At 42.6% G+C, this 288,358-nt stretch overlaps 9 protein-coding genes, 2 long non-coding RNA genes, 1 pseudogene and 3 gene segments (V, D, J or C); 9 read left to right on the forward strand and 6 right to left on the reverse strand.

Annotated features, from left to right (window-relative positions):
- The first annotated feature begins 4,284 nt into the window (after positions 1 to 4,284).
- LOC148379523 (putative RNA-binding protein 46) lies at positions 4,285 to 10,931 on the forward strand. 2 transcript variants are annotated; one of them, XM_088367515.1, is made up of 10 exons: positions 4,290 to 4,479; positions 4,860 to 5,042; positions 5,116 to 5,296; positions 5,389 to 5,545; positions 5,892 to 6,021; positions 6,162 to 6,256; positions 7,463 to 7,814; positions 7,900 to 8,099; positions 8,174 to 8,276; positions 9,961 to 10,931. In XM_088367515.1, the coding sequence occupies exons 1-10, from the start codon at positions 4,464 to 4,466 to the stop codon at positions 10,038 to 10,040; spliced, it is 1,497 nt and encodes a 498-aa protein (XP_088223641.1). In that variant the 5' UTR covers positions 4,290 to 4,463; the 3' UTR covers positions 10,041 to 10,931. The 2 variants fall into 2 exon arrangements, with proteins under 2 accessions (XP_088223644.1, XP_088223641.1); XM_088367518.1 differs by lacking the exon at positions 8,174 to 8,276 and having other exon boundaries at positions 4,285 to 4,479.
- A 4,857-nt stretch (positions 10,932 to 15,788) lies between these two features.
- Positions 15,789 to 16,268, forward strand: LOC148379524 (T cell receptor alpha variable 13-1-like). The segment is given in 2 exon segments: positions 15,789 to 15,834; positions 15,901 to 16,268. Coding segments are annotated over 2 exon segments (414 nt in total).
- Positions 16,269 to 22,439: 6,171 nt separating this feature from the next.
- LOC148379525 (T cell receptor alpha chain MC.7.G5-like) lies at positions 22,440 to 57,419 on the reverse strand. 4 transcript variants are annotated; one of them, XM_088367007.1, is made up of 7 exons: positions 57,198 to 57,419; positions 52,889 to 53,025; positions 52,520 to 52,823; positions 24,444 to 24,505; positions 22,878 to 23,078; positions 22,759 to 22,800; positions 22,440 to 22,693 (listed from the first exon to the last, which is right to left on the reverse strand). In XM_088367007.1, the coding sequence occupies exons 2-7, from the start codon at positions 53,004 to 53,006 to the stop codon at positions 22,578 to 22,580; spliced, it is 843 nt and encodes a 280-aa protein (XP_088223133.1). In that variant the 5' UTR covers positions 53,007 to 53,025; positions 57,198 to 57,419; the 3' UTR covers positions 22,440 to 22,577. The 4 variants fall into 4 exon arrangements, with proteins under 4 accessions (XP_088223133.1, XP_088223132.1, XP_088223131.1 ...); XM_088367006.1 differs by having other exon boundaries at positions 52,889 to 53,028; XM_088367005.1 differs by lacking the exon at positions 57,198 to 57,419 and adding an exon at positions 53,665 to 53,782 and having other exon boundaries at positions 52,889 to 53,028.
- Positions 25,258 to 26,443, forward strand: LOC148379526 (T cell receptor alpha variable 13-2-like; the record flags this gene model as incomplete). The annotated part of the segment is given in 2 exon segments: positions 25,258 to 25,378; positions 25,439 to 26,443. Coding segments are annotated over 2 exon segments (606 nt in total), but the record flags the coding sequence as incomplete, so codon positions are not given.
- On the reverse strand, positions 32,956 to 67,367 carry LOC148379527 (T cell receptor alpha chain MC.7.G5-like). The gene is made up of 6 exons (XM_088367008.1): positions 67,214 to 67,367; positions 66,842 to 67,136; positions 34,823 to 34,881; positions 34,008 to 34,208; positions 33,889 to 33,930; positions 32,956 to 33,823 (listed from the first exon to the last, which is right to left on the reverse strand). Exons 1-6 carry the CDS (start codon positions 67,293 to 67,295, stop codon positions 33,708 to 33,710), a joined length of 795 nt encoding a protein of 264 aa, XP_088223134.1. The 5' UTR covers positions 67,296 to 67,367; the 3' UTR covers positions 32,956 to 33,707.
- Positions 42,490 to 45,423, reverse strand: LOC148379528 (T cell receptor alpha variable 13-2-like; the record flags this gene model as incomplete). The annotated part of the segment is given in 2 exon segments: positions 42,490 to 45,242; positions 45,303 to 45,423. Coding segments are annotated over 2 exon segments (552 nt in total), but the record flags the coding sequence as incomplete, so codon positions are not given.
- A 1,018-nt stretch (positions 67,368 to 68,385) lies between the features above and the next one.
- LOC148379529 (uncharacterized) lies at positions 68,386 to 69,913 on the forward strand. The gene is made up of 4 exons (XM_088367011.1): positions 68,386 to 69,104; positions 69,334 to 69,528; positions 69,598 to 69,639; positions 69,705 to 69,913. Exons 1-4 carry the CDS (start codon positions 69,053 to 69,055, stop codon positions 69,815 to 69,817), a joined length of 402 nt encoding a protein of 133 aa, XP_088223137.1. The 5' UTR covers positions 68,386 to 69,052; the 3' UTR covers positions 69,818 to 69,913.
- Positions 69,914 to 71,280: 1,367 nt separating this feature from the next.
- LOC148379530 (uncharacterized) lies at positions 71,281 to 73,967 on the forward strand. Of its 2 annotated transcripts, none has more exons than XM_088367009.1 (4): positions 71,281 to 71,996; positions 72,154 to 72,348; positions 72,418 to 72,459; positions 72,525 to 73,967. In XM_088367009.1, the coding sequence occupies exons 1-4, from the start codon at positions 71,873 to 71,875 to the stop codon at positions 72,635 to 72,637; spliced, it is 474 nt and encodes a 157-aa protein (XP_088223135.1). In that variant the 5' UTR covers positions 71,281 to 71,872; the 3' UTR covers positions 72,638 to 73,967. The 2 variants fall into 2 exon arrangements, with proteins under 2 accessions (XP_088223135.1, XP_088223136.1); XM_088367010.1 differs by having other exon boundaries at positions 71,282 to 71,924.
- Positions 73,968 to 89,400: 15,433 nt separating this feature from the next.
- ipo8 (importin 8) lies at positions 89,401 to 133,585 on the reverse strand. The gene is made up of 26 exons (XM_088366826.1): positions 133,373 to 133,585; positions 133,201 to 133,305; positions 131,813 to 131,894; positions 129,649 to 129,805; positions 129,074 to 129,232; positions 128,695 to 128,851; positions 126,624 to 126,713; positions 108,050 to 108,144; positions 107,850 to 107,934; positions 107,639 to 107,773; positions 106,839 to 106,938; positions 106,630 to 106,706; positions 106,350 to 106,466; positions 105,553 to 105,642; positions 104,925 to 105,090; positions 104,586 to 104,746; positions 104,365 to 104,490; positions 103,790 to 103,856; positions 103,386 to 103,511; positions 102,328 to 102,425; positions 101,494 to 101,589; positions 101,193 to 101,413; positions 99,427 to 99,632; positions 91,664 to 91,882; positions 91,433 to 91,562; positions 89,401 to 90,875 (listed from the first exon to the last, which is right to left on the reverse strand). Coding segments are annotated over exons 2-26 (3,045 nt in total). The 5' UTR covers positions 133,285 to 133,305; positions 133,373 to 133,585; the 3' UTR covers positions 89,401 to 90,874.
- A 604-nt stretch (positions 133,586 to 134,189) lies between these two features.
- Positions 134,190 to 148,672, reverse strand: caprin2 (caprin family member 2). 7 transcript variants are annotated; one of them, XM_088366632.1, is made up of 20 exons: positions 148,516 to 148,651; positions 147,347 to 147,388; positions 147,138 to 147,267; positions 146,978 to 147,042; positions 146,831 to 146,917; positions 144,570 to 144,808; positions 143,883 to 143,965; positions 143,680 to 143,757; positions 143,421 to 143,458; positions 142,227 to 142,382; positions 141,391 to 141,432; positions 141,190 to 141,315; positions 140,998 to 141,076; positions 140,365 to 140,405; positions 139,831 to 139,926; positions 139,357 to 139,497; positions 138,396 to 138,495; positions 137,986 to 138,047; positions 135,466 to 135,517; positions 134,190 to 135,042 (listed from the first exon to the last, which is right to left on the reverse strand). In XM_088366632.1, exons 3-20 carry the CDS (start codon positions 147,184 to 147,186, stop codon positions 134,471 to 134,473), a joined length of 2,106 nt encoding a protein of 701 aa, XP_088222758.1. In that variant the 5' UTR covers positions 147,187 to 147,267; positions 147,347 to 147,388; positions 148,516 to 148,651; the 3' UTR covers positions 134,190 to 134,470. The 7 variants fall into 7 exon arrangements, with proteins under 7 accessions (XP_088222758.1, XP_088222756.1, XP_088222755.1 ...); XM_088366630.1 differs by having other exon boundaries at positions 134,190 to 135,039; positions 146,978 to 147,040; positions 147,137 to 147,388; positions 148,516 to 148,672; XM_088366629.1 differs by having other exon boundaries at positions 146,978 to 147,040; positions 147,137 to 147,388; positions 148,516 to 148,672.
- A 4,719-nt stretch (positions 148,673 to 153,391) lies between these two features.
- On the reverse strand, positions 153,392 to 172,133 carry sult4a1 (sulfotransferase family 4A, member 1). 2 transcript variants are annotated; one of them, XM_088366636.1, is made up of 13 exons: positions 171,769 to 172,133; positions 171,124 to 171,254; positions 169,693 to 169,773; positions 168,787 to 168,913; positions 168,584 to 168,678; positions 167,776 to 167,914; positions 165,780 to 165,897; positions 158,979 to 159,181; positions 158,749 to 158,794; positions 157,940 to 158,046; positions 157,461 to 157,629; positions 156,900 to 157,260; positions 153,392 to 156,602 (listed from the first exon to the last, which is right to left on the reverse strand). In XM_088366636.1, exons 1-8 carry the CDS (start codon positions 171,935 to 171,937, stop codon positions 159,109 to 159,111), a joined length of 933 nt encoding a protein of 310 aa, XP_088222762.1. In that variant the 5' UTR covers positions 171,938 to 172,133; the 3' UTR covers positions 153,392 to 156,602; positions 156,900 to 157,260; positions 157,461 to 157,629; positions 157,940 to 158,046; positions 158,749 to 158,794; positions 158,979 to 159,108. The 2 variants fall into 2 exon arrangements, with proteins under 2 accessions (XP_088222762.1, XP_088222763.1); XM_088366637.1 differs by having other exon boundaries at positions 158,979 to 165,897; positions 171,769 to 172,131.
- Positions 172,134 to 185,879: 13,746 nt separating this feature from the next.
- On the forward strand, positions 185,880 to 235,644 carry ttll12 (tubulin tyrosine ligase-like family, member 12). 7 transcript variants are annotated; one of them, XR_015855372.1, is made up of 17 exons: positions 185,880 to 186,268; positions 186,828 to 186,988; positions 187,378 to 187,576; positions 191,277 to 191,436; positions 192,047 to 192,180; positions 192,277 to 192,353; positions 192,420 to 192,536; positions 195,990 to 196,178; positions 196,506 to 196,617; positions 214,869 to 215,020; positions 215,099 to 215,180; positions 215,274 to 215,342; positions 216,398 to 216,536; positions 219,014 to 219,178; positions 232,912 to 234,593; positions 234,666 to 234,699; positions 234,767 to 235,644. XR_015855372.1 is itself a non-coding variant. In XM_088366861.1 (15 exons), exons 1-14 carry the CDS (start codon positions 186,125 to 186,127, stop codon positions 219,163 to 219,165), a joined length of 1,887 nt encoding a protein of 628 aa, XP_088222987.1. In that variant the 5' UTR covers positions 185,880 to 186,124; the 3' UTR covers positions 219,166 to 219,178; positions 232,912 to 235,644. The 7 variants fall into 7 exon arrangements, 1 of the variants encoding a protein (XP_088222987.1); XR_015855369.1 differs by having other exon boundaries at positions 232,912 to 232,972; positions 233,167 to 233,269; positions 233,345 to 235,644; XR_015855371.1 differs by having other exon boundaries at positions 232,912 to 234,699.
- A 1,988-nt stretch (positions 235,645 to 237,632) lies between these two features.
- Positions 237,633 to 239,046, forward strand: LOC148379535 (uncharacterized; annotated as a pseudogene).
- Positions 239,047 to 244,464: 5,418 nt separating this feature from the next.
- On the forward strand, positions 244,465 to 257,308 carry LOC148379536 (uncharacterized). Its single transcript, XR_015855373.1, has 4 exons — positions 244,465 to 245,585; positions 245,701 to 246,168; positions 250,437 to 250,859; positions 250,933 to 257,308. It is a non-coding gene; the product is annotated as an uncharacterized LOC148379536 (long non-coding RNA).
- A 5,225-nt stretch (positions 257,309 to 262,533) lies between these two features.
- LOC148379537 (uncharacterized) lies at positions 262,534 to 267,101 on the forward strand. 2 transcript variants are annotated; one of them, XR_015855375.1, is made up of 4 exons: positions 262,534 to 264,860; positions 266,176 to 266,311; positions 266,402 to 266,595; positions 266,724 to 267,101. It is a non-coding gene; the product is annotated as an uncharacterized LOC148379537 (long non-coding RNA). The 2 variants fall into 2 exon arrangements; XR_015855374.1 differs by lacking the exon at positions 262,534 to 264,860 and having other exon boundaries at positions 265,049 to 266,311.
- The last annotated feature ends 21,257 nt before the right edge of the window (positions 267,102 to 288,358 follow it).

A 288,358-nucleotide genomic window follows, 5' to 3' on the forward strand; every position in this document is an offset into this window, starting at 1 on the left:
TGGTATGCATCCTTAATTACGGTGTAGCAGTGGTCCAGTGTCTGTGCCCCTCTGGTGGGACACGTTATGTGCTGTCTGTATCTGGGGAGTTCGTGTGCGAGGTTCGCCCTGTTAAGATCACCCAGAACAATGATTAGTGAATTTGGTAGAAGTTTCTCCATGTCTGTCACCTGGTCAGCCAGCATCTGCGTGGCTTCACTCGCACGTGCGTGTGGTGGGATGTAAACAGCCGCCATGACGATCGAGGAGAACTCCCGTGGTGAATAGAACGGCCGGCAGTTTATGAAAAGTGTTTCTAGGAGAGGGCTGCAAAACTCTTTCAACACCATGACATCGGTACACCAACGTTCATTAATGTAGAAACAGAGACCACCTCCCTTTGATTTTCCGGAGAGCTCCGCGCTGCGATCTGCACGCGTTAGCCGAAACCCAGCTAACTCCATGGCGTGGTGGGGGGTTCGTTCGCTAAGCCACGTTTCAACAAAACACAGCGCGGCGGATCTGCTGAAGTCCGTGTTCCTTGAAGTGAGGAGCAGCAGTTCGTCCATCTTGCCATGAACCTCTCATCTCAAAGAAGGGCAAAGCAAGAGATTTACCGTTCTTATTTCCCATCTTAATTTCAGTAGTTTAAGGTTTTTCAACACTTTTTTTTTTCTTTGAGGATCCTCAATGCAGGTTTAAATTGACCTTTCAACAGATTACTAGCCTGTTTTATTGCCGTGGATCAACACTGGAACTGCTATTTAGTCAATTTATCCTACCAGTCACACACTCAATCACACAGGTTATCCCTGCCTACGCGAAGTCCTCCTTTTTTTTAAAAAAAGGAGCTGCTTCATCCAGTGAGGGGACTCTACAACACCCCCCACCTTCCCTGGGAACTAAAGACAACAGTCCTTGTCCCCAGCTCTGCCAACGCGAAGTTGTACTCTTTAGAACAGTGGTCGTCAAATAATGATCCACGGAGGTACTGGAACAGTTTGAGAACCACTGCTCCAAAAGAGACACCTCATCCAGAGGGGGACTCTACAACACCCCCTCCTTCCACAAAACTTACTTTTTCCTGTGCACTTCTACCTTTTTACGCGTTTCACAACAACAACACAATCGCACAACTTCAGTGTCAGGTATTTTCTCTGACTGAATATCTGTATAAAAGAAAAGGATCAGCAGACAAAACAAGTGAGGCAGAATATTGAGTTTTTTCTCGTGAGGAGTGCATCCAGATTTACAGCAATCTGACTACACTAAAAATCTGTTTGCACTCTTCGCTCTTTTTATTTGGAATGCCCTACCCACAATGTGAGACTAGCCCCTAAGGAGGTGGGGAGAAGGCGTGGACTTTGTCTCATTAGAGAAGAAACGAGATTCTATGTGAACCAAGAAGTCACAGACAAGATGTCATGAGAAATAAAAGTGATGCAAGGACAAAATGCTATGTGAAACAAGAAGTCACCGACAAGACGCCATGAGAAAAGAATGCAAGGACAAAATACCATGTGCAGACATCAACAAAATAGATTGAGCTATCAACAACTTTCTTGGATTCCCAGAGGTGTAGAAGGTCAGGAAGCTCCAGACAGCATCGTTTGACTTGTTGTTGACTGGTGGACGTCTGCAAGGCGAAACAGCAAGCATTCTGTGCAATAATCTTATTAATAAGTACTCATTAGAGAACGCATGATAACATATATATATACAATTTATCTAACATTCAGGCCTTTAACTTACTTCGTTGCACTGCCGGGTCCCGTCAATCCACCTCTGTCAGACGAAGGCAGACCTAAGATGCTGGCTCAGCGAAGAATTCTCTTCCCAGGACTTTCTTCTCCAGGTCCTCTTAATGGACGCTGGCTTGTCGACAATGCAGCACGTCCTTCTTCGTCAGACAGATAGCGGGTATGAGGGATCCCGGGTTTCGGCACCAAAATGTTAGAGATTCGCTCACTCCAACTTATTTTGCAAGAACCACACGGGAGACAAGTAAGTCCTTTTAGACACCTGCAGGTGGAGAGCCCACCCGTTGAAGGAATGAAGTCTAAACTCTCCCTCCTGCAAGGGCATATTATTAAGAGAAACAGAGTGGGGGTAAGAGTAGGCTGAATAGGAAGCCCTTGTCCTCTAGTCAAAACATATCAGGGGGTGTTTTACGACCTTGTGTAGGATGGGACAAGCTATCTTATTTATTACCGGTTGCATTCCAACATAATCATACGATAAGGATAATCTGAAAAACCCTGATAGTCTACCCTGCTGATTCAGTGTGGAAATTGATCACATTTTTGGAGGAGATATGTAGTGTCTGCTGGTCATTGAGGGTCAACATTCTCTTTCTCATCAAATACAGTGGAGCCTCGGATTTCGAACGTCCCGGTTCTCGAACAAATCGGTATTTGAACAAAAAATTCGAGATTTTTTCGCTTTGGCTGTCGGACGAAATTCGGTTTTTGAACCTCGCGAGATGAGCCGAGGGGACCCGCATGCCAACTGACTCCGTTCGTTATTACTTTCTCGTTACTCTGAGGATTGCATCAACTCAGTGATGTGCGGTGAGGGCTGGGGTTGGTGAGGCAGGCTCACTTTGAGGCAAAGGTACTGGCTGCCTCCAGGCCCGTATTTTCCCGCTGACTGCAAGCACGCACCGTTTGCACGCGCTCAGTACAGTGTGTGAGTGGTGCACACGCTCACACGCACGCCCTGAGAGGCACTACCTGTTACTGCCCAGCCTCCATGATTCTCGTCTCCCGTTGTTATTTGAACAAGAAATACAGCTATTTTGACTATGAAAATGATCCAAATGTATAGGAAACACACCAAAATTGCATTAAAAGCATAGACCACAGGACAGATATTATGTTATGTTTTATTATATTATTCATTTTTAACAACTTATGGTGACAGCTGAGGAAACCATGTTGAGCCCTTTACCGCCCCTGGTGGCAAGATGAGGCACTGCCTCACCTGCCTTCTATGAGTGCACGTGCCTGCATCAACTCTAATCATGTCTCCAAAGGAAGCAAGTGGGAGCAGTAAAGCCATCCTAAAACACAAAGACGCTCCTAAAGCAATGAGACACTGAGCGCCCGGCGCGCTGCAGTTGCGCGATCGGACCAAATTAAGCTCCCTGCGCACTGAGGTCCATTTAAATTTTGGAAAGTACATTAGGACTTTAAAAATATTTTCTAAATTTTAGCGACCGCTCTGTCACAATAATGCGACCAGCGCGGTGCAGTTGCGCGGTGGGTGGCGCGCAACTGTTGCGCGTTCGGCGGTGCGCTGCAGTTGCGTGATCGGACAAAATTAAGCTCACTGCGCACTGATGTCCACTGAAATTTGGGAAAGTACAGCAGGACTTTAAAAATATGTTCTAAATTTCAGCGACAGCTCTGTCACAATAATGCGACCAGCGCGGTGCAGTTGCGCGGTTGTCGACGCGCAACGGTTGCGTGTTCGGCGGTGCGCTGCAGTTGCGCGATCGGACAAAAATGCGCAAATGAAAAAATGCTTAAAAAAGGCGTTTGTTTTTTTTTTTTGCTTGGAACTGATTCATTTTTGTTCCATTATTTGTAATGGGAAAATATGATTCGGAATTCGAACGATTCACTTCTCGAACAGCCTTCTGGAACGGATTGTGTTCGAAAAACGAGGCCCCACTGTACCTCAAAATCAGGGTCCTCAACACCTCTTTGACAGTGAACCTTTTTCTAGATAACACTTTCAGAGACAAGCATATAGCAGTATACTCAATGAGAAATGATTTAGATTTAGGATTTAGGACTGCTGTGCAAAATTTTAGATCCCTGATTTTACATAAACCATCAATGTCCTTGCGGAATACCCCGCCCTCCACAGTGCGTGAAAAATCAGTTTTACTTTGGCAAGTGTGAGTACAGTAGGTCTCTCTCGCTCTCTCACACACGCGCACGCACACGCACACACGCACACACACACACACACACACACACACACACACACACACACACACACACACACACACACACACACACACACACACACACACACACACACACACAATCCCAAAATTTATGTTGAAGTTTTACATTGGTCAGTGTGTTCAGGCTCTGCTTTTTACTGGGTAGATTCAAACAGGAGAGACAGATTTATTGCGACATTTATGAATTTGACTGGACTTTTGATTAAATCAACTCCATCTATGAGTGTTCTTCTCATGTATTGGTGTGTTTACGATAATATTCATAATTTTGAATTTTGATAGTAAACTTGAATACCTTCAGTACTCGCGTCATCAGAAGTCTTGATTGGCTGAAAAGAGCTCACATTCGTGTCAATCAAGATTTGGGATAGTTGATTGGTCGACAATAACAAGTGGTCGATTCGCGATCCTTTTAAACCATAAGCGCTTTCGTAAGGAATATCCCCTAAAACTGTGGCCGACTCGAGTTTAAATTCCGTTCAGAACATACTACAATACTCCAAATTAAATGGCAGAACGAGGTGGTAAGTATTACGGTGTTTTTCACAAAACTGTGTAGAAACCAATAATGTAAAGAAAGCCGTTAGCATGATGGCTAGCGTAATTTAACTGCCGCTTGTCTTGTTAATACATTGTGTAGTCATCGGCCGACATTTTCGTGATTAGCCTTTTTATTACTTAAATTAGTTTTCTACACTTATACCGTACGTTTACTCGTATTTTACCAAGGTTAGGCATTGTATTAAGAGATGATTAGCATATGTAATAAAGTGGCTGTAACCCCCCTCCCCTAAAAAAAAAAAGAGTACACGCGACAAGGCGATAGATTGATGTCCTACTAATTAATGATTTACCTATCATGAAAGTGTTGTGTACTTCTCTATTACACATGTCCTATTTTCAGACTATGACGAAGAGATTGTAAAACACATGGCGGCATCCTCAGAGAAGGTCGTTCCTGTCAAGGGCATGGAAGAGTTCAAGAAGTCACTCTCCATTCAGATGGCCCTGGTAGAACTCATGGACAAGACAGGATATGATATTCTGCAAGAGAATGGACAAAGGAAATATGGTGGACCGCCACCAAGTAAGTGGAAACAATAATGATGTGCTGAGCTCCTTGATTGCATGTTTAATTTTTATTCATACTTCACTTGCAGACTGGAAGGGTCCGGCACCTTGCATTGACTGTGAGGTGTTTGTGGGAAACATTCCCAGAGACATGTATGAAGATGAGCTTGTCCCTCTCTTCGTCACAGCAGGGACCATCTATGAGTTGAGGCTGATGATGGAGTTTAGCGGCGACAACCGTGGCTATGCCTTTGTCATGTACACCAAAAGGTATCTTTGAATATCAATCCTGATCTCATGATGCCGGAAGTGAGAGAAGTGACATATTGACATTGATTATGATGACTATGATTGTGTTTCAGGGAGCAGGCCCAATTAGCAATCCGGATGCTGAACGAATATGAAGTTCGTCCAGGGAAGTTGATTGGCGTGTGCCCATCTCTGAATAATTGTCGCCTCTTCATTGGCTCCATTCCCAAAGACAAGAGTAGGGAGGAGATCATGGAGGAGATCAAGAAGGTACACACACAAGGATGTTCTGTGTTTGTGAATTTGGGTTTAAAATTCATCAAATTCTAATCAAAAATGGAAAAAAATAATAATTTGGGCTTCATTTGCTCATATTTCTATGGAGATTTTATCTCTCTTGCCCTCCATTAGTCCGTCCGTTCATCCGCCCACCCGCCTATCTCTCTCTCTCTCTCTCTTTCTCTCTCTCTCTCTCTCTCTCTAAAATATACCCAGAAATGGGACCTTGAAAACATTCATCACATACTAAATCAGAATTGTATAATTGAGGGGGGAAAAAATTACATATGTATATTTTTTAAATGAATTATCCCTGAATAACCTCACATTGACCCAGTTGACAGAGGGCCTTCGGGATGTCACCGTGTATTCGAGCACCTCAGACAACAGCAAAAATCGAGGCTATGCCTTTTTGGAGTATGAGACACACAAGGCGGCGGCATTGGCCCGCAAGGACTTAATTGCTAGTAAGTTTTTGACTAAGTTTCAATTGCAACACCATCCAATAATTCTAAATGAAATCAGAATGATAAAATATGATCATGGACTGCATTGCCATCAATTTTTATGCCAATATATACTCATGAGGATTTTCTTATCAACACAGTAAGGAATCTGTGGGGTCACATCCCCTGGGTGAACTGGGCCAAGCCGGACAAACACGGGAAGGGAGCCAACGAGCAGTTTGTCAGAGCTGTTCACGTAAGTTTTGATGAATCAAATGATTCACATACAAACAATTTTATGAGTCAGAAAAAATGGGTTGCACCGAGTATTGGTACAAAAACTGAACTACAATACCTAACCGGCAAAAATTGTTCTGTACTATCCATTTTGAGTATCTATATTTAACTCTTTCAATGCAAGCCATTTAAAAAAAAGAGTGCCAGCCAATTTAAAGCATTCTGATTGACCTTTCAAAACTACCAAATGCAAATAGTTTTTTTTCATACCTTATTCTAATTTTTAGTAAGAAAGAAAACACAATATAGTTTGGTTTTACCCTTATTTTGGACCAAAACCCCCAGAAGAATATAAACTTTTTGTAGAAAGACAAAAGACAAAAAAAAAAATTGTGACTAGGAATGTCATCCAAACATTTTTTTCTCCAAATTGCCAAATGCAAAAATGAAAATGTGCCTTTGATGGCGAAAATAACAAATATATTGGAAAATATTACCAGGGTAAAAATTACATTTAACAATTTTTACAAACTATTTGCACCCAATTTAGTAATAATAGTATTTATAGTGTGTGTGCGGTTGTATTTGTATTACATCATCTCTTCTACTTCTACATTTATAGAATCTCCATAATCTTTTGCTCTCTTTCGTGACACTCGCCATAGAATTAACGTGACACTCTGATCAATCATGTCATCCCTCATTTAAATCCATGTTTACAATGCCCAACGTGTAAATAATTTTGTGAGAAGCTTGTTCCTGACTGTGCCACTGTTTTGTATTTTTCATGTTAGTTTTTAGTTTATTTCAACTTAGTCTTCTACATAGTCATGACGTTGCTAAAACAACAAATCTTTGTGTTATAAGAAATGTGCAAACATGTTTAAAAATGTTCAAAATATATTTTAGATTCTATTAATCATGAGTGTCCTAATTTGTATCGTTATAATTTTTTGAATCATTAAAAATATAAATCATTTCAGTTATTTGGTCAGCTTTTATTCTACAGCTTTTAACGAATGTTTGAAGTTTTCAATCTGGTACCTTGTCATTAGCTACGTCAATGTATGGTATCAACATCATAATTTTGGTATCGTGACACACGAAAGTAGTCGATCACAAATTCTGTGCTGTAAATCAGACCTAGTTTATCAAAATGAAACATCAGTAGCATCCATGTACAGCAAGATTTTTTTTTGTCTGAAAGTCTGACGTCCCTTTTCAGGTACGTCACCTCTCACCGAGCACCACAGAGGAAACACTGAAGCGTGAGTTTGAGCGCTTCAAAGCAGGTGCGCTGGTGCGAGTCAAGAAGTTCAGCGACCACGCCTTCCTTCACTTTGGCTGCCACAAGGATGCTGTCGCTGCCACCAGCATCATGAATGGCGCCACCATTGATGGAAACATTGTGGAAGTGTACCTCGCTAAGCCCATCGGGGAAGGGGTGGGTAAGAAATCTACCGGCAAAGGATACCAGGGAAGCAAGACAGGAGGAGGAGCCAAGGACAGTGTGAAAGACCGCTCGTCTCTGCAATCCTTGAACCCGCCCCCTCATTTCCAATGCGCTGTAGGGCCAGGTAAATGATCAGCAAGTTCCATCCTTTACGAACCTAGTCAGTGGCTCGTGTCTTATTGCAGCAGTATCGTTCCTTTTGTGTTCAGAAAAAGCCGACAAGAGCGTGTTCCCGCTCTTTCCTGGCACGCCGCTGTACCGCACTAACGTGCTGCTGCTCCGACCTGATCAGATCAGATCGGCCGTCAGCCTGCTGGACTTGTATTGCTGTAGGCAGAATTTGCCGCCCCCACATTACCAGCTCTTCTCCATGCTGGGTCAGGACGGGACCCGGCTGCTGGTTTACAAGGTTATGATGACATAAGCATATGCTTGCTATGCTTTGAATGGCATCAGTTGAACTTGAATTGAATTACTGTGTAGGTGGTGATGCCGCTGACGCAAAGTGCCTTTGTACCTGACAAGTTATGTGTGCGGCTGGATGATGCTAAAGAGCTAGCTGCACAACACACACTGTGGAACCTTGGTGACACACCAATACACACACACCCACACACTCACAGTGACACCTAAAAGGCCTGGGGGGTATTCCAGAAAGCGGGTTATGTGAAAACTCTAAGTTAACCCTCAAATGAGGGAAACTCTGAGTTATCCGTTCCAGAAAGAGAGGTAACTTAAACTCTGGGTCAGTTACTGCGGTAGCTTATTCTGTGAACATAACCTGCTCCCTTGCAGGTTTACTATACAAAAAGAAAGCAGTTAATCATGGAATAGCCATTAATTCAAAATCATGGAAGCTGTAATAATTCGAAACGCTTTACGCTGCGAGAGAACCTTCCGACCCAGATTAGATGTTTTATCATTTCTAGACGAATATCTTTTCGAACGCAACTAATTTCTTTGAATAGTACAATTCATCTCAACAACCTTCTCTGACCGTGGGATGCCTGATGGTGGAGTGGTACACTCGTCAGTCTTGTGTGCGGGCACCATGAGTTTGATTCCCACACACCCCGAACGAGCACTAATATCAGAACAAACTTCATGCATAGCACTGTTTTTTTGCAAATGGCATTTTCTTTATAATATCGGGGATGCAGAGCATTATTATTTTTCATTTTTTAAAAATAGTATTTTAATGAGTGTTGGTGTAGGGTACAGTGTCACATTTTAAATGACTACAATAGGTGTAAAACATAAATGCATTTGTGTCAAGTATTTGGAAAACATTATGTTTGGGGTTTAAATTATTTGAAGTAGCCACTGAAATAATATTTTAGTTTGAATTAACACTGACCTTGTTTGATAGCGTGAGTCCATTTAAAATAAGTAAATTAAAGTCAAAGTGAGGCGCAATCACAGCTTAGCAAAACATGCCTTACCTTTTTGATGAATGTTTTTATGTTTCATTTTGAGCTGCTTCCAAGTTATTTTTGCTCCTGTTGGATTGCACCTATATGAAAACCAGATTTCATTCCTACTTAAATTCATAACTTTAGGCTATGCTACGATCTTATGGTTAGATGTTACATCAATGAAATGGTACATTCAAACTTGCGCATCGGGCGGCAATTTCCTCCCATTACGTTCTCTCCTTTGCTGCTGCAGCCGTATTAGATTTGCGGCGAAAAATACCGTACTTGCCGTAGGCTTGCATAAGGACCTCCAACTCCATCGTGGTAAAATAAGGTAATCTGTTTTTCTTCAGTTGTCATGGTGAATCGTGGTATCGGGACTCAATTGATGATGGCTTTTTATAGTGGTTGTGCACGCGCGTAACTCCAGGTTAAGATACTCAGAGTTTATTCAACTAACTCAGATCAGCTTTTCTGAAACCAAATACTCAGAGTCTCCCATCTCAGAGTAAGTAAACTCAGAGTTCAGGGATAGACTCAGAGTATGTTGAACCTGAATCTGGAATACCCTCCAGATAACGTTCGTAAAAAGACAACTCCTCCAATCAGCATTAAATGTGTGTGTGTTTATCTGCGCGTATTTGTTTGTTTTTTGTGAGACAGCCGGCATTGGGGTGGGTGGACTCGATGTTTCTTTTTAACGCATGTGAAGTACTTTGAGTGACACACCATGTATGAAAAGTGGCCTATAAACGTTGATTGATTGATTGATTGATTGATTGATTGATTGTTAATTGAAAGTAAAGCAAATGCTCATTCGTTCATTCTTTCACTTTATGTCCTCTTCACCACCAGATGCAGCTTTCATGAGTGATTGGACCATTTGCCCATCAGCTGTACAGTTTGATGCTACCCATCCTGCCCCGCCGCATTAGGACCTTTAATTCCTGTGTTGACCGAGCCTGTACTCGCATCCGACCCCAGCCACTCCAGGAGAACAATATGAATTCAGTGGCAGGTCTTGTTTTGCTATGCTATGGCTGTGTTCTTGTTGCTGTGTGTTTTGATGTTGAATGAAATATTACATGAAATTTATTGAATTAATTTTCAATGTGGTTATAAGTCTAGGTATGTGTCAATGTTAGCCACCAGGAAGTGATTTGCCATCAGTTTTGTGGACGATGTTCAAATTGATAGATCATTTTGATGATTATCATTCTGCATAACAAGCATTTTTTTTTTTTAATTTAGCATTGATGCGCAACTACTCATCTCATCGCACGTCCGGTGCATATTCTGTTATTATACCTTTACTGTGTGAATGCGGAACAGAAATCATTTTAAAAATTCAAGATAGAAGCCAAACGTTTTTTTGTTGTTTACAAAAGCTCAAATCAAACAATTCAACAACTTCAAACTGCGCATCATTCCACGTAATTACACAGTATTCCACAACATTTACAGTTTGATCTTTACCATTTTGTTCTTTTCTACATAATTTGATTCTAAATTGTACCATATCGTGTTGTTCCATATCTTGTTGTGTGTTTCGATGTTGAATGAAATATGAAAAGATATATATTTAATGAATTTTCAATTTAGTTACAAGTCTAGGTATGTGTCAATGTTAGCCAGCACGGAGCGACATCATCAGTTGTGTGTGCTGTATACAAATTGTTAGATCCTTTTGATGATTATCATTTCGCAATAGAAGCATTTATTGACTTAGCATTTCAGTATTGATGCACAATTTCTCTTCTACCTTTACTGTGTGAATTCTGAACGATATTTGTTTCAAAAATTCAAAATAAAAGACAAAAACTTTATTGTAACTTTATTGTTTTTTCCCCTCCTATTTACACGTAATTTAATCAAACAATCCCCACTTCAACGTAATTACGCAGTACTCCACAACATTCCATAGTGTTCTTTACCATTCAACGTAATCCCACGTGATTTCATATCATACAGTGTAGTTCCATAATCCCAATGCATTCCACATGCTTCCATAATGTGTCATTCTGCATTTCTCCAGAAATTGCTCCATCTCAATAGCACAATGTACACTTTTTTTTTCCTTTTGCTCTTTCATACACTGTACACTATAGACTCTACTTTTGCTCAGAAAAAAAAGCTGGGGTCAATTCACTGACAGCTGGCCAAGAAAATGCCTGACTTTTTTACTGCTACCTATTAAATTTAAGTGGATATTGCTTTTGACTGGAATCTCAAACAAAGTTGTGTACAGCTGCGTGCTTTTGTGTATCTTAAAGTGCTATGCCACCTAAAAAAAATAAGGTCAGAAGTGGTGGGCACGGCCAATGAGGTTGGAAGTTTGTGTCACAGTGTGTGTTGCTGTGCAGATGCTGCCGTGGGCTTCAAGGTTGTCTTCGGGGGCGGAACCAGAGTGATTGTGGAAAGGAGTAAGATCTTGAGAGCTTGTATTTTTCACTACTACATTATCAGCATCATTACATGTTTACTTTCTTTCTGCGCTTGATTCCTCTTCTTGGGTCGTTCTGTTGCTTGTTTTTGTGGCGTTGGCAAGACGTCAAGTAAATTGAGTTGGTCCAAACATTGGTGACGTCATGTCCAGTCGACTTGGGTGCAAGTGGATAATGTTTGTTTATCTCTATTTTCAAATTCATCATTTAAATTGAAGAACAAATGAGAGTCGTTTAAGACTTTGGAGGTCTTGGGTGAGTGTGAAAATTGGCCATAAAATGTCATGACCTGATGAATTTCATATTTAGTGTGTGAGCCATTCTAGTTTTATTGGTGGTTTTGTTTGTGGGATCATGTGTGAGAAAGCAGGACATTATTTTTCCAAAGCAGGACCGGTGACATTGGAGGCTTGTACCGTATTTTCCGGACTGTAAGGCGTGCCTAAAACCTCAAATTTTCTCAAAAGCCGACAGTGCACCTTATAGTCCAGTGCGCCTTATATATGGACCAAATTCCGGCCCGCAGGCCAAATGCAGCCTGCGTCTGAATTTAAACTGGCCTGAAGCATTGTGTCATAAATTCAATCATAAGTGGCCCACTGAAGACTATGAATCATGAATCAAAAAGACTATGGATCATTATTTTGTGATTATAAGTAATTTATTCCATCTGACATGATGCAACCTGGCCTGTTTACTGCAGTCACAAACACCAATATAACCCTTCTTATTCAATAACAACAATAAAACAAACTTCCATCCATCCATCTTATTCGGGGTCGGGTTGCGGGGGCAGCAGCTTTAGGAGGGACTCCCAGACTTCCCTCTCCCCAGCCACTTCATGCAGCTCATCCCCGGGAATCCCAAGGCATTCCCAGGCCAGCTGAGAGACATAGTCTCTCCAGCGCGTCCTGGGTCATCCCCAGGGTCTCCTACCGGTGGGACATGCCCGGAACACCTCCCCAGGGAGGCGTCCAGGAGGCATCCTGATAAGATGCCCGAGCCACCTCATCTGGCTCCTCTCAACGTGGAGGAGTAGCGACTCTACTCCGAGTCTCTCCCGGATGACCGAGCTTCTCACCCTATCTCTAAGGGAGAGCCCGGACATCCTGCGGAGAAAACTCATTTCGGCCGCTTGTATCCGGGTCACGACCCAGCTTCTGCAGCCGGGGATCGAACCGCCAAGGTCCCTGCCTTTGGCCGCCGGCCAGCTCACAATACACCCGACCCCTTTGGCCCCTCCCACAGCTGGTGAGCCCATGGAAAGGGGGACCCACGTTTCCTTTTCAGGCTGTGCCCGGCCGGGCCCCATGGGGAAAGGCCCGGCCACCAGACGCTTGCCTTCGAGCCCCACCTCCAGGCCTGGCTCCAGAGGGGGGCCCCGGTGACCCGCGTCCGGGCGAGGGAAATCTAAGTCCATATATGTTTTTCTTCATAAGGGGCTTTTTGAGCCGTGCTTCGTCTGGCCCCTCACCTAGGACCCTTTTGCCATGGGTGACCATACCAGGGGCATAAAGCCCCAGACAACATGGCTCCTAGGATCATTGGGACACGCAAACCCCTCCACCACGGTAAGGTGGCGACTCATGGAGGGGTAAAACAAACTTAATACATCTAATAAAAAATTCATTCAACTTTCATAAAATTGTTAATTTGTTATTATTTTAATCTTTAACTTTTCTGGTAGTGCAATTGACAACAGATTCTCATTTGCAATATTAACCTATCTGCAAAGGATATAGTAAAGGATATAGTTACATATTTACAAGTTCATTCACAATGGTAATGGTTTGTGGAATGTCGGTGTGAATGGTCGGCCCCTATACAGGACTGTCTCAGAAAAGTATTGCATTATAGTCCGGTGCGCCTTATATATGGACAAAGTTTTAAAATGGGCCATTTATTGAAGGTGTGCCTTATAGTCCAGTGCGCCTTATAGTCTGGCAAATACGGTAATCAATGCTTTGAGACGTTTGTGTGTTTAAAATATATATTTGTAGAAATTCAAACTTTAACTTGAAAAAAAATATCACAAATTGGACAAAGTATGTATGAAGGCAGTGTAATGATGCCCATGTGAGGTTCTTATCAGGTTCTTGTCCAAGCTTCTCACAAGGTTCTTGTAGCGTAAAATGTCCAAAATCCAGCTTCGGTCTTATAATGTATTATTTACGACCCACCTGCACTGTCAAACTGGATAAAAAAAAAAATCATGAAACTTGAAACTGTAATTCCTCCTATTACCAAAAGACCACACCTCTCTGCTAATTTCTGCAATGGTGACTGCAAAGAAAACGAGGAAAGTTGACGTTGAAGGTCGTCGCTTTCAAGAGAAATGGGAATTACAATACTTCTTAAGTTTGTTCACTGAAAATTAAGGCAATTGTTTTGTATAATTTCTAAAGAGACGGTTGCCTTTTTTAAGGAGTTCAATCTAAAGAGACACTATCAGACTAAACATGCTAACACATACGACACGCTAACAGAGAGTGACTGCGCTGATAAAGTGAAGCAGCTCCAAGCTGAACTGGCATCACAACAGCGATTCTTCACGTGGGGCTGTGAGTCAAAAGTAAATATTACTAAAGCAAGCTACGAAGTGGCCATGTTAATACTGTTGATGTTATGAACCTGTAAACATGACACAAACTATTACTTTCTGAAAGATATTGTAAATGACAAGAGCAAAATTCACTTGTTCTAAGTTTTAATAATAACAGACAAATTTACATTACTTATGACTCCAGTTTAAAATGTTTATGAGGCAAAAAGAATTTCAAACTCATGTAAATTTAAGGTATTTCATACAGTTTGTTCAATATTATCTGACTCTTCAGATATGAATGAAAGGCAGAATTTGTGTTTTTAGCGTTGTTCACACCTGCCTGAGTGGCTTATATTTGGTTATTTTGTCATTTGAAAAATAAAGACAATTGTGACAATGATTTTTTTTTTATAACAGTGTGTATTTGCATTAAATTTTCGTAGTTAAAAAAAACTCTTGGCCCCCGGGCCCCTTCACTTTATTAAAACTGGCCCTCCTTGCAAAAAGTTTGGACACCCCTGTTCTACTGTATCTGTTATAGGCCATCAATTCCGAGTCTGAAGGCCCTGGGCTTACCGAACATTGTTAAAGTGTGTCATAAAATTACTAGAGGCTCACTTAATGACCTAAACGAGGTGTTCAAAGTCAGATGTCTCCGGAAAGCTCAGTCTATTACAGCTGACCCCTCCCAAAGATAATTGGAATCAACCTCCCATCTATGCAAGACTTGTACCTGTCCAGGACCAGAAAACGTGCAAGTAACATCTCAACAGACCCTTCTCACCCAGGTTGCTGTCTGTTTAAACTACTCCCCTCCGGACAGCGTTATAGAGCTCTGTACACTAAAACCAGCAGACACAGAGACAGCTTCTTCCCCCAGGCTGTTGCTCTGATGAACTCACACCACTCTTAGAGTCTCAGAGTCATTACTGTGCAATAACATCCTGCTCTCCACACCTTTTTTGTCTACACTGTTTGTACTATGTGTCCTCTCTGCACCCATTGCAGCCTGGTCATCCTGGAAGAGGGACCCTCCCATCTGTGGTCTCTTCTCAAGGTTTCTCATTTCCCCTAGCTGGAGTTTTGAGTTTTTCCTTGCCCTCTTGGGAGTTTAAGATCAGGGGATGTTTGAGAATATCTTCCATTTTTCATATGTCCTGAGTGTTGTTGTTAGTCACCTAAATGTTGAACAAAGGCTGTGATTTACCGAAGTCTTATTCCTTGTTTGACACACTCAAACATGGCGAATAAAAAACTCTTGAATCTTGAATCCTCTGTGGCAAGAGTTTTCTTTGCTCCCATCAGGGCGCCGGTTCACTGTCCCACGGTGTAGAACCAAAAGATTCAAGATCTCCATGGTTCCTAATGCCATTTCTTTTATAAATGCAAATATGTGTTGTATTTGTCTTTTAACTGTTGTTGCAAACAAATGGCTCCAAGGGGACACTAAAGTATTCTTGATCTTGATTACGTTGATATGGTACACATCGATGAAAAAAAGTCCAACATAAACACCAATGCCTGGTGGACAACCAAAACACACTGAAATGCAGACTGTTGAAAATAAAGTTATATATTTTCTTGGAACTTCTAAGCATCAAAGTGATGTGAGTTTGTGATGTCACTGCAACAGGAAGTGAAGGCCCCACCTCCTCAGCTACAAGTCAGTTCTCACGCAGACTTGTAGTGGAGACATGAGTCGTGCGCTTGTATGTGTGCTGGTGGCCGCTTGGAGCCTTGGTAAGGTCAACATGTGAGGTCCCTGCCACTTTCAACGATCTAAGCACCTTTGTTCCCTTCTGACAGGAAGCAACGGCCAGCCGGTGCTTCAGCCGACACGGGACGTCTCCGCCGTTGAGGGTGAAACTGTGACGCTGGACTGCACATATGACAGACTGGGGAGCAGAAAACACATCTTCTGGTATAAACAAGAAGGGAACGCAGCACCCGAGTTTGTTCTGAATGCTTTTGAGATCGGTCAAGGCATGACAGCAGAAAAGTACGCCGACAGGTTTCACTGCAGCTTAAACCTCAACATTGACCAAGCTCCTCTGCATATCGATCATGTGGAGCCCAACGACTCAGGAGTCTTCTACTGCGCCCTGAAGCCCACGCTGACACATCCAATGGCGTGGTTGTACAAAAACACCGCCTTATATCATATGTTACAGTAAATGGGTCACATTGTAGCAAAGCTGCAACTCAGGGTGACAAAATGTGCCCTCAAGGCACACTTTCTCATACACCTCACCACCTGACCAAAACTAGCCAATCGAGAGCGAGCAGAGTTTCGGCAGATGCAAATGAAGGAGTAGATGTGTCGGTAAATAATTTTTCAAACATAAATGTAAAGATATGTTTTAACAAGTTAACTTGAATATGTGAATTAACTTGGAATTTAATTTACTGTGGAACCTAATTTAGCATAAGTTTTGATTTATTTATTTACAAACCGGATTCGGTTGAAGTTGGGAAATTGTGTAAAATGTAAATAAAAACAAAATACAACGATTTGAAAATCCTTCTCAACCCATATTCAATTGAATAAACTACAAAGACAGCATATTTAATGTTCAAACTAATAAACGTAATTGTTTTTTGCCAAATAATAATTAACTTCGAATTTCATGACTGCAACACTTCCGGTAGAAGTTGGGAAAGATGGCAAAAAATACTGAGAAAGCTGAGAAAAGCTCATCAAACACCTATTTGGAACATCCCACATGTGACCAGGCTAATTGGGTACCATGATTGCGTATAAAAGGAGCCTCCCCAAACATGCTCAGTCATTCACAAGCAAGGATGGGGCGAGGTTCACCACTTAGTCCAAAACTGCGTGACAAAATAGTTGAACAGTTTAAGAACAACATTTCTCAAAGCAAAATTGCAAGGAATTTAGGCTTTTCAACATCTACTGTCCACAATATCATCAAAAGGTTCAGAGAATCTGGTGAAATCATTACACGTAAGTGTCACGGCCGGAAACCAAGACTGAATGACCGTGACCTTTGATCCCTCAGACGGCACTGCCGTAAAAACTGACATGAGTGTGTAAACTAGGATATCCACAAATGGGCTCAGGAAAACTTCAGAAAACCACTGTCAGTAATTACAGTTCATCACTACATCAGTAAGTGCGGGTTAGAACTCTTCCATGCAAAGCAACATCCAGAAACGCCGCCGGGTTCTCTGGGCCCGAGCTCATGTAAAATGGACTGATACACAATGGAAAAGTGTTTTGTGGTCTGATGAGTCCACTTTTCTAATTGTTTATGGAAACACTAGACGTCGTGTCCTCCGGACCAAAGAGGAAGCGGACCATCCGGACTGTTATCAACGCAAAGTTCAAAAGCCAACATCTGTGATGGTATGGGGGTGCATTAGTTCCCATGGCATGGGTGACTTACATTTCTGTGAAGGCAACATAAATGCTGAAAAGTACATACAGACTTTGGAGCAACATATGCTGCCATCCAAGCGACGTCTTTTTCATGGACGCCGCTGCTTATTTCAGCAAGATAATGCCAAGCCACATTCTGCACGTGTTACAACAGCGTGGCTTCAAAGAGTCCAGGTTCTCCCCTGGCCCGCTTGCAGTCCAGACCTGTCTCCCATTGAAAATGTGTGGCGCATTATGAAGCGTAAAATACAACAGGAAAGACCCCGGACTGTTGAACAACTGAAGCAATTCATAAAGCAAGAATGGGAAAGAATTCCACATGAGAAGCTAAGAGAATTAGTCTCCTCTCTTCAAAAACGTTTATTGAGTGTTATTAAAAGGGAAGGTGATGTAACGAAGTGGTAAACATGCCCTTTCCCAACTTCTACTGCACGTGTTGCAGCCATGAAATTCTCCCCACCAACTCACGACGTCACGAGTCGAGGTCAGCAGCACGCCATCTCTACTGTAAACACTGCTTCCCCCTCCTGAGACGCCGGATGGTGGACCAGAATTTCCTCGAAATTGTCCAGAAGTCATTCTCCATGGCCTCGCCAAACTCCTCCCACGCCCGGGTTTTTGCCTCAGCAACTGCTGAAGCCACATTCCGCTTGGTCATCCGGTACCTGTTGGCTGCCTCCAGAGTCCCACAGGCCCAAAACGGCCCGATAGGACTCCTTCTCCAGCTTGACGGCATCCCTTACCGCCGGTGTCCACCAGCGTGTTCGGGGATTGCCGCCACGATAGGCACCGACCACCTTTCGGCCACAGCTCCAGCTCACTTTGCACCCGACCCCTTCGGCCCCTCCTACAGGTGGTGAGCCCGTGGAAAGGGGGCTGTGACCGGCTGGGCCCCATGGGCGAAGGCCCGGCCACCAGACGCTCGCCTTCGAACCCCACCTCCAGGCCTGGCCTCAGAGGGGGGCCCCGGTGACCCGTGTTCGGGCGAGGGAAAACTAGGTCCATATATTTTATTTATCATAAGAGGTCTTCTGAGCCGTACTTTGTCTGGCCCCTCACTTTTTCGACAAGTCATGTAAAACAAAATGTGAAATGAAGTTGTAATAGGCATGTTGTACTTGCCGAAATAAACAAATCTAATCAAATAAATTTTCGATACTAGCTGCTTCTCAAAGATCCATAAGAACACGTGGTGTGGCGCAGGGTTCGATCTTATGCCCAGTGCTATTTAACTTGTATATGCTCCTTCTTGATGATGTCATCAACAGACATGGAGTTAACTTTCAGTTATGCCGATGGTACACAGACGTACATCTTCATACCCCATGGTGCCACAAGGATGGCAAAAATTTTGTCTCCAGTTCAACTTGGACAAAAATGAATTTTAGTACTTTCCCCTGAGGCACAGTGTGAGAAACCTTGAGCCAAACTCCAACCAAATGATTAAGTTTGACGGTTTAAATAGAACCACAGTACGCTGCTGCAACTTAGGGGGTCACTCTTCTTCTACTCACAGCAGAGCACGATTGACAAGGTGCATGTGTGATGTCACTGCAAGAGGAAGTGAAGGCCCTGCCTCCTCAACTACAAGTCAGTGCTCATGCAGACTTGGAGTGCAGACATGAATCGTGCGCTTGTATGTGTGCTGATGGCCGCTTGGAGCCTCGGTAAGGTTAACAGGTCATTGCCGCTTTCAACAGAGGTCTGACTTTATTGCCTTCTAACAGGAAGCAACGGCCAGACGGTGCACCAGCCAACACCGGACGTGCAAACAGTGGAGGGTGAAACAGTGACGCTGGAATGTAGCTATGACAGATCAGCGAGCAACGACTACATCTTCTGGTACAAACAAGAAGCAAACGCAGTGCCCGAGTTCATCCTGAGCCGATCTAAGCTCGGTCAAGGCGAGACGGAGGAAAAGTACACAAAGAGGTTTCACTGTAGAGTGAACGCCAGTACCTCGCAAGCTCCTCTGCATATCGACAATGTGAAGCCCAGCGACTCGGGAGTCTTCTACTGCGCCCTGCAGCCCACGCTGACACATCCACTGACGTGCCTGTACAAAAACACCTGCACCCGCCTTATTTCACAAGTTACAGTAAATGGGTCACAGTGTAGCAGAGCTACAATTCAACGTGATAACATGCTAACAACTCAGCGTGAGGATGATATTTTCATTGTGAAGCAACAGGCCTTAAAATTTACTTTGTAACTAAGGAGATTTTGGATTCTTCTTTCCATTCTGCACTGTAATGAGCTTCCTATCTGCACCTCAGTTTAGTGTAATCTAATAGTAGTACAGTAATATAAATTCCTTCACATCTAATACCTCAATTTCCTCCCCTTATTTCTTACTCATCACTGGAGCAAGAGGATACAAGCAATACCAGAAGATTTGAGACAGGTGCTACAAACCTCAGAAGTCAATGAGTAGACCAATGAACGCTGACACTGCACTGACATCAGTATTGGGCAAGCTAGTTGGCAAATGTAGCTCGCCAAACTACAATGAAATGAAAGAAGTGGCTAAAATAGTACATCAACATTTAAGATCGAGCAAATGTTAGGAATGGTGGTGTGGTGACACAGTGGTACTGAATATTGGGACATTGAGTTGACTCTGAAAACCAGTTTTAAAGTCCCAGTGATCATCGTCACACACACATCTGGGTGTGGTGAAATTTGTCCTTTGCATTTAACCCATCCCCACTTGATTTTTGATCCACCCCCTGGGGGAGAAGTGAGCAGCAGCGGTGCCGCGCTCGGGAATCATTTGGTTATCTAACCGCCCAATTCCAACCCTTAATGCTGAGTGCCAAGCAGGGAGGCAATGGTTCCTATTTTTAAAGACTTTGGTATGACCCCGGCTGGGGTTTGAACCCACAACCTTCCAGTCTCAGGGCTGGCACTCTACCACAAGGTCACTGAGCTGGTTTTACGAATGAATAGATGGACACGTCCTTTTTACATGTTCCGGAAGCTAGCTCATTATTTCTCATGTTACTAGACTGTGGCTTTAATAAAAAGCTGGAACCTGGAGGCCAGAACTAGCACTAACTGGGTACAGCAGAGCAAAATAACTGAAAAGACAACACAGAACCTGTTCAACTCAATTTAAAAGAGGAAGCTAGCATGTAGCGTCAATGATGTTTGTACTGTACTGTACTTAATGTATGGTTTTATTTTTGTTTTATAAAGGAGACTACACAACATAACAGATGTGAAACTTAATTAGTCGACAGCTAGTCAACTAATTAAGCTTCACATCCGTTAAGCTAGCTCATCCGTCTGAGCTCCCAGTATTGTCAACTCGTGGTAGAGTGTCCGCCCTGAGGCTGGAAGGCTGTGGGTTCAAACCCCGGCCGGGTCATACCAAAGACTATAAAAATGGGACCCATTGCCTCCCTGCTTGGCACTCAGCATTAAGGGTTGGAATTGGGGGGTTAGATCACCAAATGATTCCCGAGCACGGCACCGCTGCTGCTCACTGCTCCTTCTCCCGGAGGGGATGGATCAAAATCACACGGGGATGGGTTAAATGCAGAGGACAAATTTCACCACACCCAGATGTGTGTGTGATGACGATCATTGGGACTTTAACTTTAACTAATGTTTAAAGTTTTCATGATATTAATTTATTGGTCGTCTTTATTTTTGTATGTCTAATTTTTATTCCTTGTATAGCACTTTGTATGCAGCAATGGTTGTCAAACAAAACAACCTCCTTTCCTCTAAGCAAGATCTGAACCAGTTTAGGGCTGTTCCATATCATCCTCCCCAACTTTTCAACCTACCCAACAAGCTATTATGATTTTATATGATCTACTAGTTTAAGACCCCGACGTTGCATGATGACTATAATGAATATAATAGTTTTCGGCTGGATCTAATCTGTCTCATGGTCAATGGGCAGAATGTTAAGATGGCTGACCATCCCTATTGAAAACATCCATCCATTTATTCATTTTCTATCGTGTTTATTTTGTTCAGGATTATAGGGACCTGGAGCAGAACCAAGCTAACAACAAAAGGAAGTCTAAATCATGGAATAAATGGCAGAGATTGCACAGACGTCAGGTGGATAAATCAGTGGCTCATGCTTAGTTAAATAAAGATGCTGCATTAGAAAAACATGTGTCAACTCAAATATGCTGCGGTGAACGAGCACCTGTGTATTAGTCTTGGTTTTTGCCTTGTTTTACCACAAAGTGATCATGCGCTTCCTGCCATGAGGATGCGCAAAACAAGCACTATGCCTTCTCCACCCTCTCATCTACTTCTTTTCACACAGTGTTCTATCAGTTGCAAAAGATCCAGTTCTTCGAGCTGACTTTTTGAAGTCATGACAAAATGAGATCCACAAAAACAAAGCAAATTAAAATAGATTTTAAATGCCCAGTAAAGTGTAATGTTTCTTAGTACATTACATATGTGTTTGTAGATAATTGCTGAAATGATGTCAAAGACTGAGAACTGTGTTGTAGTCGTTGATGGAATGATCACGTTAAACTGTTGTTCACCTTTTCAATTTTTCAGGGCTAGGCTAAAACAGTAACCAGTGTGAGTTAAGTAATTTACATGGCCAATTTCTGCAATGACTACCACAGCATGTCGACAGATTCTGTTCTCACTTGCCTTCTCTGGAACTTTTATTTTCACTTTACAGAGCTTTAAAGTGAGGTTATATAATTGGATATCCAGGCCTTTATAGACAGTGGTTGCTGTGACATATTTTACCCACACTTCATTTCTTTGCCTGCATGCATGCTGTGCCAGCAGACTTTGCAGACAGAAACCAACCATAACCTCTGTGATCTGTGACGCAGGTGTCATATAGTGACCACTTCCTGTGGAAAGAGCCGCAAAAGCAAAGCTAATGTAACACATGCTCATACAGGCACACGCTATCCATAGTTTGTCCCAGTTTGCTATAGAAAACAGAATGTTTATATGAAGTTGTTGTCGCATGAATGCCTTTATTGATTTATGACTTGGATGATAAGGCATTCAAGTTCAACCACAAGCAAATACATACAAACAAAGGCATCTGAGGATAAGAAGATGGTGAGAGTTTTGACACTTGCTACTCGGGTGCGCTAAAGCACAGGCGCAGCGTCATGACACCGTTGATGGCGACCATCTTGGCAAAGACGAGGCGCAGGGCGAGGACGATGAGGGAAAGGAGGTTCACCGTCTTGTCTGCCAACAAAATGCACATTTAACTTAGCTCGACAGACTGCGCCGCTCACATGTTCAATACCAACCGGGACCCCACGCATCCTGGCACCGCCCTGTTCCACTGTCACCTGTGGTGGCAAAACAGAAAGTGACATGATGTGGTGACTCCATTATGTTTATAAGTGGCCTCATCCCAGCTCCTCACCTTCCTCGCACGTGTCGTTATGGGATAGCAGTGCCACCTGGTTATAAAGCGAATCGTCCGATATTCGCACGGGACGAGACTGCTCGAACATGCATCCTTTTCCCGCCTTTCCCGTGGCGTCGTGTCGGCTGAAGCCGGTGGCAAGACATGCACTCAGATTGCGCGACTCCATTTTGTAGAAGGACGGCTTAAATTCCTTCCCTAAAACAAAACCGAGCACATTCTTTCATCAGAGTCATCAACTAAACACAACCTTCGCTGCATACAAAGTGCAGTACAAGTAGCAAACAAGCTAACACAATGCTCAAACAAGCTAACAGTTAGCAAACGTTCTTCTGTTTCTTCTACTAATATCCGTTCTACCCGTTTTTGTATTTTCTGGCAGTCTAGATGTCTCGTGGCCTCCCACAGACATATAAGACAGACAATAATACAATATTAGTTTTACAATTGTGAGCCACAATTTAGTTTATTTTGTAGCGTGAATCCATAACTTACAGGGTTCCACTGTCACAGTAGTTCCAATTCCAAAAACTAATCTCCAATTTCCTGTCACACAACAATTGTTTCATTGACAAAAACCTGATGAGAACTATTGTGTCCTCACAACAAATAAAATTCATGTACAATAAATACAACATCACAGATATGTTGACCTGTGATTCTAGCTACAGGTTTCCATAAAATCTGGATACACGTCTATCGTTTAAGTCACTTAAAAAAAATGCACTGTTGACTTTCGAATATCTTCAAATCAAACAATGACTTTCAAATTTTAACAAATTTGCATTTACACAAACACGAAAACAAGAAAAGTTCCTGTTTCTGCTTTTAATTCAAACAAAACAATAAAATGTCTTAATTTTTTTTTTCCACTTACAGGCCTCCACTGTAATTTTGGCCCCACTTCCGAAAACTAACTTTCTGACTCCTGTCACACATTAGTTATTTCCTCTACAAGAGCCTTGTGACAAGCTTGGACAAGAACCTGATGAGAACCTCACATGGGCATCATTGCACTACGTTCATACACACTTTGTCCAATTTGTGATATTTTCTTTTAAGTTAACGTTTGAATTTCTAAAAATATATATTTTAAACACACGAATGGTGTCAGTCAAAGCATTGATTACAAGCCTCCACTGTCACCGATTCTGCTTTGAAAAATAATTTCCTGTTTTCTCACACATGATCCCTCAAACGAAAACGCCAATAAAACTAGAATGGCTCACACACTAAATATAAAATTCATCAGGTCATAACATTGTATGGCCTAATTTTCACACTCACCCAAGACCTCCAAACTCTTAAACGACTCTCATTTGTTCTTTAAATTAAATGATGACAAACATTATCCACTTGCACCCAAGTCGACTGGACATGACGTCACCAATGTTGGACCAACTAAATTTACTTGACGTGTTGCCATAACTCAAGAAAGATGTGCAAGGCCACAAAAACAAGCAACAGAATGACCCAAGAAGAGGAATCAAGCACAGAAAGAAAGTAAACATGTAATGATGCTGGTAATGTAGTACTGAAAAATACAAGCTCTCAAGATCTTACTCCTTTCCACAATCACTCTGGTTCCGCCCCCGAAGACAACCTTGAAGCCCACGGCAGCATCCGCACAGCAACACACACTGTGACACAAACCTCCAACCTCATTTGCCTCTGACCTTATTTTTTTTAGGTGGCATAGCACTTTAAGATACACAAAAGCACGCTGCTCTATACAACTTTGTTGGAGGTTCCACTCAAAAGCAATATTCACTTAAATTGACTAGGTTGCAGTAAAAAAGTCAGGCATTTTCTTGGCCAGCTGTCTGTCAATTGACCCCAGCTTTCTTTTCTGAGCAAAAGTAGCCTATAGTACAGTGTATAAAACAGCAAAAGGAAAAAAAGTGTACATTATGCTATGGAAATGGAGCAATTTCTGGAGAAATGCTGAATGACATATTATGGAAGCATGTGGAATGCTTTGGGATTATGGAATTACACTGCATGATATGGAATCACATGGAATTATGTTGAATGGTGAAGAACAATATGGAATGTAATTACGTTGAAGTTGGGACCGTTTGATTCAATTGTGTGTAAATAGGACGAGAAAAAATAATAAAGTTACAATCAAGGTTTTGTCTTTTATTTTGAATTTTTGAAAAAAAAATCGTTCGGACGGTACACAGTAAAGAAAGAATAAGAGAAATTGCACTTGACAAGTAATTTCTGGGGAAATTGCGCATCAATACTGAAATGCTAAGTTAAATTAAATGCTTGTTATGTGGAATGAATAATCATCAAAAGGATCTAACAATTTGTATACAGTAAACTCTTCTTCTACTCACAGCAGAGCATGATTGACAAGGTGCATGTGTGATGTCACTGCAAGAAGAAGTGAAGGCCCTGCCTCCTCAGCTACAAGTCAGTGCTCATGCAGACTTGGAGTGCAGACATGAATCGTGCGCTTGTATGTGTGCTGATGGCCGCTTGGAGCCTCGGTAAGGTTAACAGGTCATTGCCGCTTTCAACAGAGGTCTGACTTTATTGCCTTCTAACAGGAAGCAACGGCCAGACGGTGCACCAGCCGACACCGGACGTGCAAACAGTGGAGGGTGAAACAGTGACGCTGGAATGTAGCTATGACAGATCAGCGAGCAACGACTACATCTTCTGGTACAAACAAGAAGCAAACGCAGTGCCCGAGTTCATTCTGAGCCGATTTAAGCTCGGTCAAGGCAAGACGGAGGAAAAGTACACAAAGAGGTTTCACTGTAGAGTGAACGCCAGTACCTCGCAAGCTCCTCTGCATATCGACAATGTGAAGCCCAGCGACTCGGGAGTCTTCTACTGTGCCCTGCAGCCCACGCTGACACATCCACTGACGTGCCTGTACAAAAACACCTGCACCCGCCTTATTTCACAAGTTACAGTAAATGGGTCACAGTGTAGCAGAGCTACAATTCAACGTGATAACATGCTAACAACTCAGCGTGAGGATGATATTTTCATTGTGAAGCAACAGGCCTTAAAATTTACTTTGTAACTAAGGAGATTTTGGATTCTTCTTTCCATTCTGCACTGTAATGAGCTTCCTATCTGCACCTCAGTTTAGTGTAATCTAATAGTAGTACAGTAATATAAATTCCTTCACATCTAATACCTCAATTTCCTCCCCTTATTTCTTACTCATCACTGGAGCAAGAGGATACAAGCAATACCAGAAGATTTGAGACAGGTGCTACAAACCTCAGAAGTCAATGAGTGGACCAATGAACGCTGACACTGCACTGACATCAGTATTGGGCAAGCTAGTTGGCAAATGTAGCTCGCCAAACTACAATGAAATGAAGGAAGTGGCTAAAATAGTACATCAACATTTAAGATCGAGCAAATGTTAGGAATGGTGGTGTGGTGACACAGTGGTACTGAAAATTGGGACATTGAGTTGACTCTGACAACCAGTTTTAAAGTCCCAGTGATCATCGTCACACACACATCTGGGTGTGGTGAAATTTGTCCTTTGCATTTAACCCATCCCCATGTGATTTTTGATCCACCCCCTGGGGGAGAAGTGAGCAGCAGCGGTGCCGCGCTCGGGAATCATTTGGTTATCTAACCGCCCAATTCCAACCCTTAATGCTGAGTGCCAAGCAGGGAGGCAATGGTTCCCATTTTTATAGACTTTGATATGACCCCGGCTGGGGTTTGAACCCACAACCTTCCAGTCTCAGGGCGGGCACTCTACTACTAGGCACTGAGCTGGTTTTACGAATGAATAGACGGACACGTCCTTTTTACATGTTCCGGAAGCTAGCTCATTGTTTCTTATGTTACTAGACTGTGGCTTTAATAAAAAATTTTGGAAAAAAAAATCGTTCGGACAGTACACAGTAAAGGAAGAATAAGAGAAATTGCACTTGACAAGTAATTTCTGGGGAAATTGCGCATCAATACTGAAATGCTAAGTTAAAATAAATGCTTGTTATGTGGAATGATAATTATCAAAAGGATCTAACAATTTGTATACAGTAAATACAACTGACAATGTCGCTCCGTGCTGGCTAACATTGACACATACCTGGACTTGTAACAAAATTAAAAATTCATTAAATATACAGTGGAGCCTCGGTTTTCGAACGTCCCGGTTCTTGAACAAATCGGTATTCGAATAAAAAATCGAGATATTTTTGCTTCGGATGTCGGACGAAATTTCGGTTGTCGAACCTCGCGAGATGAGCCGAGAGGACCCGCATGCCAACTGACTCCGTTCGTTATTACATTCTCGTTACTCTGAGGATTGCGTCAACTCTAATCATGCCTCCAAAGGAAGCAAGTGGGAGCAGTAAAGCCATCTTAAAACACAAATACGCTCTTAAAGCAATGTGACAGTGAGTGCCCGTCACGCTGCGGTTGCGCGATCGGACCTAATTAAGCTCCTTGCGCGCTGAGGTCCACTTAAAATTTGGAATGTACTTCAAGACATTAAAAACATTTTCTAATAATATATATAATAATGCGACCAGTGCGGTGCAGTTGCGCGGTTGGCGACGCGCTACGGTTTGGCGTTCGGCGGTGCGCTGCAGTTGCGCGATCGGACAAAAATGCGCAAATGAAAAAATGCTTAAAAAAGGCGGGTTTTTTTTGCTTGGAACGGATTACGTTTTGTCCGTTATTTGTAATGGGAAAACATGATTCGGAATTCGAACGATTCACTTCTCGAACAGAGTTCTGGAACGGATTGTGGTCGAAAACCGAGGCTCCACTGTATATCTGTTCATATTTCATTCAACATCGAAACACAACACACAACAACAAGATATGGAACAATAATATGGAATCACATGATATTATGTCGAAAAGAACAAAATGGAAAAGTTGTCGAATACTGAGTAATTACGTGGAATGTTGCGCAGTTTGAAGGGAAATGTTTGATTCGAGCTTTTGTAAACATGAAAGGGAAAAACAACAAAATTTTTTTTTTAATTTTTTGACTTTTATCTTGAAATTTCTAAATGGTTTCTGTTCCGGATTCACACAGTAAACGTAAAATAACAGGAATTGCACGGTATGTGCAACGATATGAGTAGTTGCGCATCAATACTGAAATGCTGAATTTAAAAAAATGCTTGTTATGCAGAACTATAATCATCAAAAGGATCGAACAAAAGTACACAAAACTGATGGTAAGTCGCTCCCTGGTCGCTAACATTGACACATACCTATTTATAGCCACATTGACAATTAATTCAATAAATTTCATTTAATATTTCATTCAACATCGAAACACAACAACAACAGCATAGCCATAGCGTAGCAAAACAAGAACTACCTAGAACCCATATTGTTCGCCTGGAGTGGCTGGGGTTGAATGTGAGGACAGGCTCGTTCGGTCAACAGGGAATTGGAGGTTCTAATGTGGCGGGGCCGGATGGGTGGCATCAAACTGTACAATTGATGGGCAAATGGCCCAGGTGCTTCTGGTGGTGAAGAGGACAAAGTGAAATACTGAATGATCAATAAACCAATCAACCAACCAATCAACCAACCAATCAATCAATCAATCAATCAATCAATCAATCAATCAATCAATCAGTCAATCAACCTTTATAGGGTACTTTTCATACATGGTGTGTTACTCACAGTGCTTTACATGTGTTAAAAACAAACGTCGAGTCCACCCACCCCAACGCCAGCTGCCTACCACAGAAATAAAGGTAAGGAATTGTTCTCGTATTTTTATTTTTTTTATTACTGTACTGTTACCATTTTATAACTGTTCTCACTTACACTGAAATTCAGTTTACATCGCTGCGTAGGAACGGATCGACGTCGTAGACCAAGACCCCCTATACTTCCTGAGTCTGGATTTCCAGGCTAACCCCAGGAAACGCTTTACCTGCACTTCATAATTTTTATATTTTACCACTAGATGTCAGTCTTGTACTACTTTTTCATTTGCTGACCTTTAAACTTGCTTATATGGCCTAAAATGAAGTCTGAGACTGTCACTAGATGCAGATTTGTACTTACCCAATTCTTCTTTAGACTCATGGTACTTTTTCTTATCAAATGGCAATATTGGGTGGACCAATATTTGCAAAATGAGAGGATAGTGCTTGCTTTTTTTCACTCATGTGTCATGGCGGTGCCCTAAATGCAAATTGAGGAGTGGCTCCAAATTGTGACGTATGAGCAGGGACGTGCGGTCAGAGGAGGCAAGGGAGGCCCTGCCATCATGAAAAGGGGAAAAATAAATTTAATTGTTTTTAATATAAAGTCGTTTTCTTTTTAATTTCAATAGTTTTGTATCATTTTGAACCAAAATTGCTGAAGTTTTATAGTTATTTTAAAACCGAAGACGATTCGCTCGGAGGAGCCAACTTCCTGTCTTAACTCCTCTGAGGATTGCGTAATCACACGGCTGCCTATGTTGACAGGCAGACAGTTAGACTGAATGCTCTCTGTCTTTATGTCACTGTTTAAGTGTTCAAACACTGTGGCTATATTAACTAATTTCCATAGTTACGCTGGTGTACATAATACCTTGTGTTTTTTGTCATCTGTCTGTAAAGTCGTGTTTCTTTAGAATGGATGAACGAAACGGCTTTGAAAAGAGACCTTACGGAGGCTACGAAAAATAGTTCTCCGGCCCTATGGCAGGGAGTGCTAGTGATCCCGGGATGCTTCATACGCCTCCCTGACAGGGGTAGGCAATTCTGGTACTCGAGGGCCGGTGTCCTGCATGTTTTCTATGTCACCCTGTTGCAACACACCTGATTCAAATGATCAGGATTGTTATCCAGCTTCTGCAGACCTTGCAGACTCTTGCTGACCATTTGAATCAGGTCTGTTGCAACAGGGTGACATAGAAAACATGTAGGACACCTGCCCTCGAGGACCGGAATTGCCTACCCCTGCTGTAGAATAAGAGATCTCCAGTTCAAATTTACAGTGAACAACTGAGGAGCAGTTGTCCATTTGTTTTGTTTTACATTGGTTTTTTTTTTGGGTTTTTTTTAATATTTCGTTTTACAATGGAGGATTACATATCCAAACAATTTTCAACGATGGATTTTCGGTCGAAGCAGGAGGTCATCAGTAAAGGAAGAGAAACTCCGGAGTTGAAAGGTTTGATTCGGACAACAGGACTTAGGAGCATGTCTTTTAAAAAGGAGTGGTACGCACTATCGAAAACAAGTTTTTGATTCCATGTGGTTTATTGAGTCTTATTATGTGTGAAGACTGCTGATATGAGATTTTAATTAAAATAGTTCAAATTAAATAATGAATAAGTCACACTAGAGCAGCGTTCCCCTACCTTTTTTGTGACATGGTTAGGTGCCGGACAAATTTTACCTTGGGGGGGGCGTCAGTGCTTCCCCAGTCATGAACCTCACCGCACGTCACTGTGTATGAGAGAGGCGCTTCAATGTGACACAAACCTACAACCTCATTGGCCACACCGACCTTCTGTGGCCTCATTGTTTGCTTCATATGATGTCGGCTCAGGAAGGAACTTCAGTCACACGTGAGTTAACATCTTGAATTCAGAAAAGGAGCCGAGTGAAGAGAAATTCCTTCAGCATGTTGCTGTCAGCTTGGTCGTTGCTCGTCATCATTGTGGCAGGTGAGTGCTGCAAGGCGAGCTCAACAGTTGCCCATCTTGTAAGTAAATGCTGAAATTAATTTTGTCCCATCTCTCAGGCACCAGCGGTGACGAGCTTTCGGCGGTCACAAGTGACGTGTTCGCAACAAAAGGCAGTCAGGTGACGCTGACGTATACTTACACAAAGGTTACAAGTTTAGATTGTTTTCATTGGTACAAGCAACTTCCTGGACAAGCACCACAATTGCTGCTTTCCCATTTCGGAGATAAATAAAGAGTAAACGGCAAGTTGTCGTTATTTGTGGGAATTGACAAGAAGCGAGTTCACTTGCGCATCGAGAATGTGTCATTTGATCACTCGGCAGTATACTACTGTGCTGTGAGGCTCACCGTGATACACGTGCCACATTCATGTTACAAAATAATTTCCTGCTCCTGAACTCATCACACTTTTCACTCATAGAGGGACAACATAACTATTTGTACAAACCCCAATTCCAGTGAATTTGGAACAATGTGTAAAATGTGAACAAACAGAGAATAGAATGATTAGCATATTATTTTGTATTTATATTTCCCTAGAATAAACCACAAAGACTTTTCACTTAGAGACAAGTCTGGACAACTGGCAACTCTAGCAATGGTCTCTACGATGGTCTATTTCCCACAAATAATGGGGGGCACCTGTATACAAATACATATTGGAGTTATTTATTTATTCATTCTTTTATATGTCCTTGTGAGCGTATTTAGCGTTGACTATCCAAAGTTAACACAGTAATTTAAGGAAGTTACATAACTTTAATATCACAGTACTCGGGTTATGTGACGAATCACAATTTTTAGCGGGAAACTTGAAACTGACATGGTATAGAAATGCCAATGTGATTAGGATACTCCAAATAGTCCTGTGTGAATGGTTGTTTGTCTATATATAGACTGATGGTTGTTGACTAAGATGGAATTTAATGTGAATAAAAGTGGTCTCAGAATCATTCACACTTCCATTCAGAGCATCACTGTGTGGAAACTGAACCTATGTTGGTCATGTTGTGTGACAAGTGGCTTATGAATAATCATGTTTTAAAAAATTTAAAAAAATCTATAAGAATATAACAATAATTATGCTTTGTTGAATAACAAAAAAAACTACTTAAGTTTGCTTTGGGGAAGAATTGTGTGTGACCTCCATGCAGTTCTGAGGCTGCCACTCAAACAAAAATACTTCCTGCCTGAGTTGCATACTCCAAATAGTCCAGTGTGATTGTTTGTCTGTCTACATACAGACGGATGGATGTTGACTCAATTTAATGTGAATAAAAGTGGTCTGAGAATCATTCACATTCCCATTCAGAGCATCACTATGTGGAAACTGAACCTATGTTGGCTGCTTACAAGTCAGGCGTGAGACAAGTGGCTTATGAATAATCATGTTTTTTTTAATAAAAAAAATCTATAAGAATATAACAATAATTATGCTTCGAATAACAAAAAAAACCCTACTTAAGTTTGCTTTGGGAAAGAATTGTGTGTGACCTCCACGCAGTTCTGAGGCTGCCACTCAAACAAAAATACTTCCTGCCTGAGTTGAAAATGCACAAAGCAAGCAAGGCTACGCTTGACTCTGCCCCCCTCAAGGTCAGGTGAAAAGTGGTGATGAATGTAACAAACAAAAACATGCTAAAGGCATTGATATCTCCCAGAAATGGGCAAGGTACGGCCCGCAGGCCACATCCGGCCCAAGGGCCCATTTAATCCGGCCCGCCAAACCTGAATAAATTGTCTTATTAAAATTTTTGGGGGTCATTTTCCCTGCAATTACTGTTTCCCCAATAGATGGGGAAGCGGCCGCCCGCGCATTTATTCCCGGAAGCCATGTCGGAAAGCTCGGTGCACACTCGCAAGTGGGTGTACCTACTAAGTAGTACGGACCCGGCGCACTCCGCGCTCTATTTCCATCCGTGCCAAATTTCTAGCGTGGGCTGTGACGTCAGTATTCTCGTAATTCGCGCGCTGAGTTTTCAGATAAAGTTTTACGCTAATGCCACCCACAAACCTTCCCCTGGAATCCTTCCATTAAAATGAATGGCCCGAGGAAAAGAAAGGTGGACACTGAGTGCCGAGTGTTTAAAAAAAAGAGTGGACCATTTGGCTCGACCTACGTGTGAGCAGACGCTCAGCCAAATGAACGTCAACAATACCCGTCACAGATCTAGGTTAACGAACGGACACCTCGGCTCTATCCTAAGAATTACCACAACAAATTTTACTCCAGACCATGATGCACTAGCAAGAAAGGGAGACCAACAATATGATTGATTTCTTTATTACTTTATTTAGATGTATTCTTTCACTGATTCTTCAAGATGATATATTTGGTCAGAATGTTTGCCGTATGATGTGATTTCGTCTCATTAGATAAACATATTTCATAAATCTGACCTGCAGGCGCTGAAATGATGGAAACTATTATTCATAATAACAGTGTCGTATTTAATGAGAATCACTGATAGTAGTTTTTGGGTGAATTTTTTTAATGCTGTTAATGAATGCATTTGTTTTCAAAAAGCTTTTTTTGAATATCCATGCTTTATACCTACTAACCTTTTAGCAACCTTTTATGCAATGACCTTTACATGTCATTTCTATTACTTCATACAAATGCTAAGTCCATCTGCTCCTGGTTCGGCCCCCCGGTCAAAATGTAGAACCCCATTCGGCCCGCAAGTCAAAAAGATTGCCCACCCCTTACAGACTAAAAAGCAATGTTATTAATAAAGATATTATTTATTGTAAGTTGATCTTTCTCTTTTATACTATAGCCCCTTGTGAGAGCTTGATGTCATTGAAATACTCCAGTTGGTAAAGTATTTCCACTCAAACAACACAAATCAACAACAACAATCTTAAACAACAGTAAAACCAAAAGAACCAGACCTCCATTTCCTCCCCACAACAAACATCCTGTTCCAGTACGCTTTTGAGACAGAAACCATAGCTGCTGTCATCTGTGATGCAGGTGTCATGGCGACCGCTTCCTGTGGAACGACCCCCCCAACCACCCCCCCCCCCCCACCCCCCCACAGACACTCACGTTGAAAGTTTATTAGTTTGATAGCCCAAGTCTTGATGGCTTTTTTTTTTATCATCAATACAACAATATAGCTGCAGTCTTTTCTACACATTCATTTGATTCAAACAGGAGGAAGCCGGTGGTATGGCTACTCCAGTGAGCCAAAGCACAGGCGCAGGGTCATGACACCATTGATGGCGAGCGTCTTGGCGAAGACGAGGCGTAGGGCGAGGACAGCGAGGGAGAGGAGATTCACTGTTTTGTCTGCCAACACAATGCACATTTTACTTGGCTCGACAGTCCACGCCTCTGGCATGTTCAATACCAACCTGGACCCAACACATCCAGGCACCGCCCTGGTCCGCTGTCACCTGTGGCGGCAAAACAGAAAGTGACATGACATGGTGACGCCATTATGTTTACAAGAGGCCTTATCCCAGCTCCTCACCTTCCTCGCACGTGTCGTTATGGGATAGCAGCGCCAACTGGTTATAAAGCGAATCGTCCGATATTCGCACGGGACGAGACCCCTTGAACATGTATCCTTTTCCCGCCTTCGCTGTGGCCTTGTGTTGGCTGAAGCCGGTGGCAAGACATGCACTCAGATTGCGCGCCTCAATTTTGTAGAAGGATGGCTTAAATTCCTTCCCTAAAACAAAACCGAGCACATTCTTTCATTCAGCAGAGTGATCAACTAAACACAACCATTGCTGCATACAAAGTGCAGTAAATTGAGCAAACAAGCTAACACAATGCTCAAACAAGCTAACAGTTTGCAAACGTTCTTCTGTTCTTCTACAAATACCCGTTCTACCCGTTTTTGTAATTTCTGGGAGTCTATAGGACTGTCTCAGAAAATTAGAATATTGTGGTAAAGTTCTTTATTTTCTGTAATGCAATTAAAAAAACAAATATGTCATACATTCTGGATTCATTACAAATCAACTGAAATATTGCAAGCCTTTTGCTATTTTAATATTGCTGATTATGGCTCACAGCTTTAGAAAACTCAAAAATCTGGCTGGTGAGCAAAAACGTTTATGTCAAGCAGTTTTACAATAATGTTATTAATGATCATTTGAGCTAATGTGTTATTTAAAAAATGTGCACTCAATCCAGTACCACAGACCAAAAATGAACAAATCAACAAGTTCGTATTCAATGTGAGGATAAAAAAAATATGCCCCGGCTAACCTTCTGTTTCCGCTTTTAATTAAACGAAACAACAAAGTGTCTTCTTTGAAAAATGTTGTCTTCACTTACGGATCTCCACAGTGACTTTGGTCCCACTTCCGAAAAGTAACTTATTATAACTTCCTGTCGCACATTAGTTGTTTCCTTAACAAAAACCTCATGAGATGTTTGAACAAGAATCTGATAAAAAGCTCTCACATGAATGATATCATTTTGTTCGCATAACTTTAGTCCAGTTTGTAATACATGCTGAGCAGTATAAAAAAAATGGACAGAGAAAATCCATTTTTTCTTTTTCATCCAATGTCTTTGACTTCGTACCACGGTTTGTTTTGCGATATTTATATTGTAGTAGAAAAACAGAACTTACGAGACTCCACAGTCACTCTGGTTCCTCTTCCGAAAACGAATTTGATGTTTCCTGTCACACATCAGTTGCCTCTTCAACAAAAACCTCAAGAGGAGCTTCAACCTGAAAAAAAACAAGAACTCATATGGGACGAGACAACTCAGGTGGTAAAGCGATAGATTTCGAGGCCGAAGGTTGTGGGGTTGATCCTGAGCCCCCGTGACCGTGGCTGAAGTGTCCCTGAGCAAAACATTGACTCACCAGACTCTCCAGATGCTGATGACGAGTCAAGTGTTAATTCTCTTTGAGTGCCTTGAAGGTGGAAAAGAGCTAAACAAAAAAATCCCTTTAATCTTCATGCCCCCACAAAAAAATAATAAAATATCATCTGATCGTCATTTTAGACATTAGTTCCAGCTGCATTTTCCCAATTACCAGTTGTGAAACTCAATCTAGTTTCACATTAGCTGTAGGCCTCTTTACTGTGGCATCCATCAGGGCACCAGTACCCATCCCGTTGACTTTATGTTAACTGGATGTCCTTCTCCTTGTCCATGCGATGACCTATAAAAGGAAACTACAAGCTACATGATATTAGAAGATGCTACTGTTTTCCACCGTCACGCTTGTCCCACCCCCTGAGAATATCTGATTGGCCACAGCAGCACCCTTGCAGCAACGCACACTGACACAAACCTTCAACCTCATTGGCTACGCCCACGTTCTGTGACCCCACTGTTTGCTTCAACTGATGTTGGCTTAGAAAGGAACTTCAATCACCAGAAGAAGAGCAGAGTTGAGAAAAATTCATTCAGTATGTTGCTGTCAGCTTGGATGCTGCTTGTCATCACTGTGGCAGGTGAGTGCTGCTTGGCGAACTCAAGAGTTGCCTATCTTGTAAGTGAATGCTGAAATTTATTTTGTCTCATCCTTCAGGCACCAGCGGTGATGATCTGGTGGCGGTCACGAGTGAAGTGTTTGTAACAAAAGGCAGCCAAGTCACACTGTCATACATTTACACCAGAAAGTCTTCTAGTGATGATTTATACTGGTACAAACAACTTCCTGGACAGGCACCACACTTCCTGCTTTCTCTCTGGATAAATGGCAGGACATTAAGTGCCATGCCGGGAATGTCGGTGAGCGTGGAAAGTGACAAAGAGCGAGTTCACCTGCACATCGAAGATGCGTCACTTGAACACTCTGCAGTGTACTACTGTGCCGTGAGGCCCACAGTGACACATGGGCCACATTCTCGTTACTAGAACATTTCCTGCTCCTGAACCCATCACGATTCCCTCTAGTAGAGGCACAACTTACTTCAAAAGACAAAACCCCAACTCCAATAACAAATGCGTTTTCACTTATGAAGTACTTGTTTGGAAGTGGAGAGGACACTAATGAATGAATTTTTGCTTGACTCACTACAGTGTAGTGACTACACTATAGAATTCTAATCAACAACGAAAAATAGATATTAAAGCGTGTACAGTAAAACCTTTGACTTTGACCATAATTCGTTCCAGAAAACTGATCGGACACCAATTTGGTGGGAGTCTGATTCAATTTTTCTTATAAGAAATAATGGAAAATTGATTAATTCGATCTGACGTAGCAACAATGGACCCTTTGTGCAATAATTAGTGATGTTTGTGATGTCTATACTTATATCCTCTGGGAAGAAGAGTGGTGTGTTGCGCGCATGTCCGTCTGCCGTGTCCGTGTGGCGCACAATTGCCACGAACAAGAGACAGAATTCCATCAAGACGCACATTGCTGGAGAAAGGAAGCTTTTATACGCAACCCCTCATTGTGGGGGACAAACGAAACGTATATGATAACCGTTTTTGAGTTAAAGGCAGTCGATTTGTCTCTTAAGATCTGCCCAAATTTTTTTTCTTAAAAGGTGCATATTTTCTGGGTCCTTAGGTGTCCCTAAGTACGAATACGCCGCGCTTTTTTGTTTATGACGTCGCGTACACGAGATATGCGGCATCTATATATAGACTATGGGCTGATAGGTGCACAAAAATCGGAGCATTCTGACGATTTACAAGTGTAACGTGATGTAATTTATTTGAATGTTCAGAGTTAGTTGTGTTTTACACGTAACAGCTGTCTGCAACATGAAAGGGACCAGTTCCGCAATTTTCAATGGGCATGCATGTGCAACGCCTCCAGTCAACAGCGGCCGTCTGTATGGGGTATGGGGACCAGTCGTAAGAAAATGCCGAAGTTTCTATTGTTAGGTTACGGATTCTAGTTATTGATCTGACTCCAAATTGTGATCAACACTTAACTCATAAATTGCTATGCCCTAATCCACACACTGGCGCACCTAACAATTTTGCGAGTTCGTTCTGTCAAAGAGAAGACCAGTAGATCAATTAGACCAAATTTACCAATTATTTATTCCTGACAAAGCGCACTAATACAGGCCTGGGTCCCGGGTCCCTCACACTAAAGCTCGTGCGTTTTTGTGACCACCAAAAGACGACACATTCTTCCGGGTTGCCCAGTTTTAAAGAAACACAATATGAATATTAAAGCATGCAAAATATTGTGAGATGATTGGTGGATGGCCATCTCCTCCCCGTCCAGGTGTCGCTGAGGTCAGGCGGTTGGGTTTTCCCCTCGATGCCCAGTCCCATAGATGTGCTGTTGTTCTCCTTTCTCACCGACCTTGAGATTATCTCGTCCGGTACTCCCTGTCTGGGCCTATACACAACACTTCCAAGAAAACAAGTTCATGCAGTTTGCCTGCACATTCCTCGGCCCCCACCAATCCACACGAGCACTTCAATACTAGATATTAATATGATTATAAGTTTAATACAACCTTAAAAAATATGTTTGCAAACTCCCAAAAACACATTTTCCTTTATTATGAACACAAGTTGGCTTTCATAGCCGTATTTATTGGCAACAAACTTTCTGGGAAAACGGTACAAAACCATGGTACAATAAACGCAGTGGACTGAAGATTGCGGTACCATAAACGCAGTGGACGGCCGTGATTTGTTCAGCCTTGCGCCGCTACTTCCGGTCAGAAAACGGATCAGTGCTTCTCACGCATTCTGTTCCAGCTGGTGGTAACTGTTATGTCCTTACTACTTTCCGGGTTCTTAGGTAGCAAGAAAGGTTCGGGAAACGACGTGATGAATACTGCTTTATTTCTTCAACACCGTCAGTTCACAGGCCGTACATCACAACACTAAACGTCCCCGAAGCTGCCCCTCCCACTCCCGGAGTTTTCCCACTACGGAACATGAGTTAGCCCAAAATATACAACAGTAACCACGGAAACACTTCATGCACAGTGCCACGCGGCACTTGGAGCACGCACTGGACGGACGCGATTTGCAAGTCGGCAGTGCGCACTTTCGGCCTTGCTTCGCCACTTCTGGCCAGTGCTCCATGCCGTCGAAGCGTGAGTCATCGGCAACTGCGCACAGGCGTGGTCTGCCCACTCTCCGAGCTCGATTGACGCTGACATTGTTTGATTTGAAGGTATTCGAAAGTCAATAGTGCATTTTTTTAAAGTGACTTAAATGATAGCCGTGTATCCAGATTTTGTGGAAACCTGTAGCTAGGATCACAGGTCAACATATCTGTGATGTTATATTTATTGTACATGAATTTTATTTGTTGTAAGGACACAATAGTTCTTATCAGGTTCTTGTCAATGAAACAATTGCTGTACAACAGGAAATTGGAGATTAGTTTTTGGAATTGGAACTACTGTGACAGTGGAGGCCTGTAAGTTATGGATTCACGCTACTAAATAAACTAAATTGTGGCTCACAATTGTAAAAATAATATTGTATTATTGAATAATGTCTGTGGGAGGCCACGAGACATCTAGACTGCCAGAAAATACAAAAACGGGTAGAACGGATATTAGTAGAAGAAACAGAAGAACGTTTGCTAACTGTTAGCTTGTTTGAGCATTGTGTTAGCTTGTTTGCTACTTGTACTGCACTTTGTATGCAGCGAAGGTTGTGTTTAGTTGATGACTCTGCTTAATGAAATTATGTGCTCAGTTTTGTTTTAGGGAAGGAAATTAAGCCATCCTTCAACAAAATGGAGGAGTGCAATCTGAGTGCATGTCTTGCCACCGGCTTTAGCCGACACAAGGCCACGGCGAAGGCGGGAAAAGGATACATGTTCGAGGAGTCTCGTCCCGTGCTAATATCGGACGATTCGCTTTAAACCAGGTGGCTCTGCTATCCCAAAACGACACGTGCGAGCAAGGTGAAGAGCTGAGATGAGGCCACTTGTTAACGTGATGGAGTCACCACGTCATGTCACTTTCTGTTTTGCCGCGACAGGCGACAGCAGACCAGGGCGGTGCCAGGATGCGTTTAGTCCAGGTTGGTATTGAACATGCGAGAGGCGTAGACTCTCGAGCTAAGTTAAATGTGCATTTTGTTGGCAGACAGGATGGTGAACCTCCTCTCCCTCATCGTTCTCGCCTTACGCATCGTCTTTGTCAAGATGCCCGCCATCAACAGTGTCATGACGCTTCGCCTGTGCTTTAGGGCACCCAAGTAGCAAGTGTCAAAACTCTCACCATCTTCTTATCCTCAGATGCCTTTACTTGTATGTATTTGCTTGTGGTTGAACTTGAATGCCTTATCATCTAAGTCATAAATCAATAAAAGAAAAATCGATAAAACTCAAAATTTTGTATGGTTAATTGTTGGTGATGAAAAAGAGGCCATCAAAGTTGTCCTATTTTATGAAATTAAAGTATGTGTGCCTAAAAGTGCGTGTGTGTGTGTGCGTGCGTGTGTGCTAGCTATGCTCGCCAAAGTGTCGTCTTCGCAGAGTGCCAGTGGAGGCATTCATGCGACAACAACTTCATATAAATGGTCGGTTTTTTATAGCAAACTGGGACAAACTATGGATAGATATCAGCGTGTGCCTGTATGAGTATGTGTTACACTAGTTTTGCTTTCGCGGCTCTTTCCGCAGGAAGTGGTACTATATGACACCTGCGTCACAGATCACAGAGGTTATGTTGGTTGGTTTGTGTCTGCAAAGCCTGCTGGCACAGCATGCATACAGTTAAAGAAATGAAGTGTGGGTGAAATAGGTTACACCAACCACTGTCTATAAAGGCCTGGATATCCAATTATATAACCTCACTTTAAAGCTCTGTAAAGTGAAAATAAAAGTTCCAGAGAAGGTAAGTGAGAACAGAATCTGTCGACATGCTGTCGTAGTCATTGTAGAAACTGGCTATGTAAATTAAGCAACTCACACTGGTTACTGGTTTAGCCTAGCCCTGAAAAATTGCAAAGGTGAACAACAGTTTAACGTGATCATTCCATTAATGACTACAACACAGTTCTCAATCTTTGACATTATTTCAGCAATTATATACAAATACATATATAATGTATTAAGAAACATTACACTTTACTGGGCATTTAAAATCTATCCTAATTTGCTTTGTTTTTTTTTATGTCATTTTGTCATAACTTCAAAAAGTCACCTTGAAGAACTGGATCTTTTGCGACTGATATAACACTGCGTGAAAAGAAGTAGATGGGAGGGTGGAGCAGCATAGTGCTTGTTTTGCGCATCCTCATGGAAGGAAGCGCATGATCACTTTGTGGTAAAACAAGGCAAAAACCAAGACTAATACACAGGTGCTCGTTCACCGCAGCATATTTGAGTTGACACATGTTTTTCTAATGCGGCATCTTTATTTAACTAAGCATGAGCCACTGATTTATCCACCTGACGTCTGTGCAATCTCTGCCATTTATTCCATGATTTAGACTTCCTTTTGTTGTTAGCTTGGTTCTGCTCCAGGTCCCCATAACCCTGAACAAAATAAACACGATAGAAAATGAAGACAACAAGGCAAAAACCTAAAACCTAACCTAAAAACTAATACACAGGTGCTCGTTCACCGCAGCATATTTGAGTTGACACATGTTTTTCTAATGCAGCATCTTTATTTAACTAAGCATGAACCACTGATTTATGCACCTGACTTCTGTGCAATTTCTGCCATTTATTCCATGATTTAGACTTCCTTTTGTTGTTAGCTTGGTTCTGCTCAAGGTCCCCATAACCCTGAACAAAATAAACATGATAGAAAATGAATAAATGGATGGATGTTTTCAATTGGGACGGTCTTAACATTCCGCCCATTGACCATGAGATGGATTAGAGCCAGCCAAAAACTATTATATTTTATATGCTAAAGTCATCATGCAACATCGGGGTCTTAAACTAGTAGATCATATAAAATCATAATAGCTTGTTGGATAGGTTGAAAAGTTGGGGAGGATGATATGGAACAGCCCTAAACCGGTTCAGGTCTTACTTAGAAGAAATAAGTTATTTTGTTTGACAACCATTGACAACAAGTGCGACGTATACAAGGAGTAACAAATTAGACATACAATGAGAACGACAACTCGATCAATAAATTAAAAACTTTAAACACCAGACTGACAATACTGGGAGCTCAGACGGGTGAGCTAGCTTAACAGGTGAAGCTCAATTCGTTGATTGGCTGTCGACTAATTAAGTTTCACGTCTGTTATGTGTAGTCTTCTTAATAAAACAAAAATGAAACTGTACATTAAGTAAAGTACAGTACAAACATCATTGACGCTACATACATGCTAGCTTCATATTTTAAATTGAGTTGAACAGGTTCTGTGTTATCTTTTCAGTTATTTTGCTCTGCTGTACCCAGTTCGGTGCTAGTTCTGCCCTCCAGGTTCCTGTTTTTTATTAAAGCCAGTCTAGTAACATGAGACACAATGAGCTCGCTTCCAGAACATCTAAAAAGGACTTGTCCATCTATTCATTCATAAAACTGGTGTTCAGAGTCAACTCAATGTCCCAATATTCAGTTCCACTGTGTCACCACAGCACCATTCCTAACGTTTGCTCGATCTTAAAAGTTGATGTACTATTTTAACCACTTTTTTTCCATTTCATTGTAGTTTAGCTAGCTACATTTGCCAACTAGCTTGCCCAACACTGATGGGCAGTGTAAGCTGTCGTTGGTCCACCTATTGATTTCTGAGGTTTGTAGCACTTGTCTCAATTCTTCTGGTATTCCTTGTATCCTCTTGCTCCAGCTACGAGTAAGAAATAAAGGGAGGAAATTGAGGTATTAGATGTGAAGGAATTTATTGTACTGTAATATTTTCCATCCATCCATCCATCCATCCATCCATCCATCCATCCATCCATCCATCCATCCATCCATCCATCCATCCATCCATCCATCCATCCATCCATCCATCCATCCATCCATCCATCCATCCATCCATCCATCCATCCATCCATCCATCCATCCATCCATCCATCCATCCATCCATCCATCCATCCATCCATCCATCCATCCATCCATCCATCCATCCATCCATCCATACTTTGACCGTTCAAATGCAGACTTGATTCTTGTTAATTATGTTATTTTGTATTGCATTTTATCTGTATTTTATACTGTTTTATATATATGTAGTATGTGCATGACCTGCCATGTGGAGCTGCCGAACTAATTTTCTGTTTCTCTCCCCTGCTCTTATCTCTCTACACTAACAATTGCTCCTCAGGCGACTCTTCTGTGAAGCTTCTGAAGTATGTGGACGACACCACTCTAATTGGTTTGATCCGGGACGGTGACGAGACTGCGTACAGACAGGAGGTGGAGCGGCCAGTCCACTGGTGCAGCCAAAACCACCTGGAGCTGAACCCGCTCAAGACCGTGGAGATGACAGTAGACTTCAGGAGAGACCCTTCACCACTTCCACCCCTCACTATCCACAGTAATACTATTCTCTCCACAGACACCTTCAAGTTCCTGGGATCGACAATCTCTCTGGACCTGAAATGGACCAGCCACATAGACTGTCCGGAAGAAGGCCCAGCAGAGGCTGTACTTTCTGAGACAGCTCAGGAAGTTCAACCTGCCACAGGAGCTGCACTTCCATCACTGTCTGGTTTGGATCGGCCACCAAACAAGACAAGCACAGATTACAACGGACAATCAGGACTGCAGAAAAGATAATCGGGACCAACCTCCCATCTATCCAGGACTTGTACCTGTCCAGGACCAGGAAACGTGCAAGTAACATCTCTACAGACCCTTCTCACCCAGGTCGCAGTCTGTTCGAACTACTCCCTTCTGGACGGTGTTACAGAGCACTGTACGCCAAAACCAGCAGACACAGACATAGCTTCTTCCCCCAGGCTGTCGCTCTGATGAACTCACACCACTTTCAGAGTGTGCAATATCATCCTGTTCTCGATGCTTTACATTTGGATTGTCCATATTATGTGTACTGTGTGTCCTCTCTGCATCCATTGCAGCCTGGCCATCCTAGAAGAGGGATCCTCCCATCTGTGGTCTCTTCTCAATGTTTCTCATTTCCCCTAGTAGGAGTTTTGAGTTTTTCCTTGCCCTCCTGGGAGTTTAAGATCAGGCGATGTTTGAGAATAATTGTCAGTTTTTGCACATGTTGTCCTGAATGTTGTTAGCTACCTAAATGTACAGAGGCCGAGATGCACCGGAGTCAAATTCCTTGTTTGACATGCTCAAACTTGGTAAATAAAGATTGATTCTATTCTATTCTATTCTATTCTATTCTATTCTATTCTATTCTATTCTATTCTATTCTATTCTATTCTATTCTATTCTATTCTATTCTATTCTATTCTGTTCTGTTCTGTTCTATTCTATTCTATTCTATTCTATTCTATTCTATTCTATTCTATTCTATTCTATTCTATTCTATTCTATTCTATTCTATTCTATTCTATTACAGCCGACGCTGCACTGATCCGCCTGTCGATCTCACGCTCCATCCTGCCCTCGCTCGTGAACAAGACCCCAAGATACTTATACTCCTCCACTTGGGGCAGGATCCCATCCCCGATCCGGAGAGGGCATTCCACCCTTTTCCGACTGAGGAACATGGTTTCAGATTTGGAGGTGCTGACCCTCATCCCGACCGTTTCACACTCGGCTGCGAACCACTCCAGTGAGAGCTGGAGATCACGGCTTGAAGAAGACAACAGCACTACGTTGTCTGCAAAAAGCAGAGATGCAATGGTGAGGTCCCCAAACCGGACACCCTCAACGCCTCGACTGCGCCTAGAAATTCTGTCCATAAAAGTTATGAACAGAATCAGTGACAAAGGTTAGCCTTGGCGGAGTCCAACCCTCACTAGGAACGAATCTGACTTACTGCCGGAAATGTGGACCAAACTCTGGCATTGATGATACAGGGACCGAAACGCCCTTATCAGTTGGTTCGGCACCCCGTACTCTCGAAGCACCCTCCACAGAACTTCCTGAGGGACACGGTCGAACGCCTTCTCCAAGTCCACAAAACACATGTGAACTGGTTGAGTGAACTCCCATGCACCCTCGAGGATCCTGCCGAGGGTATAGAGCTGGTCCACTGTCCCATGGCCAGGCCGAAAACCATACCGCTCTTCTTGAATCCGAGATTCGTCATCCCGATGGAATCTCCTCTCCAGCACACCTGAATAGACCTTACCAGAGAGGCTGAGGAGTGTGATTCCTCTCTGTACTACTATTGGATTATAATAAACTGAGGAGCAGAAAGGAAGCTCATTACAGTGCAGAATGGAAAGAAAAATGCAAAATCTTCCTAGTTACAAAGTAAATTTGAAGGCCTGTTGGTTCACAATGAGAATATCATCCTCACGCTGAGTTGTTATAATGTTGAATTGTAGCTCTGCTACGCTGTGACCCATTTACTGTAACTTGTGAAAAAAGGCGGGTGCAGGTGTTTTTGTACAGGCACGTCAGTGGATGTGTCAGCGTGGGCTGCAGGGCGCAGTAGAAGACGCCGGTGTCGCTGGGCTGCACATTGTCAATATGCAGAGGAGCTTGCGAGGTACTGGCGTTCACTCTACAGTGAAACCTCTTTGCGTACTTTTCCTCCGTCCTGCCGTGACCGAGCTTCAATCGGCTCAGCATGAACTCGGGCGCTGCGTTTGCTTCTTGTTTGTACCAAAAGATGTAGTCGTTGCTCCCCCCCGATCTGTCGTAGCTACATTCCAGCGTCACTGTTTCACCCTCCACTGTTTGCACGTCCGGTGTCAGCTGGTGCACCGTCTGGCCGTTGCTTCCTGTCAGAAGGCAATAAAGTCAGACCTCCGTTGAAAGCGGCAATGACCTGTTAACCTTACCGAGGCTCCAAGCGGCCATCAGCACACATACAAGCGCACGATTCATGTCTGCACTCCAAGTCTGCATGAGCACTGACTTGTCGCTGAGGAGGCGGGGCCTTCACTTCCTCTTGCAGTGACATCACACGTGCACTGCTGTGAGTAGAAGAAGAGTGACTCCATGAGTCGCAACAGCATACTGTCTTATTTAAACAGTCAAACTTAGTCATTTGGTTGGAGTTTGGCTCAAGGTTTCTCACACTGTGCCTCAGGAGAAAGTACTAAAATTCATTTTTGTCCAAGTTGAACTGGAGACAAAATTTTCGCTATCCTTGTGTCACCATGGGTCATGAAGATGTAAGACTGTGGGTCATGAAGATGTACAACTGTGTACCATCGGCTAGCTACATTTGCCAAATAACTTGCCCAACACTGATGGGCAGTGTCAGCTGTCGTTGGTCCACTTATTGACCTCTGAGGTTTGTAGCACCTGTCTCAAATCTTCTGGTATTGATTCTATCCTCTTGCTCCAGTTATGAGTAAGAAAGAAGGGGAGGAAATTGAGGTATTAGATGTGAAGGAATCTACATTACTGTAGTACTATTAGATAATAATAAACTGTGGCGCGGATAGGAAGCTCATTACCGTGCCGAATGGAAAGAGTCGTCACCTTATCGTGGTGGAGGGGTTTGCGTGCCCCTATGATCCTAGGAGCCATGTTGTCGGGGGCTTCATGCCCCTGGTAGGGTCACCCATGGCAAACGGGTCCTAGGTGAGGGGTCAGACAAAGCACGGCTCACCCAAGCCCCTTATGATGAAAAACATAAATGGACTTTGTTTTCCCTCGCCCGGACGCGGGTCACCGGGGCCTCCCTCTGGAGCCAGGCCTGGAGGCGGGGCTCGAAGGCGAGCGTCTGGTGGCCGGGCCTTCGCCCATGGGGCCCGGCCGGGCATAGCCCGAAATGGAAACGTGGGTCCCCCTTTCCATGGGCTCACCACCTGTGGGAGGGGCCGAAGGGGTCGGGTGCAATGTGAGCTGGGCGGCAGCCAAAGGCAGGGACCTTGGCGGTCTGATCCCCGGCTGCAGAAGCTGGCTCTTGGGACATGGAATGTCACCTCTCTGGCTGGAAAGGAGCCCGAGCTGGTGTGCGAGGCAGAAAGATTCCGACTAGATATAGTCGGACTAGCCTCCACACACAGTTTGGGTTCCGGTACAAGCCCTCTCGAGAGGGGCTGGACTCTCTTCCACTCTGGAGTTGCCCACGGTGAGAGGCGTCGAGCAGGTGTGGGTATACTTATTGTCCCCCGGCTGGGCGCCTGCACATTGGGGTTCACCCCGGTGAACGAGAGGGTCGCCTCCCTCCGCCTTCGGGTGGGGGGACGGGTCCTGACTGTTGTTTGTGTCTATGCACCAAACAGCAGCTCAGAGTACCCACCCTTCTTGGGGTCCCTGGAGGAAGTGCTGGAGAGCGCTCCTTCTGGGGACTCTATCGTTCTACTGGGTGACTTCAATGCTCACGTGGGCAATGACAGTGAGACCTGGAAGGGCGTGATTGGGAGGAACGGCCCCCCTGATCTGAACCCGAGCGGTGTTCTATTGTTGGACTTCTGTGCTCGACACGGATTTTCAATAATGAACACCATGTTCAAACATAAGGGTGTCCATGTGTGCACTTGGCACCAGGACACCCTACGCTGCAGTTCGATGATCGACTTTGTAGTCGTGTCATCGGATTTGCGGCCGCATGTTTTGGACACTCGGGTGAAGAGAGGGGCGGAGCTGTCAACTGATCACCACCTAGTGGTGGGTTGGCTCCGATGGTGGGGGAAGATGCCGGTCCGACCTGGCAGACCCAAACGCTCTGTGAGGGTCTGCTGGGAACGTCTGGCAGAATCTCCTGTCAGGAAGAGCTTCAACTCCCACCTCCGGCAGAGCTTTTCTCACGTCCCGGGGGAGGCGGGGGACATTGAGTCTGAGTGGACCATGTTCCGCGCCTCCATTGTTGAGGCGGCCGACCGGAGCTGTGGCCGTAAGGTCGTTGGTGCCTGTCGTGGCGGCAATCCCCGAACCCGCTGGTGGACACCGGCGGTAAGGGATGCCGTCAAGCTGAAGAAGGAGTCCTATCGGGCCGTTTTGGCCTGCGGGACTCCGGGGGCAGCTGACAGGTACCGGATGGCCAAGCGGAACGCGGCTTCGGCGGTTGCTGAGGCAAAAACCCGGGCGTGGGAGGAGTTCGGTGAGGCCATGGAGAATGACTTTCGGACGGCTTCGAGGAAATTCTGGTCCACCATCCGGCGTCTCAGGAGGGGGAAGCAGTGCAACGTCAACACTGTTTACATTGGGGATGGCGTGCTGCTGACCTCGACTCGGGACGTCGTGAGTCGGTGGGGAGAATACTTCGAAGACCTCCTCAATTCCACCTACACGCCTTCCATTGAGGAAGCAGGGCCTGGAGACTCTGAGGCGGATTCTCCAATCTCTGGGGTCGAAGTCACTGAGGTAGTCAAAAAACTCCTCGGTGGCAAGGCCCCGGGGGTGGATGAGATCCGCCCGGAGTTCTTAAAGGCTCTGGATGTTGTGGGGCTGTCATGGCTGACACGCCTCTACAACGTTGCGTGGACATTGGGGACAGTGCCTCTGGATTGGCAGACTGGGGTGGTGGTTCCCCTCTTTAAGAAGGGGGACCGGAGGGTGTGTTCCAATTACAGGGGAATCACACTCCTCAGCCTCCCTGGTAAGGTCTATTCAGGGGTGTTGGAGAGGAGGGTCCGTCGGGAGGTCGAACCTCGGATTCAGGAGGAGCAGTGTGGCTTTCGTCCTGGCCGTGGAACAGTGGACCAGCTCTACACCCTCGGCAGGATCCTCGAGGGTGCATGGGAGTTCGCCCAACCAGTCCACATGTGTTTTGTGGACTTGGAGAAGGCGTTCGACCGTGTCCCTCGGGAGGTTCTGTGGAGGGTGCTTCGGGAGTACGGGGTGCCGAGCCAACTGATAAGGGCGGTTCGGTCCCTGTATCACCGATGCCAGAGTCTGGTCCGCATTTCCGGCAGTAAGACGGATTCGTTCCCAGTGAGGGTTGGACTCCGCCAAGGCTGCCCTTTGTCACCGATTCTGTTCATAATTTTTATGGACAGAATTTCTAGGCGCAGCCGAGGCGTTGAGGGGGTCCGGTTTGGGGACCTCAGCATCGCGTCTCTGCTTTTTGCAGATGACGTGGTGCTGTTGGCTTCTTCAGGCCGTGATCTCCAGCTCTCGCTGGAACGATTCGCAGCCGAGTGTGAAGCGATCGGGATGAGGGTCAGCACCTCCAAATCCGAGTCCATGGTCCTCGATCGGAAAAGGGTGGAATGCCCTCTCCGAATCGGGGATGAGATCCTGCCCCAAGTGGAGGAGTTCAAGTATCTTGGAGTCTTGTTCACGAGTGAGGGGAGGATGGAGCGTGAGATCGACAGGCGGATCGGTGCAGCGTCGGCAGTAATGCGGACCCTGTACCGGTCCGTTGTGGTGAAGAGAGAGCTGAGCCAAAAGGCAAAGCTCTCAATTTACCGGTCGATTTACGCTCCTACCCTCACCTATGGTCACGAGCTATGGGTCGTGACCGAAAGAACGAGATCTCGGATACAAGCGGCCGAAATGAGTTTTCTCCGCAGGATGTCCGGGCTCTCCCTTAGAGATAGGGTGAGAAGCTCGGTCATCCGGGAGAGACTCGGAGTAGAGTCGCTACTCCTCCACGTTGAGAGGAGCCAGATGAGGTGGCTCGGGCATCTTATCAGGATGCGTCCTGGACGCCTCCCTGGGGAGGTGTTCCGGGCATGTCCCACCGGTAGGAGACCCCGGGGACGACCCAGGACGCGCTGGAGAGACTATGTCTCTCAGCTGGCCTGGGAACGCCTTGGGATCCCCCGGGATGAGCTGGATGAAGTGGCTGGGGAGAGGGAAGTCTGGGAGTCCCTCCTAAAGCTGCTGCCCCCGCGACCCGACCCCGGATAAGCGGAAGAAGATGGATGGATGGATGGATGGAATGGAAAGAAGAATGCAAACTCTTCCTCGTTACTGTTGCGTGTTGTTTGAGATGTCCATTGTTGAGCAAGGAAAACAAAGATGTGGAGTAACAGTTGGTTCTTTATTGGCAAGATCTTGGGTCATTTAATGGCGGCCAGTACACGAGGCACGGCAGCAGATGAAACACCTCCCATTCTCCAGGTCAGAATGTTCTATACTGTCCGGAAAAGTGTCACCTGACCATTTGGTATCTCCATATACCGTAATTGCCGGACTATAAACCGCACCGGATTATAAACCGCACCAGCTAAAATTCAGGGACATTTCTTTTTTTTTTCTTACATAAGCCGCACCGGACTATAAGCCGCATGCGCACACGAGTTTTTTTACAAAGAAAGACAGTACATAGAAAGCCTTTTTAACGTTTTAATAACATACTTGAACATGTCTTTCTAAACATTGCCTGTGACGCAGCATTAGTACCGCAGCAACACGGAAGTGTGCACGCGAGTTATTAGCAAAGAAAGACTGGACACAGAAAGTTTTTTTAAAGCTTTAATAACATACCTTAACATTTCTTTTCAAACACTGCCTGTGACGCGGCAGTAATACCGCAGCAACACGGAATTAACACAGCAAAGTCACTGAGACGCGGCGGTAACGCGGCGGTAACACAGCAGCAACACAGCAGCAACACGGTAGCACAGCACGAACAGGGCTGGTTAAAAAAAACATACCAGTAAAAGTAAAAAAAGAGCCGTCTTCATCTTCCTCCTGTGCACTGAAACCAAGTCTTCCTCCTTAGTGTCCGATTGGAATCGCGTTAGATATCCTTCGCCTCACACTTTGTCAGTCTCTCTTTCGTCGTCGGTTTTATGCATTTCTTCGAGTGTGAAGAGGTTCTGTTCATGCTAATCTTATTCATGCACGAAGCGCTAAATTATATTAGACTAGGTAGCGACACGTATAGCTTAAAAGCGGCATCATATGCATTTATTTTATCCCCCATAATGACGGTTTGTGTAAAACAGCTTCCTGTCTTTGTGTGAATGCGGGTGTGCGCGTGATGCGCGAGACGATCGCATCTTCTTCGGCGCATTATCTCTTCTTCGTCTGTCTCGCTCTTGCTTCCTGCTAGAGCGCCCCCTGGAGACCGGAGGCCGTAAAAATCCATAAGTACGCTCCAGAGTAGACACGAGATAATGTCATCAACATCGACTGCCTTTGGCTTAAAAGCGGCATCATATGCATTTCTTTTGTCCCCCATGATGACGGTTTGTGTATAAAGGCTTCCTTTCAGTAATGTCCGTCTTGATCGCGTGATGCGCGAAATGTAAACAAAAACTAGCGCGTCTTCTTCGGCGCATTATCTCTTCTTCGCCTGTCTCGCTCTTGCTTCCTGCTAGAGCGCCTCTTGGAGGCCGGAGGCCGTAAAAATCCATAAGTACGCCACGCCGCCTTTTAAGGTTCAAAGTAACCTTCTGAATAAAATGCATTAAAGGTTCACATTCATTACAACCTGTTTTTGGTGAGCAAAATGTCAGAAGAATTTAATTTAAATGCTGATTGATTGGGTTTTAATACAATGCAGATGGTCCAAACAGTGCCACTGCTTTGTGTAATCTCTGAGTGATATGGCAGAGTAAGAGAAAGGGTTTAGAGCACAGGTGTCAAACTCAAGGCCCGGGGGCCAGATACGGCCCGCCACATCATTCTATGTGGCCCGCGAAGACAAATTGTGCATCAAATTCGTGTGTCATTACTAGAATTGTAAATTGTCTTCACTTTTAATAATAGCTTTTTTAAAAAATATTTGACCAGTTTTTACTCGTCTGATTTGAAAACGAGTTATTTGTCAGTTTGTTTTGTAGCTTTTACTGTATATAATAGTGTTAAGAGTAAAAGTGATCAGGTCATCACAAAAATCACGAAAAAAATCTTATATAAGCCGCACCTGACTACAAGCCACAGGGTTCAAAATTTTGGAAAAAAGTCGCGGCTTATAGTCCGGAAATTACGGTATGTCTATTAGAGAGTCACCACCCTGTGTGTGTGTGTGTGTGTGTGTGTGTGTGTGTGTGTGTGTGTGTGCGCGTGCGTGTGTGTATGTTGTGTCCGTGCTTTTGATTGAGCAGTCATGTTTATATAAAATAATAAGAGGATATACACATGTATGAACATGAAAATGGGCGGCTCGGTGTCGCACTGGTTAGCACGTCCGCCTCACAGTTAGGAGGATGCCGGTTCGACTCCACTTCCGACCCTCCCTGTGTGGAGTTTGCATGTCCGTGCCCGCGTGGGTTTTCTCCGGGCACTCTGGATTCCTCCCACATTCCATGGTAGGCCAATTGAGCACTCCAATTTGCCCCTAGGTGTGAGTGCGGATGGTTGTTCCTCTCTGTGCGATCGGTGAGCAACCGGTTCAGGGTGTCCCCTCCCTACTGCTCGATGACTGCTGGGATGCTGGGATAGGCTCCAGCATGCCCGCGACCCCTGTGGGGAAAAGCTGGATGGATGGATGGATGGATGGATGGATGGATGGATGGATGGATGGATGGATGGATGGATGGATGGATGGATGGATGGATGGATGGATGGATGGATGGATGGATGGATGGATGGATGGATGGATGGATGGATGGATGGATGGATGGATGGATGGATGGATGGATGAACATGAAAAAGTATATGAGTTTGTCTAACCTACCAGAATATACACATTGTTGTTTCTCCCACTTCGTTACAAAGTAAATTTTAAGGCGTGTTGGTTCACAACAAAAATATCATCCTCATCCCAATACTGATGTCAGTACAGTGTCAGCTTTCATTGGTCCACTCATTGACTTCTGAGGTTTGTAGCACCTGTCTCAAATCTTCTGGTATTGCTTGTATCCTCTTGCTCCAGTGATGAGTAAGAAATAAGGGGAGGAAATTGAGGTATTAGATGTGAAGGAATTTATATTACTGTACTACTATTAGATTACATTAAACTGAGGTGCAGATAGGAAGCTCATTACAGTGCAGAATGGAAAGAAGAATCCAAAATCTCCTTAGTTACAAAGTAAATTTTAAGGCCTGTTGCTTCACAATGAAAATATCATCCTCACGCTGAGTTGTTAGCATGTTATCACGCTGAATTGTAGCTCTGCTACACTGTGACCCATTTACTGTAACTTGTGAAATAAGGCGGGTGCAGGTGTTTTTGTACAGGCACGTCAGTGGATGTGTCAGCGTGGGCTGCAGGGCACAGTAGAAGACTCCCGAGTCGCTGGGCTTCACATTGTCGATATGCAGAGGAGCTTGCGAGGTACTGGCGTTTACTCTACAGTGAAACCTCTTTGCGTACTTTTCCTCCGTCTTGCCTTGAACGAGCTTCAATTGGCTCAGGATGAACTCGGGCGCTGCATTTGCTTCATGTTTGTACCAGAAGATATAGTCATTGCTCGCCAATCCGTCGTACCTACATTCCAGCGTCACAGTTTCACCCTCCACTGTTTGCACGTCCGGTGTCGGCTGGTGCACCGTCTGGCCGTTGCTTCCTGTCAGAAGGCAATAAAGTCAGACCTTCGTTGAAAGCGGCAATGACTTCACATGTTGACCTTACCGAGGCTCCAAGCGGCCATCAGCACACATACAAGCGCACGACTCATGTCTGCACTCCAAGTCTGCATGAGCACTGAGGAGAAAGGGCCTTCATTTCCTCTTGCAGTGACATCACACATGCGCCTTGTCAATCGTGCTCTGCTGTGAGTAGAAGAAGAGTAACCCCCTGAGTCGCAGCAGCGTACTGTGGTCTTATTTAAACAGTCAAACTTAATCATTTGGTTGGAGTTTGGCTCAAGGTTTCTCACACTGTTGTTCCTCAAGAGAAAGTACTAAAATTCATTTTTGTGTAAGTTGAACTAGAGACAAAATTACTGATGACATCATCAAGAAGGAGCATGTACAAGTTAAAAAGCACCCGGCATTTTTTTGGGGGGGTATGGCGCCGCTGTGACTGGCAGCCTCCCAGCAGTGTTCTCTTTTTTCCTCTTTTTTTCCTTCTTTTCTCCTTTTTCTTTCTTTCTATTTGTCCATTTGGCGATGCTGGTGCCTTCTACCGCACCTCGGCATGTGCAGATCACTTCGGATCGGATATTTTTTTTCCCTGGGTCCGGGATGGCTGAGCACATCGGTCGGGACCGGCGTGACTTTACGACGGCTTCCTGCTCATCTGGCCCGTGCTGACCGGGTCCCTCCCCTTGGCCTCGGAGCCGCGACCCCTGTGGAGAGTCCGCTCCCTCGTGCTCGTCGGAACCAATGACCTTCGCTGTGCCAGCCCCATGATGACCATCTACACGTGCCCCGAATGGGAGCCCAGGACGCTGCTCACATGTTTACCTGTTTTGTGATGTTTACCGATTCACGACCACGGTCCATTGTGCGGCGTTGAACTTGGCTGCCCTTAACACCTGTTTATGGACCCCGTGGAGGCTATTTTGTGTGTTTTGGGGGGAGCGGGGGGGGGGGGGGGGGGGTCTGGTTGGCCGCTGTTACTTTTTTTTCCTTTATCTTGTTGCTTTGCTTTGCTTTGATGGCTTTTAACTTTCGCACTTACTGGCTTTCTTTGCGGCGCCGTTGTTTGGCAGCCTTATAAGAGCCTAATGAGTTGCGCTCATGCCATCTGTGCGTCTTTTACATACCCGCTCTGTGGTATGAATACTGCTGGGGCCTGAATTTCCCCACTCCCGGGATCAATAAATGTTCAATCAATCAATCAATCAATCAATCAATCAATCAATCAATCAATCAATCAATCAATCAATCAATCAATCAGACCCTGCGCCACACCACGTGTTTGTATGAATCTCAGAGAACCAGCCAGTATCGAAAATTGATTTGATTTGTTTATTTCTGCAAGTAAAACATAACTATTACAACGTGCTTGTACAAAAACACTTGCGCCTGCCTTATGTCATAAGTTACAGTAAATGGGTCACATTGTAGCAAAGCTGCAACTCTGGGTGACAAAACGTGCCCTCAATGCACACTTCCTCATAGACACATCATCTGACTAAAACTAGCCTATCGGGAGCGAGCAGAGTTTAGGCAGATGCAAATGAGGTAGATGTGTATATAATTTTTCAAAAAAATGTAAAGATATGATTTTAAAAATTAACTTGAATATGTGAACTAACTTAGAATTTAATTTACTGTGGAACCTAATTTTGCACAAGTTCTTATTTATTTATTTATTTATTTATTTATTTATTTATTTATTTATTTATTTATTTATTAACCTTAAATGAACAAGCTAACAAAGATCGTTGCTCGGGATAGTGTTTGTTGCATTGATTGATTGAACATTTATTGAAATTCAGGGGCAACCAAACCCAATGTTTAGCAGCATTTTGATTGTATTACCGTAATTTCCGGTGTATAAGCCGTGACTTTTTCCAAAATTTTGAACCCTGCGGCTTGTAGTCAGGTGCAGCTTATATAAGACTTTTTCCGTGATTTTTGTGATGACTTGATCACTTTTACTCTTAACACTATTATATACAGTAAAAGCTACAAAACAAACTGACAAATAACTCGTTTTCAAATCAGACGAGTAAAAACTGGTCAAATATTTTTTAAAAAAGATATTAAAAGTGAAGACAATTTGCAATTCTAGTAATGACACACGAATTTGATGCACAATTTGTATTCGCGGGCCACATAGAATGATGTGGCGGGCCGTATCTGGCCCCCGGGCCTTGAGTTTGACACCTGCGCTCTAAACCCTTTCCCTTACTCTGCCATGTGACTCAGAGATTACACAAAGCAGTGGCGCTGTTTGGACCATCTGCATTGTATTAAAACCCAATAAATCAGCATTTAAATTCAATTCTTCTGACATTTTGCTAACCAAAAACAAGTTGTAATGAATGTGAACTTTTAATGCATTTTATTCAGAAGGTTATTTTGAACCCTGAGGCTTAAATGGCGGCACGGCGTACTTATGGATTTTTACGGCCTCCGGCCGCCACGGGGCGCTCTAGCAGGAAGCAAGAGCGAGCCAGGCGAAGAAGAGATAATGTGCCAAAGAAGAGGTGCTAGTTTGTGTTTACAACATTTCGCGCATCATGCAGAACGCGATCAAGACGCACATTACTGAAAGGAAGCTTTTATACACAAACCGTCATTATGGGGGACAAAAGAAATGCATATGATGCCGCTTTTAAGCTAAAGGCAGTCGATGTTGATGACATTGTGTTGCGGCACCCTTTTCTTTATTTCGTGGTCCTGTTTACTCTGAAGCTATACGTGTCGCTCGCTAGTTTAATGTAATTTAGCGCTTCGTGCATCAATAAGATTAGCATGAACAGACCCTCATCATGGAAAATGCTAGAAGAAATGGATAAAAACGACGACGAAAGAGATACTGAGAAAGTGTGTGGTGAAGGATATCTAACGCTATTCCAATCGGAAATTGAGGAGGAAGACTTCGATGGTTCCAGTGCACAGGAGGAAGATGAAGACGATGAAGCTCTTTTTTTTTACTTTTACTTTAACCAGCCCTGTTAGTGCTGTGCTACTGTGTTGCTGCTGTGTTACCGCCGCGTCTCAGTGACTTTTACCGGTATGTTTTATTTAATCAAACCCTATTAGTGCTGTGTTACTTCCGTGTTGCTGCGGTATTAGTGCCGCATCACAAGCAGTGTTTGGAAAGAAATGTTAAGGTATGTTATTAAAACTTTTAAAAAGCTTTCTGTGTCCAGTATTTCTTTGTTAATAACTCGCGTGCACACTTCAGTGTTGCTGCGGTACTACTGCTGCGTCACAGGCAATGTTTAGAAAGACATGTTAAAACATGTTATTCAAACTTCAAAAAGGCTTTCTGTGTACTGTCTTTCTTTGTAAAAAATTCGTGTGCACGTGCGGCTTATAGTCCGGTGCGGCTTATGTAAGAAAAAACCTAAAATATCCCCGAATTTTAGCTGGTGCGTCTTATAGTCCGGTGCGGCTTATACACCGGAAATTACGGTACTTTTTTTTTTTTTTTTTTTTTTTTTTACATCAAATGTGCAAAAATCTACCTGAAATCAAAAGTTGGCTGCACATTATTGGCTCATATGTGTCAACACAAAATTCACTAATAAACATACTAAAACTAAACTAGTATAAAAGTATAAGTTGAGACAAAACAGTATACTATCTGGTTGACTTTGTTTACACAGAAAAGGACTTTGCCATTGTTAGCCATTTTGCAAGAAATGTAAGCCCTGTACGAACAATGATTATTTTTTCCATTAGCAGAATTTGCTTTCAAATGCTCGTAGCATTATGCTACAAGTCAGTGACGTGCGGTGAGGTTCATGACTTGGGAGGCACAGATATCAAAACCGTAAAATTTGTCTGACACCTAACCGTGTCACAAAAAAGGTTGGGGAACGATGCTCTCGAGCATTGGTTCTCAAATGGGGGTACGCGTACCCCTGGGGGGCGGGGGGGGGGGGGGGTACGTGAGAATAAAAAAAACAAAACATATACCGGTATTAAAAAACATACAAAAAAAAAACCAAGCCTGATTGTCACGAGAATTTTGAAGTTTGATGAAATACAAATGTATGTTTTATATTCGGTGTTCAATTTTAATCCTTAAAAAACGGACTCTCCACAAACCAATAGCAGTCACCTGCGGTTGCCTTGACGACGCACCGTAGGAGCTGTGGCTAAAGCGTAGCACCGATGCTGCAGTTGAAAACACGGAGAAACAAGTTAAGAAAAAGGCAAAACCAGAGCCGACAAAGTACCGACAGTACATGGAAGACTATTGTTTGATGGGATTTACGTCCACAAGTTGTAACCCACCCAAAGCGCTGTGCTTTTTTTGCGGGGAGAAATTAGCCAACTAGCATGAAGCCGGCACATCTCCAACGGCATCTCACCTCAAAACACGGATGCCATGTTGGTAAGCCACCGGGGTTCTTCAGGAGGAAACTTTCTGACTTCAAGTCATCCCAAGACACAATGCGAAAAGCCTCTACTACATCAGCCAAAGCCCTGGGGGCTTCCTATGCGGTTTCTCTGCTCGTAGCTAAAGCCAAAAAACCGTTTACTATAGCTGAAGAGCTGCTGCTCCCCGCCGCTGTTGTATTGGCCGAAACTATGCTAGACAAAAAAATCTGCGGATACATTTAAAACTGTGTCTTTGTCTAATGACACCGTTTGCCGCAGAATAAACAAAATGGGTGCAGACATTGTCGAACAAGTTGTGGGAAAACTTGGAGACTCTTTTTCACTCTAGCTGGATGAATCCACAGATGTCAGTGGGAATGCACAGACTGTTGCTTTTGTGAGATACATTGAGGCTGACGACATTTGCGAACACATACTTTTCAGCAAAAGTCTGGAGGGGAGAACAACCGGAGAGGACATTTTTAATGTCGTTAACACATTTTTCTCTGAAAATGGTATTAGCTGGAAATCCTGCAGCAGAGTGTGGACAGATGCGGCTGCATCAATGATGGACAGTGCGAAAGGGCTCATTGCGCGGATTAAGAAGGAAAATCCCGACATTAAGTGGACTCACTGTGTGATTCACAGGGAAGCGTTAGCGTCCAAGAAAATGAGCCCCGTGTTGCATGATGTTTTGAACGACAGCATCAAAGTGATCAACTTCATCAAGTCAAGGCCACTTAATGCACGTTTGTTCCGCTGCCTCTGTGAAAACATGGGAGCTGAACACACGCAACTCCTCCTCCATACAGAAGTGTGCTGGCTCTCTCGAGGGAAGATGCTCAACAGGCTGTTGGAGTTACGAGCTGAAGTACACACCTTTCTGACGGAGCACGGATCACCCCATGCCACCTTGTTCGAGAGCATGGACTGGCTTTGCAAAGCTTTGCTATCTGGTCGTTGGGTGGTTTCCTGAAGAAAGCAGAGCTCTGGAAAAGGGCATGTGGTCAGGAGAATTTCACCTGCTTTCCTCAGGTGGATGCTTTTCTCTCCAATGAAGACGTGGAGACAGCATAGTGGGACATTTGGCTAACTTGATAAAGGGCTTTTATTGCTACTTTGCTGACATGAAGGAGAAATCTGCACAGCTGAATTGGGTGAGAAACCCATTTCTCTTGTCTGAAGCAAAGAGAAGCAAGCTTCCTGTCACTCACCAGGAATAACTGATGGAAGTGGCATCTGACCAAATGAAGTTTGGCGCATTCACTCTCAGACAGTTTTGTGTGTGTGTGCGGCAGGACCACCCTGAGATGGGACAGAAAGCTTTGGAGCAGTTGCTGCCCTTTGCCTCCACATATTTATGTGAGACCTCCTTCTCTGCAATGACTGTGATCAAAACAAAGCAAAGAAACAGACTGAGCCTGGAGAAGAACTTGATCACAGCGGTTGCCTCCCTGCCACCAAGGATGACAAAGATCCTCAGTGAGCTACAAGCCCATGTTTCTCACTAAAATGTAGTATGAGTGCAAAAGACTCATTCAAGCTTCAAAACTGTTCAATGCTTGTTCAATGCTTGTCAAATCAAAATCAAATGTTCAATGCAACAATTCAATTTTAACAGAAAAAAAGGTTTCTTTTTTTTTGTATCCCAAAAGAGGTAAAGTTGATTATTTTTTATGAGCAAATCTTTATTTATTATTAAGTTATCAATTTATTTTGTAAACAAGATATTATTTATTTATAATTAAGTTAATTTATTTTTGTAAACACATTTTTAGTTATGTATAGTTTTATTTCCTTGCAAGAAATTATTACAAGAAAGATAAATTAGCAGTGTTCTGCATACAGTATTTGAGTTTTGAAAGGGTTTATGCCTTCTTGGTGGTCACTGTTTACTGTTTATCTTTTTTGTTTCTATATGCATTGTTTGAAACATAAATGTGTCTGTCAGGCACATTGCAACAAGTTGTTTAACTTTAATAAATCAAACACTGATGGCGCAATCCTGTATCTCTTTCTTTTTGACCAGAAATGTGTTGCGCTGGTCAGGGGGAAAAAAATATTTCAAAGTGGGTACATCACTGAAAAAAGTTTGAGAACCACTGGGTTAGAGAAAATAAGATGAGCAAGGTGTGGCAGTAGAGAAAATAAGACGTGTGTGGCAGAAAGTGACTAGAATGGTGGCTTGATAGGACGAGAATAAGAGACAACAAATGTTGTGTAGATAAGTGACAGTGAAAGATGTCGAATGTGAACATGACGAAGAGCGCAACAGCAAAGTTGGCCTGCCCTTTGAGAGTGGGAGACTGATGAGTGTGCATGTGTGGCCTGGTCTCTGCGCGTGGTCGTATGCTGTGCGCGCGTGGGTGGGGGCCGGCGGCATGATCGCTACAGGGGTGGCCAACCTGTGACATATCGATGATGCACTGCCGGGCCCTCTCTCGCTCGGGCAGGGCTGTGGCTGTGTGCGGGGTGGGGATGTGCCCGCTTCGGGGGCCGTGTGTGATGGCGAGTGAGACTAAGACAGGATGATGGGAGAATGAATGATGACGGGCAAAGAATTCATACACGACATTGACTATTGAAACGGCCGCCCAGAGAGATGAACGCTTAACTTCTTGCCAACAGGTGTGAAAGAAGCATGCTTGGACTAATCATTGCAATATTATGTGTAACTGTGGGCCTCATGAACGCCTACATGATTCATTGCAATATTATGTGTAACTGTGGGCCTCACGAACGCCTACATGATCTATATGTGTGTGTGTATATATATATATATATATATATATATATATATATATATATATGAACCCCATTGAGCTGTTGTGGGAGCAGCTTGACCGTATGGTACGCAAGAAGTGCCCATCCAACCAATCCAACTTGTGGGACCTGCTTCTGGAAGCGTGGGGTGCAATTTCTCCAGATTACCTCAACAAATTAACAGCTAGAATGCCAAAGGCCTGCAATGCCGTAATTGCTGCAAATGGAGGATTCTTTGACGAAAGCAAAGTTTGATGTAGAAAAAATCTTATTTCAAATACAAATCATTATTTCTAACCTTGTCAATGTCTTGACTCTATTTTCTATTCATTTCACAATGTTTGGTGGTGAATAAGTGTGACTGTTCATGGAAAACACAAAATTGTTTGAGTGACCCCAAACTTTTGAACGGTAGTGTATATATATATATATATATATATATATATATATATATATATATATATATATATATATATATATATATATATATATATATATATATATATATATATATGTATATATATATATATATATATATATATATATGTATGTATATATGTATGTATTGTTGTTGGATTTTGTCCACAATTTAGGGAGCGCGCTATCTGCGCCTCACGGCAAAAGCCATTGCCAATCACCTGTTATCCAATTTACTCACTGCGTGCTCGTTTGATTTCTTCAGATTTAGGAAAATGCTAAGACACTGAAGCAGAAATTAGACTTACACAGGTTGGTTGAGTTTAATCACAATTCTTGTTAAGAAAGCTCTGTTTTCAGGGAAGTACAATACAGCGCTGGGCCCTTCGTGCGACCATGCTCGAGCAGAAAGTCTCCATTCAGAAAGGCAACGTTCAAGGTTCTTTGGTCAGCTTATGTTCAGTTGCACATTGTGGGCCGAGTTTGGTGGGTGATGAGTCTTTGGGGTGCGGCAAGTTCGCAGCAGAGTTTGATTCCATGGAAGTGGGTGCTGGTTCGGTGAGAGCTGGTTCCGTGGGGTTGGGTGCTGATTATGGGCGATTCGATGTGTCTGGGGGCTGTTGTTTTCCATCCCATCTTTTGGCCTTGGCGATCACCTTGGCTGTTTTCCTCCTGGCGTTCTCCCTCTGGCACCTCTGCTGGGTTTATCTCCAAATGACCTTCCTGTAAACATTCTCCTCCATTCTTCACATACACTGTCACACCTCATCCATTCATCATTCTTTCAATTTTTTCATTTTGTACGGAATTATGTGAGTTTTTGGCTGTGATATCATCAATTTATTGATGTTCCTTGACTATGCAAAGTTTGTACTCACCACTTACCATGTTTTTGTTTTTGTTCTTTTGATACTCCATGTACTTGCTTACGTGTTCATATTCTTAGTTTAATCATGCTTTCAACCATATCTTTTCTTTGTTAGGCAAAATATTTCCCTCTGTGCAGAACGTTCAGTAGTAATCGAAAACTGGCGTCTAGCATTAGTCAAAACATAAGATACAATCAAGTACTGAACATTTTTAGACTACTTTGGCAGTGTCCGTGATTTAGAAAATCATCAGGCATGCATTAAACAGTTCCTTAAGGGTCATTAAGCTATTCAGGCAATATATGAAAAAACATTTGTTATTTCAAAGTGCTCAGAAATATATATCAGATCATAAAGTTATAAAACCTTTATGGTTTGAACTTTATGAACGGTTGCTCGTTCGGCGGTGCGCTGCAGTTGCGCGATTGGACAAAATTAAGCTCCCTGCGCACTGATGGTCACTTAAATTTTGGAAAGTACAGCAGGACTTTATAAATATTTTCTAAATTTCAGCGACAGCTCTGTCACAATAATGCGACCAGCGCGGTGCAGTTGCGTGGTTGGCAATGCGCTGCAGTTGCGTGATTTGACAGAAATGCACAAATGAAAAAAATGCTTAAAAAAGGCGTTTTTTTTTGGGGGGGGGGGGGGGGGGGCTTGGAACGCATCAGTTTTTTTCCATTATTTGTAATGGGCAAATACGATTCGGAATTCGAACGATTCACTTCTCGAACAGCCTTCTGGAACGGATTGTGTTTGAAAACCGAGGCTCCACTATATATATATATATATATATATATATATATATATATATAGAGAGAGAGAGAGAGAGAGAGAGAGAGATATAGATATATAGAGATATATATAGATATATAGCTATATATATAGGCGGCTCGGCGGGGCACTGGGTAGCACGTCCGCCTCACAGTTAGGAGGGTGCGAGTTTGATTCCACCTCCGGCCCTCCCTGTGTGGAGTTTGCATGTTCTACCCGGGCCCGCGTGGGTTTTCTCCGGGCACTCCGGTTTCCTCCCACATCCCAAAAACATGCTTGGTAGGCCGATTGAGCACTCCTAATTGTCCCTAGGTCCGAGTGCGGATAGTTGTTTGTCTCTGTGTGCCCTGCGATTGGCTGGCAACCGGTTCAGGGTGTCCCCCGCCTACTGCCTGGTGACGGCTGGGATGGGCTCCAGCACGCCCGCGACCCCCGTGGGGACTAAGTGGTTCAGAAAATGGATGGATGGATGGATGGATATATATATATATATATATATATATATACACATATATATTATGATGCGATATAATAATAATTTCTTAAAGAAGGAAATACTTTATGAGAGAAGGGATGAATCAGATAAGAGATACGGCTCCAGCTGGGAGTTCAAGGAATTTTCTAGAGCTAGACAATGAGCTGAGTTGGAGCAAGAGGGGTCTGCTCGTGAATTGCAGCACAAATCCAATTGATCTATCTTTCATATTAATATTTGGAAATCTTCGGCAGTCAAGAGTTGAAAAGAACAAATTAAGACTACATTTGGAACACAGACGCAAGAATTGACTAGAAAACCGTCAGCTAAAATGTAGCTTGAAAACAGAATGAGTTTGCAGGATTTACAGTATGCAAAGAGATCAATGTCACTATGGGAATTTTATAAACAAAGGTTACTTGGGAATGAATGGCAACTAAATTTGTAGACAATCTTATGAGTTTGGTGTTCCAGTCTGTCTCTCCCAGTGCCCTGGAACTCGATCCCAAGACTCCACCTGAAGCCTTGACCAATAAGATAATGGTTCCTGGCTTTGAGGATTGCAAGAACAAAGAAAGACTGTTTTTGTGCTTGGGGGGAGGCAAGCACTGTTTTCCGGAAGAAAAGCATCATCCTCAGAGATCAGGACAGCTGTTGAGAGGTGGAGGAGCTCACAAGATTAACATGGACATTTTGGAAAATTAACTCAATCAAGAGTGTTGGACAGGTTGGCTCTGAGACGACTAAAGCAGAACTTGAGACAATGAGCTGCTGCGAAAGACACGTGACACATGAAGTGTCCAACAACCGAACTGGACTCCTTGCTGAAGCGTTACCAAACTTGGTGGGGCTTGGGTCAAAGTGGATGGAAGCTTGCTTGGCACTGGTTTTTACATAACTGAGGAGTTTTGATAATATGGGAATAATGTGTGGAATAGATTTGGATAATACAGATAGTATACTAAAATGGTAGGAAGCAAGCAGTGGGATCAGATATTTTGGCTCGTCAAGCTTAAAAGGAGTTGAGATTTAGCCAAGTAAAATTTTTAATGACATTTGGACCAAACTGAATTCAGTCAAAAGGGGCTAGGTTGCTCAATGTACCTAATCAATACAATAGTTATTAGTTAATTACACCTCAGTGGAAATTATGTTGTCAGAGAGTTGTGTCCATTAAAAGGAGAGTTAAACAGGCTGTAAGAACTTTTGACCTTGAAATTAATTATGCATAAAAAGCGACAGTTAACAACATGACAAAGTAAAACATCAGACAAAGTAAAGAGTCAGAGGAATTAGTCTGACTATTTTTTTAAGCTTTTTGAAGAAAAAGCCTCTCGAGTAGAAATATTTATTGATAATTTTATTGAAACTTGGATTGATGTATTTACAAAAGATTTAATTGGCGAGACTGTCCAAACAGGTAGAATTCTTTTTAGGATTCAATGTTTGCTTGCTTACTTACATACTAAATTTGCTTGTTGTGGGATGAGATTTGAGCTGTAAGGGTGAATGAATGGGCGCCCGTGTGTCTGTGAGTTTGTGGGTGTGTGCGTGCGCAATATGATTGGCCAAGATAGTTTGGAGTTGGGGTGTTGTGATCACGATTGAGGATAAAATCCCTCTCACCTGAAAGTATAGTACAGATTGGAATACCTAGGATTTGATGATTGATCAGGGGCACCATTGACGACAAAATGGTTCAATGTGGAAGGCCCGTTTCAGTCCTGTGACCGGATACGACTGGATCAGCTCGTCCAGCTACTATCAGTATGATACATGCTTTGTTGGTCCCTTTTGATCCCTGATGAAAAGATTTAACACATTGTATGAACGTGTCAAAGGGGGGAGAGTGAGTGTAAATGAGTAAGTAGAATCAGTTTGTAAATTGTGAGATTCAATGTTTTTTCAAATGTACTTGTTTTTGAAGCCTCAACAGGGCATGTAAGAATTCAACATACAGTGATGGAAGGAGCAGAAGAAGGATCTCTAAAGGAAGGGAGTGAATGAGAGGCAACAACCTGGAATGAATACATTGCGTGGTAACAATTTAGAGATGATAAGGTTTAACAGCTACAAGATAAGCAACAAATATTTAGAAGATTATGTAACGTAGGATATAAATAGACCAATTACAAGGAATAGGGAATATGTTTGATATAAGAATAACAACTAGAAAATGCAATTTCTGGAGAAATTGCGTGTGAAGGCGAAGAAACTGAATAACGTCTGGGGAAATGCTGCAGAATGATGTTGGAATGAGTTGAATTGAAAATCGAAATTTTGTGAAATTTTGCGGAAATTTTAAACGTGACAACGTGAAATTTTTTGGGGCAATTTTGGGAATGTCGAGAATCTTTCCGAATGTGATTTGAATGTGCTGAATGATATGAATTTCAAACTGGAATGACGTAAATGTGAAAGGTTGAATGTGCCATTAAGAATGAACGGGGAAAAATTTATCGTAAATTTGCGAATTTTGCAAAAACTGAAAATTTTCGGAACGAGAAATCATCTCGTGATTATTTAGAATACGTCAGAAGTGCAATGGAGTGAATCGGTTGAATTATGTGGAAGTAGTAGAAGGACAGAAAAGTGAGGAGAATAAAATAGAAGAAGAAGAAGGAGGAAGTGAATGGTGTAAAATAACATAAGTGTGAAGGCCTATTATTAAATATTATGAATATTAAAAGAAATTTAGCAGTTGAACCATGAACCATTTTGAGAAAATGATGAATGATTTGAACATGAATTGAATTGAACATGAGACATAGATAACTGAAAAAAACACTGAATTTGAATTGGGTTCAAGCACTCCCTCTCGCATTGATGTGTGTTCATATGTCTGTTAATGCCCGAACTGGGTACACCCCTTTTGAGTTGCAGAGAGGTCGCTGTTTTCCTGGACCAATTTCGGCCCTTCCAGCTGCTGATCCGGATGATGGTAAGCGCACACACACACACATCTTAGACCAATTGTCTGGTTTTCTGATTCCAGGTTTGCTGAACACACTGCAGCGGACCCAGATGGGGCCGCCGAGAATCAAATCACCCCAACTATCTGGCTGAAAGTCCTGAAGAGAAAGTGGACAGAGCCTTGGTGGACTGGACCCTTTGCAGTGGTGGAGCGCACACCGCATGCCGTCCGGCTGGCCGGCAAAGGAGACACGTGGTATCATCTATCCCAGTGTGCCCCTGCAAAGGATTCCTCCAAAGAGCCAGATCCGCCATCGACAGCGTCCCCACTTCCAATTGAAAAAGAGGCAGAATAATCCTCTTCCCCTTGGTGGCCAGGTAGTCTACCCTGACCCACTGAAGACAAAGACTGCACAGCAGACGTTTTCAGGTTCCTTCCGGACGGAGCAGAGCTACAAAGGGGGTAAGAACTGTGCTTACCCTCCACCAGTGGGCGTGCCAAGCCCCCAACGGCTGAACTACTACGAGCAAGTGTTATCTGGGACTGATGACAAATTGTGCATCAAATTCGTCTGTCATTACTAGAATTGCAATTTGTCTTCACTTTTAAAAATATCTTTTCTTTAAATATTTGACCAGTTTTTACTATTCTGATTTGAAAATGAGTTGTCAGTTTGTTTTATAGGTTATACTGTATATAATATGAGGTGCTCATATTTGGGTTGACAGTCATAATGGCCATCTGAAAAAAACACAGTTTGACACCCATGCTAGATGCAACAGCTCTATTTTCATCGTTAAGAGCCAAATCAACTGCCTTTAAGTCAAAAAGGGTTATCATATACGTTTCTTTTGTCCCCCACAATGAGGGGTTGTGTATAAAAGCTTCCTTTCTCCAGCAATGTACGTCTTGATGGCATTCTGTCTCTTGTTCGTGGCAATTGTGTGCCACCATTTGCCTGGCAGATGGACATGCGCTCAACACACCACTCTTCTCCCCAGTGTATATTAGACATCACAAACATCACTAATTATTCCACAAAGGGTCCATTGTTGCTACGTCAGAACGAATTAATCAATTTTCCATGATTTCTTATGGGAAAGATTTAATCGGACTCCCACCAAATCGGTGTCCGATCAGTTTTCTGGAACACATTATGGTCAAAGTCAAAGGTTCTACTGTACACTCTTTAATATATATTTTTTGTCAATTAGAATTCTATGGTGGAGTGAGTCAAGCAACAATTCATTCATCAGTGTCCGCTCCACTTCCAAACAAGTACTTCATAAGTGAAAACACATTCGTTATTGGAGTTGGGGTTTTGTCTTTTGAAGTAAGTTGTGCCTTGACTAGAGGGAAGTGTGATGGGTTCAGGAGCAGGAAATGTTCTTGTAACGAGAATGTGGCCCATGTGTCACTGTGGGCCTCACGGCACAGTAGTACACTGCAGAGTCTTCAAGTAACGCATCTTCGATGTGCAGATGAACTCGCTCTTTGTCGCTTTCCACGCTCACCGACATTCCCGGCATGGCACTTAATGGCCTGCCGTTTCCCAAGAGGGAAAGCAGGAAGTGTGGCGCTTGCCCAGGAAGTTGTTTGTACCAGAATAAATAATCACTAGATGACTGTCTGGTGTAGCTGTATGACAGTGTGACTTGGCTGCCTTTTGTTGCAAACACTTCACTCGTGACCGCCACCAGATCATCACCGCTGGTGCCTGAAGGATGAGACAAAATAAATTTCAGCATTCACTTACAAGATAGGCGACTCTTGAGTTCGCCAAGCAGCACTCACCTGCCACAGTGATGACAAGCAGCGTCCAAGCTGACAGCAACATACTGAATGAATTTCTCTCAACTCTGCTCTTCTTCTGCATTCAAGATGTTAACTCACTTGTGATTAAAGTTCCTTACTGAGCCAACGTCAGTTGAAGCAAACAATGGGGCCACAGAAGCTGGGCGTGGCCAATGAGGTTGTAGGTTTGTGTCACAGTGTGCGTTGCTAAGGGTGCTGCTGTGGCCGACCAGATCTTCTCAGGGGGTGGGACAAGCGTGACGGTGGAAAACAATAGCATCTTTTTATATCATGGAGCTTGTAGCTTTTATAGGTCATCACATAGACAAGGAGAAGGACATCCAGTCAACATAAAGTCAACAGGACGGTTAACGGTGCCCTGATGGATGCCACAGTGAAGAGGCCTACAGCTAATGTGAAACCAGATTGAGTTTTGCAACTGGTAATTGGAAAAATGCAGCTGGAACTGATTGCTACAATGATGATCAGATGATAGTTTATTATTTTTGTGTGGGTGCATGAAGATTAAAGGATTTTTTTTCGAATAGCGCTTTTCCACCTTCAAGGCACTCAAAGAGAATTAACACTTGACTTGTCATCAGCATCTGGAGGCTCTGCTGAGTCAATGTCTTGCTCAAGGACGCTTCAGCCACGGTTACGGGGGCTCAGGATCAAGCCCACAACCTTCGGCCTCAAAATCTATCGCTCTACCACCTGAGTTGTCTCGTCCTATAAGAGTTCTTGTTTTTTTTCAGGTTGAAGCTCCTCTTGAGGTTTTTGTTGAAGAGGCAACTGATGTGTAGCAGGAAACTGGAAATTAGTTTTCGGAAGAGGAACCAGAGTGACTGTGGAGGCTCGTAAGTTCTGTTTTTCTGCTGCAATATAAACACCGCAGAACAAACCGTGGTATGAAGTCAAAAACATGGGATGAAAAAGAGAAAATAGATTTCCTTTGTCCATTTTTTATACTGCGCAGCATGTATTACAAACTGGACTAAAGTTATGCGAACAAAATGATATCATTCATGTGAGAGGTTCTTATAAGATTCTTGTTCAAACATCTCATGCGTTTTTTGTTAAGGAAACAACTAATGTGCGATAGGAAGTTACAATAAGTTACTTTTCGGAAGTGGGTCCAGAGTAACTGTGGAAACCTGTAAGTGAAGAAAACATTTTTTAAATAAGACACTTTGTTGTTTCGTTTAATTAAAAGCGGAAACAGAAGGTTAGCCGGGGCATAATTTTTTATCCTCACGTTGAGTACGAACTTGTTGATTTGTTGATTTTTGGTCTGTGGTACTGGATTGAGTGTGTTAGAGATTTGCTCACTCCAACTTATTTTGCAAGAACCACACGGGAGACAAGTAAGTCCTTTTAGACACCTGCAGGTGGAGAGTCCATTCGTCGCTGTGCGTACAGGTCTGAACCCTCCTTCCTGCAAGGGCATATTTATTAAGAGAAACAGAGTGGGGGGATGAGTAGGCTGAATAGAAAGCCCTTGTCCTCTAGTCTAAACATGTCAGGGGATGTTTTACAACCTTGTGATAAAGAGGACAAGGTATGGTATTTATTACCTGTTGCATTCCAACATAAGCATTAAACTAATCCAGCTAAGTTATTTATTACAGGTTGCATTCCAACATAATCCTACGATAAAGATAACCTGGAAAACCCTGACAGAGTGCACATTTTTTAAATAACACATTAGCTCAAATGATCATTAATAACATTATTGCAAAGGTGCTTGACATTAACTTTTTTGCTCACCAGTCACGGTGACTAGTGGTTTAATGACAAAATGTTGCTTTAGCGGAAGTGTTTGAGCTACCCTTCTACAACATGAAGGCGGGCAATCTGACGGCATGTCTCGCAGCCGGCTTCAACCGACAAGGTGGGAAAAGGAGACATGTTCAAGGAGACGAGACACCTAGACTCCCAGAAATTACAAAAACGGATAGAACGGGTATTTGTAGAAGAAACAGAAGAACGTTTGCTAACTGTTAGCTTGTTTGAGCATTGTGTTAGCTTGTTTGCTCAATGTACTGCACTTTGTATGCAGCGATGGTTGTGTTTAGTTGATGACTCTGCTGAATGAAAGAATGTGCTCGGTTTTGTTTTAGGGAAGGAATTTAAGCCGTCCTTCTACAAAATGGAGGCGCACAATCTGAGTGCATGTCTTGCCACCGGCTTCAGCCGACACAAGGCCACGGCGGGAAAAGGATACATGTTCGAGGAGTCTCGTGCCGTGAGAATATCGAACGATTCGCTTTATAACCAGTTGGCGCTGCTATCACATAACGTCACGTGCGAGGAAGGTGAGGAGCTGGGATAAGGCCTCTATTCAACGTCACCACGTCTTGTCACTTTCCGTTTTGCCCCCACAGGTGACAGCGGACCAGGGCGGTGCCCGGATGCGTTGGGTCCAGGTTGGTGTTGAACATGCGAGAGGCGTAGACTGTCGAGCCAAGTAAAATGTGCATTGTGTTGGCAGACAAGATGGTGAATCTCCTCTCCCTCGCTGTCCTCGCCCTACGCCTTGTCTTCGTCAAGACGCTCGCCATCAATGGTGTCATGACACTGCGCCTGTGCTTTGGCGCGCTGTAGTAGCCATGCCACAAGCTTCCTCCTGTTTGAAGGTGTTGCTTTTCTACATAAACTATAAAATGTGTCATAAAATCAACAATAAATCAATCAAATGAATGTGTAGAAAAGACTGCAGCTATATTGTTGTATTGATGATAGTATTGGGCTTTCAAACTAACAAACTTTCAATGTGAGTGTGTGTGTGGTGGTGGTGGTGGTGGGGGGGTGCATATTGTTCCACAGGAAGCAGTCGCCATGGCACCTGCATCACAGATGACAGCAGTTATGGTTTCTGTCTCAAAAGCGTACTGGGACAGGATGTTTGTTGTGGGGAGGATATGGAGGTCTGGTTCTTTTGGTTTTATTGTTGTTTAAAAATGTTGTTGTTGATTTGTGTTGTTTGAGTGGAAATACTTTACCAACTAGAGTATTTCAATGACATCAAGCTCTCACAAGGGGCTATACCAATGCCTTAAGCATGTATTTGTTTGTTACATTCATCACCACTTTTAATCATCTGGCCTTGAGGGGGACAGAGTCAAGCATAGCCTTGCTTGCTTTGTGCATTTTGTGCAACTCAGGCAGGAAGTATTTTTGTTTGAGTGGTAGCGTCAGAACTGCATGGAGGTCACACACAATTCTTCCCCAAAGCAAACTTAAGTAGTTTTTTTTTGTTATTCAACAAAGCATAATTATTGTTATATTCTTATAGATTTTTTAAATTTTTTAAAACATGATTATTCATAAGCCACTTGTCACACAACATGACCAACATAGGTTCAGTTTCCACACAGTGATGCTCTGAATGGTGAATGATTCTGAGACCACTTTTATTCACATTAAATTCCATCTGAGTCAACATCCATCCATCCATCCATCCATCCATCCATCCATCCATCCATCCATCCATCCATCCATCCATCCATCCATCCATCCATCCATCCATCCATCCATCCATCCAGCTTTTCCCCACAGGGGTCGCGGGCATGCTGGAGCCTATCCCAGCATCCCAGCAGTCATCGAGCAGTAGGGAGGGGACACCCTGAACCGGTTGCTCACCGATCGCACAGAGAGGAACAACCATCCGCACTCACACCTAGGGGCAAATTGGAGTGCTCAATTGGCCTACCATGGAATGTGGGAGGAATCCAGAGTGCCCGGAGAAAACCCACGCGGGCACGGACATGCAAACTCCACACAGGGAGGGTCGGAAGTGGAGTCGAACCGGCATCCTCCTAACTGTGAGGCGGACGTGCTAACCAGTGCGACACCGAGCCGCCCATTTTCATGTTCATACATGTGTATATCCTCTTATTATTTTATATAAACATGACTGCTCAATCAAAAGCACGGACACAACATACACACACGCACGCGCACACACACACACACACACACACACACACACACACACACACACACAGGGTGGTGACTCTCTAATAGACATACCGTAATTTCCGGACTATAAGCCGCGACTTTTTTCCAAAATCACGTTGAGTACGAACTTGTTGATTTGTTGATTTTTGGTCTGTGGTACTGGATTGAGTGTGTTAGAGATTTGCTCACTCCAACTTATTTTGCAAGAACCACACGGGAGACAAGTAAGTCCTTTTAGACACCTGCAGGTGGAGAGTCCATTCGTCGCTGTGCGTACAGGTCTGAACCCTCCTTCCTGCAAGGGCATATTTATTAAGAGAAACAGAGTGGGGGGATGAGTAGGCTGAATAGAAAGCCCTTGTCCTCTAGTCTAAACATGTCAGGGGATGTTTTACAACCTTGTGATAAAGAGGACAAGGTATGGTATTTATTACCTGTTGCATTCCAACATAAGCATTAAACTAATCCAGCTAAGTTATTTATTACAGGTTGCATTCCAACATAATCCTACGATAAAGATAACCTGGAAAACCCTGACAGAGTGCACATTTTTTAAATAACACATTAGCTCAAATGATCATTAATAACATTATTGCAAAGGTGCTTGACATTAACTTTTTTGCTCACCAGTCACGGTGACTAGTGGTTTAATGACAAAATGTTGCTTTAGCGGAAGTGTTTGAGCTACCCTTCTACAACATGAAGGCGGGCAATCTGACGGCATGTCTCGCAGCCGGCTTCAACCGACAAGGTGGGAAAAGGAGACATGTTCAAGGAGACGAGACACCTAGACTCCCAGAAATTACAAAAACGGATAGAACGGGTATTTGTAGAAGAAACAGAAGAACGTTTGCTAACTGTTAGCTTGTTTGAGCATTGTGTTAGCTTGTTTGCTCAATGTACTGCACTTTGTATGCAGCGATGGTTGTGTTTAGTTGATGACTCTGCTGAATGAAAGAATGTGCTCGGTTTTGTTTTAGGGAAGGAATTTAAGCCGTCCTTCTACAAAATGGAGGCGCACAATCTGAGTGCATGTCTTGCCACCGGCTTCAGCCGACACAAGGCCACGGCGGGAAAAGGATACATGTTCGAGGAGTCTCGTGCCGTGAGAATATCGAACGATTCGCTTTATAACCAGTTGGCGCTGCTATCACATAACGTCACGTGCGAGGAAGGTGAGGAGCTGGGATAAGGCCTCTATTCAACGTCACCACGTCTTGTCACTTTCCGTTTTGCCCCCACAGGTGACAGCGGACCAGGGCGGTGCCCGGATGCGTTGGGTCCAGGTTGGTGTTGAACATGCGAGAGGCGTAGACTGTCGAGCCAAGTAAAATGTGCATTGTGTTGGCAGACAAGATGGTGAATCTCCTCTCCCTCGCTGTCCTCGCCCTACGCCTTGTCTTCGTCAAGACGCTCGCCATCAATGGTGTCATGACACTGCGCCTGTGCTTTGGCGCGCTGTAGTAGCCATGCCACAAGCTTCCTCCTGTTTGAAGGTGTTGCTTTTCTACATAAACTATAAAATGTGTCATAAAATCAACAATAAATCAATCAAATGAATGTGTAGAAAAGACTGCAGCTATATTGTTGTATTGATGATAGTATTGGGCTTTCAAACTAACAAACTTTCAATGTGAGTGTGTGTGTGGTGGTGGTGGTGGTGGGGGGGTGCATATTGTTCCACAGGAAGCAGTCGCCATGGCACCTGCATCACAGATGACAGCAGTTATGGTTTCTGTCTCAAAAGCGTACTGGGACAGGATGTTTGTTGTGGGGAGGATATGGAGGTCTGGTTCTTTTGGTTTTATTGTTGTTTAAAAATGTTGTTGTTGATTTGTGTTGTTTGAGTGGAAATACTTTACCAACTAGAGTATTTCAATGACATCAAGCTCTCACAAGGGGCTATACCAATGCCTTAAGCATGTATTTGTTTGTTACATTCATCACCACTTTTAATCATCTGGCCTTGAGGGGGACAGAGTCAAGCATAGCCTTGCTTGCTTTGTGCATTTTGTGCAACTCAGGCAGGAAGTATTTTTGTTTGAGTGGTAGCGTCAGAACTGCATGGAGGTCACACACAATTCTTCCCCAAAGCAAACTTAAGTAGTTTTTTTTTGTTATTCAACAAAGCATAATTATTGTTATATTCTTATAGATTTTTTAAATTTTTTAAAACATGATTATTCATAAGCCACTTGTCACACAACATGACCAACATAGGTTCAGTTTCCACACAGTGATGCTCTGAATGGTGAATGATTCTGAGACCACTTTTATTCACATTAAATTCCATCTGAGTCAACATCCATCCATCCATCCATCCATCCATCCATCCATCCATCCATCCATCCATCCATCCATCCATCCATCCATCCATCCATCCATCCATCCGTATATAGGCAAACATGATTATTCATTAGCCACTTGTCTCACGCCTGACTTGTAAGCAACCAACATACGTTCATTTCCACAGTGATGCTCTGAATGGAAGTATGAATGATCCTGAGACCACTTTTATTCACATTAAATTCCATCTTAGTCAACAACCATCAGTCTATATATAGACAAACAACCATTCACACTGGACTATTTGGAGTATCCTAATTACATTGCCATTTCTATACCACATCAGTTTCAAGTTTCTTGCTAAAAATTGTGATTTGTTACATAATCCGAGTTCTGTGATATTAAAGTAATGTAACTTCCTTAAATTACTTTGTTACCTTTGGGTAGTCAACGCTCAAAAGGACAAATAAATGAATGAATAAATAAATAACTCCAATATGTATTTGTATACAGGTGCCCCCCATTATTTGTGGGAAATAGACCATCGTAGAGACCATTGCTAAGTTGCCAGTTGTCCAAAATTGTCTCTCTGTGAAAGGTCTTTTTGGTTTATTTTGGGGCAGTGGTTCTCAAACTTTTTTCAGTGATGTACCCCTTTTGAAATATTTTTTCAGCCATGTACCCCCCGACCAGAGCAACACATTTCTGGTCGAAAAGAAAGAGGTACAGGATTGTGCCATCAGTGTTTGATTTATTAAAGTTAAACAACTTGTAGCAATGTACCTTCTTGGGGAATGATGCCGAATGATGTTGAAATGAATTGAATTACTGGAGAAATGTGGAAAATAGAAGTGTAAAATGCTAAGTTGTGGAATAGGTAGGCAAAAGATGAAGAGTTGAAAGTTGGAATGGGTTGAATCGGTTGAGAAATGTACAAATTAGAGTACAAAAACAAAATTTTGGAGATTTTGGTTGAATTTCAAATTTGAAAATTTGGAATTTTTTGTAAATGGGAAGTTGTGGGATAGGTAGGCAAGAGCTGATCAATTGAAAGTTGGAATGGGTTGAATCGGTTGAAAATGTAGAAATTAGAGTAGAAAAACGAAATTTTGGAGAATTTGGTTGAATTTGAAAGTTTGGAATTTTTGGTAAGTGGGAAGTTGTGGAATAGGTAGGCAAAAGATGAAGAGTGGAAAGTTGGACTGGGTTGAATCGGTTGAAAAATGTAGAATTTAGAGTAGAAAAATAAAATTTAGGAGAATTTGGTTGAATTTCAAATTTGGAAATTTTGGTAAGTGGGAAGTTGTGGAATAGGCAGGCAAAAGATGAACAGTTGAAAGTTGGAATGGGTTGAATCGGTTGAAAAATGTAGAAATTAGAGTAGAAAAACAAAATTTAGGAGAATTTGGTTGAATTTCAAATTTGAAAAAGTGGAATTTTTGCTAAGTGGGAAGGTGTGGAATAGGTAGTCAAAAGATGAACAGTTGAAAGTTGGAATGAGTTGAGTCGGTGGAAAAATGTAGAAATTAGAAGTGAAAAACTAAATTTAGTGAAATTTTGCAAAATTTTGTGCAAATTTTTAAAGTGAAAACGTGAAATTTTTGAATATGGCAAGTTTGGGAATGTCCCCAATGTGATTTGAATGTGTTGAATTAAGGGAATTTCAAACTGGAGCAATGTAAATGTGAAATGTTGAATCTGCCATTAAGAATGAATGGGGAAGAATTTGCCGGAATTTTGTGAATTTTGTGAAAACGGAACATTTTTTGAACAAATAAAATGTAAGCAGCCGTTTCATGAATATTTGGAATAAGTGAAAAGTGGAACGGAGTGAATCGGTTGAAGTATGTGGAAGTAGTTAAGCGTCAAAAAAGTGAGCGGACTAAGTAGAATAATAATAACTAGAATTTGCAATTCCTGAAGAAATTGCGTCTGAAGGTGAAGCGGATGAATAAATACTTGGGGAATGCTGCAGAATGATGTTGAAAAGAGTTGAATCGGTTGAAAAATGTAGAAATTACAAGGGAAAAAGGAAAATTGGGTGTGAATTTCAAAATTGAAAATTTGGAATTTTGGGTAAGTGGGAAGTTGTGGAATAGGTAGGAAAATGATGAACAGTTGAAAGGTGAAATGGGTTGAATAAGTTGAAAAATGTAGAAATTAGAGTAGAAAAACAAAATTGTAGAGAATTTTTGGTAAGTGGGAAGTTGTGGAATAGGAAGGCAAAAGATGAACAGTTGAAAGTTGGAACGAGTTGAATCGGTTAAAAAATGTAGAAGTTAGAGCAAATCTTGAATCCTAATAGAGAATGAATGGGAATTAAAAGAAAAAAAAATTGTGCCAAAATTTTTTGAAATTTGGAACAAAAGGAAAAAAACGGCTTCAGGAGGTTCACTTTTGGGGTTAAAATGTTGAAACGGGTTTAATCGGGCAAAATTTGCAAAAGTTAGCGCAAATGTAGGTATTTAGGGCACTTAATGTTGAAACATGGTCACTTCCGGTTTGAGTTGGTTCACTTCCGGTCTATTTGGGTCAATTCCGGTTTGATTAGAGGCACTTCCGGTCTAGCTGAGGTAACTTCCGGTTTATTTGGGGTCACTTCCGGTTTAAAAAGGTCACTTCTGGTTTAAAAAGGTCACTTCCGGTTTGATTGGGGGTCACTTCCGGTTTACCTGAGGTCACTTCCTGTTTACCTCAGGTCACTTCCGGTTTGATTTGGGGCACTTCCGGTTCATTCTAGGTTCATTGGGAGCACTTCAGGGTCAATCCAAGATGGCCGCCACACTGGAAGTGGGGGGTCAAGGGTTGAATTGTGTAAGCATAGTGGAAGTGGGGGTGAAGGGGGTGAATATGGTAAGGATGAGGTGACCAAAGTGAATAAAGTTGGAATGGGTTGAATCGGTTGAAAAATGTAGAAATTAGAGTAGAAAAACGAAATTTTGTAGAATTTGGTGTGAATTTCAAAATTGAAAATTTGGAAATTTTGGTAAGTGGGAAGGTGTGGAATAGGTAGGCAAAAGATGAACAGGTCTTCACCTTCACACTAATAAAGGACAGCAATAACAATAGTGTGAAGGTCTTCACCTTCACACTAATAAAGGACAGCAATAACAATGTGTGAAGGTCTTCACCTTCACACTAATTCACACAATAATAAAGGACAGCAATAACAAAAGTGTGAAGGTCTTCACCTTCACACTAATAAAGGACAGCAATAACAATAGTGTGAAGGTCTTCACCTTCACACTAATAAAGGACAGCAATAACAATAGTGTGAAGGTCTTCAGCTTCACACTAATACTACTAATAATAAAGGACAGCAATAACAATAGTGTGAAGGTCTTCACCTTCACACTAATAAAGGACAGCAATAACAATAGTGTGAAGGCCTTCACCTTCACACTAATAAAAATAATAAGGGACAGCAATAACAATAGTGTGAAGGTCTTGGCCTTCACACAATAATAAAGGACAGCATTAACAATAGTGTGAAGGCCTTCGCCTTCACACAATAAAGTAGAATAACAAGGCAAAGGCCTTCACACAATAATAATGATAATAATAATAATAATAAAGTCGAATAACAATGTGTGAAGGCCTTCTTCGCCTTCACTCAATAAAGTAGAATAACAATGCAGCACTGTTGGGTGTGACACTTCCGGAAGTCAACAACAATTTCCTTGGTCTTGTCCCTGCACCACACGGTCAGAAGGTCAACCTCCAACCTGTACTGAGTCTCGTTGCCCTTGGTGATGAGACCCACCAGAGTCGTGTTGTCAGCAAACTTCACTATGCGGTTGTCGCTGTAGGACGCAGTGCACACAACTGGGTGCGGTGAAATTTGTCTCTGCATTTAACCCATCCCCGAAGGGAGCAGTGGGCAGCAGCGGTGCCGCGCCCGGGAATCATTTGGTGATCTAACCCCCCAATTCCAACCCTTAATGCTGAGTGCCAAGCAGGGAGGCAATGGGTCCCATTTTTATAGTCTTTGGTATGACCCGGCCAGGGTTTGAACCCACAACAGTCATTCGTCAGCAGGGTGAAGAGCAGCGGACTGAGCACACAGCCTTGGGGGGCTGGCGGAGATTTTGTCGCCAACACGTACTACCTGAGGCCTCTGACAACGGAAGTCCAGTAGCCAGTTGCAGAGGTAGGTACTGAGGCCCAGCTTGTCGAGTTTGCAGATGAGTTTTTGTGGCACAATGGTGTTGAAGGCAGAACTAAAGTCCACAAACAACAATCTCACATACGAGTCCCTACTCTCCAGGTGGGAGAGGGCCGAGTGGAGGGCAGAGTAGATGGCATCCTCAGAGGACCGTTTGGCCCGGTACGCAAACTGGAAGGGGTCTAAGGTGGGGGGGAGAATGGATCTGATGTGCTCCAAGACAAGCCGCTCAAAGCACTTCATGATGATGGGCGTCAGTGCCACGGGGCGGTAGTCATTGAAGCAGGACGGAGCAGGCTTCTTCGGCACAGGTACGATGGTGGCAGCCTTGAAACACGGAGGGATGATGGCCTGCTGCAGGGAAATGTTAAAGATGTCCGTGAAGACACCCGTCAGGTCCCCAGCGTAGTCCTTCAGCGCTCGACCTGGGATGTTGTCAGGGCCCGCCGCCTTACGGGTGTTGATAGCGGCAAGCGCCCTCCTCACGCTGTTGGCAGAGAGGCACAGGGGCTGCTCGTGTGGAGGGGGTGTGGTCTTCAGCGGGCAAGTGCTGTTCTGAGCGTCGAAGCGAGCATAAAAGCTGTTAAGATCGTTGAGCAGACGGATGTCGCCCTCACAGCTCTGCGGCGTGGGTTTGTAGTCCGTGATGGTCTGAATGCCCTGCCAAAGGCTCCGTGCGTCCCTGCTGTCTTTGAAGTGGGCGGTAATCTTGCAAGAGAACGCCCTTTTTGCTTCCTTGATGCCCCGCGACAGGTCGGCCCTCGCTGCGCTCAAGCCAGCCTCATCCCCCGCTCTGAAGGCTTCGTCCCTGGCCCTCAGCAGCCTGAGGACAGCCCCGTCAGCCATGGCTTCCAGTTAGCCCGAGTGACGATGGACTTCGAGTGAGTCACATCATCAATGCACTTTGTGACGTAAGAGGAAACAGAGTCAGTATACTTCTCTATGTCTGTCCGATCGTTGCAAGTGGCCACCCGCTTAAACATGTCCCAGTCAGTAGAGCCAAAGCAGTCTTGAAGCGCATCAGAGGCACCCTCACGCCACACCTGTACCCGCTTGCGAACCGGCCTGGATGCCTTCACCCTTTGTCTGTATGCAGGCAAAAGCATAACAGTGAGATGGTCAGAAAGTCTAAGATGGGGGAGGGGGGTGGCCTTGAAATCTCCTTTATGTGTAGAGTAGACCAGGTCCAGGAAGCTGTCACCACGAGTTGGAAAATTAACATACTGGTGAAGCCTCGGAAAAACAGACTTCAGGTTAGCATGATTAAAGTCCCAAGCGAAGATGGTGAAACCGTCAGGGTGCGCCGTCTGTTGTTCACTGACAGCCTGGTACAGTTCACTGAGAGCCGCGATCCTGTCGCCTTCGATGTTGGAAGGCGGGATGTATACCGCGACTAGCAGAATCGCAGTAATGAAATGAATGAATGCAATGAAATCCCTTTATCAAGTTAGCCAAATGTCCCACTATGACTAACTTCACTGGAGCTGTCTCCACATTTTCATTGGAGAGAAAAGCATCCACCTGAGGAAAGCAGGTGAAATTCTCCTGACCACATGCCCTTTTCCAGAGCTCTTGCTTTCTTCAGGAAACCACCCACCTTGTCATACAGGTTCAGGATGCTGGTGTTTTTGCCCTGCAGAGACACATTCAGTTCGTTTAGTTTGCTGAATATATGCCAGATAGCAAAGCTTTCCAAGCCAGTCCGTGCTCTCGAACAAGGGGGGATGGAGAGATCCGTGCTCTGTCAGAAAGGTGTGGACTTCAGCTCGTAACTCCAACAGCCAGTTGAGTATCTACCCTTGAGAGAGCCAGCGCACTTCTGTATGGAGGAGGAGTTGCGTGTGTTCAGCTCCCATGTTTTCACAGAGGCGGTGGAACAAACGTGCATTAAGTGGCCTTGACTTGATGAAGTTGATCACTTTGATGCTGTCGTTCAAAACATCATGCAACACGGGGCTCATTTTCTTGGACGCTAACGCTTCCCTGTGAATCACACAGTGAGTCCACTTAATGTCGTGATTTTCCTTTTCAATCCGCACAATGAGCCCTTTCACACTGCTCGTCATTGATGCAGCCGCATCTGTACACACGCTTCTGCAGGATTTCCAGCTGATACCATCTCCAGAGAAAAATGCGTTAACGACATTAAAAATGTCCTCTCTGGTTGTTCTCCCCTCCAGACTTTTGCAGAAAAGTATGTGTTCACAAATGTCGTTAGTCTTAATGTATCTCACAAAAGCAACAATCTGTGCATTCCCACTGACATCTGAGGATTCATCCAGCTGGAGTGAAAAAGAGTCTCCAAGTTTTCCCACAACTTGTTCGACAATGTCTGCACCCATTTTGTCTATTCTGCGGCAAACGGTGTCATTACACAAAGGCACAGTTTTTAATGTGTCCGCAAATATTTTTTGTCTAGCATAGTTTCAGCCAATACAACAGTGGCGGGGAGCAGCAGCTCTTCAGCTATGGTAAACAGTTTTTTGGCTTTAGCTACAAGCAAAGAAACCGCATAAGAAGCCCCCAGGGCTTTGGCTGATGTAGTGGAGGCTTTTGGCATTGTGTCTTGGGATGACTTGAAGTCAGAAAGTTTGCTCCTGAAGAACTCCAGTGGCATACCAACATGGCGTCCATGTTTTGTGGTGAGATGACGCTAGAGATGTGCCGGCTTCATGCTCGCGTTGGCTAATTTCTCACCGCAAAAACAGCACAGCGCTTTGGGTGGGTTACAACTTGTGGACGTAAATCCCATCAAACAATAGTCTTCCGTGTACTGTCGGTACTTTGTCGGCTCTGGTTTTGCCTTATTTTTTACTTGTTTCTCAGTGTTTTCAACAGATTCAAGATTCAAGATTCAAGAGTTTTTTATTCGCCATGTTTGAGCGTGCCAAACAAGGAATTTGACTTCGGTAAATCACAGCCTCTGTTCAACATTTAGGTGACTAACAACAACACTCAGGACATGTGAAAAATGAAAGATATTCTCAAACATCCCCTGATCTTAAACTGATCTTAAACTCCCAAGAGGGCAAGGAAAAACTCAAAACTCCAGCTAGGGGAAATGAGAAACCTTGAGAAGAGACCACATTTCCTTGTTACAGTGCGTCATCAAGGCAGGTGACTGCTATTGGTTTGTGGAGAGTCCGTTTTTTTAAGGATTAAAATTGAATACTGAATATAAAACATACATTTGTATTTCATCAAACCTTTTATAACTAATTCTCAAGACAATCAGGCTTGCTGTTTTTTTTCCCCTAATACTGGTATATATATATATTTTTTAATCTCACGTACCCCCTGGAGTACCTCGACACGTACCCCCATTTGAGAACCAATGTTCTAGGGCAGTGGTTCTTAACCTGGGTTCGATCGAACCCCAGGGGTTCGGTGAGTCGGCTTCAGGGGTTCGGCAGAGCTGGTATGCTATTCCAGTATTGCCACTTGTTAAAAAACAGTCCCAAGAGTCAAAAGAATTGGGAAAGCACAAATCTGCATCTATTAACTGTCTCAGACCTAATTTTAGGACATATATGCAAGGTTAAAGGTCAGGAAATAAAAAAAATAGTACAAGAGTGACATCTAGTGATGAAATAAAAGCAATTTATGAAACGCAGGCAAGTTGCTACCTGTGTTTAGCCCAGCGTGCGCAAATTACGACCCGCGGGCCACATCCGGCCCACGGGGCCGTTTAATCCGACCCGCCAAACCTGAATAAATTCTATTACAAAAATTTTAGGGTCATTTTCCCTGCAATTACTATGTTTCCCCAATAGATGGGGAAGCGCCCGCCCGCGCATTTACTCCCGGAAGCCGTGTCAGAAAGCTCGGTGCACACCAGGCACGTGCACTCATAGGAGGCAGGTGAGGCAGTGCCTCACCTTGCCACCAGGGGCGGTAAAGGGCTCAACATGGTTTCCTCAGCTGTCGCCATAAGTTGTTAAAAAATGAATAATATAATAAAACATAATATAATATCTGTCCTGTGGTCTATGCTTTTCATGCAATTTTGGTGTGTTTCCTATACATTTGGATCATTTTCATAGTCAAAATAGCTGTATTTCTTGTTCAAATAACAACGGGAGACGAGAATCATAGAGGCTGAGGCAGTGACAGGTAGTGCCTCTCAGGGCGTGTGTGTGAGAGTGTGCACCACTCACACACTATACTGAGCGCGTGAAAACGGCGCGTGCTTGCAGTTAGCGGGAAAATACGGGCCTTGAGGCAGCCAGTACCTTTGCCTCAAAGATGAGGCGATAGTGAGCCTGCCTCACCAACCCCAACCCTCACTGCACGTCACTGGTGCACACTCACAAGTGCGTGTACGTACTAAGTAGTACGGACCCGGCGCACCCGCGCTCTGTTTCCATCAGTGCCAAATTTCGAGTGTGGGCTGTGACATCAGCATTCTCGTAATTCGCTCGCTGAGCTTTCAGATAAAGTTTTACGCTAATGCCACCCACAAACCTTCCCCTGGAATCCTTCCATTAAAATGAGTAGCCCGAGGAAAAGAAAGGTGGAGACTGAGTGCCGAGTGTTTAAAAAAAGAGTGGACCATTTGGCTTGACCTACGTGTGTGAGCAGACGCTCAGCCACATGAACGTCAACAAAGCCCGTCACAGATCTAGGTTAACTGACAGACACCTCGGCTCTATCCTAAGAATTACCACAACAAATTTTACTCCAGACCATGATGCACTAGCAAAAAAGGGAGACCAACAATACTATTGATTTCTTTTTTACTTTATTTAGATGTATTATTTCACTGATCCTTCAAGATGATGTATTCGGTCAGAATGTTTGCCGTTTGATGTGATTTCACCTCATTAGATTCAAGATTCAAGAGTTTTTATTCGCCATGTTTGAGCGTGCCAAACAATGAATTTGACTTCGGTACATCACAGCTTCTGTTCAACATTTAGGTGACTAACAACACTCAGGACATGTGAAAAATGACAAATATTCTCAAACATCCCCTGATCTTAAACTCCCAGGAGGGCAAGGAAAAACTCAAAACCCCAGCTAGGGGAAATGAGAAACCTTGAGAAGAGACCACAGATGGGAGGGTCCCTCTTCCAGGATGACCAGGCTGCAATGGGTGCAGAGAGGACACATAGTACAAACAGTGTAGACAAAAAAGGTGTGGAGAGCAGGATGTTATTGCACAGTAATGACTCTGAGACTCTAAGAGTGGTGTGAGTTCATCAGAGCGACAGCCTGGGGGAAGAAGCTGTCTCTGTGTCTGCTGGTTTTGGCGTACAGAGCTCTATAACGCCGTCCGGAGGGGAGTAGTAGTAGTGGTTAGATAAATCCGACCTGCAGTGATGGAAACTATTATTCATAATAACAGTGTGTCGTATTTAATGAGAATCACTGATAGTAGTTTTTGGGTGAAATATTCTTTTAATGCTGTTAATAAATGCATTTGTTTTCAAAAAACTTTTTTTGAATATCCATGCTTTACTACCTACTAAAAGTAACAACCTTTACATGTCATTTCTATTACTTTACACAAATACTACATCCATCTGCTCCTGGTTCGGCCCCCCGGTCAAAATTTAGAACCCAATTCCCGTAAGTCAAAAAGTTTGCCCACCCCTGGGTTAGCCTGTAAATCCAGACTCATGAAGTACAGGGGGTCCTCGGTATATGACAGCCATGTCCAAAGTCCAGCCCGCGGGCCAAATCCGGCCCCCGGTCAGATTCCATACGGCCCGCAGCTTCGGTCTTATACTATGCAGGCAGGCCATATTATTTATAGCCAGCCTGCACTGTCAAACTGAATAAAAAAATTCACGAAACTTGAAACTGCACCACCCCTCTCTCCTCATTTCTGCCATGGCGACTGCAAAGAAAACGAGGCGAGTTGATGTTGAGGGCCGTCGCTTTCAAGAGAAATGTGAATTACGATACTTCTTCACTGAAGATCAAGGCAATTGTGTTTGTCTAATTAGTAAAGAGACGGTTGTCTTGTTTAAGGATTTCAACCTAAAGAGAGACTATCAGACTAAACATGCTAACACATACGAGAAGCTAACAGGGAGTGACCGCGCTGACAAAGTGAAGCAGCTCCAAGCTGAACTGGCATCACAACAGCGATTCTTCATGCGGGGCTGTGAGTCAAAAGTAAATATTACAAAAGCAAGCTACGAAGTGGCCATGTTAATACTGTTGATGTTATGAACCTGTAGACGTGACACAAACTATTACTCTCTGAAAGATATTGTAAATGACAAGTGAAGGAATGGGGTCGAAATACAAAAAGTCCTGCCTAGCTACAAAAACAGATATGCTCAAACCTCATTGAATAAAGTACATAAGCAGACAAGTATATTCACATATTAAACCAATAAAAGAAACATTTTAAGCATATAATTATACCTACACACCAAATCAATAAAGAAGACATAACTAAACATTTTTGATAGGGGGGTAATGACAAAGGTTTTCATAACTTTTATGATCTGATATGTATTTCTGAGCACTTTGAAATAACAAATGTTTGATATATTGCCTGAATAGCTTAATGACCCTTAAGGAACTGTTTAATGCATGCCTGATGATTTTCTAAATAACGGACACTGCCAAAGTCATCTAAAAATGTTCAGTACTTGATTATATCTTATGTTTTGACGAATGCTAGACGCCAGTTTTCCATTACTACTGAATGTTCTGAACAGAGGGAAATGTTTTGCCTAACAAAGAAAATATATGGTTGGAAGCATGATTAAACTAAGAATATGATGACTGTCAAGTGGCCCACACTTTTGTGGGGTTAAACTGCAGCTCCCCACTTGAAAGGCGCTTGGACAAAAGGACTTGAACTGGACTTCACTCAGTGATCATGACTGGTTTTTCTTCCTTGTCTTTGTTTTATTTTTGATTATCTTCAACCAAACACAGCCAAACACAGGTGAAAAACCTTAAAATAAACACAAATAGATGGTCAAACTCTAAACCATAATTAAGCAATATAACCCAAAATCAAATACTTAATTTTTAAATACTAAGTCAGGATGACTTAGCCAAACAGCATTCAACCCTGGTAAGTACACACAAACATTTTTCCCGATTTCTTTTTTAGCTTTTACTTTTTAAAATACACCACATAATTTACCACAATTTCACTATAATGATTAGCATAACCATAACCCATATCAATTTTACAATTAATAAGCAGCATAATCCACATATTAATTTCCACCAAAGCCACCCAGATGTGAGCTGTAGCCCCATATTCAAATGTCCAAAGGCTCACCGGCTCCTTCTTTTGTTTCGTTTACCAAGCTTTCCGCTGCAGTCCTGCCCTTTGGAAATGCTGCCTTGTCCAAATCATAGCAGGGTACCGTGAGCTCCAAACCTCTCCCTCTTAATTAACCCCACCTGGTGCTCTCAACAGCCTGCCTCCTTCTGTGTGGCTGAGACACACCCAGGCAGAGAGGGTGCGGCTTGCAACTCATCTCAACAATGACGTAAGCAAGTACATGGAGTATCAAAAGAACAAACAGACAAAAACATGTTAAGTGGTGAGTACCAACTTTGCATAGTCAGGGAACATTAATAAATTGATGATGTCACAGCCAAAAACTCACATAATTCCGTAAAAAAGGACAAAATTGAAAGAATGATGAATGGGCGGCATGCGACAGTGGGCGAAGTTGATGTATGTGCAAAAATTGTTTACAGGAAGGACACTTGGAGATAAAACCGGTAGAGATGCCAGAAGGAGACAACCAAGAACCTGGCCAAAGATGATCGTCAAGGCTGAAAGACGGAAAGGAAAACAACAGCCCCCACACACATCGAATCGCCCATAATCAGCACCCAACCCCACGGAACCAGCTCTCACCGAACCAGCACCCACTCCCATGGAATCAAACTCTCCTGCGAACTTGCCCCACCCCAAAGACTCATCACCCATCAAACTCGGCCCACACCGGCATGTGCAACTGAATATAAGCTGAGCAAAGAACCTTGAACGTTGCCTTTTCTGAATGGAGACTTTCTGCTCTTGAGCATGGTCGCACGAAAGGCCCAGCGCTGTATTGTACTTTCTTGAAAACAGCTTTCTTAACAAGACTTGTGATTGAAATCAACCAACCTGTGTAAGTCTAAATTTTGTTTCGGTGTCTTAGCCTTTTCCTAAAACTGAAGAAATAAAATGAGCACGCAGTGAGTAAATTGGATAACATGTGATTGGGTATGGCTTTTGCCGTGAGGCGCGGATTGGGTGCTTCCCAAATTGTGGACCAAATCCAACAAAACAACATCTACGCCGCTTTTTTTTTTAAATCTGCGATTTCATTCTGAATCATAGCCACGTTATTAAGGTTTGTAAATCAATCTGAAGCAGGCAACCATGAACAATTGGCTGTGATGGCCGCCCTTCAGGAGTGGAAGCTGAAGCTCAGTACCACCAAAACCGTGACGGCTGCCTTCTATCTTTACAACAAGGAGGCAAAACATGAGCTTAACGTACACCTTAATGGATGTTCTCTACCTGACGAGCCTAGATGCATTAAACTCGACAGAGCACTCAAGTACCGCCGTCACCTAGCATCACTGTGCAAAAAGCTCACCACACGCGTCAGGCTCCTGCGAAGATTGGCTGGTTCAAGCTGGGGAGCTGACGGTAAGACACTCCACTCTAGCCTTGGTCCATTCTGCCGCTGAGTACTGCATACCTGCTTGGTGTTGTAGTTCTCACACCTGTTTAATAGCCAGGTCAATAAGCACAACACCAACAGGAATACGTTTCCGCTCAACCATGCACAAATGGGGTTTTGCGCCTACTGCGGCATGCGAGTGTGGCACAGAGGAACAGACAGCAGACCATCTTGCCCCATCTACCGCCATCCTGGCGGGGCAAATGGTCTGACCTCCATAGATGACGCTCTGATCAGCTGGCTGACTGACACTTGCCACCAAATATAACATCTGCACCTTCAAAGAACAATCTCCTCCATATGAAGAAGAGTGGAAACATTGGTTGAAGGGAAGTGTGGAAAAATAAAACATCCAATTTGCTTCGTGAAACACTTGTATTTTTATACTACTCTAGATAAAACTGTCGGTTTAAATAAAGGGGTTTAAGAAATGGCAAGTCAGTGTAATTTCAGCCCAATGTAGAACAGAGACTGCTATCTACAGGTAATAGCAACTACTGTATTTTCCGGACTATAAGTCGCTCCGGAGTATAAGTCGCACCAGCCATAAAATGCCCCAAAAAGTGAAAAAAAAACATATATAAGTCGCTCGGGAGTATAAGTCGCATTTTGGGGGGCAATTTACTCGACAAAATCCCACACCAAAAACAGTCATGAACGAGCAACAACAGGCTAAACGATAGCAACAAGAGGCTAAACGATAGGTATGCTAACGTGACAAACACAAACAAAGAGCTGAGAACGGGCCTGATGTAACATATAGAGTGATTAAGGACAACTATTACATGAATAACATGTTTATAAAACCATCGGTGTCACTCCAATTCATTAAATCCATCGATCATTCGATACGATAGCAACAGGCTAAACGATAGGTATGCTAACGTGACAAACACAAATGAGGAGCTGAGAACAGGCCTGATGTAACATATAGAGTGATTTAGGACAACCATTACATAAATAACATGTTTATAAAACCATCGGTGTCACTCCAATTCATTAAATCTATCGATCGTTCTTTGTCAACAATGGCTGCGTGCGGCTGAGGGCGCTTGCACTTCAAAATATTCCACAGGCTCATATAACGATAGATAAACTATATTTCAAATAACTATAATATAAGCAATGATATTATCAAACCATCCGTGCACTTTAAATCCATTAAATCCATCGATCAAATTCCTCGTCCTTTGTCAACATCGCCGCGCGTGCGCCCTGACGTCAGCCTCGTCTTTATTCCACAGATCTAGTATATAACTATATTGTAGCGTTAACAAAGTACAAGGATAGACGTGGGTTTGGTAAACGGCTCTTTATTCCACAAAACAAACCAAGCGTGTGGCGGCGTGGACTTCCAGACACAAGAGCTCCATGGCAGAGGACCGGGCGTGCGTAATGGCTATGTCCGAGCCCCATGCACCGTTCGCGGACAGCCACTCGGCCGAGCGCCGGCCCCCGACTCAGTAGAGTAGGACCGGGCGTGCGTAAAAGCCATAATAGTTTTTCAAACCTTCTATGTCACTCCAAATCCTTAATTCCTTTAAACTCTTTGTCCTCCGTGTCACTTAGAAATGATCACCGCTAATGATGCCGGTAGTCCTTAAGTGGGTCGCGCCGCGCGGTGCCACTGACGTCACTTGAAATAGTAATCCATTGGTACATCACGGTTCTCCAAACCTTCTTTCTGCTGCTCGATTACTGTTTTCAGCTGCATATTTTACAACTTGAAGTTTGTAACTTGCAGAATATGACTTTCTTTTTGGTGCCATTTTTCTCAAGCCCACCCAGTTGATGAGTCACGGCCAACGGTGAAATTTAAAGCGCCCTCATCCAGTTTCGTCTGAAAATATATTTTTTTTCAGATGTAGTTTTTTGATTTGTTTATTTGGTTGTTTCATCAAAGACAAAGTCTGCTTTATTGTCGATTTTTTTTTCATATACCAAGACACACAAAGAGATTGAAATTACGTTCCCACTATCCCTCGGTGAGATAAAGTAGTACACATATGCATACAAGCAACACAAAAAAACCCAAGAAGGCATAAACAATGAATAAATAAGTGTTGAATAAATGATAAATAAACAAATAATAATAAATATAAGAGGAGCAAACAGACAGTGGACTTGGATATGGTGCTTTAAAGTGTTAATTGCTTTATTTGATGTTTTCTCTATTTTTTATGTTTTGAATATGTTCAAGATAAAGATATAAAAGCATGTTAAGTGATCAACTATACTAAAAATAACATGGGAAGTGGTCAACTATACTTTTAAGTGATGTCTTAATGATCAAGTAAAAATTTGTGAAAAAAAACATATATAAGTCGCTCCTGAGTATAAGTCGCCCCCCCACCCAAACTATGAAAAAAACCGTGACTTATAGTCCGGAAATTACGGTAGTACTGGTTCATGATGCAAATTTGAAGCTTCATTTTTCATCACTACTTGAGGGAGTTGAGATCCCCTTTCTAGTAGTAACAGAACAAAATAATCACAGAATCTGTCAAGCACCTAAATCCCTGTCAGGCTGGTAGAGTCTTGTCTCGAGGGCGCTTTACTTTCTCTCTCTGTCATTTCGCCCAGGCTCCTGTCATGTTCAGCCATCATGTTCTCTCCTGCGCACATGATCCCTCTCCAGAGAAGGCAACACCCCAAGACAATCGTCCAAGTGCGCAAATTCAAGGCCTGGGGGCCAGATACGGCCAGCCACATCATTTTCTGTGGCCCGTGAAGACAAATCGTGCATCAATTTCATGTATCCTTACTAGAATTGTAAATTGTCTTCCTTTTATCTTTTATCATCTTTTTAAAATATTTGAATATTTTTTACTCGTTTGATTTAAAACGAGTTATTTGTCAGTTTGTTTAGTAGCTTGTACTGTATATAAAATGTGGCGTTCATACATTTATTTGGGTTGACAATCATAATGGCCTTCCGAAGGAAACTATGCCTACAATGCAACCCGAGAAAAAAAAGTTTGACACATCTGTCCTAGAGGGATGTCGAGTGGGCCTTTAGGGGAAAATCAAACCCCCTCGTTTTTATTCACGTTGACATTATAGACTGCCAACCATTTAAACAATTCAAAATGGAAAGAAAACCAAAACCAAGCTGTGAGATGTTATGATTTTTATGATTCTAAAATTGTTTCAGTAAAACTTTTCAGTGCATAAAACAAGGAAATCCTAGCCAAGCTTTTTTTTCTTACTCGTGACACAATTGTTGGATTGTAGACAGTATATCAAAAGTAAATGACAATTGAGCTTTTTCTAAACCCAGCACCTGGACAAAAAAATGCATAGCTCAAATTCTATCTGATGAAATTCTTTGCTACGACAGTGAATTAGAGATTATATTACACATATTACACAAAACACATACCGTTTTGGCCTGAATATAAGACAATGTTTTTTGCATTGAAATAAGACTGAAAAAGTGGGGGTCGTCTTACATTCGGGGTCTAGACATTATACCTATTTTCACTTGTGCGCAGCGGTAAGTTAAAGGTTGCTGATATCGACGGAGTATGTTGCTGTGATTGTGTGCGTCTTTGTCACAAAATGAGTATATACATTTTATTGTTACTACTATCCACTGTTGTGCCGTTTGTCCGATCGCGGTTTGCTTCGTGTGCGCCGTTTGATTGACAGCTCCGGCGGGCTCCTTTAAGTTTGCCTCGCATCGTACAAGTAGCTGTTACACAGCGGGACGGCGACTAACGGTCGCTAGCAAATGTAATTTGTTGTCTTGCTCGATGACTTATGTTTGGTGTGTTGCCGAGAGTATTTAATTTATGGTTATTCATTATTATTTTTTTGCCAATAATTCAGTAAAGCAATCAAAACTGAACCACGTCTTCCCTCCTGTGTTCTGACCGACACCTGGGGGTGAAAAGAGCATAACCATCCGAGTCGTCAGGCTCCCCAACAATAGCAGTAGCAGTTTGCATTATTTTATTGCAAAGTTTTTCCTTATTCAAATTAGTTTCAAGACTTCACTTTGATGGTTAATGCAGTTATTGCAATTTTATTGTTTTATCACAGTAGATTGGTTTATTTACATTTCAAAAGCTATACATTTACAAATGTGATTGCACTTTAGTTTACGTATTTAAATGTTCGGATATTAAGATGTGATACAGTTTTTGCATGATTTGAATGAGGCAAAATAACATGCTTTTTCTCTCGAATATATTGTTATAATCATTTGTTTCAGATGTAATTATTTTCTGTATAAAAATTAAATTTGGTGTTCAAAATGTCTTTTTTCAAACTTGAGTCTTGAAAAAGAGGGGGTCGTCTTATAATCGGGGTCGTCTTATATTCGGGCCAATACGGTATCTGTTTTTTCTTAAAGAACCACTAACAGGCACACGTTGCAGTTTACTAACAGTAAGAATTTTCACCATTACTTTTTATGTCAAGAAATTTAAAAACAGTCTGTCCTAGTGGATACTATAGTAGGGACTATAAGAATTGCACAATGTCTCAAATGGGAAAAAAAAAAGACAGCCTGACAGGATCTTGAGTCAAAGTTCCAATTCATTTAGTCAGTTCATATATCTTCTTTAGAATCCTCATTGACACTCTAAAAAGGAAAAAAAAAGATATTTAGCTGCAGAGAACAAACAAAAATGACATCAGTTACTTCTCAAGTGCCATTCTATACTTGAATGTTGTGGCGCACCAATTAATCGACAACTAATACATAATCGAAATTAATTGATAATTATTTGTGATAATTGATCAATCGTTTTGAAAACTACTACTGTCCAAATCCTCCAATATTCAGCCTCATGACAATCAATATCGTGTTGGATTAAAACTACACATTTACAAACGTCTCATTAAACTTTGGAAAGCAAGGATCCATGATTTAGCTACTTTTGCGTTGTGTTACTGACCAAATCAGTAAATGAATTGTGAATCTTATGAAAAAAAATCATGTTGGTGCATTTTTTTGCACCGTCGATTTAAAAAATGTTTTGTTTTGGATAATTTGTAAATGAAAACATTGAAATAAAAATCTGATTCATTGATCGATTATTAAAATAGTGGTTGCAGCCCTCGTTGAATGTATTCGCTCCTGCGTGCATTAAAGGTGAATTAATTTAGCGAAGCTTGGCTCAAGATGTTGTTCCTTACCACTGGCCTTTGGATGCGGTACTCCTCCTTTGCTGAGAGATGCTGTAAATCTCTTGGAGCTGTGTTTTCTGGTCATCACTGAGGGGTGCAGTCAAACACTGGTACCAAGCCACATCTGTATTCTGGATTCCTATCAGAATGCAGACACAGTATAGGTTACATTTTGAAATATTAACTGCAAGTTAAAAAAAATATTCAGCTAAAAAGCAGCTTTCTCAACAGTTGACTTACTTAGCAGGGCAGATGCAAAGAACAGATATTCATCTTCTCCATTGTCATAGTCAAGCGGTGTGCTGTATTCTTCGAGAGGCGTTCCTTCAAAGCAATCATCATCATCCCAGTAGTCATCTTCATCATTACTCTCGTTTCCTAGGCCCATTGGCACACTAGACTCCTGCGGCATCATACTGCATTTTTCATTCACCTCATCCTCATCACTGGGAATCTCCTCTGCACATAAAGAACATAAAGACATGTGATATGAAACTGAAGAGACTTTATGTTCTTTTTGGTCAGCGAGCGGTTCATCTTAATTGGAATGTTGACATTGATGCCGTTTTTGTCCAATTGATTCCTTATTGTTAAGTTAAGAACTTGCGGTTCTTTTGATGGTGTCCTGAGTTCCAGTGTGACCTCCTGGTTCATCCAATCGCCGCGCTCTTGGGATAGGGCTGTCACTATTGAATATTTTTTAGAGTCGATTATTCTATCAATTATTCAATTGATTAATCGAATAGTCAGAAACAATTGTATTTTGCATGGAAATGTATTACAAAACTATTTACCGTATTTTTTGCACCATAAGGTGCACTGGATTATAAGGCGCATAAAATAGAAGGTATACTGCAACAAACTGAGGTTGACTAGGGTTGCGGTATGCATCCACTAGTCAATAACCAATGAGCCCTCTGTAAACAATCGCGTTTCTCAAACTATCTCCTATAAAACGATCGGAACTGACTAAAGTTCGATCTAACACATTGTTACTGCTTACTAATCTTTCCCTTCCATATCGAGCCGTAGATTTACTCGAAACAATGGAGCAGTCTATTTTGAAATAAAATAGCCTCGTGCATATAGCAGCTATCATTATAGCATGAGCCACACGCAAACTCCCATGAGCCTCAGCAAAGTGTCGGCAGCCACCTCTAAATTGCGTTTCTCAAACTATCTCCTATAAAATGATCGGAACTGACTAAAGTTCAATCTAACACATTGGTACTGCTTACCTATGTTTCCCTTCCATATCGATCCGTCAATTTACTCGAAACATTAACGGAGCAGCCTATTTTGAAATGAAATAGCCTCGTGCGTGTAGCAGCTATCATTACAGCATTAGCCACCCGCAAACTCCCATGAGCCTCAGCTCGCAGATTCCCATGAGCCTCAGCAAAGTGTCGCGGCAGCCCCCTGTAAACAATCACGTTTCTCAAACTCTCTCCCATAAAAGTGATTGGAACCGACTAAAGGCTGATTTAACACATTGGTGCTGCTTATTAATGATTCCGTTGGATATTGATCCATAAACGTACTCGAAAACATTAACGGAACAGCCTATTTTGAAATGAAATAGCCTCGCGGGTACAACAGCCATTCAGTGACGGCCCCTGACCACGGTTGCCGTAATGCTGGGAAGCGATGCGACCTTGAAATTTACTAGTCGTACTATAAACCGGATTCGGTTGAAGTTGGGAAATTGTGTAAAATGTGAATAAAACCAAAATACAACGATTTGAAAATCCTTCTCAACTCATACTTTGTCCAGCGTGGTCTTCTTAATGGCTGCTAGAGAGATGCGCTCTTGATCCGCCAGAAACTGTAATTCACCTGGAGGTGGGGCTCGAAGGCGAGCGTCTGGTGGCCGGGCCTTTGCCCATGGGGCCCGGTCGGGCACAGCCCGAAAAGGAAACGTGGGTCCCCCTTCCTATGGGCTCACCACCTGTGGGAGGGGCCAAAGGAGTCGGGTGCAGTGTGAGCTGGGCGGCGGCCAAAGGCAGGGACCTTGGCGGTCTGATCCCCGGCTGCAGAAGCTGGCTCCTGGGACATGGAATGTCACCTCTCTGGCTGGAAAGGAGCCCGAGCTGGTGTGCGAGGCAGAAAAATTCCGACTAGATATAGTCGGACTAGCCTCCACGACCAGTTTGGGTTCCGGTACAAGCCCTCTCGAGAGGGGCTGGACTCTCTTCCACTCTGGAGTTGCCCACGGTGAGAGGCGTCGAGCAGGTGTGGGTATACTTATTGCCCCCCGGCTGGGCGCCTGCACATTGGGGTTCACCCCGGTGAAAGAGGGTAGCCTCCCTCCGCCTTCGGGTGGGGGGACGGGTCCTGACTGTTGTTTGTGTCTATGGACCAAACGGCAGCTCAGAGTGCCCACCCTTCTTGGAGTCCCTGGAGGAAGTGCTGGAGAGCGCTACTTCTGGGGACTCCATCGTTCTACTGAGTGACTTCAATGCTCACGTGGGCAATGACAGTGAGACCTGGAAAGGCGTGATTTTCAATAATGAACACCATGTTCAAACATAAGGGTGTCCATGTGTGCACTTGGCACCAGGACACCCTAGGCCGCAGTTCGATGATCGACTTTGTAGTCGTGTCATCGGATTTGCGGCCGCATGTTTCGGACACTTGAAGAGAGGAGCGGAGCTGTCAACTGATCACCACCTGGCGGTGGGTTGGCTCCGATGGTGGGGGAAGATGCCGGTCCGACCCGGCAGACCCAAACGCTCTGTGAGGGTCTGCTGGGAACATCTGGCAGAATCTCCTGTCAGGAAGAGCTTCAACTCCCACCTCCGGCAGAGCTTTTCCCACGTCCCGGGGGAGGCGGGGGACATTGAGTCTGAGTGGACCATGTTCCGCGCCTCCATTGTTGGGGCGGCCGACTGCAGCTGTGGCCGCAAGGTCGTTGGTGCCTGTCGTGGCGGCAATCCCCGAACCCGCTGGTGGACACCGGCGGTAAGGGATGCCGTCAAGCTGAAGAAGGAGTCCTATCGGGCCGTTTTGGCCTGCGGGACTCCGGAGGCAGCTGACAGGTACCGGATGGCCAAGCGGAACGTGGCTTCGGCGGTTGCTGAGGCAAAAACCCGGGCGTGGGAGGAGTTTGGTGAGGCCATGGAGAATGACTTCCGGACGGCTTCTAGGAAATTTTGGTCCACTTTTCGGCGTCTCAGGAGGGGGAAGCAGTGCAACGTCAACACTGTTGAAAGTGGGGATGGCGTGCTGCTGACCTCGACTCGGGACGTCGTGAGTCGGTGGGGAGAATACTTCGAAGACCTCCTCAATTCCACCTACATGCCTTCCATTGAGGAATCAGGGCCTGGAGACTCTGAGGCGGATTCTCCAATCTCTGGGGTCGAAGTCACTGAGGTAGTTAAAAAACTCCTTGGTGGCAAGGCCCCGGGGGTGGATGAGATCCGTCCGGAGTTCTTAAAGGCTCTGGATGTTGTGGGGCTGTCATGGCTGACATGCCTCTACAACATTGCGTGGACATCAGGGACAGTGCCTCTGGATTGGCAGACTCGGGTGGTGGTTCCCCTCTTTAAAAAGGAGGACCGGGGGGTGTGTTCCAATTACAGGGGAATCACAGTCCTCAGCCTCCCCGGTAAGGGCTATTCAGGGGTGCTGGAGAGGAGGGTCCGTCGGGAGGTCGAACCTCGGATTCAGGAGGAGCAGTGTGGCTTTCGTCCTGGCCGTGGAACAGTGGACCAGCTCTACACCCTCGGCAGGATCCTCGAGGGTGCATGGGAGTTTGCCAAACCAGTCCACATGTGTTTTGTGGACTTGGAGAAGGCGTTCGACCGTGTCCCTCGGGAGGTTCTGTGGCGAGTGCTTCGGGAGTACGGGGTGCCAAGCCAACTGATAGGGCGGTTCGGTCCCTGTATCACCGATGCCAGAGTCTGGTCCGCATTTCCGGCAGTAAGTCGGATTCATTCCCAGTGAGGGTTGGACTCCGCCAAGGCTGCCCTTTGTCACCGATTCTGTTCATAATTTTTATGGACAGAATTTCTAGGCGCAGCCAAGGCGTTGAGGCAGTCCGGTTTGGGGACCTCAGCATCGCGTCTCTGCTTTTTGCAGATGACGTGGTGCTGTTGGCTTCTTCAGGCCGTGATCTCCAGCTCTCGCTGGAACAGTTCGCAGCCGAGTGTGAAGCGGTCGGGATGAGGGTCAGCACCTCCAAATCCGAGTCCATGGTCCTCGATCGGAAAAGGGTGGAATGCCCTCTCCGGATCAGGGATGAGATCCTGCCCCAAGTGGAGGAGTTCAAGTATCTTGGAGTCTTGTTCACGAGTGAGGGGAGGATAGAGCATGAGATCGACAGGCGGATCGGTGCGTCGGCAGTAATGCGGACCCTGTACTGGTCCGTTGTGGTGGAGAGAGCTGAGCCAAAAGGCAAAGCTCTCAATTTACCGGTTGATTTACGCTCCTACCCTCACCTATGGTCACGAGCTATGGGTTGTGACAGAAAGAACGAGATCCCGGATACAAGCGGCCGAAATGAGTTTTCTCCGCAGGATGTCTGGGCTCTCCCTTAGAGATAGGGTGAGAAGCTCGGTCATCCGCGAGAGACTCGGAGCAGAGTCGCTACTCCTCCACGTTGAGAGGAGCCAGATGAGGTGGCTCGGGCATCTTATCAGGATGCCTCCTGGACGCCTCCCTGGGGAGGTGTTCCGGGCATGTCCCACCGGTAGGAGACCCCGGGGATGACCCAGGACGCGCTGGAGAGACTATGTCTCTCAGCTGGCCTGGGAACGCCTTGGGATCCCCTGGGATGAGCTGGATGAAGTGGCTGGGGAGAGTGAAGTCTGGGAGTCCCTCCTAAAGCTGATGCCCCCGCGACCCGACCCCGGATAAGCGGAAGAAGATGGATGGAGATGGATGAACTCATATTCAATTAAATGCACTACAAAGAGAACTTTTTAAGAGAACATATTTAATGTTCAAACTGATAAACGTAATTGTTTTTTGCCAAATAATAATTAACTTCAAATTTCATGGCTGCAACACTTCCGGTAGAAGTTGGGAAAGATGGCAAAAAATACTGAGAAAGCTGAGAAAAGCTCATCAAACACCTATTTGGAACATCCCACATGTGACCAGGCTAATTAGGTACCATGATTGCGTATAAAAGGAGCCTCCCCAAACATGCTCAGTCATTCACAAGCAAGGATGGGGCGGGGCTCACCACTTAGTCCAAAACTGCGTGACAAAATAGTTGAACAGTTTAAGAACAACATTTCTCAAAGCAAAATTGCAAGGAATTTAGGGTTTTCAACATCTACGGTCCATAATATCATCAAAAGGTTCAGAGAATCTGGTGAAATCATTACACGTAAGCGTCACGGCCGGAAATCAAGACTGAATGACCGTGACCTTCGATCCCTCAGACGGCACTGCCTTAAAAACCGACATGAGTGTGTAAAGGATATCACCAAATGGGCTCAGGAAAACTTCAGAAAACCACTGTCAGTAAATACAGTTCATCACTACATCAGTAAGTGCGTGTTAAAACTCTACCACGCAAAGCAAAAGCCGTTTATGAACAACATTCAGAAACGCCGCCTGGTTCTCTGGGCCCGAGCTCATGTAAAATGGACCGATGCACAATGGAAAAGTGTTTTGTGGTCTGATGAGTCCACTTTTCTAATTGTTTTTGGAAACACTAGACGTCATGTCCTCCGGACCAAAGAGGAAGTGGACCATCCAGACTGTTATCAACGCAAAGTTCAAAAGCCAGCATGTCTGATGGTATGGGGGTGCATTCGTTCTCATGGCATGGGTGACTTACATTTCTGTGAAGGCAACATAAATGCTGAAAAGTACATATAGACAACATATGCTGCCATCCAAGCGACGTCTTTTTCATGGACGCCGCTGCTTATTTCAGCAACATAATGCCAAGCCACATTCTGCACGTGTTACAACAGCGTGTCTTCGAAATAAAAGAGTCCAGGTTCTTCCCTGGCCCACTTGCAGTCCAGACCTGTTTCCCATTGAAAATGTGTGGCACATTGTGAAGCGTAAAATACGACAAGGAAGACCCAGGTCTGTTGAACATCTGAAGCTGTTCATCAAGCAAGAATGGGAAAGAATTCCACATGAGAAGCTAAGAGAATTATTCTCCTCTCTTCCAAAACGTTTATTGAATGTCATCAAAAGGAAAGGTGATGTAACGAAGTGGTAAACATGCCCTTTCCCAACTTCTACTGTACGTGTTACAGCCATGAAATTCAAAGTTAATTATTTTTTGAAAAATAAAATAAAGTTGATGAGTTTGAGCATTAAATATGTTGTCTTTGTAGTCGTATGCAATTGAATATAGGTTGAAAAGGATTTTCAAATCATTGTATTTTGTTTTTATTTCCATTTTACACAATTTCCCAACTTCAACCCAATCCGGTTTGTAAAACGTACTGAAACATTTTCGCAGAGCACTGTGTACAACCAGTATGGATCAACAAATTCATCTATTGATCCATATATAAGGCGCTCTGCATAGGCGCACTGTGGTTTTTTGAGTAAATTTTAAGTTTTTAAATGCGCCTAATTGTGCGGAAAATATGGTACCTCCATTCATTGTTGTTTATTTGGTATTGTTTAGTGATGAATACAAGCAAACAATTATCACGCACGAGGGATTAACGTTGTACTCGCCAGGCTTTTTGAGGTTCAGTTATTGGTGCGGTTATTGTTTTCTGTAGTAAAAGCAGACAGTTGCAAATGTTCTTGCTTTGATTAAACACAAAAGATAATCAGTTTGTTTTTTATGAATGAAGACAAAGGTTAGAGGCTGATATTCTAAGTTGAAAAATATTCTAAATAGTTACCCTATCATTGAAATAGTAATTAATTCGATTATCGATTGCTTGTCGATTAATCAATTAAGTTTGATAGCTCTATCTTGAGCTAATTTATGTATAAAGTGAAACATTCCAGGTTACATTGTATATTGTATCCTCAAGAAGGTGAAATTAAAATGAACAATTATTAAAATCAAATAATCAATATACTAATAACAATAATTAAAATAATTGAATTAAAATAACTTTGTGGACTTTGTTAATTTGCTGTGGCTCAAAATTAAAAATCTAAACAGTCTTAGTGATAATAATATTCAACTAAAAACGTACTACTAACCAACCTGACAGGTTAAAGACCAGATGGAATCATCAAGCATTGTGATAAAGTGTGCCACGCAAATCCAAGTTCAAGAGCCAAATAGCAGAGTCAAAATCCAACTTATTGCTCTTGAGCAAATCTTGTTCAAAGTGAGAAACTGTGTTTAAAATTGTTCTGGCTGCAAATCAAGATTATTTTAATTATCGATTAATCTGTCAATTATTTTGTCGATTAGGGTTTGGGTCTCAAAAGGTGCTTACAAATTCAATGTATTGTTATTATTAGTAGTAAGTGTGTTACATATTGCTTCCGTTGGGCTGAAACCTCCTGTCACAATTTGGTAAATTTAATATTATCAGAAATCAACTATTTGTCAGTTCACACGTGTGGCCTGCCCAATGCTCATGATGTTGATAGCTGTAAACACTCATGCAAACAGATTTTATAATTGCTCCACTATGTTACGACTCAGCAAGATTATATGACTTGACTTAAGACGTGCAAAGAATTAATTCAACTTGCTTACAATTTGGTAGTGACTTGACCTGACTTGCTTGATTTTTTTTCCCCCAAAAATAACTTGGGACCTCCTCAAAATTTGACGAGAGACTTTGTCACCATCTCTGCATATTTGCAATTTTTCCCCCCCCATATTCTATTTTGAATAGAGGCAGTGGATAAGCCAGTTGTGGCCTGTGGGGTGTATTTTGCCCACGTTTGCTTCATAGTTATGATCTCCAACCTACATTGCGTCATGGACCAGGTTCACATTTAGTCACATTTTGATGTAGACATAGCAACAAATAAAACAACAGGATTAGTGGTGTTGAAAATTGCATTGGATGCAGTTGTTGGTCAATAAATGCCAGTGGACCACTCACCATTTTTATCTTCATCCAAAGTCCTCGTGTTTGCCAGCAGGTCAGGTTTGTTGATGTGATGGGAAGCAGAAAGGTGCTTGAGGCCCAAGAAGAGGAGCAGTACAGAAGGAAGGATTTGAGTGGCAACGGCCTCCAGAGCCACTGGACGGCTCGGAAGCTCCATCAGCACTGTCAGGCCAATGATGCACATCTTACGGTCATGGATCCTACGAGTGAAGCAGAAACGCTAACGGTGAACCTACTATCTCTATATATCGAAAAATATCATATCATGGAAATTTAACTTTTATTAAATACATTTTAATGTGCACTTGGAGTCTTCAGAATTGTAGAAAAATGTAATGTATCCCTCCGGATGTTGCAGAGATACTTTTATAATGTGTTTGGGGGATATTGTTTTACTCCTTTCAGTTTTATCCATTTCCTATCACGCATCTTTATCTATTACGTCAATGTCTTTAGGGCAGCAATACCAAACAAGGTGATGGGTGTGGCCAAATGGTTTTGCAAATCCGCCATCCCTATTACTCGGAGAGACTTTTGTCATCCAAACAACTCAAGGATGCCAAAATGGAGAGATTGCTCACACAACTCATTACACTGTCCCCCAGCCTCAGAACCTCAAAAAAAAGCCTGGTTAAATTTAAAATTTCAGGATGAATTTCCAACATCTGTGGGCAAAGTTCTGCTTGTATTTGCAAAGCGCTTCAAGGATAAGAGTTTCAGAAATCTCTTGTCAATATAGAGAAGGATTCTCCGAAAGACCTCATTTCATTGAGGGTTCAGTTCCTTCAATCTATGGAAACGATGGAGCCAATGACACAAAAATAATTAACTGTATTTAACTTTCATATTATTGCGTGTCTATGATGGCCTTATTTTCAGAGCATTAGCATCAGTCTTTCTGCGGATTTTAGCACTGTGCGTTCTGTTTTGACTTCTTGTAGGTGTATTTTGAGTAGTTGTGTCAGATGGATAGCATCGAAGGTGCTGTATTATTCTTGGGGAACATAATGTGTTCAATGCATTTGTTAGCTTCTCGCTAACACTAGCATTAGCTTACTGCTTAACTTGACTGCAGTGCTTGTTTACAAGACGTGTTCATCAATACTATGAGGGGATTTATTTTGTTACGTGTTTTATATTGTTGTGTGGACATGTCTTCTGCTGTTGGCAACTTTTAATCAATCAATCAAAAAGTTTGCAAGTAAACTCTACCTCAGCTAAGAAACTACAAAACTGCCCGACCGGAAAAGGAGGCACACGTCTTGCGGCCTGAAGGGAGTGGGGTATGAAGTATCTCATTTCCATTTAAAGAGACCGCACCAAAACGGCTTACTCTGAGCCGCTCCTCAGAACAGGGGTAAAAGAGGGTCCTGCGATGCTAGGATGACGAGGATTTCAGACAGAAAATTTGCTGTTCCAGTTTACATCGACTACAACTGAATGAGTAAAACGTAAAACAGTAGAATTTATTACCGTGATACTTGGGCTTTAAGGAACGATCCTAACCCTGACCAAGCTACCGATATCACTAGTTGGAATAACAGTGTTCACCACAAGATGGCAGACATTCCTCAATGCACCCCAATCCCAGAATAGAGGAGAAGAAGAGAGATTAGTTTAAGAAAATTGTGTCTTCAAGGCAAAATAGCTAGCTATCAGCTTTAAATAAATAACTTCATTAAATGTACAATCATTCGTACATGTAATGTGTACCTGTATCGAATCGTTCTAGTCTCAGTTTGGTATGCGGTGTTTCTCACCCAAGGAAGTATTCAGTGTCGTTCATCCACTGGTTGATGAAGTGGGCAGTAATCGTCTGTGGGTTCTGGGAGAAGTGTGCGTTTTCCAAAGTGTGCATAAGAATGGCCGGGCTATAGTAAAGACCAGCTATGGCCACTTCCAGGCACATGATCCGAAGCTTGTTGGACTTAACGCCACGCGTCAAACGCTCCAGCGCAGCCTCCACGAACAGAGGGATACACTGCACATATATTAAAGTGAGCATTTTTTTATGTTGGGTCACATGATGACAATCACATGATGCAAAGATTTGTTTCTGACCTGGTCAATCCCTCTGCCTTTACATTGTAATATGATCACCTCCAGCAGTTTGGCAGCGTGACACTCTGCTTCTTCACCTGAATCTGTGGTCAGCACCTACGAGAGATTCAAAACTCACCAACCAGTCAAATTAAACTGCAAACGAGGGCCCTAACGGATTAATTGTTCAGCTGATGAAATTGATCGACTATTGCGCTTTTCAAAATAATCAAGACTTAGTCTCTGATGCTAAATGGCATACGAGTGGTGCAGAATGGTGTTCTTACATAGTTGTCCACTGAGCGAGGTTGTGACTTCATTAAACCCTCAAGTCTCCTCAGTCAACTACCAGAGACAACTTTAGCCATGCATCATGTGAGCCTGACAACGCCTGCTTCGTTTGTCCAGCTTTTGTTTACGTTTGATTGCTAAGGTTTTAAAGTTATTCCACCTGTACAATAACCATTTAGCAGCGGAGGTTTTTCTAAACTCATGTTTTGCTTTAAATTTCTAATTGCTGTAAATTGCTTTATATTTATTTCCAAATGCTTTCTTTACCTTCTATGCATGGTTTTGTCCCTAAATGTCTCTTGGTTTAAAAATTAAACTAATACTGAAGGGCAAAGTATTATAAAAGAGTCAAACGTTATAACTTTAATTTATATAATTGTTGAAGTGACGAAAAAAAATCTAATATATTCTGTATACACTCTTAGAATTAATCGTCTGATTATTTGGTAATGTTTATATTCTTTCAAATATGGGCATTGGCCTGAAATAATTCATCTGGGTCGGGCCCTACTACAAACCTCTGAAACTCAGTTCAGTTCATTTTGCATAGTGTAAGAAATATACCTTTTTGCACATGCTGTAGAGGATTTCCAAGTTCTTGGGGTTGGATAGGAAGACGTCTGTATCCACGGTGACGTAGTTATGCAAAAGTGGCATCATATCTGTACCATAAATATATCAAGTTGTAGTGTGGTTTAAGAAAAATGTGTATACACTAATTGCATCTTGTTGTTTTGATTCTTCAGTTATGTCAATAGTGAGTTATTTTGTTTTTCTTTCAGAATTATTCTTTTGACTCATGTAAAGATGTCTTTACATAAGGTCATTGTGGAGTCACGTCTGGATTTTATTTCTCTTTTGCCAAAAAGGAAGTGTGACCCAGATTTATTGGTCCTTTTAAAGAGATGGTCAACTTATTTAGCTAATTTCAGCAGCAAAAAAAGTAAAGATTTTGTCTATACCAAATTACATAACTATGATTTTTCATGTACATTCAATACTTTTAAAAACACATTTTTGCTAGTTGTTGTTGAATGACATCCCCTATGTTGAAGGCCCAATCATAGCTCAGCTTGTGAGCATCATATGACCAGTCATTTCTGAGTGTTTAAAGTGGAATGAAAACAATATCCCATTAAGTAGAATATAAATTTGAGGATAGAAGTTAAAAAACGATAAACCTATGAGCATGAATGTCTTAATAATAACATGTTAAACTCACCCCCACTCGTCTAAATGCAGTTTTCTGACTAAAATTGCCATTTGTCAAATGTAATTAGGCAGCAAAATTCACTTGTTTTACCCATCTTAGTGTGAAGCCATTTTGCCACTTGGTGTAAACTGTAAATGACATCACAGTTGCTCAGGTAACGACCAATTTGAGAACGTCACATGATATTACTGGAGTGCTTAGGCACTTTAGTGACATTTTCAATTGACAGCAAGTGGCAGCAAGGGGGCCAATTGATTTCAAACACAATTTGGTTTGTTTTAAAACCACTGAAGATTTTGTTGGATAATCATTTCACCCGGTTCAAATAATATTACCGATACGACATTCGTGCCCCATGTTAAGTCTATGTAAACTTCTGACCACAACAGTCGAGTCAGGTGAGACCAACCAGTGAAGTAGTCAAACCAGTCATGCTGAAAGACCTCATACAAGACGCTTAGCAGCTGCCACATCTGTGGGGAGATGGTCTGGCATGTGAGTCCGAATGCCAGAGACAGAATCTCCTCATAGAACTCTGTGAATGATATAAAGCTCATGCACATTAATACTTCCAAAACCACATACGTACATGATCATCCAGGACTTTTTTTCCACAAATAGAGACATTGACAATTGTTGACAATTGACATTGTAACTGATAATTAGGTGTATTATTCAATTTATACTTTCTTATTCAGTAATCAGTCTGACTTCATTAATTGTCAACATATTCTATGGGTCATAATAAATAAAATGTGTGAGTTTACAAAAACCAAACACTATTCAGTCCTTGCACAGACACACCTGCCATACCTATAATAGGTTTCTGCAAGACCAGGCCAATCACTTGCAAACAGATGTCCTCCAGCTGTTGAGTGATCTGAGGTACAGCATAAAAAAACCCAAAAAACCCAATCATTTGTATATTTACAGTAAAATATTCTTAATTACTTCATTTTAGGATTTCCAAAGTGTGTTACACTTGGCATGGAAATTATGTTCATATTTACTGCCCCTCTCTACATCAGAGCCATTTCCACTCAGCAAGGTTTCAGATCCCAATAGTGACTTTCAGCCCATATTAAAGATGAAAAAAGATTTTCTGCTCAACTACACAACACCTCAATCTACATTCTCCATGAGCTCTTTGTCTTTATCACTCTGACCTCTCACAGTTTGTCCAGCGCAAATAAATCCTTTCACACTTAGCACAAATGTTCCCCATGGCACCATCCCAGGGCCTCGTGTGTGGGCCATGTGCACGCACGCACGCACGCACGCACGCACGCACGCACGCACGCACGCACGCACGCACGCACGCGCACACGTATATATTGCACTATATACACAGAGTGTGCGCATATCCGTGAGTACAGCACAAGAGTAACCTCCTTGTGGTCCTCCATGACTGTCAAAATGGTGTCAATGGTGCTGAGAATTCCAAGGGCGATGACGGTCTTGTCCTCATTCTCCTCGTATTCCTCGCTCTGAAGAACCCTGGTAAAGATCTCTGCCTGGGAAATACGCATATAGAGTACACTCAAGTGTCGGAACCAGTCACAAAGCGCTTTACAGAACATATGACAGACAACACAGTCACATGTCTTACCAGATTCCGTGTCATGTCAACAGCAATTACTGCAACTTCTTCATTGTACTCGCAGATCATCTTCTGAATGACATTGGTCAAATCATCATTCTCCGTCTCTTTCACCACATGGAGCAGCTGTTGCATAACAGGTCGAATGTGTGGCCGGATGTACAGTTTTGCTATACACACAACAAAAATACACATTTAGAAAGTAAATCATAATGCTACAAGATCAGTTTTGCTATACACACAAACACACACTAACAGAATGTAAATCATAATGCTACAAGACTTCACTTGATTTGCTCCCTCATATCATCACACATCCAGTTCCATAGCTCACATTCCTCAACGTACCCTCTTCCTGATTGCTGACCAACATTTGTAAAGCAATGGCAGCCTCCACCTTGACTGGCATCTCATTGTCATCAACCAGGTCCTTCTTGACCAACTCCACGGCATTCCTCAAAGCCATCACATTGTGGAAATGCAGCTGACTGAAGCAGTGGAGGACCCAGCATGACTGACAAAAACGGCAAAACCACAAATGAATAAAAGTAGAATCTTTTATGACATAGGTTGCAGGCTTGAGCTTAATTTATTATCATTTGTTTATTCCCCATTCTACACGAGTACCACTTGTTTACAAAAAACAGGCATATTTGTTTAAATATATGCTATTTTTTTTATTATATAACTTGTTTTAGCGGCACGGTGCCGCACTGGTTAGCATGTCCATCTCACAGTTTAGAAGGTGTGGGTTCCACCTCCAGCCCTTCCTGTGTGGAGTTTGCATGTTCTCCCTGTGGCTGCGTGGATTTCTTCCCGCATACCAAAAACATGCCTGGTAGACCGATTGAGCATTCTGAATTGATCATAGGTGTGAGGGTGATTGGTTGTTTGTCTCTATGTGCCTTGCGATTGGCTGGCAACCAGTTCAGAGTGTCCCAGAGTGTGTAACTTGTTTTATGTATGCTTCACTTACCCTAGCTCGCAAGTAACACAATCGAGAGTCTAGCAAAGGGAAAACATAGTTTTGCAGCATCAACTCCATCTGATCCACGTAAAGCTGCTTCTGCAGAACACGCAGCAAAGCCCAAAGAAAGAGAAGAACGTTGGAAGAGCTGTTAGCTTGTGTTAAATAAAGCTGAATTTTTAAAATAATTTCCTCTCACTGAATTCCAGGACCACTTAGATGAGAAGACTTTATTTTCATTGTACATTGCACAACAAAATTTCATTCAATATTCCAGCTTGTAAGACGCATAACAATAAATCGATAATATAAAAACAGTAGCAAAGTATAAAAACAACCAGGGGTGCCGCTAGGGGGTGGCCATGGCTACCCTTGAAAATTTACCAGTCACCCCACAGCCTCTTGCCAAATAGGTAGGTTCTATTTGAGTCAGTTATGCTTTTCGTACCAAGTGTCAATGTTAAACCAGTCGTTCTGTTTATAACACATTTGCGCTTACCCTTAATGACTTATTTAATCATTACACAATTATAAATTGTCGTGGGACTTAAAACAACTGTACAGTTAAACCAGTCGTTCTGTTTATAACACATTTGCGCTTACCCTTAATGACTTATTTAATCATTACACAATTATAAATTGTCGTGGGACTTAAAACAACTGTACTGTTATTCGTCTGTGTACATAATCTCTTTCGTAACATTAAATATAAACACAATAAACCAAAGTGTACCAGAAGGCATTTTCTTACACCTTTCTGGTAGTCTCACTAGCGTTGTCATAAAAAAACAAAATAGCATATATACCTTAAATAGTAGCTCAGCAAGCGCTCCAATACAGTGTAGTGCTCCATCTGTCCTTCGGGGGTCAGATGTGGGATCCATCAAAATCTGGTGGCAGAATGCCATCATTTGAGGCAGGACCTTTTAAGACAAAAGTAGAGCGTTAAGTAAAGTAGTAGAGTTAACAAAGCAGAGAGTTAACACAATTAATCAGTTCTTTGACTTATTTTGCAAAGCGGAACAGTTGCAAACACAGGTAACACATGTGTTGTTCATTACTGCAGCAAATTGTAGTATTCCTCACCTCCTTTCTCTTCCGTGCAGCATTGCACAAAAGGCTCTGAGCAGCAGTGGTGGGAAGGGCACTATCGTCATAAAGGTCTGTAAAAAAGAAGAAAAAAAAAGAAATCAGTCAGAAAAAGTGTAATGATATAATTTATAAAACTACGCAGTTCAAGCATAACATTATGAATCTCAAGAATAAATTTACACATCTAGGTCCAAAGTACGTACAAAACTTCATGCGGATGTATTCAAACGGGTCTTCTTGCCACAGCCGCTCGTCCTCATCTTTGTAACACATGAGAGGAAAGATCACCTCCTGACAAATAGTCTGGAAGAGATCAAAGTCATACACCACTCAAAACAGAAATTTCAAATGCATTTCTTTGTTTTAGTAATGCTTATAATATCAAATATACTGTATTGGCCCGAATATAAGACGACCCTGATTATTAGACAACCCCCTCTTTTTCAAGACTCAAGTTTAGAACACCAAATTTAATTTTTATACAGAAAATAATTACAGTACATCTGAAACAAATGATTATAACAATATATTTTTAGAGAGAAAGCATGTTATTCTGCCTCATTCAATTTATGCAAAAACTGTCTATCACATCTTAATATCTGAACATTTAAATATGTAAACTAAAGGGCAATCACATAGCTACCACTATTTTTAATAAATTCTTCGTGACAGGGGTTTGCTTTTGCCTGGGGAGTCAAGTTCAGCATTAGGTTTAAAGATATCTGGCGCCACCTAGCGCTGTGAATGGGTATAATGTCTAGACCTTGAATGTAAGACGACCCCCACTTTTTTAGTCTTATATCAATGCAAAAAACACCGTCTTGTATTCGCGCTAATACGGTATATCAAAGTCATACATCACTCAAAACGAAAATTTAAAATACATTTCTTTGTTTTAATAATGCTTATAATTTCCTGCAATAAATCTTTGCATCTGAATGTTGATTAAATCTTAAATGATCTATTCCCTTGAAACATAGAGCATGAAATAAAAAACTGTCACCTGCATGTGAGGCTTCATCTGTTTCCACGTCAGAGAATGGGAAAGTCCCTGGTTGAGGTAGTTGAGACACTGCTGGAGAACACAAGGAGTAACATACTGCTTCTGTCTGTATTGATCCACAACCTTCAACAAGACCTGGAGCAGACAGTGACAACACAGACAGGTAAGTCAAAACTACTATTAATTTTGTACTCAATTCACAAACACTTACTTGCTGTAAACCCACTGCATAAGTCTTCAAGAAAAAATCAGCAAATTCAAAGTACTCTTTTGCCACGTTGCCTGGGCTTCCATATCTGGAAAAAAAAAACACAACCATAGACACAGAGTATAAATATATTCAATACACGCATATTCAAATATAAATATAATACATGTGACTACTTGTTTCGAAAAGAGGTCCTTGCTCACCGCTTGAACAGCTTTGTAATGGCACGCAGTGCCCATTTCTTGCACTTCCACCATGATAACTCAGGACGGTCATCTTCATCCAGCTCCAAAGTTTCCTAACAAATTGAGTGAAATGTGACTCTTTTAATTTTAAAGCAGTTAACTCACACATGATAGCAGTGATATATACACAATTTTTTATAATGGGAGATAACGATAAATGCAATATAGTGAAATTGCGATATTGAAACTGCTGTGATAGTGTTGTCCTCATGTGACGATATTAAAAGCAACTGTTAAAAAGGCCTTTTTTTTTCATTTGTGTGGTTCTAGCAGCCTCTGGTGGTTACTTCATTATGCAGTTTAATTTGAATTGGGTATGTTTTGGCCACCTTCGTTATGACCCATGCACAGGCGAGTTCCTCAACTAATTCATTCAATTCACAATATACGCATTGTCGAGTTACATGGCGGATAGGAAGGTAAAAGATGGTGCGTGAGTGTGTATTAGATTTGGCCCAGACGAATTGGCTAAGATGAAATTCCAAATTTCAAAGCTTGACAAGGAAGACCTGAAGAAGGGGGCCTGAGTAAGGGTTACTTAAAAGTTAGTTCTTCAAAATTAACTATTGTTAAATTGGTAAAGGGGAATTTGTTGGTTGAACCAGTCAACCTCCATTCCCGTTCCAAATTTCACCAGAAGATGGTGCCAAAGTCAGATTGACCTAACATAATAAATTGATAGTTTAAAAAGTCATCGATTAGATGAAGACTTGTTCTGAAGCACAGCAACACACAATTTTGGATTATGTTATATTATTTTGTTTTGCTATAATATACTTTGAAACTGGTTTAATATTTTAATTTGCTAACTAGGAAGCCCAAGCTCATCTGAGGCGATGAGAATGAGTAAGCTGCATTATACTTTATTTTATTCTGCTTTGCAATATTGTATAGTTAGTAGCAACTTGAGCAGCACCATAGCACTGATGTTTCATTTAAACATGAATGTATTAAGAGTTGAGTAAGGACAAGGGGTTGACAGTGATACGGTGGGAGGAAGACTGCAATCCCAAGCTTGAGCTTAACCGAGAGGTCACCAGCTTGTCAAAATACGTTTTGAAGATGCTTGAGTGTTTTAGTCTGCTAACTAACTAACTGAGTGGGCTTCCGGAAGTGCCTGAGAGAGCGGAGGCTTCGTGACCGTTTGTCTACCGTCGATCATCGGACACAAAGTATAGCTGCGAATCAAGAGGTTTGTACGGCTTCGTGCACCAACTGCACCCTTCTCTTAGAGAGGTTGTCCCTGCTAGAGGGACGTGTCCGCCAGTTAGAGCAGAATAGTTCGATAACAGTAGATGTGGCGGACACAGACGCGGACTGTAGTCAGCCCGCTAGCCCAGTTAGCATTAGCCCCAAGCGGCTTGCTAATCGCGATGAGCCAGGTAAGACGCATAGCCATCCAAAGTCATCTCGGTCTACTGGCCCTCGCACTTTGGTCATAGGTGACTCCATTACCCAAAATATTACGCTTAAAAATCCAGCCACGGTAATGTGTATTCCTGGGGCCAGAGCACCCGACATAGAAGCTAATCTTAGGGCGCTGACTCGCAATAGGCCTAGTCAACAGCGTAGTTCCAACAACACTAACTACTCGGATATAGTGATACACGTCGGCTCCAATGATGTTAGGATGAGACAATCAGAGATCACAAAGAAAAACATAGCGAGGACTTGTGATCTCGCCAGAAAGATGAGTCGGCATCGAGTATTTTTCTCTGGCCCCCTGCCTGGGAGAGGCACTGATGAGAGGTTTAGTAGATTAGTCTCCCTTAATCGATGGATGGCTGGGTTCTGTAAAAAGCAGGGACTGTATTTTATAGATAACTGGTCCTCCTTCCGGGGCCGCCCCGACCTGCTGAGGAAGGACGGCCTTCACTCTAACCGTGAAGGCGCCTTCACCCTAACCGTGAAGGCGCCTTCACTCTTTCTAAGAATATAGATTACTGTTTGAGCCACTCATGACAGGTCACTTTAGAGCAGGCCGGGGCACAGGTGATTAGACCACCTGTTAGGATGGGCTTGGAGTCTGTTAAGTTAAAGTTAACTAGCGCTAGGCTAGACTTCCAGCATGCACATAGCTCCTTGTGTAGACTAGAGCGTGACAGTTTGAATAGTGCTACAGTACACACTTTCTACTGGGGTAGTAGACAAATCCAATCACTCCACCCCGACCGGTTTTGCTGATGAAACGGTGCCTGTTTCAGATAATTTTACATGTGTAACAAATATTTACTATCAAATTCCCACGGTCGTATCGTCCCACCGCGCTAATAAACATTTGAGAGGTGATGTCAGGCCTAGAGAACACAATCTTACTCGCAGCTCATTGAAAAATCCTTCGATAGATACGCACCCTGATCAACCGATTACACTTAAACTCGATTTTATGAATATTAGATCGTTTCATATGAAAGCAGTTCTCGTTAATGACCTCATCACGGAACATAAACTAAACATTTTTGGCCTTTGCGAGACCTGGTTAAAACCTAATGAACTGCTGCCGCTTAATGAGGCCTCGGCTCCAAGTTTTGTGAGCTCGCATGTGGCCCGTCCTCGAAAAAAGGGTGGGGGTGTTGCCCTCATCTCAAATTCCGAGCTTAGATTTAGGCCTCGCTCGATTAACCTATTTAAAACATTTGAAGTTCTCACTGTCCGATCCACCGCTTTACCGTCATTTTATCTTGCTGTTATTTACCGTCCACCCCGGGCCTACTCTGGCTTCCTGGATGGATTTTCAGAATTTGTGGCTGATCTAGTGACAAATGCGGATAATATAATTATCATGGGCGATTTCAACATCCACATGAATTTACCGTCAGAGCCACTTACTTCGGCGTTTCAGACTTTAACTGATTCGTTTGGTTTTACGCAAGCTGTACAGGCAGCAACGCATAAGAATGGAAATACCTTAGATCTGGTATTATCCCAAGGACTTGCAACCTCAAATATAGCAGTACTGCCATACACCATTGTTTTGTCTGATCATTACTTAATAAAATTTGAAATGTTAGTATCTTGTCAAAGACAAGAGAGCAATCAGAATTATAGCAGCCGTAATTTTAACTCCATGACTGTAACTGCGCTATCTGAGTTACTGTCGCCGGCAACCGCCATGTTTCCCGCATACAGCGGCTCTATTGATAATCTTACAAATGAATTCAATGCGACATTGTTAAATGCTATCGACTCTGTGGCGCCGCTACGTCTGAAAACTCGCTGTAGATTGCCTACCCCGTGGTTCACAGATGAAACACGTACGCTTAAGCAATTATGTAGAAAGCATGAGCGCAGATGGCGTTTAACCAAACTTGAGGTTTTCCATCAGGCATGGCAGGACAGCCTCCTGAAATGCGCTTATCTTAGCAAAAACTCGTTATTTTTCGCAAGTCATTAATCTTAATAAAAACAATCCTAAATACCTATTTGATACAGTGGCAAAGCTAACACTACGCCAGCCGACCCCCGATAGCTCCTTCCACTCAGTTTACGAGTTCATGAAATTTTTTGCTAAAAAGATTGAATCCATTAGGGACGAGATCAAGAATACCATTCCAATCGCTCAGTCGAGACCGCCGTTTACCAGCGCTGATGATCATGCAATAACCCTCTTGAATTTTAAAAGCATGTCCCTTGAAAGGCTTACACAATTAGTTAGTGCGGCTAAACATGTTCACTCCACCCGCTTCCAGCCAAACTACTTAAAGAATTATTTCAAATTTAAGGACCGTCCGTCTTAAATATAATCAATTTGTCTGTCTCCTCTGGGATAGTGACAACAGCCTTTAAAACCGCTATCATTAAACCGTTACTTAAGCGACCAAATCTTGACCCGGATTGTCTCAGTAATTATAGGCCAGCTTCAAACCTCCCATTCATAGCAAAAGTTCTTGAAAAAGTAGTAGCGCAGCAGCTTATTGATTACATGGGCGCCAATAATCGATATGACTCTTTTCAGTCTGGTTTTAGAGCTAATCATTCCACTGAGACAGCACTTGCTAAAGTGACTAATGATCTCCTCGTAGCTATGGATTCAAACACTTCATCTGTATTGTTACTACTCGATCTTAGTGCTGCCTTCGACACTGTAGACTTCGATATTTTATTAGGGCGTCTTAAAAGTTGTGTTGGTATTTCAGGGTCAGCACTAGGCTGGTTCTATTCCTATCTATCAGACAGGACGCATCGAGTGGTCCATGGCAATACATCCTCTGAGCTCTATAATGTTACGTGTCTTGTCCCACAGGGATCGGTACTCGTACCAATTTTATTTAATATTTATATGATTCCGCTTGGGGACATAATACGTAAATATAATATTAGTTTTCAATGCTACGCGGATGACACCCAATTATATATGCCGTTATCGATGACAGATCCGCGGGATTGTTGTAATCTTGAGGCGTGCCTTGCGGAGATCAAGCAATGGATGTCTCTCAACTTCCTTCGTCTTAACCCAGATAAAACTGAGATGTTGATAATTGGTCCAACCCGTTATCAACACTTATTTAAGGAAACCACTATAACTATAGATAACCGTACTATCACTCAGAGCGATACTGTAACTAATCTCGGGATAATATTTGACCAAATGCTCTCCTTTCAAAAGCACATTAAGAATGTAACCAGAATTGCGTTTTTTCACCTTCGTAATATTGCTAAGATTCGTCCGATCCTCTCGACCGGTGATGCGGAAACTATTATACATGCGTTCGTCACGTCGCGCCTGGACTACTGTAATGTATTATTCTCTGGTCTTCCTAAGTCCCGCATCAAAAGTCTACAGTTAGTACAAAATGCTGCTGCGAGGCTGTTCTCACGGACAAGAAAATTTGATCACATTACGCCAATATTAGCCAATTTACATTGGCTCCCGGTCCATTTAAGATGTGACTTCAAGGTTCTTCTATTAACCTATAAATCACTGCATGGCTTAGCGCCTTCATATCTCGTCGACCTAGTTGTTCCTTATGTTCCGTCTCGTAACCTTCATTCACAAAACGCTAGCCTTTTAGTGACACCGAGGGCCAAGAAAATGTCTGCAGGGTCAAGAGCAGGGGTGCCCAAACATTTTCAGCTCGCGAGCTACTTTTGAAATGACCAAGTCACAAAGATCTCCCACTAAAAAAATAATTTATTTTATATATACACTACCGTTCAAAAGTTTGGGGTCACCCAAACAATTTTGTGTTTTCCATGAAAAGTCACACTTATTCACCACCAAACGTTGTGAAATGAATAGTAAATAGAGTCAAGACATTGACAAGGTTAGAAATAATGATTTGTATTTGAAATAAGATTTTTTCTACATCAAACTTTGCTTTCGTCAAAGAATCCTCCATTTGCAGCAATTACGGCATTGCAGACCTTTGGCATTCTAGCAGTTAATTTGTTGAGGTAATCTGAAGAAATTGCACCCCACGCTTCCAGAAGCAGCTCCCACAAGTTGGATTGGTTGGATGGGCACTTCTTGTGTACCATACGGTCAAGCTGCTCCCACAACAGCTCAATGGGGTTCAGATCTGGTGACTGCGCTGGCCACTCCATTATCGATAGGATACCAGTTGCCTGCTTCTGCTCTAAATAGTTCTCGCACAATTTGGAGGTGTGTTTGGGGTCATTGTCCTGTTGTAGGATGAAATTGGCTCCAATCAAGCGCTGTCCACTGGGTATGGCATGGTGTTGCAAAATGGAGTGATAGCCTTCCTTATTCAGAAGCCCTTTTACCCTGTACAAATCTCCCGCCTTACCAGCACCAAAGCAACCCCAGACCAACAGGGAACGTCAGGGATCTGACAATTGGAGGGAACTCGCGAGCGTTAGTGTTGTGTTAGCGCCGTTGTTTGCGCACGCGTCAAGTGCGAAAAAAACCCAAAAACATTTTAATGCCACGTGATCGACCAGTAGCGGCTAGGCGATCGACCGGTCGATCGCGATCGACGTATTGGGCACCCCTGATCTAGAGCATTTTCTATTCGGGCTACAGAGCTTTGGAATGCCCTACCAATGGAAATTAGAACTGCTACCTCAGTAGAAACATTGAAGACACGTTTAAAGACACATTTCTATGATATGGCCTTTAATTAACCTGTAGTGGTCGATTCGGTTTGAGTTTGTTTTTGGTCCCTCTCCCCACCCCTCCCCAGCTGGGGAGGTGGTTAGGTGGCACCCAAGCTGACAGTGGCTATCTGGATTCTCGTGGACCTATTCAGGATGAGGGAACTTTTTCATTGATTTTCATATTATGTATTATTTGTGCCCTCTCTGCATCCATTGCAACCTGGTGATCCTGAAAGGATCCTTCCATCTGTGGTCCTTTCTCAAGGTTTCTCATTTTCCCCTGGTAGTTTTTTTTTTTAGTTTTTCCTTGCCCTTTTGGGAGCTTAAGATCAGGGGATGCTTTGAGAATAATTGTCAATTTTTGTCTATGTGAAGCCCTTTGAGACTGCTTGTGATTTAGGGCTATACAAATAAACTTGACTTAACTTGACTTAACTAGGAGAATCGACGATCATAGTTATGATTGTGTTAAATTGACTATTGTCAAAGTATGTGTTATTATTGTCACGATGTTTAATCAATATCAATCATGTACCGTAATTTCCGGACTATAAGCCGCGACTTTTTTCCAAAATTTTGAACCCTGCGTCTTATAGTCAGGTGCTGCTTATATAAGATTTTTTTCGTGATTTTTGTGATGACTTGATCACTTTTATACACTCGTAAAAAGGCTGTGGACCACTGTTGTGCGGTATCTTGAAGAAAAAAACAACAAAAATACTATTTTGAAACACTACTATGGCTGCTGCTTATTCTGGCCGTGTTGCTTGTGACTATTACAGTGTCTTGCGAAAGTATTCGGCCCCCTTGAACCTTTCAACATCAGAGATTACACAAAGCAGTGGCGCTGTTTGGACCATCTGCAATCAATCACCATTTAAATTCAATTCTTCTGACATTTTGCTCACCAAAAACAAGTTGTAATGAATGTGAACTTTTAATGCACTTTATTCAGAAGGTTACTTTGAACCCTGAGGCTTAAAGGGCGGCGTGGCGTATTTATGGATTTTTACGGCCTCCAGGGGGCGCTCTATCAGGAAGCAAGAGCGAGACAGACGAAGAAGAGATAATGCGCCGAAGAAGACATGCTAGTTTGTGTTTTGAACATTTCGCGCATCACGCACACACCCTCATCATCAAAACACACGAAGAAATGCATTTGATGCAGCTTTTAAGTTAAAAGCAATCGATTTGGCTGTTAAAGAGGGAAATAGCGCTGCGGCACGTAAGCTTGTCATCAATGAATCGATGGTGAGACGTTGGAGACGGCAGCGTGAAGAACTGACACAATGCAAAAAGACGACAAAAGCTTTCAGAGGTAATAAAAGCAGATGGCCCGAAGTTGAAAACATTCTTGAAGACTGGGTGAACACACAGAGAGCAGACGGCCGAGGTGTTTCCACCGTGCAGATCCGACTGAAAGCCAAAACAATCGCCACCTAAAAGAAGATTGAAGATTTTACAGGTGGACCATCGTGGTGTCTCAGATTTATGAGACGAAAGGGCCTGTCAATCAGGGCACGGACGACTGTGTGTCAGCAACTCCCTCCTGACTACGAGGAAAAAGTTACAAACTTCCACAAATTCACAGAAACAAAGATAGCTGAGAATTCCATCGGACCAGACGAGATCATAAATATAGATGAAGTGCTTTTCACGTTTGACTTGCCTCTCAGTAGGACTGTAAACAGGAAAGGTGAATCCTCTGTCACGCTGAAAACAACTGGCCATGAGCGAACGCATTTCACTTGTGTTCTGAGCTGCACAGCATCCGGACAAAAGCTTCACCAATGGTGATTTTTAAGCGGATGACTATGTCAAAAGAAAACCTCCCGAAAGGCATCGTCGTGAAAATAAACATGAAAGGGTGAATGATGGAAAGCCTCATCAAGGAATGGCTGGCGGAGTGCTAAGGCAAGCGACCAGGAGGATTTTTTCTCAGAAAAAAAACACTGCTCGTTTTTGGCAGCATGAGGGCCCATATCAGATTCTGTGAGAGCTGCCATCAAGAGGACAAACTCAATTCCAGCTGTGATTCCTGGGGGCACAACAAAGTATTTGCAGCCACTCGACATCAGAGTGAATCGTGCATTTAAAGTGGCACTCCGAGTTGAGTGGGAGGCGTGGATGACCAGCAGCGAGAAATCATTCACCAAAACTGGCCGCATGCGAAGAGCAACTTTTGCTCAAGTCTGCCAGTGGATCCTGAAAGCGTGGAGCAGTGTGAAAAAATCCACGATCACCAACGGGTTTCGAAAGGCTGGACTGCTGCGTGATGAAGAGAACGGCACGAGCACAACTTCACCTCGAGACGAAAGTGACAGTGAGAGCGACAACGAAAAAGAGAGAGACGGTGTGAAAGTGTCTGATGAAGTCATCCTGAGCCTATTCAAGTCCGACACTGAAGAAGACGACTTCAGTGGTTTTAGTGCTCAGGAGGAAGATGAAGATCGCGATCAATGACTTTTCTGGTAGGCTGGTTATTTTTTTAACCAGCGGTGTTACTGCCGTTGTACTGTCGTGTTGCTGCTGTGTTATTGCCATGTTGTTGCCGTGTTACAAGGACTTTTTGGAAAAAGACATCTATTTACAGTAAGCGATCAATGACTTCTGGTAGGCTGGTTATTTTTTTAACCAGATGTGTTACTGCAGTTTTACTGTCGTTGTACTGCCTTGCTGCTGCTGTGTTACTGCCGTGCACTTTTTGGAAAAATGCATATATTTACGGTAATTAAAATTTACTTCGATGGTTTCAGTGCACAGGAGGAAGATGAAGACGATGAAGCTCTATTTTACTTTTACTAGTAAGTTTTTTTAATCAGCCCTGTCAGTGCTGTGCTACCATGTTGCTGCTGTGTTACCGCCGCGTCTCTGACTTTTACCGCTATGTTTTATTTAATCAAACCCTATTAGTGCTGTGTTACTTCCGTGTTGCTAAGGTATTACTGCCGCGTCACAGGCAGTGTTTGGAAAGAAATGTTAAGGTATGTTATTAAAACTTTAAAAAAGCTTTCTGTGTCCAGTCTTTCTTTGTTAATAATTCGCGCGCACACTTCCGTGTTGCTGAGGTACTACTGCTGCGTCACAGGCAATGTTTAGAAAGACATGTTAAAGTATGTTATTAAAACTTTAAAAAGGCTTTCTGTGTACTGTCTTTCTTTGTAAAAAACTAGTGTGCACGTGCGGCTTATAGTCCGGTGCGTCTTATGTAAGAAAAAAACTAAAATATCCCCGAATTTTAGTTGGTGCGGTTTATAGTCCGGTGCGGCTTATAGTCCGGAAATTATGGTATGTAATATTGAAGTTCCATTGTACACATTCATCCAGTTAAGGCCTAAACAAAATGCTGTTTGACGGAACACAAGTCAGAGAAAGAACATTTGCAAATGTCACGTTGACGGACAGTTGACAAAATTTGGAAGTGGGAAACAGGATGAAGCATCCCTGAGAACATTTTTACATCCCTGAGAACATGGTCACCTGATCTGGTTGAATTCAGTTGAGACCGGCCAAGATGCAGGTGCAGTCTATTCTGGAAGCATTTGGGTCATCTGAGGCCAATGTATGACGTCATGGAAAAAAACTGGTACGTGACCAAGCTGGCATAGTACCCACGAACTGAACTGGTATAAAAGGTTCGTTTGGACAAAGAGCGGCGCTCTCTCTCTCGCGGGCTACTGCCCGTGGGTCGAGAACACCGATTAGAAAAAGATAGTTTTCATCCTTTCTGAGATTAACCCAAGGTCTCTTAGAATGAATTTATACTATCTTCAAATTGGACTTAGTCAAATTTTAAGCTTAGAGACAGGCTGGGAGATGCAGACCTCGGTGCAGGAGAGAGGAGCCATTTTTAGGGCGTCGGCATCTCCCTTCTTTAGGCCAGCCTGTTCTTTTAAACAGAATTTGGATTTTTGGAACAAGGAAAACTGATCACTCGACTTTTCCACCAAACAGCATTTTAGACCTCGAGCCTCTTACCCTTTTTTTACGATAGTTTTGAGTTTTCAATTGAGAAGACTTTGAGACTGAGTAATCTTTGCTCTATTGAGTGGTGAGTGGAAATTATTGTTAGTTGTTCGAACAATTTAAACTTGTAATTCTTTTTCTTGCTTATTCATTAAATGTCTACTTTATAATCATTTGATTTCGATTAATGATTATTTTGATCTTTTATGCTTTAAATCTCTTTTGTTTCTCTATCTTAGTCATACTGTAAACCATTCAGTTCTTTTTTAAATGAAGACAGCTTTAATCCTTGACATCAGGGAGTGTCAGAATCTGGTTTGACACTTAAATCTAGTCCGAGTGGTTAACAAAAGCCCCAATCGTTACAGGAAAGAAGAGCCTCTGAAACGGCCGCGATCAATTTGATCCCGGGTCTTGAAAAGAAATTACTCAATACCGGGATCTCTTTGCTTTAAAAGGGACTGACGTCCGGAAATGACGGAATTAATCTAACAATAGATTAGTTAACTGAACAGCGGTTAGACTCGGAACGAATCTTCTTTCCGTATCGGTTTAAATCAATTCTCGTCTCCCCTACATACTACGTTACTGCAGAGGGGCTAAAGTACAGAATTTTACCCTTTAAACGGAGAGCCGGTCACTTACATCAGATAAGTGCACGATTGACAGCATGATAGCATTAGCCCCAAGCGGCTTGCTGATCGCGATGAGCCAGGTAAGACGCATAGCCGTCCAAAGTCATCTCGGTCTACTGGCCCTCGCACTTTGGTCATAGGCGACTCCATTACCCGAAACATTACGCTTAAAAATCCAGCCACGGTAATGTGTATTCCTGGGGGCAGAGCACCCGACATAGAAGCTAATCTTAGGGAGCTGACTCGCAATAGGCCTAGTCAACAGCGTAGTTCCAACAACACTAGCTACTCGGACATAGTGATACATGTCGGCTCCAATGATGTTAGGATGAGACAATCAGAGATCACAAAGAAAAACATAGCGAGGACTTGTGATCTTGCCAGAAAGATGAGTCGGCATCGAGTATTTGTCTCTGGCCCCCTGCCTGGGAGAGGCACTGATGAGAGGTTTAGTAGATTAGTCTCCCTTAATCGATGGATGGCTGGGTTCTGTAAAAAGCAGGGACTGTATTTTATAGATAACTGGTCATCCTTCTGGGGCCGCCCCGACCTGCTGAGGAAGGACGGCCTTCACCCTAACCGTGAAGGCGCCTTCACTCTTTCTAGGAATATAGATTACTGTTTGAGCCTCTCATGACAGGTCACTCTAGAGCAGGCCAGGGCACAGGTGATTAGACCACCTGTGAGGATGGGTTTGGAGTCTGATAAGTTAAAGTTAACTAGCGCTAGGCTAGACTTTCAGCATACACATAGCTCCTCGTGTAGACTAGAGCGCGACAGTTTAAATAGTGCTGCAATACACACAAACACACTTTCTACTGGGGTAGTAGACAAATCCAATCACTCCGTCCCGACCGGTCTTGCTGATGAAACGGTGCCTGCTTTAGATAACTTCACATGTGTAACAAATATTCATCATCAAATTCCCACGGTCGTTTCATCCCACCGCCCTAATAAACTTTTGAGAGGTGATATTAGGCCTAGAGAACACAATTTTACTCGCATCCCGTTTAAAAATCTTTCGATAGATACGCACCCTGATCAACCGATTACACTTAAATTCGGTTTTATGAATATTAGATCACTTCATACGAAAGCAGTTCTCGTTAATGACCTTATCACGGAACATAATCTAAACGTTTTTGGTCTTTGCGAGACCTGGTTAAAACCTAATGAATTGCTGCCACTTAACGAGGCCTCGCCTCCAAATTTTGTGAGCTCGCATGTGGCACGTCCTCGAAAAAAGGGTGGGGGTGTCGCCCTCATCTCAAATTCTGAGCTTAGATTTAGGCCTCGCTCAATTCACGTATTTAAAACATTTGAAGTTCTCATTGTGCGATCCACTGCGTTACCGTCATTCTATCTTGTTGTTATTTACCGCCCACCCGGGGCTTACTCTGGCTTCCTGGATGAATTTTCAGAATTTGTGGCTGATCTAGTGACAAATGCAGATAATATAGTTATCATGGGTGATTTCAACATCCACATGAATTCACCGTCAGAACCACTGACTTCGGCATTTCAAACTTTAATCGATACGTGTGGTTTTACGCAAGCTGTACAAGCAGCAACGCATAAGAATGGAAATACCTTAGATCTGGTATTATCCCGGGGACTAGCAACCTCAAATATAGCAGTACTGCCATACACTACTGTTCTGTCTGATCATTTCTTAATAAAATTTGAAATTTTAGTTCCTTGTCAAAGACAAGAGAGCAATCGGCATTATAGCAGTCGTAATCTTAACTCCATGACTGCAACTGCGCTGTCTGAGTTACTGTCGCCGGCAACCGCCATGTTTCCCGCATACAGTGGCTCTATCGATAATCTTACAAATGAATTCAATGCGACATTATTAAAAGCCATCGACTCTGTGGCACCGCTACGTCTGAAAACTCGCCGTAGATGGCCAACTCCGTGGTTCACAGATGAAACACGTACGTTTAAACAATTATGTAGAAAGCATGAGCGCAGATGGCGTTTAACCAAACTTGAGGTTTTCCATCAGGCATGGAAGGACAGCCTCCTGAAATATAAAGATGCGCTAATTTTAGCAAAAACTCGTTATTTTTCGCAAGTCATTAATCTTAATAAAAACAATCCTAAATACCTATTTGATACAGTGGCAAAGCTAACTCTGCGCCAGCCGACCCCTGATAGCTCCTTCCACTCAGCTGACGAGTTTATGAAATTTTTTGCTCAAAAGATTGAGTCCATTAGGGACGAGATCAAGAATACCATGCCAATCGCTCCGCCGGTTACTAGCGCTGGGGATCATGCAATAACCCTCTCAAATTTTGAAAGCGTGTCCCTTGAAATGCTTACAAAATTGGTTAGTACGGCTAAACAAACAACATGTTTACTCGACCCGCTTCCAGCCAAACTACTTAAAGAATTATTTCCAATTTTAGGACCGTCCGTCTTAAATATAATCAATCTGTCTGTTTCCTCTGGGATAGTGCCAATAGCCTTTAAAACCGCTATTATTAAACCACTACTTAAGCGAGCAAATCTTGACCCGGACTGTCTCAGTAATTATAGGCCAGTTTCAAACCTCCCATTCATAGCAAAACTTCTCGAAAAAGTAGTAGCGCAGCAGCTTATTGATTACATGGTCGCTAATAATCGATATGACTCCTTTCAGTCTGGTTTTAGAGCTAATCATTCTACAGAGACAGCACTTGCTAAAGTGACTAATGATCTCCTCATAGCTATGGATTCAAATACGTCGTCTGTATTGTTACTACTCGATCTTAGTGCTGCCTTTGACACTGTAGACTTTGATATTTTATTAGGGCGTCTTAAAAGTTGTGTTGGTATCTCAGGGTCAGCACTCAGCTGGTTCAATTCCTATCTATCAGGCAGGACGCACCGAGTGGTCCATGGTAATACGTCCTCTGAGCTTTATAATGTTACGTGTGGTGTTCCACAGGGATCGGTACTCGGACCGATTTTATTTAATATTTATATGATTCCGCTTGGGGACATAATACGTAAATATAATATTAGCTTTCAATGCTACGCGGATGACACCCAATTATATATGCCGTTATCGATGACAGATCCACGGGACTGTTGTAATCTCGAGGCGTGCCTTGCGGAGATCAAGCAATGGATGTCTCTCAACTTCCTTCGTCTTAACCCAGATAAAACTGAGATGTTGATAATTGGTCCTACTCGTTATCAACACTTATTTAAGGAAACCACTATAACTATAGATAACCGGACTATCACTCAGAGTGATACGGTAACTAATCTCGGGGTAATATTTGACCAAACGCTCTCCTTTCAAAAACACATTAAGAATATAACCAGGATTGCGTTTTTTCACCTTCGTAATATTGCTAAGATTCGTCCTATCCTCTCGACCGGGGATGCGGAAACCATTATACATGCGTTCGTTACGTCGCGCCTGGACTACTGTAATGTATTATTCTCTGGTCTTCCTAAGTCCAGTATCAAAAGTCTACAGTTAGTGCAAAATGCCGCTGCGAGGATGCTCTCACGGTCAAGAAAATTTGATCACATTACCCCAATATTAGCCAAATTACATTGGCTCCCGGTCCATTTAAGATGTGACTTCAAGGTTCTTCTACTAACCTATAAATCACTGCATGGCTTAGCGCCTTCATATCTCGTCGACCTAGTCGTTCCTTATGTTCCGTCTCGTAACCTTCGTTCGCAAAACGCTAGTCTTTTAGTTATACCTAGGGCCAAGAAAATGTCTGCAGGGTCTAGAGCATTCTCTATTCGGGCTCCAGAGCTTTGGAATGCCCTACCAATGGATATTAGAACTACTACCTCAGTAGAAACATTTAAGACACGTTTAAAGACACATTTCTATGAGATGGCCTTTAACTAACTTGTGATGGCCGATTTGGCCGGAGTTTGTTTTGTTCTCTCTGCCCACCCCCTCCCCGGCTGGGGAGGGGGTTAGGTGGCTCAAAAGCTGATCGCGGTTAGCTGGATTCTCGGGGACCAATTCAAGATGAAGGAACTGCAGCTCAACCCCCTTGAAGACACGGCCAGGACAACCGAGGGCACCTCCGACATCCATTTTTTCATTGATTTTCATATTATGTATTACTTTTGCACTCTCTGCATCCATTATAACCTGGTGATCCTGAAAGGGGGATCCTTCCATCTGTGGTCCCTTCTCAAGGTTTCTCATTTTCCCCTGGCAGGGGTTTTTTGAGTTTTTCCTTGCCCTTTTGGGAGCTTATGATCAGGGGATGCTTTGAGAATAATTGTCAATTTTTGGCTATGTGAAGCCCTTTGAGACTGTTTGTGATTTAGGGCTATACAAATAAACTTGACTTGACTTGACTTGACATGCTTTAGCAAGCAAATACCTCAAGATTAAGCCTATCTATCTTTATCTACATTGAGGTTAAGGTTACCTGTTATTTGAACGATAAATATATTTATGACCTCAGCTAATTCGAATTGTATAGACGAGATTGAGAATTTAATTGTATTTTGTGTTCCACAGAAACCTTACAGTGCCAGCAAATTCAGACCCTTTTTACCTAACTCTTGAAAAATAAAAGTACCTGAGATTGAATGTGTGGAGTCCGAAAAGACACAAATATGTCCAAAACTGTAACTGGCCAAAAAGAAAACCTGGTCTGAATTAGAGATGCACCGATCCGGCTTTTTCAGTTTTGATACCGATACCGATGCCGTGGCTTTGCGTATCGGTTGATACCCGATACCGATCCGATATTATGGTTGATTTAACAAGCTACATACCTCTACATGTGGAAAAATAAAATATAGCATCGGGACAAGAGAATAAACATGTGACTTGGTCAAATACAATAATCAAGCAATGTAAACATGTGTTCGCACACTTTCTCATACATTTCTGACAGTGCGGCCTCAGAAAAATACTTGCGCGATGGCAAATTGTACCGTGGCTCCAGGTGCTCAAGTAAACGTCGGAAGCCCTCGTTTTCAACAACACTCATCGGTTGTCCATCCAAAACCATGAATTCCAGCACTTTCTCAGTAATTCTCATAGCTTTTGCGCTATTGCCTGGGAATTTCTCCCGTCTTTGCAGTGCATCTGCTAACGTTAACTGCCGTGTAGGTCCACCTCCCGCTCCCTTAGATCTGCTCAACTGCTGGAACTCCTGGTGCTCCGTTGGATGGTGTTTCTGGAGATGCTTAATTTAAATTGGTAGTACTATAACTGGCAGTACTACCACCACCCCTGGCAACATTAGCTTTGCAGACATTACAAACTCCCGTCGAACGAGTTGGCGTATTCAGTTTAAAGTACCTCCACACAGCTGACTCTTTCGTTCGCTCCATGTTTGCGTTTGTTTAGAAAACTCTCGTGGCATGCGGCACACGTGCTGCTGACGTATGACGTAGCCCACGTCCCAATAGATTAAGGAAAGGATCGGCTCACAGATCGGCTGCATTTTCCGATACCCGATCCATCTATTTTGTTGATATCGGGGCCGATATCCGATCCAGATATCGGATCGGTGCATCTCTAGTCTGAATATTGCTCACATGGAACAAACAAGCCATGTTTTAACCAGACATAATGCATTGGTGATCACTCCCAAAAATCAGTCATACTAGCAAATATTTTTCAACATCTACGTCTCAAAAAACTAACAAACCACAACACAGCATTGTGAACAACATAGACCAGGATATGTTGTGCCGCTGAGCCAATAGGAGCACATGACAATAAAAATGACTAGCCAATCCTTTTTCTTTGTCATATCTGTTATGTACAAAATACAATTGTTGGAATAATTGGATGGTCGGCCTGACCAAGGGCCTCATAATTTACGAGTTGGAGTCCCTTGGTTCAACGAGGCTAGGTCCAGAGAATTCCTTTAACTCCCTTCCTTTCTTATCTCACTAGCTATGAGGAGAGCTCCCTCACACCTGAAAAAGTTCTGTTTAGTTCAAAGGAACTTCTTTCTCTTTTAATCAACTCTGTAGCTTTTGTCTATGGATTGTTGTTGATCGAGACTGTCTTGAACTGTTACAGAAAAGACATATCTGTTGAAGTAGTTGCATATAAGTTATCCCATATTTACTCAATTAGTATTGTGTGAAACTTAGGGAAACCTAAAACATCAAAAAGAGGAGAACGCAGAGTAATAACTCAGAATTAGTGGAGGACTGTAACTGAGCCTTCGCCGTAATTCTCATCGCGAGTAAAACGAATACTGGTTGTCTTCTCCCCTATTTTTCAGTGCGTGAATTAATGTCTGATGGTATTTAGACCCAACAATGATATTGTGCTTCCCCCTCTCCAATATACCGTATTTTTCGGACTAAAAGTCGCTCCGGAATATAGGTCGCATTAGCCATAAAATGCACAATAACGTGAAAAAAAACCATATATAAGTCACTCCGGAGTGTAAGTCGCATTTTGGGGAAAATTTATTCGACAAAATCCAACACCAAGAACAGACATGAACGAGCAACAACAGGCTAAACGATAGGTATGCTAATGTGACAAACACAAACGAAGAGCTGAGAACGGGCCTAACGTAACATTCAGAGTTATTCAAATAACTATTACATAAATAACACATTTATAAAACCATCTGTGTCACTCCAATTCATTAAATCCATCGATCGTCCTTTATGTTGACAATGCCGGCCGGGCGCGCGCCGCTGACGGCGCTTGCACTTCAAAATAATCCACAGACCTAGTATATAACGAAATTATATGTCAAATAACTATTATATAAGCAATAATATTATCAAACCATCTGTTTCACTCCAAATCATTAAATCCATCAATAAAATTCCTCGTTCTTTGTCAACGCCGCGCGTGCGCCCTGACGTCAGCCTCGTCTTTATTCCACAGATCTAGTATGTAACTATATTGTAGCGTTAACAAAGTACAGGGAAAGACGTGAGTTTGGTAAACTGCTCTTTATTTAACAAAATAAGAGTTCAACGAGCCAACAACTACTGAACTATAACAATAAAAACATATACACGAAACAAAATATATCAAATAACTACAACAAACAGGTCACCGTCACACGGCCCCAAGCACCGGCGTTGACTTCCAGGCGTGTGGCGGCATGGACTTCCATCCCCGGAGGTGGCACTTCCAGTCACGGAGGTGGAAGAGAGCTCCATAGAATAGGACCGGGCGTGCATAAAAGCCATGTCCGAGCCCCATCCACCATCCCCGGACAGCTACCTGGCCGAGCGCCGGCCCCCGACTTCAACCCACGGAGGTGAAAGAGCGCTCCGTAGAGTAGGACCGGGCGTGCGTAAAAGCCATGTCCGAGCCCCATTCACCGTCCCCGGACAGCCACCCGGCCGAGCGCCGGCCCCCGACTTCCATCCACGAGAACGAGAGCTCCGTAGAGTAGACATAATAGTTTTTCAAACCTTCTGTGTCACTCCAAATCATTAAATCCTTCAAACTCTTCATCCTCCGTGTCACTTACAAACAAAGCCGCTAATGATGCTGGTAGTACGTGGGGCCCTTCGTCATCTTCGTCATCCCGTGATCAATTCTTTGTCCTTTATGTAAACAACCGCCACGCCGCGCTGCTGACGTCACTTGAAATTCAAATTACAGTAATCCCTTGCTACATCGCAGTTCGTTTATCGCGGTTTCACTTTTTTTTTTTTAAATTTGTGAATATATATAGTGAGTATATGTCGCTCCTCTGTATAAATCGCCCCCCACCCAAACTATGAAAAAAAAACGCGACTTATAGTCCGAAAATTACGGTACAAGATTTTTTTAATATCCCCAACCAGCCCACAGTATCATGATAATCATCCTAATGTGAGATTCATATCGCAATAATGCCTTTACATTATGATCAGGCTACCTCAACAGTGTGCAATGAGTGGGTAATGTGTCTTACAGCGGGAACATCACGGTCCATTATGGCTCGAAGGACTTCCATCCATTGAGTCATCACCGTATTGTTGATCAGCTGGAGAGGAAGCGAGTTCTGCGGATAAAAGATTAGCATCAATATCATCAGCATTCACTCGTTCATGATTTACCGTATTTTTCCGACTATAAGTCGCGTTTTAGTCATAGTTTGGGGGGGGGGGGCGACTTATACTGAGGAGCGACTTATGTGAATTTTTTCACAAATTTTCAAAATTAGAAAAATAAATAAATAAATAAAATAGTGAAACTGGGATAAACGAACTGCGATGTAGCTAGGGATTACTGTAATTTGAATTTCAAGTGACGTCAGTGGCGCGGCGCGGCGCGGCGGTTGTTTACATAAAGGACAAAGATTTGATCAAGGGATGACGAAGATGACGAAGGGCCCCACGTACTACCGGCATCATTAGCGGCTTTGTTCGTAAGTGACACGGAGGACGAAGAGTTTGAAGGATTTAATGATTTGGAGCAGTGGTTCTTAACCTGGGTTCGATCGAACCCTAGGGGTTCGGTGATTCGACTTCAGGGGTTCGGCAGAGCTGGTATGTCATTGCCCCGCCCCCGCCCGCGGATGTCCGAACACACCGGTAGCACCCCACCCCCGTCCGCGGATGGCTGAACACACCGGTAGCACCCCCCGTCCGCGGATGTCCGAACACACCGGTAGCACCCCACTCCCGTCCGCGGATGGCCGAACACATCGGTACCACCCCCCCCCCAGGTTTGAAGGTTTGAAAAACTATAATGGTTTTTACGCACGCCCCGTCCTACTCTACGGAGCTCTCTTTCACCTCCATGGATGGAAGTCGGGGGCCGGCGCTCGGCCGGGTGGCTGTCCGGGGACGGTGGATGGGGCTCGGACATGGCTTTTATGCACGCCCGGTCCTATTCTATGGAGCTCTCTTCCACCTCCGTGGCTGGAAGTCCCACCTCCGGGGATGGAAGTCCACGCCGCCACACGCCTGGAAGTCCACGCCGGTGCTTGGGGCCGTGTGGCGGTGAACTATTTATGTTATAGTTATTTGATATATTTTATTTTGTGTAGCAACTTGTATGTGTTTTTATCATTACAGTTCAGTAGTTGTTGGCTCGTTGAACTCTTGTTTTGTTAAATAAAGAGCCGTTTACCAAACCCATGTCTTTCCTTGTACTTTGTTAACGCTACAATATAGTTATATACTAGATTTGTGGAATGACGACGAGGCTGATGTCAGGGCGCACGCGCAGCATTGTTGACAAAGGACGAGGAATTTGATCGATGGATTTATTGATTTGGAGTGACACAGATGCTTTGATAATATTATTGCTTATATTATAGTTATTTGATATATAATTTATATCTTATTATATGGGCCGGTGTAATATTTAGAAGTGCAAACGCCGTCAGCAGCGCGCACCCGGTCGGCATTGTTGACATAAAGGATGATCGATGGATTTTATGATTTGGAGTGACACAGATGGTTTGGTAATATTATTGTTTGCATAATAGTTATTTGATATATAATTTATATATCGTTATATGGGCCTGTGGAATATTTTGAAGTGCAACCGCCGTCAGCAGCGCGCATTGTTGACAGAAAGGACGATCGATGGATTTAATGAATAGGAGAGACACAGATGGTTTTATAAACGTGTTATTTATGTAATAGTTATTTGAATAACTCTGAATGTTACGTCAGGCCCGTTCTCAGCTCTTCGTTTGTGTTTATGTCACGTTAGCATACCTATCGTTTAGCCTGTTGTTGCTCGTTCATGTCTGTTCTTGGTGTTGGATTTTGTCGATTAAATTTCCCCCAAAATGCGACTTATACTCCGGAGCGACTTATGTTTTTTTTCACGCTATTGTGCATTTTATGGCTAATGCGACCTATATTCCGGAGCGACTTTTAGTCCGAAAAATACGGTACTCATCTTTAAAGTCTCCAATATAGAAAGTGGATTTGTGGGTTAAAGTATTTATCGCTAAACTACACCAAAGTTAAAAAAAAAAAATAGAACAGAAACATATGCTGTTGCATGAAAGGGGCAAAACATACCTGTATGAGGGAATGGAAGATTTTAAGGATCTGTTTTTGAATGAGGACTGAGAAAACTGTGGCATTATTCAGCAGTTGGATGATGAGCTGCTGAATCCTCGGCAGAAATATTTGCATGGCTGCAAGCAATGGCTCCCTCTCATCTGCCTTCCTGTACCTGGAGTCCAAATGCATTATGATAAATATTATTAGGAAAAAACAGAATCATCTTTGATCTTCACACCACAAAAGAAAATGTTGGCAACAAAGACATATCTATTTTCCCAATTACAGATGTGACAGCAGCTCTCAGTTTTGTTTCTTGACATTTAAAGAAACAACCACATTAATTCCAAACTAGTTGGTTGGAATGGGCAGGACACCTGTCACGCTTACTCACTCGTAGGTTTTGACGAGTTGGTAGAGAGCCAGCAGGCTGCCGTACCAGCTGCCACTGTTGTTCGACTGTAAGTACAAATTTATCTTGTCCACTATTGCAGTCCAACGTCCTGGGAAGTCGTGTTTGATGATCATTCTAAGACACATCGTCAGCTGGGCGCTGCATACAATGAAATGAGTGAGTGAAGTTATTAGTGGCATAAGGTCAGATAGATGTAATACAGATTCTGATTAATAAAATGCTGATTTTTATATCACAAACAAACAGTGGTTATATCTATAATAGACATCGTGCCCCAATAAGTGGCCGGTGTATCATCTACTCATACACAACATATACACAATTGATACGTAGATACATTATTAACCCCGTGATGGAAATAAAATATATTTGCCTTCTTCTCAAATTATTAAAAAATTCTTAAATGCTTTTAAATGTTGTAATTATAAAAAGTAATTTGCAAAGCACAAAAAGTTGATAGGGAAAATTCCATACACGAATATGTCAAATTTAAAACTGAGTTGACAGGAAACTTTGCTAATTGCTTTTAAGTAGGGGGATGCGAATAGATGTACCGTATGGTGTCAGGACATCGGATGACGCCCTCCACAATGTGGTTTCGTATCTGTTGGCGGTCGTTTTCATGAATATTGAAAGGGAAGGCAACTTTTCCCAGAGATGGCTCCCTGTCCTGCCAATACCGGCCAATCATGTTCTTCAGATAGATAGCCGCTGAACACAAAAATAAACAACAACAAAATATCCTGTATGAGCTCAACATTTTAAAGTTGGAATAGTTTGAATCAGACAAGAAACAAGGACATTGGCAGTCAAATTCTCTTAATTTTATTTCAATACAGTAGAGCAGGGGTGTCCAAGTCCAGTCCTCGAGGGGCGCAATCCTACATGTTTTCCAAGTTTCCCTCATTAAACACACCTGTGCAGGAGCCTGATCATTGAATCAGGTGCGTTTAACGAGGGAAACTTGGAAAACATGGAGGAATGCGGCCCTCGAGGACTGGACTTGGACACCCCTGCAGTAGAGGAAAAGAATACCTTTTTGAATGGCCTTTTACTGTTAATCAACATTTTAATTACCGTATTTGCCGGTGTATAGGTCGACTCGGTGTATAAGTCGACCCCCTAAAATTCGACGGAAATTTACGATTTTATGATATATCCTTTGTATAAGTCGAGCTCAATTGTTGCATTATATTAAACTTCAAAATTCAATCAGAAATATGCGAAATTTATTGACGAAATGTGTTCAAATTCCGGGAGGCCGTGCGCATGCGCAGTGGCCGGAAATAACTCCAGCCGAGCGGATCGGCTGTTTATAAGCACTGCGGAGGAGATCGCGGAGCCTCATTCGACTTCCAGCGGCCGGCGAGCTCGCGCACGCCGCCCGGCACCAACGGGAGGCCGGAAATAGCTCAAAGCCGAGCGGATCGGCACTTTATAAGCACCGCGGAGGAGATCGCGGAGCCTCATTCGACTTCCAGCGGCCAGCGCACTCGCGCACGCCGCCCGGCACATCCGGGAGGCCGTGCGCACGCGCCAAGTGGCCGAAAATAGCCCCCGCCGAGCGGATCGGCTGTTTATAAGCACCGCGGAGGAGATCACGGAGCCTCATTCGACTTCCAGCGGCCGGCGAGCTCGCGCACCCGCCCGGCACATCCGGGAGGCCGTGCGCACGTGCCAAGTGGCCGAAAATAGCCCCCGCCGAGCGGATCGGCTGTTTATAAGCACCGCGGAGGAGATCGCGGAGCCTCATTCGACTTCCAGCGGCCGGCGAGCTCGCGCACCCGCCCGGCACATCCGTGAGGCCGTGCGCACGCGCCAAGTGGCCGAAAATAGCCCCCGCCGAGCGGATCGGCTGCTTATAAGCACCGTGGAGGAGATCGCGGAGCCTCATTCGACTTCCAGCGGCCGGCGAGCTCGCGCACCCGCCCGGCCCATCCGGGAGGCCGTGCGCACGCGCCAAGTGGCCAAAAATAGCCCCCGCCGAGCGGATCGGCTGTTTATAAGCACCGCGGAGGAGATCACGGAGCCTCATTCGACTTCCAGCGGCCGGCGAGCTCGCGCACCCGCCCGGCACATCCGGGAGGCCGTGCGCACGCGCCAAGTGGCCGAAAATAGTCCCCGCCGAGCGGATCGGCTGTTTATAAGCACCGCGGAGGAGATCGCGGAGCCTCATTCGACTTCCAGCGGCCGGCGAGCTCGCGCACCCGCCCGGCACATCCGGGAGGCCGTGCGCACGCGCCAAGTGGCCGAAAATAGCCCCCGCCGAGCGGATCGGCTGTTTATAAGCACCGCGGAGGAGATCGCGGAGCCTCATTCGACTTCCAGCGGCCGGCGAGCTCGCGCACCCGCCCGGCACATCCGGGAGGCCGTGCGCACGCGCCAAGTGGCCGAAAATAGCCCCCGCCGAGCGGATCGGCTGTTCATAAGCACCGCGGAGGAGATCGCAGAGCCTCATTCGACTTCCAGCGGGCCGCACACTCGCGCACGCCGCCCGGTTCAAATTTTCTAAGTGCAACGCACAATGAGATGCATGAGAAACGGCCTTGGTTACCATCACATTTGAAGCGATGAATACGAAGTTAAATAAGTCGAGGTCGATTTTTTTCGGTAGATTTTGGATCGAAAAAGGTCGACCAATACACCGGCAAATACGGTAGCCAAGGTAAAAAAACAATAACAAAATCTGCAAGATACCCAATGATCTCAACACCATACCTGCCTGCCGAACTGGAAACTCCACCTGCTCTGATGCAATGATCTGAAGCAGCGTTGGTGCAAAGTTGATGATCTTGTAGGACTGAAACACACCAGAGCAGGGTTAGAGTTAAACAACCAAAAATGAAATGAACGCACGTTCATTTATGAAAGAAAAACATAATGGCCACCAAAATAACTTCAACCTAAGAAATGTAAAATTATATAATTGTGCGTCATTATTTATTGACAAAAGTCCAATGTTTGACTACAGTTCAGCCCCCCATCCATCCATTTTCTATACCGCTTGTCCCCACAGGGATCACGGGCGTGCTGGAGCCTATCCCAGCAGTCATCAGGCAGTAGGCAGGGTACACCCTGAACCGGTTGCCAGCCGATCGCAGGGCATAAAGAGACGAACAACCACCCGCACTCACACCTCGGGGCAATTTGTGCTCAATTGGCCTACCAAGCATGTTTTTGGGATGTGGGAGGAAACCAGAGTGCTCTGAGAAAACCCACGGGGGCACGGGGAGAACATGCAGGGAGGGCCAGAAGTGGAATTGAACTGGCACCTTCCTAACTGTGAGGCGGACGTGCTAACCAGTGCACCACTGAGCTGCCCCCAGGTTAGCCCTTCCAAATCGAAATTGCCAACTACAGTATATTAACTTTATTGCTAGCTATTTGAATGAAATAAACAAAGCCATTCAGTGCTTTGCACATAGTTATGTAATTTCTTTTATGAAAAATATGTGATTCTAGTCTCATGTTGCACAGAGTTTTAATTAAACGTTATAGTGGGATTTTCAAAAGGGCTCTAGCACTTGTTGGAAATGTTTGATTAAAAACACATCAGAAAATAGGAACTTTTTCTATAAGTCAATGTCCTTAAAAGAGAAAGGCAATTTGTTTGCTTTCACAGAGTATCAAGGAAATAAAAAAATAATCTGAAATTTGACGAAAGATTTGTCTTTGCAATGGTTAATTGAAAACTATTAGATTATCAAAGTTTATCGATTACTTTCTTTGAGGCCTTGTCAAATACAACATGTCAATACTGACGGGATTTCGGCCTCTCATCAGAAAATATGTACAGTCTTTTAACGTCAAGGTTGCCCAAATTGTCTGCTTAATTGAAAACAATAATGATTCCAGAGAATAAATCCACCATCGTAGGAAGGGGGTGCTTCCTCCATCTGTGGTCCCTTTTCTTTGCTTACTTGTGGGGGTTTGGATCAGCGGATGTCGATAACCTGTCACCTGTGGGGTTGTGAAACTCTATGAAATTTATGACCTTTGAGTAGCTTCTTCGTGAAAGATCTCTGCACGCCCCTGTCCCTAACCATGATGGTCAAAAAGTACCCTCTCACAATTACAAGTAGAGAACCGACGTCTTTGGCACCCACCTGATTGAGTTCATCTTCAGCCGCTCTTCTCAGATTAGGATCGATAGTCCCTCTCAGAGCTTGAATTATCCTGTTGGGATCCATTACTCCAATTCACGTGTCCCTCTATATGCACGACATGCAAATACCATTAACACTGCTCACTTATTTTTTAAGGCCGTTGTGGACGTACATGAATGACGCCCGGGCGGTGACTGAATTTGACACGAAATCAAAAATTAAATATTTTGGTGAGGACCACTGCTGAATATCAGACAGTGAAAGTGGCTCTCAAGCGGAAGAATTATCGGTTAGTTTTCAAATTCCATCAATCTTTTAAAACGCAAAGACTCTACCGGTGAGTAGCGGCCGGAGGGCGTAAAACGTCAACTAAATGAGACCACTTTACGACACTTTACGGCATATTTCATGAGTAGTTCTGGATGATTGCTACCACCTTGAGTCTTAAAGTGGTTACTGCCAGAACTCATTCTTTGGTTAGGAATGGAATTGACCTCCCCTTGTTTTCACCTCGTGACAAAATGTTTTTGTGTGTTTTTATTCATATTTATTGAATTTTAGATAATTTATAAGTATTCAACAACAGAGAACAACAACGAGAGTGAAAGAGAAAGCCTGAAAGATTGGCCTTTTGCACCACAGAACTGCAGTGTTAAAAGAAAAAGTCTTGCGCATTGGAAATTAATTTACCTCAAAAACTAAAACTACATTACGCCAATGGCCGAATTTAGACTTTTGAATCGGTGAAATGAAAATTTCCCAAATATTATAGCCTTGCTCCAAATGCAAAAGTGCACTGGTGATTAGCACAACTTTCAAAGTTCCTACGCAAGTTAATTTCACAATTTAAGTGGGAGATATTTTCCAATGAAAACTCCAGTATCTGGAAATTAGGAAGGAGGAACACTCAAAATTTACATCATATCTTCGTGGTCGTTACGCACATATTTCCTGTGTTTGTTTTTAATGAAAATGCAAGCACACAAGTGTTATAACTGCGCACATTTTATTTAGCCACACCAAGACACCAAATTGACCACTTCAGTTTGGATTTTATGTCAACATATTGATCATTTGTGTTCAACACCATCCCCACCACCAAAACAGTTTTCTTTCCATTGTTTGAGTTCATGGCAACTTTGATTATTGATCAGTATCCCTATTTCACAATTTAAAGAACTGTCGCAACAAAACGGAAGGAGTTTGGGTGAAAAAGTTACTGCACGCTGGATGACAATGTTTGCTACTAAGCCAAGAGTTCACACAGAACTCAGTCCTGGTAAAGCAAAAAGCCAGAAAATGTACTATACTTCCAAGTGCTTCCATAAATAGCACCACGATGTAATCTAAGCCAAACCTGATCTCCTTGGAAGAGAGGTAAAATGGCATGGTTGCTAGCTGTCTCATGATCCGGTGCGCCATCATTAGCATAGGCTGACACCATTACTTCTTCATTACACATGAGGTTGATGTAAAGTGGCACATTAATTGCTAGTTTAAGGATGTGGAACATGAAAACATACATTCCATTGACAGGACAGGTAAAGCGTCCAATGTGGGTGTCAAACATCTCTCCCATGTTGCTGTGCAGCTGATCAAAAACAATGGGCTGGTCTAGGTTGCCTGGTGCAAAGTTGACAGTGCGAGAGGCTGTGAATGCAACTCTCAGTGGCTGGGAGAGAGGGTAAAATTGCATGGGAAGAAGGGAAGTGCGATGATGGCCTTGAGGACTATGCGAGACCTCAATGATGGAGACCGGAAGGGAATCGCTATGTCCTGAATCCACCGTTGTCAATTCTGCACGGTCTGGGCTGCTCATCTTTGACGACTCACACCAGGCTGCTGCGATGAAATTGTTTTGTGAACATAGAACCGACATGCTTCGCCAAATAGTTTCAGTTCTCAAAATTCTTTAACATGCCTGCCTATATGTATTTTGTTATTTAATACGCGAGACAACTCATGTTCATGTCTCAGGTTCATGTCTAGTGGTTCAATGTCTCTAGTGGTTCAATGTCTCCAGTGGTTCAATGTCATCTAGTGGTTCAATGTCTCAGGTTCATGTCTAGTGTAGTACACAATGTTAGCAAAGAGCACATTGACCCTTTAACATCTTTAACACCAGTTTAACATCTGTGATGCTAGTTATTGATCAACTTTGCTTAATTTTTTTCTATCTATTTAATTTTCCCTTGTCCACGACTGATATTGGTGGGTGGTCCTTTATTCATGGTAAAAATGTCTGACAATATAATAGTGTCTTACCACTGGAATGATGCTGTACTCCACATCCACAGACATGTTGGGATCCAGAATCCTGTAAGGATGTCAAAGGTTATTAAAATGTTTCTTGAATACCTGTGTTTAGTGTAACTTGACATGTTAGGTAATTGCAAAGAGGCTACATGTAAACTCAAAAGTTTATGCTGAACAAAGGAAGATAAGGATATTTAAGAATTCTCTTACAACTGGAGCCCATCAGCATTTAATTGAAAGTCCCTTCCTGCGTGTTTTAGCAGTACACCAAGTTATCAGAGTGTATGTGCACTTGCACAATTACATCTTGGTTATTTCTATTTTCGCAAAAAAAAAAAAAAAAAAAGCATTTGAATAAGGGTGGGTGTGCACAGATTTTACAGCAACTATACAAACAAATGTCCGTAGCTATTATTACCGTATACCATCACATGATTACCGTATTCATTCTAATTATCGCCCAGGGCGATAATAAGAAAAGGTTTACGTCCAACGGACGATTAACGGAGAACACTTTTTGTCCAATCGCCAAGGGGCACTGAAATGGGCGATATTTTGTATATTTTCCTTGTGTAGTATGCAATACCTGCATCTCACTGGTGTGCTTAACACTAAAACAGCGGCTGTTTTGAGCTACCTCTAACAGCGGGGTGCGTCAATTGACGCTCCATCGATGCGACACGTTACCGTCGCACATCACATGTTGCGCACGTCATGTTATCGCGATCGTCTTGTTCGAGCTCACGCCCCGATAACGTAATTGTGTGAGGATATTGTAGCGGAGTGACTAGTGTAATTGTATCATAGTTTATGGAGAAAAACAATTTAAAAGGGGCATTCGACGTGCTGTCAAATCAGTCATATTTAAACTTGCGCAATGATGTCGGCAGGCGGTCGCGGAGGAAAACATAAGTTTTGGGGGAATTGTTAGCAGCAATTAGAGGTAACGATGTTTTTTATTTATGTCGTCGCTAACACACACTGGGCGATTATTAGATTACCGTATTTGCCGGTGTATTGGTCGACCTTTTTCGATCCAAAATCGACCGAAAAAAATCGACCTCGACTTATACACCGAGTCATAATATTTAACTTCGTATTCATCGCTTCAAATGTGCTGGTAACCAAGGCCGTTTCTCATGCATCTCATTGTGCGTTGCACTTAGAAAATTTGAATCGGGCGGCGTGAGCGAGTGCGCGGCCCGCTAGAAGTCGAATGAGGCTCCGCGATCTCCTCCGCGGTGCTTATAAACAGCCGATCCGCTCGGCGGGGGCTATTTTCGGCCACTTGGCGCGTGCGCACGGCCTCACGGATGTGCCGGGCGGGTGCGCGAGCTCGCCGGCCGCTGGAAGTCGAATGAGGCTCCACAATCTCCTCCGCGGTGCTTATAAACAGCCGATCCGCTCGGCGGGGGCTATTTTCGGCCACTTGGCGCGTGCGCACGGCCTCCCGGATGTGCCGGGCGGGTGCGCGAGCTCGCCGGCCGCTGGAAGTCGAATGAGGCTCCGCGATCTCCTCCGCGGTGCTTATAAACAGCCGATCCACTCGGCGGGGGCTATTTTCGGCCACTTGGCACGTGCGCACGGCCTCCCGGATGTGCCGGGCGGGTGCGCGAGCTCGCCGGCCGCTGGAAGTCGAATGAGGCTCCGCGATCTCCTCCGCGGTGCTTATAAAGTGCCGATCCGCTCGGCTTTGAGCTATTTCCGGCCTCCCGTTGGTGCCGGGCGGCGTGCGCGAGCTCGCCGGCCGCTGGAAGTCGAATGAGGCTCCGCGATCTCCTCCGCGGTGCTTATAAACAACCGATCCGCTCGGCTGGAGTTATTTCCGGCCACTGCGCATGCGCACGGCCTCCCGGAATTTGAACACATTTCGTCAATAAATTTCGCATATTTCTGATTGAATTTTGAAGTTTAATATAATGCAACAATTGAGCTCGACTTATACAAAGGATATATCATAAAATCGTAAATTTCCGTCGAATTTTAGGGGGTCGACTTATACACCGAGTCGACCTATACATCGGCAAATACGGTATGTGCGATAATTAGAATAAATACAGTAAAGCACTAACGGAGCTAGAGTTGGGCCCACCGGGGCACTGCCCCTGAAAAATGCCAGATCATTGACTGTTGGGTATTACCAATTTGTCCTGAATTTATTTTTTCAAAATGTTTCCATCTGCCATTTATCAAATTTTTAAAATCAGCATTTTCTGTAGAATTCATGGAGATTGTGAAAGAGGGGGTACGGATACTTTCATTTATGCATGCTTTCATTTATGAATGCTGTAATTTATTTCAGATCACTCTATATAATACAGTATTTTTTTTTAAATTTATTAAGATTTATTTTTCAAACAAAGACAACATACAAACAATTCGACCTAAAAACAATGAAATTCAGGGCCGGTTGTGTACATATATGATACGGCTATTATAGAACATTTAAATGACGTTCACAATTACAACAGCCCTCTGATGAAAACCACGACATAGCAGCACTTTAGCTTAAGAGATTTATTTACTTACTCTTGGGGCACCAAAGAGAGGGCCGTAGTTCTTAAGATGAGATTGGAAAATGCATGTCCCTCCTGACAAACAGAAAGTTCAGTATCAAAATGTGTGTTATGCTTAAAATATTTCACAGAATCTGATTAAACCAGCATTGTAGTTTATGACATTTATGTTCATGGTTTATTTAGTTTCTTTTGGACATGGAATACAATTGAATATGTAGCTTGTCATAGCTGAATATTTGCTCAGTAAACACGCAATTGACAGATAGTTGCATGCTAACATCTTTTCACACAAAAGTAAAAAGAACAATATATGGCGTTTAAAAAAAAAACCTAATACTTATATTTACACACTTTGTACTAATAGCAAAAAGCTTTAAGATTTTAGGTTCAATTATCCTTTAAAAGCCACCAGAGGCATACCCAGTGTGTGCGAGTCATCTTCTGTGGGTGCAAACTCAGGTGGTGTTTGGGTGTAGGAATTGATGTACATTGGCTCTACATTTGCATCCCCATTGAAGACCTACAATAAAAAGAAAATTGTTTAAGAAATAAAGTAATACTACAGAGACCAAGTGTTGCAAAAAGTTTGCTAATGTACATACAGTAATGCAACAAATCGATTAATCGACAACTAAAAATTATCAAATTAATCGATTGTTCTTTTTGATAAATTGCTTTTCTCATCCATCCATCCATTTTCTGAACCGCTTAGTCCCCACGGGGGTCGCGGGCGTGCTGGAGCCTATCCCAGCCGTCATCGGGTAGTAGGCGGGGGACACCCTGAACTGGTTGCCAGCCAATCGCAGGGCACACAGATAGACAACCAATCGCACTCACACCTCGGGACAATTTGGAGTCTTCAATCGGCCTACCAAGCATGTTTTTGGAATGTGGGAGGAAACCGGAGTGCCTGGCGAAAACCCACGCGGGCCCGGGGAGAACATGCAAACTCCACACAGGGAGGGCCGGAGGTGGAATTGAACCCGCACCCTCCTAACTGTGAGGCGGACGTGCTACCCAGTGCGCCACCGAGCCGCTTTTCTTTTTTCATTTAAAATTGTCAATATATTCAGAATTTGAGCTTCTCTACATGTAACTCAGATTTCTGTAATCCCTCATGAAATGAGACGGATTAGCTTAGTGTTGAATCAAAATTAACCAATAGCTTCTAATTTGGAAAACTATGATCAACATTTTTCATGATTTAAATTTTAACATGATTCCATCTTCATTTTACTGATGATATGTAATGGACAGCCAAGTTTTTGTTAAGAACAGAATGGCACATTGGAAAAGTAGAACACTAAACTACATGTATACCACTTGAGCACACGCATTCTTGATAGTCATAAAAGACAAGACAAAACATTTAAAGACTCACCGATGGGATATCATGAAATTGTACGGTAGTGACAGTTTGCCTTGCAGGCGGTGTGGAAAATGCATGCTTGGGAGCCGGAATAGAGATGCTTGGTGCCATCCTGTTACAGTGAGAAATCTTTCCTGTTTCAGCCACCAGTGTCTGAGGAATACAGAGTTTGAGTATGTCAAAAAAAAAAAAAAAGGCTCAGCTATTTGAAAATTCTGAAACCAAATATTAGAGGCAGGGCAAAATAGCAATGTGCTATTGCATTGACACCTAAAGCATTTTGCAAGTGCAACATATTTTAAGTTACGTCAGATTTCACACCCTCATATACTTATGGACTTCAAACTGACAGAGATTGTAGACTCTGGCATGCAAAACAAGGGTGAAGAAAATTTATTCTCTTCAGACACATGACGTGGTTCCTGTCGGGGGGGAATTGCAGTTTAAACGGATACCATTAAAACATATTTTGGAGGGCAACCTTACATTGGAGGAAATCTCCAGCTCATAGCTTTTTAGGCACTGATCCCCATTTGTCAGTCTAGTGTTGTGGTCCAGAAGCCTGATAGGCAGTGGGGTGGACTGTGAATGGAAAATGAAGGGGTTAAATAACATTTTTTAGCTAACACTTGACCATGACAGAGTGGATAATTAGTAAAAACAAAAAAAAAACAAAATCTACACACCCCTGTTTAGATGTCAAGATAAAGAGCTAGAGAGAAATCTATACCAGTTTTACTGCTTCACTGAAAACCAGCCTTTCAGGGTTGCTCATTTTGTACCAGACCATAAAAGTCACCTGTTTAAATTAACCTGTTCACTTGAGGAATTTTCCAAATACATTTTCTGAGCATTCCAAAAATATAGCCTTTTCTGCTGCTTTCTAGTTGAGAAGTACAGGGTTTAGGTCACATGGAAAATGTTTCAAAAATATTTGCTAGTGTGCTTTTTTTGAAATTTTATCAAGGGGTGTGTACCAGTCACACTTTTTGTAATAGCAACAACTAAAGGACTGCTTACATGCATTTCTTTGGGCAGGGGATCACTCGAGTTTTTCAAAGCTGTTGTTTGGGACAACAAAAACATTGAGTATTAAGTAATTTACATTTATATGTTTTATCCTGTTTGTAACACTGTTGAGCATTTCATCAGAGCAAAACTGACCACACAGTATGTTGACAACGGATGAGTTAATGGGAAAAAACAAACAAACAAACAAACAAACAAACAAACAAAAAAAACCCCAGAAATGATCAGAAATAACTGTAGTCATTCAAAAAATAAATGAAAATCAGACATTTCTTTTGAATCACTGACAAACAATTTCATGAAATAGGCCTGGACAAATATTTTTTAGGCAGTCCGTTTTTTTTCTAATGGGTACCAATATTTTCTTGGTTTTTATTAGGCTTTTTTTTAATATTATGACAGAAGTTATTTCTGTGACCACTGTGGGTTATTTATTAAGAGCGGTAGCCACATTTTTTTTTTCACATGTGCAAACCGCTATTTAAACGATATACTAAGGTGAAGCGTAATATTGCCTCCTAGTGGCATTTTGGGGTATGACTAATTAGTAAAAGTACACTATAGCCTAATTTAGCTTTCATTCTAAATCTGCCAGAATTGCAATTTGTAATGGTTCAACATTACCCAGAGGAGATTCTAGTTGCTCCTTTTTAAATCTGGAGATTCCATTTTCTGAAGTGGACTCGCAATCTATAAGAGAATCCTAGACAGCAAGGTAAAATCTTTAACAAAACTGTTACTATCCATCATAAGAATGCTATGTTTTGTATTGATTTCTTAGTACACTGCTCTAGGTCTTCATTTGCTACATTCCACCTGCATGAAACTGAAAGAGCCATGGATCTTGGTCATCAGGTCCTCCAAGTATTTGTTCCTCAAGATAGGGTCTTTAGGAAAGGCCGGAGAGCTGAATATCATTGCAGGTAACGCCTTGTGAAGGTCCTGCCAAGAATCACAAGGCGTACGTAATGGGTCAAACACTGACTTTTTTCTTTAAATAAATATTTATTTACTCACAATCTTGGAATTTCGCTCTGTTTTAACTTTCTTCTCTTTTTCCTGAAGAAAATAAAGTCATTCACATCATCATCCTGTTTTTTTTTTTTTAAAGGAATGCATTTTTCATAATTTTGCTCGGCTAATATCCTTTTTTTGTACTTTTCTAGCCTTTTATATTTTCCACAAAAATTCTGAGGGGGAGCGGGGGCGTATTTATGAATACAATATTTTCCTCTACTACAATGAACCAACCAAACGAATTTGTGTTTTGGCGCCCGCAAATTCAAAATTTGTGTATGTCTTTTTTGAGTGTGTGTGGAGTCAATCCCTTGTTTTTTTGTGAAAAATACATATTTTATCAACCTTATTAGAAGAATTTGGAGCTTAGGGGTGTGGTTGCCATTTGCGGACCATTTTTCCCATATATAAAATTGTATTTTTCTCAGACATCGGGTTACGAAGTTGTGTGGTCCTGTGTGAAGTAGTGCTAATGACCCCCCCCCCCTATAATTTAAGTTGCACTGCACATCCCTGGCTTGTATAATGGAACATAAAAATCAAGAGCCTTCCCAACAGAGAACTCTTTATATTTAAATTAGAAAATTATTATTAATTACAGGAAATGAAAAAAAATCTAACAAAATTAAAGAATATTTTAGCACACTGAAAACATGTCATGTTATGTTTTCAATGTGCTATAATCCTTAATAGTGTTGTTCTACATGTATTTTTTGTTTCGTGTCATTAATAATATTTTTCAATTTTTTTTGTTGTCTAATGTTGATTTTTGTGCTTTCAAGTTTAACAAATAAAATAAAATAGTAATTGTTTTTTTCAATTTTTGGAAATGTTACCTGTCTACTACCAGCTGATTTGCACTTGCCGGTAACTTTAGGGATTAGATTAGCTGCTGCTTTCCATGATGTCTTGGCTGCAGCCTGAGGTGAAACGCCTTCATTGGCGAGCTCAAAATCCCAGTAGTCAGGAGAGTCATTCTCTTCCTTATAATTCTGAGCAAGAAAATTCACATGTCTGAAAAGCCTCAAGTTACATTCTACATTAAAGTGAAATAGGAAAAACAGGGTATGAAAAAAACAAATTCTTAGTACCCAAACAGGTCAAATTTGACCTCAGAGGTTCAATTTGTCAAGTGATGTGATGAATGTATGCCATCATTGATGTAACGTGAGGTAATGCGATGAGATCCATTTAGCCATGTGTGTTGAAGCGATGGCATAAACCATAAAGTGTATGTGTGGTGGGTTGTTCCAGGCAGATTGGCATTGTTGTAATCCCAAATTTCGGCACTAGAGTGTGATCAAATTGGCCTTGTTGTAATTCCAAATTCAGACAGCTGAGGATGCCATATTTCAGCACTAGAGTGTGATCCAAAGAGTGTAATTCTAAATTTAGACAGCAAAGGGTGCCCAATCTTTACACAAGACCTATCTATATTTGTAAACAATCATGGAGCCAAGGTACTTTGTTATTTTTGCTTTCCGCTAAAATATATAACCTATAACAGCTTCGCAGAATAGTCACGTGTTAACGTAGGGGTGCCCATGATCATAAAGTGTTATTTTTACGTGTTAAGACAATATGTTAACGTGGGGGTGCCCATGATCATAAAGTGTTTATGATTCATGTGTTAAGATAATCACAGTTTAGTAGGTTTGGTGTTACATATGTTAATCAACTGTTTATGTTAATCAATATTATGTCAATGATGATTGAGGACGTATAAAGGTGTTAGTTTGGGTCGAAACAGAACTTTTGGATGGAGTAAGGCTTAGAAAAAAAAAAGTAAAAGAAAAGAAAAAGTTAAACAGAGAAGTAACCCAGGACTAGCTACAGCTGCTAATTGTTAGTTTGGGTTGAAACGTAATCTTTGGGTGGAGTAAGGCTAAAAAAGAAAAAAAGATAAGTTAAATAGAAATGTAACCCACTGCTAACTACAACTGCGCAACCAAAAACTGTAGAACTTCAGTCACACTTAAAAAACTGCTTGATATAAAAGAAAAAAAAAGAAAAGTGAAATGCAGCCTCACCTCTTTCGAAACTTCAGGCTGCGTCAATTTTGGTTTTGCTATCAAAAGACACAAAATGATTAGACATGTAAGATCTTTTAAACATCTTAAATTTATTTGTTATTTTTTAAACACACCACAAATTTATTTGTAATTAATTTTTGTCATTTTTGTCTTCATAAGGGCCACCAATACAGCTTTGATTCAAGGTATCAATTAGCTTTGATAGTGCTACCACCGGCACAGCATAGGTATCTTCACAATAACTACATTAACATACCTAGAGTAGCTTTGGAAGGAAGACAAGCGAAGTACTTGCACTTCAATAACCTGGTAACCTCCTCTTTAAGCAATTTAACTGAAAAAAAACAAACAAACGTTTTATGCATGTTTATTGTACCAGAATTTTACCCAAGCTAATCAATATAATCTACTGTACATGCACACACATACAAATACATTAATAAATTCTCCGATACGTACATGTTGATCCAGCCACTGTTTTTTCTTCTCCTTCCAGAAGGTCAATATACATTACAGACGCTTCCTCCATCCACTCCTCTAAACTTAAACGCAGTAAAGAAAATTCAAAGAAATGAGTTTAATACGTGTTGTTGTTTTGATTACGAAATTCATTTTGGTGAAGGCAAAATATAGGTGTCAAAACTTTAAAAACATACTAACTCCATGTTACTTTGATGAAATGTCTAACAATATAAATCCTTGTTTTAAAATCCGAACAAAAAGTTCTGTGAGTTTCAGCATATCATACAATTAAACCTTAAACTTTTAAAATTAATCTCTTATCGGCCTCATATATTTACTTTTTAAGGGCTGATGCAAATATTCGTCAAATATCTGCAACGATAATCAGTCTATCCCTAATTTCAACAGCAAGTACACCACATACTGTGATTCCAAAACACCGTTTAAAATAAATGGCTTCCAAACGATTTTAGGAAAAGGACTACGACGACCCCTTGTGGCCGTAAAACTAATTTCATTTCATAAGGGACAGGAAAGCCTAAATAATTCTGTAAAAAGTTTTTTTTTCCTTTTTACTGTGAGGTCAGTGCTTTGTAACAGGAAAGTATAAAATTTAAACTGCTCCTCAAACCAAGGAAGATAGACTGAAACCAAAAAACGAAGAAAAAAAAAGAAAATAATCACCTCAATCTGTCATCCTGCCTTACTCCGAGCAAGGTGGCCAGCTGGCTCAAGCTGTTGAGATGCTTTGCTGGTAGGCAAGGCGCCTGGTTGTGTCCGGTTAGCAGGTCTTTCTTGACATGGGCCTGTTGTACGCTGTTAAGAAGGTGTTGGACTTGGAGCACCATGCTGAGCCGTTTCTTCTCCTCCTCCATTCTTGCCAGTTTCTCCCTCTTTACTGCCTTCTTCTGTGACCTCAGTAGCTGCAAAGCCAAGACAGTAACATTTGGATAAATGCTCATTTGTGTGAAGGCCTACACACGTTATTCTACTTTTTCATTTCTCGCACTTTTTTTTGTACTGCTACCTCCATCATCTGATTCACCGCATTCCAATTTCAACATATTCTAAATACCGTATTTATTCTAATTATCGCCCATATTCTAATAATCGCCCAGTGTGCGTTAGCGATGAGAAATAAAAAACAGTGATACCTCTAATTATCGCCCATGCTGCTAAAAATTCCCCCCAAAACTTACGTTTTCCTCCGCGACCGCATGCCGACGTCATTGCGCAAGTGTAAATATGACTGATTTGACAGCACGTCGAATGTCCCTTTTAAATATTTTTCTCCATAAACTATGACACAATTACACTCGTCACTCCGCTACAATTTCCTCACACAATTACGTTTTCGCGGCGTGCGCTCAAACAAGACGATCGCGATAACATGACGTGCGCAACATGTGATGTGCGACGGTAACGTGTCGCATCAATTGACGCACCCCGCTGTTAGAGGTAGATCAAAACAGCCGCTGTTCTAATGTTAAGAACATCAGTGAGATGCAGATATTGCATACTAAACAAGGAAAACATATTATCGCCCAATTCAGTGCCCCTTGGCGATCAGACAAAGAGTGTTCTCTATTAATCGCCCACCCCCCCTGTTAGACATAAACGTTCCCTAATTATCGCCCTGGGCGATAATTAGAATAAATACGGTAATCATGTGATGGGCGCTTCCATTTTTTTCATTCCAATAAATTTCCGTTTTCGCAAAATTCACAAATTTCCGTCAAAATGTTCCCCATCCATTCTTAATGGCACATTCAACATTTCACATTTACATTGTTCCAGTTTAAAATTCACATCATTCCGCACATTCAAATCACATTGGGGAATCTGAAATGAACAGGAAGTGCCCCAAGATAAACAGGAAGTGAACCGAAAGTGTCCCAAATTTAACAGGAAGTGAACCGGAAGTGCCCCAAATTGAATCGGAAGTGCTAACAAACCGGAAGTGAACTAAATTTATTCGGACGTAACCCCGAACAAACCAAAAGTTCCCCAAATAAACCGGAATTGACCTATAGTGAACCGGAAATGCCTCATACAAACCAAAAGTGCTCTAAATTGAACCAGAAATGCCACAAACAAACCAGAAGTGGCCTGCATTGAGCCGGTTTCAACTTTAGGATTCCAAAGTATGGGTTACTAACATGTAGTTTTCATTTCGTTCATAATTCCAATAGTTTTGGCACTAGATTTTACTTTAAACCTTTTGTCCAAGTCAACCGGTTTCAACTTTAGAATCCCAAAGTTACTAACCTGTAGTCTTTGTTTCGTTAAATTTTTTTTCCAAATTTGGACTTTTTCCCTCATTTATTCTCTTTGGAGTATTCACCAACTGCTCTATTTTCTACATTTTTTGTCCGATTAAACCCGTTTCAACTTTTTGTCATTTGACATTATTCTGTAGCATTCCCAAAGTATTTGTTCAACTTCTTCGCCTCCACACGCAATTTCTATGAAATTGCATTTTCTAGTATTTAGTTACTGTTAATAGGCCAACTTGAGCTGTTGGATAATTGAGATAACTTGGAAAAGCAGTATTTTTGTACCTTTCTGCTCAGAATTCCAAACGCAAATGTATACAGTACCACTCATTGCTTAGCTAATATGGCAAAACTAGCTTAAGAAGCGGTTGAGTAAATGACAGGACGCTACTATCAAGTAACTCAAATATCAAATCGCAGTATACAAATTTCTTCTTTTCCATTTAAATTGTCATTCAAAACTTTAACTTGAATAAAATTGCATTTGAGGATGCTCAGTTATTGAACTAGAGTACAACAAAGTAGCACAAGTGCAACAAATTAGCTCACCTTGGATACAAGTCATTTTTTTCAGGTAAAGTTCCAGTTAAAAATTCGAGTGAATTGATTTTTATTGGATAGAGACAATATTCAAGTCAGTGTAGTACCAACTGGCTATTAAACTCTTACGTTTTGAGTCAAGCTGCCGAGTGTTTTATGGAGCTCCTTGGCAAACTCCAGGTTATGCACCACCTGCTCATATTTCTCAGTAGCAGCCTAAAAACAAAAACAACTTAGTCACAATAACTTGGTGTCATTTAGAAAAGACGGACTCACCATTTGATCTTTATTTAAAGTCTCACCACAGGCCAGGCATCTTTTATAGTGTTCCAGTTTCAACTACGGCAAGCAAGACAAAAAAAATCCTATGCATTTCGCCTAACACACATCCCAGCATGCTTTTTAAACTCTTTAGCCACATTTTCATGTTCCTACCTTTTTTTTCTCCAAGTTGCGGACCTTGTGTTTGAGGCAGATAAGTCCATCTTCTATATAGTTTTCATACCCATAATAGGCATTGGGGAAATCAAAGCTCGGCAGGGCACCGAGGCTTTCAGGTGAATCTCCTTTTGGATTCACAACAATCACATTGCCTTCTAATTTTTCCTTCTCTTCTGATTGTTCATCAACAAGTGTGACACCCACCGTTGGGGAAGGAGGGAGCTGCACCATTGCTAGCCTCCACAACTACAAGAGGGAAAAATATTTGTACATCAGTATACAGACATTCAAACCCAGGTAAATATTTATGTATGTACTCATTTATATTTTCATGCATTTTTTTCACATGGTTGGGTAAAAGAGGATCTGAAAGTGAGTGGCACTTGTGTGGGTTTGCTTAAAATATTGATAGCTAGATATATACAGATGTTAAACCAATATCGTATCGATATTTTAGGTCTTCGTATCAATACAGTAGGGGACACAGGGGTGCCTGAATGAGTAAAGTTATTCATTCAATCATCTGTCTGTACAGCTCATAATTCCCCCCCAATAAATTCAAAATGTATGCACATTTTTCCTTTGAGTTTATGGCTGTGTTCAACATAAACCAAAAAGCAGTAAGGTATATTATTGTATCATATCGCATTGTGTAAAACTGTATTGAATCATAGCGTATCGTGACTTGTGTATCGAGGTATCATATGTCAGGTTCATAAAGATACCCAGTTCTAGATTGCATGATTATTAAACAGATTTTCAACATCTTAAAGATTTACATCCTTTTCTCTTAGACGATACAATAAACATTTGTTTTCAAATTATTTCTTTTAAAATTCACAACGTATCACTTAGAAAATTAAGAGAATTTAAATTCGCTAAATTAGCGGAGGTTTGCAATCACACACGCGCGCACACACACGCGCACACTTTATATAGACTTTGCTGAGAAGTCATACTACCAAATTTTTAAACCCACTAACACGGCTGATAATAAGTCTGTCCCCAAAATATCCGCATGGCTACTTGAAGTTTAACACTCAACTATACTTTTTTTTTTTAACCTTTAATGACGTTCTATGACAATGCTGAAACAATTGCTACTTATTAAATGAAAACGAAAACCGTTTGACAGTTAATTGCTCACAAGCTACGACGATGAAACAAACTAAATTAATGTGCAAGACTGCTAGTGTCTTCAACTTGATGCGATTTAAATACTGAAGAGCAAACTTCAATCAAACTTTGCCATCGTTCCTAACCCAAACCATACTTGTAATTATTTGAAAGACACAAAAATTCTCACTAGAGGAATGACGACGAGCATGTCGCAAAACAAACAAAAAAACAAACAAAACAAAAAAAACACCAACCTTGTGGCTCTAATTTGGGCGTTGATTTCAAAATCGAGACCAAATGAAGTCACCAGTACTCCGAACAGTTGAGAGTTTGCAAGGTGGTCAGTTTGCAGAGGGCGCCGTTTGGTTTGCTTTTGATTTATAGTGCACTCCCTTTGGAATACTTCCGGTTCTACTTTTTTTTTTTTTTACCTTTTTAAGAGTATGGATAAGTGGCCCTTGTCTTTTTTTGTTCATCACGTTTGGAAGCAGATATTTGAAAATAGAAAAACGACCGATTACTTGATGTTTGAAGAAACGGAAATACTTGCTAATAGTGTTCCCAGTGCAGGTATGACTATTGATTTAAATTGTTGGTGGCATGTTCAAAAATGAACTGTGCCAGGGTTCCACACTTTTAGGGACATATTCGTATGTACAACCCCCCCCCCCCCCAGCACATCTACTGGTCACACGTACACACACACACACACACACACACACACACACACACACACACACACACACACACACACACACACACACACACACACACACACAATTGCCACAATCTAAGTATTTCATGTTAGACAATTTTTTTACCAAATCAAAATCAGATAAAAATATAAAATGGATTACAGGTAAATTACAGAAGGAAAAAACAAACATTTATAGTACAAAATATAGGTACAGCCAAGTACAAAAAAATGGGCAACAGGTGAGTATAGCGCTCTGCATAACACACACAAGGTAGTAAATTTTATTTAATCAGGGTTCTTATGCTTTTCTTGAAAATATTTTGGACATCTGCTACGATACCACATGCAGTAGCGTCAATTTATCACAACATACAATAATACTTTGGAAAAGTGTTATTTTCTATTGTTCCTTATATTTTGTAAAATCCCAAAAGAGCCGTTCGAAAGAAGGACTCTTTTGTGAACGTCACGACACAAATTATAAGAGCGCAAATGGACGTTTACATTCAAATTACTTTCGTCACTAAGTAAATCAAGACGATAGAATACTGCGGATTGAGTAATGAGCTGCTGATGGGTTGTAGAAGCCCGTGCGATCACTTCCTCAAAACAGGTGTGCCAAAGTAGGTTCCCCCCGTGAAGATTTGTTTCCCCTGCCGCGGGAGCGCGCACGCCTTGTTTGGAAAGCGGTGGAAAGCGAAAAACCGATGCCGTACAGCGACAGTACTAGGTTGTTTTCAATAAAAACATGTAGAACACACGTTTGCGTCAGTCAATTTTTATTTTTAGAAAGGGTTTAGTATTTCATTTTGTTTCTTTAAGTTCATTCGCGTTCTGCCGTTGACACGAGGTGCGTTCAAAGACCAATCGAACAGACGGAACACTCATTCACTTCACCAAAAGGCAAAGATGTAATTACGTGAGCTCTTTCCATAAACCTCGATGCAAAGGAACTCCACTTTTTGGGGAGCATTACATGCTACAAGGAGTATTACAAAGGAGACCTTATACTTAATTGTGATCATCATTCATCCGTTTTTATTATTCAGGTCTTGTCAAAGCAACTTAATACTGTTGCATTTATTAATTTGCATTAAAATGACTGCATTATAATTTAATGCTGACACTACAGCAATGTAAAAAGTGTTAATTTAAGAAAAAGCCACGCATGTTTTGTGATGAAATCATTCATAATGAGAATGATTCGAGTGAATTGATTTGAATGAATGATTGTGACAGAATTTCAGTTCTGAAGGCTCCTTTTGTCCTGAGCAAAAGTGACAGGTGGTGGGGAGGGGGGATAAAAATGGTTACAGGAACTCTATAAAAATATCAACCCGTGAGAATTTGTGCCCCCCTCCCACTTTGAGAACGGTGAGTCCTGGACATTGACTTGACATCTTCTGTCTTCTGTCTGTTCAGGTAGTGTAGCAAATTTGAACAGGTTTGCCTCCTTCCCAGCCCAATCTACAGGGAGGAACAAATCCTCACTGCAGCCCTATGAGAATTTGTGCCCCCCTCCCACTTTGAGAATGGTGTATATGTGTGTGTGTTTAATTAATGAGGAAAAGGAACAAATGTTCCTTTTAACTGTTGTATGACTGAGTACTCATCGTGAAGAAATTATTGAATGCATTGTGCAGTACTATCTTAATAATAGCGGAGAAGAAAAAATAAATAAATTATTTGTGCAGTGATAACTTTACATTATTGGATAGTAAATAATTGACTAAATAAATAAATAACTAATTTCGTTGTCCTTATTTTGGTCAAACAAGTTTGTCTTGAATTCAAACTTGAATTCTAACATTTCTTCATCATATAACATACATAAAAATAACTTTAAACTTTGAAATAAATAAAAGTAAAGCAAAATGTTCTTCAAGCAAGCTTACAAAATTCAGTATTTAATCTCTGTACATGCTGTACACAAAAAAGCCTTCGGTTGGAGGCTCCCCTACACACACAAGATGGAACCACCAGCAACACTCGTCACACTGAATCTGGTAAACAAAGAAAAAAACAAGATTTTACAATGCAGCACTGTTTCATACATTTTAAAATATTACACGTGTTAGGTTACGGATTTTAGTTATTGATCTGACTCCAAATTGCGATGTCCTAATCCACACACTGGCGCACCTAACAATTTTGCGAGTTCGTTCTGTCAAAGAGAAGACCAGTAGATCAATCAGACCAAATTTACCAATTGTTTATCCCTGACAAAGCGCACTAATACAGGCCTGGGTCCCGGGTCCCTCACACTAAAGCTCGTGCGTTTTTGTGACCACCAAAAGACGACACATTCTTCCGGGTTGCCCAGTTTTGAAGAAACACAATATGAATATTAAAGCATGCAAAATATTGTGAGATGATTGGTCGATGGCCATCTCCTCCCCGTCCAGGTGTTGCTGAGGTCAGGTGGTTGGGTTTTCCCCGCGAAGCCCGGCCACATAGACGTGCTGTTGTTCTCGTTTCTCACCGACCTTGAGGTGTTCTCGTCCGGTACTCCCTATCTGGGCCGATTCCACAACACTTCGAAGAAAACAAGTGCATGCAGTTTGCCTGCACATTCTTCGCCACCCACCAATCCACACGAGCACTCCAATACTAGATATTATATTAATATGATTATAAGTTTAACACAACCTTAAAAATATGTTTGCAAACTCCCGAAAGCACATTTCCCTTTACACGTTAGGAAGTTAAAAACATCCAAACGTGTACTGTTGATAACATAGAACAACAGACAATAATTTACAATGAATGTGTAACTCAATACATTTCTTAATCATCACATGCATTAGTTAGCAAGAACTGATATAATTACCCATCTGTTGTCTGTGTCATGTGTAGCTTCCCCACAAAAAAAGCACAAGTGTCATGCGGTCGCGTTTATTTTTCCGGTTTTCTGTCTCGTCGGTGTCGTAACTTTACTTCCTGTTTTATTTTGTCATCCTTTCCGTTTCAGTTCGTGTTTCCTCGGTGTTTGGTTGTCTTGTCTTCCCTGATCCCGATTGTGTGCACCTGTGTAGTTGACACTAATTGTCAGCACCTGTGTCCCCGCCCTTTTGTGTGTATTTAGTCCGTGTCTTCCCCTTGTCTTGTGCCAGTGTGTCTTGCCTCGTCCCGACCACCAGCGATTCTTTGACGTCCGAGCTCTCAGTAAGATTCCTCCTTTTTGTCTCGACACAGAGCGACGCTTTTTGTTAGTGCCTTGATCCCCATAACCTTTTTGTCTCGCCACCGAGCGACGCTTTTTGTTAGTGCCGTGATCCCCATAGCCTTTTTGTCTCGCCCCAGTGCGACGCTTTTGTTTGAACTTTTTGCCACGTGTTTTCCCTCGCAAGAGGCGTTTTGAGTTGTACTTTTGATCAGTGTGTGTGCTGGAATAAATCAGAGAAAGAAACGACTCTGCATCCGAGTCCTCCGCCTTGTTCCCAGCCTGACAACAAGTTAGATAAATCATCTGTGAAAACAAAGATAGAAGCAGTGCTATAGTACTTCCATGTGTAAAACTTAACTGAACCTTGGAGCATTGATAGCACAGTCAGGACCATTCTTTGGGTGGCATCAACATCTCTTGGTTGTATATTACTTACAGTCTCTAATAAAAGCGTTGTGGCAATTTGCAGCCTGTACTTGTTTATATCACGTGCCTTTGCTGGGAAATCGATTTATTTGAAAAAAATGTTCTGCAAACTTAAAAAGACAATGTCAGATATTAACAGTGCATAAAGATGCTTTAAATGTTTGGCGTTTTTAGCCTATATATCATACAGAAAATTCTGCTGTCAGACAATAATTTGTTTTAGCCCTTTGTTGTATGGACTCTAAATTTTGTTTTTTTAGTTTTGAGTAATGTTTGATTCAGTTTTTGCATAATTGAGTGGTATGAGTTTGGTGAATTTAGTCTGTAAATCAAATGCATACTTAAAGCAAAGACACCACAAGAGGTTGAATCTTGCTGCCTGGGATGGGGGACAGTGCCACAAGTCCACCTGGAAACATTGCACCCTGTCTTGTGCATGGATGCCCTAAAATATAAGAGCCAGTGCATATCAACGCAAATTTCAAGTTGTATCTGTCAATTTCATAATTTTTATTGACAACAAAAACCTAGTCAACTTTCAAAAGAAAGCGCACATCTTCAGTTAAATATTGATATCGCATTAGTGCTCTGACTTTTACAAGCTGTTGTTGATTCCAGGCATTTTTTAATGTTCATTTGAGACTCACCAAGAGGACTAAGGACCGTTTTTCTCCTGGCATGATTGCCTGTATTTTATACACAAAATGAGGTTTTATTACTCATGCATGAATTATTAAACATTTTGCACATAATTACCGTAATTTTTGGACTAAAAGTCGCTCCGGAATATAGGTCGCATTAACCATAAAATGCATAACGTGAAAAAAAACATAAGTCGCTCTGGAGTACAAGTCGCATTTTGGGGGAAATTTATTCAACAAAATCCAACACCAAGAACAGACATGAATGAGGAACAACAGGCTAATCGATAAGTATGCTAATGTGACAAACACAAACGAAGAGCTGAGAACGGGCCTGACGTAACATTCAGAGTTATTCAAATAACTATTACATAAATAACACATTTACAAAACCATCTGTGTCACTCCAATTCATTAAATCCATTGATCGTCCTTTATGGAAACGATGCCGCGTATGCGCCGCGCACGTCTAAATATTCAAAATATTGCAGACCCAAATAACGATATATAAAGCATATATCAAATAACTATCACATAAACATCATCAAACCATCTGTGTCACTCCAAATCATCGATCAAATTCCTCGCCCTTTGTCAACAACGCCGCGCGTGCGCCCTGACGTCAGCCTCGTCGTTATTCCACAGATCTAGTATACAACTATATTATAGCGTTAACAAAGTACGAGGAAAGACATGGGTTTGGTAAACGTCTCTAACAAAACAAGAGTTCAACGAGCCAACAAGTACTGAACTGTAACGATAAAAACATATAAAAGTTGCTGTACGAAATAAAATATATCAAATAACTATAACAAATAGTTCACCACCACATGGCCCCAAGCACCGGCGTCGACTTCCATCCCCGGAGGTGGCACTTCCAGCCACGGAGGTGGAAGAGAGCTCCATACAATAGGGCAGGGCGTGCGTAAAAGCCATGTCCGAGCTCTATCCACCGTCCCCGGACAGCCACCCGGCCGAGCACTGGCCCACGACTTCCATCCACAGAGGTGAAAGAGAGCTCCGTAGAGTAGGACCGGGCGTGTGTAAAAGCCATGTCCGAGCCCAATCCACCATCCCTGGACAGCCACCCGGCCGAGCGCCAACCCCCGACTTCAATCCACGGAGGTGAAAGAAAGCTCCGTAGAGTAGGACCGGGCATGCGTAAAAGCCATAATAGTTTTTCAAACCTTCTGTGTCACTCCAAATCATTAAATCCGTCAAACTCTTCCTCCTCCGTGTCACTTACAAAGCCGCTAATGATGCCGGTAGTACGTGGGGCATCATCATCCTGTGATCGAATCTTTGTCCTTTATGTAAACAACCGCCACGCCGCACCACTGACGTCATATGAAATTCAAATTACAGTAATCCCTTGCTACATCGCGGTTCGTTTATCGCAGTTTAACTTTCTTTTTCTTTTTTGAATTATGAAAATTTGTGAAAAGAATTCACATATAAGTCGCCCCCCCATCCAAACTATGGAAAAAAACACGACTTATAGTGCGAAAATTACGGTACATATTTGTTGATGTAATATTACTCCCTCTTGTGGCATTTAAAACATTTCTTTACCGCCAGCTTCCAATGTTTATGCTCATTGACGATGCCAACAATAAGCCTGTATTCCACCGGGTTGATCTAAAAATTAACAGAAGAAAATACGTCTGTCAATAATTACAATAAAATGTGTAAAGAAGAAAATTAATGCCAATTGACTATTCTGATAAAATTGTTATGTCTTAATGTTGTTGGGCCACCAATTGGCCCAACATTATTAAAACTATTCTTTTTTATTTTACTATGAATTGACATTGATAATTTTGTAAGATAATTCAATAAACAGTACTAATACAGACAGACCTTGAGTCTCTGGCTCTTCTATTCCATAATTTGGTCATTGCAACTGAGTCAATATAGGAAACCTTTTCCACACTGATTTGGTTGCGTTTGTTCACCATCAACAGGAGGTACGCGTGTATAACCTGTAATTTTAACGGCAAACAAATTGAAACAGAAAATATGTTTGCTCTCCAAATAATACAGTGCTATCAATTAAGACTTGAAACAAATCAGTCAAACTGAGAAACCTAAATTTCAGATATGAAAACATTTTACCTCCGATTCCAACTCAGAATTGGGTCCAAGTTTTATAATGTCCAAAAAGAACAATTTGTACGCCCCGATTTTTGAAAGAACATGGACATGCTTCACCTTCCAAGCATCTTGAACGTCTGCCAAAAATAAGTCAGTACAATAACTCAAAATGCAGTTGGAAATGTGGTTCATTCCATAGCAGTAAGTGGCATTTATAAAACACTTTATGAATACAAGACCTATGTGCCACATATCCATAATGTATGTATGTTTTAACATGTTTACAGTTACATCATGAATAATCTTTCATTTGTCCACATTTTCCCTCGTTTGTCTTAAAGTCAAAGACAGTCGTGGTGGTGTTGAGGTATTAAGAGCAGGGGAAGAGGGAGCGGTGCCTGGAGGAGCAAAGGCTGGAGGAGCCGTGGCAGAGGAAGCAGTGGCTGGAGGAGCTGAGGCTGAAGCTGTGGCAGAGGGAGCAATGGCTGGAGGAGCAGTGGCTGGAGGAGCTGAGGCTGAAGGAGCAGTGGCAGAGGGTGCAATGGCTGGAGGAGCTGAGGCTGGAGCAGTGGCAGCGGTGGCTGGAGGAGCTGAGGCTGGAGGGGCATTGGCAGAGGGACCGGTGGCTGGAGGAGCTGTGGCAGAGGGAGTGGTGGCAGAGGGAGCGGTGGCTGGAGGAGCGGTGGCTGGAGGAGCAGTGGCTGGAGGAGCAGTGGCTGGGGGAGCAGTGGCTGGAGGAGCAGTGGCTGGAGGAGCAGTGGCTGGAGGAGCAGTGGCTGAAGGAGCTGAGGCTGATGGGGATGGTGACTGTCACCCAGGAGAATGCTCCTTTTTTGTTTTTATACCTGTGAGGCACTGTTTATTTTCTTTGTATGGTTTTATGTGGTCAATGTTAATTTTGGGAACAAGGCTCCATTCTCATTCTGGAGGTCAACTGTCTTGCCCTCAATCACCACAATTTTGTATGGCCCCAAAATGTTGGGGTCCAATTTCCCTCCCTTTTTTTGTTGAGACCTGATACTTTGTCTTAGAACAAGATCTCCGATGTGTACAGACTCTGTGGTCCCTGAGATTATTTTTGGCTGCCTTGTTTTTTCCTGCGCCTTTCGAATGTGCTCTCTAACTTGCTCAAATGCTTGTTCTTGTTTGACATGGTCTTGTGCCATAACTTCCATTCTCGCCACATCCTCCACAGTGCCATTGGCAAGTGAATTTTAACGTCATGGGTTTCCACACTTGAAAAGGAAGGACTTGACCAGACTGGGATTTCACTCTTTGCTCAGGTTTTTGTTGATCGAAACAATCAAGGTGAAAAACCTTTAAAACACATTAAAAAAAATGGATGAGTTTAAACAAAAGGTACAATTTTTTTCCAAATAAAGCAATGCAGCTTAATGTTCTTTAACACATAAACCAATAAACAATGTAGATAAAGTTAAGTTCTTTTCACTGAAAGAAAGAAAAGTTCTTGAACATAAAGTTGTCCTTTCAAACAAAAGTCAATATACAACTTAATGCTTGTCATAAAGAAAACACATTCTCCAGACCAACTGTAATGCAGTTAGTGCTCTAAATGGTTAATTAAATGAGTCCAGTTGAGAACTGTGTGCTCACCGGTAGTCCCTTTGGTCTCCTCTTCCCATGAGTTGTTTTGCTTTCTCTGTGGAGCTCAGTGCGGTTCGCGCTGCTGCTGCTGCTGCTGCTGCTGCTGCTGCTGCTGCTGCTGCTGCTGCTGCTGCTGCTGCTGCTGCTGCTCCTCCTCCTCCTCCTCGGACAAGAGGATTTTGCCGTTTGCTGCTTATGAACCCTGGTGTGTGCGTGCTCCCAATCAGGATAGATTGCGCTCAGCTGTTGAGGCGCTCTGAGGGGCTCCACTGCGTGCTGCGCATTCACGTCGTACACCTGCAATGACCCCTTGGCCACATGCACCCACAGACAGGTGCCCACCTCACAGGTCGCCGCAACGGCCATCAACCTTCAGAAAAAGCAAATATTTGCTATAATGATTAAAGTGTCGACAAGTTTTAGTTTTATATTTGTGTTTTACAATTAAGATGCAACAAAACAACTTCCAATATTTAACAAGCAAATTGTATTTGATCATTTTTAGAAACTTCTCCATGATACTTTAAACCCTTGTAATGGATCATGGATCGTGATGTGCCAAAATCTTACCTCATAGTGTTCTGGCACTTGAATGGGGTAGCGTGCCTCTCTGCCAAACATTAGAAAGTAAGGCGGGTACTTTGTCGTCATTTGTTTTTTGGTCCAAAGACCAAACATAACTGCATCCAAATATTCATCCCATCTTTCTGGATGCTGACAAACCACTTTGCTCAGAGCTCTAAAAAACAAAATCAGTTTTAAAATCGCACTGGTGACAGTGTTTTTTTTTTGTAATTAATTTTTGACAATTGTATGAAAATGACCCCAATAGCAATTTTCAACCTAAAATGTGTTTTTTTTCTGACCTAACAGTTTTTATAGTGCACGTTATTTACTTTGAAAGTGCCTCGAAAACAAACAAAAAACTCATAAGCAACATCATAACAAGAAATTGTCAAAGATTAATCTGGGTAAACAAACAAAAAACTCATAAGCAACATTATAACAAGAAATTGTCAAAGATTAATCTGGGTAAACAAAGTACTCACCTTTGAATTGTCCCATTTAATTTTTCCACCAACCCATTAGTTTGGGGGTGGTATGGCAAGCAAAGGCTTCTTTTTATGTCAAGCATTTCACATAATCTCTTGTTGATCTGCAATTGCCAGGGGAAAGAATAAGTAATTGAGTAGGACAACTTTGCAGTGAAATAGTGTTTGACAATGTGATCTTAACATCATCACTACACTGGTTTTGCATCACAAATACACAGAAGAAAAATACAGCACCCGCAACTGCAACAGTCACAAAACACGGACAAAATACAATGAACAGTAAGAAATGTTTTTTTATTTTACTCCAGCGTTTTTATGAAGTTCGACATACTTTTGTAGCTTTCATTGGCCACACAAAATAAAGTAGCAGGCCAGATATGCCCTCAGGGACTTGTATTTGACAGCTATGATGAAGATAATTTCACTGTAGTGCTTACTCCATTGACAAATTCTTTGCCCTGATCTGTCAAGATCCTTTTTGGTGACTCAAATTGGTGAACGAATTTCAAGATACAGGCGGTAACTTCAGCAGCAGACTTCGACCTCAATTGACTTGAGGCTATTCCGTAAAATAATCCACCATCACGCAAATATATTGGTATCCATCTTTTGTTTGTGCCACAGTTTGCCAATGAGGTCCATGCCCAATAGTTCGAATGGCTGAAACACCTAATGAATAAATATTTATAAAGAATTGTGCTAAACTGATGTTGCTGCGAAAAATAGTTATATGCAGTATGCCACATACAAATAACGATATAGACCTTAGGTCAAAATAGAGAACATTATTTGGATTAACTGACCTGTATAGGTGTGACCTCTGATGGCCTTTTTATTGCACTGGGACACCTGACAATGACAATTTTTGTGGGAAATTAGTAATGGTTAATAAATGCATGCAAAAAGAAGGGCAAGATCTTAGGTAATCATTTTAAATTGTTTGCAGAAGATACAAAGGAATAGTTTCATTCATTATGTTACCAGGCTTAAAAAATGAACAAACTGTATGCTCTTTTTTTTATTGTTTACATACCCACTCATTAATGTCAACAGACATCCCTGGCCACTAATATCTCAGAGAGATGCTGTGTCTTGTTTTAGTTTGCCCGGCGTGTGCCCCTGCCAGGCTGGCATTAAAACTCCTGAAAATGGCATTTGCCTCTTCAGCACCACAGACAGCCTTCACTTGCACTGCCTTGTCTGTGCCGTTTTGGTGGCAATAATACAGCTCCCCTCCTGAGCAGAAGTAAAAATAAAACGTTGAATTTGCACCATACTTGTGACAATTTATTAAGTGCTCACTCAATACATCTAAAAGCAAATTTGCTACTTGGAAAAAAAAACATTAGTTTCATAATGTATCAAATTTTCACTCAATAGGTCTAAAACCAAATATGTTACTTGGAAAAATATTTATTTCATAATTTATCAAATATCTACTCAATAGATCTACAAATAGTTACTTGGAAAGAAACATTAGCTTGAGTTGCACTCAACAAACTCAAATATTTCCTTCATATGTGTGTTATATATATTACATTCAACATTTTATGAGTCAATTATTTGTCTTATAGAGTAAGTTTCTGACGTTAGTGTAGCAATTAAAAGGTTCTGCTCTGTGGATTTTTTTGTGCGCCTCTGGATCAAATTAGCTTAATTTACGTTGCGTATCTTACCCTCAACGTCATAAAGTGAAACTTTTCTTCTCAAAACGTACTTCTCCTTCATCGTAAGACCATTTGGGTATTCCCATTCAGTTTTGTAGACAATGATTTTTTCATTAATAGTTGGGTCCATTGTGTGGCAGCGTATCGTTATCAGGAATGAAATGGCGAAATGATATTAATTTACATGGTGGGGTAAAATGGGTGCTTCGGTGACAAGTTTGAATTTAAGACAAACTTGTTTGACCAAAATAAGGACAACGAAATTATTTATTTATCTATTAAATCAATTATTTACTATCAAATATTGTAAAGTTATCACTGCACAAATAATTTTTATTCTTCTCCGTTATTATTAAGTTAGTACTGCACAATGCATTCAATAATTTCTTCACTGAGTACTCAGTCGTACAATGTCCTCATTAATTAAACACACACACACATACACACGCAGGGCAATGACTTTCCAATACACCTACGTAGATACCAAATGGTCAGGTGACGCTTCTGACCTGGAGATGGGGGTTGGTGTTTCATCTGCTGCCGTGCTTCGTGTACTGGCCGCCATTAAACAACCCAAGATCTTGCCAGTAAAGAACCAACTGTTACTCCACATCTTTGTTTTCCCCGCTCAACAACGGACATCATTAACAACATGCAACAAACTGAACCATCAATGAAATGAAGTCTTTCAGCAAATCCTTCTCCACACTGACAAAAGATTTCTGAAACAATCCTTAACAAGCCAGACTTTGCCCACAGACGTGGGAACACTGCTTGAAAAATTAAATTTTACCAGGCACTTCTTTGATTTTCTGATGTTGTGCATCCAACAACGGAACATTTTTATCTTTCCACTTCGGCATCCTTGAGTTGGTTGGGCTACAAAAGTTTCTCCGAGTAATAAACATGGCGGATTCGTAATAAACATGGCGGATTTGTGAATCTCCCATGTACAGTGGAGCCTCGGTTTTCGACCACAATCTGTTCCAGAAGGCTGTTTGAGAAGTGAATCGTTCGAATTCCGAATCATGTTTTCCCATTACAAATAATGGAAAGAAATGTAATCCGTTCCAAGCAAAAAACAAACAAACAAACAAACAAACAAACAAACAAACAAACAAACAAACAAACGCCTTTTTAAAGATTTTTTCATTTGCGCATTTTTGTCCGTCGCACAACTGCAGCGCACCGCCAAACGCGCAACCGTAGCGTGTCGCCGACCGCGCAACTGCACCGCGCTGCTCGCATTATTGTGACAGAGCGGTCGCTGAAATTTAGAAAATATTTTTAGAGTCCTGATTTACTTTTCAAAATTTAAGTGGACCTCAGTGCGCAGGGAGCTTAATTTTGTCGGATCGCGCAACTGCAGCGCACCGCCGAACGCTCAACCGTAGCGCGCCGCCGACCGCGCACCTGCACCGCGCTGGTCGCATTATTGTGACAGAGCGGTCGCTAAAATTTAGAAAATACTTTTAAAGTCCTGATGTACTTTCCAAAATTTAAGTGGACCGCAGTGCGCAGGGAGCTTAATTTGGTCCGATGGCGCAACCGCAGCGCGCCGGGCGCTCACTGTCACATTGCTTTAGGAGCGTCTTTGTGTTTTAGGATGGCTTTACTGCTCCCACTTGCTTCCTTTGGAGGCATGATTAGAGCTGATGCAATCCTCAGAGTAACGAGAATGTAGTAACAAACGGAGTCAGTTGGCATGCGGGTCCTCTCGGCTCATCTCGCGAAGTTCAACAACCAAATTTCGTCCGACATCCGAAGCAAACAAATCTTGAATTTTTTGTTCGAATACCGATTTGTTCGAGAACCGGGACGTTCGAAAACCGAGGCTTCACTGAATATGACTCGGATTACCTTGTTTGGTTTGTCCCGCCCCAACGGATGTGATGTAATAGATTAAAAATAAAAAATAAACCTGATAGAAAACGGAGAAATCTGAACGGAGTAAAAAATAGCCACCCAAAACGATCATAAAAGTATCTCTGCAGCACCTGGAGAGATAACAATAAATAAGTTTAAATTTTAAATAGTATATACTGTACAGTGTGATTTCTCCCATTTCCTCAAATTAATTTGTACTAAGTCTTTACATGAGAAATATCAAAGACTCATATTATTAATATGTCCTACATAAAATGTAAACTCAAACAAAAATGAAGCATTTGGGGGAAAAAATTTGTTGTACCTTTACATTACTTTGTCACGTGCCGTGCCACAGACGCTCGGCCGGCAACTTCCCTCAGCCACACCCCTTCGTTACCGTAATGTCTGTCACCTGCTTTCTCTTGTTACCGTGTGTATTTAAGCCCTGCCCGTGTGTTTCTCCCTGTCGATGTCTACTGTTGTCTTCCGACTGTGTCCGCGCCTTGTGTTCTGGTTGTCCAATTTCCCCCCAGTCTTGTCTGGAGGCTCACGGTCAGATTCTGTTCCGTGTTCGAATGGATTTATGTCTGTCTGTTTGCTGGCCGTGAGTCTCTGTCCCGTCTATGTCTTTGTTTCCACACCTGACTCCCTTCCAACTCCCTTTTCCTTTCAATAAACCCCGGTTCAAGTTGCATTAGGTCGCCCTGGCTCCAATCTTTCCGGACACTTTACCTCTTTAATTGTGCTGTACCATCTCCATGCTTATTATCCCAATTACGGTAATGGTAATGAGTGGTCGTGGTGTTTCTGCAAATAACACAATCTAAACTTGTACAAGGTCAAAAAGAAAAATAGTCCAAAAAGAAATATTTGTATTTTTCCAAAAGCAGAGGTAACGACAGTCAAATATGGCGATTTCAGTTGACTTTACATCACAAAAAATCTGTCTAAAACTTCTGTGGAATTGGAATTCCAGTCTACCAAATTATGACGCAGGTAATACGTGATTATTGATCGAGAATAGCGGCAACTCACGGGCGCTTGTAATAATGAATATGAAGAATAACCAGTTTTTGACGGTTGATTTTTTGAGTGTCTATAATAAAAAATATATACGTGAAATTATGTTACATTAAATGGAATGGAACGTTTGTTACGAAGGAAATTAATCTGTATGGATTATCAAATCATATTGTGTTATGAATATTATGAATTTCCATGTTAAATGAATAAAATCAATGTGGAAATTCCACTGTAAATATAATGGTAACATTCAGACCTTTAAAAAAAAATGAGTTCAGGAAAATCAGGAGGTTGTACTCCAAGCAATCAGTTAATACTGAAAACAGGCCATAAACGATTACTTGATTATCAAACTACGAGGTGATTAACTTGACAGTCGATTTGTTGTCAATTTATCATAATACTACACTGTGGAATATTGTAGATTGATGTACTGTGCATATAAACAGCAAATCATACATAATCATACATATATTCATGTGCAATGTAAAAAAAAAAAAAGTTACAGTATTTTCTGCACTATAAGGCGTACTGGATTATAGGCACACCTTCATTGATATTTTTTATTTTAGAAGTTTTTTTCATATAGGGCGCACCAGATTAAAGCTACTGCATCAAACTGGGGTTGATTAGGGTTATGTTATGCATCCACTAGATGAAGCTGTGCTAATTGCTACCTCATTGACTGTCAACCCAGTCAATGAGGTAAAAAAAATGTCCAACTCCCATTCTGTATGAAAGTGATACGGTTTGGCTTCTTACTTGGTCCAGCAACCCCACTCATTCTTGGTGGTCATAAACTTTCTTTAGTTTATAAGAAAAAACCAAGTGTGTGTGTTGATGCGTAATGCATTGATTAGATTGTTAGCTTTGGTGCCGTGTTTGTGTATGCGCAGCCAAACCTGCTGCTGTGAGGGGGTGTGGTCACTGTCTATTGCGCACGTATGTTTCACTGTGATTGCCTACCGACAGGCTTACCTGTATGTCAATCAAGTGATGGGATTGATTCTAGCCTATAGAAAAATTATATATTTTTTAAAATGTCATGCGATCGACCAGTAGTAGCTTACTTCAGTGACGCCCCTGACCACAGTTGCCGTAATGCTGAAAGTGATGCGACCTTGTAATTTACTAGTCGTACTGAAATGTACTGAAACATTTTGGCAGCGCGCTGTGAACAACCAGTATGGATCAACAAATTCATCAATTGGTCCATATATTACGGTACATACAAGAGCAGACCTTAAGTGCTCACTCTATGGCTGATAATCTGCTTAATAATGACGTAATTAATTTCTGGAAAGAGGTAAAATCCCTGAACAGGGTTTAAGCAGCTCTCCCATGTAACATAGAGGGGGTAACAGATCCTGTGAGCATCGCTGACCTCTGGAGGCAGCATTATTCAGCACTATTTAATAGTGTGAAAAGTGAGCTCTATCATGGAGGCATAATTGAAGAGGAAAGTTTTTTTTTTAATTGTCATGAGGTGTCTATTGCCATAGGACAACTTTCTGACAGAAAAGCCAGTGGTCTGGATAACATCACAGCAGAGCATTTAAAGTTAGCTGGCCCTGATTGACAGTGCTGCTGTCTCTCTGTTTCTCAGGCTTGCTGACTCACGGCTACCTGACTCCAATAATGTCTGTAGATCTGGTCCCTGTTATAAAAGACAAGGCTGGTAAAATAGGAAGTGTTGCTAACTATAGACCAATAGCTCTAGCTAGTATACTCTTCAAAGTTTTAGAAAAATTACTTCTTGACAGATTAAGCGTATATATATATATATATATATATATATATATATATATATATATATATATATATATATATATATAACTACCACCGACAATCAGTTTGGCTTTAAGCCTAAGCACAGTACGGACCAATCTATGCTTTGAAAGAAGCAGTTGAAACATATAAAAGGCAGGGCTCTACCATGCTTGTTGGGTTCATTGATGCGTCGTGAGCGTTTGATTGTATCCATCATTATAAGCTTTTTAATAAGCTAAAGCTTAGGGGTGTGCCTAAATGCTTAATACGCATCATAGTCTACTGGTATACAAACTAGAAAATGCAAGTTAAATGGGGGAGCACATTATCTGCCCATTTTCGGGTGGGTAATGGCGTCAGACGGGGGGGATTCTATCCCCTGCCCTCTTTAACTTATACATGGATGGCTTGTCTAAGCAGCTAGGAGGTTGCAAAACAAGCTGCACGACTGGAGACATGTTAATAAACCATTACATGTATGCTGATGACCTTACCATACTTTCACCTTGTAGTAGTGGGTTCCAACAGCTGCTCAATATCTGATCAAATTACGGTATTGACTTTGACATCAAGTATAATCCCAAGAAGAGTATGGTCTTGATATGTAGAACCAAGTATGATCTGGAACTCAAGTTTCCTGCTTTTTACCTGTCTGGTCAAACTACTATGTGTGTGTCTAAAAGTACAAAATATCTTGGGCACATTATTACAGATACCTTAGATGATGATGATGATATGTCTAGACAGAGGAGAATGCTCTATGTTCAAGCAAATATGCTGGTTCGTAAATTTCACCACTGTACTACTGATGTTAAAGTAAACCTGTTTAGAGTTTACTGCACCCCTCTCTACACAGCCCCACTATTGGTGAGGTTCAAGAAGGAAAGTTTGCATAAGTTGAAAGTTGCCTTAGGATACTGTTGGGCAAGCCGAGGAGCATAAGAGCCAGTGGGCTCTTTTGTGATCTGGGTCGCACTACATTTATGGCTCTGCTGAGGAACTTGACATTCAAATTTATGAGCAGGCTGGACTGCTCACCGAATGGTCTGATTCGACAGATGACAGACCCTGGATGTAGTTCTATAAGGTACACATCCACCATTAGAGGACGCTGGCATGAGTGCCTCCCATAACATTTGAAATGTACTTTTTTTTTTAAATCTATTTTAATATATGTGATGTTTGTTTTCTACCCTGTGGCCCGAGAGCCTGTAATAAATTTTATATATAAGGTGCTCTGCATTATAAGGCGTACTGTGGGTTTTGAGTAAATTATAAGGTTTTAAGTGCGCTCTATAGTGCGAAAAATACGGTAATCTTTGTCATTTTTCTGACCTGATAATCAAGAACTGTAGTTCAAGTCATTCTATGACATCTATACGTCATTACATGTTAAGCACACCAAAGTATTCAGTGAATGTACAGCTGTACAAGACCACAGCGTTGGTAGCATGAAGTGACTAGTTGTTGACTGTACTCAAGTGGACTAAAGTGTAGGAACAGGCCTTTCCGCAAGGCAGAAATCAAATGTCAGGTTGGAATTTCCCATCTTCTGTCTATACACAGCATCAAACTTTTCATTCATTGACACTGTAAAGACGTCCTTCCACAGACCAACACGACCTGCATGGAACACAAGATGAGAGGGAAGAAAGTTAGCATTTTAAATGAAAATTTAAATCTACACGGTGGCTTGCCAAACATTTGGACAATAATTGTCATTTAATACCGCATAGGTCAGCAAAGAGGAGTGATCTGAAAACGTATGGCTCATTACAAAATTTATTAACAATTACATTGGAGCAGGGGTGTCAAACTTATTTTTGTCGTGGGCTGTAGTCATCATAGTCATAGTTTCCTTCAGAGGGCCAATATGACCCAAATATACAACCCAAATAAATGTAACAGGAAGGCCTCTTATTATATACAGTATAGGCTACACAACAAACTGATGAATAACAAATCAGACTCGTGAAAACATTTAAACTATTTTAAAAAGTTGGTAAAATTGCTAGCAATATATCTATTTTTAAAAAGTGAAGACAATTTGCAATTTTAGTATTGACACATGAATTCAACGCACCGTTTGTCTTTGCCGGCCACATAAAATGATGTGGCAGACCGTATATGGCCCCCGGGCCATGGGTTTGACACCTATGTTATGGAGTAACGTGCAATTGAACAGTGAACAGAAATAGTTTTAGTATATTACATACAATACTGTGTATTTGCTTGTTCTGCCTACTGACAAGCATAAAATGAAAGCGCAGTTTTTCAAGATTTTTTTTTAATTTTTTTTTTTATTCGCCATGTTTGAGCGTGCCAAACAAGGAATTTGACTTCGGTAAATCACAGCCTCTGTTTTTAAACACATTTTACGTGTGACTTCTTTAAGATAGCGAGGGTTGGTCAAAAGACTGCAGATGGTCTGCATATGGTCATTGAACCATAGTTTGCAGAAGTCTGCTTTATTTTAACCTAAGTCTGAAGTAGGGTTGTCGCTATAGAATATTTGTAGAATTGATTATCCATTCGATTATCCCATCGATTAATTGGATGCAATTTGTTTGTGTAAAAATGTATTACAAACATTAGTTACCCTGCTTACTGTTTATTAACCAATTATTTTTGTTTATTTAGTATTATTTAGTGATTAAAACAGGCGGCATGGTGACACACGGGTTAGCACGCTCGCCTCACGGTTTGGAGGGTGTGGGTTCGATTCCACCTCCGGCCTGCCCTGTGTGGAGTTTGCATGCTCTCCCCACGCTTGCGTGGGTTTTCTCCAGGTCCTCGCCGGGTCCTCCGGTTTCCTCCCACATCCCAAAAACATGCTTGGTCGGCTGATTGAGCACTCCAAATTGCCCGTCGGTGTGAGTGCGTGTGTGTCTCTGTATGCCCTGCGATTGGCTGGCAACCAGTTCAGGGTGTCCCCTGCCTACTGCCCGCTGACAGCTGAGATACGCACCAGCACGCCCGTGGGGACAAACGGGATGGACGGGTTAAAATACAACTTAACAGCTAAGCAATATCACACAAGAAGGATTAATGGTCATTGAGTAGAGGTAAAGTAGAATAAGATCTTTGCAAAAGTCTTATTTATTAATGTAAAAAAGCAAAATCAATCTGCTTCCATGAAGGATAACAAAAATCAGAAAATTATTACTTTTGAGAGCCTGAAATCAGAAGAATTGGACAATCTTCAGTTAAACAATGGTGCCAAATGATTACTCGATCAGCAAAACACAAGGCGATTTATTTGACAATGAATTTGCTGTTGATTAATTGATTAATTTTGACACCTCTCGTCTGAAGTATAAACTCTACATTTATGATATTTGACAACAATTTAGAATAAGAAATTGTAGGTTGTTTAATGGCAAGAAGTTTAAAAAGCACCTTTCTACTTTCAAGATATTTACTTAGAATTTTATCAATCTCATTCTTAGTCGGGGGTTAAAAGTATGTGAGGTCATCGCTACAATTGTTGGCTTTACTCACCCCTGCAAATGGACAGTGCCTCTGAGCTACAGCACTGTTCAATAAGTTGGTTGCAACTTTCCACCATAGCCTCATGCTGATTCTTGTCACAAGATACACCCAGGAACCAGGCTAGCTGCTCCACCAGTGCCCCAAGGTCCTACAAAAAGTAAGAAAAATGGCTATGGAAAATGTATGGAACTAATGATGCCTGACTTCATAATGCAATTTTGCAATTAAGGGAAAAACTCTCTTCTGCAGGGTGGACCATCTGTTTTCATTCGGTTAAGAGAAATGAGAAGAATGGTGGCGGTTTGTGAGAAAGACAGGATGACAAAATGCAACATAATGATTAGAGCTTTCAAAACGAATCGATTAATCGACAAATAACTGGTCAGTTGTGTGATATTGTTCACTTATTTGCTTGGTTTTATCACGAAGTAAGACCAAATAAACAACAATAATTGCAGAAAAATGTAAGACACTTTCATGCAAAATTGTATTTAAACTGATTATTTGATTAATCGATGGCGTATTGGATCAAATAATCGATTTTAAAAATATTCAATAGTGACACCCCGATTAGTGATGGAGGTCAACTATTAACGGACTATTTATCACTACAGCTATAACGACATTTAAGTACCGTTTTGCTTCAAACTTGGCTCAGGATTTGCAAGAACGCTGGGTCAGCAACACTGCGATGAGGAAGCGGGGAAACATGGAAAAGTTAGCATTCCCCGCAGTTAAATTTGCAGATGACTGCCGCTTGTAAAAAAAAAATGACCTCAAGCTTCAATGTTTCCTCCTCCTTCCCTAATATATTTACCTTATACATGTCCTCATATTTCAAGAAGAGAACATTCGAATCCATACGATGTTCCCAGAATTCTAAAACATGTTCAAACCAGGAGCCATATCCAACTGCAAAGAGAGAGAATAAAAAAAGACAGAAATCATATGTGATTTTGATGGGTCGGAGGACTGAACAATAACCAGAGTCGTAAATGAAGAGCATCAATATTCATTTACGCTTGTCAGTCATGAAGCGCTGGCAGAACTCCTGGAAGGATCCTCGGTAGCTCATGGTCCTGAGAGATCGATGGAACTCAAAGTAGGATACTACCAGGTCTTTGGGGTTACGAGCCATGTATATTATCTGGTGGAAAACCACAGAAGAGGAACATGTTAATTGGTCTCAGATAATATAAATACATAGTTAACTCCTGTGAATTTGCTAAATTCGAGACCCAGATACATGTATTTGTTTTGGTTTTTGTTCAGTTTTTTAAATTCTTTCTAAAAATCTGTAAAATTGTAGCCAAAAGAGAGAACAGAATTACGTACATGTAATATATAATAACAATATATATAATAATATGATATAATTATTTCAAACATCTTCAGAGTCTATAGTTATTTCATCTCATATGATTTTTTTAGGCATTGCCCTTGTGAGTACCTCTGATCAGAGGTACAGTATGAGTAGAGGCAAAAGTTGGGGCCATGAGTGGTACAATTGTGACGTGTGAGGCTTTAGTGACACAGATTGAATCCAAAATTTTGCGATTTCTCGGTAAGAATTAAATTTCCTTCTACATGATAATGTTTCGACAATGAAATGCAGGTGGATATGTTTTAATGTCCAGCTGCAAACACAAATCTATCTTTGTATCGCATCAGAGGACAATTTAATGAAACCAAAAGATTCCTGGAAACAATACTGAAGGTCCCACATTTAAATTTGTTGATTGTTTCATGTTTAGCATGATTTCATTATATTTTATTGTATCATTTTATAATTGTAATTAATTTAAATATTAATTAATTAATTAATGTATTAATTAATTTAAAATTAATTGATTATCATTATTCCTTTATTTCAATTTAATTTTTGCTAATTGGCTTTGTTGCTTTTTTGAGTGAGTGTTGCATTACCTTAGCCTCTCCATTGTGCATTCCTGTGGGAAGGAATCGGTAGGGAAGATGACTTTTGATGAGGCGTGGGGATGTGAGCTCCTGCAGGAATGGAAAACACTCTTTTTCAAACTTTTTACAGTAACCAAGCACGGGTAAATCTGCTAAGCAAAATATTTTACACTAGTTCACACTGGTAAGGTATGAAATGAGAAGAGATGGTTTGGTAGGTCATGTTTTCAGAACCCAAAGTATATGAATAAGCAATGAAATTGTGCAAAAAGAGCACAATAGACGATAGGTGTTAGCTGAACGATGGTTAGCATTAGCACTACTTAGCTATTGTTATCGTCAATGTATACTGATGGCTGCGCCTCGCTAAAAATGTGACAAGAATCGACTGGTAGACTACAAACCGCTCCTAAATCGACCGCGAGGCCGAAACGTATCCTGAACAAGGAAAATCTGAATGACTGCAGTGTCAATTTTCGATCAAAAGAGGGCGATAATAGACTTTGAAAAGGTCAGAGGTCTTCAATCTTGTTGGAGAGGGGGTGTTTCTTGGAAGTGTTATTTGCTGTTATCTGCAGACCTGTGACAGCAAAGATAACTGCATCAACCATCCATCCTTTATCTGTACCGCTTGTCCCCACGGGGGTCGCGGGCGTACTGGAGCCTATCCCATCTGTCATCGGGCAGTCGGCGGGAGACACCCTAAACCAGTTGCCAGCCAATTGCGGGACACACAGAGACGAACAACCATCCACACTTGCATTTTCACACCTATGGGCAATTTGGAGCGCTCAATCGGCCTACCAAGCATGTTTTTGGGATGTGGGAGGAAATCGGAGTGCCCGGAGAAAACCCACGCAGGCACGAGGAGAACATCCAAACTCCACACAGGGAGGGCCGGAGATGGAATCGAATCCGCACCCTCCAAACTATGAGGCGGACGAGCTAACCAGTGCCCCACCGTGCCGCCACTGCGTCAAGCATTTATTGTCATTTAACTTGGTTTAGTTGGTTAACTTTTCCCCCAGTCCCAGTGTGATTCTTATGAAAGAATTGCACACACAAAAAATAAATAAATGAGTATGAACTTAAAAATCTTCTCTTTGTTGTGTACTCAATTGTAGGTTGAAATGAATTTGCAACTTAATGTGTTTTGTTTTCATTTAGGCTCTGGAAATTTTTAAATGGAAATTTTTGCTCTTGTGTGAAGTGCAATTGCGCAATAAAATTCTTTGACTTTTGAATACACCTATCAAACAGCTTGTGGCAACCCTGCACCATCCTGCACACAAGTACATTTTCAATTTAGGAGAAATACGAGGGAAATTTCCGCGTTTTTCTACAGCCTGAAAACCAACATTGAATGCCCGTGACCATTGATCCCTTGTTGACCAGTTTTTCAGTGTTGTATCAATGCTGACATAATTTGAAATACAATACCTTAATGATATCCAAGCCTGGTTGAGGGTACTCTAAGACAGGTAACTGTTCATCAATGTTCATAAGGCCAATTTCATCTGGGTCTGCTCCTTGACTCACAAGGTACACAACCTCTTGAAGTAGACTGGTGCCTACAATTAAAAACAATAACAATAAACTAAACAATAAACCAAACAAAACCATATCAAAATTAGGAATTATTATTGTCATTATTATTAGTTGTGGTAGTAGTATGGTTGAATAAAATAATAATAATTATTATTAATATCGGTCCAAGCGTCAACAAAGCCATATTTTATTAACAAATATGATAATATAGTAACAAATATGTCGTGCAATTGAGCTGTGTGCATAATTCTTTCCCCCGTATTACAGGGATGGGCAATTTAAATGATGGAGAGGGCTACAATTTTTCACAAGTGCTACTGGGGAGCTGTATAAGGACCACACACTTCCTAAGCATATGTATGAAAAAATAATTAAACATGGACAGAGTCATTGAAGTTGATTTGCTTTCTTGGGTCACATGAAATGATCTGGTGGGGCGGGTCTGGCCCCTGTGCCTTGACTTTGACACCTGTGCTTTAAAGCTTACAGTTATTATAATCAATGTGGCATCCACAGTGGTGAATAAAACGTGTTTACCTGATTTGGGATAGGTGATAATCCATATGTCGCTTCCTCTGAGGGAGAAGTTAGCGATTTCCTCCATCTTTCCTCTGCAGAAGGGTGGCAACCGGATGCCATCAAACTCGAAATATTTGCTGTCGTACTCAATCGGTGTACTTGGAGTGTTTACTTCACTCTCCGCCATCGTAAGGTAAAATTAGCTCGAGATCCCCGTTTCAAATGAAAACGAGTGACGCATAGGATGCTCCGTTCGATCAGAATGCGCAGCTTCTTCACTGCTTCCAGGGCGAATCATATTCAAGAAAAGTGACGTAATGTTTTCGTCAGTCCTTTTTGCCAGGCTCAAAGATGCGTGGGGATGGCTGATGGTGGGTGGCACACTTGCCTGTTTGTAGGCGACACCGTAAGTGCGATACTCGCATGTGACGGTGTGTGTGTGCGTGCGTGCGTGCGTGTGTGAGATTTAAAAAGTAAAGGCTCAAAGATGCGTAGACCTGTGCATATCCTACTCAGAAACCATTATCAGTCCGCCATTAATGAGCGCTACAGTCACATTACCGTGTTTTAAGAATAATCTGTGCCTCACGTAAGAGCTGGTTTATTTACGTTTGGACCGATTAAAATGAATAAATACGTAAATAAATAAATAAATAAATAAATAAATAAATAAATAAAAAAACGCTGTCATCAAACTATATTTCCCTTTATCTGTAATGTTAATGTTCAGTATAAAAAAAATATTCCACAAAATCATTAACATTCAAGCAAATAACAAAGAATAGGTCCTGCTGTGGCCTGGACCAAAATAGTTTTCAATCACCACATCTGAGAGCACGAAAGCAGTACATCCTTTTTTTTTTAAATAACTTTTAAAAAAATAAATAATAATAACCTGTCCACACTGAAAAATATATTTTGAAAACAAGAAACAACTTGCCACACCTGAGCTCTTTCTATTTGCATTTAAATTAAAAAACTAAAAGAAAAACGAAATAGATTTAATACAGTTTTTTTTTGTCACTGCTGATGAAGACAAAGGAGCCATACAATCCATACAATAGTTTTTTTTCCCCCCTCTTTATCCTGTGCTGGGTCACTTATGAAATAGAACCTTCTCAGTTGTCTTTGAGCAAGAACCAACCTCCACTCAACCATTCATAATCACTTTCCATCATTCCACTCCAACATTTCCATCTGGGTCCTATGTGGGTTTTAACATGGGTATATGGGCAAGGGTTTTATCTGGTTTTGCTCCTGGGTTTCACCAGGGGCACACCTGTGTTCACCAACATGGTCTTGCATAGGTTTCTGCGTCTTAGGTGGGTTCCAAACAGGCAATTTTATGTATGACCCACACAATGCCCCCGTGTGTATTTGACTGTATGGCATTGAACTGAGGATCTGAATGGTCCTTGTGTGGGTTCCCACTGGAAAAATTATATGCAACCCATGTAGCATATAATATATATATATATATATATATAAAATATTATACCAGCTCAGTGGCCTAGTAGTAGAGTGTCCGCCCTGAGACTGGAAGCTTGTGGGTTCAAACCCTGGCCGGGTCATACCAAAGACTATAAAAATGGGACCCATTGCCTCCCTGCTTGGCACTCAGCATTAGGGGTTGGAATTGGGGGGTTAGATCACCAAATGATTCCCGGGCGCAGCACCGCTGCTGCCCACTGCTTCCTTCGGGGATGGGTTAAATGTAGAGACAAATTTCACCGCACCCACTTGTGTGTGTGACAATCATTGGGACTTTAACTTTTAACTTTATGTAGGCCCATTTGTGTTTGCCCATTTAGGGGATCAAGTGGTTTTGGTGGCTTAGGTGTGGACACGGCAATGGCAGATGACAGACTCCCAGAGCAGACTTCATCCATTTGGAAAATACCTTTATTAAACAAGGGTGCATAAAAACAGATGTGAGATATAACAAATGGCGCACGCAAAGGTGAGGATGTACATAAGGTTAGACAGATCTACAAAAGGATAACATAAGGAGTTACCACGAGTAAAATTAAAAGAGCCATATGCACTTGTTAGAATAGGCCTCATTGGCACATGTGATTAGCTAGGTAGCTTGAGCTATGCCGTTATCTTGTGGGCTTTCCCTTCTCAATGACACACACATTGTTGATCTCATTTAAGACTGCAAAATCACACATTGTAACATAAGCTAGGCAGAGTTGCCCCCTTGCAGGAGAGTGGCCAAGAGTAGTATAAAGGTATATTCAGACCTGACTGCTTGGTCCGCTTTAAACGGACCAGGGTTCGATTGAAACGCTGGTCCAGACCTTATGTATAGGTGTGAATTCACGCAAACGAATCTTGGTGCGGATTAAAGAAATGGACCGAGAAACACTTTTTCCAAGTGGTCTCGGTTCGCTTCCAAACGAACTCTGGTGCGGTTCGCTTCAGGTGTGAATACAAACAGCGAAGACCCGCACCAACCGTTCACATTTCACCATTTAACTGGAAGGGCCCCAAATAAACCAGAAATTACTTAAACCGGACGGACGGACGGGTGGGACGGACGGGCGGGACGGACGGCGGGACGGATGGCGGGACGGACGGCAGGACGGGCGTGCGGGCGGACGGACGGACAGACAGATAGATAGAAATTCAGGAGCTAGCCAATAAATACAGATATACAGATAAATAAACAGATAGACAATATAGTAATATTGACACATTAATATAGACAAAATAGATAAAGGGTAGCTTACTATTAATAAATAATTAAATAGATAAAATAAATACATTAATAATTAACAGATCAAATAAATAAACATTGTTACGACCGTGGGCGCGCCTATAGTTTAAAATATTAGAGTCGAAATACCTATTTTATCCACTAGAGGGTAGTATAATTGCTTATTCTCAGAATATGTTGAGATTTTGAGGGGTTTTGTGATTTTTTTCTGGTTTTGTGTCTTTAAAATAAAATAAAATACACCGCTAATGGGAGTAAATAATCCTCAACACGTACCCCATGGAAAAACGTTTGTTTGTTCTGTTGGATTCTGTCCACAATTTAGGGAGCGCGTTATCTGCGCCTCACAGCAAAAGCCTTTGCCAATCACCTGTTATCCAATTTACTCACTGCGTGCTCGTTTGATTTCTTCAGATTTAGGAAAATGCAAAGACACTGAAGCAGAAATTAGACTTACACAGGTTGGTTGAGTTCAATCACAATTCTTGTTCAGAAAGCTCTGTTTTCAGGAAAGTGCAACACAGCGCTGGGCCCTTCAAGAGCGGAAAGTCTCCATTCAGAAAAGGCAAAGTCCAAGGTTGTTAGATCAGTTTTATATTCAGTAGCACATTGTGGGCTGGGATTGATGGGCGATGAGTCTTCGGGGTGGGGCAAGTTCGAAGGAGAGTCTGCTTCCATGGGAGTGGTGCTGGTTATGGGCGATTCGGTGTGTTGGTGGGGGGCTGTTGGTGTGTGTGTGTGGAGGGGGCTGTTGTCTTCCATCCCGTCTCTCGGCCTTGGCGATCATCTTTGGCCGAGTTCTCGGGTGGCTCCTTCTGGCACCCACTGGTTTTATCTCCACGTGACCTTCCTGTGAACATTCTTCTCCAATCTTGGACATACACTGTCGTACCGCATTCAACCGTATCTTTGCTTTGTTAGGCAAACTATTTCCCTCTGTGCAGAGCGTTCAGTAGTAATCAAAAACTGGCGTCTAGCATTAGTCAAAACATAAGATACAATCAAGTACTGAACGGTCAAGACGACTCTGGCCGTGTCCATGATTCAGACAAAAAACATCAGGCATGCATTCCACAGTTCCTTAAGGGTCATTAAGGTATTTAGGCAATATATCAAAAGTCATTTGTTATTTCAAAGTCCTCAGAAATATATATATCAGATCATAAAGTTATAAAAACCTTTCTCATCACCACTTATCAAAAATGTCTAGTTATGTCTTCTTTATTGATTTGGTGTGTAGGTATAATTATATGCTTCAAATGTTTCTTTTATTTATTTAATATGTGAATATACTTGTCTGCTTATGTACTTTATTCAATGAGGTTTGAGCATATCTGTTTTTGTAGCGAGGCAGGACTTTTTGTATTTCGACCTCATTCCTTCACTCCCTCTGTTGACCTCAGTTTTACTGAGGTCACCAAAATCGTTGATGCCACCAGGGTCCCTCTGTTGGCACACCACGTCCCTCTGTGGAGCCGCTACAAGTCCCTCTGTGGGGCCGCCAATGAGTGAGAAAAATAAATATAGATAAAATTCATACCCAGACATTTGTAAAAGATGGAGAGTGGAAAGGCAATTGGCCTAGACGACATTCCAGTGACAGCATGGAACTATCAAGGAGAGATGGCAGGGGAGATTTTTTAAAAAGCGAGAAGTTCCCCGGAAAGGTGTTGACTTCTATTTCTTAATTCAGACCACGGCGATGCGCAAAACTGTAGTAGCTACAGAGGTGTTGTTATGTTGATTAAGCAAAGCATGAAGTTATCGGAAAGAATGTTAGAAGCGAGGCTTGGAAATCTACTGGCCAAAATAATGGAGAGTGTGGCAGAGACAGATGGTTGGTGGTACAGAAAGATATGGAAACGATCACTTTGCAGTCGCGGCCCCTAACAGGAGCAGCCGAAAGAAGTGGAAGATGAGAAAGAAAATGTGAAAGAGAAATACATAAACAAATAACGAATTACATACGTAAAACAAATAACGAAATACATACATACATATATAGTACATACATATAGACAGACAGACATCGAACAATTGCCCATTCGGCCACTCAGCCCTTCAGTCAGTCACTCAATGAATCACTCAATCAATAAACCAACCAATCAATCAATCAACCACCCAATCAATCAATCAATCAATCAATCAATCAATCAATCAATCAATCAATCAATCAATCACACAGGTGTTAACTAATTTGTAATTGTATTGCAAGCAATTCAAACTCTAATGGAATATGATGATGTCCATATCTGTTTTATCAAATTCTAATCCTACTTTACCTTTGTATAAGGCACAGGTGTCAAACTCAAGACCTGGGGGCCAGATGCAGCCCGACACATGATTTTATGCGGCCCCCGAAGACAAATTGTGCTTTTTATTCATGAGTCATTACTCGAATTGCAAATTGTCTTCACTTTTAATAATATTTTATTTTTAAATATTAGACCAGTTTTTATTTGTCTGATTTGAAAGCGAGTTACTTGTCAGTTTGTTTTGTAGCTTTTACTCTATATAATATGAGGTGCTCACACATTTATTTGGGTATGACAGTCATACCGGTCCTCCGAAAGAAGCTATGACTACACTGCGGCCCGTGAACAAATGAGTTTGACCCCCCTGGTACAAGGGATAGCCTTCTCATTGATCAATCACGTATCTTAAATCATGCTTTTCCTCCTTTGAAGCGACTATGTACTTCAAACCCAAACGGCACCATTTTATAGGGAAAAAACTTGTTGAATCTATTTGTTTTCGACATAATACTACCGCAATCATCTTAAATTTGTTCAGTTTATCAATCCCTTCCATTGTTTATCCTGCAAATGAATCACGTGAATAATGTGTTATTCAAACTTTAACGTTCATAATCCACCTGTTCCCAATTTGTTTGGAGTCTGTATGTTATTGTTCTAATTTTTTACATTTAATACTCTCCCACCTATTTGATCCTATCTTGTGAAGGTCTACAGTTTATTATGAGCTATTTTGAAACTCTTCACACTTGTTACCAGGCTTTGGCTCCATCTCATGACGTTGTCTCCCATTCACTTCATTTCTGCCGAGCTGCTTCTTCTCCTCCGTCCAGCATGTTGAAGACTTAAAAACCATCAAATCTGAAAACACTTAAAATCTCACAATTCCCCCTTTTGTTTTTTTTTTTGTTTTTTTTTTCTACCTCCCTCTTTTGACACATTCTAAAAAATGTGTCACAATGGTTAAAAAGTAAAAATAACAATATCCATGGTGACATACCCATCGCCAGCTGGACTTCGGTGTACCTCCAGATGCCATCCTAGCCTGGAATCACCAATTCTCAGTCCCTGAAACTCGACTGGCAGCATCTCACATGGCTGTATGAACAAAAGCCACCACCCACCTGTAGCTGTGCATGCAGCTCTCCGTACAATAAACATCCATAATACCAAAAAATAAAATTCATAATGATAAAAATAATCCACACATGGGCGCATGTCAAACGCATGAAATAGAAAATTGGAGCCTGCCGAGCCTGTCATGAAACCGATCACATTTACAAACTTGTTATGAAAAGTAAGGGGTTAGTTGTTAATGCATGTTCACAGACATGACACAAAATTCTCCAAGACTGCAGTTGACAACCTGCAAAGTAAAGCAAGTTTAACAAATAAAGCACAATCTGCTCCCTGGGTTGCTGTTAGAGGCTGCAATACAATTAGGTAAAACATCAAAACAAAGCAAGTCATCACAAATTCCGTCACATACATTTCGTCACACTGTCAGGTAAGTCCAGAGTTGTTGTCATACACTGTCTTGGCTCAGAGTCTTGATTGTCAATGCTGGTATAGTCACGTCTGGTCATAATCTTGAAATGGGCCTTCTCCATTGAAGTCTTTTGTTGTCAATGGTGCCCCAGAGTAATCCTAAACCCATATTTAGTTCAAAATGAGCCCTGATCAATCTTGCTTTTTTCAAATCTGTAGTATCTTTATATTTTTCAGGTGAGAGGAATGTTATCCTCTGCTGTGATCACATCACCCCAACCTTGAATCATGTTAACCATTTACAATACAGAAACCCCATCCCAAGTACAGACTTGACATTCATACAGCATTACAGACAAACTGTCATCCCACAACACACACATAAAACATACAATATTACATTGTAAAAAGAACCCTCCCTATGCAAAATTTTCTCCTCAATTAAAATTTCCCTTTGTATTTCAAATATTAATATTAAAATTAATATCTAATTGTCTGGTCTCCTGTCCTCACATCGTTTGCCAATATGCATAATACTGGAACATGATTTAACTCCCCATTTAGTTTGCTCACATCTCACACTTAGACTATTTGACACTTTGTGTTGAGCTGTAACTTCAATATTTCCACCTTCTCATATTTCTTCCACTAAACAGTTCCATTTTGCTTTCAGTTTAAATTCATCCCTCCAAATAACTACCTCTGGCAAAAAACCAAACATTTTTAGAGCACTCCCTTTTACTGTCACCTTGTTCCTTCATTCATCTCCTCACAAGCATTACTGACTCTCCTAAGAAATGATACTGAAAATAATGTTTAAAAAATATACACAGCTTCCTCCTGCCACTTACACTATAACCTTGGATTATCGTTCTCATTTTTTGTTGATGCCAATTCTTAGAATTAAAAAGAAATACTTACTCTTGATAATTGAGTGACGCTATATCACAAATTTTGAAAACCTTCTTCCATGTTCCCCCTTTGTTCCTATCAAAACCAATTAGAAATATTTTTGCTGTCATGATCATCATTGTGGCCCTCACACTTGTATTTCAAACTGGCAATTTTTGTACATTTGGAGCCCTTTGAGACTTGCTTGTGGGCTATATAAATAAATTTGAATTGCCTTGACTTTATTATTATTCAACTTCTTCTGCATTCCTCTTCCTTTTATTTTAATCTTAACTACTTCCACATAATTCATCTGATTTACTCCATTACACTTTTAACCTCCTAGATTCAAATTCAAATTTCACATCCTCACTTCCAACATTGCGGTAAAATTTTGCAAAGTTTCATTTTTTCCCTTCTAATTTCTTCTAGTTTTCCTTTTTTCTTCTTTTTTTTTTTTTTTCCACTGACTCAACTCATTTCAATTTTTTTTTTAACTGTTCATCTTATGCCTACCTATTCCAAAACTTCCCACTCCCCAAATTTCAAATTTTCAACTTTAAAATTCACGCCCAATTTTACAAAATTCTTTCTATATTTTTATCAATTTTCTAGCCAATTCAACACGTTCCAAATTTAAACATAATCTTGTAGCTTTCCCCGAATTTTTATTCAGCCTCTTCGCTTTCACACGCAATTTCTACAGAAATGAATAATTCTAGTTATTATTGTTAATCATCTGTGGCCCTCGTAAGAACAAGCCGCACCAGTAATGGATGGATGGATGGATTGTTAATCCTAACCCCAAATGCCTATCATAAATTGCCATTTAAATCAATTGTCGCAAGGGTCATGTCAATGTATTTGTTATTTAAAGCCCTACTGTATTACTATTTTGCCGACTATCCAGAATTCCAACTTTCTTATGGCCCCTCACCCCTTCAAGCTGAAATATGCATCCTATAAGTCAGTCGCAGTTGATGTGTAATTAAATTGTGTTGTTTTGATAAAGGTCAATTAAGTTTAGCAATTCAGCCTTCTGTTGCCCGAATCCAAATTTTCACTGGTCCAATTATAAAATTTCATTATTTCAGTTAGATTTATTATGTCTTCGAAATGCTAAGTTACATATAAAAATTTATGATTCAAATGATTTAATTTCTATTGATCAATGTCCACTTTGCAAAGTTTCTGATCACGCTGTTGTGTAATTTGTCAGTGCATCTTCACTGTCCCTATCTATGTATTCTATTTTTTTTATCCCCGTTTCAGTGTCAATAAGCATCCTTATTATTCCCACTTTTATCAAAACTCCTCAGTTATGTCTGCCCCAGCACCCAAACACACTTCCATCCCTTTTGTCCCACACTCCACCAACTTTGTAATGCTTCAGCAGTCTTTAGCAATGTGTCCAGTTTGACTTCATGTGACTCGTGCAAGTCTTTAGCAGCCTCCCCTCTTAGATTCTCATGATGATGATTCAGGGCTGGACCGTCCGCCATTCTCAAATGCGTCCATCTTGTCTTTGTTCTTTCAGTCCATTTTCTTTTTGATCTGCAACTGTGTGTATTCCACCAACTATATGGTTCTTGTCCTGTGAAGAGCTGTGCTTGCCCCCTTCAAGCATGATAATAGTTCCTGTTGTTCTCCCAAAGGTCAAAGGTGTCTCATGACCAGGGACAGTCCTCTGTTGATTTTGAGGCAGCCAGTAGAGTACAAGGACTCAGTTCAGGACTTGTGCCATGCGCTAGGGCAGAACACACTGGGACACAAATTTCACAAAACTATCTTCGTGTTATCAGTCTTCATGTGTAGTATTTGTTCCTTACACCCCAAATCTTCCCATTAACATATTGTATCCTATCAGTTGCGCACATTCATTGCTCATTGCGCACTCTTACTATCAAGCCGCCCTAATCAAATGCTTTTTATTTTTATTTTTATGAGTAATCCATCCACCCTACCCATTAACACGGCTAAAATCCTCGTTCCAGTGTTTATCATCAAATAAAGTTCCGAAATCCTTTGTAATAAACTGTAATGTAATTTAACAATCTACCAACATGGTTGTATATGCGGTGAATGTTATTGTTCAATCTATAGGTCATACAGCGCCTGTGTTCCAACTATGACACTCCTCCTTGGTTTACCATCTCATAAGTTATTGTTGTCAGCAGCGCTAAATGATAGTGCTTGAAAGTGAATGTCTTATCGCCCAATTTAAAACACATGCCGCATTTGAGCGAGTATTTATTCATTTATTTGCCATCCTCATGTTAGCTGGCATGTGTCAGAATTAAAATGTAATTTTGCTTTTAATTTTAAGTCTTTCAAAATTGCTATATCCTTACTGCACCGAGATAAACTGTCAAATATATCTTTAAAAACAAACAAAAACAATCTATGCTCCTGCACAGACTCTTAAAAGTGGCACCCAAATGCCAGATTACAAATCAAACCTCCTCCTTCACTCTCACATTTTTGATAAAACAGTCTACTTATCTAGAAACTGTCATCACATACGAAATAATGGCCTGCAAATTAAATATAATGTCGTTGCTCTGGTCCCTCAAAACATGTAACTAGGATTTGGACAATTATTAACCCCCATCAATTGATCAATTTTCTCCTCACTAAATTCCTAGCCTGTTAATCTATCTGCATAAAGAAGACATTTACAATGCAGGGGATAAGAGAATAACAAGGAACACCTTAACAATAAACACAAGGAAAACCTAACAATAAACAAAATAAACCCAAACCACAATCAAAACCAAATAAACTCGGCCCATGACCCATGTAGACCAACACAGTACTCCAAATATTTCCCCATTAAAAATTTAAGCCTTTTTGTGTAGAGCACCATTGATTTCTAATCATTGACCTAATTTTATCCTTAATTTAATCCCAATCACGAATGCCCCTACTTACTTTACTTGGTGTTATTTTAATAAAAAGTGCCCCCTTGCAATGTCGTTTTTATTTGTTGTTTTTAACTCTAAGTGATTCAAATCTTTGACTTATCCTTACATGTGTCCTTGTATAGTCTTATGTCATAACCAATCAATAATTCCTCCTAAATTTAAAATCTGCAATCATAATTTAATTTTATCCAATTCTACAATGTATGTTCTCTCTTACTCTCACATTTTTATGAGGGCTGGGCACTCTCCTCGTTGGACGAGTTTCTGACCACAACCCTCAGATTATTCTATCATTTCTAATATTTACATTTAACAATGCAAATCTGATAAACCATTGTCTAGCACACCGTTTCCGTGCACCAATTTAACGCAATTCCATCCTTTATAACGAACTGATACACAAAGACAAACATACACATAAACAAACACACGGGCCCACAACATAGACATGACAATCTTCCCAGTTGATAACAAGGGTGGGGGGCGTGGGGGGGCAACTGAAGTGCGGAGAGCCTCGCCACCACCACGTCGCACAATGTAACCCCCCACCTCTGTCCAAAAGGTGCATTTGTGCCCACCTGACCGTTTGGCCCAAACTTTAGAGCTGCACCCTTTTGAAAACAAAAATGGTTACAGTTTAACCCCACCACACAATGGGATATAACCTTCATGCTAATTAAATATACATTCTTTATCAAATTCTTGTTAAGCCATTTTTCTGACTCCCACTCTCATGCGAAATCAAAATAAAATCAACAATTTTATACAAATCAACTTATTGTTCTTCATGAACCACAAATCATCACTTCCATCCCATGAACAGCACCACAACTAATCACTCACTTCTTCAGCTGCGCCGCTGTCCCATCTGACAGCCAAGCCTGCTTTCCACACAATATCATCATAGACACACTTCAACAATTATGTAGCGACCTGGTTAACCCAGTTACCCTTCGCCCTAGACAACAATATAAGTCTCTAAGGTCGCACTATTGAGGTCGCCAGGCATCCGTCCTGCTATATCAGCGATGCCGTCACCATTTTTTTCTTTTTTTTTTTTCACGAGTCCCGACTCGTATTGGTGGCCTGGCCGATCCAATCGACCCCGACCTTAGCCAACAGTATAAGTTCCTAAGTGTCTACTATTGAGGCCACTCAGGTGCCCATATGCTAGTCACTGGCATCCCACAAGTTCCAGCGGTGTGAGCGCCCTTTGCTGATCAGACAAAGTCCTCACCACCTTTCTCTTGATTCACCACGACTCGGACATCCCAGATGTCCCTCGCCTTAGACAGCCCTATAATGTTCTAAGGTCACACTATTGGAGTCGCTCGGCATCCGTACTGCTATATCAGCGACGCCTTCACCTGTTTTTGTATTTTTAATTTTTTCCACAAATCACTTTTACCAAGTTCCACACAAACACACTTCTATACAACCACCATTCCTGAACACAGAGCTGAAATAATTAATTTTTGAATTCCGCTTTCACTCCACAATATTGCTGAACTGGGAGAGAGAAAAAAAAAGTTTCCCCCTTACCTTTTGTGCCGATCGGACTGCAATACTGTTGAGCAAGAGCGGAGAAGGAAGAATCCTTTGTGGAGCATGCACTTTCCCTTCTGAAGAAATCACGTCGGATGGTCACCATTTGTTGGATTCTGTCCACAATTTAGGGAGCGCGTTATCTGCGCCTCACAGCAAAAGCCTTTGCCAATCACCTGTTATCCAATTTACTCACTGCGTGCTCGTTTGATTTCTTCAGATTTAGGAAAATGCAAAGACACTGAAGCAGAAATTAGACTTACACAGGTTGGTTGAGTTCAATCACAATTCTTGTTCAGAAAGCTCTGTTTTCAGGAAAGTGCAATACAGCGCTGGGCCCTTCAAGAGCGGAAAGTCTCCATTCAGAAAAGGCAAAGTCCAAGGTTGTTAGATCAGTTTTATATTCAGTAGCACATTGTGGGCTGGGATTGATGGGCGATGAGTCTTCGGGGTGGGGCAAGTTCGAAGGAGAGTCTGCTTCCATGGGAGTGGTGCTGGTTATGGGCGATTCGGTGTGTTGGTGGGGGGCTGTTGGTGTGTGTGTGTGGAGGGGGCTGTTGTCTTCCATCCCGTCTCTCGGCCTTGGCGACCATCTTTGGCCGAGTTCTCGGGTGGCTCCTTCTGGCACCCACTGGTTTTATCTCCACGTGACCTTCCTGTGAACATTCTTCTCCAATCTTGGACATACACTGTCGTACCGCATTCAACCGTATCTTTGCTTTGTTAGGCAAACTATTTCCCTCTGTGCAGAGCGTTCAGTAGTAATCAAAAACTGGCGTCTAGCATTAGTCAAAACATAAGATACAATCAAGTACTGAACGGTCAAGACGACTCTGGCCGTGTCCATGATTCAGAGAAAAAACATCAGGCATGCATTCCACAGTTCCTTAAGGGTCATTAAGGTATTTAGGCAATATATCAAAAGTCATTTGTTATTTCAAAGTCCTCAGAAATATATATATCAGATCATAAAGTTATAAAAACCTTTCTCATCACCACTTATCAAAAATGTCTAGTTATGTCTTCTTTATTGATTTGGTGTGTAGGTATAATTATATGCTTCAAATGTTTCTTTTATTTATTTAATATGTGAATATACTTGTCTGCTTATGTACTTTATTCAATGAGGTTTGGGCATATCTGTTTTTGTAGCGAGGCAGGACTTTTTGTATTTCGACCTCATTCCTTCAACTCCAATACATTTTCAGCCACAGGGACGCCAATCCAAAACATTAAACTCAAGGCATAATTATAGTACATATCCCCCCCCCCAAAAAAGCAAAAATAATATTATGAGGAAAAAAAATAATAATAGAAGACAGTGAGAGTCAATTTTGATTTTGTGGATTAAAATTATCTGGACGACTGAAAATTCAGACCTAATAGAAAGAAAAAGCACATTGGCATTTGTTTTTTTTTTTGTTATTGATTTTGGTAATAATGTCACGGAAAAAACGAAACAAGAAACAACTGTAACTTACGTCAGCGACTAAATAAAATGTATACTATAGAAGCATGGAGTTACGGAAGTGTGGAGCTGCCAATGTGAGTCAAATATTTTTGTGCTTGCAATTTCGTATACTTGTGAGTAGATTTGAACGTCTATAAACACTGGCCTGGCCTGGACTCGCTCCTACAATCCCCATTTGTCACCCGTAGCAACGTTAGCTAATGACTTCCGAGTAGATTCGTAATTTCAGGCAATGAAGACATTCGTGCACAGGGAATCTACTCGCAAATGGGTTTTAAAGTACCCGCAAATGCTACAAACATAGCATGTTTCCCATTATGCTATGGGGTATCTACTTGCGCATGCAAAAAATAAACAATTTTTTTTAACATTTAGCCTAAAATCAAACATTACCAATCATCCCATCATCGCAGATAATGAATTACTGTATTCCACAATTGTTGACGACTTGATATGAAATGAGCACCGCAAACACAGGCATTCGTGAGTATGTCGTCGGTTCATTCCGTTCGTTGAATAGCTTGCAGCCACAAGGTCCTTTGGTATTTTTGAAACGACCTGTTTCGTCTTAGAATTGAGAAAATGTTTAACTCATTTCCACTACATTTCGTTCACCCGACCGCACAATAGCGAGGCATGTCGACATGGGTCGACAAAACAGCTTCCTCGTACGTTATTTCCTAACGCATCCTAGATATACCAGTACGATGTAGCTACCAGGGTAACCATCCTGCCTCCGTGGCATCCATGTTCGCAGGGGCGGCTTTCCCACACAAACATAGACATAAAACATAGGTTCTAACTTGCTCATTTGTCAAACGATTTTCATGAGGTTTAATGATGTGTCAATGTCAAAGAGGAAATGAAACATAGTTGTTCCCCTCGTGAGGCGTTATTTCGATCCCAGTGGCTGTAACGGATTATGCGCATATTATTTGTTCACTGAGATTGCCCCTTCTTGCTAAGAGTCGCCGTATGCACGCCTTTTAAAAGGGGTGTGGTGTACCCACGTGTAAGTGTGAAATTCTATCTACTTCCGGATTCTCGTAAAGCGAGCAAAAAATACACAGACGTAAAAATGTCAACATTTACCCAAGAACCTTTAAAAAGGGACGAAGATGAGGCTTTTAAGGCATTTGTAATTTTGTACTACCACGCATTGCAAGGGTCAGGAATACCTGAAATCTACTGGAAGAGCCTCCACCATAAACTCACCAACGAGGTGAGTGTTTTGTCGCCATCGTGAAGCACCGTGATCGCACCGCAGCACGGCACCAAGGAACACGTCATCACTATCAACAAATTGTGAAATATTCGTGTTAGTTGTTGTTGTGTATGTTGTGTATATATATGTGTGTGTGTATATATGTGTGTGTGTGTATATATATATATATATATATATATATATATATATATATATATATATATATATATATATATATATGTGTGTATGTGTGTGTGTGTGTGTGTGTATATACATATATAAATTCCATATATATCCATCCATTTTCTGAACCGCTTAGTCCCCACGGGGGTCGCGGGCGTGCTGGAGCCTATCCCAGCCGTCATCAGGCAGTAGGCGGTGGACACCCTGTGCTGAGCAACACCTCACTCTGGTTCAGTCTCTTGTCTGTCATCCAAAATACTTCAAAATAATTGTGGATGAATTAATTTTTTTTGTCACTAAACGTGACCAAATGTGACCTGCACTCCCGTTACATACTATATTGTGATTATCCTGTGATTGATTGCAGTCAAACCATCCATTGCGTTCCTGACAGATTTATGATGCTGGGGAGGTGTTTGGAATCATCCAAATTGAAGACAATACTGATGATGTTAGCAAGAATGGTGGGCACATAGAGGACAAGCGTGGAACAGTAATGTGCAGCAAAGTGGTTGTTTCTTGCAAAAGTGGACTGCAAGCTTCAGAGCCAACAAGGTAGGGCTGGCATGTCGATAAGGTTTGTATTATTCTTTTTTTTTTTTCATATTTTAATTTATGTTTCAAGGTTAGAAAATTCAACATAATGTCTTTTTTAAAGCATATCAGCTTTGAATGATCGTTATCTCACGATTCAAAAGCAGTGTCAGATTTTTTTTAATGATTATTATCATCATTTTATTAACGCCTATGACATTTTGAAGTAAATTCAGTCACCTTTGCGACTTTTTAATTTTGCGCTGGCTGCTATTTGCCGAAATCCAGAATTTCACCATTTATATTAATGTATATTTAAATTGATTTATCTGGATTACATGTACAGGAAGTATTCAGGCAACTCTGGAGTTTTTGATTGGCTTTTAATTTATTTTAATTGGTGTCTGCAGCATTTTTCTGGTGGACCATGCTTGGACATATCGTGTCGATCATGCTCGTGAGCAGCTGGAGCAGGTTCCTGGCCTATTGCCCAGAATGGCCTCCCTCATGGGGTTGGACTTGAGTGAGCAGAATAGCGACGCTGACGGAGTAGAGTTGGTGATGGAGCACATGTGGCTTTACAGCCAGACTTACCAACTTTCGCAAGGGGTACATTGAAAATGACACGCACTGCAGTGTACCTGATCTCATTTGTGATGGTTATTCTTTCTTTTCCATTATTTCATTTTCAGGCTACGCTAAAGATAAAAGTTACTCTAGCTGAAGACTGTGGATAAAATATTAAAGTATTTTATAATTTGTTTGAGGTCAGAAAGCTCCCAAATTTAAAATACAGTCAAGTCCCGGATCCATCCATCCATCCATCTTCTTCCGCTTATCCCGGGTCGGGTCGCGGGGGCAGCAACTTTAGGAGGGACTCCCAGACTTCCCTCTCCCCAGCCACTTCGTCCAGCTCATCCCGGGGGATCCCAAGGCGTTCCCAGGCCAGCTGAGAGACATAGCCTCTCCAGCGCGTCCTGGGTCGTCCCCGGGGTCTCCTACCGGTGGGACATCCCCGGAACACCTCCCCAGGGAGACGTCCAGGAGGCATCCTGATAAGATGCCCGAGCCACCTCATCTGGCTCCTCTCAACGTGGAGGAGTAGCGACTCTACTCCGAGTCTCTCCCGGATGACCGAGCTTCTCACCCTATCTCTAAGGGAGAGCCCGGACATCCTGCGGAGAAAACTCATTTCGGCCGCTTGTATCCGAGATCTCGTTCTTTCGGTCACGACCCATAGCTCGTGACCATACGTGAGGGTAGGAGCGTATATCGACCGGTAAATTGAGAGCTTTGCCTTTTGGCTCAGCTCTCTCTTCACCACAACGGACCGGTACAGGGTCCGCATTACTGCCGACGCTGCACCGATCCGCCTGTCGATCTCACGCTCCATCCTCCCCTCACTCGTGAACAAGACTCCAAGATACTTGAACTCCTCCACTTGGGGCAGGATCTCATCCCCGATCCGGAGAGGGCATTCCACCCTTTTCCGATCAAGGGCCATGGACTCGGATTTGGAGGTGCTGACCCTCATCCCGACCGCTTCACACTCGCCTGCGAACCGCTCCAGTGAGAGCTGGAGATCACGGCTTGAAGAAGCCAATAGCACCACGTCGTCTGCAAAAAGCAGAGACGCAATGCTAAGGTACCCAAACCGGACACCCTCAATGCCTTGGCTGCGCCTAGAAATTCTGTCCATAAAAGTTATGAACGGAATCGGTGACAAAGGGCAGGCTTGGCGGAGTCCAACCCTCACTGGGAACGAATGCGACTTACTGCCGGAAATGCGGACTAAACTCTGATATCGGTGGTTCAGGGACCGAACCGCCCTTATCAGTTGGCACGGCACCCCGTACTCCCGAAGCACCCTCCACAGAACTTCCCGAGGGACACGGTCGAACGCCTTCTCCAAGTTCACAAAACACATGTGAACTGGTTGAGCGAACTCCCATGCCCCCTCGAGGATCCTGCCGAGGGTGTAGAGCTGGTCCACTGTTCCACGGCCAGGACGAAAGCCACACTGCTCCTCCTGAATCCAAGGTTCGACCTCCCGACGGACCCTCCTCTCCAGCACCCCTGAATAGACCAATAGGATGAGGAGTGTGATTCCACAACAAAAATACATTATTGCAGTGGTTCTTAACCTTTTTGGAGGTACCAAACCCCATCAGGTTCATATGTGCATTCACCGAACCCCTCTTGGGGGGGATGGGGGGCGTGGGGGGAACCGATGTGTTCGGCCATCCGCTGACGGGGGAGGGGTGCTACCGGTGTGTTCGGCCATTCGCGGACGGGGGGGGGGGGTGCTACCGGTGTGTTCGTCCATCCGGGGGTGGGGGGGGGGACGGTGCTACCGGTGTGTTCGGTCATCCGCGGAGGGCGGGATGGGGCGGGGGCAGGGCAATGACATACCAGCTCTGCCGAACCCCTGAAGCCGACTCACCGAACCCCTGAGGTTCGATCGAACCCAGGTTAAGAACCACTGTATTATAGCAAAAGCTTGAAGCACTGCCTTACGTGATCCGTATGTAGTGCTTGACATGTCGGACATTTAAAAGATAAATAATGAGCTAAAAATAGATCAGACATGACAAAATAGCACTATTCGAACACAAAACATACTTACCCATGCTACAAGTGTCAACGTCCTGAAAATAATGTCCCAAAAGTGAACCAATGTGAACAATTTGATGGCAGTTGTTGACAGTCAGTTTCTTACCTCTCGTTTGTTATTGCTTGAACTCAACTCTTCACCTGAACCCCTGTGATCTTGTGGTCTCCCAGGTGCAGCTTTCTGGAAGTGTGCCGTGTTCATCTGCAGTCAGGTGTCACAATGGTTTAAAATCCGCTAAACAACAAGGCCAACTAATGTTGGAGTTCCTGACAGTTTCCGTCAAAGTCAAGTACTGAGGCGTTCGACTTCTGGGGTTCCACTGGAAGCCTATGCAGCAACGTAAACTGAATTTTGGTGTAGGTCGGAACAGTAATAAAATGAAACAGTACAGTAATAAAACAAGAGAAAACAATTCCTTACCTTTATTCCTGTGGTTGGCTTGCACACTGGAAGGGGCATTGCAAGAGAGGGTTAGGGTGTGAACGGGTAACACCGTCTTCCTCGGTTCCCCGGTATATTCTTCTGCCGCTCACACCAAGTAGTTACCACACATTACGAATTTCAAGACTCCTTTACGATGCTTACAATGCAAAACCACTTAGGTTGAAAAAAGTCTTTAAATATATCAGATGAAATACAAAAAAATAACATAAGTAATATACAAATACGAGAGACATAGGTTGTAAACACCAGACAATGCAACTCAAGGCCGTTGTAAACTGAGGACCCCCTCTTTAGTGAAATCTTTAAAGCTAAACATAATCCATGTAAATGTTTGTCTTTTCAAAAAAAATACTGTCGCTATTTGATGTTTTATAGGTTTTGTGGGAATCCTTTCAACATTGAAGTACATTATCGCACACGTCCTCAAATAGTAACAAACAAGCAAATAAATAAATAAACAAACTGATGCCGCCCCATATGGCCTATATTATTACTTTAAATCTAAAATATTATATCTCAATGTATGATCCTCAAACTGTTTAATATAATTTATTATTATTATATCATATTATTTATTCATCCATCCATCCATTTTCTATACCGCTTGTCCCCATGGGGGTCGAGGGCGTGCTGGAGCCTATCCCGGCAGTCATCGGGCAGTAGGCGGGGGACACCCTGAACCGGTTCCCAGCCGATAGCAAGGCACACAGAGATGAACAACCATCCGCATTCACACTCACACCTAGGGGCAATTTGAAGTGCTCAATCGGCCTACCAAACATGTTTTTCGGATGTGGGAGGAAACCGGAGTGCCCGGAGAAAACCCACGCGGGCACGGGGAGAACATCCAAACTCCACACAGGGAGGACCGGAGGTGGAATGGAACCTCCTAACTGTGAGGCGGATGTGCTAACCAGTGCGCCACCGAGCCGCCCTGTCATTATTATTATTATTATTATTATTATTATTATTATTATTAACTTAAAAAGAAAACATCAAATCGTTTTATTTAAAAAATATTCACAGGAAGTGCAGGCAAACATACGTATGCACATATGGCAAAACTCCCTAACTTGAATTAAATGCTAAATTTAGTTTCTGAAACTTGTCTCTGTCAAGCTGTATCATGTCAACTCAATACCAACTCGCATTTATAAAGCTGTTGTGAAATGTTCTCATATACCAGAAAGAGCATAAAAATACAAATAGGCAAGTGTTTTGTTTTTTCACTGATTTTACTACTATGTTCAGTGTGCAGAAGAGAAGATTCCAGTGTGGTACATAATGGATGAGTTTGGTTCTCAAGTGCATCACTCTGACCAACCCAGCTGTGCCATGGCTCCTTTCTTCTTTGCCGAGGCGCAAGCAGCCTTCACTGTACTCTGGCCTCTCGGAGACCTGCAAGAGGGAGGTGATGGAAAACACGTATTCATGTACATCACAGATCAGAGATGGAAAATATGAATAAACCCCGAGACTGGCCCCAGACCATCAACAAGCATTTAACATATTTCCAGATGTGTATTTGACTTCTATTTTTGGCACAATTGGGAGAGTTTCCTTGTTTTCCTCACAACATACCTGGCTTTTAAGATGTCTGAGCCCTGTTGCAAATAGTGAAAACAACGATGATGAAATCTTTACAACTGCTTAAATTCATAATTCAATCTATAGATATAGCACACACTGTGATCTCAAAAAGTTTAATATCATTTTAAAACCGTCTATGGCATTATCCTGACTAATAAAATGACTACAAAGGATTTGATTAAAAAAATGAAATGATTTACAATTCAGGTAGCGACCCTGTGAAAGTAAAAAAAATAATAATTTTGAATGTATCTCCATCAATTCAAACCATTTTATTTATTTTCAAATCACATAATGCATTTTGCATTTTTTTTAAGACCCCACTGCACATTTTAAGCTATGCCTGTCCAAAAATGACGAAGACAGCTAAAAAATGTCAAATTGTATTTTAAAAAAATACTTCACTCATTTTTAATCATTTAATTTTACAGATGAAATAACGCGTGACTTTGCATACGGTGAGACAGACCCTCTGGTCAGACGGTGCCGTTTGTTACCATGGTTACCTGCCGATCTTGAAGGCATTTCTCCCCAAAACGCAGAGCCTGCAGATTCATACTATGAGGTGAGGACCATTAATGTGTTCATAGAAATCTTTTCTCCTCAAATTTCCTTTCTGTTGAATTGATCAATGCATCTCATTCGCATGGCGTCTGTCGAGGCGGTATTGCACGAGAACAAGGAGCAACTTCCTGTGGACGTTCATCCCGCCATACTACCCAGGGACAGAACACTCAAGTATGTATTTTTACATTAAGACTTGTTGATACATTTCGCCCAACTTCTTTTCAACTTTGTTTCCAGGGTATACTCTGAAATGTCGCAAGTGATCAACAACTTGACGCATGGACGTTTTGAGGTGACAGAGAACAAGGAGGAGGCAGATATCATTTGGAGCTACAACCACATCAAAGACTACAGGCGAGGAGACAGTGAAAGCTTTGGTCTTTGACAAGCTAGAAATGCAATTATTGAATGCTCACAGTAGTCACAAAAATAATGTAAAATTGACAAAAGTAATGATTTCAGAATTTTAAAAAAATCAACAAAATTATTTATGATAATAAATAATAATAATAACAAATATGTATATATATATATATATATATATATATATATATATATATATATATATATATATATATATATATATATATATATATATACACAATGATGAACAAATAACAAAAATAATAAATTATTATTTGACTTATGGACGGCTCGGTGTCGCACTGGTTAGCAACGTCGCCTCACAGTTAGGAGGGTGTGGGTTTGATTCCACCTCTGGCCCTCCCTGTGTGAAGTTTGCATGTTCTCCCCGTGCCCGCGTAGGTTTTCTCCGGGCACTCTGGTTTCCTCCCACATCCCAAAAATATGCTTGGTAGGCCGATTGAGCACTCCAAATTGCCCCTCGGTGTGAGTGCGAGTGTGGATGGTTGTTCGTCTCTGTGTGCCCTGCGATCGGCTGGCAATCAGTTCAGGGTGTCTCCTGCCTACTACCCGATGACTGCTGCGATAGGCTCCAGCACGCCTGCGACCTCTGTGGGGACAAGCGGTAGAGAAAATGGATGGATGGATGGATGGATGGATTTTAAGAATATAATTTAAAACAAATCATGAAACAGACCTGGAAAAGAAAGGATGGTGCCTTCATTCAGTATTTTTGAAGCACTCTTGGGTGAGCATTGCCTTTTGTACAGTGGAACTGACTTACCGTATTTTCCGGACTATAAGTCGCTCCGGAGTATAAGTCGCACCAGCCATAAAATGCCCCAAAAAGTGAAAAAAAGCCATATATAAGTCGCTACGGAGTATAAGTCGTATTTTGGGGGGCAATTTATTCGACAAAATCCCACACCAAAAACAGTCATGAACGAGCAACAACAGGCTAAACGATAGCAACAACAGGCTAAACGATAGGTATGCTAACGTGACAAACACAAACAAAGAGCTGAGAACGGGCCTGACGTAACATATAGAGTGATTAAGGACAACTATTACATGAATAACATGTTTATAAAACCATCGGTGTCACTCCAATTCATTAAATAGCAACAACACGCTAAACGATAGGTATGCTAACGTGACAAACACAAACAAAGAGCTGAGAACAGGCCTGACATAACATATAGAGTGATTAAGGACAACTATTACATGAATAACATGTTCATAAAACCATCGGTGTCACTCCAATTCATTAAATAGCAACAACAGGCTAAACGATAGGTATGCTAACATGATAAACACAAACAAAGAGCTGAGAACGGGCCTGACGTAACATATCAAGTGATTAAGGACAACTATTACATGAATAACATGTTTATAAAACCATCGGTGTCACTCCAATTCATTAAATCCATCGATCGTTCTTTCTCAACAATGGGTGCACGCGGCTGAGGGCGCTTGCACTTCAAAATATTCCACAGGCTCATATAACGATAGATAAACTATATTTCAAATAACTATAATATAAGCCAATAATATTATCAAATCATCCGTGCACTTTAAATCCATTAAATCCATCGATCAAATTCCTCGTCCTTTGTCAACATCGCCGCGCATGCGCCCTGACGTCAGCCTCGTCTTTATTCCACAGATCTAGTATATAACTATATTGTAGCGTTAACAAAGTACAAGGATAGACGTGGGTTTGGTAAACGGCTCTTTATTAAACAAAACAAACTTCCAAGCGTGTGGCGGCGTGGACTTCCAGACACGAGAGCTCCATGGCATAGGACCGGGCGTGCGTAATGGCCATGTCCGAGCCCCATGCACCGTTTGCGGACAGCCACTCGGCCGAGCGCCGGCCCCCGACTCAGTAGAGTAGGACCGGGCGTGCGTAAAAGCCATAATCGTTTTTCAAACCTTCTATGTCACTCCAAATCCTTACTTCCTTCAAACTCTTTGTCCTCCGTGTCACTTAGAAATGATCACCACTAATGATGCCTGTAGTCCTTACGTGGGTACGTTTGTCCTTTATGTAAACAACAGCCGTGCCGTGCCGTGCCACTGACGTCACTTGAAATAGTAATCCATTGGTACATCACGGTTCTCCAAACTTTCTTTCTGCTGCTCGATTACTGTTTTCAGCTGCATATTTTACAACTTGAAGTTTGTAACCTGCAAAATATGAGTTTGTTTTTGGTGCCATTTTTCTTAAGCCCACCCAGTTGATGAGTCACAGCCAACGGTGAAATTTAGAGCGCCCTCATCCAGTTTTGTCTGAAAATACAATTTTTTTCAGATGTAGTTTTTTGTTTTGTTTATTTGGTCGTCTTATCAAAGTCAAAGTCTGCTTTATTGTTGATTTTTTTTTTTTTTTTTTTTTCCATATACCAAGACACACAGAGATTGAAATTACGTTCCCACTATCCCTCGGTGAGATAGTACACATATGCATACAAGCAACACAAAAAAAAACCAAGAAGGCACAAACAATGAATAAATAAGAGTGTTAAATAAATGATAAATAAACAAATAATAATAAATACTACTAATAAATATAAGAGGAGCAAAAATGGAGCAAGTGTACATACAGCAGACAGTGGATTTGGATATGGAGCTTTAAAGTGTTAATTGCTTTATTTGATATTTGCTCTATTTTTTATCTTTTGAATATGTTCAAGATAAAGATATAAAAGCATGTGAAGTGATTAACTATACTAAAAATAACATAGGGAGTGGTCAACTATACTTGTAAGTAAGTGATGTCTTAATGATCAAGTAAAAATTTGTGTAAAAAAACATATAAGTCGCTCCTGAGTATAAGTCGCCCCCCCACCCAAACTATGAAAAAAAACGCGATTTATAGTCCGGTAATTACGGTATGTAATATTGTAATATTACACACCGGTTTGTTTAAATAAACATGTAAATAAATAAGATTAAAATGTAGCCACAGTTGAAAGCCCTCGATCATCCTGAAAAAACACATTGATCATCCCAAAAAACACATCTCACTGGAGTGTTAGTTAAATTTTTAGGGGAAATTGATTTTACCAAAAAACGAGACCTCGAACAATCCCTAATCGTCTGTGTGTTTGGAAATGTATTCCGGGTGCGCGCCGCTTCACTCCGCCCATCCACAAACTCAGTTATTGAATCAAACTTTAGCTTCAATCCTGTCACGTTGTGGCCAAAGGTCAAATCCTGTCGGAAGTTGCGCTTTTTATTGCTGTTAATCCAGGTTGTGCGAGAAGGAAACCACATGCTAACATGCCCTTTGCCATGACGACTACTTCTGCCTACTTTTGGCGCTTGGAAAATAGTTTTAGTCTACCATTTATTTGAATGATTCTAACAGTAAATCAGCAATTGCTTTTGGAAGTACATACTTAGCTCTGTGTGAATGTAATTGTGTGAACTTTCCGACAGAAAGTTCAGCACAGAGCGACCGAATGTCATGCTCAACCAGTTTCCCTGCGAGAACCTCATCACTGTGAAGGATTGCCTTGCTGCCGTTGCCCGCAGAGTGAAGGAGGCTTCAGATGTGATACCGAAGACTTTCAATCTCCAAACAGAGCTTCCACAATTCATAAAGCACTATCAAGACAGACAACAAAGGTTATAATCTTTTTTGTAGTAATGGGAAAATTAAACTTCATATTTGCTTCATGAACCAGTTGATGCATTTTTTAATTCCTCTAGATGGCACTGTTGGGTTCAATAAAGTGTTCTGAGAAATGGCAAATCAGTTGGCTTTCAGCACAATGTTGAACATAATGCCATATCGAGGAGGCAAAAAATGCAACTGGTTCATGAATCAAATTGGAAGCTTCATTTTCCCGCCAATATTTTAAGCTGTTTTTTTTTTTTTGTTTGTTTGCTTATTTGATTTTATTATTTTTCATTTTTCAAATTCCACCTGAGATTTTTGTTTTTGTTTTTTAGGGGCCAAGATAACCACTGGATATGCAAGCCATGGAATTTGGCCCGTGGAATGGACATACACATCACCAACAATCTGAACTACGTTATCCGACAGCGAGAGAGTACACCAAAGGTGATGTATATGTTGATGCTTTGATATTTAAAACAATGACTAGAAACAAAGCAATGTTGCCCTGGCGCTACTAGCACAGTAAGGTTTGGGCAACCTTCCAAGATGGTAATTGCTAGAACGAAAAAGTGTTGCTCCAAAATTGAATGCTACAACACACTTGGAGACTCTCCACTCTTCATCCATTGGAGTGAGAAGCCAGCCCTCCCAGTCTCACAAACTGAAATGTCACACAGGCGCTTCGTTAGCGACACTAAAACAAAGGCAGAATAATATATTTCAAACAGTTAATCATGCCCAAATTATCTAAAACAAAAGGAATAAACGCAAAGGTCCATTTGGTGGACACCTCAACATCAGAAGTCTGGTCTACAGCAAGGACCAAATCTTTTGACCAGTGTTTGGAATAAAGGCGTTTAGAATAATGGCATCAGGTAATACCATTATTGTTCCAGTAACGTGGTAATCTAACTAATTACTGTTTCTGCTGTTACAACGCCGTTATCGTTACTGAACATTAAATGTGGTGCGTTACTATGAATTGATTGAATAAACTGCGTAATCCTGACGCAACCTTGGCTGCTCCACACACAAAGTGGAGACTGGGTGGGTTAACAACAAGAAAAGCAATTATGGTTGGCTAAGGCAAAGACGTGTTTCATAGTGGTAATTGTGATTTTTATTCACCATATTTTCTGTACCATAAGGCACACCTAAAAGCCTTTAGTTTTCTCCAAAAAACGAAGGTGTGCCTTTTAATAAGGTGCGCCTTTTGTGCGGTTCGAATTCCAAAATATGTAAAGTTGTTTTGTGTGGCTTCTGTAATATACAGACGTAATATGTAGACCCGATTAACCAGTCAGAGGACATTACGTTTTACGTAGATTGGGGCAATAAAACAATCAGAGGACTAAATGTAACGCGCAGAGTAATAATAACAATAATTCATTCGATTTATATACGTAGCGCTTTTCAAGGACCCAAAGACGCTTACAGGGAAAAAATGTGGGGACATACAGGAGGGGGACGTACCTCGGCCGCCATTGATAAATAAATACCGTATTTTCCGGACTATAAGTCGCTCCGGAGTATAAGTCGCACCACCCATAAAATGCCCCAAAAGTGAAAAAAAACATATATAAGTCGCTCCGGAGTATAAGTCGCATTTTGGGGGGCAATTTATTCGACAAAATCCCACACCAAAAACAGTCATGAACGAGCAACAACAGGCTAAACGATAGCAACAACAGGCTAAACGATAGGTATGCTAACGTGACAAACACAAACAAAGAGCTGAGCACGGGCCTGATGTAACATATAGAGTGATTAAGGACAACTATTACATGAATAACATGTTTATAAAACCATTGGTGTCACTCCAATTCATTAAATCCATCGATCATTCGATACGATAGCAACAGGCTAAACGATAGGTATGCTAACGTGACAAACACAAATGAGGAGCTGAGAACGGGCCTGACGTAACATATAGAGTGATTTAGGACAACCATTACATAAATAACATGTTTATAAAACCATCAGTGTCACCCCAATTCATTAAATCCATCGATCGTTCTTTGTCAACAATGGCTGCGCGTGGCTGAGGGCGCTTGCACAATATTCCACAGGCTCATATAACGATAGATAAACTATATTTTAAATACCTATAATATAAGCAATAATATTATCAAACCATCCGTGCACTTTAAATCCATTAAATCCATCGATCAAATTCCTCGTCCTTTGTCAACATCGCCGCGCGTGCGCCCTGACGTCAGCCTCGTCTTTATTCCACAGATCTAGTATATAACTATATTGTAGCGTTAACAAAGTACAAGGACAGACGTAGGTTTGGTAAACGGCTCTTTATTCCACAAAACAAACTTCCAAGCGTGTGGCCGCGTGGACTTCCAGAGACGATAGCTCCATGGCAGAGGACCGGGCGTGCGTAATGGTCATGTCCGAGCCCCATGCACCGTTCGCGGACAGCCACTCGGCCGAGCGCCGGCCCCCGACTCAGTAGAGTAGGACCGGGCGTGCGTAAAAGCCATAATAGTTTTTCAAACCTTCTATGTCACTCCAAATCCTTAATTCCTTTAAACTCTTTGTCCTCCGTGTCACTTAGAAATGATCACCGCTAATGATGCCGGTGTTGTCCTTACGTGGGTCGCGCCGCGCGGTGCCACTGACGTCACTTGAAATAGTAATCCATTGGTACATCACGGTTCTCCAAACTTTCTTTCTGCTGCTCGATTACTGTTTTCAGCTGCATATTTTACAACTTGAAGTTTGTAACTTGCAAAATATGACTTTCTTTTTGGTGCCATTTTTCTTAAGCCCACCCAGTTGATGAGTCACGGCCAACGGTGAAATTTAAAGCGCCCTCATCCAGTTTCGTCTGAAAATATATATTTTTTTAAATGTAGTTTTTTGTTTTGTTTATTTGGTTGTTTTATCAAAGACAAAGTCTGCTTTATTGTCGATTTTTTTTTTTTTTCATATACCAAGACACACAAAGAGATTGAAATTACGTTCCCACTATCCCTCGGTGAGATAGTACACATATCCATACAAGCAACACAAAAAAACCCAAGAAGGCATGAACAATGAATAAATAAGAGTGTTGAATAAATGATAAATAAACAAATAATAATAAATAATAATAATAAATATAAGAGGAGCAAACAGACAGTGGACTTGGATATGGTGCTTTAAAGTGTTAATTGCTTTATTTGATGTTTTCTCTATTTTTTATGTTTTGAATATGTTCAAGATAAAGATATAAAAGCATGTTAAGTGATCAACTATACTAAAAATAACATGGGAAGTGGTCAACTATACTTTTAAGTGATGTCTTAATGATCAAGTAAAAATGTGTGAAAAAAAAACATATATAAGTCGCTCCTGAGTATAAGTCGCCCCCCCACCCAAACTATGAAAAAAACCGCGACTTATAGTCCGGAAATTACGGTACTATCGTTTGTGCGAAGAAAACACCATTAGGACCCTCTAAAATGTCAGACAAAGACACATGCTTACTGTTAGAGATTTGCTCACTCCAACTTATTTTGCAAGAACCACACGGGAGACAAGTAAGTCCTTTTAGACACCTGCAGGTGGAGAGTCCATTCGTCGCTGGGTGTGCAGCGATGTTCGAATGGAGGTCTGAACCCTCCTTCCTGCAAGGGCATATTTATTAGGAGGAACAGAGTGGGAGTGAGAGTGGACAGGTTTGGTGAACCCCCGGCCTCTGGTAAGATCAGAGCAGGGGGTGTTTTACGATGTTGTGGGAAACAGAACAATTTAGATTGCTTCCTCTGCAGCTGGTCAATCAAGCAGAGAATGCAACCACTTTATTTTACTGCGTTGTGAGAGCAAGACAAGATTGGTTAATCATTATAGTCTACATTCCAACATAATCCTATGATAAAGATAACCTGGAAAACCCTAACATCTCCCTCCTGTTTTATCATATGATCATGCCACCCCAAACAACAAAGACAAGTAAAAAAAACACATATATATGTATAATGAAGAAAGAAGAATAGTAAAAATAAAAAACAACAAACAATGATAGCAACACTTTCCAGTGAAGATGAGGCATTACCTTAATACCCCAGATCAAACTTATTGTGTAAGCGAAAAACCTGCTGGCCAGATGTTATTAGCAGGAAAATTCTTACACGGCCCCTCTGCCTTAGGCGACCAGAATGCTATCAATAAAAAAAGAAAAAGAAAAACAAAGAAACAGTACATCAGCGTATCCATTACTTGCGAAGCATATTTGATGGTCAAATCAACAAGTTTCCGTAATACATGCTCAACAGAACAGCATCTACGCAATCCACGTCTCATCATCATTACACATCTGTCACGTCTAAGAAGTTGTATATGTGCTCGTGTTTTCGTCAGCTGATGATGTTCTAGTCTGTAGGTGTGGTCTGTCACTCACACTGGCGCACACACTCGTGTCCAGTTGGCAGGCAGCATCGGACAACTCTCGTGACCACAAAACCATGATAAAGTTAAAGTCCCAATGATCATCGTCACACACACATCTGGGTGTGGTGAAATTTGTCCTCTGCATTTAACCCATCCCCATGTGATTTTGATCCATCCCCTGGGGGAGAGGGGAGCAGTGAGCAGCAGCGGTGCCGCGCTCGGGAATCATTTGGTGATCTAACCCCCCAATTCCAACCCTTAATGCTGAGTGCCAAGCAGGGAGGCAAAGGGTCCCATTTTTATAGTCTTTGGTATGACCCGGCCGGGGTTTGAACCCACAACCTTCCAGTCTCAGGGCGGACACTCTACTACTAGGCCACTGAGCTAAATTCTTACACGGCCCCTCTGCCTTAGGCGACCTGATCCGTACTGAACAGGCACGTGCACTCATAGGATGCAGGTGAGGCAGTGCTTCTGAACTTCTGGATGAAGTAGGTCCCGTCCGATGGTGCAGCCATGTTGGTAGTAGAGCCCTTACACCTTGAAAACGGCTCTCTCATCCTGGCACACAGCGGTGATGTCCAAAGCTCCCATCCAGTTTCCTCCTGGAGAGCAGTCGTCGTTAATGCATTTGTAGGTCCGGCAACCTTTGATGCAACATGTGTAGTCAGCAAGACTTGGAATGGTCCCTCCCGTCGTGGCTGGCCCAGTTCCTTCTTTTGATGACCTTGATGTAGACCCAGTCTCCTGGATTGATGGGGTTGTCGACCTGTGAGAAGGAAAGATCAGGCGGCAGTAAATTTGTCTTTGACACAGTTTGAGCGTCCTGATCATATAATCTGCCAAGGACTGCTCTTCATCTGTTGCTTGCAACTCTCGTAGTCAATTGTAGTGCCCATTTAACTGGCAAATAGGAGTGTTTGCGGGAAGAGTTTGAACACTTCCTAATGATTCCCTTTAACCAAAGACTATTTATGACAGGGGCGTTCCCATTTATTGCCTCCTGGTTTAAAAGAGATTGTCTTACCCATGCCTTCTTTCTCCTCACACGCTCGCACCCACACAGGGTGTGCGCACACACACACACACCCACACATCTGCACGCACACATACACAAAACGGCATACAAAGTTCAGACGAACGACAACAGACTGTCACAATTTTACAGAGATTACGCACAAACGCAGAACACACAGACAAAGGGATTCTAATCCATCTCTCATGTAGCTTCTTTTGATAGAATCTCCTATTGGTAACTGTATAGCAGACGTTTTAGCATATAATCCCATACTCTGCTCTCTCACTTCTACTTTTTCATGTCGGTGCAGTCGTAGGTGGCCCCTATTGCAGTCATTGTCTTGTTAACTGTCGCCTTGTGACTCCTATGCATGATTGTGTGAATGTCAAAAATTGAACGTACCTAACCTTCTGACCATCCAACCTCCACTGTGGTACAAAAAACCTTACTATTGTATTGAGTAGGTACATTGAGCAACCTAGCTTCCTCCTGACTGCCAAATGTCCTGTTCTAAAATTTATATAACTCGACCTCTACGTCTTAAGCTTGATGAGCCAAAATATCAGATCTTGCTCTTGTTTCCTACCGTTTTAGCCTATTTGTTTTATCCAAATCCGTTCAATCTCTGATTATAATGCTTTTCTCTGTAGCCCTACGTATTTTTCAATTTTTTTTTTATTTATTTATCAAATCTCCTCAGTTCTGTCAAACTCAGTGCACAATGAACCTCCCTTCCACTTTGAACCAAGCCAATTTCACCAAATTTGGGAACGCCATAGCAAGGAGTGCGATTTGGTTGTCGGACACTCCAAGTCCATATCTTTTTGCTGCACTTCACCCTCTCAAGTTGGTGTTCTTTTGTTGTTGCTTCAGAGCGACCCCATCCATCACTCTTGAATGAGTCCATTGTTCAAATGAGTCAATTTTCATCATTGTGAGTTCCTCCGCTTTTCACTGTCTTTTCCGTCCCCGAGGATGTTGTATTTCCTCCGCAGTGTACTTGTCCCCCTCCAAGCACAACAGCAGTTTTTTCTTGTCCTTCGCCAAAGTTCAAAGGTGCTTCAGAGCCAGGCACCATTTTGTAGTTGTTAATGGCTGCAGGCGAAGTCTCGGATTGGGTTTCAGGGACCCTGACACTGAGAATGACAGGCTGGGACATCAAACTTGTAAGACTATCTCCAAATGTAGCTGCTTCCATCAATTTGCTGGTAACGTTGGTTTACCAAACTTGAAATTCTTCTAATAACAGCGGTCTCGTTTTTATATCGTAAATCCTGCAACTCATCCTATTTTTGAGCTACATTTTATCTATAGTTCCAATTTAATCGGACAGTATGTCATCTTCAGTATCATTATTGAAAATCAACTCATTGAGGTCTGCGTTCCACATCAAGCCCTGATCTGTATGTCTTGACCTCTCACATATTATTGTCATGCTTGCTCAAAAATGTGACTTAGAGTATGGTGCTGTGAATTCTCAATCTCCCCAATGAAATTGGATCCCACCTCGTAGTTCTTATCGTTCTCATGTTCCTGTTAGCCTGCAATTGTCCAAATCAAAAATGTTTTCTTTTAAAAAAAAACGTAATTAAAACCAACAACTGGCAAATTAATCTGAATTTTTTCTTTGTTTTTAAATTTGAAGAACTCAATCTCTCAGATTTAGCTTGCATTTAGAATTTTGTATAATCTTATAACACAACCGATCAATTATTCCTATTAAATGTAGCATTGCAAAATCTTAAATTCACAATTTAGCTTCTTCCAATTCCTGAAAGCATGTTCTGTCGTTTTTTTTTCTTCGAATTTCTCATGTGGGCTCGACACTTAACATGCACTAGTGTGGATTCGTTTCTGCTCGCAAACAGATTTCTCTCTTTTCCTCTCATTTTTATCTGTCCAAATTGTTTCTGTTCTGCGGTGTAAATTGAATAGACAACAGTCTAGCAAATTTCTTTATACTAAAAGTTTAGCCAATCTTCATCATTTTAACACATAAGCACACACATGCACAGCTCTCGTGTGCGGAAGGTAGGTCCCAGCACCAATGATTCGTCACAGGCTGGCCATTTCCTGTGGTCGATCATGAGCTGGTCCCTCCCATGCACACGAGGACAGCACATTCTAATTTTATTTATTTATCTTCTAGAAGCAAGTTGCATTTCTTTACCACTTGATTTGCACATTTTAACTTTAGTGTAACACAAATTGATCTCTAGTCATTTGTAATTTGCCACCTCAAAAATATTATTATTATTATTATTATTAAACTCCTCTTGCCCCTCGCTTGAGCCGCGGCTTGAGCTGCGGCCTTGCACCTGCTCACAGGGGCCTTATTGTGTCCTGGTCTGACAAACACTTATGACCTCATCAGTTTTCATATTTTTAGCTTTTGTCTCTTGAATTCGTTCTCATCTCTTTGTGAAGATTTCAACCACACTCTAGCACTTCTACCACTTCAGCATGTATTGCATACAATTAAGAAATCTACTTGCCATGAACCTCTCATCTCAAAGAAGAGCAGAGCAACAGATTTACCATTCTTATTTCCCATCTTAATTTTAGTAGTTTAAGGTTTTACTATTTTTTTTTCAAATTTTTTTCTTTGAGGATCCTCAATGCAGGTTTAAATTGACCTTTCAACAGATTACTAGCCTGTTTTATTGCCGTGGATCAACGCTAGAACTGCTTTTTAGTCAATTTATCCTACCAGTCACACACTCAATCACACAAACTCCAGCGCTTTTTTAGGCCTATCCAGGGATGGGTGTAAAACCCTCCCAAACAGCTTTGAAAAAACGGACAAAAGAAAAAATCTACGCCCTTCTTCAATTAAGAAAAAGAAGCTCTGTTTTTCTTAGCCCGTTTCTTCCACTGGGACTTGAACCCAAGCTGTTCTTTGGCTTGGAAAAACATACAAAGAAAAATCTACGCCCTTCTTTGATTAACAAAAAAGAAGCTCTGTGTTTCTTAGCACGTTCCTTCCACTGGGACTCTAACCCAAGCCAGATCCCTCAGCTCGGAAGAACAGACAAAGAAGAGTCTAAGCACCTCTTCGATGAACAAAAAAGAAGCTCTGCTTTTCTTAGCCTGTTCATTCCACTGGGACTTGAACCCAAGCTGGCTCTCGTGCACCTCTACATTTTACGCGTTTCACAACAATACAATCACACAACTTCAGGCCTTTAACTTACTTGTCCCCTGGTTCGTTGCACTGCCGGGTCCCGTCAATCCACCTCTGTCAGACGAAGGCAGACCTAAGATGCTGGCCCAGCGAAGAATTCCCTTCCCAGGACTTTCTTCTCCAGGTCCTCCTAATGGACGCTGGCTTGTCGACAATGCAGCACGTCCTCCTTCGTCAGCCAGATAGCGGGTATGAGGGATCCCGGGTTTCGGCACCAAAATGTTAGAGATTTGCTCACTCCGACTTTTGCAAGAACCACACGGGAGACAAGTAAGTCCTTTTAAACACCTGCAGGTGGAGAGTCCTTTCGTCGCTGTGCGTGCAGCGATGTTCTAATGGAGGTCTGAACCCTCCTTCCTGCAAGGGCATATTTATTAGGAGGAACAGAGTGGGGGTGAGAGTGGAGAGGTTTGGTGAACCCCCGGCCTCTGGTAAGATCAGAGCAGGGGGTGTTTTACGATGTTGTGGGAAACAGAACAACTTAGATTGCTTCCTCTGCAGCTGGTCAATCAAGCAGAGAATGCAACCACTTTATTTTACTGCGTTGTGAGAGCAAGACAAGATTGGTTAATCATTATAGTCCTTATCATTATAGTACATTCCAACATAATCCTATGATAAAGATAACCTGGAAAACCCGAACACTTACGAAGCACAATTAGAGCTTCCTGGAAAGCTCGGATTATTGCAGAAAAGCAACGTGACAACAACTAGACAACGACGAGAAGGAACTTGGCATGTTTAATGGGGAACTTGCCCAACTGTTTATTTGGATACAGAAGATGAGGACTTGGATGGATTTGCATATGAATATCAATTAACAATAATTTGAGCACAGTAGAGTACATGGTTAAATAGTACAGTAACGTACAACTGAACTCACTGTCTTGCTCCCGTGATGTTTTTCGTTTACCGTTAATCATGGCATGCATGCGCCCTATAATGCGGTACGCTGTGTGTGGATTAAATACAGAAAAGCCCCAAGAATTGAATCTGCGCCTTTGACTGTCAACCCAAATAAATATATGAAAGCCCCATATCATATACATATAGTATAAGCTACAAAACAAACTGACAAATAACTCTTTTTCAGATCAGACTAAAAACTGTTCAAATATTTTAAAAAGATGATTATTAAAAGTGAAGACAATTTGCAATTTTAGTAATGACATGGATTTCATGCACAATTTGTCTTTTCAGCCAATTACTGTCAGCCAATATTTTGTGTTTGATGTCACAATTTTGTAAAGAAAACTTCTAAAAACAATTGTAGAAAATCAAAATCAAATGCATCTGGGGGTTGGGGACCACTGATTTACAACACCAATCCATGTTAATGGAATGGTGGCCACGGACAATGTAAAAGTTGTGGAAGCTTTTCATCATTACTTCATTAATATAACAATAATGCCAATAACCAACAACCCACCTGAGCTAAGACAAGCCACTAAGCTGCATGAATCACCCCCTCTCATTCTTAACCCTGATCAATCATGCCACTACTCTGAAAATCCTTTCGTCACTGTCAAACTCAGAAGCAAAAGACATTTATGCACAAGACACCATCCTCCTACCGACCCGTTACGATCCTCCCGGCACGTTCCAAAAAATTTAAAAAGCGATAGCACAGCAACTTATCCATCACTTAGAATCACAAAACCTTCTGCACACCGCACAATTTGGTTTCCGCCCTGCGCACTAGACCAAAACAGCCTGCTGCCATTTGATAGAATACCTCAAAATGAGACTTGACCAGGAAGGCGTCATAGGCGCGGTCTTTCTAAACCTAAAAAAGGCATTTGACATGGTCAACCATGACGTTCTCTTATCCAAACTAACACAATTCAATCTGTCTCCCAGTGTCATAGACTGGTTCAGATCAAGCAATGTGAACAAATTGATGAAAATGAAACAAAGTCCGCACTAACAGAAATCCGTATTGGCGTCCTGCAGGGGACGATACTCAGACCTCTACTTTTCAGTCTGCATTAATGACTTAACCTCAGCTCAGAACAATACTAGCATACAGATGTATGCCAACGACACTGTCGTATACCCACGCGGCAAAGATGCTCCCACTGTGGCAGAGACCCTAACCAAAAGGATGGACAAAATCGCCAATTGGTTAGACTCCTCTCGGCTAGCCCCAAGCGATGCAAAAACACTCTCAGTTTTCTTCTTAGAAACAAGACTACACCACTGGCCAGCATTCACAGTAAGAGGGGAGTCTATTAATTCAAGTTCAAGTTCAAGTTTACTTTATTGCCAAAATTTCTATGTAACAGGGTTAGCACAGAAGATTAAGTATTAATCTAGATGGCAACCTAAATTTCCATAAACTGTTAGAGATTTGCTCACTCCAACTTATTTTGCAAGAACCACACGAGAGACAAGCAAGTCCTTTTAGACACCTGCAGGTGGAGAGCTCACACGTTGAAGGAGTGAAGTCTAAAACTCTCCCTCCTGCAAGGGCATATTTATTAAGAGAAACAGAGTGGGGGTAAGAGTAGGTTGAATAGGAAGCCCTTGTGCTCTAGTCAAAACATATCAGGGGGTGTTTTACGACCTTGTGTAGGATGGGACAGCTATCTTATTTATTACCGGTTGCATTCCAACATAATCATACGATAAGGATAATCTGAAAAACCCTAACATAAGCACATCAAGAAAATGGCAAACAGTATCAATGCAGCCTGTACACCTTCAAAAATATTAGGCAGCAATAACGTTCTACCATGCTATGATCCTATCCTGCTTCATATACTGTATAACGAGCTGGTCACAGGCAAATGTAACAACCAAACCCCTAAAATCAGTATACAAACGAGAAATAAAAATACTAGCAAAAAAGCCCAAATCATATCACATCTGTCCCCTCCTTAATGAGTATGAGCTGCTAGACATCAACCATCGAATAAAGCTATCAAACCTGACCCTCATTCAAAATACTACATGGAGCCGACCACCTCCACTCAGTTTATCCAGCCTGCCTCGGGAGATACAAAAAGACCAACCAGAACAGCCACCCAGTGAAACTGCATCATCCCAAAACGAAAAAGTGCATTTGCACAAAACCCCTTCTCATACATAGCAATAAAGTCAAAGTCAGCTTTATTGTCAATTTCTCCACATGCCAAAGACACACAAAGAAACCGAAATTTCGTTCCTCGCTATCAAGTCAAGTCAAGTCAAGTTTATTTGTATAGCCCTAAATCACAAAGAGTCTCAAAGGGCTTCACATAGCCAAAAATTGACAATTATTCTCAAAGCATCCCCTGATCATGAGCTCCCAAAAGGGCAAGGAAAAACTCAAAAAAACCCTGCCAGGGGAAAATGAGAAACCTTGAGAAGGGACCACAGATGGAAGGATCCCCCTTTCAGGATCACCAGGTTGTAATGGATGCAGAGAGGGCACAAGTAATACATAATGTGAAAATCAATGAAAAAATGGATGTCGGAGGTGCCCTCGATTGTCCTGGCAGTGTCTTCAAGGAGGTTGAGCTGCAGTTTCTTCATCTTGAATTGGTCCCCGAGAATCCAGCTAGCCGCTATCAGGTTTTGCGCCACCTAACCCCCTCCCCAGCCAGGGAGGGGGTGGGCAGAGAGAACAACACAAACTCCGGCCAAATCGGCCACTCCAAGTTAGTTAAAGGCCATCTCATAGAAATGTGTCTTTAAACGTGTCTTAAATGTTTCTACTGAGGTAGTAGTTCTAATATCCATTGGTAGGGTATTCCAAAGCTCTGGAGCCCGAATAGAGAATGCTCTAGAACCTGCAGACATTTTCTTGGCCCTCGGTGTAACTAAAAGACTAGAGTTTTGCAAACGAAGGTTACGAGATGGAACATAAGGAACGACTAGGTCGACGAGATATGAAGGCGCTAAGCCATGCAGTGATTTATAGGTTAGTAGAAGAACCTTGAAGTCACATCTCAAATGGACCGGGAGCCAATGTAATTTGGCTAATATTGGGGTAATGTGATCAAATTTTCTTGACCGTGAGAGCAGCCTCGCAGCGTCATTTTGCACTAACTGTAGACTTTTGATACTGGACTTAGGAAGACCAGAGAATAATACATTACAGTAGTCCAGGCGCGACGTGACGAACGCATGTATAATAGTTTCCATATCCCCGTGACGAACGCATGTATAATAGTTTCCATATCCCCGGTCGAGAGGATCGGACGAATCTTAGCAATATTACGAAGGTGAAAAAACGCAATCCTGGTTATATTCTTAATGTGTTTTTGAAAGGAGAGCGTTTGGTCAAATATTACCCCGAGATTAGTTACAGTATCACTCTGAGTGATCGTACGGTTATCTATAGTTATAGTGGTTTCCTTAAATAAGTGTTGATAACGAGCAGGACCAATTATCAACATCTCAGTTTTATCTGGGTTAAGACGAAGGAAGTTGAGAGACATCTATTGCTTGATCTCCGCAAGGCACGCCTCGAGATTACAACAGTCCCGCGGATCTGTCATCGATAATGGCATATATAACTGGGTGTCGTCTGCGTAGCATTGAAAACTAATATTATATTTACGTATTATGTCCCCAAGCGGAATCATATAAATATTAAATAAAATCGGTCCGAGTACCGATCCCTGTGGGACACCACACGTAACATTATAGAGCTTAGAGGACGTATTGCCATGGACCACACGGTGCGTCCTGTCTGATAGATAGGAATTGAACCAGCTGAGTGCTGACCCTGAGATACCAACACAACTTTTAAGACGCCCTAATAAAATATCGAAGTCTACAGTGTCAAAGGCAGCACTAAGATCGAGTATTAACAATACAGACGACGTATTTGAATCCATAGCTATGAGGAGATCATTAGTCACTTTAGCAAGTGCTGTCTCTGTGGAATGATTAGCTCTAAAACCAGACTGAAAAGCGTCATATCGATTATTAGCGATCATGTAATCAATAAGCTGCTGCGCTACTACTTTTTCAAGAAGTTTTGCTATGAACGGGAGGTTTGAAAATGGCCTATAATTACTGAGACAGTCTGGGTCAAGATTTGCTCGCTTAAATAACGGTTTAATAATGGCGGTTTTAAAGGCTGTTGGCACTATCCCAGAGGAAACAGACATTGATTATATTTAAGACGGATGGTCCTAAAATTGGAAATAATTCTTTAAGTAGTTTGGCTGGAAGCGGGTCGAGTAAACATGTTGTTTGTTTAGCCGCACTAACCAATTTTGTAAGCATTTCGAGGGACACGCTTTTAAAATTTGAGAGGGTTATTGCATGATCCCCAGCGCTAGTAACCGGCGGAGCGATTGGAATGGTATTCTTGATCTCGTCCCTAATGGACTCAATCTTTTGAGCAAAACATTTCATAAACTCGTCAGCTGAGTGGAAGGAGCTATCGGGGGTCGGCTGGCGCAGTTAGCTTTGCCACTGTATCAAATAGGTATTTAGGATTGTTTTTATTGAGATTAATGACTTGCGAAAAATAACGAGTTTTTGCTAAGATAAGCGCATCTTTATATTTCAGGAGGCTGTCCTTCCATGCCTGATGGAAAGCCTCAAGTTTGGTTAAACGCCATCTGCGCTCATGCTTTCTACATACCGTAATTGCCGGACTATAAGCCGCGACTTTTTTCCAAAATTTTGGACCCTGCGGCTTATAGTCAGGTGCGGCTTATATAAGATTTTTTTCGTGATTTTTGTGATGACTTGATCACTTTTACTCTTAACACTATTATATACAGTAAAAGCTACAAAACAAACTGACAAATAACTCGTTTTCAAATCAGACGAGTAAAAACTGGTCAAATATTTCTAAAAAAAGCTATTATTAAAAGTGAAGACAATTTGCAATTCTAGTAATGACACACGAATTTGATGCACAATTTGTCTTCGCGGGCCACATAGAATGATGTGGTGGGCCGTACCTGGCCCCCGGGCCTTGAGTTTGACACCTGTGCTCTAAACCCTTTCTCTTACTCTGCCATATCACTCAGAGATTACACAAAGCAGTGGCGCTGTTTGGACAATCTGCATTGTAATTGTACTAAGTTCATCTTGTTTTTCCTTTTTTTAATCACTTCACTGGTTTCTTTTAAATCAAACAAGTTGTTTGATAATAACTTGTTTGATATAAAAGAAACCAGTGAAGTAATCTGCATTGTATTAAAACCCAATCAATCAGCATTTAAATTCAATTCTTCTGACATTTTGCTCACCAAAAACAGGTTGTAATGAATGTGAACTTTTAATGCATTTTATTCAGAAGGTTACTTTGAACCTTAAACGGCGGCGCGGCGTACTTATGGATTTTTACGGCCTCCGGCCTCCAGGAGGCGCTTTAGCAAGAATCAAGAACGAGACAGGCGAAGAAGAGATAATGCGCCGAAGAAGACGCGCTAGTTTTTGTTTACATTTCGCGCATCACGCGATCAAGACGGACATTACTGAAAGGAAGCCTTTATACACAAACCGTCATCATGGGGGACAAAATAAATGCATATGATGCAGCTTTTAAGCCAAAGGCAGTCGATGTTGATGACATTATCTTGTGTCTACTCTGGAGCGTACTTATGGATTTTTACGGCCTCCGCTCTCCAGGGGGCGCTCTAGCAGGAAGCAAGAGTGAGACAGACGAAGAAGAGATAATGCGCCGAAGAAGACGTGATCGTCTCGCGCATCACGCACACACCCACGTTAACACAAAGACAGGAAGCTTTTATACATAAACCGTCATTATGGGGGATAAAATAAATGAATATGATGCCGCTTTTAAGCTATACGTGTCGCTCGCTAGTTTAATATAATGTAGCACTTCGTGCATGAATAAGATTAGCATGAACAGAACCTCTTCACACTCGAAGAAATGCATAAAACCGACGACGAAAGAGACTGAGAAAGTGTGAGGCGAAGGATATCTAACGCCATTCCAATCGGACACTAAGGAGGAAGACTTGGTTTCAGTGCACAGGAGGAAGATGAAGACGGCTCTTTTTGTACTTTTACTGGTATGTTTTTTTTAACCAGCCCTGTTCGTGCTGTGCTACCGTGTTGCTGCTGTGTAACCGCCGCCATTACCGCCGCGTCTCAGTGACTTTGCTGTGTTAATTCCGTGTTGTTGTGGTATTACTGCCGCGTCGCAGGCAGTGTTTGGAAAGAAATGTTAAGGTATGTTATTAAAGCTTTAAAAAAAACTTTCTGTGTCCAGTCTTTCTTTGCTAATAAGTCGCATGCACACTTCCGCGTTGCTGCGGTACTACTGCTGCGTCACAGGCAATGTTTAGAAAGACATGTTCAAGTATGTTATTAAAACGTTAAAAAGGCTTTCTATGTACTTTCTTTCTTTGTAAAAAACTCGTGTGCAAGTGCGGCTTATAGTCCGGTGCGGCTTATGTAAGAAAAAAATGAAATATCCCTGAATTTTAGCTAGTGCGTTTTATAATCCGGTGCGGCTTATAGTCCGGCAATTACGGTAATTGTTTAAGCGTACGTGTTTCATCTGTGAACCACGGAGTTGGCCATCTACGGCGAGTTTTCAGACGTAGCGGCGCCACAGAGTCAATGGCTTTTAATAATGTCGCATTGAATTCATTTGTAAGATTATCAATAGAGCCGCTGTATGCGGGAAACATGGCGGTTGCCGGCGACAGTAACTCAGATAGCGCAGTTGCAGTCATGGAGTTAAAATTACGGCTGCTATAATTCTGATTGCTCTCTTGTCTTTGACAAGGAACTAAAATTTCAAATTTTATTAAATGATCAGACAGAACAGTAGTGTATGGCAGTACTGCTATATTTGAGGTTGCTAGTCCCCGGGATAATACCAGATCTAAGGTATTTCCATTCTTATGCGTTGCTGCCTGTACGGCTTGCGTAAAACCAAACGTATCGATTAAAGTCTGAAATGCCGAAGTCAGTGGTTCTGACGGTGAATTCATATGGATGTTGAAATCACCCATGATAACTATATTATCTGCATTTGTCACTAGATCAGCCACAAATTCTGAAAATTCATCCAGGAAGCCAGAGTAAGCCCCGGGTGGACGGTATGTAACAGCAAGATAGAATGACGGTAAAGCAGTGGATCGCACAATGAGAACTTCAAATGTTTTAAATACGTGAATTGAGCGAGGCCTAAATCTAAGCTCAGAATTTGAGATGAGGGCGACACCCCCACCCTTTTTTCGAGGACGCGCCACATGCGAGCTCACAAAATTTGGAGGCGAGGCCTCGTTAAGTGGCAGGTTTTAACCAGGTCTCGCAAAGACCAAAAACGTTTAGATTATGTTCCATGATAAGGTCATTAACGAGAACTGCTTTCGTGTGAAGCGATCTAATATTCATAAAATCGAGTTTAAGTGTAATCGGTCGATCAGGGTGCGTATCTATCGAAGGATTTTTAAACGGGATGCGAGTAAAATTGTGCCTAACATCACCTCTCAAAGGTTTATTAGCGCGGTGGGATGAAACGACCGTGGGAATTTGATGATGAATATTTGTTACACATGTGAAGTTATCTAAAACAGGCACCGTTTCATCAGCAAGACCGGTCGGGACGGAGTGATTGGATTTGTCTACTACCCCAGTAGAAAGTGTGTTTGTGTACTGCCGCACTATTTAAACTGTCGCGCTCTAGTCTACACGAGGAGCTATGTGTATGCTGAAAGTCTAGCCTAGCGCTAGTTAACTTTAACTTAACAGACTCCAAACCCATCCTCACAGGTGGTCTAATCACCTGTGCCCTGGCCTGCTCTAAAGTGACCTATCATGAGTGGCTCAAACAGTAATCTATATTCCTAGAAAGAGTGAAGGCGCCTTCACGGTTAGGGTGAAGGCCGTCCTTCCTCAGCAGGTCGGGGCGGCCCCAGAAGGAGGACCAGTTATCTATAAAATACAGTCCCTGCTTTTACAGAACCCAGCCATCCATCGATTAAGGGAGACGAATCTACTAAACCTCTCATCCGTGCCTCTCCCAGGCAGGGGGCCAGAGACAAATACTCGTTGCCGACTCATCTTTCTGGCAAGATCACAAGTCCTCGCTATGTTTTTCTTTGTGATCTCTGATTGTCTCATCCTAACATCATTGGAGCCGACGTGTATCACTATGTCCGAGTAGCTAGCGTTGGTGGAACTACGCTGTTGACTAGGCCTATTGCGAGTCAACTCCCTAAGATTAGCTTCTATGTCGGGTTCTCTGCCCCCAGGAATACACATTACCGTGGCTGGATTTTTAAGCGTAATGTTTCGGGTAATGGAGTCACCTATGACCAAAGTGTGAGGGCCAGTAGACCGAGATGACTTTGGACGGCTATGCGTCTTACCTGGCTCATCGCGATTAGCAGGCCGCTTGGGGCTAATGCTAACCGGGCTAGCGGGCTGACTACAGCCCGCGTCTATGTCCGCCGCAACTACTGTTATCGCATTATTCTGCTCTAACTGGCGGACACGTCCCTCTAGCAGAGACAACCTCTCTAAGAGAGGGTGCAGTTGGTGCACGAAGCCGTACAAACCTCTTGGTCCGCTGCCATACTTTGTGTCCGAAGAGCGACGATCGATCGAGTGGCGTGAGTGCGCCGGCCGCCGGAAGTTCAATAACTAATTCTCAAGTCTCAGTCAGACATGAGACGGTGACAAGACATGGCCCACAAAAGGATGGAATGAATTCCCTCAACACATAGTCTTGCACAAACATCAAAGAGTTCAAACAATAAACTACAGTATACCTACTATTAAAACAGACACGCACCCACCGATAATTACGCAGTGTCTATATTTAGGTTTTTAACGTAACAAAAAGCACCAGCAATCGGAAGTGCTTCGCTACTTCAATCAGGCTTTCAACCTAACAACAATGCACGATCAGACGTGTGCATCATGATTTTAATTAGACTTCTAAAAGTTTTGTCCTTGAAAAAAACTATACTCCCCATAATTTTCTTCGGGCTCTTAAAAGTTTTATCTTAGGAAAAAAAACCTGGATGGGTTTATGGTATTACATGCTGTTCTTTAAATAAATAATTCATTCATTCAATCATTCATGTTTGCCCAAACTGGCGGGTGATTATTGTGCGTACCTAATGTCTGTTTTTATAGCCACATAAAGGTAATAAAGATATTTGTTTGCCTCAGGTTGTGTGTAAGTACATCGAGGACCCAGTACTCTTTGAGAGGGAGGATGTCGGACTGGTCAAGTTTGACATCCGCTACATGATGATGCTACGCTCTGTGAAGCCTTTACGTCTCTATGCCTACAATGTTTTCTGGTTGCGCTTTGCTAATAGGTATTGCATCATTACACCATGATTATCAATTTGGAATACGTAAATTTAATGTGGACAATGTTTTCTGAATTTCTTCAGACCTTTCTCCCTGGACCATTTTGATGACTACCAGAAACATTTTACAGTCATGAACTATACAGAGGGCGTGAAGCTGAAACAGGTACAATTAAATGCATTTCCTGATGAGTTGAATTTTCGTCATGGTCTGATATACGATTAATTGATATCTGAAACCGATGATCTCTGTCACCAGATTCACTGTGATGAGTTCATCTTGATGTTTGAAAAACAGTACCCACAATGCACATGGAAGGAAGTGGAAGTAAGTGATTCAAATATATTGAACCGATGATCTCATGATGGGATGTACATAGAAATCATTGTAATTTTCCATTTGACTCTTAGAGTTTGGCGAGCGGGAGACAAGAGTCAATTGACTGTTTGAGAATCAGTTTTAGTTTGTACTAAAACAGTGTTTGTATCACAATAAGCCTCTACTAAAAACACGGTTTTTAGTAGCACAGGGCCCACCCCCCTCCCAAAATGTGCTTGGACCCCAGATCATTTGTGATCAGATCTTCACATCGGACAATAGACACTAGATGTGACTTTGGCTCAGCTGATCTCTGTACTATGACTATCCAGATAATTGACTATTGGCTATTTTCAGATTTTTCTGGGATCTTTTTCTTTTTAACCACACTTCTACTTGTCCCTCATAGGAAACATATATAAGCATATTTTGAAGATTTTTGGGAGTTCGTAAATTTTTGTTTTGTTTTGTGAACCTACTGAAATATCAGTAACCCCCCACACCCCAAGGACAAAATCCTACCTCTGCCAGTGGTTTTCTCCTGTCATTGTCATTGGCATTTCTGGGTCATATACCAACCAATAGCTTAAAGCAACTCTTTTCAAAGCTGAAATTTTGGCATTCATGTCAGATTTGGAGAACATGCTAAAACACATATTTTGAAGACACCCTCCAAGGTTTATAAAGATTGGATAAATGGTCAATGAGTACTTTAATCCTCATACCCCAATAATAAGATTTATGCAAAAAAATTCAAATTCATCAACATTAAACCTTCAAAGATAATAGTGGTCTACAGTCAGACCCCTGTCGCATGTCATTGCTAAATATTATATACATTATTATTATTATCATGATCATTATTATTATTTACTATAGTCATTATTTACTTGTTTACCAACTGTTTACCAAGACTTAGAATGAATCTTTTACCAACACTTCAAATGACTGTGGTACATATCCTGTCAATCAAGACCTGTTGATTATTTTTGATACAGCAATGGCCAACAATGGTAGTTGCCAAGTCCATTTTTTAAAGCATTATATGTCTTTTCCTCTCTCAGGCACAATTGTTTGAAGCATTTAAGAGGCTCTTCCAGGCTGCTTCATCTCGACCTGCCCCATATGGTATTTGTCCATACCCATCTTCTCGTGCCATCTATGCTGTAGACCTCATGCTGAAGTGGAGAACAGATGACAATGGCAAGTATTTGACCCATTCTTTGTTAAATAGACAGTTATAGAAACATCTGTTTAAAGCAAAGAGTACCATATTGTCCGGACTACAAGTCGCTCCGGAGTACAAGTCGCACCAGCCATAAAATGCATAATAAAGAAGAAAAAAACATATATAACGCGCACCTAAAAACCTAAAATTTTCTCAAAAGCCGACAGTGCGCCTTATAGTCTGGTGTGCCTTAAATATGGATCAATTGATGAATTTGTTGATCCACACTGGTTGTACACAGTGCTCTGCCAAAATGTTTCAGTACGTTTTAGTACGACTAGTAAATTACAAGGTCGCATCGCTTCCCAGAAGTTCAGCAACCGTGGTCAGGGGGCATCACTGAATAGCTGTTGTACCCGTGAGGCTATTTCATTTCAAAATAGGCTGCTCCATTAATGTTTCGAGTAAATTTGCTGATCGATATGGAAGGGAAACACAGATAAGCAGTACCAATGTGTTAGATCAAACTTTAGTCAGTTCTGATCATTTTATAGGAGATCGTTTGAGAAACGCGATTGTTTACACTTTGCTGAGGCTCATGGGAGTCTGCGAGCTGAGGCTCATGGGAGTTTGCGGGTGGCTAATGCTATAGTGATAGCTGCTTTACACACGAGGCTATTTCATGTCAAAATAGGCTGCTCTGTTCATGTTTCGAGTAAATTTACGGATCCATATGGAAGGGAAACATAGGTAAGCAGTACCAATGTGTTAGATCAAACTTTAGTCAGTTCCGATCATTTTATAGGAGAAAGTTTGAGAAACGCGATTGTTTAGAGGCCTCATTGGTTATTGGCTAGTGGATGCATACCGCAACCCTAGTCAACCTCAGTTTGCTGCAGTATAGCTTCTATTTTATGCGCCTTTTACTCCGGTGTGCCCTATTTATGAAATAATTTCTAAAATAAAAAATTCAACGAGGGTGCGCCTTATAATCCAGTGCGCCTTTTGGTGCGAAAAATACGGTACAAGTCGCATTTATGGGGAAACTTCATTTGACAAAATACAACACCAAGAACAGACATGAATGGGCAACAACAGGCTAAACGAAATGATATGCTAACGTTACATAAACACAATCAAGGAACTGAGAACTTGCCTGACGTAACATCCATCCATCCATTTTCTCTACCGCTTGTCCCCACAGGGGTCGCAGGCGTGCTGGAGCCTATCCCAACAGTTATCAGGTAGTAGGCGGGGGACACCCTGAACTGGTTGTCAGCCAATCGCAGGGCACATAGAGACGAACAACCATTCGCAATCACACTTAGGGACAATTTGGGGTGCTCAATCGGCCTATCAAGCATGTTTTGGGGATGTGGGAGGAAACGGGAGTGCCTAGAGAAAACCCACGCGGGCACGGGGAGAACATGCAGACTCCACACAGGGAGGGCCGGAGGTGGAATCGAACCCGCACCCTCCTAACCGTGAGGCGAACGTGCTAACCAGTGCGTCCCTGAGACGCCTCTAATGTAACATATTAACAGTTACCTAACTATGACATGAATAAGTTTATTGAACATCCGTGTCACTCCAAATAATTAAATCCATCGAAATCTTCGTCCTCTGTGTCACTTATAAACAACGCCGCTGCTGACTCTAGAAGTACATGTGGCGCTGACTTCAGACTATATAAACTGTATATAAAATAACTACAACATAAATAACAAGTTTATTGAACCATCTATGTCACGCCAAATCATTAAATCCACCGAAATCTTCGTCATCTGTGTCACTTATAAACAACGCCGCTGCTGACTCCGGAAGTAGATGCGGCACTGCCTTTAGTTGCTCATACTCAGTTGCAGTATCAATTATTCCACAGGCCTAGAGCAACCTCATGCTGTTTAATGTGAAAATAACATGTGACGTGATATACTAGTAAGTAAATAAAGTGTTAATGATCAAGTAATAATGTGTTAATACTGTCACATATAAGTCGCTCCTGAGTATATGTCGCACCAAACTATGAAAAAAAAAAACTGCAACTAATAGTCCGGAAAATACGGTACATGCTTCTAGTGTCTGATTTCATTGTTGCTCTTTGGATGAATCCATGAGTTGGTCATTTGGCTTCATCATCGAATTAGTTCATTCCACAATTTGTGCATTGAACCTTTGTAGAAGGTTTCAATTATCCCCAATAATTGACGTCATTAGCTAGTCCCTCTTTTTTCATGCCAGGTTGCAGTAAAATCCTGTGAGACTCTTTGGCCAGTCAGACTACACTCAAATCTATACTTGATCATATTGAAGCACAAATTGCTTTTATTTTATTATCTTCGTAAAGTTAAATCAATTATTTTGATCAAACAGAGTTGTAACTAAAGTGTCATCAGATGACTTAATTTTTGAATTCTTACTATTTGTTGCATTTATGTATTCAATCCAATGAGAGAAAAAAAATCTGTCATTTAGCAAAATAAATAGTTGTCTTATGTTTAATTCACGGCAGGTGAGCGTACCATGGTTCCTCAGATTCTTGAGTTCAACTTCAGCCCAGACTGCACCCGGGCCTGCCTCTACCACCCAGACTTCTACAACCACATGTTCCAGACGCTGTTCTTGGACCATCCTGAGGCCTGCCCTGTTACACAGATTTTGTAATCATATGGAGCTGGTAAAAGTTTGTTTATTGTTTACGGAAATAAACATATCAACAAGGTTGTCAAAGAACAAGTATGTCGTTGATGCTTGTAAACTTTAGAATACTTTAGAATAGGGGTGGGCAATTAATTTTTATAAGGGGCCACATGAAAAACCTGAGTTATGTCAGAGGGCCACACCAACGATAATTTAAACCTGCTCAACTTTATTCCATTGTAATATGCACTAAATTATTTATTTTAAATAGCTGGTACTTGTAATTAGAAGACTACAATTATTCTGTTAATATTTATATTAGGCTATGTGAAATTGTGGTGTATAGGTCAAATAAAAAAATCATTAATCAGTACAATTTATTCTTAACTTCTTTAACTTTTCCTCAAACTGTGAATTACAACACATTTATAGAAACATATCAATGTGTCCTCAACCCGCCTTGTTACGGTACGTCGGGAGAGTGAAACATTCTCAAATGCGCTCTTTTTCTCCCGGCATATCAGTGCAACAGAGTCCAATAAGCACTCCTTAATAAACTCTCTGTCAGTAAAGGGCTTACTTTTTCTGGCAATTTTGCGGGAAATGACAAAACTTGTCCTGACCGCTGCATCTCTGTGGGTGTGAAGTTTGATAAAAAGTCCTTGTTGGGCTTGCAGTTTTGCTACCAATGCATCACCCTCTGTTGCGCGCTCTTTATTAGACAGATTTCAGTATTTTTCCTCATGCTTGGTCGTGTAGTGGCGACTCAAATTATATTCTTTAAACACAGCGACCTGTGTGCCACAAACCAGGCACACGGCTTTACCTTTCAGCTCTGTAAAGAAATACTTGGCAGTCCATGTCTTGTTGAAAACACGGCACTCCTTGTCAACTTTTCTTTTCTTCGTGTCAGCACACATTTTGAGGGCAGCATTACTTCGCTGTTCACCTACACGCACAGCTCACATGCACGCACGCTACACCGAAGTGCGACGCCTTTCAAAATAAAAGCAGCACAGTTGTATTACATGTACGACACAGATTTTTCTTATTTATTAAGTTGTAATCAAATGTAATTTATGACTGCGGGCCGGACAGAGACGCACAAAGGGCCGGATATGGCCCGCGGGCCGTATTTTGCCCGGGTTTGCTTTAGAATCTAAAGTATCGGTCTGGAATGCTCTGAATGTCTTTCAAATAGGAAATTGCCAAATCCTGTCTGGAATACTTTGGCTTGCTGTTCCATATGCACCCTCAAAATATTTTTCAAATTGCTTCAAAAAGACTTTATGATCAGGGAATAGAATCAAAGCAATCACCATTTGAGATCTATTCACCACCTCTGTTACCATTAAAGCGGCAAGAAGTAAATTATACAAGGCTCCAAGTGAAAACCTATGAATGAGCACAGTAGAGAATTTAAAATGAATTGTCAAGTCAAAGTCAAAGTCAGCTTTATTGTCAATTTCTCCACATGCCAAAGACACACAAAGAAACCGAAATTTCGTTCCCCCCTATCCCACGGTGACAAGACATGGCTCACAACAGACAAACAGTAAACAAGTATAACAAAAGCGTGCTGAATAAACAATGAATAAATAACACAACAATAAATAAATAAATAAATAATTAAGAGGAGCACAAAAAGAAAAAAAACAAAAAAGAGCAAGTGCGCGTACAGCAGACATTCCCGAAAATAGCGCAACAGTGCCGCACGCTACGCAGAAGGGGGTAGCGAGTTCAGGGCCCTAACAGCCTGGGGAAAGAAGCTGTCGGCGAGTCTGGTGGTGCGGGAGCGCAGGCTCCTGTACCTCTTCCCAGAGGGCAGAAGGTCAAACAAAGAGTGAGCCGGGTGACTCACATCTCTGGCAATCGAGGTTGCCTTGCGGGTGAGATGGGAGGTGTAAATGTCCTTCAGGGAGGGAAGCGAAGCACCAATAATCTTACCAGCCGTATTCACTATGCGCTGCAGGGCCTTCAAGTTCTGTTCAGTGCAGTTACCACCCCAGACAGCGATGCAACTGGTGAGGACGCTCTCAATGGTGCCACGGTAGAATGTAGACAGGACTGCCTGAGGAGCACATGCACGCCTGAGCTTCCGCAGGAAGTACAGGCGGCGCTGAGCTTTCTTTGCCAGTGACGAGGTGTTCGCGGACCAGGAGAGGTCCTCACTGATGTGCACCCCCAGGAACTTGGTGCAGCTCACCCTCTCCACCACAGCACCGTCGATGATCAGCGGCAGGTGTGTTTTGTGACCCTTCCGGAAGTCAACAATGATTTCCTTGGTCTTACCGACGTTCAGCAGGAGGTTGTTGTCCCTGCACCACGTGGTCAGAAGGTAAACTTCCGACCTGTACCGAGTCTCGTCGCCCTTCGTGATGAGACCCACCAGAGTCGTGTCGTCAGCAAACTTCACTATGCGGTTGTCGCTGTAGGTCGCACTGCAGTCATGCGTCAGCAGGGTGAAGAGCAATGGACTGAGCACGCAGCCCTGGGGGGCCCCCGTGCTCAGCGTGATGCTGGCGGAGATTTTGTCGCCAACACGCACCACCTGAGGCCTCTGACAGAGGAAGTCCAGTATCCAGTTGCAGAGGGAGGTACTGAGGCCCAGCTCGTCGAGTTTGGAGATGAGTCGCTGCGGCACAATGGTGTTGAAGGCAGAGCCGAAGTCCACAAACAGCAACCTCACATATGAGTCCTTTCTCTCCAGGTGGGTGAGGGCCGAGTGGAGGGCAGAGCAGATGGCATCCTCAGAGGACCGCTTGGCACGGTACGCAAACTGGAAAGGGTCAATGGTGGGGGGGAGAACGGACTTGATGTGCTCCAAGACCAGCCGCTCAAAGCACTTCATGATGATGGGCGTCAGTGCCACAGGGCGGTAGTCATTGAAGCAGGACGGTGCAGGTTTCTTCGGCACAGGAACGATGGTGGCAGCCTTGAAACAAGAGGGGACGATGGCCTGCTGCAGGGAAACGTTAAAGATGTCCGTGAAGACACCCGACAGCTCCCCAGCGCAGTCCTTCAGCGCTCGACCCGGGATGTTGTCAGGGCCCGCCGCCTTACGGGTGTCAATAGCGGCAAGCGCCCTCCTCACACCGTCGGCAGAGAGGCGCAGGGGCTGCTCGTGTGGGGGGGGAGTGGTCTTCAGCGGGCAAGTGCTGTTCTGGGCGTCGAAGCGAGCAAAGAAGCGGTTCAGATCGTTCAGCAGACGGACGTCGCCCTCACAGCTCCTCGGCGCGGGCTTGTAGTCCGTGATGGTCTGAATGCCCCGCCAAAGGCTACGTGCGTCCTTGCTGTCCTTGAAGTGGGTGGAGACCTTGCACGAGAACGCCTTCTTCGCTTCTTTGATGCCTCGGGACAGGTCGGCCCTCGCTGTCCTCAAGCCAGCCTCATCCCCTGCTCTGAAAGCCTTGTCCCTGGCCCTCAACAGTCTGAGGACAGCCTCCGTCAGCCACGGCTTCCAGTTCGCGCGAGTGACGACGGATTTCGAGCAAGTCACATCATCGATGCACTTCGTGATGTAAGAGGTAACAGAGTCAGTATATTCCTCTATGTCCGTCCAATCGTTGTAGGTGGCTGCCTGCTTAAACAAGTCCCAGTCAGTGGTGTCGAAGCAGTCACGAAGTGCATCGGAGGCACCCTCAGGCCACACTCGAACCTGCCTCCGAACCGGCCTGGATGCCTTTACCAATTGTCTGTATGCGGGCAAAAGCAAAACGGTGAGATGGTCAGAAAGCCCCAGATGGGGGAGGGGGGTGGCTTTGAAGGCTCCCTTTTGCGCCGAGTAGACCAGGTCCAGGAAGCTGTCTCCACGTGTCGGAAAAGGAACATGCTGGTGAAGCCTCGGGAAAACAGACTTCAGGTTGGCATGATTGAAGTCTCCAGCGAAGATGGTGAAACCGTCAGGGTGCGCCGTTTGCTGTTCACTGACAGCCTGGTACAGTTCACCAAGCGCCGCGATCCTGTCTCCTTCGATGTTGGAAGGCGGGATGTGTCAAACGCACCTCTTGCATTAAGGTGCCCCCGGCTTCCCGGTAACGGGTTTGTTTTAGCCGGGTTCGGAGATTCGTCCGTAATCTAACCACCCGAGTTAAATTAACTCCACCGGAATCAATCTAATTTCTGTACGACGCCAATCCCTCTCAAGTCACCCGAAGCTCGAGCCGAGTAACTCAATTCGAGGCAAGACTTCGAAGTGACCGCATCGTATTGATGGCTCCCCGCTAGTGTTTGAAGTTCTTATTTTGTTACGGATATTTTTTAGATGTCTTTGTTAAGACCTCAGGGATTCGTTTGTATAGCGCACCCAAGCACTAGTTTTTGCCGAAGTAAATGTTGATATGGGTCCGTTCCACTTGGTCGCTCATGCAGCGAGCCGACCAACTTTTTCATTCGAAAGAGAATCGAATTAATAAAAGTGTGACAATAATAGCATTTAAGAAGAAAATTAATGCACTTTATATGATTAATTCTAACTTCCTATACGTAGATCTAGCACTTGACCGTCGGAGTTCTTCACCCCACTTAATTGCTTCAAAAAGAATAGCAACTTTCTTAAACCGAATAAAAATGTCGTGCTCTATTTAGATTTGCCCAATAATTAATTTGGAAGGCAAGTCTACTTTTTGATCGTGTCCCATTTAGCTTTTGACGCGGCCCGACAAAAAGGGGAACTGGGCCGCGCCCGACGGACAGTTGAAATACTTTTATCCTCCGCCAACTTCACTGATTTATTTCAATCGTCGTCCTTATGTTATTTAAAGGAAGTAATTTCTCAACCGAATTCACTTTTAACGAAATCAACTCTTCCGTTAATTATTTACAAAAGTTTTTAATTCTCTAACTTGCTCAGAGTTACTTTTTACGCGGCCCGTCAAAAAAGGGGAAGCGGGCCTGAGCCTTTCAAATAGTTAAATAACTTTCCATTCTACACAACCCAATAATCTGATTTAAACACTTCCTTTAATTTATTCAGACGAAATAACTTTCGAACGGATCGCAATTCACTCGTGGCTCAAATAACTACGGAAGTTATTTAAGTCTCTAACTTGTTCAAAGTTCCTTTTTACGCGGCCCGTCAAAAAAGGGGAAGCGGGCCTGAGCCTTCGGTTGCATATTCAGTACAAATCCGCGCACAACGAAGTAAGTAATATACAAAACACATTTATTGAAAGAAAAAAAAAAAAACATGGAATAGAATTACAAATCTCAATTACTCCAGAAACTGAACAATTTCACTCACTGATACCCGTGTTAATAAAATCATTCAATCCCAGAACAATTCGATTGCAAAACACAGTTCATAAAAAAGGGAAGAGGTAAATACCAGCTACGTGCTATTTTTGGTGGAAGCAAAGTCGAGTGATCAGTTCGATCTTGCTTCTAAAATCCGAATTAGGGAAACAGGCTGGCCACGAGGGAACCGGCGGCCCGATGACTATTCCCCCCTCTCGCTTAAATACATAAAATATAAAAATCCCTCTCACCTATCTCTCTTTATAAAGTTGTCCAGTCCAATTTTTGGGAGTAAATCCAAGTTAATTTCAGTCCAGTGATCCTGCGTCTCACACAAAGATCTTCGGGACTTTGGAAAAAAATCTTGAAACTCCTCCGGGCCTCTTCACGTATAAGCGCTCTTTTGGGGGAAAGAGCCCTGAGCCGTTTCTGCCGGATCTTTTATAGACCCCTCGGTCCCCCCCCTCCCCTTTCTTTTCTCCTGTACTTTCCCTATAGGGTAAGACTGCCCAGTTTTCCCACGCCTATAGAAGGGACTGGCCAGCTTTCTCACGCCTATAGAGGGACTGGCCAGCTTTCTCACGCCTATAGAGGGAACTGGCCAGTTTCCCCACGCTTGGTTATCTGTGGCCTTCAGCAGCTGTTTCCGCCCTGACCACGCAGTACTTTCCACCAAATGCACAGCTAGTGGCAAAACCTTTCACTTCCCCTTTTCTTCTCTTTCTCCTACATAAAAATAACTTTTTAAAGTTACGCTTCAATTTACTCTAAAATAAAAATCCAAACCCTTGACCTACTTTTCTAAACAATTTATGTCACGCCACTATTCTCATAGTGACGGGTCTCTTAATCGAATTGACAAATAATATTGCTTAAAGCGGTTACAGTATACATTTTTAGCCAAGCAAAAGAATCAAAAATAAAAATCACATTTGTGCTTCTCCAAACAATTTATGTCACGCCACTATTCTCATAGTGACGGGTCTCTTGATCGAATTGACAAATAATATTGCTTAAAGCGGTTACAGAATACATTTTTAGCCAAGCAAAAGAATCAAAATAAAAATCACATTTGTGCTTCTCCAAACAATTTATGTCACGCCACTATTCTCATAGTGACGGGTCTCTTGATCGAATTGACAAATAATATTGCTTAAAGCGGTTACAGAATACATTTTTAGCCAAGCAAAAGAATCAAAAATAAAAATCACATTTGTGCTTCTATGCGTGACTCACCCTCTGACACCGTGCTACTCTTTTTATTTCTATTTTACCATGTTTAGCTTATTGGCTCCTCTTTTGGTCTCACGTTTTGGTCTGGCGCCATCTTTTGGACAAATTTGGCATTTCAGCTCTGCCAATTTATTCCTGTGAACAATCCATATTCTACCATTTGCACCATCTCTGCCCCCATGTTACATGACAGATGTATACCGCGACTAGCAGAATTGCGGTAAATTCCCTCGGCAGATAAAAAGGACGGCACTTAATGATCACAAACTCCACAAGCGGCGAGCAGTGCTTACATACCATCACAGAGTCCCGGCACCATTCTTCTCGGATGTAGACGCATATTCCACCTCCTCGCGACTTTCCCCCTCGTACAATGGCACGGTCCGCCCGATAGCACGCTAGCCGCTCCAGATGCACCGCAGAGTCCGGAATGTTGTCACTCAACCAGGTCTCGGTGAACACGAGCACACAGCAGTTCCGCACCGTCCGGTTCGTAGACCTCAGCAGGCGAACGTAATCCATTTTGTTGTCCAGCGATCAAACATTCGCCAGAAGAATGGAGGGCACCGCCGGTCGCGCTGGGTTGGCCGCCAGCCTGGCCCGGACGCCTCCGCGCTTGCCCCTCTTCTGCTTCCTCGCACACCGTTTCCGACGGCTCCCAACCGGGGGAGGAATAGCGGGTGAGGTCGGCGACGGATCAGGACGTAGCAGTCCGAGCGCCTTTAATGTCGACGCTTCAAAGTCCAGAACGCCGCAAAACCCACTTCTGCCGATGTCAAGCAGAACCTGCCTGCTGTACTTGTAGCACGGACGAGACGAACACACAAGACTGTCGGACGAACACTCATTAGACGAACAAATCACCGTACTGACGGGACAGAGAGTGGCCGCCGCCATCTTGGAACTCAGACCATGAAAATTTAAATCAAATACAGATATTATATTTACCGTATTTTTCGGACTATAAGTCGCTCCGGAGTATAAGTCGCACCAGCCATAAAATGCACAATAAAGTGAAAAAAAACATATATAAGTCACACCGGAGTATAAGTCGCACTTTTGGGGCAAATCTATTTGTCAAAATCCAACACCAAGAACAGACATGAACCAGCAACAACAGGCTAAAGGATACGGTATGCTAACGTGACATATACACAAACGAGGAGCTGAGAACGGGCCTGACGTAACATTCAGAGTTATTCAAATAACTATTACATAAATAACACGTTTATCAAACCATCAGTGTCACTCCAATTCATGAAGCTAACCAAAGTTAGCTACAACACAGCTATAAGCTACACTACAAAGCTACGCTGCAAGCTTTGCTACAAGCTACGCCGAAAGCTGCAAGCTACAAGCCACAAAGCTACAGAACAAAAAACAGTTCGACAAGTCTGCCGGACCTCTGTTAGGTGTGTTGAGATCCCGGACGAGCCCCCAATTTCTGTCAGGTTTATTTTACTGACATGTGTACTATAAAGTAAAGAGAAAAGACTCAGCAAACAGAAATCACAATGAGACAAGAATATTAATTCAAATGTTCGCGCGGAGTGCAGTACAGATAGCTTACAACAATCCGACTACACTAAATATCTGTAAGCACTCCTACTCTTTTTATTTGGATTTGTCCTACCCACAATGTGAGACAAAAGCCCCTAAGGGGGGGGGAGTATGTGGGCTTTGTCTCGTAAGTAAAAATAAACACAAGGTGTTGCATACTTATATGGCAATGTCTGCAAAACAATTTGAGCAATTAGCATCTCTCTTTGTCTCGATGATAGAAACAGGAAACTTGACGTTTTCTTGCGCTCCATCTGAGAGTTTAAAACTGTGGTCAGTCATGTTGTTTCTTTGAATTGTCTCGGTAGACGTTCTCTTATTGCAGAGTTGCAAGCTGGTAGCTGCGTGACCCAGCTGTAACCTTTCTTTTCTGTAGCACAACATAAAAAACAGCAAAGCCAAACAGCAAGCATATATTGCAGTAATATTGCAGTAAGCATTGATTAGAGAACGCATGATAACATATATATACATTTTTCTAACAATTATTATTATTATTATTAACTGATCACCACCTGCTGGTGGGTTGGCTCCGATGGTGGGGGAAGATGCCGGTCCGACCTGGCAGACCCAAACGCTCCGTGAGGGTCTGCTGGGAACGTCTGGCAGAATCCCCTGTCAGGAAGAGCTTCAACTCCCACCTCCGGCAGAGCTTTTCCCACGTCCTGGGGGACGCAGGGGACATTGAGTCCGAGTGAACCACGTTCCGCGCCTCCATTGTTGAGGCAGCCGACCGGAGCTGTGGCCGTAAGGTCGTTGGTGCCTGTCGTGGCGGCAATCCCCGAACCCGCTGGTGGACACCGGCGGTAAGGGATGCCGTCAAGCAAGAAGGAGTCCTATCGGGTCGTTTTGGTCTGCGGGACTCTGGAGGCAGCTGATAGGTACCGGATGGCCAAGCGGAACGCGCCTTCGGCGGTTGCTGAGGCAAAAACCCGGGCGTGGGAGGAGTTTGGCGAGGCCTTGGAGAATGACTTTCGGACGGCTTCGAGGAAATTCTGGTCCACCATCCGGTGTCTCAGGAGGGGGAAGCAGTGCACAGTCAACACTGTTTACAGTGGAGATGGCGTGCTGCTGACCTCGACTCGGGACGTCGTAAGTCGGTGGGGAGAATACTTCGAAGACCTCCTCAATTCCACCGACACGCCTTCCATTGGGGAAGCAGGGCCTGGAGACTCTGAGGCGTACTCTCCAATCTCTGGGGTCAAAGTCACTGAGGTAGTTAAAAAGCTCCTCGGTGGTAAGCCCCGGGGGTGGATGAGATCCGCCCGGAGTTCTTAAAGGCCCTTGATGTTGTGGGGCTGTCATGGCTGACATGCCTCTACAACATTGCGTGGACATCGGGGACGGTGCCTCTGGATTGGCAGACTGGGGTGGTGGTTCCCCTCTTTAAGAAGGGGGACCGGAGGGTGTGTTCCAATTACAGGGGAATCACACTCCTCAGCCTCCCTGGTAATGTCTATTGAGGGGTGCTGGAGAAGGGTCCGTCGGGAGGTCGAACCTCGGATTCAGGAGGAGCAGTGTGGCTTTTGGTCTCAAATCTGACAGGTGAGCCACGCCTTCATCCATCAGCTGATAAAGACGCGTCACAACTACACCAGTGACACTCTGATGAAGGCGGAAGTACAAGCCGAAACATTTCAGGTAATGCAACCTAAAATACCTTGTTTGAGATAAAAGAACCAGTGAAGTGATTGACAAGTGAAAACAAAATGAACTTAGCACAACTATTACGAAGAAGTTATGGAGAATTTCTTCTCCTTGAAAAGCTGACGAAAAAACAAGCTCCCTACAGGAACCACCTGAAGTTCAATGTACACTGCCGGGATGAAGAAGTAACGCCAGCCAGCCTGACAATCAAGAACCCAATCCCGACCAGGAATGCGGAAAGGATTATCAGGAGAGTGCAGATGACTCTGGTCAAAGAAGAGATACGCTGCACAACCAACAAACTCAACAACATCAACGGTGAACTACAGCGACTGACGGAACAATTCAAACACCGGTATGCCCTGGACAACAACACGGAAATAACACTACACGGACATTTAGATAACATACGTACATGAACAGGAATTTGCCGGCACAAAAAACCGACACATCGGGAAATTGGACAGACTCATCGCACAAAGGAAGACACAACCGGACCACACACACATCAACGATAAATGGATTCACAATATGTCATGCCACAAACTCACCCAGGCAGAACGCAGCATACTAGCAAAAGGACTCAACTACGCAATCACACCCAAAAACATACCCCTCATTTTAGCCACGGAGTTAGCATGCAAAAAAATACATAATCCAGGACAAAAAGCAGCACTACGCAATGAAGTTGCAGGTATATTAAAAATGGCTAAATCACCACCCGGTAATATTACAAAACAGGAAGCAAAAGCAATCATCACACTAGCAAAAAAAAAAAAGACATTAGAATCCTCCCAGCGGACAAAGGCAGAACAACAGTAATTATGGACACAGACACTTACGAAGAACAGATGCAACAGCTGCTACAGGACGACACCTATGAAGTAGTAAAAAAAAGACCCAACAGAAGACAAGAAAAATAAACTCAAAGCATTGCTTAAACCACTACTCATTTGAAATAAAATCGACAAACAGTCATACAATCACTTAATACCCACAGCAAACATCATCCCCAGAATCTATGGCACACCAAAAATCCATAAACCAGGTACACCTCTCTGCCCCATCGTAGACTGCACATACAACCTTTCAAAAGCACTCACAGAAATAATAAAACCAATACAAGGACTCACGGATCAACACTGCAAAAACTCAAAACAATTCGCCACAGAACTCACACATATAAAGGTACAGAAAGATGAAATGTTCATATCGCACGACGTCATTTCACTCTTCACAAAAACACCCACACAGGCCACCATACACATAGTACATGACAGACTATCAGCAGACAGGACACTCAAGAAACACACAAATCTAACAGCACAGGACATCACTCAACTACTCCATTTCATCTCCACCTCCACATACTTCCAATACAGAAGCACAATCTACAGGGAAAAAGAGGGATTCCCCATGGAAGACCCTCTTTCTGCCATCATGTGCAATTTTTTTATGGAGGATTTAGAACAAAAAGCACTCTTAACAGCCCCGGACACATACAAACCCACACTATGGAGACGCTACGTAGATGACATTCTAGAAAAAAGAAAAACAGGACATACACAACACCTCACAGACCACCTCAACACCATAGACACCACCGGCAACATAAAATTCACTCATGAAGAAGAAACAGATCGATCATAGCCTTTCTAGACATCAGCATACACCACACAGACAACGGAGACATAAAAATAAAAGTACACAGAAAACCCACACACACCGACCAATACCTCCTCTGGACATCAGAACATCCCACTACACATAAACTCTCAGTAGTCAGAACACTATACGAATGCACAACAATAATCACGGACCCGGAGGAGATAACACAGGAATAAAAACACATACAACACGCACTCAAAAAATTTCAGTATCCACAATGGGCAATAACTAAAGAACAGGTACAAAACAAAAAATACACAACACAGGGAGAACCCAGTGGAATGGTGACGTTGTCGTATGTGAGAGGAATTACGGGACACATCGAAAGGGCCATGAAAAAATACAACATAAAAACACCTATCAAACCACACACAACACTCCGTCAGATACTGGTTCACCCGAAAGACAGAGTCAACCCGGAAAATAAATGCAATTCTATATACGAGATTCCATGCAAATCATGCAACGAATCGTACATCGGGGAGACAGGGAGGAACTTCATCACAAGAAAAACAACACAAGAAGGAGTGTGTGTCTGAGTCCTTACTCCGCACTCATCTTTTTAATGTTTTGGTTGCCCTGGTTACAGAGGCTTTGCTACACTAAAGGGAGGGGAGATTGTGGCTGTAGCAACGCTGATTAGCTAAGGAATGTAGTGTGGTGTGATTCAGCATTTAATTGTCGATCCGTGACCCCAGCACTGGAATTACAGAGTCTGTTCTGTTTCCTCAACTGGCTGCCTTCTCCATGGTTGGCTGACTCGTCCTCGACTGTGATCAGATAACTTGAAGCACGTTGAATGCTGCTTTCCTGTGGAACAATGCAACTAAACCTTTGCTAAGTTTATCTTCTTGGTAAACTAACACAACACACAACAATAATGAGTCACTAGCCCTGAACACTTCAACACACATTAAGTAAATGTGAGGTAACTGGTATGCAGTTCCTTAAACAAACATTGAGTAAATATGGGATAACTTGTATGCAACTACTTCCAACTATATGTAACACTTAACAAAGCAAAACACTTCAGATCAACAACAATCTATGAATCAAAGCTATAGATATCTATGAATCAAAGCTACAGTTAACTAAAAGGAATGAAGTTCCTTTGAATTAAAGAACATTTCACCTGTGCAAAGAAGTTCTGCTTATTGCTAGTGAAGACCTCTTACAGAAACAAAACACAAACATAGGATAAGGACAGGAAGGATACATAAAACTGACGGGGGTCAAAGGACATCCCTGGAACTAGATAAGAAGAACTTAGTTAAACGGAAAGGAGTTCAACTTGTAAAAGATGAGGCCCCCAGGTCTGGCAGGCCAAGGCTTCACCGAAATTATTCCAACACCTTCCCAGTGAGGGTTGGACTCCGCCAAGGCTGCCCTTTGTCACCGATTCTGTTCATAATTTTTATGGACAGAATTTCTAAGCGCAGCCGAGGCGTTGAGGGTGTCCGGTTTGGGGACCTCAGCATCGCGTCTCTACTTTTTGCAGATGACGTGGTGCTGTTGGCTTCTTCAGGCCATGATCTCCAGCTCTTACTGGAGCAGTTCGCAGCCAAGTGTGAAGCGGTCGGGATGAGGGTCAGCACCTCCAAATCCGAGTCCATGGTCCTCAGTCGGAAAAGGGTGGAATGCCCTCTCCGGATCAGGGATGAGATCCTGTCCGTTGTGGTGAAGAGAGAGCTGAGCCAAAAGGCAAAGCTCTTGATTTACCGGTCGATCTATGCTCCTACTCTCACCTATGGTCACGAGCTATGGGTCGTGACCGAAAGAATGAGATCCAGGATACAAGCGGCCGAAATGAGTTTCCTTCGCAGGGTGTCTGGGCTCTCTCTTAGAGATAAGCTGAGAAGCTCGGTCATCCGGGAGAGACTCGGAGGAGAGCCGCTGCTCCTCCACATTGAGAGGAGCCAGATGAGGTGGCTCGAGCATTTCATCAGGATGCCTCCTGGACGCCTCCCTGGGGAGGTGTTCCGGGCATGTCCCACCGGTAAGAGACCCCGGGGATGACCCAGGACGCGGTGGAGAGACTATGTCTCTCAGCTGGCCTGGGAACGCCTTGGGATCCCCCGGGATGAGGTGGATGAAGTGGCTGGGGCGAGGGAAGTCTGGGAGTCCCTCCTAGAGCTGCTGCTCCGGCGACCCGACCCCGGATAAGCGGAAAAAGATGGATGGATGGATGGATGGATGGATGGATGGATGGATGGATGGATGGATGGATGGATGGATGGATGGATCCATGATGAGTGATATTTGATTACTGTAGATATTGGATGTTCAGTTTTGATCCTCACACTGTTGACTGAGATCCCCTTTTTCCACACTTATAACAGTTACCTCTTTTTTCACTTCAGGGTCATTTGCTGATATCTCTCCCAGACTTTGTGTGACCTTTGGCCATGTCTTTTTGTCTTTGCTCAGGCATTCAGGACCATACAGCCATTTTGATCTGAGGAACAATTCCACATTCAACCCTCGTGAGGTGCTGTCGGCTGGATTGTCTTTTAAATTTATGTATCTCCACTGGCTTGGATGGGAGAGATCCTGGATCACTGCAATTCTGTTGGATACAAATGTCTAAAATCTCTTTGTTTGATTGTGGATGTATTTCAATACAGATGTGCTATCTGTCCAGAAAGTTGAATCATTGAGTGGTAATTGCAGCTCTCTCCTCAGCATCCGATCCACCTTTACAGACAATGTTGCAGCAGTAAGTTCAAGCCTGGGTATGGTGATCTGCTCGAGAGGGGAGACCCTGGCTTTTCCAAATATGAAGGAGGTATGAATTATACCTTGGGAATTTGTGAGTCTCAGATAGCTTACTGTACCATAACCTGACTCACTTGCATCGCAGAAGTGATGCAGCTCGGCGGTCTCCACTGGGTCGAAGTTTTCAGGCTTTATGCATCTAGACCAGTGGTTCTTAACCTGGGTTCGATCGAACCCTAAGGGTTCGGTGAGTCGGCTTCAGGGGTTCGGCAGAGCTGGTATGTCATGAATTTATTATGTTCCACGGCTCCATTGCTCGAGGAATATCAATTCCAATGAGGAGGTCAATATCCGCCTCAATCTCCTTTAACTGGATGCCACTGAGATATGGCCATCTCTTCAGGTCAGCTTGTGTGATAATGTTTTCCTTTGAAACAGGGATTTTACTTTGTGTGTAAACCTTTGGCAGGTCTCGATACGTGCAGCCCTCCAAGTCCCCCACCTCCAGTCCTCTGACCTCATAGGTCCCTGCCAGCCTTTCGTGCCCCATTGTTCGCAAAAGTATTTCTGTTTTGCGTCCTTTTGCATTTAGCTGGTTCATTAATTTTTCTGTGCAAAACGTTGCCATGCTGCCGGGATCAAGGAGGGCATAGGTTTGAATATACCTGTCCCCTTTTGCCACCTTAACCCTGACAGGAAGAATTGCCAGTGCTGGCTCTCTCTCGGCCCCAGTTGCATTGCCTGCTGAAACAAGAGCGCTGCTTATGGGGGTCGCTTCTGTCTCATCAGTGGCCTTTGTTGTTTGATTTGTCTGTTTGGGAATTATTGCATTGTTAATGTGGAGCACAGTAGGATGCTTCATTTGACAGACATAGCACATTAATCTCCTTTTACAATTTTTGCTTGAATGACCTTTCAACAGGCAACCAAAACAATGTCCATGACTTCTTAGGAATTCAAGCTTGTTGTCATGTGCCTCTGCTTTGATAAGTGAGCATGTCTCACTTGTGAGAATCCACAGGAAGAGATGTTAGAATTGGGTGAGGTTTGAGAGGTTACTGGTGAAACAGCTGATTGCCTTACAGTGTTTCCTGTTTGTGTGTTCACTGCCACTGAAGTAGCAAAACTGCTGTTTTTTCCTTTGATTGATTTTGGTTGGAATCTCGGAATGGGCCTTTATGTGCGGTTTTGATCTTGAATGTCTCCAAATCAGGGATCCAAAGGCATCTTAGCATGTTTTTCCACAAAATCCACAAGGTAATGGAATCTGATTCTACTTCCAGTTCTCTGCTGTGTCTCATCGGCTGCGGCCCACCATTTTTCCCTGAGCTTGTAGGGCAGTTTGGATGCGATTAATCTTAGATTTGATGGGATCTCAAGTTCCTCTAAATACTGTAAGTCTTGCATTACATTACAGCATCCTCTTAAATACAATGCATATGCATGCATCATTTTCCCATCCTCAGATTTAATCGCTGTCCAATTCAAAGCTTTCTCCAGGTAAGCAGAAGAAATCTTTACTTCATTCCCAAAGTTCTCTTTTAACAGGTCTCTTGCTTCCTTATAGCCCCTGCCTCCTCCCATTTGCAATCAGCTGCAAACCAGATCTCTAGGCAAACCAGAAGTGAACTGTTCGAGATAGTATAGTCTGTCTTGATTATTTTTAGTTTTATCTTCAATTAAGTGTTCAAATGCATGAATAAACGACTGATATGCCAATGGATAACCATCAAAAACATGTATTTCTTTCACAGGTAATTTAGATAAATTTTGCTGTGAGACAATGAGTTCTGCTATATCATTTTGTCTTTGAATAACTACATCCAAATTACCAGGGGTAGCATTAACACCCTTGCTTGAATAACCATAACATTACCTGTTTGTTTGTCTCTATATGTCTTTGTGTCTCTGTCTCCTAAACTTACTGAATTTTTTAATGATTTTTGGGACCTTTTTATAGACTGGTAAATCACAGATGCGAAAAATAAATGTAACTATCTCCCCAACCTATCAATCTGACGAGACACGTGGTAGCATTTTTAATGTCTTTAATTAGCCCCTGTGAGTTCCCCACTCAGAATATCTGATGCAGTGGGGCAAACAAACTTGATCATTCAAAGTGCCCCGCAGATAGAGTGCTCCTTTTGCTGCACGTGGTACCATTCAAATGTGTGGGTGAACCATATGTGGAGAAGGATTACTGTTGCCCTTTGTGTATTTGGCCTTTTTATTCTTTTTCTTTTTATTGAAAGTTACGTATTGCCTTCCTCACCAAGCTACTTAAATAAAGATGTTTACGTGATCTGTTAAGTTGTCTTCCATTCGGAGTTCTCCATCATGAGCAATTGGTCAAGGCAGACAGCTTCCTCGCGCGAGTCTAATTTATGTTGTATTGTGTTATTACATTATGTTTGTGTTACACAAGTAAAATTCACCTTTATTGACTTTTCAGTTGTTTGTCTGTAATTATTCATCACATTTTAACGGTCCTTACACTACTATTTCAAAATCCATGCAATGACATCATCCCTGACATGGTGGTGCAAACAAACTTGAACATTGGGCGCACGTGTATTCAAATGCCTCTAAAGACTTTTGAATGTCAACATTGTGCAAAGAGTGCTCTGATATCAAACTTAACAACAATAAATCATCCTTGGTTGGGGGGCTGTGCAAGTGTACTACCTTTTCAGCGGTAAACTTTTGTATATCACACCGCTCACCCGCCGCGCGTCGCATCGCATGACAGACAACCATTTGTGAAATTTTGTTCTCTCCACACTCCTATTAATACGCAAAGCCGATCAATATAACACCGCTGCTTTAGTGCTTGAACCCATTCCTTATGTGTCTAGAAAGTTGATCATGTCATAAATGCATGATGCCCTGCTGCGAGGTTGGTGCGAAGCCTGAGAACGCGACCATGTCAAGTTGGTTCCGAGGAGCCAGTTAACATGGGCGGGTCGACACAAGACATCAGATCAACGCGTACCCTTGCCGGGTAATTTAGTTTTGGCTATATTCAAGATAATTTGTTCCTGTTGCAGTCCGTGTACGATAGCACAGCGGTTAAGGCGGTTCCAAGTTAGCTATGCTTTATTTCTTTGCGTCATGGGTTCAAATCTTGCTTATAACTGTTCTATTTTTCTATTTTTTTTAGTGTTTGCTATTTCTTGCAGCCAGTCAGAAATGTAAACGACAAGTTTCGTTCAACGTTTTTATTGAGAATATGAACAGTTTTGCAATCAGGCAAGTTCCACGTCGCTTGTGACAAATCTGCAAGATTCAAGATTCAAAGTGTTTATTGTCATGTGTACAAAAGGAAAGCACTTTTCTTTGTACAATGAAATTCTTTTGCGAAACACAAAACTGCGCAACTCGTTTTACCCTAACAGTCGTAACTCGAGACGGGGAGCAAGATAACATGGGAGCAAGTTGACATGTAACACCGGCCGGAAGACCCCCTTCTTCAACTTTATTGCATGAAGGGATGCGCCGGTCTGCAACAGCCGGGAGACTGTTTTTAAATAACGTGTATGCATACGTATATATACGCCTAAATGTTGTTATCCAATCTGTCTACTGCAATTTCACATTAAATTGCTGGTTTGAAATTAGTTTTATTTTAAAACTTGTCTGGCGTTCGAGTGTTTTATTCCTTGTTTTTATTTTTGCGCATGAAATCGTAAAACGTAAGTTCCAACATTGTAAAAATGAAAACAGAACACACAGGGTTTGTTTTCACCCTGTGTTGGTGTCCCCCCAAATAACAAATGTAGGTTTGTGTGTCATCCACAACAAATACAGGACAGCAAAATAAGTCAAATCTCCGCGGTTGCGCACAAAATGGAAGAGCATTATGGTGGTTCGTTGTCGGAGTATGGGAGGGCTTTACCTTATATGTCACGGAACAGAGACAGGGCGACCAAGTGCAGCACAATCCTTTATTGAAAAGAGGGGAAGGGGAAGTGGAACGCTGGACTTGCGGTCTGGCTGGCGTGGCTGAGCAGCAGAGCACAGCGCGTAGTCGTAGTCAGAAGGCAGGCAGGTGGTTGAGGCAGGCGACGATCAGAAGCGTGGTCAAAAGACGAGCAAGTAGTCGGGGCAGAGTAAGCAGATGAACTGACAAAGGAGTGACTGGATGACAGGGTTTAAATAGAGAAGCTGACAGGTGTGGGTAATTCCTGCTGATTGCGGCGTGGCCGAGTGGCAGGTGACGCAGGAACGTGACAGAATCCCCTCCTCAAGGAACGGCTCCCGACGTCCCAAAAGCAAAACCCTGAGCCAGAGCAGGAGGACGGGCGGGAGGGCAGTAACCCCAGACACGCGTTAATAGCAGTCCGATAAGTCTGAGTCAGACGAACACGTCGACCAAGCACCGCCATCAGGTGGCACCACTGCCCATTCCTCCTCCTCAGCTGTGGCATCAGGAGATGCTGACCTGGGGGCCGGCGCGGGGATCAAATGTTTCACTTCTGGACGACTTCGAGGAGGATATCTGTTATTTTGCAACGGCTTGCCCGTGGGAGAGGAACCAGGATGCAGACATTGCAACGGCCGCCGAGGAGGGGACTGAACCGCAGGCCGCGTCTGACGACAAAACCGGGCCCGCAGTAGCTGCCTACGGCTTGAAGAAGCGGAGGGCCGAGAGGCAAGGGCACGGGCTGGAGTTGAAGAGCGGGTCTGGGGTAGGGCCTTGCGACAGGTGGCAAGCAAACCGATCCCAAACGGATCCCTGCTAGGCGGGTGCTCCTGGCTCTCCTCCGGCAGGAAGCCACCCATTGGCCTTCCTCCCCGCACAGTATAGGGATAGTCCAGTTCTGAGGCGTCTACGTCGCTCCTCTGATGAAAGCGAGGTGTGTCCAATCTCCATAGGCTCTAGCCAACTGGACTGGGTGGGAGGAGGGTTCATGGTCCGCTGGCCAACCTGGACGGGGTCCTCGGCGGACGACAGGCAAGACGGGATGACAGGGGCTTCCCATGACACTCGAGGTGTTAGGCTGGTGTCACGGCGATGGGGTGGCGGAGTCGCCTTCCTCTTCTCGCGTCGTCTTGACTGGATCCGGCAATCTACCCGTACAGCCAGGTACATGGCATCCTAAAGGGTCTGAGGGTGCTCGTGGGACACCATCTCATCCTTGACATACTCCGCGAGTCCGTGGAGGAAGGTGCCGACGAGAGCCGGGGTGTTCCAGTCGCTCCGACACGCCACCGTCTGGAACTTCGTGGAGTACTGGGCGACGGATCTGCTGCCTTGGTGGAGCGTGATTAGTTCCTCGAACGCGTCCTCCGAGGCTGAGCCCAAGTCAAACACACGCAGGATATCAGCTGCAAAGGCGTCGAACGACGAGCAGGCGGGTCCCTGCCGCTCATATTCTGCCGTTCCCCACAGCCATGCCTCATCCGTAAGGTGGGTGAGTACAAAACCCACCTTGGCTGGTTCCGTGGCGACCGTGACGGGCTGGAGGTCAAACAAGATGCGGCAGTTCGTCAAAAAGGCCCGGACGTACTTGGGATCACCGTCGAACCTCTCGAGGTTGCTGAGTCTGGGCTCCGGGACGTCCACGAGCTGCCTGGGCTCCGGGGCAGGACGGGCTTGGATGTAATGGTGGGCTGATCGGTGGGGCTGAGTGGAACAGTCGTGGACAAGGCTCGTGCAGATTGGGTCGCAGCAGCCAGAGGAGCCAAGTCTTTAAGGGCCTTGAGAGCTTCTACAAGTTCCTGGTGGAGCTGATGGTGCTGCAAGAGCTGTTGTTGCTGCTGCCGGATGACCCTCTTTAATGTCGCCATCTCCTCTGCGATCTTGCTAATGTCCCACTCCGCGTGGGTCAGGCGGTCCAGGGCTGAGGGACCGTGCGTTGGTCACATATTTGGTCAGTTCGTTCTGTCACGGAACAGAGACAGGGCGACCAAGTGCAGCACGATCCTTTATTGAAAAGGGGAAGTGGAACAGTGGACTTGCGGCGTGGCTGAGCAGCAGAGCACAGCGCGTAGTCGTAGTTAGAAGGCAGGCAGGTGGTCGAGGCAGGCGACCATCAGAAGCGTGGTCAGAAGACGAGCAAGTAGTTGGGGCAGAGTAAGCAGACGAACTGACAAAGGAGTGACTGGATGACAGGGTTTAAATAGAGAAGCTGACAGGTGTGGGTAATTTCTGCTGATTGCGGCGTGGCAGAGTGGCAGGTGATGCAGGAACGTGACATTATAGGGCAAACCTGGGCAAATTACGGCCCGCGGGCCACATCCAGCCCTTTGTGCGTCCCTGTCCGGCCTGCATGAGGCCAATCGTAATTTAAAAAAAATAAAATAAAAATTGTGTCGTGCCTACAATACAACTGTTTCGCTTTTATTTTGAAAGGCGTCGCACGTCCGTGTAGCGTGCGTGCATGTGAGCTGTGCGTGTAGGTGAACAGCGCAAAGTAATGCTGCCCTCAAAATGTGTGCTAACGCGAAGAAAAGAAAAGTTGACAAGGAGCGCCGTGTTTTCAACAAGACAGAAATGAAAGGTAAAGCCATGTGCCTGATTTGTGGTACACAGATCGCTGTGAATAAAGAATATAGTTTGAGTCGCCACTACACGACCAAGCATGAGAAAAAATACATGTGTCTGATAAACAGGGCGCATCAGAGGCTGATGCATTGCTAGCAAAACTGCAAGCCCAACAAGGACTTTTTATCAAACCTCACACCCAGAGATGGAGCGGCTTTGTCATTTGAGGAAAAGTTGAAGAAGTTAAGAATAAATTGTACTGATTAATAATTGTTTTTTTATTTCACCTTTACACCACAATTTCACATAGCTTAATATAAATATAAACAGAATAATTGTATTCTTCTAATTACCAGTACCAACTATTTAAAATAAATAATTTAGTGCATTTAGGGGAGAATACGTCGAAGACCTCCTCAATTCCACCTACATGCCTTCCATTGAGGAAGCAGGGCCTGGAGACTCTGAGGCGGATTCTCCAATCTCTGGGGTCGAAGTCACTGAGGTAGTTAAAAAACTCCTCGGTGGCAAGGCCCCGGGGGTGGATGAGATCCGCCCGGAGTTCTTAAAGGCTCTGGATGTTGTGGGGCTGTTATGGCTGACACGCCTCTACAACGTTGCGTGGACATCGGGGACAGTGCCTCTGGATTGGCAGACTGGGGTGGTGGTTCCCCTCTTTAAGAAGGGGGACCGGAGGGTGTGTTCCAATTACAGGGGAATCACACTCCTCAGCCTCCCTGGTAAGGTCTATTCAGGGGTGCTGGAGAGGAGGGTCTGTCGGGAGGTCGAACCTCGGATTCAGGAGGAGCAGTGTGGCTTTCGTCCTGGCCGTGGAACAGTGGACCAGCTCTACACCCTCGGCAGGATCCTCGAGGGTGCATGGGAGTTCGCCCAACCAGTCCACATGTGTTTTGTGGACTTGGAGAAGGCGTTCGACCGTGTCCCTCGGGAGGTTCTGTGGAGGGTGCTTCGGGAGTACGGGGTGCCGAGCCAACTGATAAGGGCGGTTCAGTCCCTGTATCACCTATGCCAGAGTCTGGTCCGCATTTCCGGCAGTAAGTCGGATTCGTTCCCAGTGAGGGTTGGACTCCGCCAAGGCTGCCCTTTGTCACCGATTCTGTTCATAATTTTTATGGACAGAATTTCTAGGTGCAGCCGAGGCGTTGAAGGGGTCCGGTTTGGGGACATCTGATGGCGCCGCGGATGGCTGCCACGGTGAGTCGCTCTCTGTTTCTTTGTCTTATTTTGTGTGTTTTCTGTGTCTTCTGCTGTCCATCCCGGATCACTTTTACTAGAGAAGCACTGTTAAACATCGGTCAGTCTTCTTCTGGTATTTTCTCTCCTGTTCTCTCTGATTCAGACTGTTTGTCGGAGATTTTAGCCGGAGCGGCGGTGCTATACAAGCTAGCGCGACGGCGGCGACGCGGAAAACGAGCCGGAGCCCTCGTAAAGCTGAGGCAGAGAGGGTTCCGTTCTGCCCTACCGTCAATTCATCTGGCGAATGTCCGCTCCCTGGCGAACAAGATGGACGAACTGCTGCTCCTCACTTCAAGGAACACGGACTTCAGCAGATCCGCCGCGCTGTGTTTTGTTGAAACGTGGCTTAGCGAACGAACCCCCCACCACGCCATGGAGTTAGCTGGGTTTCGGCTAACGCGTGCAGATCGCAGCGCGGAGCTTTCCGGAAAATCAAAGGGAGGTGGTCTCTGTTTCTACATTAATGAACGTTGGTGTACCGATGTCATGGTGTTGAAAGAGTTTTGCAGCCCTCTCCTAGAAACACTTTTCATAAACTGCCGGCCGTTCTATTCACCACGGGAGTTCTCCTCGATCGTCATGGCGGCTGTTTACATCCCACCACACGCACGTGCGAGTGAAGCCACGCAGATGCTGGCTGACCAGGTGACAGACATGGAGAAACTTCTACCAAATTCACTAATCATTGTTCTGGGTGATCTTAACAGGGCGAACCTCGCACACGAACTCCCCAGATACAGACAGCACATAACGTGTCCCACCAGAGGGGCACAGACGCTGGACCACTGCTACACCGTAATTAAGGATGCATACCACTCTGTGGCTCGTGCAGCTTTAGGACTCTCGGACCACTGTCTAGTTCATCTGATCCCTGCCTACAGACAGAAACTAAAAACTTCCAAGCCTGTGGTGAGGACTGTCAGGAAGTGGACAGTGGAGTCAAGGCAGAACCTCCAGGCCTGCTTTGACTGCACCGATTGGAGAGTTCTCGAAGCTGCAGATTCAGACTTGCATGAACTCACTGACACTGTCACATCATACATCGGTTTTTGTGAGGATCTGTGTGTGCAGACTAAGACTTTCTGCACGTACAACAACGACAAACCTTGGTTTACACCGAACCTTAGGTGGCTGCGCAAAGTCAAGGAGGAGGCCTACAGGAGCGGCAACCGGGACCTGTTCAAGCAGACCAGAAACACACTGAACCGAGAGGCCAGGAGGTGTTACGGGGAGAGCCTGGAGAGACACCTCTCTGCCAATCCTGATCCCTCAACAGTGTGGAAAGGCCTGCAGAGCATCACGGGCTTCAAGAAACGAACCCCATGTCCTGTGGAGAGCCCAAGGCTCGCTAACCAGCTAAACAGGTTCTACTGCAGGTTTGATCGGTCCTCCCACACAACGGGACTTCCTGCAGCACAATCCACATACTCACCTCCCCCCACAACTGCTCTGTCCACACCTCCATCACCGTGGTCACCGACTCTCTCTCTTGCAGAGGCCGCGCCCGCACTCCAGATTTGCGAGGAGGAAGTGCGCCAGATGTTCCGGAGACAAAAGATCAGGAAGGCACCGGGCCCAGACGGCGTGTCACCTTCCTGCTTGAAAGTCTGCGCTGAGCAGCTGGCGCCCACCTTTGCACGGATCTTCAATCGTTCCCTGGAGCTGTGCGAGGTGCCCGCGTGCTTCAAGAGCTCCACCATCGTTCCAGTGGCCAAGAAGCCCGCCATCACGGGTCTGAATGACTATAGACCTGTTGCACTGACATCTGTAGTCATGAAATCTTTCGAGAGGTTAGTGCTGAACCACCTGAAGGATGTCACGGGCCCCCTGCTGGACCCCCTCCAGTTTGCCTACCGGGCAAACAGGTCGGTGGATGATGCGGTCAACATGGGACTGCACTACATCCTGCAACACCTGGACACACCAGGAAAGTACGCCAGGATCCTGTTTGTGGACTTCAGCTCTGCGTTCAACACCATCGCTCCTGACATCCTCCAACAGAAGCTCATCCAGCTCGCGGTGCCTGCCTCCACCTGTCAGTGGATCACCAGCTTCCTGACCAACAGGAGACAGCGTGTGAGGCTGGGGAGCATCACATCTGACACCCTGACCACCAACACTGGAGCCCCTCAGGGGTGCGTCCTCTCCCCACTGCTCTTCTCCCTCTACACCAACGATTTCTCCACAAGTGACTCTTCTGTGAAGCTCCTGAAGTATGCAGACGACACCACTCTCATCGGACTGATCCAGAACGGTGATGAGACTGCGTACAGACAGGAGGTGGAGCGGCTGGTCCACTGGTGCAGCCAAAACCACCTGGACCTGAACCCGCTCAAGACCGTGGAGATGACAGTGGACTTCAGGCGAGACCTTTCACCACTTTCACCCCTCACTATCCGCAGTAATACTATTCTCTCATCAGACACCTTCAAGTTCCTGGGAACCACAATCTCTCGGGACCTGAAATGGACCGGCCACATAGACTCTGTCCGGAAGAAGGCCCAGCAGAGGCTGTACTTCCTGAGACAGCTCAAGAAGTTCAACCTGCCGCAGGAGCTGCTGAAGACCTTCTACACTGCCATCATCCAGTCTGTCCTCTGCACCTCCATCACTGTCTGGTTTGGATCGGCCTCCAAACAAGACAAGCACAGACTGCAACGGACAATAAGGACTGCAGAAAAGATAATGGGAATCAACCTCCCATCTATCCAAGACTTGTACCTGTCCAGGACCAGGAAACGTCCAAGTAACATCTCAACAGACCCTTCGCACCCAGGTTGCAGCCTGTTTGAACTACTCCCCTCTGGACGCCGTTATAGAGCTCTGTACACTAAAACCAGCAGACACAGAGACAGCTTCTTCCCCCAGGCTGTCGCTCTGATGAACTCACACCACTCTTAGAGTCTCAGAGTCATTACTGTGCAATAACATCCTGCTTTCCACACCTTTTTTGTCTACACTGTACTATGTGTCCTCTCTGCATCCATTGCAGCCTGGTCATCCTAGAAGAGGGACCCTCCCATCTGTGGTCTTTTCTCAAGGTTTCTCATTTCCCCTAGCTGGAGTTTTGAGTTTTTCCTTGCCCTCTTGGGAGTTTAAGATCAGGGGATGTTTGAGAATATCTTTCGTTCTTCACATGTCCTGAGTGTTGTTGTTAGTCACCTAAATGTTGAACAGAGGCTGTGATTTACCGAAGTCAAATTCCTTGTTTGGCACGCTCAAACATGGCGAATAAAAAACTCTTGAATCTCTTGAATCTCTTGAATCTCTCAGCATCGCGTCTCTGCTTTTTGCAGATGACGTGGTGCTGTTGGCTTCTTCAGGCCGTGATCTCCAGCTCTCGCTGGAACGGTTCGCAGCCGAGTGTGAAGCGGTCGGGATGAGGGTCAGCACCTCCAAATCCGAGTCCATGGCCCTTGATCGGAAAAGGGTGGAATGCCCTCTCCGGATCGGGGATGAGATCCTGCCCCAAGTGGAGGAGTTCAAGTATCTTGGAGTCTTGTTCACGAGTGAGGGGAGGATGGAGCGTGAGATCGACAGGCAGATCGGTGCAGCGTCGGCAGTAATGCGGACCCTGTACCGGTCCGTTGTGGTGAAGAGAGAGCTGAGCCAAAAGGCAAAGCTCTCAATTTACCGGTCGATATACGCTCCTACCCTCACGTATGGTCACGAGCTATGGGTCGTGACCGAAAGAACGAGATCTCGGATACAAGCGGCCGAAATGAGTTTTCTCCGCAGGATGTCCGGGCTCTCCCTTAGAGATAGGGTGAGAAGCTCGGTCATCCGGGAGAGACTCGGAGTAGAGTCGCTACTCCTCCACGTTGAGAGGAGCCAGATGAGGTGGCTCGGGCATCTTATCAGGATGCCTCCTGGACGCCTCCCTGGGGAGGTGTTCCGGGCATGTCCCACCGGTAGGAGACCACGGGGACGACCCAGGACGCGCTGGAGAGACTATGTCTCTCAGCTGGCCTGGGAACGCCTTGGGATCCCCCGGGATGAGCTGGACGAAGTGGCTGGGGAGAGGGAAGTCTGGGAGTCCCTCCTAAAGCTGCTGCCCCCGCGACCCGACCCCGGATAAGCGGAAGAAGATGGATGGATGGATGGATGAATTTAGTGCATTTTACAACGGAATAAAATTGAGCAGGTTTAAGTTATCGTAGGTGTGGCCCTCTGACACAACTCAGGTTTTTCATGTGGCCCCTTGTAAAAATTAATTGCCCACCCCTGTTATAGGGTAATGTTTGAAAAACGAAAAAAAAAGTGTTAAAGCACCCCCGTCACCTGGATCAAAGTAAATCATTTTCCAGACGGGGGAGAGAGGGGGTGGCACCCGGCCATCACAATGCTTGAATTACAGCACAATGTTTACAAACACAAGCCTACACCCCTCTACCTCCTGTTATTTTTATAACCTCATGACCCCCTCATCACTTTGTTGTTGTTGTGTTTTCTATTGCTGAAGTTATCGGAAGAGTCAACCTGTGAGTGAATGACAAGATGAGTGAGTCAAGAAGAAGTGATTTTATTGCATTTGTGATAAAGCTGCAACGTTTGCAAAGCAAAGATTTCAACAAAAGGTGGATCTACAGCCAATCTTCTGCGCCACTTAAGAAGTCAGCATCCAACTGTTCAGCTGCAAGAGGTGAGAGAAGACATTCGCCTAACTGAAGCTACTACCAGCATTGCTAAAATAAGCACTGATCAAGCCAGACAAACCAGACTGACTCATTTTGTTTCACTGTTCCCCTCTCCCCCAGGGGATGGATCAAAATCACATGGGGATGGGTTAAATGCAGAGGACAAATTTCACCACACCCAGATGTGTGTGTGATGATGATCATTGGGACTTTGGACTGGGACTTTGCCCACACCCTCAACTTAATCGTCAATAGTGGCAAAACTGCAATAAAAGAAACCCTGGAAAAAGTAAAGGCAGTTGTTGAATATATGCACAAAAGCACAGTTGCCGCTCAAAAACTGCGGGCCACCCAAAAACAGTTAGGCTTGCCAGAAGCTCGCTTGAAGCAAGACTGCCCCATAGGGTGGAATTCAACATTCTACATGATCCAAAGTACTCTTGTGAACAAAGATGCAATAATTACAACTTTAGCACTTGCAAATCCAAAATTATCAATCCCAACACCAGAGGAATGGGAGGGAATAAAGCAGGCCTGTGACATTTTGAAGCCCTTCGAAGAAGTCACCAGGGAATTATGTGGCCAGAGGTATGTGTCATGCCGTTATGTTTTGTGGGTCATTGTTGTCTTGTCTTTTTTGCCGTATTGTCACTTCCTGTTTTATTTTGAAAAATAACTCTCCTCTAGTTTCAGTTCGTGGGTCCTTCCTCTATGCGTCAGTCTGCTTGTCTTCCCTGATCCTAATTCCCTGTGTCCTTAATCCTAATTGTCTGCACCTGTGCCCTTACCCTTCTGTGTATTTAGTCAGAGTCTTTCCCTTGTCTTGTGCCAGTGCATCTTGTCCCGTCCAGAGCACCAGCAATCACGTCAGTGAAAGAGACCTTTTTTGAGAACCTAGTTAATGAAGAAACCTTTGTCGTCAAGCCTAAGCTCTATGTATTTCAGTTTTTGTTTTTTGGCCACCTCGTTTTTCCTCTTTGGAGGCGCTTTTGTTTTTTTGCTGACTACAGCCTGTTAGAATAAATTCCTTTTGTTTGTTGTCACTCTGCATCCAAGTCCTCTCCTTGATCCAAATCTGACAGTACGCACTGGCCAGTCATGGAGTTGGCAGAGTCGGAACAGCTGACCGCCGCAGTACGCGGCTCGCCCAACACCAGGAGCAAGTGGAGGTTCTGGGTCTTGGAGTCCAAGGGCTCGCAAAGAGCCAGGAAGAATTCCGAGGGGTGGTGGCCGCCCAGGTGGGACTGCTGAGCAAGCAGATGCAGGAAGTTCTCTCGCTTTCGACCGCGGGATCAGCGGCGATGCCCAGTCCACCAGCTGCCTCCCCTGCGGCCCGTACTGCTATCGCTCCCATTGCCGTGGGAGCCCCAACTGCCGTGGGCGCCCCAACTGCCGTGGGCGCCAGACTGGCTCCTCCGGAATGCTACCCCGGAGAATCCGGGCTTAGTAGAGTCTTCATCACCAAGTGTGAAATGCAGTTTGAGCGGTCTCCAGGCGAATTCTCCACGGAACGCTCCCGGATAACCTTTATGGTCTCCTAACTCACGGGAAGGGCCCGGACGTGGGCAACCGCCGAATGGGCTAGGGATTCTGCCACGTGTCATTCCCTCCCCGCCTTCATCGAGGCCCTGCGTATGGTGTTCGATTCAATCTCCTCAGACCGAGAGAAGGCTCGGAAGCTATGCTGGCTGACCCAGGGTCGGGAGTTTGTCGGGGACTACGCGATCCGCTTCTGCACTCTGGCCGCGGAATGCAGGTGGGACCCTATGGCCCTGTATGACATCTTTCTCAGGGGCCTTTCGGGGCCTATCCAAGATCAACTCATCCCCCTCGACCTCCCCACCGACCTCGACGCTCTCATCGCCCTAGCTATTCGCATGGACAATCGACTACAGGAATGGAAGAAGCCGCACGCATGCAGGAACACACCCGTGTTCTCCCCCACATCAGTGGCCGGGTCTTCGCCCCTCGAAGCACACCGCCTCATGCCGAACCTGTCTCCGCTGTCTCCTGGGATCGAACCCATGCAGTTGGGCAGAGCTACGTTGACTGAGGAGGAAAGGCAGCGCCAATGCCAGGAGGGTAAATGCTATTATTGCGGTGCGCAAGGACATATCCTCCCCTCCTGCCCGGTAAGGAAAGGCCTGATGGTGAGTACCTTTTCTGCCACCAATCAGAAGGTTCTGGGCCTACCCATCGGCACAATTACTTGCTTAGGAAAAAACACTGAACTTGGGGTGCTAATAGACTCCGGGGGCCGATGAGAGTTTGGTCGACTTTTCGTTTGCCCGAAGATTAGGGGTCAAGACTGAACTGTTAGACATGACAGTAAAAGCCAAGGCGCTCAATGGAAAAGCGCTCTTTGATATTACTCACGTAACCGAACCCATCTCTGTCTTTTGGCAACCATCATGAGAAATAAAGATTGCATGTCATAACCTCCCCTATGAACCCTCTTATCCTCGGATAGCCATGGCTAAAACAGCACAACCCAACCATAGACTGGGAATCCGGAGAGATAAGGGGATAGGGACCCCATTGCCAAGTTTCATGTCTCGAATCTAACCCCCCAATTGACTCTAAATGTGGTCCTGACCCTGTTTCTACTTCCTCTGCCCTAGACCCAGAAACCCCAGGTCTGACCGGAGTACCCGAGTGCTATCACCAACTCACAGAGGTATTCAGTAAAGTGAAGGCTACCTCTCTACCGCCCCATCGTCCGTACGATTGCGCTATCGACTTCTATCATACCCAAGGGGCGGCTTTATTCCCTTTCGGCACCCGAAAAACAGGCCCTGACTGATTATATTGACGCGTCTCTTAAAGCAGGTTTAATTAGACCGTCACCGTCCCATGCAGGGGCCGGATTCTTTTTCGTGGGCAAGAAAGACGGTACCCTATGCCCCTGCATAGACTATAGCCCACTCAATCAAATCACGATTAAGAACCGGTACCCTATTCCACTCATGACAACCGTATTTGATCAACTGCAACAAGCTTGGGTGTTCACCAAGCTAGATTTGCGCAACGCGTACCACCTAGTGCGCATCTGGGAGGGGGATGAATGGAAAACGGGATTTAACACTCCGAGAGGACACTTTGAATACTTGGTGATGCCGTTTGGCCTCACCAATGCACCCGTTGTATTCCAGGCCATGATTAACGATGTACAGAGAGACTTTTTGGATCGTTTTGTTTATGTATATTTGGACGACATTCTTATCTATTCACCGGATTTGGAGACTCATAAATCTCATGTTAAGATGGTATTGCAACGCCTCCTTGATCACCAACTTTATATCAAAGCCGAAAAGAGTGAGTTCCACGCCAATAATGTATCTTTCCTTGGCTTCATCATAGCCCCTGATAAAGTGCAGATGGACCCGGCAAAAGTAAGCGCGGTGACTAGATGGCCTACACTTGATAGCCGCAAAAAAGTGCAGCAATTCCTCGGCTTTGCTAACTTTTATAGGTGGTTCATCAGAGGCTTCAGCGCCACAGCGGCTCCCCTGCATGCTCTAACATCCCCTAAGGTTCCGTTCTGTTGGACGGCGAAGGCGGAGGCGGCCTTCCAGGAGCTGAAGAGGCACTTCAGCTCCGCTCCCATCCTCACGCTACCTGACCCATCCCGCCAGTTCGTGGTGGAGGTCGACTCCTCCAACCGGGGAATCGGGGCCATCCTGTTGCAGAGGGCCCAGACCGACAACAAGCTCCATCCGTGCGCGTTCCTGTCCCGACGGCTGACGTCCGCAAAGCAGAACTACGATGTGGAGGATCGGGAGTTGTTGGCGGTCAAACTGTCTCTAAAAGAATGGAGACACTGGCTGGAGGGAGCACAGCAACCTTTCGTGGTTTGGACTGATCACAAAAACCCACAGTACATCAAAAAGGCTAAAAGACTGAATTCACGCCTTGCCCAAGTTACCTTCGGCCAAGCGAACGGCGGAGGTCATGATGAATCAGATTTTTAGAATTCACGGATTCCCATGGGATATCGTCTCTGATAGGGGTCCCCAATTTATATCTAGGTTTTGGAAGGAGTTTTGCAAACTCATTGGGTCTCCCGTGAGCCTCACTTCGGGTTATCACCCGGAGGCGAACGGCCAGACGGAGCGCATAAATCACCAGCTGAAAACCGGTCTCCGTTGCCTGGTGGCCCAAAACCCCTCATCATGGAGCAAGAACCTCACGTTGGTGGAGTACGCCCACACTTCCCTGCCTACCACTGCTACCGGGATGTGCGTGTTTGGTTACCAGCCCCCGGTCTTCCCCGACAATGACCAGGAGGTGTCCGTTCCCTTGGCGCATGCCTTGGTGCGACGCTGTCGTCCATTTGGTCGGCGGCACGGGCCACTCTGATCCGCCAAAGGGACAGGGTCAAGAAGATGGCCGACCGCAGCCGGCAACCGGCATCCGTCTACCGGCAGGGCCAACGAGTCTAATCCTAATTGTCTGCACCTGTGCCCTTACCCTTCTGTGTGTATTTAGTCAGTCTTCCCCTTGTCTTGTCTTGCTGTAAGTGCGTCTTGTCCCGTCCAGAGCAACAGCGATCAAGTCAGTTAGAGTCCTTTTTGAGAACTTAGTTAATGAAGAAACCTTTGTCGTCAAGCCTAAGCTCTGTGTATTTCAGATTTTGTTTTTGCCACCTTGTTTTCCCTCTTTTGTTTTTTTGCTGACTCCAGCCTATTAGAATAAATTCCTTTTTTGTTGTCACTCTGCATCCGAGTCCTCTCTTTGATCCAAGTCTGACAGCTATTTTATGAAATCAATTTCTGTCATCATGTAGACTAATTAAACCATATATAAGTGCTGTAATAATTATATCTCTGCTGATCAGTTATTATTTTTATTTTCAGAGTGGAAAACCTTTGGACGCTCCATCAATTGCCGGCGGCGCTCACGGCCAAAGTGGTGGCCTTAAAAACCATGACGAAATATACAAGATGGGTCCTAAAAGAGGATGGCACGGTGGAGACACAGTGGTGGCCTTCTGTGATGGCCACCATCTGTGCAAATTTGTTCTGTTTGAGAATTTAGTCTCCGACGTCTTTGTCGGAAGTACTTTTCGCTTTATTAATTTTGGCCAGGGAAGAGAAGAAGGGGTCCTCCTCTCCCGACACAACATTTTATTGTGCCATTTACGTGGCTGGGGGGATGGAGGTGACGCCAGATTTGAAGGTGAAGGGGACAGCTCTGCTGTACCCTCCAAGCATTGACAAAGCCTTGAAGGACATCCGCCATGAGGTGTCCTGTTTACGACAGACGGCATTGTCTCTGCTGTAAGATCAATCTCTCTCTTTTCGCTCCCTCTCTTTCATGAAGTATTGATTTTTATCAATCTTTCTTTTTTAGATCCGCCCCATCAGGATGGTGCTGACACGTGGGTTTCCGGTCCCATTGGGCATTGTTAGGGTTTTTCAGATTATCCTTATCATATGATTATGTTGGAATGCAACCGGTAATGAATAAGATAACTTGTCCCATCCTACACAAGGTCGTAAAACACCCCCTGATATGTTTTGACTAGAGCACAAGGGCTTCCTATTCAGCCTACTCTTACCCCCACTCTGTTTCTCTTAATAAATATGCCCTTGCAGGAGGGAGAGTTTTAGACTTCACTCCTTCAACGTGTGAGCTCTCCACCTGCAGGTGTCTAAAAGGACTTGCTTGTCTCCTGTGTGGTTCTTGCAAAATAAGTTGGAGTGAGCGAATCTCTAACATTTTGGTGCCGAAACCCGGGATCCCTCATACCCGCTATCTGTCTGACGAAGAAGGACGTGCTGCATTGTCGACAAGCCAACGTCCATTAGGAGGACCTGGAGAAGAAAGTCCTGGGAAGAGAATTCTTTGCTGGGCCAGCATCTTAGGTCTGCCTTCGTCTGACAGAGGTGGATTGACGGGACCCGGCAGTGCAACGAACCAGGGGACAAGTAAGTTAAAGGCCTGAAGTTGTGTGATTGTGTTGTTGTTTGTGAAACGCGTAAAAAGGTAGAAGTGCACAGGAAAAAGTAAGTTTTGTGGAAGGAGGGGATGTTGTAGAGTCCCCCTCTGGATGAGGTGTCTCTTTTGGAGCAGTGGTTCTCAAACTGTTTTAAAATCTCAGTACCTCCGTGGATCATTATTTAACGACCACTGTTCTAAAGAGTACAACTTTGCGTTGGCAGGGCTGGGGACAAGGACTGTTGTCTTTAGTTCCCAGGGAAGGTGGGGGGTGTTTTAGAGTCCCCTCACTGGATGAAGCAGCTCCTTTTTTTAAAAGAAGGACTTCGCGTTGGCAGGGCTGGGGACAAGGACTGTTGTCTTTAGTTCCCAGGGAAGGTGGGGGGTGTTGTAGAGTCCCCTCACTGGATGAAGCAGCTCCTTTTTTTTTTTTAAAAAGGAGGACTTCGCGTAGGCAGGGATAACTTGTGTGATTGAGTGTGTGACTGGTAGGATAAATTGACTAAATAGCAGTTCTAGCGTTGATCCACGGCAATAAAACAGGCTAGTAATCTGTTGAAAGGACAATTTAAACCTGCATTGAGGATCCTCAAAGAAAAAAAAAATTGAAAAAAAAAATTGTAAAACCTTAATCTACTATAATTAAGATGGGAAATAAGAACGGTAAATCTCTTGCTCTGCTCTTCTTTGAGATGAGAGGTACATGGCAAGTAGATTTCTTAATTGTATGCAATATATGCCGAAGTGGAAGATAAAGTATGGAGTAGAAGGGAAGTTGAAATTTGAAATGTGGAAGAAGTGGTAGAAGTGCTAGAGTGTGATTGAAATCTTCACAAAAAGATGAGAACAAATTCAAGAGACAAAAGCTAGAAAGACAAAAACTGATGAGGTCACAAGTGTTTGTCAGACCAGGAGACAATAAGGCCCCTGTGAGCAGGTGCAAGGCCGCAGCTCAAGCCACGGCTCAAGCAAGGGGCAAGAGGAGTTTCCGGTCCTATGCAAATCATGTATCGAAATTTAAAAGATCTGAAACCTCTCCCATATGACAGCAAAACATGTCATTGTCCGGTTATCAAAAATCTTTTTAGATTGTTAGAGCTCCTGTCCATACAAGAAGTATGACAATGCTGTTTGTATGCCCAATTACAAATGACTAGAGATTAAATTGTGTTACACTAAAGTTAAAATATGCAAATCAAGTGGTAAAGAAATACAACTTGCTTCTAGAAGATAAATAAATAAAATTAGAATGTGCTGTCCTCGTGTGCATGGGAGGGACCAGCTCATGATCGACCACAGGAAATGGCCAGCCTGTGACGAATCATTGGTGCTGGGACCTACCTTCCGCACGCGAGAGCTGTGCATGTGTGTGCGTATGTGTTAAATTGATGAAGATTGGCTAAACTTTTAGTATAAAGAAATTTTCCAGACTGTTGTCTATTCCAGTGTTTCCCAACCACTGTGCCGCGGCACACTAGTGTGCCGTGAGAGACGTTCAGCTGTGCCGTGGGATTGTCCAATATTAATTACGGAGCGCATTGTAAACAGGATCGCCAAACCACTGGCCAGTTCGCGCAAGGCCTGGTCAGCCACTTGCTAATCGTGCATGTGTGGAGAATCGGAGAATCTTGAGATTTCATATTGTGTTGATCTGATTGTATTGCATCGGCACATATTCAGTTTATGTGTGTGTTGCTGTGTGCTTTTGCTAACAGTGACAGACACTATGACGGTTGTGGTGCGTTTGCGGTCCAATGGAAATCAGAGCATGCAGTTCAACCGGAGAACCTGGATTGGTTATTTTTCACATACGTAAAATAAGCAGTCAAGTCGAGATTCCTCGACTGTGATAGCCACTCAGCTGCTGTCAGAACAGCAGAGCGTCTTTAAAAGTGACTTTGTTCTTATTGTTGCAATATTTATAGACCTAGTCTAAAACAGTAAACAAAATCACGTTGATTCTTTTATTTTAATCACAATCACTTTAAATAGTTTATTTCTTACACCGTCTAAAACCTTTTTAAAAAACTGTCACTTTTATTTAAAAAAAGGAATACAATTTAAAGAATATTTAGTATTTATTTCTATTAAATTCAAGTCATTAATCTTAATAAAAACAATCCTAAATACCTATTTGATACAGTGGCAAAGCTAACTCTGCGCCAGCCGACCCCCGATAGCTCCTTCCACTCAGCTGACGAGTTTATGAAATTTTTTGCTCAAAAGATTGAGTCCATTAGGGACGAGATCAAGAATACCATTCCAATCGCTCCGCCGGTTACTAGCGCTGGGGATCATGCAATAACCCTCTCAAATTTTAAAAGCATGTCCCTTGAAATGCTTACAAAATTGGTTAGTGCGGCTAAACAAACAACATGTTTACTCGACCCGCTTCCAGCCAAACTACTTAAAGAATTATTTCCAATTTTAGGACCGTCCGTTTTAAATATAATTAATCTGTCTGTTTCCTCTGGGATAGTGCCAACAGCCTTTAAAACCGCTATTATTAAACCGCTATTTAAGCGAGCAAATCTTGACCCGGACTGTCTCAGTAATTATAGGCCAGTTTCAAACCTCCCATTCATAGCAAAACTTCTCGAAAAAGTAGTAGCACAGCAGCTTATTGATTACATGGTCGCTAATAATCGATATGACTCTTTTCAGTCTGGTTTTAGAGCTAATCATTCAACAGAGACAGCACTTGCTAAAGTGACTAATGATCTCCTCATAGCTATGGATTCAAATACGTCGTCTGTATTGTTACTACTCGATCTTAGTGCTGCCTTTGACACTGTAGACTTCGATATTTTATTAGGGCGTCTTAAAAGTTGTGTTGGTATCTCAGGGTCAACACTAAGCTGGTTCAATTCCTATCTATCAGACAGGACGCACCGAGTGGTCCATGGCAATACGTCCTCTGAGCTTTATAATGTTACGTGTGGTGTCCCACAGGACCGATTTTATTTAATATTTATATGATTCCGCTTGGGGACATAATACGTAAATATAATATTAGCTTTCAATGCTACGCGGATGACACCCAATTATATATGCCGTTACTTCCTTCGTCTTAACCCAGATAAAACTGAGATGTTGATAATTGGTCCTACTCGTTATCAACACTTATTTAAGGAAACCACTATAACTATAGATAACCGTACTATCACTCAGAGTGAGACGGTAACTAATCTCGGGGTAATATTTGACCAAACGCTCTCCTTTAAAAAACACATTAAGAATATAACCAGGATTGCGTTTTTTCACCTTCGTAATATTGCTAAGATTCGTCCTATCGTCTCGACCGGGGATGCGGAAACTATTATACATGCGTTCGTCACGTCGCGCCTGATCTACTGTAATGTATTATTCTCTGGTCTTCCTAAGTCCAGTATCAAAAGTCTACAGTTAGTGCAAAATGTCGCTGCGAGGCTGCTCTCACGGTACAGAAAATTTGATCACATTACCCCAATATTAGCCAAATTACATTGGCTCCCAGTCCATTTAAGATGTGACTTCAAGGTTCTTCTACTAACCTATAAATCACTGCATGGCTTAGCGCCTTCATATCTCGTCGACCTAGTCGTTCCTTATGTTCCGTCTCGTAACCTTCGTTCGCAAAACGCTAGTCTTTTAGTTACACCGAGGGCCAAGAAAATGTCTGCAGGTTCTAGAGCATTCTCTATTCGGGCTCCAGAGCTTTGGAATGCCCTACCAATGGATATTAGAACTACTACCTCAGTAGAAACATTTAAGACACTTTTAAAGACACTGGGGAGGGGGTTAGGTGGCTCAAAAGCTGATAGCGGCTAGCTGGATTCTCGGGGACCAATTCAAGATGAAGAAACTGCAGCTCAACCCCCTTGAAGACACTGCCAGGACAGTCGCGGGCACCTCCGACATCCATTTTTTCATTGATTTTCATATTATGTATTACTTGTGCCCTCTCTGCATCCATTACAACCTGGTGATCCTGAAAGGGGGATCCTTCCATCTGTGGTCCCTTCTCAAGGTTTCTCATTTTCCCCTGGCAGGGGTTTTTTGAGTTTTTCCTTGACCTTTTGGGAGCTTAAGATCAGGGGATGCTTTGAGAATAGTTGTCAATTTTGGCTATGTGAAGCCCTTTGAGACTGTTTGTGATTTAGGGCTATACAAATAAAATAAACTTGACTTGATTAAATTATCCGACTCTCCATACATATATAGGAATAGGACTGTACGTTTCGTTGTAATATAACTGATTTTAATATAGGAGCTTAACTGTTTTTTGTTGGGGGTGTGCCGCGAGATTTTTTCCAATGAAAAGGTGTGCCGTGATTGAAAAAAGGTTGGGAAACACTGGTCTATTCAATTTACACCGCAGAACAGAAACAATCTTGACAGATAAAAATGAGAGGAAAAGAGAGAAATTTGTTTGCGAGCAGAAACTATTCCACACTAGTGCATGTTAAGTGCCGAGCCCACATGAGAAATTCAAAGAAGAAAAAAAAAAAGAAAAAAAAACGACAGAACATGCTTTCAGGAATTGGAAGAAGATAACTTGTGAATTTAAGATTTTGCGATGCTACATTTAAAAGGAATAATTGATTGGTTGTGTTATAAGATTATATAAAATTCTAAATGCAAGCTAAATCTGAAAGATTGAGTTCTTCAAATTTAAAAACAAAGAAAAAATTCAGATTAATTTGCCAGTTGTTTGTTTCAGTTAAGGTTTTTTTTTGAATTGGTGGATTGTTCTTCCAGGAAACTTGAGTTGAAAATGATATATGAATGTTGTGTGGTGAGCTTGGATGAATTGTGATAGCAAGACTCCTTTTTGGAGACTGTGTGAGATGCATCTGATGAGCATTGATGAATGACTGCCTGAATGGAAGTTTGAATATTTGAAGTCGTTGGCGACAACTATAGAAAATTAGTAGAGCGAGTTGAGAAGAGTGATTTTGAGCACGTTGAATGCTGAAAAGAAAACGTAGCTTTTGGATTGATAATTAACTAGTGAAAAAACTGGAGAACCAGTAACACGTAGAGGATGTGTGAACTCAGAAATTAAGAAGCGTTTTGGAAAGAAAGTCAAATTAAATGATGATGAAATCATATGTAGTCATACAACACTTTACTACATATGGATTCTCTAAATCATACAATTGAGTAAAATAAAACATACATTTTGATTTGTATTCAAATTTCTAAGATTCTTGTGATAAACAATGAGAAAACGATTGAAAAGTAACTAAAGAAACTACAAGAAAGTGAAAATGTCTACCGTATTTGCCGGTGTATAGGTCGACTCGGTGTATAAGTCGACCCCCTAAAATTCGACGGAAATTTACGATTTTATGATATATCCTTTGTATAAGTCGAGCTCAATTGTTGCATTATATTAAACTTCAAAATTCAATCAGAAATATGCGAAATTTATTGACGAAATGTGTTCAAATTCCGGGAGGCCGTGCGCATGCGCAGTGGCCGGAAATAACTCCAGCCGAGCGGATCGGCTGTTTATAAGCACCGTGGAGGAGATCGCGGAGCCTCATTCGACTTCCAGCGGCCGGCGAGCTCGCGCACGCCGCCCGGCACCAACGGGAGGCCGGAAATAGCTCAAAGCCGAGCGGATCGGCACTTTATAAGCACCGCGGAGGAGATCGCGGAGCCTCATTCGACTTCCAGCGGCCAGCACACTTGCGTACGCTGCCTGGCACCACCGGGAGGCCGTGCGCACGCGCCAAGTGGCCGGAAATAGCTCCCGCCGAGCGGATTGGCTCTTTATAAGCACCGCGGAGGAGATCGCGGAGCCTCATTCAACTTCCAGCGGCCGGCGAGCTCGCGCACGTCGCCCGGCAAATCCGGGAGGCCGTGCGCACGCGCCAAGTGGCCGAAAATAGCCCCCGCCGAGCGGATCGGCTGTTTATAAGCACTGCGGAGGAGATCGCGGAGCCTCATTCCACTTCCAGCGGCCGGCGAGCTCGCGCACCCGCCGGGCACATCCGGGAGGCCGTGCGCACGCGCCAAGTGGCCGAAAATAGCCCCCGCCGAGCGGATCGGCTGTTTATAAGCACCGCGGAGGAGATCGCGGAGCCTCATTTGACTTCCAGCGGGCCGCGCACTCGCGGACGCCGCCCGGTTCAAATTTTCTAAGTGCAACGCACAATGAGATGCATGAGAAACGGCCTTGGTTACCATCACATTTGAAGCGATGAATACGAAGTTAAATTTTATGACTCGGTGTATAAGTCGAGGTCGATTTTTTTCGGTCGATTTTGGATCGAAAAAGGTCGACCAATACACCGGCAAATACGGTAATCATTTGCTAGCTGAGTCGCTCCCCATACGGGGAGGCCATCCATTTACTTGCTAAGCTAGTTATCAAAACAGTCCAATTGCCACGAAAAGTAGCTGTGTGCACGTGTGCAGTACACACACACACACGAGACTGATAAGGTGTCAAGAGGTAACAAGCTTGCAGACAGAACCACAAAGCTGCAGCGCAAAAGGCACTTCAAATTTTATACACACAAGAAGCAGATTAAATCAATGAAACATTTTTAAAGATGTGCAGCGACAAAGTCCATAGAGTGAAATTCAATTATGGACGAAAAAAGGGGCAAGATTAGAGAATGGCATCTATAAATGACTTACCCTACCAAAGAACCTATGCAAATGGGCAACAATATTGAGCCATGGTGCGTGTCACATGGCTCAAGAGGAGGGATAGTGGGGCAGGTCAGTCAGCTTTAAACAACATATGGATTTGGTTCATATTCAAAACATTTTCAAAACAAAACAAATTTTATTTTTGGTAGAGCTTGTTTCAACAAAAACAAAAAGACTGAATGCCTTCAATTTAAAAGATCAATTTGACCTTTGCAGGATGATCTGTTGTGTCGGATCTGGACTGCCATGAAAGTATGATGTTTATATGTGTACTTTGTCAACAACCGCTGTAGATGTTAAAGAATGGGATGAATATCTAGAATGAATGTGGATAATTTGTTTCAGGTAACTAACTATAAGAGTAACTGAAAAAAGAAACAGTTGATTGCTTATGGCAAAACAAGCTGCAAAGACAGAAAAAAAATGAATATGTCATATGTATGGATTTGCGACCGATTATTTATGTTGTACTGTTGCCATTGACCAAAGATTATGTGAAATCTGTTACGTCTACTGGATTGTGAAGTGTGTGACAGAGCAGTCTATATAATATCCATTGCGAGAAAAAAGAAAAAAAAAGAAGCCATTGCTTTCAGAGAATGTAGTCAAGCGAAATTGTATATACATCAACATGCCAAGATCTGGGGAAAAAGCTGGTAATAACCAAAATATCTTTAAATTTGAGAGGCGACGATGATCTGACCAAAATTGATGCAATTGGAGTCCCTAGAGGAGTTCCTGATTAATAAGAATTAAATCACCAAATTGCAGTGGGATGGGAGTCCTCCATTTGCTGCTGGTAAACGATGAACAAGAACGTAGACAGGATAAATTACATCCATTACAACATGCAGAAAATTGGGCAAACGGACACAAGCAGGGCTCGAGGCAGTGCATGAACAGCTAGCCACGCCTTCCCTAATGTCGATCCAGAACCACAATGCTCATGATATGTCGTTGTCTGAGAAAGGAGGCATCTGCGCAATGTTTGGAGAACAATGCTGCACCTTCATCCCCAACAACACCGCCCCTGATGGGAGCCTGACGGATTGCAGGCCTGCGATCCCTCAAAACGAGGATGAAAGAGCACTACAAGTGGATGACTGCTTTTGGGAAGTATAACGCCATTGTGTCCTCAATTTTACCATCAGTTGCAGTGTTTGCTGCTATGCTCACCTTGTGTGGATGTTGCATACCATGTCTTCGTGCTCTGTTTAATCATCTCGTCACTACAGTAATATCGCCCATGGAGGACGAGATTGCTCAGATATACCTAATGTCTGAGCGGCAATGTGATGATGTTGATCGCAAAATTCCTGCATCTGTGTTACCAGACTTTTCCCAGATCCGTGGGATTCTGAATGATGACATCGCAACGTTTATCCTTTGGTGTAAACATATTTGTCCTCATGAATGTGATCCGACGACTGAGAGTCGAGAAAAGGGGTTGTTTACGGTGATGTGTGAATTTTAGCAAATATGTGATAAACAGTGGGGAAATGTCAGGATAATTAGTTTTGTAGAAGCGCTGGCCGGCCTGAACCGGAGGTCTCATACCTTCGCTCAAGGCCAACACATCTACCAGGTTTTAGGGAGTTCTTATACTCCCTTCCTTGTCTTACCTGTGAGAGGCCCTCACTAGTTATGAACAGAACACCTTTGTTCTTTGTCTAGCTAAAGAGAAGTTCTTTACCTTGTAGTTTCTATTTATGAATTGTTGACCGGGACAGTTTTTAAGTTATCCCATATTTACTCAATGTTTGGTTAAGTAGACTTCATGCAAGTGATCTCACATCTACTTGACGTTTATTGGAGTGTATGCACGAGAGGTATCTGATGATTTACTCATCATTATTATTGTGTGAAACGTAGCAAGAAAGTCTAGAGCATTGCTTTACAGGGAAACGGCATCCAGGAGTTGGATATCAACACCGAGCTGTCACAATCAGTGTTGCCGACCCATCCCGCTCTGGACTTGCAGACGGAGGAAACTGGATGGGAGCTTTGGACATCACCGCTGTGTGCCAGGATGAGAGAGCCGTTTTCAAGGTGTAAGGACTCTACTACCAACATGGCTGCACCATCGGACGGGACCTTCTTCGTCCAGAAGTTCAGAAGCACTGCCTCACCTGCATCCTATGAGTGCACGTGCCTGTGCAGAACGGATCATGGTTTTGTGGTCACAAGAGTTGTCCGATGCTGCCTGCCAACTGGACACGAGTGTGTGCGCCAGTGTGAGTGACAGACCACACCTACAGACTAGAACATCCTCAGCTGACGAAAACACAAGCACATATACAACTTCTTAGACGTGACAGATGTGATAACGATAATGAAACGTGGATTGCGTAGATGCTGTTCTGTTGAGCATGTTTTACAGAAACTTGATGATTTGACCATCGAAAATGCTTCGCAAGTGATGGATACAATGATGTACTGTTTCTGTGTTTTTCTTTTTATTTTTTTTATTGATAGCATTCTGGTCGCCCAAGGCAGAGGGACCGTGTGAGAATTTTCCTGCTAATAACATCTGGCCAGCAGGTTTTTCGCTTACACAATAAGTTTGATCTGGGGTATTAAGGTAATACCTCATCTTCAATGGAAAGTGTTGCTATCATTGTTTGTTGTTTTTTATTTTTACTATTCTTCTTTCTTCATTATACATATATGTTTTTTTTGTACTTGTCTTTGTTGTTTGGGGTGGCATAATCATATGATAAAACAGGAGGGAGATGTTAGGGTTTTTCAGATTATCCTTATTGTATGATTATGTTGGAATACAACCGGTAATAAATAAGATAGCTTGTCCCATCCTACACAAGGTCGTAAAACACCCCCTGATATGTTTTGACTAGAGGACAAGGTCTTTCTCTATCCAGTCCACTCTTACCCCCACCCTGTTTCTCTTAATAAAAATGCTCTTGCAGGAGCCGAGAATCAGACCTCCATTCGAACATCGCTGCACGCACAGCGACGAATGGACTCTCCACCTGCAGGTGTATAAAAGGACTTACTTGTCTCCCGTGTGGTTCTTGCAAAATAAGTTGGAGTGAGCGAATCTCTAACAGTGTCTCTCTGGTTTAACTCTATTAAGCCTCAGATACGTACAGTCTGTTTTCTGTTCTCCTTTATTTATGTATGTATTTATTTATTTGTTTGTTTATTTGTTTGTTTATTTATTGTTTATTCATACATTTATTTGGTTACTTTGTTATTTTTGGCAGTGCTTTGAACGCTGAAGTTGTAATCGTTTTGATTTGCACAATTGCTGGACTTTCTACATTTCTTTGCCTTAAACCATGTTTACATTATCTTTTGTATATGTATCCCAAGTCTGACTAACACCATCTACAATCATGCTACAGTTGAATTATTAAATAAAAAAAAAAACACTTGTTGCGTTTGTATGGAGTGGAGATGAACGCTAATGCAAGTTCTTTATTCTTCAACTTTTATTTTTCCCCACTCGTGTCTCACATAGCAGTACAATCCCCCTCACGCACCACAGCGCACCCCACTGACAACATTATGCGAGCCCTCAATAACACACTATATATTATAGTTTCAACATACTATAATACCACACCACTGACTTTAACATTAATAATAAAAATCAGCATTCCCATACTCAAACATAACTTTTTCAAGTCAAATGCAGAACTTTTGACACACTACTGTCTTTCATTCAGCTGGAAAAAATAAATAATTCTGTTATTTTGGCCCAAAAATCACCAACTTGGTTTGGTTTATCATGTTTTGTGTTTCCACTATTTAAAATTTGAAATTGAACACATTTAAATCAAGTCCAATTTGTTCATTTTATTCTTGTTGATAAATTTTTTATGTTTAGTATTTATTGAATCAGTAAAACATTTTATGTCTTTTGAACAGTTAGATTGACTTTGTTTCTTAATTTCGTATTTTATTCACATTGCTGTGATTGTTTACAGCTGTACTAACTTCATCTTGTTTTTCCTTTTTAATCACTTCACTGGTTCTTTTATATCAAACAAATTATTTTAGGTGCATTTTCTGACATGTTTCGGCGGGTTCTTCCGCCTTCATCAGATTGTCACCGATGTGGTTGTGACGTGTCTATCAGCTGATGGATGAAGGCGTGGCTCACCTGTCAGATTTGACAGGTGAGTCACGCCCTCTGCTGTCCGTTCACCTCTCCAGGATGCTGTTCCAGGTTGTAGAGAGCATGTAGGCGCCCTCATCCCTGTTGATGGTCCTTGGTCCCCTCTTGCGGATCTCAATGGCCTCCCTGATCCAATGCTGTTTGTTTTCTTCAGTGTGGATGACTCCGGCCTTTTCCCAGTCCATGATATGGTTTTCTCTTTTACAGTGGTCGGTAATGGCTGACTTATAGTGTTTCTGTTCTGCTTGTAGTTTTATTGCTCTTGTTTGTCTTGTTGCTGTCTCCTTCTCACACTCCTTCTTGTGTTGTTTTTCTTGTGATGAAGTTCCTCCCTGTCTACCCGATGTACGATTTGTTGCATGATTTGCATGGAATCTCGTATATAGATTTGCATTTATTTTCCGGGTTGACTCTGTCTTTTGGGTGGACCAGTATTTGACAGAGTGTTGTATGTGGTTTGATAGGTGTGTTTATGTTGTATTGTTTCATGGCTCTTTTGATGCGTTCCGTAATTCCTCTCACATACGGCAACGTCACCATTCCGCTGGGTTCTTGTTTCCGTATTTGTTTCTTTCTTTCCCCCTGTGTTTTGTATTTTTTGTTTTTTACCTGTTCTGCACCTTTGGTTATTGCCCATTGTGGATATGGATATTTTTTGAGTGCGTGTTGTATGTATTGTTCTTCCTGTGTTATGTCCTCCGGATCCGTGATTATTGTGCGTTCGTATAGTGTTCTGACTACTGACAGTTTATGTATGGTGGGATGTTCTGATGTCCAGAGGAGGTATTGGTGTGTGTGGGTTTTCTGTGTACTTTTATTTTTATGTCTCCGTTGTCTGTGTGGTGTATGCTGATGTCTAGAAAGGCTATGGATCGATCTGTTTCTTCTTCATGAGTGAATTTGATTTTACCGGTGGTGTCTATGGTGTTGAGATGGTCTGTGAGGTGTTGTGTATGTCCTGTTTTTGTTTTTTCTAAAATGTCATCGACGTAGCATCTCCATAGCATGGGTTTGTATGTGTCCGGGGCTGTTAAGAGTGCCTTTTGTTCTAGATCCTGCATAAAAAAATTGCACATGATGGCAGAATGAGGGTCTCCCATGGGGAATCCCTCTTTTTGCCTGTAGATTGTGTTTCTGTATTGGAAATATGTGGAGGTGGCGATGAAATGGAGTCGTTGGGTGATGTCTTGTGCTGTTAGATTTGTGCGTTTCTTGAGTGTCCTGTCTGCTGATAGTCTGTCATGTACTATGTGTATGGTGGCCTGTGTGGGTGTTTTTGTGAAGAGTGAAATGACGTCGTGTGATATGAACATTTCATCTTTCTGTACCTTTATGTGTGTGAGTTCTGTGGCGAGTTGTTTCGAGTATTTCTGTGAGTGCTTTTGAAAGATTATACGTGAGTGACCCTATGCTGTCTACGATGGGGCGGAGAGGTGTACCTGGTTTATGGATTTTTGGTGTGCCATAGATTCTGGGGTTGATGTTTGCTGTGGGTATTAAGTGATTGTATGCCTGTTTGTTTATTTTATTTTCAATGAGTAGTTGTTTGAGTAATGCTTTGAGTTTATTTTTCTTGTCTTCTGCTGGGTCTTTTTTTACTACTTCGTAGGTGTCGTCCTGTAGTAACTATTGCATTGATTCTTCGTAAGTGTCTTTGTCCATAATTACTGTTGTTCTACCTTTGTCCGCTGGGAGGATTGTAATGTCTTTATTTTTTGCTAGTGTGATCATTGCGTTTGCTTCCTGTTTTGTAATATTACTGGGTGGTGATTTATCCGTTTTTAATATACCTGCAACTTCATTGCGTAGTGCTGCTTTTTGTCCTGGATTATGTATTTTTTCGCATGCTAACTCCATGGCTAAAATGAAATCATCGAGGGGTATGTTTTTGGGTGTGATCGCGTAGTTGAGTCCTTTTGCTAGTATGCTGCGCTCTGTCTGGGTGAGTTTGTGGCGTGACGTATTGTGAATCCATTTATTGTTGATGTGTGTGTGGTCCGGTTGTGCCTTCTTTTGTGCGATGAGTCTGTCCAATTTCCCGATGTGTCATTTTTTTGTGGCGGCAAATTCCTGTTCGTGCATATTATCTAAATGTCTGTGTAGTGTTGTTTCCGTGTTATTGTCCAGGGCATACTGGTGTTTGAGTTGTTCCGTCAGTCGCTGTAGTTCATCGTTGATGTTGTTGAGTTTGTTGGTTGTGCAGCGTATCCGTTCTTTGTAATAAATCGTACATCGGGGAGACAGGGAGTAACTTCATCACAAGAAAAACAGAACACAAGAAGGAGTGTGAGAAGGAGACAGCAACAAGACAAACAAGAGCAATAAAACTACAAGCAGAACAGGAACACTATAAGTCAGCCATTACCGACCACTGTAAAAGAGAAAACCACATCATGGACTGGGAAAAGGCCAGAGTCATCCGCACTGAAGAAAACAAACATCAGCGTTGGATCAGGGAGGCCATTGAGATCCGCAAGCGGGGCCCGAGGACCATCAACAGGGATGAGGGAGCCCACATGCTCTCTACAACCTGGAACAGCATCCTGGAGAGGTGAATGGACAGCAGAGGGCGTGACTCACCTGTCAAATCTGACAGCGAGCCACGCCTTCATCCATCAGCTGATAAAGATGCTTCACAACCACATAGGTGACACTCTGATGAAGGCGGAAGAACCCGCCGAAACATAACGCACCTAAAATAATTTTTTGATATAAAAGAACCAGTGAAGTGTGATTGTTTACAGCAATGGGTCCCATTTTATTAGTCTTTGGCTAGGTTTTGAACTCACAACCTTCCAACCTTCCAGTCTCAGGGTGTACACTCTACCACTAGGCCACTGAGCTGGAGCTTTCGTGTTGTTTTTAGTTTATATAAACTTTTAGCTTTTTTTTATTTTAGATGCTCTGATCGTTTGGCATTTTCAATTTCAATGTACATGTGACAAAGACAATAAAGATCTACTTACTTATCTACTTATCTATCCGTGTAACTAATAAAGTTCTGACGCTATGCCCAGTTTTTTTTTTTTTTTTGACTCCACCACGCATAAAAGCGGGTGGAGACTCCAAGCTGCCCTAATTGCAGCAAACCCGAAGACAGAGGTAAATGGTTTCTCAGGTATCTCCCCTCCAACTTGAAATTTGATTTTCGATAAACATCTTCGATAAACACTGAGGCATGTGCCTAGTTCATTTATTAATTTATTAATTTAACCTGGACTTATATGTTGGTGTGCAAATTATCATTTCCAAACTGGGTGGAAGTTAATCAAGTATTCTAAGATCCTCTCTTTTCATTTACAATACTCAGAAAAAATATTGTCCTGTTGTCAAAATGGCCTTTTTCTGAGGTACATTCTGATGAATTTGGTATGAATTAACTCCATCAGATGCATAAAAGTGAAAATAAGTCGTAAAACAAGCATAGGCGGCACTTTTAAATCTGCTATTTTGTTTTACCTGTGAAAATTAATGCTGTATCATAAGAAGGCTGTTCAAAGTCTGTGAGCAAGGCTTTTGCACGAGGAAAATTGGCTGTCCGTGTGTGCACAATGGGACAAAATGGCCATACCCATGTGCTTGTAATTTGAGTTAACAAGGAATGACATTGCTGGTTTAAAGTTAAAGTCGATACACAAACAAACAAAGGATAATTAGTAAAATCACATGCTACAAAAACAAGCAACATTTAATGTTGCTTTGGTTGCTTTCGGTCATCCTTTTTGCAATTGGTTCGAGTGAAGGATAAATGCTTCACCTTGTCCCCAAATGCAGCAGTGGGATATGCATATGCCAGATTGCGAAGTACTTTGCACATAAAACGGATCCAAAAAATTCTGGATCTTAATTGTCACTTTCTCTTTCAGAATGAACAGAAACGTCATAAACGCCAAAGTGGTGGGGATAAGGAGGGACGCCCGGGCCAGAGGCTGGAAGCCGGATGGTGCCTCAAGCGTTCAAATGGACGGCAGCTACGAAGTGAGACTGTTGCCCTCTGTGATGGTACCAGTGCTATCAAGTTGACCATTTTTAGTCATCTGGCCGGCAAAGTCACAGAGGGCAACAGTTACGTGTTCGCCCATTTTACCACAGACGCGGGAAACCCCAACGTGCTGTTTTGCAAACCAACCAGCAAAATCTACATGGGGGCGCATGTAGAGTGTAGTGATGACTTGCAGGCTGAGGCAATCCAACTCCTCTTCCCCACGTCGGTGCCAGTGTCTCTAAGCCAAGTGCTTGAAAACCCTCCGGAGGGGCTGGTAACTATTGAGGGCCATGTTGAAAGTGTAAGTTTACTTCACGCACACATGCATGTTTAAATATATATTTAGAACTACTAAAAATACAAAAATGTGTTCCCTTGCATTAAACATTGCAGGATAACACAATCGTATGTCTGCTTATTCCCATTTAGAAACAGCCAAGCAGAATGGTGTCGGTACGTGGGGCTCGGTTGGTGCCATTGAGCATCGTATACGTAAAACAAGTAAGCTGTGGTTAGAGTGGCGGTGTGGAGGGAGGCCAACTTGACCCCGATCAAGGTCGGGGCATTGTACACCTTCACTCACCCGAATGCCGGGACCAATGAATTTGGACTGTCTCTCAACACAACACAATATTCAAAGATATCAGTGAGTAAAGAAAAGGCTGTAATATGGAAAAGGAATTTCATCAGTTTAGGTTGTTTTGAATGAACGAGTAGAATACTACGAATGCCGGCTTTCCATACAATCTCGTTCAAATTTTACAACTTTACGAGAAAGGCTGTTGAATTGTGACCAGCGCGTCTGCGAACAACATGGGGACAAAACGCTACAGATAATGGAAGAACTTCATTGACACCCTGTGAATTAGTAATTGCATGTGATGTGACTGTGATGAATTGACCTTTAACTTTATAGACTTATTTGTGACCTTTGAGTTATATAATTGTTCTCAGTTTTCACCTGAGCAAACCTAATTGTGTTTTTAATCACGAGGTCTATGAGTCCTATGACTAATGATTGAAGAGGAGGAGGTCGAAACACGTATTGCCTTGAGTGTGTGGAGCAAGGCCTTTGCTGAGCCGCCAACAATACCGGTATTGCAAGGTGGACTCCCACTAAAACTTGTGTATCCACAGGGTGAAGTGGTCGAATTATGTAAATTAAACCGCCAGTGACCCCAAATAATAATTTTTTTGCGCTTAACACAAAAAGCATTCCCCAAGATTTTTTCAGCTTCTTCGCCTTCACAAGCAATTTTTCCAGAAATTGCATTTTCTAGTTAGGATTATTATTATTATTAAACATTTGTTATAACTTGTCTGGTGTTTTATTCCTTGTTTTTATATTCGCCAATCAAAACATAAAAATCTGACATTTGGTTAACTGCTTTATATGACAATATGTATGTGTTTTACGTTGTTATATGAGTTGGTGCCCCCCCAAATAAAAAGATGGACCAGGAAACGTGCAAGTAACATCTCAACAAACCCTTCGCACCCAGGTTGCAGCCTGTTAGAACTACTCCCCTCCGGACGCCGTTATAGAGCTCTGTACACTAAAACCAGCAGACACAGAGACAGCTTCTTCCCCCAGGCTGTCGCTCTGATGAACTCACACCACTCTTAGTCTCAGAGTCATTACTGTGTAATAACATCCCGCTTTCCACACCTTTTTGGTCTACACTGTTTGTACTATGTGTCCTCTCTGCATCCATTACAGCCTGGTCATCCTAGAAGAGGGACCCACCCATCTGTGGTCTCTTCTCAAGGTTTCTCATTTACCCTAGCTGGAGTTTTGAGTTTTTTCTTGCCCTCTTGGGAGTTTAAGATCAGTTTAAGATCAGGGGATGTTTGAGAATATCTTTCGTTTTTCACATGTTCACCTAAATGTTGAACAGAGGCTGTGATTTACCGAAGTCAAATTCCTTGTTTGGCACGCTCAAACATGGCGAATAAAAAACTCTTGAATCTTGAATGTCGGCATAACAGTTTTTTTTTTCCAACCTTTTATTCAAACATATTTGGTATATTAACACCAACTACAAGCCAACAAATACAAACTTAAAACATCAATGTTGGCATAACGTGTGTCGGCTGGCAATGGCATAGCAGCAATGCTGTCTGTCACTCAGTCACTCAGTCACTCAGTCACTCACTCACTCACTCACTCACTCACTCACTCACTCACTCACTCACTCACTCACTCACTCACTCACTCACTCACTCACTCACTCACTCACGAAGACCAATCAGCAGCGCCAGCGAGCGTTAGATAGAGGAGGGACTTTACGAGTCAGTGACATAACTTCCCGTTCACGAACGAGTCGAGTATTGCATTTCCCGTTCACCAAAGAACGAATCTGTGAGTGAACGAATCAGTGACTGATTTGCATTTCCAGTTCATCGCGAGAACGGATCAACGAGGGAACGAATCCTGACTTTCCCATTCGCAAACGAGTCAATGAGTGAACTGCCTTCCAGTGCATCAACGAACCAGTCAGTGAACATGTAATTAGTAATTATTTAGTCAGTCAAAAATACATGTTTGTTTTGCGTTCCAATTCATCATCATCATCGGCGGTCACTCGGGACGAGTATGTCTTCTTCTCAGGGTCATCTACTTGTGGGTCCGCAGGTGGGCGTAGAGGCCGATCCGGGATCCACATATTTTTGTGCAGTGTGGGCAGGGGAAAGTGGTGGTGGGTTGTGGTCGTGCTGGAGCCTGTTTTTGTCTTCCCTTACGGAGTTGTCCTTTGGTTTCTGCGACACGGCGGAGTTCCTTTTCGTGATGTGCTGCACCTTCTTGCACCGCTGCCCTCCAGCAGTTCCTGTTCAAGGCGATGCGCTCCTAGTCCTGAGATGTTATTTGGAATTTCTTGAGATTGGTCTTGAGGTTGTCCTTGAAACATTTCTTTTGCCCGCCCGGGGCTTTCGGACCTCTCTTCAGCTGGGAGTATAACATCTGTTTGGGGAGGCGGGTGTCAGCCATGCGGATGAGATGTCCTGTCCATCAGAGTTGGTGCTGCATTATTAAGGTGGTGATGCTCGGTATCCTGGCTTCCTCCAGAACGCTGATGTTTGTGCGTCCGTCCTCCCATTTGATCCTGAGTATTTTCCTCAACGTTCTCTGGTGTTGTTGCTCTTGAATTCTCTGGTGTTGTTGTTCAAGAGCTCTTAGGTGCCTGCTGTAGGTTGTCCACGATTCTGCCCCATAAAGTAAGGTGGGGAGAACCACAGCTTTGTAAACCAGGAGCTTGGTGTCAACCCGGAGGTCTCTGTCTTCAAAGACTCTTTTCTGGAGTCTGGCATACGCTCCACTGGCACAGCTCAGGCGATGCTTGACCTCAGAGTCAATTTCCGCTTTGGAGGAGAGAAGGCTGTTAAGGTAAGGGAAGTGGTGATCATATTCAAGTGCAGTGTTGTCCACATTTATGATGGGCGGAGTAGATGGCTGGTTGGGTGGGGGTTGATGTAGCACCTGGGTCTTCTTGATGTTCACGGTCAGACCCAGGGCTCTGTATGCCTTAGCGAAGGAGTTCAGGATGCCCTGGAGGTCTTCTGCAGAGTGTGCTGCAATGGCATTATCGTCTGCATACTGGAGCTTCACGACAGTGGTGGTTCTGATCTTGGTTTTGGCTTTGAACCTGTTAAGGTTGAAGAGCCTGCCATCAGTTCTGTACCAAATCGGGATTCTGTGTGGTAGTTCTTCGTCAATGAGGTGGAGTATGGCGGCAATGAAGACAGAGAACAGGGTGGGTGCAATGATGCATCCCTGTTTGATCCCTGTCTCTTCAGTGAAAGGCTCAGTCAAGGAGCTGTTGTTGAGCACTGTGGCTGTCATTCCCTCATGTAATAATCGCAGTATTCTAACGTATTTATCCGGTCAACCATACCTCAGAAGGATGCTCCATAGGGCCTGGGATTCTACCTCAGGAGGTAGTCAAAAAACTACCTGAGGAGATGGTGTCACTGGATGGCATAATAACCGATGTAAGTTACCTGCACCCACAAATGCACATGTACACACATGTATTTGTGTACACCTGTGAAGACATGATGCATGTGCAATAATGTACATGCATGCGCATGCAAAGCCCCCCCCCCCGCACACACACACAAAATCAGTGAAATCCTCTGTTTAGTACTAAGGTACCAAAAGTTATTTTTTTTTTTGTCATCTTTAAGGTTGTGTACACAGACACAGGACACGCTCATTGTCAAACACAATTATTGTAATTGGGATATCAATTTGGTCCACTTTAGATGCGTCCAATCCGCATGGTGCGCCAACGAGGGAACCACCTTGCGCCATTTCGGAGTTTAACACTTAAAAAAGTAAGTAGTCAGTTGTACTTCCCCTGTTGTAGCACTTTGCACATACTTATACGCATTTTTAAACTACCACAAACTTGGCCTTTGGCTGGAGGCTAATCTCGTAGAGCTGAAGGTAGGGGGTTCCTTCCAATTCACACACCTGAGTGCCCAGGTGACCGAGTCAGGAGTAATGCTCCATTTTACAACATACACAGATGTAAAGGTTAGTAAATGGCTTCATAGCAGTGGAATTGAAAAGGTGCTTGCTTATTGCTTATTATTCCCTTTTCCAAGATCAACTGGGATCAGATTCTCAATCTATTTTTTCCATTACAAACAATGGAAAAAAAATATAATCCGTTCCAAGACTAAAAAAAATGCCTTTTTTAAGAATTTTTTAAGAAGTTTTGATTTCTGACTATTTTCTTTCATCTTTCATCATTGAAGTCAGTTTCATTTCAGTGTGCTCTTAAGTTTTTATTAAACGCATGTGCATGTTAAATACAGTGCATCTATAATCTATAATTTCCTTTCCTGAAGCAGAGAGAACTTTTCTCTGATGGTAAAATACTCTCCCACACTGCATTGTAGCCAAGCTTAGTATCCCAAATTTCATAATGCACTATAATCAACATTTAAACCTCATTAACTGGCAAATTTACCACTAACTTCCATTTCTGTTAACAACTTTGCTAAACGTTTTCCATTCATAAAATCTAATTTGATTTTTTTTATTCAACAGGCCTGCAACTCCAGCCTCATCATCACCGTTTTTGGGATACTCTATGGGGAAGAGATGGTGGAGGTTGTGTCTGATTTGGGTGAAGTGATAAGCATCAAGCTTAATGTGTGGAAACAGGCATTCAGCCAGCCCCCCCATATCCCACAAGTTGGGATGCCCATCACTGTCACTCGTGTGCAGAATGACGTGACAAAGATTGAATGTGTGAATGAATGCATAAATGAATGAATGAATGTTGATGCATAAATGTTGAATTGAATGAATTGTTGAAATTAATTGAATTGTTGAAAAGAATTGAATGTGTGAATGAATGTTGATCAATAAATGTTAAATGTTTAATTTTCTAACAACAAAATGTTCTTTTGTGTTCCTTTTTTTGATTGGTTAACACTTAGTATTTTTTATTTAATGCGTTTGTGGATTTGTTTGTGAGCTTCTTCTATTTTCATGTATTTCAGATTCCGTTTGGGAAGGTTAGTGGATATAGTTTAGCTTTGCCCTCTCTTATTTGACTCAATTAACACAATACAAATGAGCACACAATATGATATCAAACTGGTAACTTTAAATTTGTACATATAATTTCCAAAACTCAATAACACTTAAAATACAATTGCGTTTAATCTACTGGTATTAACATAAAGACTTGTTAACATAACATATGATGTGAACAGACATGCCAAAACGTTTAACAATAAAGTATTTCGATCTAAATTTGAACTCAACATTGGAGCTTTTGCGATTGTTCATTGGGTCACTGTTGGGTCTAAATACGATTAGACATTAAATCACTCGCTGGAATGAAGAGGAGAAGACAACCAGAACAGGTTTACTCGCGAGGAGAACGATAGAGAAAGCAATCTCAGTTACAACCTCCATCAGTTCTGAGTCCTTACTCCACGTGCCCCTCTTTTTAATGTTATGGTTGCCCTGGTTACAGAGGCGTTGCTACACTAAAGGGAGGGGGGATTGTGTCTGTAGCAACGCTGATTAGCAAAAGAATGTAGTGTGGTGTGAATTAGCACTTCGTTGTTGGCTCGTGACCCCCCGCAGAGGCCGTCCCCATCCGTCTTCCCTCACAGTTGGCTGACTCGTCGTCGACTGTGATCAAATACCTTGAAGCATGTTGATTGCCGCTTTGCTGTGGAACAAATGCAACTAGACCTTTGCTAACTTTATCTACTTGCTAAATTAACACATAATAATAAGTAACTTGTCCTAAACACTTCAACACACATTAAGCAAACGTGAGGTAACCGGTATGCAGTTCCTTAAACAAACATTGAGTAAATATGGGATAACTTTTATGCAACTACTTCTAACTGTATGTAACCTTTAACAAAGAAAAACAGGTCTGATAAACTACAATCTATGAACCAAACCTACATCTAAATGAAAAGGAATGAAGTTCCTGTGAATCAAACAAAGAACATGTCACCTATGCAAATAAGCCCTGCTCATTGTTAGTGAAGGCCTCTTATGGGAACCAAAACACACAGACAACATAAGGACATGAAGGATACAAATGGCTGACAGGGATCAAAAGACATCCCTATCACTAAAAAGGAAGAACCTAGATAAAAGGAAAGATAAACTCGTAAAGGCGAGGCCTCCAGGTCTGGCAGGCCAAAGATTCACTTAAAATTATTCCAACAGTCACCGTCAGACGCAACTCAATCAAGTGTTATTTTCAGTCATATTTTCATGTCGTCCTCTTACTTCTCAATTGTTGTCAATTTTGACTTTAAATCATGAGTTTAGTTAGGCATGATGAGTTTTTATCCCATCATGACGACTTTAAATCTCACCATAACATCATCAAAGCGCCAGATTAACTTTTGGCAATGGATACTCTAAACGTTTTCATTTCGGTGCACCAGCACTAAATCTAGGTGCGCTGACATTTCACTTATTATTTCTACATTTTTCAACCGATTCAACCCATTCTAAAGCATTTCCATCCTTCCAGTTTGACATTCACATCATTCAGCACATTCAAATCATATTGGGGACATTTTCAAAATTCCCCAAATCTCCTAAATTTCATTTTTCAACTCTAATTTCTACATTTTTCAACAGATTCAACCTGTTCCAACTTTCAACTGTTCATCATTTTCCTACCTATTCCACAACTTTCCACTTACCAAAAATTCCACATTTTCAATTTTGAAATTCACACCAAATTTTCCAAAATTTTGTTTTTCCCCTTCTAATTTCTACATTTTTCAATCGATTCAACCTGTTCCAATTTTAAACATCATTCTGCAGCATTCCCCAAGTATTTCTTCAACTTCTTCACCTTCACACGCAATTTCTCCAGAAATTGCAAATTTCTCGTTGCTTTTCTAGTTATTCTACTTATTCCGGCCACTTATTTGACGCTTAACTAGTGCCACACATGTCAACCGATTCACTCCGTTCCACTTTTAACTTATTCCAAGTATTAATGACACCGTTGCTCTCATTTTTTCCATTCAAAACATTTTCCGTTTTCACAAAATTCCGGCAAATATTTCTCCATTCATTCTTAATGGCACAATCAACATTTCACATTTACGTCGTTCCAGTTTGAAATTCACATCATTTGACACATTCAAATCACATTAGGGACATTACTAAACTTGCCAAATTAAAAACTTTCACGTTTTCACGTTTAAAATTTGTGCAAAATTTCCCTTTTCACTAGTCATTTCTACATTTTTCAACCGATTCAACCCATTCCAACTAATTTACTTTCTTCCAGTTTGAAATTCACATCATTCAGCGCATTCAAATCATATTGAGGACATTCCCAAAATTGCCAAATTAAAAAAATTGCACGTTTTAACGTTTAAAATTTGCGCAAAATTTCGCAACATTTCACAAAATTTCATTTTCTACTTCTATTTTCTACATTTTTCAACCGATTCAACCAGTTCCAACTTTAAACAAAATTTTGGACCCTGCGGCTTATAGTCAGGTGCGGCTTATATAAGATTTTTTTCGAGATTTTTGTGATGACTTGATCACTTTTACTCTCAACACTATTATATACAGTAAAAGCTACAAAACAAACTGACAAATAACTCGTTTTCAAATCAGACGAGTAAAAACTGGTCAAATATTTAAAAAAAAAGCCATTATTAGAAGTGAAGACAATTTGCAATTCTAGTAATGACACACGAATGTGATGCACAATTTGTCTTCGCGGGCCACATAGAATGATGTGGCGGGCCGTATCTGGCCCCCGGGCCTTGAGTTTGACACCTGTGGTCTAAACCCTTTCTCTTACTCTGCCATATCACTCAGAGATTACACAAAGCAGTGGCGCTGTTTGGACAATCTGCATTGTAATTGTACTAAGTTCATCTTGTTTTTCCTTTTTTTTAATCACTTCACTGGTTTCTTTTAAATCAAACAAGTTGTTTGATAACAACTTGTTTGATATAAAAGAAACCAGTGAAGTAATCTGCATTGTATTAAAACCCAATCAATCAGCATTTAAATTCAATTCTTCTGACATTTTGCTCACCAAAAACAAGTTGTAATGAATGTGAACTTTTAATGCATTTTATTCAGAAGGTTACTTTGAACCTTAAACGGCGGCGTGGCGTACTTATGGATTTTTACGGCCTCCGACTTCTAAGGGGCGCTCTAGCAGGAAGCAAGCGCGAGACAGGCGAAGAAGAGATAATGCGACGAAGAAGACGTGCTAGTTTGTGTTTACATCACGCGATCAAGACGGGCATTACTGAAAGGAAGCCTTTATACACAAACCATCATCATGGGGGACAAAATAAATGCATATGATGCCGCTTTTAAGCCAAAGGCAGTCGATGTTGATGACATTATCTTGTGTCTACTCTGGAGCGTACTTATGGATTTTTCCGGTCTCCGGTCTCCAGGGGGCGCTCTAGCAGGAAGTATGAGCGAGACAGACGAAGAAGAGATAATGCGCCGAAGAAGACGTGATCGTCTCGCGCATCACGCACACACCCGCATTCACACAGAGACAGGAAGCTTTTATACACAAACCGTCATTATGGGGGATAAAAGAAATGCATATGATGCCTCTTTTAAGCAATACGTGTCGCTCGCTAGTTTAATGTAATTTAGCGCTTCGTGCATGAATAAGATTACCATGAACAGAACCTCTTCACACTCGAAGAAATGCTGTCATGTAACATGGGGGCAGAGATGGTGCAAATGGTAGAATATGGATTGTTCACAGGAATAAATTGGCAGAGCTGAAATTCCAAATTTGTCCAAAAGATGGCGCCAGACCAAAACGTGAGACCAAAAGAGGAGCCAATAAGCTAAACATGGTAAAATAGAAATAAAAAGAGTAGCACGGTGTCAGAGTGTGAGTCACGCATAGAAGCACAAATGTGATTTTTATTTTTGATTCTTTTGCTTGGCTAAAAATGTATTCTGTAACCGCTTTAAGCAATATTATTTGTCAATTCGATCAAGAGACCCGTCACTATGAGAATAGTGGCGTGACATAAATTGTTTGGAGAAGCACAAATGTGATTTTTATTTTTGATTCTTTTGCTTGGCTAAAAATGTATACTGTAACCGCTTTAAGCAATATTATTTGTCAATTCGATTAAGAGACCCGTCACTATGAGAATAGTGGCGTGACATAAATTGTTTAGAAAAGTAGGTCAAGGGTTTGGATTTTTATTTTAGAGTGAATTGAAGCGTAACTTTAAAAAGTTATTTTTATGTAGGAGAAAGAGAAGAAAAGGGGAAGTGAAAGGTTTTGCCACTAGCTGTGCATTTGGTGGAAAGTACTGCGTGGTCAGGGCGGAAACAGCTGCTGAAGGCCACAGATAACCAAGCGTGGGGAAACTGGCCAGTTCCCTCTATAGGCGTGAGAAAGCTGGCCAGTCCCTCTATAGGCGTGAGAAAGCTGGCCAGTCCCTTCTATAGGCGTGGGAAAACTGGGCAGTGTTACCCTATAGGGAAAGTACAGGAGAAAAGAAAGGGGAGGGGGGGGACCGAGGGGTCTATAAAAGGTCCTGCAGAAACAGCTTCAGGGCTCTTTCCCCCAAAAGAGCGCTTATACGTGAAGAGGCCCGGAGGAGTTTCAAGATTTTTTTTCCAAAGTCCCGAAGATCTTTGTGTGAGACGCAGGATCACTGGACTGAAATTAACTTGGATTTACTCCCAAAAATTGGACTGGACAACTTTATAAAGAGAGATAGGTGAGAGGGATTTCCATATTTTATGTATTTTAGCGAGAGGGGGGAATAGTCATCGGGCCGCCGGTTCCCTCGTGGCCAGCCTGTTTCCCTAATTCGGGTTTTAGAAGCAAGATCGAACTGATCACTCGACTTTGCTTCCACCAAAAATAGCACGTAGCTGGTATTTACCTCTTCCCTTTTTTATGAACTGTGTTTTGCAATCGAATTGTTCTGGGATTGAATGATTTTATTAACACGGGTATCAGTGAGTGAAATTGTTCAGTTTCTGGAGTAATTGAGATTTGTAATTCTATTCCATGTTTTTTTCAATAAATGTGTTTTGTATATTACTTACTTCGTTGTGCGCGGATTTGTACTAAATATGCAACCGAAGGCTCAGGCCCGCTTCCCCTTTTTTGACGGGCCGCGTAAAAAGGAACTTTGAACAAGTTAGAGACTTAAATAACTTCCGTAGTTATTTGAGCCACGAGTGAATTGCGATCCGTTCGAAAGTTATTTCGTCTGAATAAATTAAAGGAAGTGTTTAAATCAGATTATTGGGTTGTGTAGAATGGAAAGTTATTTAACTATTTGAAAGGCTCAGGCCCGCTTCCCCTTTTTGACGGGCCGCGTAAAAAGTAACTCTGAGCAAGTTAGAGAATTAAAAAACTTTTGTAAATATTTAACGGAAGAGTTGATTTCGTTAAAAGTGAATTCGGTTGAGAAATTACTTCCTCTAAATAACATAACGACGACGATTGAGATAAATCAGTGAAGTTGGCGGAGGATAAAAGTATTTCAACTGTCCGTCGGGCGCGGCCCAGTTCCCCTTTTTGTCGGGCCGCGTCAAAAGCTAAATGGGACACGATCAAAAAGTAGACTTGCCTTCCAAATTAATTATTGGGCAAATCTAAATAGAGCACGACATTTTTATTCGGTTTAAGAAAGTCGCTATTCTTTTTGAAGCAATTAAGTGGGGTAAAGAACTCCGACGGTCAAGTGCTAGATCTACGTATAGGAAGTTAGAATTAATCATATAAAGTGCATTAATTTTCTTCTTAAATGCTATTATTGTCACACTTTTATTAATTCGATTCTCTTTCGAATGAAAAAGTTGGTCGGCTCGCTGCCTGAGCGACCAAGTGGAACGGACCCATATCAACATTTACTTCGGCAAAAACTAGTGCTTGGGTGCGCTATACAAACGAATCCCTGAGGTCTTAACAAAGACATCTAAAAAATATCCGTAACAAAATAAGAACTTCAAACACTAGCGGGGAGCCATCAATACGATGCGGTCACTTCGAAGTCTTGCCTCGAATTGAGTTACTCGGCTCGAGCTTCGGGTGACTTGAGAGGGATTGGCGTCGTACAGAGATTAGATTGATTCCGGTGGAGTTAATTTAACTCGGGTGGTTAGATTACGGACGAATCTCCGAACCCGGCTAAAACAAACCCGTTACCGGGAAGCCGGGGGCACCTTAATGCAAGAGGTGCGTTTGACAATGCATAAAACCGACGACGAAAGAGAGACTGAGAAAGTGTGAGGCGAAGGATATCTAACGCTATTCCAATCGGACACTAAGAAGGAAGACTTCGATAGTTTCAGTGCACAGGAGGAAGATGAAGACGGCTCTTTTTTTACTTTTACTGGTATGTTTTTTTTTAACCAGCCCTGTTCGTGCTGTGCTACTGTGTTGCTGCTGTGTTACCGCCGCGTTACCGCCGCGTTACCGCCGCGTCTCAGTGACTTTGCTGTGTTACTTCCGTGTTGCTGCGGTATTACTGCCGCGTCACAGGCAGTGTTTGGAAAGAAATGTTAAGGTATGTTATTAAAGCTTTAAAAAAACTTTGTGTCCAGTCTTTCTTCGCTAATAACTCGCGTGCACACTTCCGCGTTGCTGCGGTACTACTGCTGCGTCACAGGCAATGTTTAGAAAGACATCTTCAAGTATGTTATTAAAACGTTAAAAAGGCTTTCTATGTAATGTCTTTCTTTGTAAAAAAACTCGTGTGCACGTGCGGCTTATAGTCCGATGCGGCTTATGTAAGAAAAAAAATTAAATATCCCTAAATTTTAGCTGGTGCGGCTTATTTTAGCTGGTGCGGTTTATAGTCCGGCAATTATGGTATTCAACTTCTTCGCCTCCACACGCAATTTCTGCAGGAATTGCATTTTCTAGTTTTTATTATTACAGCAGAACCTCAGTTTTCGAACGTCCCAGTTCTCGAAAAAATCGGAATTCAAACGAAAAATTTGAGATTTTTTTTGCTTCCGATGTCGAACAAAAATTCGAAAGTTGAATCTCGCGAGATGAGCCAAGAGGACCCGAGAAAACCTGACCGGGCTGGAATGAACTGCAGAACTTTGTCGAGCTTTAGCATCCTGATAAAGCCGGAACCAGCTCAATGGCCTAGTGGTAGAGTGTCCACCCTAAAACTGGACGGTTGTGGGTTCAAACCCCGGCCGGGTCATACCAAAGACTATAAAAATAGGACCCATTGCCTCCCTGCTTGGCACTCAGCATTAAGGTTTGGAATTGGGGGGGGTTAGATCACCAAATGATTCCCGAGCGCGGCACTGCTGCTGTTCACTGCTCCCCTCTCCCCCAGGGGATGGATCAAAATCACATGGGGATGGGTTAAATGCAGAGGACAAATTTCACCACACCCAGGTGTGTGTGTGACGATGATCATTGGGACTTTGGGACACCAGAACTATGTATGCTTTTATTGACATTGTCATTAGCCACTTCCTCAAAGTTCTTAAAAGAAGGCAGAAACAAGTTACTCTAGATAAGTTCTTTGCAAAAACGAAAGAACACCCAGTGGAAGAGTCTTCCCAACCGAAGAGATTTGCGAGAGAGACAACACCTACAGACGAGTTTCTCGATGTTTTTATGGACGGGTATTCGCCTTCCAACCAATAAACTTTTTGTTTTCATTGATGAAAATACTGTATGTAAGAAAATGTTTTTGCTGCACATGCACTTTGATACAGTATACTGTATACTATCTTTTATTAGAATTTCTGCACTTTTTTTATTTTTCTTTGTACAATTGGTGAAATTGAGAAAATGTTTAACCTGTTTTTTTGCACATGATCTTTGATATGTTGTCTTTCATTGGTAAAAATAAAAAAATGTTTTGATGTGCTTTTTTCCCCTTACAGTTTAAAAAGATATCTCTTCCTAAAGAATAAAACACACAAGCTATATTTCTGCACTTTTTTCTTTTATACAATTTCAGTAAACGAGGCTGCGGTACGAGTTGCTACAGATACGGCAATACCAGCCTAGCCTGCTCTATTAATTCAGTTTATTTGTTTATTATATTATTTATTCATAGTATTTATTTATACATTACCTACTCATTTATGCAGTTTATGGCATAAAATAATGAAATAATGCTTAAAAAAGGCATTTTCTTAAGTCTTGGAACGGATTAAAACATTTTTCATTATTTGTAATGGGAAAATAGATTCAGAATTCGAACAAATCACTTCTCGATCCGCCTTCTGGAACGGATTGTGGTCAAGAACCGAGAGCGGGCTGTATTATACTATTATTCTTATTATCTGTCAAAGAATTCTTGGCATCCAAAAACAGAGAATACTGTCGCTCCCACCATCTTTGCTGAAACTTCTTCCACGCTGCATATTGGGTGGTCGGGCATCTTCAACGCCGTGTTGAGGTCCAAAAGACCTCAACACGGCTCTTCTCTGAGTCTTTAGTGGCATCACATTGCATTTTGTTGCCGTGTCTACTTTCATCTCAACGTGTTTGTCGTTTATGTCCATCGTGACAAATCCCTCATCTTTCTGAGCACTTTCAGAGTTGACACAGCCTGATTTTGTTCTTTTCCTTCATCTGTGTTGCGACCATGGATGAGACCCAGTCGGTTGGCTCTGTGACTGGTGTTTTGACATTAATGTACTGCATACGCTCAAGCGCTTACTCTCTCGCACTTTGCAAAAGGGACGGGGTGGGCAGGGCGGACTACAGGCTGCACATTGGGTTCCAGCTTCATGGAGTACGTGACAGGAAGTTTTCCCTGCTCGTTGCTGAATAGGTCCTTGTACTGAGCTAGTACTTGTAAGCTGAAGTCAGTGTTGCTTTCCACGGTGACCTAGTGGACATCAAGGCTACGTTTCATGTCTGGTGCCTCCATAAGAGACGAGGCTGACCCTTGCTTGATTAGTTGTTATCCATTTATTACTCTTCTGTAAGTCTTTAGTGGTATCACATCGCCTTTTGCCCCGGTATCAACTTTCATTTCAATGCGTTTACCATTGTCGAGTTGACATAGACATAGACCTGACTGTCTGCCTCAATACCATCCACATAAAATGTCTCTTCGTTGCATTCACTTTGATTTCGTTCATCGATCGTCTCATACCTCTACATAGTTGGTTGCGTGGCTTAGACTTATAGCACTGTTTGTAATGATTAAGTTAAATTTGCCATTGTTAAAATGGAATGGCCTGTGACTGAGTTGCCTATGTGCTGCTCTTTACGGACAAGTAAGAGCAAAGAGAAGCATATTTATTCTAGATGAGCACAGGGAACGATTGTCTGCCATAAAAGCAATCCCTGCTGTACAGCCTATTCCTTTTTTGGCCATCAAAGATTTCCACACGATTGCAAGAAATAGGTGTCCCTAATAAGCATACAATGTCTCAAGACATGAATCACAACTTCTTCACACATTTTTCTGAAATGCTTCATGTCTTAAGCTTCATTTTGCCATCATTAGATTGGAATGCTTTATTGCAGGGCTGAGCAATTCCGGTACTCGAGGGCCGGTGTCCTGCATATTTTCTATGTCACTCTATTGCAACAGACCTGATTCAAATGGTCAGATAATTAGCAAGGTCTGCAGAAGCTGGGTAACAATCCTGATTGTTGGGTTGACAACATTTATCTGAAATCAATCTCGGAGGCGGTAGGTCTTTTTGGCTTGGCGTTTTCTTCTGCGCAGAAGGACGCATCACAGACACACAGCAAGTGTGGCTGAGACCCGCGCTTTGCTCTGAGTTTTAGCCGTGCTTTTATTGAGAGAGAAACAAAGGGGCAAGTGTACATGGTCGAGTAGGTTTCCAGACAGGAAAAACATTCCATAGCTATATCCCATTACCACAGAACGCAGGGGGTACTCTTATGGACGGGGCAGTATGGACGTCTCATGACCATTAGTTCAACAAAGATGTAGTCTTTTTAGTGCCTCTGGGAATACATTGCTGTGCCGTACTCATGACTTCAACTTAAATAAGACCTTTGTCTGCTTCAGCCGTCCCATGACAATCACATGATCTGCACATGTCTAGCTAACTGTGGGGCTTATTGTATAGCGCGGTTAATGACTGCCATATGCCCCCAAGTCATTTTCACGAGGCCAGATACTGCGGAGAATCTTGCACATAAAAGTAGTTACATAGAATCCAATGATAAAAAGTATATCATTTCCAACACTGATCATTTGAATCAGGTGTGTTGCAGCAGGGAGACCTATAAAACATGCAGGACCGGAATTGCCTAGCCCTGCTTTATTATGTTAAGAAGGTTTTGTCATCATCACAAGGTGAATGGACCGTGACATAAAGTAAGGGCACCAGCACAAACACACCCAAGGAGACAGATTGACACCGCAACACAACTCACACGACACAACCAGACAGCCTGAATTTACAAAGTTCTCTCTAAATAGGAGGTTTAATCAGTGCACCTGGTGGCACATCTGAAATCAATCACTGATAAAGCCACTCTCCCTGCATCAATAGGTCGGCTGGGTACATATCATATATGGCCTCAAAATATTGTAGGAGGATACATTTATAATATTTTTACAATTTGGAGGGTACATTTCCAAATGTTATACTGCAACATATTTTTGTGCAACAAGCAGCAGCTGCCAAAGCAGTACTCCTTTGTGCAAACAAACAAACAAACAAACAAACAAACAAACAAACAAACCAAAACAGTAGGATACAGACAATTCCATTAAATAATTCAAGTTTCAACATGGAAATTAAAGTGCAAACATTGTTTGCTAAATAGGTAAGAAATCTGCAGATAAAACAGCATCTACAACACCTCAGTGGGAAAGATTTGCATGATCACTGGCAGCCAGTGTCTTAAATAAGACACACTGGTCTCGTAGAACTCAATGCTGGCATGATGAACGCCAACGCTTATGTCCACACATCTTAAAAGACACCATTTTCAAATTTCCCAATTTTCAACCCCTGTTCTATAACTTTAAATAAAAAAAAAGGAACAATACCACTTTAAACGTTAGCAAAAAGCAGGGAAAATTAGCTAAATGACTTCAAATTGGGTAGCACATTGGTCCACTAGTTAGCACATCCTCCTCAGTGCAGAGCTTGCAGATTCAATTCTGGTGTTCACATTTCTTTATGATAGAAATAGACGTTTCATTTCTTCAAGATTGTTTTACAAACTGAAAGATAGAAGATAAGATAGAAATAGACGTTTTAATAGAAACCTAGAAATAGACGTTTTAATTATTTCAAGATTGTTTCACAAACTGAAACCTTGGCTTGAAACATACCTTTTTCATTTGTTTTGTTCTATGTTTTGATTTAGTTTGCAAAACCCATTCTAACAGGAACATATTTTTTCTATTTGATAAAATGTGGTGATGTGCTTCATACATAATTTTAAGGAGGTTTGTTATTTTGTTCATTTTGGCAAGTGCAACACACTTAGTGCAACTTCGTTCAACATTTTGTTTTACATGACTTGTCGAAAGGGGAAGCGGGTTGAAGCAATTCTGCTTATCGAGTCTCTTCCCGATTACAACCAAGGTTTCACTGCCAGACACACAAATCCACATTACTACTGTACGGTACTACTTATAATACTACAATAATCATGAATAGAGAGAAACAAAAGAAAACAGAAATTTGTCCAGAATATAATATGATTTGAATACAGAAATAACAAATAAAGTGGAAGTTAAAATATGATTTGAATACAGCAATGAGTTGAATACAGCAATAACAAACAAACTGGAAGTTTGAATATAAGTTGAATACCGCATGAAACTGGAAGTTTGCATAACAATTGCTACTTCAAATATAGACATTATGTTCCCAAGGGTGAGTGAACCAGATGTGATCTGTAGAGAAAGCAAAATCCATCGTCCCATCTCTTCTTTTCTACCTGCTAATACAGGTCAGTGAATGCCAGATCTGGTCCAACTACCTCGGTTTACGATCTTGTTTGAGTGTTTGACTCTAGACTCGAGTGCCATTTTAATTCTTGTTAGGATACGGATTTTAGTTATTGATCTGACTCCAAATTGCGATCAACACTTAACACATAAATTGCTATGTCCTAATCCACACACTGGCGCACCTAACAATTTTGCGAGTTTGTTCTGTCAAAAAGAAGACCAGTAGATCAATCAGACCAAATTTACCAATTGTTTATTCCTGACAAAGCGCACCATTGAGAGCGTCCTCACCAGTTGCATCGCTGTCTGGGGTGGTAACTGCACTGAACAGAACTTGAAGGCCCTGCAGCGCATAGTGAATACCGCTGGTAAGATTATTGGTGCTTCGCTCCCCTCCCTGAAGGACATTTACACCTCCCATCTCGCCCGCAAGGCAACCTCGATTGCCAGAGATGTGAGTCACCCGGCTCACTCTTTGTTTGACCTTCTGCCCTCTGGGAAGAGGTACAGGAGCCTGCGCTCCCGCACCACCAGACTCGCCAACAGCTTCTTTCTCCAGGCTGTTAGGGCCCTGAACTCGCTACCCCCTTCTGCGTAGCGTGCGGCACTGTTGCGCTATTTTCGGGAATGTCTGCTGTACGCGCACTTGCTCCTTTTTTTTCCTGCTCCTCTTATTTATTTATTTATTTATTTATTGTTGTGTTATTTATTCATTATTTATTCAGCACGCTTTTGTTATACTTGTTTACTTGTTTGTCTGTTGTGAGCCATGTCTTGTGACCGTGGGATAGGGGGGAACGAAATTTCGGTTTCTTTGTGTGTCTTTGGCATGTGGAGAAATTGACAATAAAGCTGACTTTGACTTTGACTTTGACTTTAATACAGGCCTGGGTCCTGGGTCCCTCACACTAAGACTCGTGCGTTTTTGTGACCACCAAAAGACGACACATTCTTCCGGGTTGCCCAGTTTTGAAGAAACACAATATGAATATTAATGCATGCAAAATATTGTGAGATGATTGGTCGATGGTCATCTCCTCCCCGTCCAGGTGTTGCTGAGGTCAGGCGGTTGGGTTTTTCCCCGTGAAGCCCGGCCACATAGACGTGCTGTTGATCTCGTTTCTCACCGACCTTGAGGTGTTCTCGTCCGGTGCTTTTTGTAGGCATTCGTCATTTAAAAAGAGGTCACAGCTGCAGTAATTTAAGTGAGTATTTTATTTCTATTTCTCTTTATTCTCAGAGTTTTTGAAGGTCATCATGGAGCCCCCTCTGGCATTCCCTGGGCTGAGGAGCCTCAACTCTCGTTCAGAATGTGACGCGGAGAGTGGACGGTGCCCATGACTGATCTAGAGACCTTTGACATGATGTCCAAGGAAATAAATGACAAACAGGATGCAAGACTGAATGACAGATTGATTAAGCTTAGAATTGGTTAGTCAAATTTTTGGATGTTAGAAGAGTTAGAAGATGATGATTCGGATGCCAGCATAAACTTCATGCCGAGTCAGTCGAAAGCTACACACTTTCAAGTCAAACCAGTAATACCTGATGTTGGAACATCTTATGGGTCAGACACAAGCATCCCAGCTGGGCCCAGCACTTCAAAAGAATGGCCACCTCTTGAAAATCACATTGTTCATTGGACCGGGGGTTGGGGACCACTGCCATATACTACACATTGAAACGATACTTTAGCGACTGTATTTGCTATAAACAAAATAACAAACTGGGTCACCTAAATCGGCAGATGACGTTGCTGGTAATGATTTTCAACATCAACGAGGTGTCAGTGGTGAGCGACACAATCAACAGATAAGGAATGTATTTGCAATAATTTAATAAACCGGGTCACCTAAATCCACGGATGACTTTGCTGGTAATGAGTTTATGCATCCACTAGGTGTCAGTGTTGAGTGACTGAATCAAGATAGGGCTCTTATTTGCAATAGAAATATAATAAACTGGGTCACTTAAATACGCGGATGACTTTGCTGGTAATGATTTTCAACATCCACCAGGTGCTGAGCGACAGAATCAACAGATAGGGAATATACTGCTTATCACCCAACATATTGCACATTTAGCAAAGTTTAGTAAAGACCTACTTACTTTTTTTCTGGTTTTGTTGTAGCTTATGTGGTTATCAAGCCAACCTACGTATGAAAGGAAAACTAAATATGTCCAAATAACTTGAATTTTGGTGTAGGAATTGTCAATAATAATTCATCATAATTTAAAAAAAAAAAAACAGTTGGAAAAATATGGGGGGGGGGAATTAAAGTATCTATTGCATTGATACAACTAATACATTTATTATAATGACACAACACACAATTTATACACAGACAACTAAATATAACTAAGTGGTGACATATATTATCATAATTTAGATTAAATTAATTCAATTTAATAAAAATAAAGAAAATAAACAATGACTTTTTTGTGCATATAACTTTAATCATAGAACATTTTAAACAGAACAACAAACAAGTAAAAAGAAATACAAACAATAAAACAAAAAAAATAAAACAAAATTACCACAACATTTCAATATTTTGAATGACATCATTGGTGTGAACCTGCAGAGTGCGGAGCGTCTCATCAAGCGTCGCAGTGGTGATTGTGCACAAGATGACCGCTTTGGCGTTTCCACCGAGGGAGTTCTGAAGAATCCGCATTAACTTGCTGTCTCTGTAGTTTATGAAACTTCTGGAAACACTGCCATGTGAACAATGATTCAGCATTTTAGGACAGAATACAAAATGTAAACAAGTTCAGTACATCTTCCCATTGGACATACCTTTGGCTTTCTTCACTGAGCTTCTTGATCACTTGGCCAAGAGTGAAAAGGCTGCGATTGATATTGCAGCCTTCCTTCAAGCGTGTACCTAACAAGTGGATTCATGTCAAGTCAATCCAAGCATTGTTTATCCTCAAGTCAACGGAGCATTAAAGCAAGTGCGCAAAAAAAACTCGAGTTGTTTACCTTCGGCCCGTTTGGCTTGCTCTTTCTGATCCGGCCAAGTCAACTAAATTCTGAGACAGGGAGGGGAAAAAAATAGGAGGATCAAATGAGAATCTAATTTAATTTATTTATCATGCACTTTAAATTTAACAGCCACTGTCGACAGGTTTGTAATAGGGGAATAAAATGGACTGAACAGAGGGCAAAAAAAGAATATATATATGCAAAACTATATCTGCCGACTTACCAAATGGGAAACAATGATGGCGCCGTCGGCATTTTCCCTGGATCCTAGGTCACTTCTTTCACGACTCTCGAGGATCTAAAGCACAGTAGAGCATTGGTTATTGATTAATTGAATAGTCCTTCGTTAAAAATACAACCATAGACAATTTTTCAATTCATTAATTTTCAAGTGAACTGGAATAGTTGCTTACCATTCGAAAGACGCTGCGCTCGTTCATTTCTGTCTTCCCGTAGTGACGGTTTTCTGCAGGGTCAAATACACAATGAATGATGCACAGTGATGAGACAATCCCTCAGACTTACTTTCTCCTTTGCGAATCCAAGCCAGTGCTTGTGCGGAGGAGGTCACCAGTTCCTCAGTCAGGTCAGCAACATAGATGGTTTTCTGCACAGTGTCGATAAGAAATATGAAGATTCAAAATTAGAATTGAAAAGCTAACAAGTGTTAGGGTTTTTCAGATTATCCTTATCGTATGATTATGTTGGAATGCAACCGGTAATAAATAAGATAGCTGTCCCATCCTACACAAGGTCGTAAAACACCCTAACCCTAACCCTTTATCACAGTATTTTCTGTGGAGTGGAGCTCCACGCCACCGGAACAAGATGTCTTCAGGTGCGTCATGGACAGCCGCTGTCCAACTGTTACCTGGAAAAGGTTTTTCTCTCGCCACCTGAGCACCTTTGATCCTATGATGAAAATGTCAAATTAGTACTAGCTGTTGAAATGTAGATCTAGACTATTGTTGCTAAGGCAACAAATCTAGAGAAATACTCAAGAAACTGGTGTCAAATTTCTGTCCTCCAAAACCAGTGTCTTGCATGTTTAGACGTCTCCCTCCTCAAATATACATGATCGTCAGCAAACTCTGCATGGGTGATATGAGAGGAGTGAGCTATCAAAAGCTGGAAGGGATCAGGCCCAACTCCCGGTCCGCACACCGGCACCGGTCCGCACACCGCTACCAGTCCGCAGACCGCTACCGGTCCGTGGGTCACTTGGTACCGGGCCGCCAAGCCAAACAGAAAAAAAAAAGTCTTTTTTATCGATGATCAATTAATTCAAGTCAAGACGCTCGTCCCAGTCACATGACATGTTTCCCCAGTCGAGCCCACAAAGATAGCAAAAATGAGTAAAAATTTATTTTGAAAAATATAAAAAAATTGGCGATTCTTTCCCAATTACATCCTTCGGTTCAGGTCAAGACGCTCGTCTCGGTCACGTGACATGTCACCTCAGTCGAGCCCGCGAAGCAAGCAAATATGAGCAAGAAACAGAGATGCTTCTCCGGAAAGGGAAAAAAGCCTGATGAGGAAACAGAAGAAGAGGCTACAACTTCTAAGAAAAGGAAAGCTGCATTTAAAAGACAATTTCTGAAGTCCTACTTAAAATATGGATTTATCGCCACAGGTGACTCTGATGCGTCAACCC

The sequence above is a fragment of the Syngnathus floridae genome, chromosome 22 (assembly GCF_059516105.1).
Source record: "Syngnathus floridae isolate MCC-2025c chromosome 22, RoL_Sflo_1.0, whole genome shotgun sequence".
In the NCBI taxonomy this organism is placed as follows: domain Eukaryota; kingdom Metazoa; phylum Chordata; class Actinopteri; order Syngnathiformes; family Syngnathidae; genus Syngnathus; species Syngnathus floridae.

Coding starts and splice junctions, on each gene's coding strand:
- LOC148379523 (XM_088367515.1), top strand. Junction 6,022..6,161: donor CCGCAAGGACTTAATTGCTA/GTAAGTTTTTGA, acceptor TTATCAACACAG/TAAGGAATCTGTGGGGTCAC. Junction 8,100..8,173: donor CCCGGCTGCTGGTTTACAAG/GTTATGATGACA, acceptor ATTACTGTGTAG/GTGGTGATGCCGCTGACGCA.
- LOC148379525 (XM_088367004.1), bottom strand. CDS start 53,105: ATGATTAAGTTTGACTGTTTAAATAAGACCACAGTACGCTGCTGCGAC. Junction 52,824..52,888: donor GATGGCCGCTTGGAGCCTCG/GTAAGGTCAACA, acceptor GCCTTCTGACAG/GAAGCAACGGCCAGACGGTG. Junction 24,506..52,519: donor TTCTACTGTGCCCTGCAGCC/CACGCTGACACA, acceptor GTGTTGCTGTGC/GGATGCTGCCGTGGGCTTCA.
- LOC148379527 (XM_088367008.1), bottom strand. CDS start 67,295: ATGCAGAAGAAGAGCAGAGTTGAGAGAAATTCATTCAGTATGTTGCTG. Junction 34,882..66,841: donor TACTACTGTGCCGTGAGGCC/CACAGTGACACA, acceptor CAACTAATGTGC/GACAGGAAGTTATAATAAGT. Junction 33,931..34,007: donor TAACGACACGTGCGAGGAAG/GTGAGGAGCTGG, acceptor TTGCCGCCACAG/GTGACAGCGGACCAGGGCGG.
- LOC148379529 (XM_088367011.1), top strand. CDS start 69,053: ATGAAGGCGGGCAATCTGACGGCATGTCTCGCAGCCGGCTTCAACCGA. Junction 69,105..69,333: donor AGCCGGCTTCAACCGACAAG/GTGGGAAAAGGA, acceptor GTTTTGTTTTAG/GGAAGGAATTTAAGCCGTCC. Junction 69,529..69,597: donor TAACGTCACGTGCGAGGAAG/GTGAGGAGCTGG, acceptor TTGCCCCCACAG/GTGACAGCGGACCAGGGCGG.
- LOC148379530 (XM_088367009.1), top strand. CDS start 71,873: ATGAAGGCGGGCAATCTGACGGCATGTCTCGCAGCCGGCTTCAACCGA. Junction 71,997..72,153: donor TACAAAAACGGATAGAACGG/GTATTTGTAGAA, acceptor GTTTTGTTTTAG/GGAAGGAATTTAAGCCGTCC. Junction 72,460..72,524: donor CCCGGATGCGTTGGGTCCAG/GTTGGTGTTGAA, acceptor TTGTGTTGGCAG/ACAAGATGGTGAATCTCCTC.
- ipo8 (XM_088366826.1), bottom strand. CDS start 133,284: ATGGATCCCAACAGGATAATTCAAGCTCTGAGAGGGACTATCGATCCT. Junction 129,806..131,812: donor GTTTCCAGTTCGGCAGGCAG/GTATGGTGTTGA, acceptor TTTTGTGTTCAG/CGGCTATCTATCTGAAGAAC. Junction 107,935..108,049: donor ATTACAAAGCTGTTCAAGCG/GTGAGCAAGGAC, acceptor TTTTTTTTCCAG/ATATGGAAGCCCAGGCAACG.
- caprin2 (XM_088366629.1), bottom strand. CDS start 147,373: ATGGTGCAGCTCCCTCCTTCCCCAACGGTGGGTGTCACACTTGTTGAT. Junction 141,316..141,390: donor CAGAGCGAAATTCCAAGATT/GTGAGTAAATAA, acceptor GATTCTTGGCAG/GACCTTCACAAGGCGTTACC. Junction 139,498..139,830: donor AGCTGGAGATTTCCTCCAAT/GTAAGGTTGCCC, acceptor TGTATTCCTCAG/ACACTGGTGGCTGAAACAGG.
- sult4a1 (XM_088366636.1), bottom strand. CDS start 171,937: ATGGCGGAGAGTGAAGTAAACACTCCAAGTACACCGATTGAGTACGAC. Junction 168,914..169,692: donor TGCACAATGGAGAGGCTAAG/GTAATGCAACAC, acceptor GTTTTCCACCAG/ATAATATACATGGCTCGTAA. Junction 167,915..168,583: donor AATATGAGGACATGTATAAG/GTAAATATATTA, acceptor TACTTTTTGTAG/GACCTTGGGGCACTGGTGGA.
- ttll12 (XM_088366861.1), top strand. CDS start 186,125: ATGTCAACATTTACCCAAGAACCTTTAAAAAGGGACGAAGATGAGGCT. Junction 215,021..215,098: donor TGGTTGCGCTTTGCTAATAG/GTATTGCATCAT, acceptor GAATTTCTTCAG/ACCTTTCTCCCTGGACCATT. Junction 215,181..215,273: donor AGGGCGTGAAGCTGAAACAG/GTACAATTAAAT, acceptor CTCTGTCACCAG/ATTCACTGTGATGAGTTCAT.